The sequence below is a fragment of the Salvelinus namaycush genome, chromosome 3 (assembly GCF_016432855.1).
Source record: "Salvelinus namaycush isolate Seneca chromosome 3, SaNama_1.0, whole genome shotgun sequence".
Classification (NCBI taxonomy): domain Eukaryota; kingdom Metazoa; phylum Chordata; class Actinopteri; order Salmoniformes; family Salmonidae; genus Salvelinus; species Salvelinus namaycush.
In genome coordinates, this window is record NC_052309.1 from 2,885,190 (window position 1) to 3,121,277 (window position 236,088).

General features: G+C 44.2%; 4 protein-coding genes and 2 long non-coding RNA genes across 8 annotated transcripts in view; 1 reads left to right on the top strand and 5 right to left on the bottom strand.

Moving 5' to 3' along the window:
* LOC120044851 overlaps window positions 1-797 on the bottom strand; it is a 14,685-nt gene extending 13,888 nt beyond the window's left edge. The window contains exon 1 of the long non-coding RNA XR_005476582.1: window positions 488-797. This is a non-coding gene — a long non-coding RNA (uncharacterized LOC120044851). The remainder of the gene's footprint in view (window positions 1-487) is intronic.
* A 31,204-nt stretch (window positions 798-32,001) lies between these two features.
* Window positions 32,002-109,518, top strand: LOC120044852 (AF4/FMR2 family member 1-like). Of its 3 annotated transcripts, none has more exons than XM_038989540.1 (19): window positions 32,002-32,221; window positions 40,254-40,371; window positions 46,974-47,807; window positions 69,357-69,398; window positions 81,106-81,192; window positions 81,512-81,578; window positions 87,523-87,577; window positions 90,189-90,342; window positions 91,960-92,922; window positions 94,908-95,002; window positions 100,204-100,417; window positions 100,598-100,689; window positions 100,796-100,859; window positions 100,977-101,113; window positions 101,364-101,435; window positions 101,626-101,719; window positions 103,578-103,624; window positions 105,381-105,610; window positions 105,905-109,518. In XM_038989540.1, exons 1-19 carry the CDS (start codon window positions 32,205-32,207, stop codon window positions 106,027-106,029), a joined length of 3,507 nt encoding a protein of 1,168 aa, XP_038845468.1. In that variant the 5' UTR covers window positions 32,002-32,204; the 3' UTR covers window positions 106,030-109,518. The 3 variants fall into 3 exon arrangements, with proteins under 3 accessions (XP_038845468.1, XP_038845469.1, XP_038845470.1); XM_038989541.1 differs by having other exon boundaries at window positions 105,384-105,610; XM_038989542.1 differs by having other exon boundaries at window positions 32,003-32,221; window positions 81,542-81,578.
* A 9,622-nt stretch (window positions 109,519-119,140) lies between these two features.
* LOC120044750 (macrophage mannose receptor 1) lies at window positions 119,141-155,367 on the bottom strand. The gene is made up of 40 exons (XM_038989427.1): window positions 155,361-155,367; window positions 151,575-151,720; window positions 151,369-151,481; window positions 150,941-151,074; window positions 150,435-150,658; window positions 141,247-141,362; window positions 141,021-141,139; window positions 135,676-135,843; window positions 135,428-135,547; window positions 134,767-134,877; window positions 133,985-134,119; window positions 133,703-133,837; window positions 133,132-133,266; window positions 132,859-133,013; window positions 132,509-132,653; window positions 132,357-132,411; window positions 132,083-132,149; window positions 131,837-131,970; window positions 131,678-131,721; window positions 131,163-131,336; window positions 130,864-131,018; window positions 130,624-130,737; window positions 130,419-130,534; window positions 130,032-130,183; window positions 129,734-129,939; window positions 126,432-126,831; window positions 126,130-126,299; window positions 125,937-126,007; window positions 125,735-125,835; window positions 124,730-124,849; window positions 124,497-124,634; window positions 124,241-124,395; window positions 123,972-124,071; window positions 123,625-123,860; window positions 123,308-123,494; window positions 121,254-121,502; window positions 119,966-120,148; window positions 119,819-119,875; window positions 119,568-119,713; window positions 119,141-119,300 (listed from the first exon to the last, which is right to left on the bottom strand). The coding sequence occupies exons 1-40, from the start codon at window positions 155,365-155,367 to the stop codon at window positions 119,256-119,258; spliced, it is 5,538 nt and encodes a 1,845-aa protein (XP_038845355.1). The 3' UTR covers window positions 119,141-119,255.
* A 5,714-nt stretch (window positions 155,368-161,081) lies between these two features.
* On the bottom strand, window positions 161,082-179,969 carry klhl8 (kelch-like family member 8). Its single transcript, XM_038989543.1, has 10 exons — window positions 179,871-179,969; window positions 174,397-174,634; window positions 172,633-173,181; window positions 170,749-170,935; window positions 170,367-170,510; window positions 165,475-165,586; window positions 165,156-165,324; window positions 164,172-164,331; window positions 163,102-163,303; window positions 161,082-162,858 (listed from the first exon to the last, which is right to left on the bottom strand). The coding sequence occupies exons 2-10, from the start codon at window positions 174,610-174,612 to the stop codon at window positions 162,735-162,737; spliced, it is 1,863 nt and encodes a 620-aa protein (XP_038845471.1). The 5' UTR covers window positions 174,613-174,634; window positions 179,871-179,969; the 3' UTR covers window positions 161,082-162,734.
* Window positions 179,970-197,768: 17,799 nt separating this feature from the next.
* sdad1 (SDA1 domain containing 1) lies at window positions 197,769-215,463 on the bottom strand. Its single transcript, XM_038989544.1, has 19 exons — window positions 215,276-215,463; window positions 213,042-213,146; window positions 212,639-212,737; window positions 212,421-212,531; window positions 212,127-212,299; window positions 211,902-212,034; window positions 211,696-211,797; window positions 211,532-211,601; window positions 211,316-211,419; window positions 211,166-211,223; window positions 209,753-209,888; window positions 209,455-209,552; window positions 209,131-209,207; window positions 205,795-205,924; window positions 205,503-205,603; window positions 204,998-205,182; window positions 198,368-198,452; window positions 198,116-198,280; window positions 197,769-198,011 (listed from the first exon to the last, which is right to left on the bottom strand). The coding sequence occupies exons 1-19, from the start codon at window positions 215,375-215,377 to the stop codon at window positions 197,964-197,966; spliced, it is 2,082 nt and encodes a 693-aa protein (XP_038845472.1). The 5' UTR covers window positions 215,378-215,463; the 3' UTR covers window positions 197,769-197,963.
* Window positions 215,464-222,236: 6,773 nt separating this feature from the next.
* On the bottom strand, window positions 222,237-225,558 carry LOC120044175. Its single transcript, XR_005476523.1, has 4 exons — window positions 225,442-225,558; window positions 224,225-224,329; window positions 222,966-223,076; window positions 222,237-222,846 (listed from the first exon to the last, which is right to left on the bottom strand). It is a non-coding gene; the product is annotated as an uncharacterized LOC120044175 (long non-coding RNA).
* Between the last annotated feature and the right edge of the window lie 10,530 nt (window positions 225,559-236,088).

A 236,088-nucleotide genomic window follows, 5' to 3' on the forward strand; every position in this document is an offset into this window, starting at 1 on the left:
GTAGTGACGCCTCAAGCACTGCAGTGCCTTAGACCGTTGCGCCACTCGGGAGGCCAACTAGGGCTTTACAATGATGGTGATAACTTTGGAGAAATGTTGGGGTTAAGTGGGTTAAAATCTTCCTAGAAGTCACAGATGGTGCATGAAGGAAAATGTCCAAATGCTTAATCTTGGCATTTTAGCAAGTCTTTATTTACATTACAAATCTGATTTATTGATCTGTTCATGTGATCCATATTAAATGGGACTTTATTTAATATAAAGGGCATTTAAAATTCAATATGGGTGCACAATTTCTACTTAAAATATCAAAAGGGATGCAAAAGGCAGTATTGACCCAGTTAACACTGCTACTGAATAAGAAGTGCGCAACAGGATGACGATGCTGTTTTACAGATGGTGCTGCATTGCTGGAGCAGTGACCCAGAAACCTTGTTTCCCTCTTGGCGTCCCACTGTACTTTAACCTGTTTAAAGGTCTTACTCACATCGGCTACGGAGAGATTGATTACACAGTTGCTTGCCTCGAAGCGAACATAAAAAACCTTTAGCTCGTCTGGTAGGCTTACGTCCCTGCGTAGCTCGCGGCTGGGATTCCCTTTGTAATCAGTGATAGTTTGCAAGCCCTGCCACATCCGACGAGCTTCAGAGCCAGTGTAGTAAGATTCGATTTTACTCCTGTATTGATGCTTTGCCTGTTTGATGGTTTTGTCGGAGGGCGTAGCAGGATTTCTTACAAGCGTCCAAATGAGTCTTCTGCTCCTTGAATGTGGCAGTGTGAAAGATGTTAAGAGATGACAAGCTTCTAAGCATTTGGAAAAACATCACACCCCCAGTAAACAGAAAGAGATATTGTATAAACACACTGTAGTGTACATGACCTTTGACCCACGGGACCTAATGTAAACAACTGCGTCATTCCAACAAGTCGGATGCTTTTTGAGAAGTGTAACTTGGGAGATTTTTTGTTGTTGATTTCACCTCATTTTTAACAGTGTAACTTGGGAAGACGTGTTTTTTGTGAACTTGTGCTATTTATGACAGAATGTTAAAATTAGGTGAAATCTATTTTTATCTTTTTACCAGGGTTGACCGTAACAGGGTTGACGATTTCATCTTAAATCAGCCATAAATCCCGTTGTGACAGGGGGAATGGAAGCTTGTTGTGTGAAACAGGGAGTGGCAGTTGAAGGCAAGCTTCACAAAAAAAGTAATTGCTAAAACATTGCTAAAATATTTCTAGCCAATCGGGAACAGGGTTGACGTGTTTTGCTCGACCCGCTCAGTTTTCCAACACAAAACACCAGATAATGGCCAAACAGAGTAGAACCAGCTCACCTGACTTTACACCGTGATTTTACTATTAGAATCGTTTAAAAAAAAGTTTCAAGTTTTAATGTCACACGCACAAGTACAGGGAAATGCCTTTCTTGCAAACTCAAGTTTCACCATATTAAAATGAGAGTTCCATTAACAGGGTTAATCAATCAAATCAAATGTTATTGGTCACATACACATGGTTAGCAGATGTTAATGCGAGTGTAGCGAAATGCTTGTGCTTCCAGTTCTGACAGTGCAGTAATATCTAACAAGTAATCTAAGAAATTCACAACGACTACCTTATACACACAATGTAAGGGGCTGGAATATTTACATATAAATATATGGATGCGCGATGGCCGTGCGGCATAGGCAAGATGCAATAGATGGTATAAAATACAGTATATACATATGAGATGAGTAATGTAGGATATGCAAACATTATTAAAGTGGCATTATTTAAAGTGACTAGTGATACCTTTGTTAAATCCATTTATTAAAGTGGCCAGTGATTTGAGTCAGCAGCCTGTCTGATGGCCTTGAAATAGAAGCTGTTTTTCAGTCTCTCGGTCCCAGCTTTGATGCACCAGTACTGACCTCGCCTTCTGGATGACAGTGTGGCGAACAGGCAGTGGCTCTGGTGGTTGTTGTCCTTGATGATCTTTTTGGCCTTCCTGTGACATCGTGTGCTGTAGGTGTCCTGGAGGGCAGGTAGTTTGCCCCCGGTGATGCGTTGTGCAGACCTCACCACCCTCTGGAGAGCCTTGCGGTTGAGGGCGGTGCAGTTGCCGTACCAGGCGGTGATACAGCCCGATAGGATGCTCTCAATTATGCATCTGTAAAAGTTTGTGAGGGGTTTTAGGTGACAAGCCAAATTTCTTCAGCCTCCTGAGGTTGAAGAGGCGCTGTCGCGCCTTCTTCACCACGCTGTCTGTGTGGGTGGACCATTTCAGTTTGTCCGTGATGTGTACGCAACTTAAAACTTTCCACCTTCTCCATTACTGTCTTGTTGATATGGATAGGGGGGTGCTCCCTCTGCTGGTTCCTGAAGTCCACGATCATCTTCTTTGTTTTGTTGATGTTGAATGAGACGTTATTTTCCTGACACCACACTCCGAGGTCCCTCACCTCCTCCCTGTAGGCTGTCTCGTCGTTGTTGGTAATCAAGACTACCACTGTAGTGTCGTCTGCAAACTTGATGATTGAGTTGGAGGCATGCATGGCCACGCAGTCATGGGTGAACAGGGAGTACAGGAGAGGGCTGAGAACGCACCCTTGTGGGGCCCCAGTGTTGAGGATCAGCGGGGTGGAGATGTTGTTTCCTACCCTCTCCACCTGGGGGCAGCCCGTCAGAAAGTCCAGGGCCCAGTTGCACAGCACAGGGTCGAGACCCAGGGTCGAGACCCAGGGTCTCAAGCTTAATGATGAGTTTGGAGGGTACTATGGTGTTGAATGCTGAGCTGTAGTCGATGAACAGCATTCTTACGTAGGTATTCCTCTTGTCCAGATGGGATACGGCAGTGTGCAGTGTGATGGCGATTGCATCGTCTGTGGACCTATTGGGGCGGTAAGCAAATTGGAGGGGGTCTAGAGTATCAGGTAGGGTGGAGGTGATATGATCCCTGACTAGTCTCTCAAAGCACTTCATGATGGCAGAAGTGAGTGCTATGGGGCGATAGTAATTTAGTTCAGTTACCTTAGCTTTCTTGGGAACAGGAACAATGGTGGCCATCTTGAAGCATGTGGGGACAGCAGACTGGGATAAGGATTGATTGAATATGTTCGTAAACACACCAGCCAGCTGGTCTGCGCATGCTCTGAGGACGCGGCTAGGGTAGCGGGCCATGTCGGTGGCACTGTATTGTCCTCAAAGCATGCAAAGAAGTTGTTTAATTTATCTGGGAGCAAGACGACGATGTCCACGACGGGGCTGGTTTTCTTTTTGTAATCCGTGATTGTCTGTAGACCCTGCCACATACATCTTAGCCAAATACATTTAAACTCAGTTTTTCACAATTCCTGACATGTAATCCTCATAAAAAGTTGTGTCAAACGTTTCGGGTAGCCTTCCACAAGCTTCCCACAATAAGTTGGGTGAATTTTGGCCCATTCCTCCTGACAGAGCTGGTGTAACTGAGTCAGGTTTGTAGGCCTTGCTCACACACACTTTTTCAGTTCTGCCCACACATTTTCTATAGGATTGAGGTCAGGGCTTTGTGATGGCCACTCCAATACCTTTACTTTGTTGTCCTTAAGCCATTTTGCCACAACTTTGGAAGTATGCTTGGGGTCATTGTCCATTTGGAAGACCCATTTGTGACCAAGCTTTACCTTCCTGATTGATGTCTTGAGATGTGGCTTCAATTTATCCACATAATTTTCCTGCCTCATGATGCCATCTATTTTGTGAAGTGCACCAGTCCCTCCTGCAGCAAAGCAACCCCACAACATGATGCCACCCCTGTGCTTCACGGTTGGGATGGTGTTCTTCAGCTTGCAAGCCTCCCCCTTTTTCCTCCAAACATAATGATGGTCATTATGGCCAAACAGTTCTATTTTTGTTGCATCAGACCAGAGGACATTTCTACAAAAACTACGATCTTTGTCCCCATGTGCAGTTGAAAACCGTAGTCTGGCTTTTTTATGGCAGTTTGGAGCAGTGGCTTCTTCCTTGCTGAACGGCCTTTCAGGTTATGTCGATATAGGACTCGTTTTCCTGTGGATATAGATACTTTTGTACCTGTTTCCTCCAGCATCTTCACAAGGTCCTTTGCTGTTGTTCTGGGATTGATTTGCACTTTTCGCACCAAAGTACGTTCATCTCTAAGAGACAGAATGCGTCTCCCTCCTGAGCATTATGACGGCTGCGTGGTCCCATGCTGTTTATACTTGCGAACTATTGTTTGTACAGATGAACGTGGTACCTTCAGGCATTTGGAAATTGCTCCCAAGTATGAACCAGACTTGTTGAGGTCCACAATTTTTTTTCTGAGGTCTTGGCTGATTTATTTAGATTTTCCCATGATGTCAAACAAAGAGGCACTGATTTTGAAAGTAGGCCTAGAAATACATCCACAGGTACACCTCCAATTGACTCAAATTATATCAATTAGCCTATCAGAAGCTTCTAAAGCCATGACATCATTTTCTGGAATTTCCAAGCTGTTTAAAGGCACAGTCAACTTAGTGTATGTAAACTTCTGACCCACTGGAATTGTGATACAGTGAATTATAAGTGAAATAATCTGTCTGTAAACAATTGTTGGAAAAATTACTTGTGTCATGCACAAAGTAGATGTCCTAACCGACTTGCCAAAACTACAGTTTGTTAACCATAAATTTGTGGAGTGGTTGAAAAACGAGTTTTAATGACTCCAACCTAAGTGTATGTAATCTTCCGACTTCAACTGTACGTCTCGTTTCAACAGTTGAATTGCGACTCTACTTTGTCTCTATACTGACGCTTTGCTTGTTTGATTGCCTTGTGGAGGGAATAACTACACTGTTTATATTCGATCATGTTCCCAGTTGCCTTGCCATGATTAAATTAATCACTGATCACATTAAATAAATGTGAATCTTCAGAAATGACTTTGTCAAAAGAGGGCTTTACATTGATGTTGAAACTTTGTGGGATTAATATTTTACTGCAGTGGGCTAAATGAGGGCCACACAGAGTGTTTCTTGGTAGTCTTAAACAAATCTACTTTGAAACAAATGTATTCACCTCAAACACATAATTATGGGCTTTAAAAAAAATGATATACCTGTACCATGTCAGATATAGAGTTGAAATGTATTCAATTTTGAGTTATACAGTACCAGTGAAAAGTTTGGACATACCTACTCATTCAAGGGTTTTTCTTTATTTTACTATTTTGTACATTGCAGAATAATAGTGAAGACGTCAGAACTATGAAATAACACATATGGAATCATGTAGTAACCAAAACGTAAAATATATTTTGTATTTGAGATTCTTCAAAGTAGCCACCCTTTAGCCTTGACGACAGCTTTGAACATTCTTGTAAGTCCCGTAAGTTGGTGTGGAGTCCTGCAGCCGATGAGTCCTACGCTACCCTTGGTGGTGGGCGGTGGATGCCTCAGTCCATCGGAACCTGGAGTACATGCAGACAGCGAGGCGGCTGAACCCACCCCAAGCAAGGTGGGCCCTTTTCTTCACGAGATTTTCTTCACCCTGTCATATTGCCCAGACTCAAAGAACATCAAAGCCACGATTCGGGAGAGGTTCCAGTTCTGAGTGTGCTCTTCATTCCGCTCTCCCGAATCGTTGTCCCCGTGCTGGAGAGGGAGGAACCCGCGCCTGCTACCTGCCCTCGGGAGCACACCTACATCCCCACGTAGGTAAGGGATTGGCTGTTGACCTGGGCGCACACATCCCTTGCAGCTGGAGACCCAGGTATCGCCCGCACCATTCAATCCATCTCTGCAAAGTACTGGGGGCCCACCTTGGCGCAAGATGTCGCCCGCTACGTCAACTGCTCCAAATGTGCCCAAACCAAATCTCCCTGGCATGCTCCAGCAGGGAAACTCCTTCCCCTTCCCGTGCCTCAGCGGCATTGGTCCCATCTGCCATAGATTATGTTACTGATCTTCCCCCGTCGGATGGTTTCACCACTGTTATGGTTGTTGTGGACAGATTCTCCAAATCCTGCCGTTGTATCCCTCTCTCTGGTCTCCCTACCGCCCTATCGTCTCCAACCGTTGCCCCCAATTCACGTTGCGGGTATGGAGAGCCTTCATGGAGAAGCTCGGGGAAATGGCCAGCCTCACATCTGGGTACAGGACTCAGTCCAACAGGCAGGTGGAGAGGACCAACAAGGAGCTGGGGAGGTGACTTAGGAGTCAGTGCCAGGACCGGCAGGAGGAGTGGGCCCGGTTCCTTCCCTGGGCAGAGTATGCCCAGTACTCACTTTGTCACTCCTCCCAGTACATCCTGGGATATCAGCTGGCCCTGGCCCCATGGACTCCGAGCCAGACAGAAACCCCTCCGGTGGACGAGTGGTTCTGGCGCGCAGTGGAGGTTTGGATCACTGCTCATGTGAGGCGCCAACGCATTGTCCCCACCAGAAGGAGCAGGTGGACCGCCACCGCAGTGAAGCTTTTGTGTTCCATCCTGGTGATCGCGTCTGGCTCTCAACCATGAACCTCCCAATCCGCCTTCCCTGCCGGAAGCTGAGACCCCAGTTTGTGGGACCCTTTAAGGTCCTCCGGAGGGTCAATGAGGTAACATTTCAATTACAACTCCCCATCAACTACCGGATCTTTTCATGTTGCCATCCTCAGGCCATTGGTTCCTGATCCCCTGGCTGGTGCCGTTCCCTGTTTCACCCTTCCGCCTCCCCTGGACATTGATTGAACCCCCACCTATACCACCGACGTTGTGGGGGTCGGCTCCAGTACCTGGTGGACTGGGAGGGGTACGGCCCAGAGGAGAGCTGTTGGGTCCCGGCGGCCGGCATCCTGGACCCCATCTCCGCTGTCCGGACCGGCCCTCTCCTCACTCTCGGGGCCGCCCCCCTGGCCGGCGTCGTCCTGCGGCTGGAGCCACGCTCAACGTCGCAGGTCTACTAACCACCGGTCCTGGCAATCATCATTATGCACACCTGCTCCCCATTATTGTTACGCACATCTGAACCTCATCATTATGCACACCTGCTCCCCATTGTTGTTACGCACATCTGAACCTCATCATCACCAACTCTCCCTTTATTTAGCCCTCAGTAGCGTCCGTGTTCAGGCAGTATTGTTTTTTGTCACATTCAATACGCTTCTCCTGTTTTGTTATCTACCCTTCTTATCATTAAACATACCTTCTGCACCTGCTTCCTGACACCAAGCGTATAAGCTCCAATCCTTTTCAAAATGCTAGTGGACGATAAATAAATCTGTCTCATTAATCTATACGGTCCAAATAATGATCCACACGTCTTCTAAAATATTTATAACAATCTATCAGAATCAACAAACAAGCCTATTATTATTTTTGGAAGATTATAACACGGTTTTGAGTACTTCAATGGACCATAAAGGAAATCACACTACAAACTATCACCCTCATGCACTTAAGGAGATCACAACTATCATGGACACATTAGAACCTGTGGATATATGGAGGCTTAAATACCGATCCCCTTGTTGTATGGGATACTTTCAAATGCACCTTTATAAGCCATTCAATTCAATACTCATCTTAAAACAAATTCAGTTTCTGTCAAAAGAGATTAGACTAAGGAAATAGAGGAACTAATAGCACAGGTAGCAATAACAACTGTACTATAGAGGCACAGAATAAGTTAGAGGAAAAACAAAAAGAACTGGAGGAACCTATTCAAGAACAATCAAGTGCAATTTACTACAAAAATAAAGCGAACTGGATGAAAAATGTCAACATCGAAATGATTCCAAAAATGATTTACAGAAACTCGTTACAAATGACGAAGTCATAGACGATTCAGCAAATTATATTTTGAAAGAGGCCTTAGCCTTATAGCCTGGTTCCTCTCTAGGTTTCTTCCTAGGTTTTGGTCTTTCTAGAGAGTTTTTCCTAGCCACCGTCCTTCTACACCTGCATTGCTTGCTGTTTGGGGTTTTAGGCTGGGTTTCTGTACAGCACTTTGAGAAATCAGCTTATGTAAGAAGGGCTTTATAAATACATTTGATTTGATTTGATTTAAACATATGTTTTCTTTTCAGTCTCCTCCATCTCCACTGAATGATGTTAACTGTAAGGATTTATTTCCTAAAAATAATAATGTAAAATTAACACCTTAATTAAGACTTGTGTGAAGGCCAATTTACAGAGGAGGAACTTCTTGAGGCAATTAAATCCTTTCAGTCTGGAAAAACCCCAGGGCTTGATGTCCTAAAAAATGTGTATGTCCTCAAAGATCCATTATTAGCATGTTTTAAACTACTCCTATAAATAATTTTTACTATCTGGTGCTCAGCAAGGTCTGATTGCACTATTACTGAAACTGGAGCCAGGGGGTAAGCATAATGATCCAGTCCATAAAAAAATACTTCAATGTTGCTAAAATCCTGGAAAAACGCATAGCACATAGAATTAAAAATGTGTGGCGGCAGGTAGCCTAGTGGTTAGAGCGTTGGGCAAGTAACTGAAAGGTTGCTGGATCGAATCCCCGAGCTGACAAGGTAAAAAGAAAAATCTGTCATTCTACCCCTGAACGGGGCAGTTAACCCACTGTTCCCCGGTAGGCTGTCATTGTAAATAAGAATTTGTTCTTAACTGACTTGCCTAGTTAAATAAAGTTTAAGAATAAATAAAATAAAAAGTTTTGCCAGATATTGTTAATTCTGATCAGACAGGTTTTTTACATGGATGATACATTGGAAATAATATACCTCAATTACTTGAAACAATATGAAACATAAAAGAATCCAGGTCTTCATAGCAAATTTTGAAAAGGCTTTTGATAAAGTACAACTAAAATGTATATATAAATGCCTGGACTATTTTAATTTCAGTGAATCTCTTGTGGTTCAAGTTATGTATAGCAACCCCAGGTGTATTAAACTGTCAAGAGGAGTAAAACAAGGTTGTCCATTATCGGAATTTCTTTATTGCGGCCATAGAAATTTTAACTATTAAAATCAGATCCAACAATAATATCATGGGGCTAAAAACATCGGTGTCATTGTATGCTGATGACTCATGTTTTCTTTTAAATCCGCAATATGGATCCATACACAGCCTCATAGTATAAGAGTACAAGGCGAGACCCAGATGCAGACATGGGAGGCAGATGGGTCGCGTCTCTGATATTTATTATAATCCAAGGGAATGGTCGTGGACAGGCAAAAGTTCATAACAAGGTCAGAGTCCATTAGGTACTGAGTGGCAGGCAGGCTCGAGGTCAGAGCAGGCAGTATGGTCAGGCAGGCGGGTTCAGAGTCAAGGCAGGCAAGGGTCAAAACCGGGAGGACTAGTAAAAACAGAGAAAAGGAAAAAGCAGGAGCACAAAAAACCATAGTGGATGACTTGACAAACAAGATGAACTGGCACAGAGCGTCAGGAAACACAGGGATAAATACACCGGGGGAAATAAGCGACACCTGGAGGGGGTGGAGACAATCACAGGGACAGGTGAAACAGATCAGGGAGTGACACTTAGAGGATCTAGATCATTTATTTAACCTCTGTATTACAACTAAACTATGACAACTGTATATATTACGTATTGGATCGCAAAAAAATACAAGTTTTACATTACCGTGTAGTTGACCAATTAAATGGTCCGATGGTGAAGTGGACATACTCTGAATTCCTAACCCAAAATAAATAAATGACAATAAAATACAATTCATTTTAATAGAAAGTTAGCAAAAATAGATTAAATCTTGCTACCATGGAAAGATAAAACCTTTCGATTGGTGGGAAAATCATCCTGATTAACTCTTTAGTCACATCCCAGATTACTTATGGATCTGACTACTCCAGACAATTCACTTTTTAAATCATATGAGCAAAAAATATTTCACTTTATTTGGAACTCTAAACCAGACAAAATGAAACATGCCTACTTATATCATGAATACAAATTCTGAGGGCTGAAATTATTGAAGTATATTAAATATTAAAGCATTAAACCTCTCACTAAAAGCTTCACTCATACAGAAGCATACTTAAACCCGAACTGGTTCTCCAGTAGATTACTAAGAATGATCATCACACCCCCAAGACATGCTAACCTCTCACCATTACAATAACAGGGGAGGTTAGCATTGTATTTCATACCCCCAAGACATGCTAACCTCTCACCATTACAATAACAGGGGAGGTTAGCATTTTATATCATACCCCCAAGACATGCTAACCTCTCACCATTACAATACCAGGGGAGGTTAGCATTTTATATCATACCCCCAAGACATGCTAACCTCTCACCATTACAATAACAGGGGAGATTAGCATTTTATATCATACAACCAAGACATGCTAACCTCTCACCAATACAATTACAGGGGAGATTAGCATTTTATATCATACCCCCAAGACATGCTAACCTCTCACCATTACAATAACAGGGGAGGTTAGCATTTTATATCATACCCCCAAGACATGCTAACCTCTCACCATTACAATACCAGGGGAGGTTAGCATTTTATATCATACCCCCAAGACATGCTAACCTCTCACCATTACAATAACAGGGGAGATTAGCATTTTATATCATACAACCAAGACATGCTAACCTCTCACCAATACAATTACAGGGGAGATTAGCATTTTATATCATACCCCCAAGACATGCTAACCTCTCACCATTACAATAACAGGGGAGGTTAGCATTTTATATAATTCCCCCAAGACATGCTAACCTCTCACCAATACAATAACAGGGGAGATTAGCAGTTTATATCATACCCCCAAGACATGCTAACCTCTCACCATTACAATAACAGGGGAGGTTAGCATTTTATATCATACCCCCAAGACATGCTAACCTCTCACCATTACAATAACAGGGGAGATTAGCATTTTATATCATACCCCCAAGACATGCTAACCTCTCACCATTACAATAACAGGGGAGGTTAGCATTTTATATCATACCCCCAAGACATGCTCACCTGTCAGCAATACAATAACAGGGGAGGTTAGCATTTATATCATACCCCCAAGACATGCTAACCTCTCACCAATACAATAACAGGGGAGAATATCATTTTATATCATACCCCCAAGACATGCTAACCTCTCACCATTACAATAACAGGGGAGATTAGCATTTTATATCATACCCCCAAGACATGCTAACCTCTCACCATTACAATAACAGGGGAGGTTAGCATTTTATATCATACCCCCAAGACATGCTAACCTCTCACCATTACAATAACAGGGGAGATTAGCATTTTATATCATACCCCCAAGACATGCTAACCTCTCACCATTACAATAACAGGGGAGGTTAGCATTTTATATCATACCCCCAAGACATGTTCACCTCTCAGCAATACAATAACAGGGGAGAATAGCATTTATATTATACCCCCAAGACATGCTAACCTCTCACCATTACAATAACAGGGGAGATTAGCATTTTATATCATACGCCCAAGACATGCTAACCTCTCACCAGTACAATAACAGGGGAGATTAGCATTTTATATCATACCCCCAAGACATGCTAACCTCTCACCATTACAATAACAGGGGAGATTAGCATTTTATATCATATCCCCAAGACATGCTAACCTCTCACCATTACAATAACAGGGGAGATTAGCATTTTATATCATACCCCCAAGACATGCTAACATCTCACCATTACAATAACAGGGGAGATTAGCATTTATTATCATACCCCAAGACATGCTAATCTCTCACCATTACAATAACAGGGGAGATTAGCATTTTATATCATACCCCCAAGACATGCTAACCTCTCACCAATACAATAACAGGGGAGATTAGCATTTTATATCATACCCCAAAGACATGCTAACCTCTCACCATTACAATAACAGGGGAGATTAGCATTTTATATCATACCCCCAAGACATGCTAACCTCTCACCAATACAATAACAGGGGGATTAGCATTTTATATCATACCCCAAGACATGCTAATCTCTCACCAGTACAATAACAGGGGAGATTAGCATTGTATATCATACCCCCAAGACATGCTAACATCTCACCATTACAATAACAGGGGAGATTAGCATTTATTATCATACCCCAAGACATGCTAATCTCTCACCATTACAATAACAGGGGAGATTAGCAGTTTATATCATACCCCCAAGACATGCTAACCTCTCACCATTACAATAACAGGGGAGGTTAGCATTTTATATCATACCCCCAAGACATGCTAACCTCTCACCATTACAATAACAGGGGAGATTAGCATTTTATATCATACCCCCAAGACATGCTAACCTCTCACCATTACAATAACAGGGGAGGTTAGCATTTTATATCATACCCCCAAGACATGCTCACCTCTCAGCAATACAATAACAGGGGAGGTTAGCATTTATATCATACCCCCAAGACATGCTAACCTCTCACCAATACAATAACAGGGGAGAATATCATTTTATATCATACCCCCAAGACATGCTAACCTCTCACCATTACAATAACAGGGGAGATTAGCATTTTATATCATACCCCCAAGACATGCTAACCTCTCACCATTACAATAACAGGGGAGGTTAGCATTTTATATCATACCCCCAAGACATGCTAACCTCTCACCATTACAATAACAGGGGAGATTAGCATTTTATATCATACCCCCAAGACATGCTAACCTCTCACCATTACAATAACAGGGGAGGTTAGCATTTTATATCATACCCCCAAGACATGTTCACCTCTCAGCAATACAATAACAGGGGAGAATAGCATTTATATTATACTCCCAAGACATGCTAACCTCTCACCATTACAATAACAGGGGAGATTAGCATTTTATATCATACGCCCAAGACATGCAAACCTCTCACCAGTACAATAACAGGGGAGATTAGCATTTTATATCATACCCCCAAGACATGCTAACCTCTCACCATTACAATAACAGGGGAGATTAGCATTTTATATCATATCCCCAAGACATGCTAACCTCTCACCATTACAATAACAGGGGAGATTAGCATTTTATATCATACCCCCAAGACATGCTAACATCTCACCATTACAATAACAGGGGAGATTAGCATTTATTATCATACCCCAAGACATGCTAATCTCTCACCATTACAATAACAGGGGAGATTAGCATTTTATATCATACCCCCAAGACATGCTAACCTCTCACCAATACAATAACAGGGGAGATTAGCATTTTATATCATACCCCAAAGACATGCTAACCTCTCACCATTACAATAACAGGGGAGATTAGCATTTTATATCATACCCCCAAGACATGCTAACCTCTCACCAATACAATAACAGGGGGATTAGCATTTTATATCATACCCCAAGACATGCTAATCTCTCACCAGTACAATAACAGGGGAGATTAGCATTGTATATCATACCCCCAAGACATGCTAACATCTCACCATTACAATAACAGGGGAGATTAGCATTTATTATCATACCCCAAGACATGCTAATCTCTCACCATTACAATAACAGGGGAGATTAGCATTTTATATCATACCCCCAAGACATGCTAACCTCTCACCAATACAATAACAGGGGAGATTAGCATTTTATATCATACCCCAAAGACATGCTAACCTCTCACCATTACAATAACGGGGAGCTTAGCATTTTACATCATACCACCAAGACATGCTAAACTCTCACCATTACAATAACAGGGGATGTTAGCATTTTATATCATACCACCAAGACATGCTAAGCTCTCACCATTACAATAACAGGGGAGATTATCATTTTATATCATACCCCCAAGACATGCTAACCTCTCACCATTACAATAACAGGGGAAATTAGCATTTTATATCATACCCCCAAGACATGCTTACCTCTCACCAATACAATAACAGGGGAGGTTAGCATTTTATATCATACCCACAAGACATGCTAACCTCTCACCAATACAATAACAGGGGAGGTTAACTGTTTATATCATACCCACAAGACATGCTAACCTCTCACCAATACAATAACAGGGGAGGTTAGCATTTTATATCATACCCACAAGACATGCTAACCTCTCATCAATACAATAACAGGGGAGGTTAGCATTTTATATCATTCCCACAAGACATGCTAACCTCTCACCAATACAATAACAGGGGAGGTTAACGTTTTATATCATACCCACAAGACATGCTAACCTCTCACCAATACAATAACAGGGGAGGTTAGCATTTTATATTATACCCCGAAGACATGCTAACCTCTCACCAATACAATAACAGGGGAGGTTAACGTTTTATATCATACCCAGAAGACATGCTAACCTCTCACCAATACAATAACAGGGGAGGTTAGCATTTTGGAGGGGGTATGATATTTGTGCGTCTGTAACTTTCTCACTCATCATCATTTCACAATTCATGACTATGTACAAGAAGTGCTGTTATTTCTAAATGCTTCACCCGATATGGATGAAAATACCTTCAAATTAAAGCTGACAATCTGCACGTTAACCTCATATGGTCGTTGTTTATTTTAAAATCCAAACTTATGAAGTATAGAGCCAAAGACAAAAACATTCTTCACTGTCCCAATAATTATGGAGGGCAATGTATATGGGAATGTTTGCTCAATCCAAAATTACAATCAACTGATTGCAGCATTCCTGGAAAAATGGAGGAGACAAGTGAAAGGGGTAGAAGGTAGGGAGCTTGGTTTGTCTGTCATATATTAAAGACCAACATTGGCTGAAGAAGATTGTCATAAAATAGACAAATATACCAGTTTCATTTGAGGACAAAAATGTTCACAGCAGGGGCCTCCCGAGTGGGGCAGCTGTCTAAGGCATCGCAGTGTTAGCTGTGTTACTGCAGATCCTGGTTCGATTCCAGGCTGTATCGCAGCCGGCCGCAACCGGGAATCCCATGAGGCGGCGCACAATTGGTCCAATTGGTTCGGGTTAGGGGAGGGGTTTGGCCAGCTGGGATGTCCTTGTCCCATTGCTCTCTAGTGACTCCTGTGGCGGGCCGGGTGCAGTGCATGCTGACACGGTCGCCAGGTGTATGGTGTTTCCTCCGACACATTGGTGAGGCTGGCTTCTGGGTTAAGCAGTTATTGTGTCAAGAAGCAGTGCGGCTTGGCGGGGGTCATGTTTCGGAGGATGCACGGCTCTCGACCTTCGCCTCTCCCGAGTCCGTACGGGAGTTGCAGCGATGGGACAAGACTGTAAACTACCAATTGGGGAGGGGAAAAAAATACAATAATTGAAAAAATATATATTCAAAAAATTAAGAATAATAAATTCAGAGTTTGCAAAATAACTGGGAAGAGATTTATGTTGTTATGATTCCATGGCACATGGTATATGAACTGATAAACAAAACCACGCTTCATTCAACACTTTAAGTTGTTCAATTTAAATGATTATGAACATTTCATGCCAGCAACAGCATGTTATATATATATACATATGGGGCACACAACAATCTCAGCTCTGTAGATTTTGTGTGAAGAAACAGAATCCTAAGATTATTTATTCTGGTATTGTCCCCCATGTAGATTGGTTCTGGTCACAGGTTCAGGAATAGCTGAAAAATCACAACATTCATTTAAAATTAAATCTACAAATAGCAGTGTTGGGCAATTTGGAAAGCCATAGTCAATCAATCAACAATACAATAGGAAAACTATTACTCTTTAATTTACAATCTGTGGATACTAAACAATTAGAAAAATTCAAGATTATGTAAAACGTCACAGCACAGTTGAAAAAGATATGGCACATGGAAATCAAAAAAGGATGGTCAATAGAGCTAGGTGGGATGGACTGAGAGTAGCAGAGGGCTGGGATTAAAGAGCTCATGATAGGTGGGATGGACTGAGAGTAGCAGAGGGGTGGGATTAAAGAGCTCATGATAGGTGGGATGGACTGAGAGTAGCAGAGGGGTGGGATTAAAGAGCTCATGATAGGTGGGATGGACTGAGAGTAGCAGAGGGGTGGGATTAAAGAGCTCATGATAGGTGGGATGGACTGAGAGTAGCAGAGGGGTGGGATTAAAGAGCTCATGATAGGTGGGATGGACAGAGAGTAGCAGAGGGGTGGAATTAAAGAGCTCATGATAGGTGGGATGGACTGAGAGTAGCAGAGGGGTGGGATTAAAGAGCTCATGATAGGTGGGATGGACAGAGAGTAGCAGAGGGGTGGAATTAAAGAGCTCATGATAGGTGGGATGGACAGAGAGTAGCAGAGGGGTGGGATTAAAGAGCTCATGATAGGTGGGATGGACTGAGAGTAGCAGAGGGGTGGGATTAAAGAGCTCATGATAGGTGGGATGGACAGAGAGTAGCAGAGGGGTGGAATTAAAGAGCTCATGATAGGTGGGATGGACAGAGAGTAGCAGAGGGGTGGAATTAAAGAGCTCATGATAGGTGGGATGGACTGAGAGTAGCAGAGGGGTGGGATTAAAGAGCTCATGATAGGTGGGATGGACAGAGAGTAGCAGAGGGGTGGAATTAAAGAGCTCATGATAGGTGGGATGGACTGAGAGTAGCAGAGGGGTGGGATTAAAGAGCTCATGATAGGTGGGATGGACTGAGAGTAGCAGAGGGGTGGGATTAAAGAGCTCATGATAGGTGGGATGGACTGAGAGTAGCAGAGGGGTGGGATTAAAGAGCTCATGATAGGTGGAATGGACAGAGAGTAGCAGAGGGGTGGGATTAAAGAGCTCATGATAGGTGGGATGGACAGAGAGTAGCAGAGGGGTGGAATTAAAGAGCTCATGATAGGTGGGATGGACAGAGAGTAGCAGAGGGGTGGAATTAAAGAGCTCATGATAGGTGGAATGGACAGAGAGTAGCAGAGGGGTGGGATTAAAGAGCTCATGATAGGTGGGATGGACAGAGAGTAGCAGAGGGGTGGAATTAAAGAGCTCATGATAGGTGGAATGGACAGAGAGTAGTAGAGGGGTGGAATTAAAGAGCTCATGATAGGTGGAATGGACAGAGAGTAGCAGAGGGGTGGGATTAAAGAGCTCATGATAGGTGGGATGGACAGAGAGTAGCAGAGGGGTGGAATTAAAGAGCTCATGATAGGTGGAATGGACAGAGAGTAGCAGAGAGGTGGAATTAAAGAGCTCATGATAGGTGGGATGGACAGAGAGTAGCAGAGGGGTGGAATTAAAGAGCTCATGATAGGTGGGATGGACAGAGAGTAGCAGAGGGGTGGAATTAAAGAGCTCATGATAGGTGGAATGGACAGAGAGTAGCAGAGTGGTGGGATTAAAGAGCTCAGGATATAGAACACTAGATACAGCACCTTGTGCCACAGTATTCGTACCACTTGATTTATTTCACATTTTGTTGTGTTACAGCTTGAATTCAAATGGATTACATAAAAAAATGTCTCACCTATCTACACACAATACCCCATAATGACATCACAATACCCCATAATGACATCACAATACCCCATAATGACAAAGTGAAAACATGTTCTTAGAAATGTCAGAAATGTATAAAAAATGTAATACAGAAATATCTAATTTACTTCAGTATTCACAACCCTGAGTCAATACTTTGTAGAAGCACCTTTGGCAGCGATTACACCTGTGAGTTTTTCTAGGTCTCAAAGAGCTTTCCACACATGGATTGTGCAACATTTGCCAATTATTCTTTAAACAAGTATTGGTTGTTGATCATTGCTAGACAAACATTTTCAGGTCTTTCCATAGATTTTATAGTAGATTTAAGTCAAAACTGTAACTCAGCCACTCGGGAACATTCGTTGTCTTCTTGGTAAGCAACTCCAATGTAGATTTGGCCTTGTGTTTATGTTATTGTCCTGCTGAAAGGTGAATTCATCTCCCAGTGTCTGGTGGAAAGCAGACTGAACCAGGTTTTTCTCTAGGATTTTTCCTGTGCTTGGCTCCATTCCGTTTCTTTTTATCCTGAAAAACTCCCCAGTACTTAACGATTACAAGCATACCCATAACATGATGCAACCACCACTATGCTTGAAAATATATATACCATCAAGGGCGACATCTTGATGACTGATACACAGGAATGTTCTTGCAACCTTCCCATGGAAAGTTCTAGAACGTTAATATTTTATATTCTGAGAACATGGCAACAGTGTTCTGTGTATGTTTGGTGGGACGTTGATGGAATATTCTCCTTACCCTTAAAAAACTGTACACAAGAATGTTCTTGCAACTTTCCCATGAAACTTGTCTAGAACAGAATATTGAATATTCTAGAACATGGTAACCACATTCTGGCTAAGTTCTGTTAAGCATTAAAGGAACGGTCTCTTGGAAACAGTTCTTGCACGTCGCTGGAACATTCATATGAAAACATTAGGTAATGACCTAACGAGACTCTTCAGGGAACGTTCTCTAAAGTTGTGGAAAACGTTTGATGTCAGCTGGGAAGGCAATAATAATGTTAGCGAGAGGATGAGAGAGAGCCTTCAAGGCCTGACTCTAAATGTCAGGATTGACGGAGCTCCACCGCCCCACAGCCAATAAGTTACAGCCTATTTGTGACACACTTCGAGCGAGGCACCCTCCCACCCCTGAGCGACCTGCGTATTCCAACACTTCTCCGGATAAATAGTTCCTGGCAGCAGTACTGTATGTAATCCCTCAGCCAGAGCAGAGCAGCAGAACAGCAAAGCGGGAGGTAAGGCCCTAACACAGCCCAGCCTGCGAGGTGAGGGGAAGTTCCGTCCAAAATGGCACCCTATTTTCTATCTAGTGCACTACTTTTGACCAGGGTCCATATAGCAAACTGGGAAAAAGTAGTGAACTAGGGAATAGGGTGCCATTTAGGACGCATACAGATTTCTATCTGCTCTGGCTCTTGGCAGCCTGCCAGACAGCCCTACGGAGAGAAAGAGAGAGAGAAAGAGAGAGAGAGAGAGAGAGAGCGAGAGAGGGAGAGAGAGAGAGCGAGAAAGAGAGAGAGAGAGAGAGAGAGAGAGAGAGAGAGAGAGAGAGAGAGAGAAAGAGAGAGAGAGAGAGAGAGAGAGAGAGCGAGCGTGTCCAGTGACTGACCTTTCTTAGGCAGGCAGACTTCGTTCTGGGCGTATTAAGGGCTGGCTGCACAGCTCACAGACATTATGTGCTTGCCTGACGAGCTTTGGCCCAATGCCATCCAGTAGCCATGCACAGAGGGAGAGGCACACATTTGATTGGTTTTAATCCAGCCCAGTGTTTTTGTTCTGATGTCTAAACACACTCAGGATCATATTTCTACCCCGGCATCTTTACATCCAACCATATGATCCCTATGTGACATATAGCCACATGTATAGCACACAATAAGTATCAGATCTCATTTACAGGCTGAATGAGATATACATCTAAATCTAGGGCTCATCCCCAAAACTGAACATTCCACATTTTAAGACTTCAAAAAACACATGGGAATCAGTTGCATTTAGCTACCATTTAACATCATCTCCCTGTGAAACAAAAAAAGCTTTGCATTCCATTCCAGGGTTGTCATGCTGATTAGTGTTAAAGCTCCTCCATGAGACACTGAAGCAATGCTTCCGGCTGTGGCACAGGGCCAGCTTCCTTTGGAAAACAAAGTGCTTTATTGGCATGGGAAACATATGTTTACATTGCCAAATCAAGTGAAATAGCTCTCTTTTTCTCTCTCTGGCCCCCTAACTGTGAAGTGGGGTCTCTCTCTCTCTCTCTCTCTCTCTCGCTCTTTCAATTCAATTCAATTCAATTCAATTCAATTAAAATGGCTTTATTGGCATGGTAAACATGTTTACATTGCCAAAGCAAGTGAAATAGCTCTCTCTCTCTCTCTCTCTCTCTTACAATTCAATTCAATTCAATTAAAATGGCTTTATTGGCATGGTAAACATGTTTACATTGCCAAAGCAAGTGAAATAGCTCTCTCTCTCTCTGGCCCCCTGACTGTGCAGTGGGGTCTCTCTCTCTCCCTCTTTCAATTCAATTCAATTTCAACGGGCTTTATTGGCATGGGAAATGTGTTTACATTGCCAAAGCAAGTGAAATAAACAATGAACACAAGTGAGAAGAAACAAAGACAACTTCAACAACAAACTGTTAGAGATGAACAGTAAACAGGTTTGAAAATGATAAAGACATATCAAGTGTTATAATAGCAGCTATCTACAGTGTTTTAGCAATATGCTAATAGTTGTAGTACGAATAGTAGGGGAAGATAAATAAGCAGATACATTTTGGTGGTATTTACGATATTGTGTGTACTCCACTGGTTGCCCTTTCCTCATGGCAACAGGCCACACATCTTGCTGATGTGATTGCACATTGGGGTATTTCACCTAACAGATATGGGAGTTTATCAATGTTTGACTTTTTTTCCAAAAATGTTTTATGGGTCTGTGTGATCTGTGGGAAATATGTGTATCTTATATAGTTGTACATTTGGCAGGAGGTTAGGGAGTGCAGCTCAGTTTCCACCTCATTTTGTGGGCAGTGTGCACATAGCCTGTCTTCCCTTGAGAGCCAAAATGATAAAGACATATCAAGTGTTATAATAGCAGCTATCTACAGTGGCAGCCTCTCTCAATAGCAATGCTCACTGAGTCTGTATATAGTCAAGAATTTTCTTAATTTTGTCTCAGTCACAGTGGTCAGGTGTCCCTCTCTCTCTCTCTCAGCTGTGTGGGATAAACAATAAGACTGGAGTCACAGTTAAGCAGGGGGAGTTCACATCACACATGAAGTTTACAGATGTGCAGCAGGACACATGACTAGCTACTCACGACTAGCTACCCCACAACACAGGCTCAAATTCAGTGGAGGCTGGTGGGAGGAGCAATAGGAGGACGGGCTCATTGTAATGGCTGGAATGGAATTAATGGAACGGAGTCAAAAAATGTGGTTTTCATTTATTCCATTCCAATCAGCATGTCCTCCTATAATTCCTCCCACCAGCCTCCACTGCTCAAATTACACTGTGTGGGGTTAGAAAATGGTTTCAGGGATTTCAAGTGTTGTAAAAGTGTTTTTCTTCTTTATCCTAAACCTAAAGGATTATAGCTTTTGAGTCATATTGAAACTACACATTTGCCTAATACCTTCTGGTGAATTAAAGGGACATACGAAATCATTAAACTATACTGAGCAAAAATACGAACAGAATGTGACAATTTCAAAGGTTTTACTGAGTTACAGTTCATATAAGGAAATCCGTTAATTTAAATAAATTCATTAGGCCCTAATCTATGGATTTCATATGACTGGGAATACAAATATGCATCTGTTGGTCACAGATACAGTACCTTAATAAAAAGTAGGGGTGTGAATCAGAAAACCAGTCAGTATCTGTGTGACCACCATTTTCATCATGCAGCGCGACACATCTCCTTCACATAGAGTTGATCAGGTTGTTGATTGTGGCCTGTGGAATGTTGTCCCACTCCTCTTCAATGACTGGTGCCAGAGGAGATGGCTGCCGGTTTACAGTCTCCTAACCAATTGTGCTATTGTGTGTTTTTCATGTTATTTGTAACTTATTTTGTACATAATGTTTCTGCCACCATCTATGTTTATTATCTATGCATAGTTACTTTAACTCTACTGTTTTTTTGTTTTTTTGAACCTTTATTTAACTAACATATTATTATTTACTATGATGGCCTACCAAAAAGCAAAACGCCTCCTGCGTGGACAGAGGCTGAGATTAAAAACATTTTTTAAATGAAAATATAGAACAAACACAGATCACGACAAGAGAGACAACACAGCACTACATAAAGAGAGACCTAAGACAACGACATAGCAAGACAGCAACACATGACAACACAGCATGGTAGCAACACAATCAATCAATCAATCAAGTTTATTTTATATAGCCCTTCGTACATCAGCTAATATCTCGAAGTGCTGTACAGAAACCCAGCCTAAAACCCCAAACAGCAAGCAATGCAGGTGTAGAAGCACGGTGGCTAGGAAAAACTCCCTAGAAAGGCCAAAACCTAGAAAGAAACCTAGAGAGGAACCAGGCTATGAGGGGTGGCCAGTCCTCTTCTGGCTGTGCTGGGTGGAGATTATAACAACATGGTAGCTACACAACATGGCAGCAGCACAACATGGTAGCAGCACAAAACATAGGACAAACATTATTGGGCTCAGACAACAGCACAAATGGCAAGAAGATAGAGACAACAATAAATCACGCAAAGCAGCCACAAACTACATACCTACATACCTACATGTACATATTACCTCAATTACCTCGACTAACCTGTTCTCCCACACATTGACTCTCTACCGGTACCCCCTGTATATAGCCTCCACGTTGACTCTGTACCAGTACCCCCTGTATATAGCCTCCACATTGACTCTGTACCGGTACCACCTGTATATAGCCTCCACGTTGACTCTGTACCAGTACCCCCTGTATATAGCCTCCACGTTGACTCTGTACCAGTACCCCCTGTATATAGCCTCCACATTGACTCTGTACCAGTACCCCCTGTATATAGCCTCCACATTGACTCTGTACCAGTACCCCCTGTATATAGCCTCCACATTGACTCTGTACCAGTACCCCCTGTATATAGCCTCCACATTGACTCTGTACCAGTATCCCCTGTATATAGCCTCCACATTGACTCTGTACCAGTACCCCCTGTATATAGCCTCCACGTTGACTCTGTACCAGTACCCCCTGTATATAGCCTCCACATTGACTCTGTACCAGTACCCCCTGTATATAGCCTCCACATTGACTCTGTACCAGTACCCCCTGTATATAGCCTCCACATTGACTCTGTACCAGTACCCCCTGTATATAGCCTCCACATTGACTCTGTACCAGTACCCCCTGTATATAACCTCCACATTGACTCTGTACCAGTACCCCCTGTATATAGCCTCCACATTGACTCTGTACCAGTACCCCCTGTATATAGCCTCCACATTGACTCTGTACCAGTACCCCCTGTATATAGCCTCCACATTGACTCTGTACCAGTACCCCCTGTATATAGCCTCCACATTGACTCAGTACCAGTACCCCCTGTATATAGCCTCCAGATTGACTCTGTACCAGTACCCCCTGTATATAACCTCCACATTGACTCTGTACCAGTACCCCCTGTATATAGCCTCCACATTGACTCTGTACCAGTACCCCCTGTATATAACCTCCACATTGACTCTTTACCAGTACACCCTGTATATAGCCTCGCTACTGTTATTTTACTGCTGCTCTTTAATTGATTTTTATTGTTATTTTTTACTTAACTATTTTTTACTTAGTCCTTATTTTTCTTAAAACTGCATTGTTGGTTAAGGGCTTGTAAGTAAGCATTTCACTGTAAGGTCTACACCTGTTATATTCGGGGCATGTGACAAATACAATTGTATTTGATTTGATTTGTACAAAGTTGCTGGATATTGGCAGGAACTGAAACACGCTAACGTACACGCCAATCCAGAGCATCCCAAACATGCTCAATGGGCCATGGAAGAACTGGGATATTTTCAGCTTTCAGGAATTGTGTACAGATCCTTGCGACATGGGGCTGTGCATTATCATGCTGAAACATGAGGTGATGGCGGTGGATGAATGGCACGACAATGGGCCTCAGGATCTTGTCACAGGATATCTGTGGATTCAAATTACCATTGATAGAATGCAATTGTGTTCATTATCAATAGCTTATGCCTGACCATACCATAACCCCACCGCCACCATGGGGCACTCTGTTCACAACGTTGACATCGGCAAACTGCTCGCCCAAATGATGCCTTAAATGTGGTCTGTTGAGCCGGTTGGACGTACTGCCAAATTCTCTAAAACGACGTTGGAGGCGGCTTATGGCAGAGAAATGAACATTCAATGCTCTGGTGGACATTCTGCAGTCAGCATGTCAATTACACGCTCCCTCAAAACTGGAGACATCTGTGGCATTGTGTTGTGTGACAAAACTTCACATTTTAGAGTGGCCTTTTATTGCCCCCAGCACAAGGTGCACCTGTGTAATGATCATGCTTTTTAATCAGCTTCTTGATATGCCACACCTGTCATGTGGATGGATTATCTTGGCAAAGGATAAACGCTCAATACCAGGGATGTAAATATGTTTTTTGTGCATATGGAACATTTCTGGGATTTTTTATTTCAGCTCATGAAACATAGCACCAGCACTTTACATGTTGCGTTGATATTTTTGTTCAGTGTAGTTTAACCAAAATAACTGCTATAAAACAATCTTACACAACATTCTGTTACATCTAACAATTCAAAAACAAAAAGAGCAGCTGGCTAGCTAATGACTCAGTGATTATTTTAATGGCTGCTGGTCCGCTCAGTGATACAGTAGTGGCACAGCTTCTCTCAACGGACAGGTTGGATGTGTGTATTCTGTCTCTGGCTTCAACAGATCTGTTAGGGCGATAGATAGAATCGCCTACTACTAGTCTGGTCTGTCTATCTACGTCTGTCTCTGTGTGGGTCAGGCTGCCACTATGCTACAGAGCCATGCCCTTATGTAGCCTACTGGCTCTAGCTCTAGAGACCTGGTGATTTCTGTGTCTCCACCATGGGGAGGTGAGGAGAAACAGGGCTTAAGAGCTTTTCAACATAGAAGCCTGACCTGATCACATGACCACAACAGCCCTAGCTATGAAAAAAGCGGTGCACGTGTTGCCAGCTGGAGAGACATCCAGTAGAATCTAAACACTGTGCTTCATTCACATCACGTTATGTAAGAGCGGGCTAATACAGCATATAGTACAGTTGCCTTTCAAATTATTTCTTACCTGAGCAATGAGGATTTACTGTCCCCAATCACAATATCTGTGTCCATGGCAGTTACAGATACAATACAGTGAGTTCATACATGACATTTGAACATACATTTAGTGAAGCTTTAGGTTTTTTTGAACATACATTTAGTGAAGACTTAGGTTAAGAGCCAAGTGACAAATGAACTATGTAACATCAAGTACAACAGTCTGATCAGTTATTTTATTTTACAACTCAGCATGATTGTGTGAATAGAACAGATGAATAATAAAACTTCCTGCGCGCAGTTATCTAATGGCACAATACCACAACAATTAAGATAACTTATTTACAACATAGATTTTAGATTGTATTAAAATCATAATAATCTTTTACACTCTTGATTTATTGTAACATTATATTAACATGATTAGATTAATAAACATTGGATATGCCGTCTCCATTATTATCAACACTGACCTAGTCTAGTAAGAAAATAACATTTGGTCTTATTCTGAGCTTCAAGGTTCCAGAGTGGGGAGGTGGAATGGGTACAGTGACCTTTGAAATCCCGGTGCAAAGTCTGCTGGCGACTGATATTCACTACCATTGCCTGCTGTGTTGCTGTGTGCGGTCTGTTCCAGGCTTCTCCTTGCCTGGCTACCCAAACTCCTTTCTCCGGCCAAATGCTACGCCATATCCACGGATGTTAGTTTCTTCTCCTCAATGAGTCTGGATCTGAGTACCTCCCCGACAATTTCTAGAATGGATTTCCATTCTGGACTGTCTGATTTGTCCCAGAAACCAATGTGTTGGGCCAGAGCCAGAACACACGTGGGTAAAGCGACATTTTGAAAATTCATCGTTGGTTTTGATACTCTGCGTGGTTAGAGTATGATCCAATAGCTGATGACTTTGTTTTGTACAAAAACTCTAATTTTTATGTCACCACAAACGACTTCAATGATGGCAGTCTCAGACTGAAATATGTACTGAACAACAGAGCAGCGAAAGGATTCAGTTTGAGTCATCAGGCAAGGCTTTTCCTCCCAACTCTTTACAGTATTAACCCCAAGGTGCCTAGGCCGTGGATTGTCAGGAGACCTAAGCGTCAGCTCCAGTAACCTACACAGCAATGACTTGAAGTCTGAAGTTTACATACACCTTAGCCAAATACATTTAAACTCAGTTTCACAATTCCTGACATTTAATCCTAGTAAAAATTCCCTGTTTTAGGTCAGTTAGGATCACCACTTTATTTTAAGAATGTGAAATGTCAGAATAATAGTAGAGAGAATGATTTATTTCAGCTTTTATTTCTTTCATCACATTCCCAGTGGGTCAGAAGTTTACATACACTCAATTAGTATTTGGTAGCATTGCCTTTAAATTGTTTAACTTGGATTAAACGTTTCAGGTAGCCTTCCACAAGCTTCCCACAATAAGTTGGGTGAATTTTAGCCCATTCCTCCTGACAGAGCTGGTGTAAACGAGTCAGGTTTGTAGGCCTCCTTGCTCACACACACTTTTTCAGTTCTGCCCACACATTTTCTATAGGATTGCGGTCAGGGCTTTGTGATGGCCACTCCAATATCTTGACTTTGTTGTCCTTAAGCCATTTTGTCACAACTTTGGAAGTATGCTTGGGGTCATTGTCCATTTGGAAGACCCATTTGCGACCAAGCTTTAACTTCCTGATTGATGTCTTGAGATGTTGCTTCAAGATATACACATGATTTCCCTGCCTCATGAAGCCATCTATTTTGTGAAGTGCACCAGTTCCTCCTGCAGCAAAGCACCCCCACAACATGATGCTGCCACCCCCGTACTTCACGGTTGGGATTGTGTTCTTCAGCTTGCAAGCCTCCCCCTTTTTCCTCCAAACATAACAATGGTCATTATGCCCAAACAGTTCTATTTTTGTTTCATCAGACCAGAGGACATTTCTCCAAAAACTACCATCTTTGTCCCCATGTGCAGTTGCAAACCGTAGTCTGTTTTTTTTATGGCGGTTTTGGAGCAGTGGCTTCTTCCTTGCTGAGCGGCCTTTCAGGTTATGTATATATAGGACTTGTTTTACTGTGGATATAGATACTTTTGTATATGTTTCCTCCAGCATCTTCACAAGGTCCTTTGCTGTTGTTCTGGGATTGATTTGCACTTTTCGCACCAAAGTACATTCATCTACAGTGGGCTCCAAAATTACTGACACCCCTGACTGGCAATGCACAAACAATACTTAAAAAAATATAAACAAAATAATTATAGAGATAAACTCAAAATACCAACATGTGAGAAATACTGTACTTTATTAATGTTTCAATGGAACCAACCAAAATCATACAATTATTTAATACAAAATACATTTCACCAAAATCAAGGTTTCATAATTATTGGCACTCCTCATTTAGTACTTAGTATAACCACCTCCGGCAAGGATAAAAGCATGGAGTCTTTTCCTGTAATGTTTGACAAGGTTAAGGAACACATTTGGAGGGATTTTGGACCATTCCTCTATGCAGATCCTTTCAAGATCCTTCACATTCTTGGGTTTGCGCTTATCAACTGCCCTCTTCCACTCAGCCCACAGGTTTTCGATTGGATTGAGGTCCGGCGACTGAGATGGCCATGGCAGAACATTGATTTTGTTGTCACAGAACCATTTCTGTGTGGATCTTAAGGTATGTTTCAGGCCATTGTCTTGTTGGAAAGTCCACCTACGGCCAAGTCCCAGCCCTCTGGCAGAGGCAACCAGATTGTCAGCCAAAATTGCCTGATACTTGTTGGAATTCATTATGCCATCAATCTTAACCAGTGCCCCTGGACCTCTGGAAATAAAACAGCCCCAAAACACCACTGACCCACCACCATATTTCACCGTGGGTATGAGGTCTCCTTGTATGCATCTCTGTTTCGACGCCAAACATGCCGATGCTGTATCTGACCAAAACTTTCAATTTTGGTCTCATCTGACCAGAGCACCTTCTTCCAGTCATAATTTAAATGACGTTTGGCAAACTCCAAGCGCTTGCGTCTGTGTCTTGTGGTCAGAAAGGGCTTTCTTCTGGCAACCCTTCCAAAGAGCCTGTGGTTGTGGAGGTGGCGTCTGATGATGCATTTTTAAACCTGGTGACCCCAAGACGCCACCAAGGCCTGCAATTCTTTCACAGTGATTCTTGGGGATTTTGTTGTTTCTCTCACCATCCTTCTCCCTATCCTGGGGAGCAAAATGCATTTGCGTCCTCTACCCATGAGTTTTTCAACTGTTCCATATCTTTTGCATTTTTTAAATTATTGCCCTGACAGTGCTCAGTGGTATAGTCAATCGTTTGTGGATCTTCTCGTAGCCATTACCAGATTTATAAAGGTCTATGACCATCTGTCTCTTTTGAACTGACAGTTCTTTTGTTTTCTTCATGGTGTTGGATGACAGTGGGATATTGCATGTGTGTTACCTCATTTTTATACCCTAGTGATGTAATGGCTCAATATAGTTCCTTAAGACTTAAATATACGTAAATAAGTGGAATTGAATTTGTGGTTTAATTTTGGTAGATGTTATTTACAATAATATTTAAGCGTGCCATTAATTGTGAAACCTTGATTTGGAGGACATAGATTTTTAATTAAATCAATAAATTATTTTGGTTGGTTCCATTGAAACATTAATAAAGTATCGTATTTCTCACATGTTGGTATTTTGAGTTTATCTCTATAATTATATTGTTTATATTTGTTTAAGCATTACTTGCGGATTGCCAGTCAGGGGTGCCAGTAATATTGGAGCCCACTGTATAGGAGACAGAACGCGTCTCCTTCCTGAGCAGTATGATGGCTGCGTGGTCCCATAGTGTTTATACTTGTGTACTATTGTTTGCACAGATGAACGTGGTACCTTCAGATGTTTGGAAATTGCTCCTAAGGATGAACCAGACTTGTGGAGGTCTCCAATTCTTTCTGAGGTCTTGGCTGATTTCTTTTGGTTTTCCCATGATGTCAAGCAAAGAGACACTGCGTTTGAAGGTAGACCTTGAAATACATCCACAGGTACACCTCCAATTGACTCAAATTATGTCAATTAGCCTATCAGAAGATTCTTAAGCCATGACATAATTTTCTGGAATTTCCCAAGCTGTTTAAAGGCACAGTCAACTTAGTGTATGTGTAACAGTATAACTTTAAACCGTCCCCTCGCCCCGACACGGGCGCGAACCAGGGACCCTCTGCACACTTCAACAACTGACACCCACGACGCGTCGTTACCCATCGCTCCACAAAAGCCGCGGCCCTTGCAGAGCAAGGGGCAACACTACATCTAGGTTTCAGAGCAAGTGACGTAACTGATTGAAACGCTACTAGCGCGTACCCGCTAACTAGCTAGCCATTTCACATCCGTTACACTCACCCCCCTTTCAACCTCCTCCTTTTCCGCAGCAACCAGTGATCCGGGTCAACAGCATCAATGTAACAGTATAACTTTAAACCGTCCCCTCGCACCGACACGGGCGCGAACCAGGGACCCTCTGCACACATCAACAACTGACACCCACGAAGCGTCGTTACCCATCGCTCCACAAAAGCCACGGCCCTTGCAGAGCAAGGGGCAACACTACATCTAGGTTTCAGAGCAAGTGACGTAACTGATTGAAACGCTACTAGCGCGTACCCGCTAACTAGCTAGCCATTTCACATCCGTTACACATGTAAACTTCTGACCCACTGGAATTGTGATACAGTGAGTTATAAGTGAAATAATCTGTCTGTAAACATTTGTTGGAAAAATTACTTGTGTTATGCACAAAGTAGATGTCCTAACCGACTTGCCAAAACTATAGTTTGTTAACAAGAAATTTGTGGAGTGGTTGAAAAACTAGTTTTAATGACTCCAACCTAAGTGTATGTAAACTTCCGACTTCAACTCTGTATATGAATGGTCAAAGCCATCGATCACGTGACACAATTCATTCCTATCTGAAGACTCAATAGCACATTGAAGCCAAATTAAGTTGGTTAAGATGGCGTCTCATGGAGACGTAACATGCACAGTTTGAGCTACTCCAGGAAATGACATTGCCGTGTTGCTCTTGTAACAGTTTAACTTTAGTCCGTCCCCTCGCCCGCGAACCAGGGACCCTCTGCACACATCAACAACTGACACCTACGAAGCATCGTTATCCATCGCTCCACAAAGGCCGCGGCCCTTGCAGTGCAAGGGGAACCACTACTTCAAGGTCTCAAAGCGAGTGACGTAACCGATTGAAATGCTATTAGCGCGCACCACCGCTAACTAGCTAGCCATTTCACATCCGTTACACTCTCATTGAGTAACTCAAGTGGAAGGCCGACCGGTATACATCAACTAAATTATTCTTTTTTTTGTTGTTGTAATTTTCCCCCCTTTCTCTCCCCAATTGCGATCCAATTATGATCTTGTCTCTGCAACTCCCCAACATGCTCGGGAGAGGCGAAGGTCAAGTCATGCGTCTGCCGAAACACGACCCGCCAAGCCGTGCTTCTTAACACCCACTCACTTATCCAGGAAGCCAGCTGCACCAATGTGTCAGAGGAAACACTGTTCAACTGACAACCAGAGTCAGCTTGTAGGCACCCAGCCCGCCACAAGAGTGCAATGAGCCAAGTAAAGCCCCCCTGGCAAAACCCTCCCCTAACCTGGACGACCGTCCTATGGGACTCCCGGTCACAGCCGGTTGTGACACAGCCTGGGATAGAACCCCAGGCTGTAGTGACGCCGCAACACTGCGATGCAGTGCCTTAGACCGCTGCGCCACTCAGGAGGCCCCAAATTGTCCTTTTAACTTCTTCTGTGTGTGATTGTATAATAATCGGTTCAAGAACGTACATCTGGTGTATTAGAAGCAATTATTGCCTTAGAATTTGTTTTGTATTTACACGAAGAATTACCACGAAGATTGCCATTTGTCCATTCACTATAGAAGGGTTAGCTGTCGACTTAACGAAAACGATGTGCTCGCTTTCATGGGGCAGAAGCGTGTTGTTGTGATTCTGGATGGCCAGATTGTTAGTAAGAATTACAAGAAACTGCCATGTGGTGAATCGTAAGTTGCTCGTTTCATCTTGTTCTTCATACCATGTCTTGTTTTGACTGATTTCATGTCAACTCTAATATAGCTCAAATTCTCTAGATAGCTAACCAACAACTGTAACAATGTATTTGAGAGACAAATCATCAAATCAAATCAAATCTTATTGGTAACATACACATGGTTAGCAGATGTTTTTGCAAGTGTAGCGAAATGCTTGTGCTTCTAGTTCTGACAGTGCCGCAATATCTACCAATATCTAACAAGTGCTCATTGTGCAAATGTATTTATATTTTCAATAAATATTAGAGATCAAATATAGCTTACATGTTGGCAGGGTAGCCTAGCGGTTAAGAACATCGGGCCAGTAACTGAAAGGTCGCTGGTTCGAGTTCTCGAGTTTGACGAGGTGAAAAATCTGTCGATGTACCTTGGGGAAGGCACTTAACACTAATTGTTGCTGTGGATAAGAGCGCACTGCTAAATGGGTACAAATGTAAAAAAAACTATCTAAAATCCCCCGTAGTTGTGCACGCTGGTCTAATAATGGTGATCTGTTTACTGCGGTTGGCCTTTATCTTCCTTGGCTTCATTGCGAGGTGGCAGTCGTTCTCTCCTACCCATTAAGGCTCCATTGAACTTTGTTTTTCATATCAGTCTATTCAATTCAATGAGTGTCTCTACGAAAATAGAATTTATTTAAAAAACTACTACTGGAATGTTGTTCAGGATCTATGGGATGCCATTATCAGATAGATTCTTCACATTTATCAATAACTTAGATTCATTTATAGCAAGGCATATTTTAAATATCCACATAATCATAAAATATATCAGTAATTTTAATTTAATTGGGGAAATTAAGATGAACTCTTTCAATATAATGATGTATCCAGCAGTAGCCTTTGCTGTCTAATGGTATGTGTAGTTCAGAGATAAAATAAAACTGTTGAACGCTATCCCTGGCAATAGTTTAGGTGGTGATTCAGAGAGAAGAATAACATGTCCATAATAGGAATGGTGTGGCTGTACCATTTCCTACGTGCAGGGGGGAACTGTGCAAACGTTGTTTAAGTTGACAATTGAAAAACGCGAGAAAGAAAACACATTCTATAATAGACAACAAAAATACAATTTGGAAATAAGTAGAACATATGAACAGTCGTTTTGTGTTTATTGCAGGTTGCTTTTCTGTTTAAGTACAAAAGCCATCGTATCAGACACCACTGTGTCCCCCGGATGACTGCATGAAATAGAACAACCCAGTATGCCCTGAGACCAGGATCCATATGCACAGTTACTAGCAGAGAACTATGAAAGAACAGTTATAGACAGTTAATTTATGTAAAGATTTCGATGGCATTTGACTGGTAAACAATGTAATCAAGAGGGGAGATTATCCAATCAAGGATTGTCAGAAACACATGGCAAGCAACTTGCAATTTGTTTTTTGAGGCGCACAATGGCAGCTCGCTCAAGGTAAGCAGAGAACGATAACGTTAGCTAGCCTACGAACTATCGCAAGTCAATTTACACACCATAGCTAGCTAAAAGACGCTAGTCCAAAAGTTGAGTTTGGCTGGTTACTTTGATAACTACGTTTGGATATCGCTAGAAGCGTGTTGTAACATTAAATGGAGTTTGGCAAAGTTATTTGCCATTTAAGCGTAATAAAACTGAATGGTAACGCAGCTAGCGTAGCCGAATAAGGTGGAATCAGCTGGAACTAGCCTGCTCACTCCCACAGCTGTGGTGTGATTTAGCTAGCAAGCTGGTGCCACTGCTAACCAGCTGATCGACGATGTCAGTGTATTTTTAGATAGTAGCTAGCGCACAACCTCACCGGCTAACATTTAGTTAGCTAATTTAAAAACATTTCCGTCGTGTTTAAAATAAGTCTATATAGTTTGCTAGCTAACAACAATATTTTGGATAACAGAATAACTGGCCATTATGTAATGTGATCCTGCGAGTTTAACTAGCTAGTTAGCAAACGTTACTCACGAATTTAGCTACTAACGTTAGACATTTAATTGTCAAGTCAGAAGTTTGATAATTCACTCACTCGTAGCCAGCCTGGCAGTGTTAGTGGGATGCCTAACTAGCTCTTATCTAGCAGTTCGCAGGCTGCTAACTAGCTTTTGCGTTTTAACCTGATACTGATAGGTAACGTTAACCGTAGTTTAATTTCGTACAGAAGAACTAGCTACTAGTGTACTTTCAATCATTCCTTTTTATACATTTTTTTTACTTACTAACCAGCAGAATTGAATATGGCGAATAGCTAACCACCGCGCATGAACAGCTGATTGCCTTTTTAGAGGTCTCAAATCGAAACTTGTTTGTTTAGCAAATAAATCCAATTGCCCTAAACGCAGGGGAAGGAAGGCGAGTTGACCATGTCTCCATTCATTGTACCTTTTTATAGCAATATTTTTAGCTACTCAACAACTTTAATATCAGGTTTGAAATTAATAGCAAGTGAGTCACAGTGTTGTCGAACACTACACCATTGACTTTAGAACCGGAGCGTCTCATTCACATGAAGGAGCATTGTTTATTGTTGACGAAACCCATCAATAGTTACTGATAGTCCCTTGTCTAAAAACTCTCCATATTGTCTGTCATAATAGTCCTAGATATAGATTGATTGGCCTAATAAGGCAAATAATACACGTTACATATGCCCACAGTACCCTGCTATCACATCCTTATATTGAGTACAGGCTCACACATCCCATGCATGCAGCAGCATCGCAGACACACACCTGTGTTTAGGTTGATGAAAGTTAATTCCGTCTACTGCCTTTGTATAGCATTGAACCCTACCCTTGTCTACTACTGGGAGAAACAATTGCACCAGCTGATGTCGAGGGATAAACTGTCCTCATGAAGCTAAACCTTAAAGGTGTAGCACAGGAGAAATGGACCCATTTTCATATAAAGAACGTTAGCTAATTGGGCTTAGATATCAACTCAGTAGTCTCTTCAAATCTCTCTTTAAGCATTTCACTGTAAATTCTACACTTATCTTTGGCGCATGTGACAAATAGTTTGATTTTAAATCTAGACTAGAGAAAAATAAATGCGGTTGCAACTTGCTTACCAATAAAGATGTTTGGCTAATTAAAAAGCCATCTTTTTACTGAAACAAACTTCCTTTGTTTACCATAAGTGTCTGAATATCTTTTCACCTCCAATGTATATGAGTCAGTGGATTGTGAGTAATGATACAGGGTGAACCACATGTTGACCTTTGCCCACTGCAGGGGAAGGAGTCTCTCTGTCCTTCCCCTCCCCCACTCATCACACAGCCCTTCTCTTTAGTGGAGGCTAGTAATGCTGTGTTGCTTCTACTTTGCTAACTACAGACAGCCCTGCGCCTCTTAAAACTTAAAAGCCTGCCATCAGCCGACTTTTGTGGTTCGAAAGAATTTCAGTGCAGGCGCCTGCCAAAGTTTTGCCTGTAGGCCTCCGCTAGGCCTACGTTATGTTATCGTATGCAGTTTGTATTTTAATGATGTCATGCAGACATGGTTGTGTTATATGCCTACATTTTGGATAAAGGCTCATTCTTGCATCCCTTCTGAAAAGCCAGACACTACACATAGGCTACGTCTATGGGACGGCTGGATTTAGAAGTAGGCCTAGCTTCACGAATGATCCTTCTAGTCCTTATCAGTCTGGTGTGTTCTTGTGCCTTCATTTAAGAGAGAGGAGATGAGAAGCATAGATGTAAGATGAGTTTTTGGGTGAGGAGGGTGATAATCAGTTTTAAGGGGACCTAGGGGTTAGTGTGCATCAGACCACCACTGTGGCAGGCAGCTTTACTACATTGGCTGTACATGATTTACACCTGTAAATAACATCACATGGGAATCAAAATGGCATGCCCGTACTCCAATATTTCACAATAACGCCTTGCGTTCTGGAGGGTGGCCTTTTGCCTCCCCCCCAAATGTTCCAAATGTGCAATCCGTACCCTTGCTGATTTTTATTTTTGTATTTAACTAGGCAAGTCAGTTAAGAATAAATTCTTATTTTACAATGACGGCCTACCCCGGCCAAACCCTAATCCGGACGACGCTGGGCCAGTTGTGCGCCGCCCTATGGGACTCCCAATCACGGCTGGTTGTGATTGGACTCAAACCAGGATCTCTGTAGTGACGCCTCTAGCACTGAGATGCAGTGCCTTAGACCACTGCGCCACTCGGGAGCTCATATCATGGACCGTAGTGGTTTGAGAACATTCCAAGATTTGAAAGATAATAATCAAATTGTATTAATCACATGCTTTGTAAACAACAGGTGTAGACTAACAGATGAAATGCTTACTTACAGGTCCTTACCCACAATGCAGAGAGAAAGGAAATAGAAAAAGAATACACAAGAAAAACGCATAATAATAGATGCTCACTGAGTAACGATAACTTGGCTATATACAGTTGAAGTTGGAAGTTTACATACACATAGGTTGGAGTCATTAAAACTTGTTTTTCAACCACTCCACAAAACAATAGTACGCAAGTATAAACACCATGGGACCACGCAGCCATCATACCGCTCAGGAAGGAGACGTGTTCTGTCTCCTAGAGATGAACGTACTTTGGTGCGAAAAGTGCAAATCAATCCCAGAACAACAGCAAAGGACCTTGTGAAGATGCTGGAGGAAATGGGTACAAAAGTATCTATATCCACAGTAAAACGAGTCCTATATCGACATAACCTGAAAGGCTGCTCAGCAAGGAAGAAGCCACTGCTCCAAAACTGCCATAAAAATGTATTTAGGGACTTTTTCATTCAGCTCATAAAACATGGGACCAACACTTTACATGTTGCGTTTTATTTTTGTTCAGTATACATACAGGTATAACTCGAAATAAAGTGATAGATAGGTAGCAGCAGTGTACAGTGCATTCGGAAAGTATTCAGACCCCCGTATTTTGTTACGTTACAGCCTTATTCTAAAATGGATTAAATAAACGTTTTTCCTCATCTACACACAATACCCCATAATGACAAAGCAAAAACAGTTAAGAAAAAATGTTTTTATGTTATTTATTAAGATCCTTTGCTATGAGACTTGAAATTGAGCTCAGGTGCATCCTGTTTTTATCCATCTTTTGATCTTTCTACAACTTGATAGGAGTCCGCCTGTTGTAAATTCAATTGATTGGACATGATTTGGAAAGGAACACCCCTGTATTTATAAGGTTCCACAGTTGACAGTGCATGTCGGAGCAAAAACAAAGCCATGAGGTCGACGGAATTGTCCGTAGAGCTCCGAGAAGGGATTATGTCGAGGCACAGATCTGGGGAAGGTGCCAAAACATTCTGCAGCATTAAAGGTCCCCAAGAACACAGTGTCCTCCATCATTCTTAAATGGAAGAAGTTTGGAACCACCAAGCCTCTTCCTAGAGCTGGCCGCCCGGCCAAACTGAGCAATCGGGGGAGAAGGGCCTTGGTCAGGGAGGTGACCAGAACCCAATGGTCACTCTGACAGTGCTTCAGAGTTCCTCTGTGGAGATGGGAGAACCTTCCAGAAGGACAACCATCTCTGCAGCACTACACCAATCAGGCCTTTATGGTAGAGTGGCCAGACGGTAGCCACTCCGCAGTAAAAGGCACATGACAGCCCGATTTGAGTTTGCCTAAAGGACTCTGACCATGAGAAACAAGATTATCTGGTCTGATGAAACCAAGATTGAACTCTTTGGACTGAATGCCAAGCGTCACGTCTTGAGGAAACCTGGCACCATCCCTACGGTGAAGCATGGTGGTGGCAGCGTCATGCTGTGGGGAGGTTTTTCATCGGCGGGGACTGGGAGAGTAGTCAGGATCAAGAGAAAGATCAATGGAGCAAAGTACAGAGATCTTTGAAGTCCTGTGCATTCTGGAGCAGGTTCTCCGACTAGGGGCGACAGTTCACCTTCCAACAGATCAACAACTATAAGCACACAGCCAAGACAACGCAGGAGTTGCTTTGGGACAAGTCTCTGAATGTCCTCGAGTGGCCCAGCTAGAGCCCGGACTTGAACCCGATCTAAAGTTTCTGGAGAGACCTGATAATAGCTGTGCATCGACGCTCTCATCCAACCTGACAGAGTTTGAGAGGATCTACAGAGAAGATTGGGAGTAACTCCCAAAAAACTGGTGTGACCAGCTTGTAGCGTCCTACCCAAGAAGACTCGAGGCTGTAATCGCTGCCAAAGGTGCTTCATCAAAGTACTGAGCAAAGGGTCTGAATACTTATGTAAATGTGATATGATGATTATAAAAAATTAAAATAAACTTTTTTTCTAAACGGTGCTTATGCTTTGTCATTATGGGGTATTGTGTGTAGATTGGTGAGGGGGGGGGGGGGGGGGGGGGAAACTATTTAATCCATTTTGGAATAAGGCTGTAATGTAACAATGTCTGAAAAGTCGAGTGGTCTGAACTTTCCGAATGCACTGTATGTGATGAGTCAATGGGGACCTTATATGCTGCAGAAATGTTTTGGTACCCTTCCCCAGATCTGTGTCTTGACACAATCTTGTCCCGGGGCTCTACGGACAATTCCTTCAACCTCATGGCTTGGTTTTTGCTCTGTCATGCACTGTCAGCTGTGGGACCTTACCAAATCATGTCCAATCCAATTGAATTTACCACAGGTGAACTCTAACCAAGTTGTGGAAACATCTCCAGGATGATGGTCTCCTGAGTGGCGCAGCAGTCTAAGGCACGGCATCTCAGTGCACTACAGTCCCTGGTTCGAATTCAGGCTGTATCACATCCGGCTGTGATTGGGAGTCCCATAGGGCGGCGCACAATTGGCCCAGCGTCGTCTGGGTTTGGCCTGGGGTAGGCAGTCCATTGTAAATAAGAATTTGTTCTTAACTGACTTGCCTAGTTTAAATAAAAGTTTAAATGATCAATTGGAATAGGATGCACCTGAGCTCAATTTCGAGTCTCATAGCAAAGGGTCTGAATACTATATTAAGTTGTCTTTTACATTTTTTTTTTTACAATCATATCCAGGGGCACACTCCAACACTCAGACAGAATTGACCAATAAAGCATTTGTTTAGTGAGTCCGCCAGATGATCAAAGACAGTGGGGATGACCAGCGATGTTCTCTTGGCAAGGGTGTGAATTTAACAATTTCTGTCTTGCTAAGTATAAAAAAAAATGTTATGTACTTTTAGGTGTCAGGGAAAATGTATGGAGTAAAAAGTGCATTATTTTCTTTAGGAATGTAGTTTAGTAGAAGTTGTCAAATATATAAATAGTAAAGTACATATACTCAAACTGCTTAAGTAGTACTTTAAAGTATTTTTACTTAAGTACTTTACACCACTGGATTGTGAGCATGTTCTAGGAACCGCCTATAAAATTACATGATGCAGAGCAGGACGATGGCCAAGCTGTTTTGAGGGCAGTCTATTTTGTTGCCAGATTTCCAAATGACAATTGAAGCTACATCCAAGTTCTCCACCCAAGTTCTCCACCCAGATCAAGTTATACACACCCTTCTTACTTCAACAGAGCTGATTTTAAAATCCAGTATAGTAAGTCGTCGTCCATTTGACATGTATTCTGGCAGTGTGCCATTCTAGAGGGAGTGTTTGAAACAGATGATGTCAACCCCATAGGACTGTGTCTCTGTCTATAATTACACCTGTCTCCAGATACAGTGCCTTCAGAAAGTGTTCATACCCCTTGACTTATTTCACATTTGTTGTTACAGCCTGAATTCAAAATTGATAAAAATTTGTTTTCTCTCTCACCCATCTACACACAATACACCATAATGACAGTGAAAACATGTTTTTAGACATTTTTGCCAATTTATTGAAAACGAAATACAGAAATCTCATACATATGTTTTTACACCCCTGAGTCAATACTTTAAATGTACTTTTGGCATTGATTACAACCGTGAGTCTTTCTGGGTAAGTTCCTAAGAGTTCCATACCTGGATGGTGCAACGTTTGCCCAATTTTATTTATTTTCAAAATTCTTCAAACTCTGCCAAATTGGTTGTTGATAAAAAAAAAAAGACCATTTCAGATCTTGGCATATATTTTAAAGTAGATTAACTGAAAGACCTTAACTGTCTTCTTGGTAAGCAACTCCAGTGTTAATTTGGCCTTGTGGTTTACTTAATTATCCTGCTGAAAAGGTGAATTTGCCACCCAGTGTCCGTTGGAAAGCCGACTGAACCAAGTTTTACTCTAGGATTTTGCCTGTACTTGGCTCTAGTCCGTTTCTTTTTCTCCTAAAATAATTCCCATATCCATAACATGATGCGGCCACCAGCATGCTTGAAAATATGAACGTAAAGCTTTGTATTCAGAACCAAAAGTCAATTTCTTTGCCAAATATTTTGCGGTATTACTTTCGTGCCTAAACAGGATGCATGTTTTGGAATATTATTATTCTGTACAGGCTTCCTTTTCACTAGGTTAGTATTTTTGGAGTAACAACTGATGGATCGACATTGTATTCTCCTATCACAGCCATTAAACTCTGTAACTGTTTTAAAGTCACCATTGGTCTCATTGTGAAATCCCTGAGCAGTTTCCTTCCTTTCCGACAACTAAGTTACGATGGACGCCTGTATCTTTATAGTGACTGGGTGTATCAATACACCACCCAAAGCGTAATTAATAACTTCACCATACTCAAAGGGATATTTAATGTCAGCTTATTATTATTTTTTAGCCATCTATCAATAGGTGCCCTTCTTTGTGAGGCATTGGAAAACTCCCTGGTCTTTGTGGTTGAATCTGTGTTTTAAATTCACTGTTCGACTGAGGGTCCTTACAATTATCTGTATGTGTGGGGTACAGGGATGATATTTGAATGACTACCTCATGTTAAACAGTTTATGCTCACAGTGAGTCCATGCAACATCCGTGTTTAGCACATATTTTTTTGTGGTCCTGAACTTATTTAGGCAAAACAAAGGGGTCTAAATACTTATTAACTCAATACATTTTCATGACACAATGGGGTATTGTGAGTGTATACCAGTGAAATGTGTTTTCTCAATTGAATCACTTTTTAAATTCAGGCTGTAACCCAACACTGTGGAAAGTGTTAAGGGGTGTGAATACTTACTGAAGGCACTCACTGTATGATGGGCACCCCCCCCCCCTCCCCCCAATTAGTCCCCAGAAATGATGGGAACATATCCCCCATTACAGCTGTGCCCAGAAATTATGGCAACACAGAAGTGATTTTGGACCCTCAAAATCCTTGGTCAGTCATTGTATATTTTTTTCTGGTAATGGTGTACTTTGTGTAATATCCATTATCAATCCAACTTGCTCTCCTATAAAGCCCAAATCCTAACCTGAGATCTACCCAAGTATTTTGATTTTTTTTCCGCCCAAGTCTTCCATTTTTGATATCCGTGCATAATTTTATTTACCCTGAAGTCTGAGTTAAGCGTATACAGACTTAAGAAATGTGTAGTGTTCAAAGTCACCACTCTAAACCTATCTGTCTGATTTCCCTCCACAGCTACAATGAAGAGAGGAACCTCCTTCGCATCCGAGAGCGGGAGCGGCGGAATCAGGGAACCTTCCAGGAGAAGGAGTTCTACCAGGAGACCGTTCCCCTGTTTGGGGAACCCTATAAGGTCAGACTACTTCCTGTTTTTTTTTCTTTTTTCTTCTCTAGGCCTTTATTAGGACTGCAGGAGGACATACTAACAACTACAAACATGCAACGTATTCCCAAAATGCAGGTTATTTTATATGATGCTATTAATTATTCCATTCTATTTGAAACAAGAGAATTAAGAGGCCAGAGGAAGAGTGTCTTGCTTGATGACTTCATGACCAATGCGTTTGTTTTGTAACACAGCCCACGTGTCAGTGTGTCGCTCTTAAGCGATGAGCTGTTGAGAACCCGACTCCAACCTTTATTAGAATCTCCTCAGAACATCTCGTTGATGTATTTAGGCGTTGCTCTGGATGTGATGACCTGCGTTTATACCGTGACCCCCCTCTGTGGCCTAGGTCTAGTTACCACTAAAGTAAAATAAAATTGGATTTGTCATATGCTTCCTAAACAACAGGTGTAGACTAATAGTGAAATGCATAATTACGGGCCCTTCCCAATAACGCAGAGAGAAAACACAAGGAATAAATACACAATGAGTAACGTGGTAGCAGTACAGAGTCGATGTGCAGGGGTATGCGGTAATTGATGTAGATATGTACGTATAGGTAGGGCTAAAGTGACTAGGCAACAGCATAGATAATAATAAAGAGTTAGTGACAAAAGGGTCAATGCTGATTGTCCAGGTAGCTATTTGGTTAACTATTTAGAATTCTTATGACTTGGGGGTAGACCCTGTTCAGGGTCCTGTTGGGTCCAGACTTGATGCATCGGTACCGCTTGCCGTGCGGTAGCAGAGAGAACAGTCTATGACGTGGGTGGCTGGAGTGTTTGGCAATTTGTAGGGCCTTCATGTGATGTACTGGGCTGTGCGCACTGCCCTCTGTCGCGCCTTGTGGTTTGATGCCAAGCAGTTGCCATACCAAGCGGTGATGCAGCCAGTCAAGATGCTCTCATTGTTGCAGCTGTAGTAAAGGCTAGCTCTAGGCTCAAGGGCGTTTTTTGACGTTCTTTTATGTAACTGGCTCAGCCTAGTGCAGAGATGGGCAACTCCAGTCCTCTGGGGCCTGATTGGTGTCACACTTTTGCCCCAGCTAACGCACCTGACTCCAATCACGATCTTCAGTTTAGAATGCAATTAGTTTAATCAGCTGTGTTGACTAGGGATGTGGACAGTGTGTGACACCCCTCCAGCCCCGGAGGACTGGCACTGCCCATCCCTGATGTAGGGAATAGGCCTAGTGCCCTGGCTTTGAGTCATTTCTTAGGGATGTCTGAAATGAGTAGGGGGCAGGGCCAGGGTGTGTGCATACTATATACATGCATTTGGAAAGTATTCAGACACCTTGACTTTTTCCAGATTTGGTTACATTACAGCTTTATTCTAAAATGTATTTAAATGAATGTTTTTCTTCAATCTACACACAATACCCCATAATGGTAAAGCGAAAACAGGATTTTAGAAACTTTTACACCAAAAAAACGGATACCTTATTTACATACGTATTCAGACCCTTTGCTTTGAGACTCGAAATTGATTCGGGTGCATCCTGTTTCCATTGATTATGCTTGATGTTTGTACTACGTGATTGGAGTCCACCTTTGGTAAATTTAAAATTGACTGGACATGATTTGAAAAGGCACACACCTGTCTATATAAGGTCCCACAGTTGACAGTGCATGTCAGAGCAACAGCACACCATGAGATCGAAGGAATTGTGTCGCGGCACAGATCTGGGGAAGGGTACCAAAAACTTTCTGGGGCATTGAAGGTCTCCAAGAACACAGTGGCCTCCAACATTCTTAAATGGAAGATGTTCTAGAACCACCAAGACTCCCAGAGCTGGCCACCAGACCAAACTGTGCAATCGGGGGAGAGCAGGGCCTTGGTCAGGGAGGTGACCATGAACCTGATGGAGCTCTGTCAGTGACCATAGTTCCTCTGCTGAGATGGTCATCTTTCTGGAAGGTTCTCCCATCTCTGTAGCACTCCACCAATCAGGCCTTTATGGTAGAGTGGCCAGATGGAATCCACTCTTCAGTAAAATACACATGACAGCCCACTTGGAGTTTGCCAAAAGCCACCTAAAGGACATTCAGACCATGGTCTGATAAAACCAAGAGTGAACTCTTTGAACTGAATGCCAAGCATCATGTTTGGAGGAAACCTACGGTGAAGCATGGTGGTGGCAGCATCATGCTATGGGTATATTTTTCAGGGACTGGGAGACTAGTCAGGATCGAGGGAAAGATGAACAGAGATCCTTAATGATAACCTGCTCCGGACCTTAGACTGGGGCGACTGGGGTGAGGTCCACTTCCAATGAGACAACGACCTTAAGCACACAGCGAACATCTCTGAAGCGACCTGATAATAGCTGTGCAGCGACGCTCCCCATCCAACCTGACAGAGCTTGAGAGGATCTGTAGAGAAGAATGGGAGAAACTCCCCAAATACAGGTGTGCCAAGCTTGTAGCGTCATACCCAAGAAGACTCAAAGCTGCAATCACTGCCAAAGGTGATTCAATAAAGTACTGAGTAAAGGGTCTGAATACTTATGTAAATGTGATATTTCATTCTTTATTTATAATACATTTGCAAATTTCTAAACCTGTTTTTACTTTGTCATTTGGGTATTGTGTGTAGATTGAGGGGGGGGAGACTAATACATTTTAGAATAAGGCTGTAACGAATAATGGTCTGGGGCTTTATTTCATGGTTCGGGTTTGGACCCTTAGTTCCAGGGAAGGTAAATCTTAATGCTACAGCATACAATAACATTCTAGATGATTCTGTGCTTACAACTTTGTGGCAACTGTTTTGGGGAAGGCCCTTTCCTGTTTCAGCATGCCAATGCCCCTGTGCATAAAGCGAGGTCCGTACAGAAATGGTTTGTCGAGATCGATGTGGAAGAACTTGACTGGCCTGCACAGAGCCCTGACCTCAACCCCATCAAACACTTTCGTGATGAATTGGAACGCCGGCTACGAGCCAGACCTAATCGCTCAACATCAGTGCCCGACCTTACTAATGCTCTTGTGGTAAGTCCCCGCAGCAATGTTCCAACATCTAGTGGAAAGCCTTCCCAGAAGAGTGGACACTGTTAATGCAGCAAAAAGGGGGGAACAACTCCATTTTAATGCCCATGATTTTTTTTGGAATGAGATGTTGGATGAGCAGGTGTCCACTTTACCAAAAGTAAGTAGTTTTTATACCAGAGGAGTAAATCTGGGCCTTTCCAGGTTAGAGGGACCACTTTATTGCTTTTCAGTTGTGTACTGCAGAAAATCCATATCAGATTGTAACAGGGGAGTCCGTTACGAGGCACATCTAGCTAATATGTTATTGTGCATGTTTTTTAGTACTCACAGCTTGAGGAGCTCTAGCAAGCTGTAGCAAGGAAACTGTGCTTAAATGATTTCTAATAGCATTTCATGAGGAATTGTTTATGGTACTACATCCTCATACACTGTACAGCAGTGGTGCTCAAAACTCCTCGGGGACCCCTAGACGGTTTACGATGTTGTTGTAGCCCTGAACTAGCTCACATGATTTACCTAGTCAAGGGCTTGATGATTTAGTTGAATCAGGTGTGCCAGCTCTGGAGTAGATCAAACACACATGGTTTGAGAACCTCTGCCTTACAGACTACAGAGAGTAGGCTATGCAAGTAGCTATGCGATTTGACTCACACAGTTTGGTTGTTGATGATGACATCACTGAGGATGGGGCCATGTGGATGGAAATCCCAGCCTGTGATTGGGTGAGGACTGCAAGTCCCCTAGAGAGCATGTAAATCCCAGCATGTGATTGGAGACAGATGGGGAACCCCCAGCCAGCCATGTCCTCTGGAAACAGATGGAATCCCCAGCCAGCCACGTCTTCTGTAGACCATGGAGCTGTTCGGTTAATGAGGCCTCTTGGAGCCCCCTACCTTGTCACTACTCAGGAGGGAGTGGCAACCCCTGAGGAGTACTCTAAACCGGAGGGCCAACCAGTTAGTCCTGTCCCCCATCAGAGCCTGTCAGCTCCAGCAGCCGCTTGATATTTAAAGCATAGGTGGTTTTTGTCTAGAATGGATACAGCTTTTGTCTAAATTGACTTTTCATAGTAGGTTAATATAACTTGTGCAGCAGCCTGGGAGAATTCACATGGCAGCTCAGGATAATTAGGTTAAGGTTAGGAAAATGGTTTGGGTTAGCTAAAATACAGAAAATATATATTTTTGATGTAAATTTGACAGAAGCTAGTTAGACTAGTTTAGACTAACGGTTCAGATATCTGAACTTGTATTAATCATGGTCAAATTACCGACCATGAAATTAGTTATAAAATTGCTACATTTTCTCTCCGCCCAATGGCAAAATGTGTAGAATTGCATAAAAAGAACTCTACATTTATCTCTGCAGTCAAGTGGGGCTGCTAAAATGTTTTGCTTGTGGGGGGGTGCCCCACAAACACAATTTCGGGCCCCCAAAATCCTAGGGCTTTTGTCGTTATGGATGTGGGTACGCAGACCCTCGAGCCACTGCACTTCCTCATGAGTTACAATCAAAGTTGCCCACCCCTGATTTTAAAGGAATATAGTTAGCTATTTAAGCTCCCTAGAAAATAAGAGGGTGCATCTTAAAATAATGCAATTTGGTGACTCTTTTTAATTCTGTGTCTGTGTGCTGGTTGGCCTTGGTGCCCAGTGGGTCAGTGAGAGAGAGGCTGTATTAATTTGAAAAAATTTACTTTTTATTTAACTAGGCAAGTCAGTTAACATTCTTATTTACAATTACGGCCTACCAAAAGGCCTCCTGTGGGGACGGGGGCTGGGATTTAAAAATATAGGACAAAACACATCACGACAAAGACACCACAACACTACATAGAGACCTAAGACAACAAAGCATGATAGCAACACATTACGACGACAACAACATGGCGGCAGCAGCACAACATGATAGCAGCACAAAACATGGTACAAACATTATTGGGCACACGGGAAGTGATGCATTTTCTGTGTGGTCAGGGAAGTAGGCCAAGGCTTGAGATGTTTCTAAGCGATCCTTAAAACAAAACAAAAAAACATGAGAAAATTTGAAATAATTGTGAAAATATGAACCTAATGTTATTAGATCATTTTATAGTCCTCAAGTAGCATACCACCCTTTCTACTTAACACCGTCTCAATCACTCTTTCTTTCAGTCTATCCTCCCTTTTTCTCCTGTAAACTCAGTAATTTCTTATAAAGAAGCACTACTTTCCCTTGGTGGCTGGCAGCTGTAAAGTATATCTCTTTACCATGGCTAAGCTGATTGCTTTGTTTGTTCACTGGATGAATGGGAGGCTCTGTTTCCTTGGTTGGCTGCCTGTTGTGATGCATTTGGTTCATTCTGGCAAATCCTTATGTTGTGTTGTCGTCAGCTGGGTCTGTGAACAAGGCCAGCCTCTCAAGGTGAACAATGTTGTAGGATGTGAATTAGCTGTCACTAACATCCCAGGGCTTAGGGTTAGGTACTGCTGGTTGATTCACGATGCATAGCGTCTCATATTGACCAGAGAGAAGTGAGGTAGGAGTCTGTTAGGAACAGGCATTGTACTTGCCCAGGCCATGTGAATTGATGGTGAAGCATAGGTGGATTCTTTGTCTTCACGAGGTGATGCTGTACCAAAGGTGCTGGATAAATGAAGATGTCTTACTCAGGCCGTTTTACCATTTTGACCAAAAAAATTGGCACAGTTCCTGTCTGCTTAAGGGGTGGCTCTCCCATAGGCACCAATGTGATAGCAGCTTGGCCTGGTCTACTTAGTTCATTGACTGTATATGAACCAGAAATAAGGAGCAAGCGAATTGTCTCGCTTCCTCTTCAGTTTCTGTGTCTTCTACTGTAGGGACTTTGGCAACCTTATTTTCCACCCTTCTCCTGACGTGTACTCTTGCACACTCCCCGCCATGCATTCCACAATAGTGGAAACCCCCTTCAAGCCAATGCTTACACCAATCCTATACTTAAAAAAAAATCCGTGACGGGGAGTGTGTTGGTGAAGGCTAAAGGTTGCGTCCCGATTTTTATATCTATCTCCTGAACCACAGCCCAACGTTGCCCTTTTTCTGAGGAGGATGTTTTGGAGTGACGCAGTGAGCCCATACATGCAACCCACAGCCCGTGGGGTTAGCTAGCTACTGTAACAGAGAACTTCATCTTGTCTACTCTCCCTCTTTTTAAAGGTCATATTGATTGGTTGCCTAAAAGTCAGCTACATACAGAGATGAAGGGCAACAGTAATATTTAGTTAAACCATGGCTTTATCTAGAAAGAACACAGTTTAACAGATTACTATCTGTGAAGCTACAGTTTTATCCTCACTGCATGTTAAGGTGTTTATTTTTATTTTTTAAAGGTAGACTCAGCGATACAAAGTAAACATTTTAGTAGTATAAGGTCAACTTTCGCGAACAACAAAGAGCGTGTAGCAAGATGTTATCCTCCTCCTCAGTCTCAGACTGTATCGTTCTTATTCATTTTCAAGGCGAACAACGACTGCAGAGCTGATAAGAACCCTGCTATGATCCATCTTAACAACACTGATGTACCTGAGTAACCTTTTTTTTCTTTTTCTGTTTCAGACGAACAAAGGAGATGAGCTGTCCAGCCGTATCCAGAGGATGCTGGGTAGTTATGAAGACGTGAACAATCCCAACACTCACCAGTGTTTGGACAGCAGCTTCTCAAAGGACCCTCAATCTCACGTCGCCACAAAGTATGGGCGGCCATCTCGCAGCCGAGAGCGAGCGAAGCCTCCATTCCAGAACCCTCCTCAGTACGGGGCGAGCCAGAGCCAGAGTGGTGGTCCGTCCCGTGGTAGCCACTCTGGCCAGCCTCTGAAGAAGATCCAGGGTCCTTCCTCCTCCTACACCCAGTCCTCCCTGGATCTCAGCCAGGGCCAGGCCTGCCCAGACCCACACCAGAGAAAGACTGAGCTCTGGCCAGACCTGAGGGAGTGTGCCAGTCTTCCTCCGGTCCTCTCCGCCCTGTCCCCCCCAGCCGAGCCCCTATCCCCCCTACATTCCAGTGACCCCAGCGGATCTGAACACCAGGACTCCCCCCTGCACCCTGAGAGGCACCCGGCCTCTCCCCAACACCCCGACTCGCACTTCCCCATGGTGTCCCCCCTGGATGACCCCCAGAGAGACATCCCGCCTCCGGCCATCGATGGGACTACCCTGCCCTCTCAGACCTTCCCTCCACCGCTGGCCTCCAAACCCAACCTGGTTATGCCTCAGAAGCCCACAGCCTACGTCCGGCCCATGGACGGCCAAGACCAGGTGACCAGCGAGTCTCCGGACCTCAAGCCTTCTCCAGAAGACTTCCATGGGCAGTCTTATCATGAACCCTTACCAGACTTGAAAAGCACCAAGCCCAGCCTTTCCAAACTGAAGATACCATCACAGTCTATAGAGGTAAGCAGAACCATGTTCTGTTTTTAACCATGGTTGTGTTTGTGTGTTCCTTTTGATTAGCCTATATAGCCTGCTGTGTGAGAAATATCAGTTAATACCAGACGCATAATGAACACACAAGCCTGGGAGATTGGGTTTGAACTGGACTTTAGATTAGAACTGGACGGTGGACTTTAGATGGAAAAAATAGTTGGTCAGCAAAGAAAAAGATAAACATTACGTAACATCAAACTAACAAACCTTGAACATATCCTAAATTGGAACATGTATCAGATAGGCCTGTTTCTTAGTTGGTTAATATTGAACTTTTGGATGCCTCGACTTGCTCTGGAAAGTAGCACTTTGAAGTTTGATCAGCTTAAAACTACAGATGGATGACAATTTTTGGAGAGACTGCGTTCAGGCCCAGTGTCGATGTAGCTTATTGACACACCCTGTGAGGCTAGGTCAGCTCAGTGGAAGTCATGCAGAATGAAATGTCAGAGAGATTTGCATGCTCTAGTCTAGTTCTATTCTCTCTATGGGGGAATATTTCCATAATTGACTTTGTGTCCCAAATGGCACCTTGTTCCCTACCTAGTGCACTACTTTTGAGCGGGACCCCATAGGGCTCTGATTTTAAAAGCAGTGCACTATAAAGGGAATAGGGTGCCATTTGGGAAGCAGACTTTGCGATGGGACCTCATCCTGCCTGTTTACCTGTGGGAGGAACAGACGACGGACATCAACGGGGAAATAATCTGTCCAATGATAATGAATGGTCACTGAGACAGACGGGTGACAATTTGTCTCAACAAGTGAATGCTGGCATAATTAGCCTAATCGTTAGGGATGTGCATCTTTCCCTTTTTTTCATGAAGATTTCACGCGTGTCTTGATACAGGGTCGGTAGGTAGCCTAGCGGTTAAGAGCATTGGGCCAGTAACCGAAAGGTCACTGGTTCGAATCCCTGAGCCGACTAGGTAAAAAAAAAAATGTCTGTCTGTGCCCTTGAGCAATTGCTCCTGTAAGTCTCTCTGGATCAGAGCTAAATTACTAAGATACAGCACCTTAAGATGGTGTTCATATTCCACTTGTTGCAGCATGAATGCATTTAAAAAAAAAAAAAAAAATCTCACACACTACCCCCATAATGACAAAGTGAAAACATGGTTTTTAGACATGTTTGCACATTTTATTGAAAGTTAATTATCTAATTGACGTAAGTATTCACACACCCTGAGTCAATGCATGTTAGTGACCTTCGGCAGCGATTGTACAGCTGTGAGTCCATTTTCAAGTCTTGCCATAGATTTTTCAAGTAGATTTAAGTCAAAACTGTAACTCGGCCATTCGGGAACGTTCATTACTTCTTGGTCGGCAACTCCAGTGTAGATTTGGGCTTGTTTTAGGTAGAGGTCGACCAATTATGATTTTTCAACACCGATACTGACTATTGGAGGACCAAAAAAAGTCGATACCGATTTTAATCGGCCATTTTTATTTATATATATATATATATATATGACAATTACATCAATACTGAATGAACAATGAACACTTATTTTTACTTAATACATTATTTAGTTTCAAGTAAATAATGAAACATGTTTAATTTGGTTTAAATAATGCAAAAACACAGCTAGCAACTTATCTTGGCTCCTTGCTGCACTTGCGTAACAGGTGGTCAGCCTGCCACGCAGTTTCCTCATGGAATGCCATGTAATCGGCCATGATCGTCATCCAAAAATGCTGATTACCGATTTATGAAAACTTGAAATCGGCCATGCCGATTTAATAGGACGACCTCTAGTTTTAGGTTATTGTCCTGAGGGAAGTTGAATTAATCTCCCAGTGTCGGGTGGAAAGCAGACTAAACCAGGTTTTACTCTAGGATTTTGCCTGTGCTGAGCTCAATTCCCTCTTTTTTTTTTACCTTGATAAACCTGGTTCAGTCCTTAACGATTACAAGCATACCCATAACATAATGCAGCTACTACTTGAAAATATAGAGAGTGGTACTCAGTAATGTGTTTTATTGGATTTGCCCCAAACATAAAAAATGAATTGCTATGCCAAATATTTTGAATTATTACTTTAGTGCCTTGTTGCAAACAGGGATGTATGTTTTGGAATATTTAAAAAAATTCTCTACAGGCGTTGTTCTTTGTCAATTAGTTATTCCACAAGACTAACTTATGTTGATCCATCCTCAGTTATCTCCTGTAACAGCCTTTTAAACCCAGTAACTGTTTTAAAGACACCATTGGCCTCATGAAATCTTTCCTCTCCAGTGACTGAGTTAGGAAGGACGCCTTTATCTCTGTAGTGACTGTGTGTATTGACACACCATCCAACATTTTATTAATAACTAAACTATGCTCAAAGGGATATTTGTCCATTTTTTTAATTTTTTTAAATTATTATTATTATTTTATTTTTTTACCCATCTACCAATAGGTCCCCTTCTTTGCAAGGCATTGGAAACGCTCCCTGGTCTTTGTGGTTGAATCTGTGTTTGAAATTCACTGCTCGACTCAGGGACCTTACAGATAATTGTATGTGTGGGGTACAGAGATGAGGTAGTCATTCTAAAATCATGTTAAACACTATTATTGCTCACAGTGAGCCCATGCAACTCATTATGTGACTAGTTAAGTACATTTTTACTCCTGAACAAATTGGTTGAATACTTATTGACTGCGCTTTTACATTTTTATTGAATTTATCCAACAAAACATAATTCCACTGACAATTTGGGGATATTGTGTGTGTGGGCCAGTGACCAAAAATCTCAATCAATTTTAAATTCAGACACAACAAAATGTGGAAACAGTCAAGGGGTGTGAATACTTTCTGAAGGCTCTGTACATGGGCACTAATACGACGCAGGAACGATGTGTTTTGATTAGAGAACGAATCGGTTTGATACGATTCAATGCACATTTGTTGAATAAACCTTCATGTTCCATTCTAAATTAAAATCTGCTGCTGCTGGGACTCTGAGCTGGATCTGTTTGGGTTGGGTGGATATGTGTATGTGATGCATGTCTATGGCATGTCTATGGTGTGTACAATGTAGGCACCTGATTTGAGCCATAAGGGATACTAGACATCTACCGCCCCACAACCTCGAGTCTTCTTCGGTGTGACGCTACAAGCTTGGCACGCCTGTATTTGGAGAGTTTCTCCCATTCTTCTCTGCAGATCCTCTCAAGCTCTGTCAGGTTGGATAGCTGCTGCACAGCTATTTTCAGGTCTCCAGAGATGGTCGATCGGGTTCAAGTCTGAGCTCTTGCTTGGCCACTCAAGGACATTCAGAGACTTGTCCCGAAGCCACTCCTGCGTTGTCTTGGCTGTGTTCTTAGGGTCGTTGTCCTGTTGGAAGGTGACCCTTCACCCCAGTCTGAGGTCCTGAGCAGCTTTTCATCAAGGATCTTGCTGTACTTTGCTCTGTTCATCTTTCCCTCGATCCTGACTAGTCTCCCAGTCCCTGCTGCTGAATAACATCCCCACAGCATGATGCTGCCACCACCATGCTTCACCGTAGGGATGGTGCCAGGTTTCCTCCAGATGTGACGCTTGGCATTCAGGCCAAAGAGTTCAATCTTGGTTTCATCAGACCAGAGAATCTTGTTTCTCATGGTCTGAGAGTCCTTAAGGTGCTTTTTGACAAACTCCAAGCGGGCTGTCATGTGACTTCCATCTGGCCAATCTACCATAAAGGCCTGCTTGGTGTAGTGCTGCAGAGATGGTTGTCCTTCTGGAAGATTCTCTCATCCCCACAGAGGATCTCGGGAGCTCTGTCAGAGTGACCATCGAGATTCTTGGTCACCTCCCTGACCAAGGCCCTTCTCCCCCGATTGCTCAGTTTGGCCGGGCGGCCAGCTCTAGGAAGAGGCTGTGTGGTTCTAAACTTCTTCCATTTCAGAATGATGGAGGTCACTGTGTGGACTTTCAATGCTTCAGAAAAAAAAATTGTACCCTTCCCCAGATCTGTGCCTCGACACAATTACTGTCTTGGCTACTGTCTACGGACAATTCCTTCGATCTCATTACTTGGTTTTTGCTCTGACATGCACTGTCAACTGTTGGACATTTATATAGACAGGTGTGGCTTTCCAAATCATCTCCAATCAATTAAATTTATCACAGGTGGACTCCAATCAAGTTGTAGAAACATCTCTAGGATGATCAATGGAAACAGGATGCACCTGCGCTCAATGTTCGAGTCTCATAGCAAATGTTCTGAATGCTTATGTAAATAAGGTATTTCTGTTTTTATTTTTAATACATTTGCTTAAATTTCTAAACTGTTTTCTCTTTGTCATTATGGGGTATTGTGTGTAGGTTGACAAGGATTGTTATTTTAATACATTTTAGAATAAGGCTGTAATTTTAACAAAATGTGGAAAAAGTCAAAGGAGTCTGAATACTTCACGAATACACTGTATATAGCACAATCGAATGGTTTTGACCGTTTGGAAGTTTTTATGGAGTGATCCTCTCTTCTCGCTTCGTCCATGCAGTGTGCGCCTCGCGAAAGAGATTCCTCGTTACACAGGGTTTAGTTGATAATTTCATATCTAAAAATGACCATATACACTGATTTTGTTTAAAGAAACGCTTTCAAAGCTATTGCTGATGGTGAAATTAAACAATCAACATAAAATGTGTTGTCAGCGCCGTTCAGCAGGTATAACCAGATGAGTTGTCTCTGGGAGCTTTTATCCAGTAAAACAGAATTTTCAGGATAGATGGCAGTAACCAAGGAAATTACATGGGTTGTCACTCAATGAAGAAGACCCATCAATTGTCACAAAAGATGATGTATTTTTGGAGGGTAGAAAGAATGTAATATAATCAATAGATTTTTGTAACGTTTGAATCCGTTTTCGGAGCTATGCAGGCTAAATTTGGACCGATTTCACTTGTATCTTATGCATCGGCCCCCGATTTTTCAAATGTTTATCTGTGAATTGTTACAACCCTACTTGAGTAAACTTGACTAATCGGGTACTGTATGTTTTTGTAGGCCTAACAAATTCACTTTGCAATGAATTCATTCCCCCCTCTAATCACCTCACAGCCCTCATCATACTTGCAGATCAGATTTATGTCTCTGAAAGCCTCAGATCCGACTAGAGAATTCTCCCTCGGGTTGTTTTCACAGGGTTTTTTTCTGGATCAAAATGGGGCTTAGGTGGTGGGCACGGCGAGGGTATGACCAATGGCGTGGTCTCCGATCTAATATTTTAGTGCCCCTCTCGGTAGCAGAGAACATTTTAACTGTTTTTAAAGTGGTTCTTCACATTTTGCCATGGGGCGGAGAGAAATCTTTACTGTTTTTTAAACCTAGTTTCCTGCTATTTTACACATTTTGCAATGCTTTATGCCGTATTCTTATTCTGAGTGACTCAAACATTATAACAAAACCAATCATACCATGATATTTTTGGGAATTTTCGATTCTCCCTGATGATTTTTATTTTTTTATGTTGCCTGTCCAAGACTTTTCTATGCATAAACCCTGGAAGAGCAGAGCTTGTTGACGATACTGTTTTGAGCCAAGATTATTCTCCAACTTTCTCTCCACCCAGAGAGGACATCTTCTGAGAGCAGAGCAGCACACGTCATAGTATTATTTATGCAGCCTTTCCAAGGCTGTCCACAATCCAGATATATTAAACGTCTCTCTTATGTGGAATGTGGCCAATCCCCTCCCTCCCCACAGCCCAGGCTGCACCTGCAGCAGCTCTGCTCATTGTCGGGGGACCCCTTTCTCGCCCTGCCCTGGCCCCTGCCTCGCCTGGCACTGGTACACGTGGACACTAACCCAGCAGTGCTGATTTGGCAGGCTGCCGTTTACACCCATTGTGGGCTCTAATCCAGCAGAGGATTGCTGTGTAGTGACTCATAACCCCCGACCCTTCAACTCACCCCCCCTCACTCTACAAACTGAACACGAATAGAGCTGACAGGTCAGATAACTCCCCTAGTCATTGTCAGAGGGGCACATCTGTTCTAGATTATATATTTCTATCTGAACATTCCACAATGTTGTGTCCTACTGAACACATGCAGCCCTGATGGTCCATTTGATTTTAAATCCATAGTGAATGTCCTGGAGAGTGGGTGATGTAGAGGTGTTTTGTGTCTGGGGTTCCATTTGGTTATCGAGCTTGAAGCTGCCTGCTCTCTCTCCCTCCCCGGCTACTTGAAGCATTGTGCTCTACTCTGCTATCTAAGCCCTGCCTCGGTCATACAGTAGTGTAATGCTTCTGCGATTTAACAATGGAATTTAGCAGAATAATCTCTCTCTGGTTGTTTGCCTGGGCAACTCAGACTCTGAGACACCCGGGAACTTTAGAGTGGGACTGAAGGTACTGAGAGAAACTGTTTGGTTCAAAAAAGTTTCCACGTAGACCTACGAACTAAAACCTAAAGAAATGCCTGCTTGTGAAGGAGCTTCAAAACGCTCAGTAAATGTTTGCTGTTTTAAATAAAGTACTGATTACAAAAGTGAAGCCGAGACTAAACATAGTAGTGTGTTGGATCTGTAGCACACATGTTGGCCATAATGATGTATGCTTAGTAGTGGGGACAGTCAGGAAAGTCTTCTTGGGTCAGTGACGAGGCTGAAGTAAAGGCGCTCCGAGAAATGGGTGTGTGTGTGTGTATCTGTGGCTTTGCATTTCAGCAAAACGCCCACACGCACACACTGTCGTCAGGCCCGGCAGTCTGGTGCTTGTTAACACGCAGTGAGACAATCACAGTCAGTAGTAATACATGGTTGTTGAGGAGGCTTCTCTGTAGCCACTGGCCAAACTCAAGGTAGGCCAAACGGATTCCTAGATTTTATCACACAGTTGTACGTTTCTGAGGCTGTATTTACACGTCAGCCGAATTCTGATGTTTTTCTACTATTTGGTCTTTTAACCAATCAGATCTTTTGGCCATAATTGGGCTGCCTAAGTCTCTCACTTAGAACTGCAATGCTCAAAGTAGCTAGACTATACTACCTGTCTGGTACACATAAGGAATGCAGTGAGGTGGTGTTGCTATGGTGATTGTTTATGTTGTGATCCAGACCTGGTTCCTGTTTGGAAACAGTCCATGCCATTGTACCCCATCCTAGATCCCCCAGCGTTGGTTAGTCGTGTGTGTGTGTTGGAATGTGGTTGAGCAGTAGTCTGGTGGCTGGCTCTACAGTAGTATGGGGTTTGGAAAGAAGGGTGTGTCGTGTTAGCAGTAAATATAATTAATCTTGGCTACTGAGTTGTTTTTTTAAGACTAATCTTGACATTTCGAGGCATACTCTGTAGGACTGCCAGGGACCTCGTGATACCATATTATCACGATACTTAGGTGCTGATACAACGTGTGTTACGTTTCTATATGTATTGTAATTCGACGTTCCAAACATTGCTCACCATATGTCTGCTGCAGAGGGACAAGACAGAGACATGAGACAACTACTTTTGATCAGTCATGGAAATACTAGCACAGACATTTTGTTTTAAAAACAAGATGGAGAACAAGCTATGAAGGAAAAATACTGGGATTTCGGTTCAGATGCAGCCAACTATTGCAAAAATTATATTGCGATATTGTCATAACGACCCCCCCCCCCCCCCCCCCCCCTTCAAGAGGCTGAAGAAATTCGGCTTGACCCCTAAGACCCTCACAAACTTCTACAGATGCACCAATGAGACCATTCTGCACTGCCTGCCCTCCAGGAGATCTACAGCACCCGGTGTCACAAGAAGGCCAAGAAGATCAAGGACCTCAGCCACCTGAGCCTCCACACGGCCTGTTCACCCTGCTACAATCTAGAAGGCAGAGACCGTACAGGTGCATGAAAGCTGGGAACGAGAGACTGATAGAAGCTGTTTATCTCCAGGCCATCAGGCTGTTAGTCATCATTAGCCGGCCTCTGCCCGGTACCCTGCCCAGAACCTTAGACACTGTCCCTTTAGAGACTGCTGCCCTATATACATAGTCATTGAACGCTGGTCACTTTAATAATGTTTACATACTGTTTTACCCACTTCATATGTATATATGTACATTGGAGACAGTTTTTCCATACATTATCTATACTGAAGAACAAACTTCAATGATTTTACTGAGTTACAATTCATAAAAGGAAATTAGTCAATTTAAATACCTTTTTATTAGGCCCTAATTTATAGATTAGCAAACCTAATTTACTAGCTAGTTAGCTAGAAAGCTAAGTGGTTAGCTTATTCCAGATTGGACGGAGTCTGAGGACAAAGTGAGGGAAATTGTCTCGGAGAAACTGAAGATAGACCACAGGAAGATCTGAGTTGGAGTGCGCCCACAGGACTGGAAAACCCACCACCGGCCCAGGTGACAGGCCCAGGTGACAGGCCCAGGCCGATAGTCGTCAAGTTCCTGAGGTTCAAGGACAAGGTAGCGGTTCTGGAAAGAGCCAAGAACTTGAAAGGACCGTACATCTTCCTCAACAAGGATTATCCTGAAGCTGTGAGCCAGAAGAGAAAATAACTATCCCAGCCATGAAAGCTGCCAGAGCGCGTAGGGACATTGCTTACATCTGATATGACCGGCTCATTGTCCACCCTCCCTCCCAGGAGCCTGGAAGGAAGGAGAGAACCAAGCCTATGGGTTCGTAGCTTCAACCCCGCAGCGCACACACACACTTACACACACACCAAATGATTAATGGACTAAATGTATATTTTGCTTTGTTTGCTATCTTGGAGAAGCTACCCAGGAAAGGGCTGAAAATAGCCCATATTAATATGTAACCTTAGAAATAAGGTTCATGAAATCAATAACTTGCTAACATCAGATAGCATTCATATATTATCCATGTTTGAGACTCGCTTAGATAATTCCTTTGATACAGCAGTAGTAACAGGAATGCTTATGGGGAGGTATTGCTATAAATATATATATATTCAGAGCCATATCCCAGTAATGCTTAGAGAAAATCTCATGTAAAGTGTTATTGAAGTGTTGTGGTTGCAGGTTCACCTGCCTCATCTAAAGCCTATTATTTTGTGGTGTTGCTATAGGCCACCAAGTGCTAACAGTCAGTATCTAAATAATGTGTGTGAAATGCTAGATGGTGTGTGTGACGTAAACACAGAGGTGTACTTTCTTGGGGACCTGAATATTGACTGTCTTTCATCAAGCTGTCTGCTCAAGAGGAAGCTTCACTAACCAGAGCCTGTAATCTGGTTCAGGTTATTAATCAACCTACCAGGGTGTTTACAAACACTACAGGAACAAGATCATCCACATGTATCGATCACATGTTTACTAATACTGTAGAACTCTGTTCTAAAGCTGTATACACACACATTGGATGTAGTGATGACAATATAGTGACTATATCTAGGAGAACCAAGGTTCCTAAAGCTGGGCCTAAAATAGTGTATTAGAGATCATACAAAAGTTTTTGCTGTGACTAATATGTGAATGATGTAAAAAAATGTGTTGGTCTGATGTGATTTAATGAGGAACATCCAGACGCTACACCTTTAATGAATTTATGAAATTGCTTCTTCCAATTATTGATAAACGTGCAACTGTTAAACTAACTTTTAAAACTGGCTCATGGATTGATGAGGAATTGAACAACGGTATGGTTGAAAGGGGGGGGTCAAAAGGAGTGGCTAAGTCTGGCTGACTTACTGGAAATTGTGACTAAACTTAACAAAAATACGAAACTTTTATGAAGCCAATATCAATGATATGGAAAATAGCTTTGGCATACTTTAAATTACATTATGGGTAGAAAGACACATTGAACTCCATTGAATCAGATGGCTTCCTTTTGCTTTCACTGAATCAGATGGCTTATTCATCACAAAACTATGTAATGTTGGCTATTATTTTAATGATTACCTCATTGGCAAAGTGGGCGAACTTAAGCAGGAAATGCCAACAACGAATAGTGAGCCATCGTATTCATGCATAAAAAAAATGAATAATGTAAGAAAAGCATTGTAAGCTATAATTTTATAAAGTTAGTGTGGGACAGGTGGAAAAAGGATTGCTCAATACTGGCACAACTCCTGGCATTGACAACTAACATGGAACTCAAACCGGCTGCGCCCATGCGCCATCGTGCATCAATGTCCCCCCACACCAAACGTGATCATGACACGCAGGTTAAAATATCAAAACAAACTCTCAACCAATTACATTAATTTGGGGAGAGGTCGAAAAGCATTAAACATTTATGGCAATTTAGCTAGCTTGCACTTGCTAGCTAATTTGTCCTATTTAGCTAGCTTGCTGTTGCTAGCTAATTTGTCCTGGGATATAAACATTGCGTTGTTGTTACCTGAAATGCACAAGGTCCTCTACTCTGACAATTAATCCACACATAAAACGGTCAACCGAATCGTTTCTAGTCATCTCTCCTCCTTCCAGGCCTTTTCTTCTCTGGACTTTATATTGCGGTTGGCAACTTTCATAAATTAGGTGCATTACCGCCACTGACCTCCGTCGTCTTTCAGTCACCCACGTGGGTATAACCAATATGTGGGTTCCTGCATCTATAAACCAATGAGGAGATAGGAGAGGCAGGACTTGCAGCGTGATCTGCGTCACAAATAGAACTGACTTCTATTTTAGCCCTTGACAACGCAGATGCTCATTGGCGCGTGTGAGCAGTGTGTGTGCAATAATTGAATAATATAGATTTCTAAATGTATTTTGTAATGCTCGCGCATGTGACGTGAGCGGTGTTGTCAGGGTATTAGATGGAAAGCTACTGAGGATGGTAGCTGACTCTATAGCCACTCCTATCTGTCATATCTTTAATCTGAGCCTAGAGGAAAGTCTTTGTCCTCAGGCCTGGAGGGAAGCCAAAGTCATTCCGCTACCCAAGAGTGGTAAAGCGGCCTTTACGTGCTCTAACAGCAGACCTATAAGCTTGCTGCCAACTCTTAGCAAACAGTTGGTATTTTTTTGGGGACCAAATTCAATGCTATTGCTCAGTAAACAAATGAACAGACTTTCAGCATGCTTGTAGAAAAGGCAATCAACATGTTCTGACTGCACTGATACACATGACTGATTGGTTTTAAAATATTGACGATAAGAAGATTGTGGGAGCTGTACTGTTAGATTTCAGTGCAGCCTTTGAAATTATTGACCATAACCTGTTGAACTTGTTTTATGGCTTTTCAACCTTTGCTATATCGTGGCTTCAGAGCTATGTATCTAATAGAACTCAGAAGGTTTTCTTTAATGGAATGTCAAACATGTAGGCCCTCTAGTTTTTTTATATTTTTACCGATGACGCCACTGGCATTAAAGCCTGTGTGTCTATATATTTGAGATTCTTCAAAGTAGCCACCCTTGCATTGATGACAGCGTTGCACACGCTTGGAATTTTCTCAACCAGTTTCATGAGGTAGTCACCTGGAATGCATTTCAATTAACAGGTGTGCCTTGTTAAAAGTGAATTTGTGGAATTTCTTAATGCCAATCAGTTGTTGTAACAAGGTAGGTAGGGGTGGTATACAGAAGATAGCCCTATTTGGTAAAATACCATGTCCATATTATGGCAAGAACAGTTCAAATAAGCAAAGAGAAACAACAGTCCATTACTTTGACTGATCTTCATGTCTTAATCTGGAAAAGTTCAAGAACTTTGAAAGTTTGTTCAAGTGCAGTTACAAAGACCATCAAGCGCCATAATGAAACTGGCTCTCATGAGGACTGCCACAGGAAAGGAAGACCGAGTTACCTCTGCTGCAGAGGATAAGTTCATTAGAGTTAATTGCACCTCAGATTGCAGCCCAAATATATGAGTTCAAGTAACAGACACATCTCAACATCAACTGTTCAGAGGAGACTGCGTGAATCAGGCCTTCATGGTCAAATTGCTCCAAAGAAACCACAACTAAAGGACGCCAATAAGAAGAGACTTGCTTGGGCCAAGACACACGAGCAATGGACATTAGACCGGTGGAAATCTGAGCTTTTTGGTTCCAACCGCTTGTCTTTGTGAGACGCAGAGTGGGTGAACGGATTATCTCCACATGTGTGGTTTCCATCATGAAGCATGGAGGAGGAGGTGTGATGGTGCTTTGCTGGTGACACTCTGATTGATTTAGAATTCAAGGTACACGCTGCCACAGCGTTCTGCAGCGACACGCCATCCCATCTGGTTTGCGCTTAGTGGGACTATCATTTGTTTTTCAAAAGGACAATGACCCAGCACACCTCCAGGCTGTGTACGGGCTGTTTGACCAAGAAGGAGAGTGATGAGTGCTGCATCAGATGACCTGGCCTCCACAATCACCCAACCTCAACCCAATTGAGATGGTTTGGGATGAGTTGGACCGCAGAGTGAAGGAAAAGCAGCCAACAAGTGCTCAGCGTATGTGGGAACTCCTTCAAACTGTTGAAAAAGTATTCCTCGTGAAGCTGGTTGAGAGAATGCCAAGAGTGCTGTCATCAAGGCAAAGGGTGGCTTCTTAAGAATTCAAAATACATTTTTGGGTTACTACATGATTCCATATGTGTTATTTCATGGTTTTGATGTCTTCACTATTATTCTACAATAGTAAAAATAAAAACCCTTGAATGAGTAGGTATCCAAACTTTTGACTGGTAATGTACATGTTAGCAACCACAGCTAATTAAGTCACCGAAGCCCATAACGAGGAGTTGCAGTCAGTTTTGGAATGGGTGGGCAGTATTAAGCTGGTCCTGAACATCTCTAAAACAACTTAAAGCGTTGTATTTGGTACAAATAGTTCCCTAAGCGCTAGACCTCAGCTGAATCTGGTAATGAATGGTGTGGCTGTTGAACAAGTTGAGGAAACTAAATTGCTTGGTGTAACCTTGGCTTGTAAACTGTCATGGTTAGAACATATAGATTCAGTGGTTGTAAAGATAGGGAAAGGTCAGTCCGTAGTAGATGTTCTGCTTTTTTGACACACTACACAAAGCAAGTGCTGCAGTCTCTAGTTTTATCTTGATTATTGTTCAGTCGTGGTCAAGTGCTGCTAAAAAATACATAGTTAAGCTTTAGCTGGCCCATTGTAATCAGAGAGCTGATTCTAAATACTATGCATGCCAGTCTCTCTTGGCTAAGGGTTGTGTAGCGACTGACTGCATCACTTCTTCTTTTTATGAGAAAGTGTTGATAACACACAGCTCTGACACGCGCACTTACCTCACCAGACATGCCACCAAGGGTCTCTTCACAGTCCCCAAATGCAGGACAATTTCAAGAAGGCGTTCACTATTATATAGAGCCCTTATTGCATGGAACTCTGTTCCATCTCATATTGCTCAAATAAAAAGCAAACCTGGTAAAAAAAAATAAAAAAAATAAATCAACACCTCAGGACACAAGGCCTCTCCCTTATTTGAACTCGATAGTTTGTGTGTATGTATTGATATTAGAGGTCGACCGATTATGATTTTTTTTTCAACGCCGATACCGATTTTATTGGGGGACCAAAAAAAAGACGATACCGATTAATCGGCCGATTTATTTATTTATTTATTTATTTATTTATATATATATATATATATATATATATATATATATATATATATATATATATATATTATTATTTTTTAATATATATATATATTTATATATATATATATATATATATATATATTATTTTTTATATATATATGTATTATTATTTTTTATATATATATATATATATATATTTTTATATATATATATTTGTAATAATGACAATTACAACAATACTCAATGAACACTTAATATAATACATCAATAAAATCAATTTAGTCTCAAATAAGTAATGAAACATGTTCAATTTGGTTTAAATAATGCAAAAACAGTGTTGGAGAAGAAAGTAAAAGTTCAATATGTGGATTTTTTTCTTCTCATTTTGTCTGTCATAGTTGAAGTGTACCTATGATGAAAATTACAGGCCTCTCTCATCTTTTTAAGTGGGAGAACTTGCACAATTGGTGGCTGGCTAAATACTTTTTTGCCCCACTGTAGATACTTTTGTACCTGTTTCCTCCAGCATCTTCACAAGGTCCTTTGCTGCTGTTCTGGGATTGATTTGCGCTTTTTGTACCAAAGTACGTTTATCTCTAGGAGACAACGCGCCTTCCTGAGGTGTATGACGGCTGCGTGGTCCCATGGTGTTTATACTTGCGTACTATTGTTTGTACAGATGAACGTGGTATCTTCAGGCGTTTAGAAATTGCTCCCAAGGATGAACCAGACTTGTGGACGTCTACAATTTTCTTTTCTGAGTTCTTGGCTGATTTCTTTTGATTTTCCCATCAAGCAAAGAGGCACTGAGTTTTAAGGTAGGCCTTGAAATACATCCACAGGTACACCTCCAATTGACTCAGGCTAATTGACATCATTTATCAGAAGCTTCTAAAGCTATGAAATCATTTTCTGGAATTTTCCAAGCTGTTTAAAGGCACAGTCAACTTAGTGTATGTCAACTTCTGACCCACTGGAATTGTGATACAGTGAAATAATCTGTTTGTAAACAATTGTTGTAAAAATTACTTGTGTCATGCACAAAGTAGATGTCCTATCCGACTTGCCAAAACTATAGTTTGTTAACAAGAAATTTGTGGAGTGGTTGAAAAACGAGTTTTAATGACTCCAACCTAAGTGTATTTAAACTTCCGACTTCAACTGTATATATTTATATTCCGGACTTGCATTGCTCTTTTTCATACTGCTCATTTTGTCTTAATTATTTTATAAACTTGTGGATGTGTGTGTTGTTAGATATTGCTGCTGTGTTGTAGCTAGAAACATAAGCATTTCACTGCACCTGCGATAACATCCACAAATCTGTGTATGTGACATATAAACTTTGATTTACATGTTAGGTTGGGATGCTCTCTTCGCCCAGCCCCAGGTGATGTAGTTCTGTCTGAGCAGTAGTAACCAGCGAGCCCACAAACACACACACACACACACACACACACACACACACACACACACACACACACTCCTCTAAAGACTAAATCCTGGAACCCTTGATGTGTGTCTATCTACATTTAATGACCTAGTCAGCACTGGTTGGCTAAGTATTAAGTGGCTCTCCGGTCCAGGCTGTGTTTGTGCTGTGGTGTGGCATTGTTCACTCCTACAGAGAGAAAAGCCCTCCTCCACCCCTCCACGCTTAGTGCTGTTTGTGTGGTAGCCAGCCAGGCAGCTATTGACCTCAGCTGCCACTGAGAGCTTGCCAGCAGCAGTTCTCCACTCAGCCCTCTCTTCAGCAGTACAATACATTTGCTTTGTCATCACCACCTTACGTAACTATTGCTGTGAGCTGAGTGAGGACCACTTTAGTCCCCTGAAACATGGAAACCTGAGGGGGGGAAACACAGCGAAAAGACTTGTCACACAACACCGTGTTTTTTTTGTGCTGAAGCTTTTTGTTGTTGAGAAGAATTACCGTATCGGGGACATAATCCCTTCCACAGTTTTTATAAACAAATATTTCACTTCAAGATGGTATGTTGGAGTACAGTAGTTGTTAGGCACTAACCCCTAACCACTGTTATGGTGCAGCAGTAGTCTGAGGAGAGAAGTCTGATTTGTATTGCCTGTGGTTTGACATCTCTACTGTTTTGTGGTGTTTGTCCCAAAATGGCACCCTATCCCCTACAAAGTGCACTACTTTTGATTAGAAACCATAGGGCCCTGGTCAAAAATAGTACACTATATGGGGAGTTTGGGGGCATAGCCTAGGAGTCGGTGGGTAAGCGTCTGAGAGCTGTTATGTTGATGAGTCAGTCTGTCTGACAGACTAAACAAATAAAACACCTACACAGTTGAATTAAAACGAATTAACTCACTGTTGTGTGTAGATGGGTGCTTGAACTATGCAAGCGACTTCATCTTAACCACATTACACTCTTGAGTAATGCAACAATTAACAATCATGTGCAGACAAAGGGTTTATTTTTCTCGTCTGTAGGCTACACTCCTTTCATTTTAGCTTCAAGACAAAACCGCAGTTTTTTTGTTTTTTTTGTTGCTAACAGCATGTCTTCAAGTAACATTAGCCTATTAAAAAATACATTCATATGAGAGGGTTAATCGTTAAAAGTACAGTATACATACTGTACAACATTACAGCAAACCAGACTGCATTTTTATCAATATCATGCATATCATTACATGTGGTAAAAGCTCATTGTGATGGAAAACCACAGGTAGCCTAGAGCAGCCTACTGATGACAACCACAGGTAGCCTAGAGCAGCCTACTGATGACAACCACAGGTAGCCTAGAGCAGCCTACTGATGACAACCACAGGTAGCCTAGAGCAGCCTACTGATGACAACCACAGGTAGCCTAGAGCAGCCTACTGATGACAACCACAGGTAGCCTAGAGCAGCCTACTGATGACAACCACAGGTAGCCTAGAGCAGCCTACTGATGACAACCACAGGTAGCCTAGAGCAGCCTACTGATGACAACCACAGGTAGCCTAGAGCAGCCTACTGATGACAACCACAGGTAGCCTAGAGCAGCCTACTGATGACAACCACAGGTAGCCTAGAGCAGCCTACTGATGACAACCACAGGTAGCCTAGAGCAGCCTACTGATGACAACCACAGGTAGCCTAGAGCAGCCTACTGATGACAACCACAGGTAGCCTAGAGCAGCCTACTGATGACAACCACAGGTAGCCTAGAGCAGCCTACTGATGACAACCACAGGTAGCCTAGAGCAGCCTACTGATGACAACCACAGGCAGCCTACTGATGACAACCACAGGTAGCCTAGAGCAGCCTACTGATGACAACCACAGGTAGCCTAGAGCAGCCTACTGATGACAACCACAGGTAGCCTAGAGCAGCCTACTGATGACAACCACAGGTAGCCTAGAGCAGCCTACTGATGACAACCACAGGTAGCCTAGAGCAGCCTACTGATGACAACCACAGGTAGCCTAGAGCAGCCTACTGATGACAACCACAGGTAGCCTAGAGTAGCCTACTGATGACAACCACAGGTAGCCTAGAGCAGCCTACTGATGACAACCACAGGTAGCCTAGAGCAGCCTACTGATGACAACCACAGGTAGCCTAGAGCAGCCTACTGATGACAACCACAGGTAGCCTACTGATGACAACCACAGCGACAGGAAGCCTAGATCCCATCTGGTCCAGGGGAAAGCGATTATATTTATAGCCTAAAATAGGCCCATTTTTATTTGTGTTCTGAGAAAATGTGAATGGTCAGATTTGGTTTATATTCAAACTTCAGGTGGTTAGGCTACCTACGCCTTTTTAATCCAAGATGATTGACTGGAATGAATCAATCAACACAATGGTGATGAAATACTGTGAGTATTTTTTTAAATTACAGATGCAAAGGCCTTCAGGTTGCAACCCTGCATACAGCCAGTTCAGTCGGCCCTGTACATTTTTGTCCAATTGCCATTGTCTCTTTGTCTGTGTAAAGGGTCTGGAGTTGGTTAGCTTACCAGATCTGGTCCCCAGGGGGAAAAAATCCCCGCTACCTCTCTGGGACCTGTGGTGACACATCTGAAATCGCCACATAATGTTACAAATGAAAGACCATACAAATAGGATATGTTGAGATGGTATCGTCATAAAAAAATATATATATTGAAAAGTTGGTGGCGAGGATGGGTTCCATAGTTTTAGGCAGCTACTGCAGAATTTAACATGCAGTTACTGCACTTTTCAGTTAAACTCTGTCAAATATTCAGAACATTGCTACATTTTCAGTTTTTACAAAAACATTGCTCTGCTATTACCATTTATACTGTAGGAGTGTTGGGCTGAATGAGATTTTGTTTTACACGGTCCTGCTTTGAGGGAGACAACTGTCGGGCACGACCTCCGGAGGTAACGTTAGCGAACAAGAAGTGAGAATTTCACGTCCAATGCGCTAACCACTAGGCTACCCTGCCGCCCCATTGAAAACACATTGTCCTCTTATCTTTACTACAAAACATAACGTGCAATTTTCACATGTTGGTTGTGCTGGAGATAAATATGAAGTAGATTATTTTATATTTCAAGCTAATTTTGCCGTTTTTAAACCTAATTTCCTGCAATTCTGTGCATTTTTGTCATGGTTAGTGCTGTGTTCTTTTGCTCGAACAAAATAATATAATCAATACTCTCTAAATTCTTGGTTTTTGGAATTTTTAAATTCTCCCTGACTGTCTAGCTCAGTGTTTCCAAGCTATGGGTCACGAGACACTCTGAATTAAAATAAAATTGTGCTTGGTTCATGGAACTGATGTAACCTCAGTAGCTGCTAGATGTGTCAGGAACACACCCACTGTCCTATCTCCCCCGACAACTATGGAACTCCAAACATGCTTAGTGCCTTCGGAAAATATTATTCATTTTTTTGCTCAGCAATCGACACAAAATACCACAATGACAAAGCAAAAACATGTTTTTTGATTTACCCAAGTATTCAAATCCTTTGCTATGAGACTCAATTGAGCTCAGGTGCATCCTGTTTCCATTGATCATCCTTGATGTTTAAGTTTTTTTAAATTATAGTACACTTGTCGTAAATTCAATTCATTTGACATGATTTGGAAAGGCACACACCTGTCTATATAAGGTCCCACAGTTGACAGTGCATGTCAGAGCAAAAACCAAGCCATGATATCGAAGGAATTGTCCGTAGAGCTCAGACAGGATTGTGTCGAGGCACAGATCTGGGGAAGGGTACCAAAATATTTCTGCAACATTGAAGGTCCCCAAGAACAGTGGCCTCCATCATTCTGAAATGGAAGGGGTTTGGAACCACCAAGACTCTTCCTAGAGCTGGCCACCAGACCAAACTGAGCAATCGGCGGAGAGCAGGGCCTTGGTCAGGGAGGTGACCAAGAACCCAATGCTCACTCTGACAGAGCTCCAGAGTTCCTCTGTGGAGATGGGAGAATCTTCCAGAAGGACAACCATCTCTGCAGCACTACACCAAGCAGGCCTTTATGGTAGATTGGCCAGATGGAAGCCACATGACAGCCCACTTGGAGTTTGTCAAAAAGCACCTTAAGACTCTCAGACCACGAGAAACAAGATTCTCTGGTCTGATGAAACCAAGATTGAACTCTTTGGCCTAAATGCCAAGCGTCACATCTGGAGGAAACCTGGCACCATCCCTACGGTGATGCATGGTGGTGGCAGCATCACGCTGTGGGGATGTTATTCAGCCGCAGGGACTGGGAGACTGCTCTGTTCATCTTTCCCTCGATCCTGACTAAAGTACAGCGAGATCCTTGATGAAAACCTGCTCAGGACCTCAGACTGGGGTGAAGGGTCACCTTCTAACAGGACAACGACCCTAAGTATACAGCCAAGACAACGCAGGAGTGGCTCTGGGGCAAGTCTCAATGTCCTTGAGTGGCCAAGCAAGAGCTCAGACTTGAACCCGATCGACCATCTCTGGAGAGACCTGAAAATAGCTGTGCAGCAACGCTCCCCATCCAACCTGAGAGCTTGAGAGGATCTGCAGAGAAGAATGTGAGAAACCCCAAATACAGGTGTGCCAAGCTTGTAGCGTTATACCCAAGAAGACTCGACTGTAATTGCTGTCAAAAGTGCTTCAACAAAGTACTGAGTAAAGGGTCTGAATACTTTTGTAAATATGATATTTCCCGTTTTTAATTTAATACATTTGCAAACATAAAAAAAATAAGGTTTTTGGCTTGTCGGGCATTTAATCAATTTTAGAATAAGGCTGTAACAAAGCAAAATGTGGGTAAAGTCAAGGGGTCTCAATACTTTCTGAATGCACTGTATAATGCCTTCTGTTTCCCTCTACAATGCCCACAAGCCTCATTAGAACAGAGTGGACGAGACCAGACACTAAGACTGGGGAGGAAAGAACCTCAATGATGAGCTGCTTTTCTACACAGAAATTAATTTTTAAAAATGATTGCCTGATCTTCTGAACTTCCCTTTCTGAATTATTTCAGTCACTTCAAACCATACTTCTTTCACAATAAAAGACTGTCAAAAGTACTGTTAGATTGACTGTCATAACCCCAATTAAAATAAAACAAACATTGGCATTAGATTACATCACTTTTCTACATGGTGTGGACGCATATATATATATATATATATTTTGATCAAAATGGGGTCACGGGTCAAATAAGTTTGGGAACCCCCTGGTTAACTTTTATATTGGTGATTTGTTAGTTCCCAAAGATGCTTATTTAATAATATACTGGTCCATGATCTTTTCTATATGTTAGATGTTAGACGTGTTTTTTTTTTATCTGGTTGTAGTATAAGTTTACACTGAAAGCATATTTTAATCCCAATGTATAGTTAAAAAAATAGATTTTAACACTGTTTGGACTTAAACGACCCTGAAAAAAACGCTTAGGTGGCCCGCCCAATCAATCAATCAATCAAGTTTATTTTATATAGCCCTTCGTACATCAGCTAATATCTCGAAGTGCTGTACAGAAACCCAGCCTAAAACCCCAAACAGCTAGTAATGCAGGTGTAGAAGCACGGTGGCTAGGAAAAACTCCCTAGAAAGGCCAAAACCTAGGAAGAAACCTAGAGAGGAACCAGGCTATGAGGGGTGGCCAGTCCTCTTCTGGCTGTGCCGGGTGGAGATTATAACAGAACTATGCCAAGATGTTCAAAAATGTTCATAAGTGACAAGCATGGTCAAATAATAATCATGAATAATTTTCAGTTGGCTTTTCATAGCCGATCATTAAGAGTTGAAAAACAACAGGTCTGGGACAGGTGGCGGTTCCATAACCGCAGGCAGAAAAGGATTACAATGGCAGAAAAATCCCTGACATGGTGTCATTTAGGCCTACATCTTTTAAAAGTCTGTCTTTGGTACTCTATAGGCTAGGCTACTGAAACCAGTCAGTTGAACTCTTTCACTGAAAACTGCCTGGGCTCAGCTGACCAAGCTGAAGTGACAACCGAATACTGTTGTCAGAATGTGTCCCAGAATGTTAATCTGATCAAATCATTTGATGCGCGCCTCATCGTTCCTGCCTTGTTTTTACATTCCTATCAATGAATAGCCTAAATAATGTAAGCCTTAGTTGACACGTCTGTGCACTCAAGACATTGCTGTTCTTATAAGAAACAACTTAAAACATTGCTGTAAACAATTATCCCAAATCTTGAACATTTATTATTTGTTTGTGTGACATACAACGACGAGAGAGGGAGAGAACTAAAAAAGGCAAGCTGTTAAATATGAAAGTCCACCCAAAAAGGCAAATTCTTTGTCCGAACTTGAACTGAAATCCTGTGACCATCTTTGAGCTCTGAGATTCCAATCATGGAGGACACACACACACCCTGTCCTGGCCTGGCCTGGCCTCAGTCTGACCTCTGAGAAGGGGCCTCTTCTCAAGCTCACTGGACTGTATCGTGTGTGTGTGTGTGTGTGTGTGTGTGTGTGTGTCAGGGGAAAGTCACATGATTGTAGTTGTTTCAGAGCATTTACCACCATGCCTGTGTTTTATGTATGTGTTTTGTTCAAGCTTCCCCTATTGGCTGGTTTCTGTGTCACTCAAACAGTGTTGTGCTGCCTTCCAGACTCCGTCAAATGAAGCTGACTGTGTGGAAGACATTCTGAGGGTAAGCACTTCTCAAATCTTTACTAATGAATCGTACAGAGTGGAGAGGTGGAGGTGGCTCAGTTTGCTAGTGTGCATTATCATCATGGCTAAAGAGTGATTTAGCCACTGAGAACATGGCCACTTTCACATTCTTGTGTTAAATCCAACCCCTGTTTAAAGAGCTAGCTAGCTAGCATTTATTCAGGACAGAACCCCACTTCATGTGCTGTATGAATGAGTCATATGGTTCCTGCTGGGTAGGGTAGTTAGTCCTCCTCTCTGGGTCCTGCTGGGTAGGGTAGTTAGTCCTCCTCCTCTCTGGGTCCTGCTGGGTAGGGTAGTTAGTCCTCCTCCTCTCTGGGTCCTGCTGGGTAGGGTAGTTAGTCCTCCTCCTCTCTGGGTCCTGCTGGGTAGGGTAGTTAGTCCTCCTCCTCTCTGGGTCCTGCTGGGTAGGGTAGTTAGTCCTCCTCCTCTCTGGGTCCTGCTGGGTAGGGTAGTTAGTCCTCCTCCTCTCTGGGTCCTGCTGGGTAGGGTAGTTAGTCCTCCTCCTCTCTGGGTCCTGCTGGGTAGGGTAGTTAGTCCTCCTCCTCTCTGGGTCCTGCTGGGTAGGGTAGTTAGTCCTCCTCCTCTCTGGGTCCTGCTGGGTAGGGTAGTTAGTCCTCCTCCTCTCTGGGTCCTGCTGGGTAGGGTAGTTAGTCCTCCTCCTCTCTGGGTCCTGCTGGGTAGGGTAGTTAGTCCTCCTCCTCTCTGGGTCCTGCTGGGTAGGGTAGTTAGTCCTCCTCCTCTCTGGGTCCTGCTGGGTAGGGTAGTTAGTCCTCCTCCTCTCTGGGTCCTGCTGGGTAGGGTAGTTAGTCCTCCTCCTCTCTGGGTCCTGCTGGGTAGGGTAGTTAGTCCTCCTCCTCTCTGGGTCCTGCTGGGTAGGGTAGTTAGTCCTCCTCCTCTCTGGGTCCTGCTGGGTAGGGTAGTTAGTCCTCCTCCTCTCTGGGTCCTGCTGGGTAGGGTAGTTAGTCCTCCTCCTCTCTGGGTCCTGCTGGGTAGGGTAGTTAGTTAGTCCTCCTCCTCTCTGGGTCCTGCTGGGTAGGGTAGTTAGTTAGTCCTCCTCCTCTCTGGGTCCTGCTGGGTAGGGTAGTTAGTTAGTCCTCCTCCTCTCTGGGTCCTGCTGGGTAGGGTAGTTAGTTAGTCCTCCTCCTCTCTGGGTCCTGCTGGGTAGGGTAGTTAGTTAGTCCTCCTCCTCTCTGGGTCCTGCTGGGTAGGGTAGTTAGTTCTTCTCCTCCTCCTCTGGGTCCTGCTGGGTAGGGTAGTTAGTTCTTCTCCTCCTCCTCTGGGTCCTGCTGGGTAGGGTAGTTAGTTCTTCTCCTCCTCCTCTGGGTCCTGCTGGGTAGGGTAGTTAGTTCTTCTCCTCCTCCTCTGGGTCCTGCTGGGTAGGGTAGTTAGTTCTTCTCCTCCTCCTCTGGGTCCTGCTGGGTAGGGTAGTTAGTTCTTCTCCTCCTCCTCTGGGTCCTGCTGGGTAGGGTAGTTAGTTCTTCTCCTCCTCTCTGGGTCCTGCTGGGTAGGGTAGTTAGTCGTCCTCCTCCTCTCTGGGTCCTGCTGGGTAGGGTAGTTAGTCGTCCTCCTCCTCTCTGGGTCCTGCTGGGTAGGGTAGTTAGTCGTCCTCCTCCTCTCTGGGTCCTGCTGGGTAGGGTAGTTAGTCGTCCTCCTCCTCTCTGGGTCCTGCTGGGTAGGGTAGTTAGTCCTCCTCCTCCTCTGGGTTCTGCTGGGTAGGGTAGTTAGTCCTCCTCCTCCTCTGGGTTCTGCTGGGTAGGGTAGTTAGTCCTCCTCCTCCTCTGGGTTCTGCTGGGTAGGGTAGTTAGTCCTCCTCCTCCTCTGGGTTCTGCTGGGTAGGGTAGTTAGTCCTCCTCCTCCTCTGGGTTCTGCTGGGTAGGGTAGTTAGTCCTCCTCCTCCTCTGGGTTCTGCTGGGTAGGGTAGTTAGTCCTCCTCCTCCTCTGGGTTCTGCTGGGTAGGGTAGTTAGTCCTCCTCCTCCTCTGGGTTCTGCTGGGTAGGGTAGTTAGTCCTCCTCCTCCTCTGGGTTCTGCTGGGTAGGGTAGTTAGTCCTCCTCCTCCTCTGGGTTCTGCTGGGTAGGGTAGTTAGTCCTCCTCCTCCTCTGGGTTCTGCTGGGTAGGGTAGTTAGTCCTCCTCCTCCTCTGGGTTCTGCTGGGTAGGGTAGTTAGTCCTCCTCCTCCTCTGGGTTCTGCTGGGTAGGGTAGTTAGTCCTCCTCCTCCTCTGGGTTCTGCTGGGTAGGGTAGTTAGTCCTCCTCCTCCTCTGGGTTCTGCTGGGTAGGGTAGTTAGTCCTCCTCCTCCTCTGGGTCCTGCTGGGTAGGGTAGTTAGTCCTCCTCCTCCTCTGGGTCCTGCTGGGTAGGGTAGTTAGTCCTCCTCCTCCTCTGGGTCCTGCTGGGTAGGGTAGTTAGTCCTCCTCCTCCTCTGGGTCCTGCTGGGTAGGGTAGTTAGTCCTCCTCCTCCTCTGGGTCCTGCTGGGTAGGGTAGTTAGTCCTCCTCCTCCTCTGGGTCCTGCTGGGTAGGGTAGTTAGTCCTCCTCCTCCTCTGGGTCCTGCTGGGTAGGGTAGTTAGTCCTCCTCCTCCTCTGGGCCCTGCTGGGTAGGGTAGTTAGTCCTCCTCCTCCTCTGGGTCCTGCTGGGTAGGGTAGTTAGTCCTCCTCCTCCTCTGGGTCCTGCTGGGTAGGGTAGTTAGTCCTCCTCCTCCTCTGGGTCCTGCTGGGTAGGGTAGTTAGTCCTCCTCCTCCTCTGGGTCCTGCTGGGTAGGGTAGTTAGTCCTCCTCCTCCTCTGGGTCCTGCTGGGTAGGGTAGTTAGTCCTCCTCCTCCTCTGGGTCCTGCTGGGTAGGGTAGTTAGTCCTCCTCCTCCTCTGGGTCCTGCTGGGTAGGGTAGTTAGTCCTCCTCCTCCTCTGGGTCCTGCTGGGTAGGGTAGTTAGTCCTCCTCCTCCTCTGGGTCCTGCTGGGTAGGGTAGTTAGTCCTCCTCCTCCTCTGGGTCCTGCTGGGTAGGGTAGTTAGTCCTCCTCCTCCTCTGGGTCCTGCTGGGTAGGGTAGTTAGTCCTCCTCCTCCTCTGGGTCCTGCTGGGTAGGGTAGTTAGTCCTCCTCCTCCTCTGGGTCCTGCTGGGTAGGGTAGTTAGTCCTCCTCCTCCTCTGGGTCCTGCTGGGTAGGGTAGTTAGTCCTCCTCCTCCTCTGGGTCCTGCTGGGTAGGGTAGTTAGTCCTCCTCCTCCTCTGGGTCCTGCTGGGTAGGGTAGTTAGTCCTCCTCCTCCTCTGGGTCCTGCTGGGTAGGGTAGTTAGTCCTCCTCCTCCTCTGGGTCCTGCTGGGTAGGGTAGTTAGTCCTCCTCCTCCTCTGGGTCCTGCTGGGTAGGGTAGTTAGTCCTCCTCCTCCTCTGGGTCCTGCTGGGTAGGGTAGTTAGTCCTCCTCCTCCTCTGGGTCCTGCTGGGTAGGGTAGTTAGTCCTCCTCCTCCTCTGGGTCCTGCTGGGTAGGGTAGTTAGTCCTCCTCCTCCTCTGGGTCCTGCTGGGTAGGGTAGTTAGTCCTCCTCCTCCTCTGGGTCCTGCTGGGTAGGGTAGTTAGTCCTCCTCCTCCTCTGGGTCCTGCTGGGTAGGGTAGTTAGTCCTCCTCCTCCTCTGGGTCCTGCTGGGTAGGGTAGTTAGTCCTCCTCCTCCTCTGGGTCCTGCTGGGTAGGGTAGTTAGTCCTCCTCCTCCTCTGGGTCCTGCTGGGTAGGGTAGTTAGTCCTCCTCCTCCTCTGGGTCCTGCTGGGTAGGGTAGTTAGTCCTCCTCCTCCTCTGGGTCCTGCTGGGTAGGGTAGTTAGTCCTCCTCCTCCTCTGGGTCCTGCTGGGTAGGGTAGTTAGTCCTCCTCCTCCTCTGGGTCCTGCTGGGTAGGGTAGTTAGTCCTCCTCCTCCTCTGGGTCCTGCTGGGTAGGGTAGTTAGTCCTCCTCCTCCTCTGGGTCCTGCTGGGTAGGGTAGTTAGTCCTCCTCCTCCTCTGGGTCCTGCTGGGTAGGGTAGTTAGTCCTCCTCCTCCTCTGGGTCCTGCTGGGTAGGGTAGTTAGTCCTCCTCCTCCTCTGGGTCCTGCTGGGTAGGGTAGTTAGTCCTCCTCCTCCTCTGGGTCCTGCTGGGTAGGGTAGTTAGTCCTCCTCCTCCTCTGGGTCCTGCTGGGTAGGGTAGTTAGTCCTCCTCCTCCTCTGGGTCCTGCTGGGTAGGGTAGTTAGTCCTCCTCCTCCTCTGGGTCCTGCTGGGTAGGGTAGTTAGTCCTCCTCCTCCTCTGGGTCCTGCTGGGTAGGGTAGTTAGTCCTCCTCCTCCTCTGGGTCCTGCTGGGTAGGGTAGTTAGTCCTCCTCCTCCTCTGGGTCCTGCTGGGTAGGGTAGTTAGTCCTCCTCCTCCTCTGGGTCCTGCTGGGTAGGGTAGTTAGTCCTCCTCCTCCTCTGGGTCCTGCTGGGTAGGGTAGTTAGTCCTCCTCCTCCTCTGGGTCCTGCTGGGTAGGGTAGTTAGTCCTCCTCCTCCTCTGGGTCCTGCTGGGTAGGGTAGTTAGTCCTCCTCCTCCTCTGGGTCCTGCTGGGTAGGGTAGTTAGTCCTCCTCCTCCTCTGGGTCCTGCTGGGTAGGGTAGTTAGTCCTCCTCCTCCTCTGGGTCCTGCTGGGTAGGGTAGTTAGTCCTCCTCCTCCTCTGGGTCCTGCTGGGTAGGGTAGTTAGTCCTCCTCCTCCTCTGGGTCCTGCTGGGTAGGGTAGTTAGTCCTCCTCCTCCTCTGGGTCCTGCTGGGTAGGGTAGTTAGTCCTCCTCCTCCTCTGGGTCCTGCTGGGTAGGGTAGTTAGTCCTCCTCCTCCTCTGGGTCCTGCTGGGTAGGGTAGTTAGTCCTCCTCCTCCTCTGGGTCCTGCTGGGTAGGGTAGTTAGTCCTCCTCCTCCTCTGGGTCCTGCTGGGTAGGGTAGTTAGTCCTCCTCCTCCTCTGGGTCCTGCTGGGTAGGGTAGTTAGTCCTCCTCCTCCTCTGGGTCCTGCTGGGTAGGGTAGTTAGTCCTCCTCCTCCTCTGGGTCCTGCTGGGTAGGGTAGTTAGTCCTCCTCCTCCTCTGGGTCCTGCTGGGTAGGGTAGTTAGTCCTCCTCCTCCTCTGGGTCCTGCTGGGTAGGGTAGTTAGTCCTCCTCCTCCTCTGGGTCCTGCTGGGTAGGGTAGTTAGTCCTCCTCCTCCTCTGGGTCCTGCTGGGTAGGGTAGTTAGTCCTCCTCCTCCTCTGGGTCCTGCTGGGTAGGGTAGTTAGTCCTCCTCCTCCTCTGGGTCCTGCTGGGTAGGGTAGTTAGTCCTCCTCCTCCTCTGGGTCCTGCTGGGTAGGGTAGTTAGTCCTCCTCCTCCTCTGGGTCCTGCTGGGTAGGGTAGTTAGTCCTCCTCCTCCTCTGGGTCCTGCTGGGTAGGGTAGTTAGTCCTCCTCCTCCTCTGGGTCCTGCTGGGTAGGGTAGTTAGTCCTCCTCCTCCTCTGGGTCCTGCTGGGTAGGGTAGTTAGTCCTCCTCCTCCTCTGGGTCCTGCTGGGTAGGGTAGTTAGTCCTCCTCCTCCTCTGGGTCCTGCTGGGTAGGGTAGTTAGTCCTCCTCCTCCTCTGGGTCCTGCTGGGTAGGGTAGTTAGTCCTCCTCCTCCTCTGGGTCCTGCTGGGTAGGGTAGTTAGTCCTCCTCCTCCTCTGGGTCCTGCTGGGTAGGGTAGTTAGTCCTCCTCCTCCTCTGGGTCCTGCTGGGTAGGGTAGTTAGTCCTCCTCCTCCTCTGGGTCCTGCTGGGTAGGGTAGTTAGTCCTCCTCCTCCTCTGGGTCCTGCTGGGTAGGGTAGTTAGTCCTCCTCCTCCTCTGGGTCCTGCTGGGTAGGGTAGTTAGTCCTCCTCCTCCTCTGGGTCCTGCTGGGTAGGGTAGTTAGTCCTCCTCCTCCTCTGGGTCCTGCTGGGTAGGGTAGTTAGTCCTCCTCCTCCTCTGGGTCCTGCTGGGTAGGGTAGTTAGTCCTCCTCCTCCTCTGGGTCCTGCTGGGTAGGGTAGTTAGTCCTCCTCCTCCTCTGGGTCCTGCTGGGTAGGGTAGTTAGTCCTCCTCTCCTCTGGGTCCTGCTGAGTCGTTAGTCCTCCTCTCCTCTGGGTCCTGGGTAGGGTAGTTAGTCCTCCTCCTCCTCTGGGTCCTGCTGGGTAGGGTAGTTAGTCCTCCTCCTCCTCTGGGTCCTGCTGGGTAGGGTAGTTAGTCCTCCTCCTCCTCTGGGTCCTGCTGGGTAGGGTAGTTAGTCCTCCTCCTCCTCTGGGTCCTGCTGGGTAGGGTAGTTAGTCCTCCTCCTCCTCTGGGTCCTGCTGGGTAGGGTAGTTAGTCCTCCTCCTCCTCTGGGTCCTGCTGGGTAGGGTAGTTAGTCCTCCTCCTCCTCTGGGTCCTGCTGGGTAGGGTAGTTAGTCCTCCTCCTCCTCTGGGTCCTGCTGGGTAGGGTAGTTAGTCCTCCTCCTCCTCTGGGTCCTGCTGGGTAGGGTAGTTAGTCCTCCTCCTCCTCTGGGTCCTGCTGGGTAGGGTAGTTAGTCCTCCTCCTCCTCTGGGTCCTGCTGGGTAGGGTAGTTAGTCCTCCTCCTCCTCTGGGTCCTGCTGGGTAGGGTAGTTAGTCCTCCTCTCCTCTGGGTCCTGCTGGGTAGGTAGTAGTCCTCCTCCTCCTCTGGTCCTGCTGGTAGGGTAGTTAGTCCTCCTCCTCCTCTGGGTCCTGCTGGGTAGGGTAGTTAGTCCTCCTCCTCCTCTGGGTCCTGCTGGGTAGGGTAGTTAGTCCTCCTCCTCCTCTGGGTCCTGCTGGGTAGGGTAGTTAGTCCTCCTCCTCCTCTGGGTCCTGCTGGGTAGGGTAGTTAGTCCTCCTCCTCCTCTGGGTCCTGCTGGGTAGGGTAGTTAGTCCTCCTCCTCCTCTGGGTCCTGCTGGGTAGGGTAGTTAGTCCTCCTCCTCCTCTGGGTCCTGCTGGGTAGGGTAGTTAGTCCTCCTCCTCCTCTGGGTCCTGCTGGGTAGGGTAGTTAGTCCTCCTCCTCCTCTGGGTCCTGCTGGGTAGGGTAGTTAGTCCTCCTCCTCCTCTGGGTCCTGCTGGGTAGGGTAGTTAGTCCTCCTCCTCCTCTGGGTCCTGCTGGGTAGGGTAGTTAGTCCTCCTCCTCCTCTGGGTCCTGCTGGGTAGGGTAGTTAGTCCTCCTCCTCCTCTGGGTCCTGCTGGGTAGGGTAGTTAGTCCTCCTCCTCCTCTGGGTCCTGCTGGGTAGGGTAGTTAGTCCTCCTCCTCCTCTGGGTCCTGCTGGGTAGGGTAGTTAGTCCTCCTCCTCCTCTGGGTCCTGCTGGGTAGGGTAGTTAGTCCTCCTCCTCCTCTGGGTCCTGCTGGGTAGGGTAGTTAGTCCTCCTCCTCCTCTGGGTCCTGCTGGGTAGGGTAGTTAGTCCTCCTCCTCCTCTGGGTCCTGCTGGGTAGGGTAGTTAGTCCTCCTCCTCCTCTGGGTCCTGCTGGGTAGGGTAGTTAGTCCTCCTCCTCCTCTGGGTCCTGCTGGGTAGGGTAGTTAGTCCTCCTCCTCCTCTGGGTCCTGCTGGGTAGGGTAGTTAGTCCTCCTCCTCCTCTGGGTCCTGCTGGGTAGGGTAGTTAGTCCTCCTCCTCCTCTGGGTCCTGCTGGGTAGGGTAGTTAGTCCTCCTCCTCCTCTGGGTCCTGCTGGGTAGGGTAGTTAGTCCTCCTCCTCCTCTGGGTCCTGCTGGGTAGGGTAGTTAGTCCTCCTCCTCCTCTGGGTCCTGCTGGGTAGGGTAGTTAGTCCTCCTCCTCCTCTGGGTCCTGCTGGGTAGGGTAGTTAGTCCTCCTCCTCCTCTGGGTCCTGCTGGGTAGGGTAGTTAGTCCTCCTCCTCCTCTGGGTCCTGCTGGGTAGGGTAGTTAGTCCTCCTCCTCCTCTGGGTCCTGCTGGGTAGGGTAGTTAGTCCTCCTCCTCCTCTGGGTCCTGCTGGGTAGGGTAGTTAGTCCTCCTCCTCCTCTGGGTCCTGCTGGGTAGGGTAGTTAGTCCTCCTCCTCCTCTGGGTCCTGCTGGGTAGGGTAGTTAGTCCTCCTCCTCCTCTGGGTCCTGCTGGGTAGGGTAGTTAGTCCTCCTCCTCCTCTGGGTCCTGCTGGGTAGGGTAGTTAGTCCTCCTCCTCCTCTGGGTCCTGCTGGGTAGGGTAGTTAGTCCTCCTCCTCCTCTGGGTCCTGCTGGGTAGGGTAGTTAGTCCTCCTCCTCCTCTGGGTCCTGCTGGGTAGGGTAGTTAGTCCTCCTCCTCCTCTGGGTCCTGCTGGGTAGGGTAGTTAGTCCTCCTCCTCCTCTGGGTCCTGCTGGGTAGGGTAGTTAGTCCTCCTCCTCCTCTGGGTCCTGCTGGGTAGGGTAGTTAGTCCTCCTCCTCCTCTGGGTCCTGCTGGGTAGGGTAGTTAGTCCTCCTCCTCCTCTGGGTCCTGCTGGGTAGGGTAGTTAGTCCTCCTCCTCCTCTGGGTCCTGCTGGGTAGGGTAGTTAGTCCTCCTCCTCCTCTGGGTCCTGCTGGGTAGGGTAGTTAGTCCTCCTCCTCCTCTGGGTCCTGCTGGGTAGGGTAGTTAGTCCTCCTCCTCCTCTGGGTCCTGCTGGGTAGGGTAGTTAGTCCTCCTCCTCCTCTGGGTCCTGCTGGGTAGGGTAGTTAGTCCTCCTCCTCCTCTGGGTCCTGCTGGGTAGGGTAGTTAGTCCTCCTCCTCCTCTGGGTCCTGCTGGGTAGGGTAGTTAGTCCTCCTCCTCCTCTGGGTCCTGCTGGGTAGGGTAGTTAGTCCTCCTCCTCCTCTGGGTCCTGCTGGGTAGGGTAGTTAGTCCTCCTCCTCCTCTGGGTCCTGCTGGGTAGGGTAGTTAGTCCTCCTCCTCCTCTGGGTCCTGCTGGGTAGGGTAGTTAGTCCTCCTCCTCCTCTGGGTCCTGCTGGGTAGGGTAGTTAGTCCTCCTCCTCCTCTGGGTCCTGCTGGGTAGGGTAGTTAGTCCTCCTCCTCCTCTGGGTCCTGCTGGGTAGGGTAGTTAGTCCTCCTCCTCCTCTGGGTCCTGCTGGGTAGGGTAGTTAGTCCTCCTCCTCCTCTGGGTCCTGCTGGGTAGGGTAGTTAGTCCTCCTCCTCCTCTGGGTCCTGCTGGGTAGGGTAGTTAGTCCTCCTCCTCCTCTGGGTCCTGCTGGGTAGGGTAGTTAGTCCTCCTCCTCCTCTGGGTCCTGCTGGGTAGGGTAGTTAGTCCTCCTCCTCCTCTGGGTCCTGCTGGGTAGGGTAGTTAGTCCTCCTCCTCCTCTGGGTCCTGCTGGGTAGGTAGTTAGTCCTCCTCCTCCTCTGGGTCCTGCTGGGTAGGGTAGTTAGTCCTCCTCCTCCTCTGGGTCCTGCTGGGTAGGGTAGTTAGTCCTCCTCCTCCTCTGGGTCCTGCTGGGTAGGGTAGTTAGTCCTCCTCCTCCTCTGGGTCCTGCTGGGTAGGGTAGTTAGTCCTCCTCCTCCTCTGGGTCCTGCTGGGTAGGGTAGTTAGTCCTCCTCCTCCTCTGGGTCCTGCTGGGTAGGGTAGTTAGTCCTCCTCCTCCTCTGGGTCCTGCTGGGTAGGGTAGTTAGTCCTCCTCCTCCTCTGGGTCCTGCTGGGTAGGGTAGTTAGTCCTCCTCCTCCTCTGGGTCCTGCTGGGTAGGGTAGTTAGTCCTCCTCCTCCTCTGGGTCCTGCTGGGTAGGGTAGTTAGTCCTCCTCCTCCTCTGGGTCCTGCTGGGTAGGGTAGTTAGTCCTCCTCCTCCTCTGGGTCCTGCTGGGTAGGGTAGTTAGTCCTCCTCCTCCTCTGGGTCCTGCTGGGTAGGGTAGTTAGTCCTCCTCCTCCTCTGGTCCTGCTGGGTAGGGTAGTTAGTCCTCCTCCTCCTCTGGGTCCTGCTGGGTAGGGTAGTTAGTCCTCCTCCTCCTCTGGGTCCTGCTGGGTAGGGTAGTTAGTCCTCCTCCTCCTCTGGGTCCTGCTGGGTAGGGTAGTTAGTCCTCCTCCTCCTCTGGGTCCTGCTGGGTAGGGTAGTTAGTCCTCCTCCTCCTCTGGGTCCTGCTGGGTAGGGTAGTTAGTCCTCCTCCTCCTCTGGGTCCTGCTGGGTAGGGTAGTTAGTCCTCCTCCTCCTCTGGGTCCTGCTGGGTAGGGTAGTTAGTCCTCCTCCTCCTCTGGGTCCTGCTGGGTAGGGTAGTTAGTCCTCCTCCTCCTCTGGGTCCTGCTGGGTAGGGTAGTTAGTCCTCCTCCTCCTCTGGGTCCTGCTGGGTAGGGTAGTTAGTCCTCCTCCTCCTCTGGGTCCTGCTGGGTAGGGTAGTTAGTCCTCCTCCTCCTCTGGGTCCTGCTGGGTAGGGTAGTTAGTCCTCCTCCTCCTCTGGGTCCTGCTGGGTAGGGTAGTTAGTCCTCCTCCTCCTCTGGGTCCTGCTGGGTAGGGTAGTTAGTCCTCCTCCTCCTCTGGGTCCTGCTGGGTAGGGTAGTTAGTCCTCCTCCTCCTCTGGGTCCTGCTGGGTAGGGTAGTTAGTCCTCCTCCTCCTCTGGGTCCTGCTGGGTAGGGTAGTTAGTCCTCCTCCTCCTCTGGGTCCTGCTGGGTAGGGTAGTTAGTCCTCCTCCTCCTCTGGGTCCTGCTGGGTAGGGTAGTTAGTCCTCCTCCTCCTCTGGGTCCTGCTGGGTAGGGTAGTTAGTCCTCCTCCTCCTCTGGGTCCTGCTGGGTAGGGTAGTTAGTCCTCCTCCTCCTCTGGGTCCTGCTGGGTAGGGTAGTTAGTCCTCCTCCTCCTCTGGGTCCTGCTGGGTAGGGTAGTTAGTCCTCCTCCTCCTCTGGGTCCTGCTGGGTAGGGTAGTTAGTCCTCCTCCTCCTCTGGGTCCTGCTGGGTAGGGTAGTTAGTCCTCCTCCTCCTCTGGGTCCTGCTGGGTAGGGTAGTTAGTCCTCCTCCTCCTCTGGGTCCTGCTGGGTAGGGTAGTTAGTCCTCCTCCTCCTCTGGGTCCTGCTGGGTAGGGTAGTTAGTCCTCCTCCTCCTCTGGGTCCTGCTGGGTAGGGTAGTTAGTCCTCCTCCTCCTCTGGGTCCTGCTGGGTAGGGTAGTTAGTCCTCCTCCTCCTCTGGGTCCATGCTGGGTAGGGGTAGTTAGTCCTCCTCCTCCTCTGGGTCCTGCTGGGTAGGGTAGTTAGTCCTCCTCCTCCTCTGGGTCCTGCTGGGTAGGGTAGTTAGTCCTCCTCCTCCTCTGGGTCCTGCTGGGTAGGGTAGTTAGTCCTCCTCCTCCTCTGGGTCCTGCTGGGTAGGGTAGTTAGTCCTCCTCCTCCTCTGGGTCCTGCTGGGTAGGTAGTTAGTCCTCCTCCTCCTCTGGGTCCTGCTGGGTAGGGTAGTTAGTCCTCCTCCTCCTCTGGGTCCTGCTGGGTAGGGTAGTTAGTCCTCCTCCTCCTCTGGGTCCTGCTGGGTAGGGTAGTTATTCCTCCTCCTCCTCTGGGTCCTGCTGGGTAGGGTAGTTAGTCCTCCTCCTCCTCTGGGTCCTGCTGGGTAGGGTAGTTAGTCCTCCTCCTCCTCTGGGTCCGGCTGGGTAGGGTAGTTAGTCCTCCTCCTCCTCTGGGTCCGGCTGGGTAGGGTAGTTAGTCCTCCTCCTCCTCTGGGTCCGGCTGGGTAGGGTAGTTAGTCCTCCTCCTCCTCTGGGTCCGGCTGGGTAGGGTAGTTAGTCCTCCTCTCTGGGTTGACTCCCCTCTCTCTCCGCCTCTCTCCCTCCTTCAGGAAATGACCCACTCCTGGCCTCCTCTCCTGACTGCCATCCAGACACCCAGCACAGTTGAGCCCTCCAAGTTCTCCTTCCCAGCCAAGGTGAGCCTGAAGGCACTGCGTTGCCTGAGCTGCACAACCTACTGCAACTACACACTATTGTATTAGCTTTAGGTATTCAACCTCAAACACTTCAGGCCATTCTACTCTAAATAGCAACTTAGAATCCCCCCCCCCCCCCCCCCCCCCCCCCCCCCCCCCAAATGTCCTTTTACGCATGTTCCACTTAGTCAGTCATTCACAGCACCTACACTACTACATACATTAATCATCAGTGTTGTAGTCTGTTGTCGTAGATTCTGAGGGGAAGCATAACGCCTCCCTTGTCGTGTGTGTGTGTGTGTGTGTGTGTGTCACTAAGGCTGGTTGCCTCTACTTTGTCCCCTCACAGGAAGCACAGCATGTCCCACCTGCATCTCCAGTACAAAGTAAGTCAATGTGAGGGATTGGGAGTCTATACTCACTGGATATACCATATTACAACACGTTAATGTGGGGGGGATTGGGAGTCTATACTCACTGGATATACCATATTACAACACGTTAATGTGGGGGATTGGGAGTCTATACTCACTGGATATACCATATTACAACACATTAATGTGGGGGATTGGGAGTCTATACTCACTGGATATACCATATTACAACACGTTAATGTGGGGGTATTGGGAGTCTATACTCACTGGATATACCATATTACAACACATTAATGTGGGGGATTGGGAGTCTATACTCACTGGATATACCATATTACAACACGTTAATGTGGGGGTATTGGGAGTCTATACTCACTGGATATACCATATTACAACACGTTAATGTGGGGGGGATTGGGAGTCTATACTCAGTGGATATACCATATTACAACACGTTAATGTGGGGGGGATTGGGAGTCTATACTCACTGGATATACCATATTACAGCATGAAGTTAAACACTAGCTCAGCAATGTACTTCTCAAAGTAGAACAAGGCTTTTATTAGCTCATTGGCAGTTTGGCAGTTGATGGGGGGGGTCGCTCTTGTGCAGCCCTGTTTCCGTGGTTGTGCTCTAAATACCACCTGGGGGCCCTCTCTTGCTTTCTCTCTCTATCTACATTTGTTTCTCTGTGTGTGTCTTGCTCCCTCTCCTTCCTTCCCTTTCACTCCTCTCTCTCTCAATCCACCACAACGACACCTTGGTGTCAGATTGTATTATCCTCATGACAGAGGAGACTTTAAAACCCTCCCATGGCCTCTTAACATCAAAACTACTGGAGAATGGTCACTCCACTCCTGTCGCTCGCTCTGTTATGCTCTCTTTCGCTCGCAATCTCTCACTTTCGCTCGCAATCTCTCACTTTCGCTCGCAATCTCTCACTTTCGCTCGCAATCTCTCACTTTCGCTCGCAATCTCTCACTTTCGCTCGCAATCTCTCACTTTCGCTCGCAATCTCTCACTTTCGCTCGCAATCTCTCACTTTCGCTCGCAATCTCTCACTTTCGCTCGCAATCTCTCACTTTCGCTCGCAATCTCTCACTTTCGCTCGCCCTCTCTCACTTTCGCCCGCCCTCTCTCACTTTCGCCCGCCCTCTCTCTCTTTCGCCCGCCCTCTCTCTCTTTCGCCCGCCCTCTCTCTCTTTCGCCCGCCCTCTCTCTCTTTCGCCCGCCCTCTCTCTCTTTCGCCCGCCCTCTCTCTCTTTCGCCCGCCCTCTCTCTCTTTCGCCCGCCCTCTCTCTCTTTCGCCCGCCCTCTCTCTCTTTCGCCCGCCCTCTCTCTCTTTCGCCCGCCCTCTCTCTCTTTCGCCCGCCCTCTCTCTCTTTCGCCCGCCCTCTCTCTCTTTCGCCCGCCCTCTCTCTCTTTCGCCCGCCCTCTCTCTCTTTCGCCCGCCCTCTCTCTCTTTCGCCCGCCCTCTCTCTCTTTCGCCCGCCCTCTCTCTCTTTCGCCCGCCCTCTCTCTCTTTCGCCCGCCCTCTCTCTCTTTCGCCCGCCCTCTCTCTCTTTCGCCCGCCCTCTCTCTCTTTCGCCCGCCCTCTCTCTCTTTCGCCCGCCCTCTCTCTCTTTCGCCCGCCCTCTCTCTCTCTCTCTTTCGCCCGCCCTCTCTCTCTCTCTCTTTCGCCCGCCCTCTCTCTCTCTCTCTTTCGCCCGCCCTCTCTCTCTCTCTCTTTCGCCCCCCCCTCTCTCTCTCTCTCTCTCGCCCGCCCTCTCTCTCTCTCTCTTCGCCCTCTTCGCCCTCTCTCTCTCTCTCTCTTCGCCCTCTCCCCTCTCTCTCTCTCTCTTCGCCCTCTTCGCCCTCTCTCTCTCTCTCTTCGCCCTCTTCGCCCTCTCTCTCTCTCTCTTCGCCCTCTCCTCTCTCTCTCTCTCTTTCGCCCGCCCTCTCTCTCTCTCTCTTTCGCCCGCCCTCTCTCTCTCTCTCTTTCGCCCGCCCTCTCTCTCTCTCTCTTTCGCCCGCCCTCTCTCTCTCTCTCTTTCGCCCGCCCTCTCTCTCTCTCTCTTTCGCCCGCCCTCTCTCTCTTTCGCCCGCCCTCTCTCTCTTTCGCCCGCCCTCTCTCTCTCTCTTTCGCCCGCACTCTCTCTCTCTCTCTCTCTCTCTTTCGCCCACCCTCTCTCTCTCTCTCTCTCTCTTTCGCCCACCCTCTCTCTCTCTCTCTCTTTCGCCCGCCCTCTCTCTCTCTCTCTCTTTCGCCGCCCTCTCTCTCTCTCTCTTTCGCCCGCCCCTTTCTCTCTCTCTCTCTCTCTCTCTCTCTCTTTCGCCCGCCCTCTCTCTCTCTTTCGCCCGCCCTCTCTCTCTCTCTTTCGCCCGCCCTCTCTCTCTCTCTCTCTCTCTTTCGCCCACCCTCTCTCTCTCTCTCTCTTTCGCCCGCCCTCTCTCTCTCTCTCTCTTTCGCCCGCCCTCTCTCTCTCTCTCTTTCGCCCGCCCTTTCTCTCTCTCTCTCTCTCTCTCTCTCTCTCTTTCGCCCGCCCTCTCTCTCTCTTTCGCCCGCCCTCTCTCTCTCTTTCGCCCTCTCTCTCTCTTTCGCCCGCCCTCTCTCTCTCTTTCGCCCGCCCTCTCTCTCTCTTTCGCCCGCCCTCTCTCTCTCTCTCTCTCTTTCGCCCGCCCTCTCTCTCTCTTTCGCCCGCCCTCTCTCTCTCTCTCTCTCTTTCGCCCGCCCTCTCTCTCTCTCTTTCTCTTTCGCCCTCCCTCTCTCTCTCTTTCGCCCTCTCTCTCCCCCCTCTCTCTTTCGCCCTCTCTCTCCCCCTCTCTCTTTCACCCTCTCTCTCTCTCTCTCTTTCGCCCGCCCTCTCTCTCTCTCTCTCTCTTTCGCCCGCCCTCTCTCTCTCTCTCTCTCTTTCGCCCGCCCTCTCTCTCTCTTTCGCCCGCCCTCTCTCTCTTTCGCCCGCCCTCTCTCTCTTTCGCCCGCCCTCTCTCTCTTTCGCCCGCCCTCTCTCTCTTTCGCCCGCCCTCTCTCTCTTTCGCCCGCCCTCTCTCTCTCTTTCGCCCGCCCTCTCTCTCTCTTTCGCCCGCCCTCTCTCTCTCTTTCGCCCGCCCTCTCTCTCTCTTTCGCCCGCCCTCTCTCTCTCTTTCGCCCGCCCTCTCTCTCTTTCGCCCGCCCTCTCTCTCTCTCTCTTTCGCCCGCCCTCTCTCTCTCTCTCTCTCTTTCGCCCGCCCTCTCTCTCTCTCTCTCTCTTTCGCCCGCTCTCTCTCTCTCTCTCTCTTTCGCCCGCTCTCTCTCTCTCTCTCTTTCGCCCGCCCTCTCTCTCTCTCTCTCTCTCTCTCTCTTTCGCCCGCCCTCTCTCTCTCTCTCTCTCTCTCTTTCGCCCGCTCTCTCTCTCTCTCTCTCTCTCTCTTTCGCCCGCTCTCTCTCTCTCTCTCTCTCTCTCTTTCGCCCGCTCTCTCTCTCTCTCTCTCTCTCTCTTTCGCCCGCTCTCTCTCTCTCTCTCTCTCTCTCTCTCTCTTTCGCCCGCTCTCTCTCTCTCTCTCTCTTTCGCCCGCTCTCTCTCTCTCTCTTTCGCCCGCTCTCTCTCTCTCTCTCTTTCGCCCGCACTCTCTCTCTCTCTCTCTCTTTCGCCCGCACTCTCTCTCTCTCTCTCTCTTTCGCCCGCTCTCTCTCTCTCTCTCTCTCTTTCGCCCGCTCTCTCTCTCTCTCTCTTTCGCCCGCCCTCTCTCTCTCTCTCTCTCTCTCTCTCTCTCTCTCTCTTTCGCCCGCCCTCTCTCTCTCTCTCTCTCTCTCTTTCGCCCGCACTCTCTCTCTCTCTCTCTCTCTCTTTCGCTCGCTCTCTCTCTCTCTCTCTCTCTCTCTTTCGCCCGCTCTCTCTCTCTCTCTCTCTCTCTCTCTCTCTTTCGCCCGCTCTCTCTCTCTCTCTCTCTCTCTCTCTCTTTCGCCCGCTCTCTCTCTCTCTCTCTCTCTCTCTCTTTCGCCCGCTCTCTCTCTCTCTCTCTCTCTCTCTCTCTCTCTCGCCCGCTCTCTCTCTCTCTCTCTCTCTCTCTCTCTCTTTCGCCCGCTCTCTCTCTCTCTCTCTCTCTCTCTCTCTCTTTCGCCCGCTCTCTCTCTCTCTCTCTCTTTCGCCCGCACTCTCTCTCTCTCTCTCTCTCTTTCGCCCGCACTCTCTCTCTCTCTCTCTCTCTTTCGCCCGCACTCTCTCTCTCTCTCTCTCTCTCTTTCGCCCGCCCTCTCTCTCTCTCTCTCTCTCTCTTTCGCCCGCCCTCTCTCTCTCTCTCTCTCTCTCTTTCGCCCGCCCTCTCTCTCTCTCTCTCTCTTTCGCCCGCACTCTCTCTCTCTCTCTCTTTCGCCCGCACTCTCTCTCTCTCTCTCTCTTTCGCCCGCACTCTCTCTCTCTCTCTCTCTCTTTCGCCCGCCCTCTCTCTCTCTCTCTCTCTCTTTCGCCCGCCCTCTCTCTCTCTCTCTCTCTCTCTCTTTCGCCCGCCCTCTCTCTCTCTCTCTCTCTTTCGCCCGCCCTCTCTCTCTCTCTCTCTCTTTCGCCCGCCCTCTCTCTCTCTCTCTCTTTCGCCCGCCCTCTCTCTCTCTCTCTTTCGCTCTCTCTCTCTCTTTCGCTCTCTCTCTCTCTCTCTTTCGCCCGCACTCACTCTCTCTCTCTCTTTCGCCCGCACTCTCTCTCTCTCTCTCTTTCGCCCGCACTCTCTCTCTCTCTCTCTTTCGCCCGCACTCTCTCTCTCTCTCTTTCGCCCGCACTCTCTCTCTCTCTCTCTCTCTCTCTCTCTCTCTCTCTCTCTCTCTCTCTCTCTCTCTCTCTCTCTCTCTCTCTCTCTCTCTTTCGCCCGCACTCTCTCTCTCTCTTTCGCCCGCACTCTCTCTCTCTCTCTCTCTTTCGCCCGCACTCTCTCTCTCTCTCTCTCTCTCTTTCGCCCGCCCTCTCTCTTTCGCCCGCACTCTCTCTCTCTCTCTCTCTCTCTTTCGCCCGCCCTCTCTCTCTCTCTCTCTCTTTCGCCCGCCCTCTCTCTCTCTCTCTCTTTCGCCCGCCCTCTCTCTCTCTCTCTCTCTCTCTTTCGCCCGCACTCTCTCTCTCTCTCTCTTTCGCCCGCACTCTCTCTCTCGCCCGCACTCTCTCTCTCTCTCTCTCTCTCGCCCGCACTCTCTCTCTTTCGCCCGCACTCTCTCTCTCTCTTTCGCCCGCCCGCCCTCTCTCTCTCTTTCGCCCGCCCTCTCTCTCTCTCTCTTTCGCCCGCCCTCTCTCTCTCTCTCTCTCTCGCTCTCTTTCGCCCGCCCTCTCTCTCTCTCTCTCTCTCTCTCTCTCTCTTTCGCCCGCCCTCTCTCTCTCTCTCTCTCTCTCTCTTTCGCCCGCCCTCTCTCTCTCTCTCTCTCTTTCTTTCGCCCGCACTCTCTCTCTTTCTTTCGCCCGCACTCTCTCTCTCTCTTTCGCCCGCACTCTCTCTCTCTCTTTCGCCCGCACTCTCTCTCTCTCTTTCGCCCGCACTCTCTCTCTCTCTTTCGCCCGCACTCTCTCTCTCTCTCTCTCTCTCTCTTTCGCCCGCCCTCTCTCTCTCTTTCGCCCGCTCTCTCTTTCGCCCGCCCTCTCTCTCTCGCTCTCTCTTTCGCCCGCCCTCTCTCTCTCGCTCTCTCTTTCGCCCGCCCTCTCTCTCGCCCGCCCTCTCTCTCTCTCTCTTTTGTCATCTCCGCCGGACGCCGTCACACCTCTTGTCCCCCACAGTTAGAAGGTTGTTGATCACAACCATGTTGTTCATCTCCCGTCTATTGAACTGGCTGGCCAATAAATAATAAACCCGCTAGCTTCTCTCAAATGACCTCTGACCCTTTGATTTGACCTCGTATGCCTGAATCTCCTCCACTGAGCTCACTGATTTGGTTGACGGGCCGTGATGCTGTTTATTGCTGAATCCTTTATTCTGTCTGCGTTTTTAGTAATGATGTTTGGTGTTCCCCTCTTCTCTTCCCAGAACACTATGGATCACCTCCACTAGCCCCGCCCTCCATCTGTCAACAGAGCTCATGGTGAGTATACCTTCCTCACCCTGTGTCAAGTCCCCAACGAGGGGCTACGATGTGCCCCAGGCCCTGGCCTTCCGTTCGGGTTGAAAACGTTGCGGTGACCCTATGTAGTGTGTGTATAGGTAGCCCCCCCTGCTCTCAGATTAGAGGTTTCACCGGCAGAATTACCACCCTGCTCTCAGATTAGAGGTTTCACCGGCAGGGACACATAGCAGGAGCCTCTTCTAGTCACATGTGGGATTGCCATTTGCATGAGTGCCACATATTCCACTTCTCTCTTTACAGACTGAGGCCTGCAGAGGGCCAGCGTCCTCACACAGCCGTGTGTGTCACGGTTTCTTATCTAAACACCTTTCTATGTGTTGTAGTAGAACACAGCTGGGAAATTCCCACCCCGTCTCTTTAACGTCAGTGAGGACATCAGTGAGGACAAAAAAATGGCCGCGAAATTACGTACCAAAACTATTTGAGGTGAGATGAAGTCCCCTTACAATATGACTTACAAAAACGCCATGTCATGCATGCACCTCACCTGTGTGTGATGGGGACCTCCGAAACAAAGTGTCCCCCAAGTGACCTCCCCCCACAACACCTGAGCCACCTGAGCACAGGAAGGAGTTGAGGGCTCAGGCTAGTGGGCCCCCAAGCGTAAACGGATTCTGTTGGGGTATGCACCCAGGGGACCGTCCTATTACAATAGACAGGTGGGCTGACAATCCTATTTATAGCTACAGTACAGGTTGGGTGGATGGTGCAAGAGCTCTACAGTATCCCCTTTCGCTCACCTACATCTTGTTTTGAAGGAATTGTATTCTCTTTATTCAACCCTTCATCCACACAATATTTAATGACCGTAAACCCGTCCGCCCGGCGGATATAAATATAACCACGGTTGACCACTGGTGATGAGTCAACAACGCGCCTCATTAACCTCCGCTCACTTTTAGGGCGGAAAATATTTTGCAAGCGCATGGAATGTGTCCGTCTCTTGTTAAATTGCAGCTATGCCACCTAGCCTAGGCTATATTAATTTGTGTAGGTAGCCCTCAACACAGGGCTTATGGTGACGTTGCAGGGGAAAATCACCATCTTAACTAGGGCTGTTCTGGTGACCGTATTACCGCCACACCGGGAGTCATGACCGCAGTAAAATTCCACGTGACCGCTGGGTCTCCGTAATCTGTTATGCACTCAGGACATACGTTTGTAGTACCCAACTCGCTAACGACCGGCAGGTCACTAATGGCCTGGTACTCAGGGATCTATTGTCCCTCTAACCACTCCGACATCAATGACAATTAAATCTAAAAATCACATCAAACACATGATTCAAACAGTACCGTGCTTTTAAAACTCACCTCCACTATGATTTGATCAATTTTAAAGATGGAAGTTCAACAGCAGGTTGGAACTGAGTGTAAAACATGGTCATTGTGGATGTTGTTTCAAAGCCTAACATAATGAAATGGACAGCGCTTTCTAAGGGGGTGATTCATTCAAAACACCCATATGAATATAAGAGTTTATCCATATGCATAGGCCTATATATGAGCCCAATCATAGCCTACTGTATATTACGCATGGCAGAAAAACGTTTACAAATGTTTTTTTTTACCTTTTATTATTTTACCAGGTAAGTTGACTGAGGACACATTCTCATTTACAGCAATGACCTGGGGAATAGTTACAGGGGAGAGGAGGGGGGGATAAATGAGCCAATTTGGAAGCTGAGGATGATTAGGTGACCATGATGGTATGAGGGCCAGATTGGGAATTTATCCAGGACACCAGGGTTAACACCCCTACTCTTATGATAAGTACCATGGGATCTTTAGTGACCACAGAGAGTCAGGACACCCGTTTTAACGTCCCATCTGAAAGACGGCACCCCACACTGTGATTTTTTAAAAGATGTCTTTGGTACATAATTGGTCTAGCTAGGCTATACACCTTTTTGAGTGTGGACTGTATTATTATGTATAGTGGATGGACTTGCTACACATCACGTTTATGCTCAACATAGCCACTTCATATGATCACTCGCTCTGCAATGGACTGGCCTGTGGCCACAGCCAGCCACTTATACAAGAGTGGGTCTAATCCTGAAGGCTGGTTAGTTAAAACCACATTCCAGCCGGTGTCTATTCCACAAATTACCACCGGCTAAATCTATGATGTTTAAAATGCTTATTTACTCTGTTCCATCTGACTGCAAATCCACATTTTGTGATGGTGAATATTAAATGGATTTTAATTAGACATTTTTAAATGTAGATGTTGCAAAGGCGCATATCAGCGGCTTTTAATGTGTGGAAGGCTAGAGATGCTAAATGTGTTTTTATTAATTAACGGGAGACCGGGAGTCCTCTGCATGACCATAACCGGCTGAGTAAATGTCATCACCGATTCACCCCTTAATCTTAACTCAATACATAACTTTTTAATAAACAGTATTGCTTTTTTTTTTGTCATGTTGTGTCAGAATATGAGACTTTCATTCTCTGTCCTATCTTAACCTGCTGATCTGATTTTAATCTGTGTCTGTCTCTGGTTGCGAGTAACCCTACTCGGTCTCAGTATGGTTGTAACCCTGTTTCTCTTTCTGGTCCCTCAGTACGGTTACAGCAGCACATTCCAGTGGGGTGGAGTCAGCCAGCTCCAGTGACTCTGAGAGCAGCTCGGGGTCGGAGTCAGGCAGTGAGAGCAGTGAGAGTGGGACAGAGGCCCCCCCACAGCCCCTCAGGAGTAGCAGCCCACCTGTGACAAAGGTACAATCACACAGCACACTGATTAGTCATGCACTCAGAACACTTAAGTAATGTGCTTTGATCATATATACACTGTGGGGGTCAGTGTCCTGGACTAAAGAAACTTGCTCAATGGACAATCTCAGAACTAGATTTAGGCCTCTAATCTGTGCCTGGTCCTATATATTTCTTTACATTGATGCTATATTGTCTGTCTTGTCTGTAACCCTCAGGCAACTTGCTTTGTCCTTTAATTGATACAGTACCAGTCAAATGTTTTGTACACACCTACTCATTCAAGGGTTTTTCTTCATTTGTACTATTTTCTACATTGTAGAATAATAGAGAAGACATCAAAACTATGAAATAACACATATGGAATCGTGTAGTAACCAAAAAAGGGTTAAACAAATCAAAATATATTTGAGATTCTTCCCAAGTAGCCACCCTTTGCCTTGATGACCGCTTTGCACACTCTTGGCATTCTCTCAACCAGCTTCATGAAGTCGTCACCTGGAATGCATTTCAATCAACAGGTGTGCCTTGTTAAATTAATTATTGGAATTTCTTTCCTCAATGCGTTTGAGCCAATCAGTTGTGTTGTAACAAGGTAGGGGTGGTATACAGAAGAGAGCCCTATTTGGTAAAAGACCAAGTCCATATTATGGCAAGAACAGCTCAAATAAGCAAAGAGAAACAACAGTCAATATAGAACATTTGAAGAACTTTGAAAGTTTCTTCCAGTAGAAATCTGTTGTTTGGTCTGATGAGTCTAAATTTGAGATTTTTGGACTCATCAGACCAAATGATAGATTTCTACCATTCTATTGTTCGTGTTTCTTGGCCCCAGAAAGTCTCTTCTTATTACTGGTGTCCTTTAGTAGTGGTGTCTTTGCAGCAATTTGACCATGAAGGCCTGATTCACACAGTCTCCTCTGAACAGTTGATGTTGAGATGTGTCTGTTACTTGAACTCTGTGGAGCATTTATTGGGGCTGCAATTTCTGCGGCTGGAAACTCTAATGAACTTATCCTCTGCAGCAGAGGTAACTCTGGGTCTTCCTTTCCTGTGGCGGTCCTCATTAGAGCCAGTTTCATCATGGCGCTTGATGGTTTTTGCGACTGCAGTTGAAGAAACTTTCAAAGTTCTTCAAATGTTCCATGTTGACTGACCTTCATGTCTTAAAGTTATGATGGACTGTCTTCAGTATACCAACCTCACCTTGTCACAACACAACTGATTGGCTCAAACGCATTGAGGAAAGAAATTCCACAAATTAACTTTTAACAAGTCACACACCTGTTAATTGAAATTATTTATTTAACACTTTTTTGGTTACTACGTGATTCCATATGTGTTATTTCATAGTTGTGATGTCTTCACTATTATTCTACAATGTAGAAAATAGTAAAAATAAAGAAATCATTGAATGAGTAGGTGTCCAAACTTTTGACTGGTACTAAAATATGTATTTATTTATTTATTTTCGTGGTAATGACTGGAGTAGCATGGTTTCCAGGTGTTTGATGCCATTCCATTCGTTCTGTTCCAGCCATTCTTATGAGCCGTCCTCCCCTCAGCAGCCTCCACTAATATATATTTGTGTTTCTTTTCATTGATCATATATTGTCTGTCCAGACGGAGGGCCCCGTGGTAACTAACTGGCAGTTGAACAACTGGATCCGAGTGAGCCAGCAGAACCCCAGCACAGAGAGCCAGAGTGACGCTCTACTGAGCCCTCTACCCAAACAGCAGCAGAGCCATGAGGAGGAGACCATTCCTCCCAGGGACTACAAATCCCACACACCCCCACATCGCCCAGAGTTCAGTGACGGTGAAGCCAAACCTCAACGCAGTGAAGGCGCTGCCCACAACCAGCATGTCCAACACAAGTCCCCGGTCGTCTCGCACGTTGGGAACAGCAGCAGCAACCAGAGAAAGACAGTGGGGAACAAACACCCCTCCAGACCAGCCAAGGCTCCCCGCCCTGAAGACCCTCAGGCTGGGTTACAGGTGGAGAGTGTGGAGGTTGTCCCCCGTGACAAAGACTCCTCGTTCACAGACAGGCCAAAGGTCAAAACGAAAACCGGCCGCAGCAGCAAGAGCAGCGGAGCCAAAATAAACAGTAGGAAGCCTGCCAAGCGTGGCGCCTCTGAGAAGAAGACCGAACAACCAGAGTCACAGGGTGGCCCCAAGGTGACTCTGGTGCTGGACTGTAAGAGGGAGAAGTCTCCTAGTCCCAGCCCTGCCCAGGAGGTAGACCAGCCATCCCCAGCTGTGGTGAAGACCACCAGTGTCAGGACAGAGACCCTCCCGGCCCCTCAGCAGGGCCAAAAGAATCCCCGGCGCCACTCTCTAGACCCAGCACACAAGGCCAAGCGGGAGTCCTCAGCCAAAGCTTCCAGGGTCCTCCAGGGGCCTCCACGGGCCCTGCTGGTAAAGATAGAACTGAGCCTGCTGTCCAGGGTTCCCTCCCAGGGCTCCAGGCCTTCTTCAGGGGGCCAGGAGCCAGCCATCAGGAAGGGACCCAACACGGCCCCAGAGAGGGGGGACACCAACCCTGCTGCCCCCATCCCTACCAAAGTCTGCAAGAAGAGACCGGTAGGTTGGCTTTTTATTGTTATGATGAAATGGTATTCGTGGTGTTGATAGTAGTGGTTGTTGTTTTTGCTTGATGAGCTGGTTTGGGTTCAGCAGCCCTTTGTAGTAGTAGTAACCTTCTCCCACTCCTAGCCAGGTGTAGGTGTATCAACAGTGCTATCGTACTCTAAAACACAATGGGGTTGTGCTTGCTATCATACCGGCAGACATCGTATCCCGTACTACCTGTACACCTTCCTGTTACGTAACGATTACGGCAACTGCACCGTCCGCAACCGCAGGTCTCTCCAGAGGGTGGTGCGGTCAGCCCAATGCATCACCGGGGGCACACTGCCTGCCCTCCAGGACACCTACACCACCCCCCCCCCCCCCCCCCCCTCCCGGTGTCACAGGGAAGGCCATGAAGATCATCAAGGGCCTCCGCTACACCCGAGCCACGGCCTGTTCACCCTGCTACCATCTAGAAGGCAGAGACCGTGCAGGTGCATCAAAGCTGGGACTGATAAACAGCTTCTATCTCCAGGCCATCAGACTGTTAAAGACAGTCACCATTAGCAGGCAGTCACCATTAGTCACCACATCAGACAGTCACCATTAGCAGGCCTTCATCCAGTACCCTGCCCTGAACTTCACTCACTGTTACTAGCCAGCTATCACCCAGTACCTTAGTGACTAACGTATGCCAGGAAAACATTCTTCACAACATTACACTACCGCCACCAGCCTGTACCGTTGACACCAGGCAGGATGGGTCCATGGACTCATGCTGCTTACACCAAATCCTGACTCTGCCATCAGCATGACGCAACAGGAACCGGGATTCGTCGGACCAGGCGATGTTTTTCCACTCTTCAATTGTCCAGTGTTGGTGATCTCGTGCCCACTGGAGCCACTTCTTTTTTTAATTTAGCTGATAGGAGTGGAACCCTGTGTGGTCGTCTGCTGCAAATAGCCAATCCGTGACAAGGAACGATGAGTTGTGCGTTCTGAGATGCCGTTCTGCAAACCACTGTTGTACTGCTCTGTAATTTGCCTGTTTGTGGTCCGCCTGTTAGCTTGCACAATTCTTGCCATTCTCCTTCGACCTCTCTCATCAACAAGCTTTTTTTCGCGCGTTGGAACTGCCGCTGATTGGATGTTTGTTTGTCGCACCGTCCTCTGTAAACCATAGGCCACTCGTGCGTGAAAAGCCCAGGAGGCCAGCTGTTTCTGAGACACTGTAACCGACGCGCCTGGCACTGACGATCGTAACACGCTCAGTTGCTTAGGTCACTCGTTGTTGCACATTTTAGCGTTCAATCAAACCGTAACGGAAAGTCTCTGTCTGCCTGCTTTATATATAGCAAGCCACGTGACTCTCACTGTCTGTAGGAGTAAACCATTTTCGTAAACGATGTGGTGTACCTAATAAATATATAACTACTGCTGTACACACCTTTTCTATTCATATACTGTCGATACACACCATTTTATAATATATATTCCGAACTCTGCATAGGCTCGTTTTTGATTTAAAAAAATATTTCTATCTTTGTTGTTTGGTCATTTGTGTGTATTGTTAGATATTGCTGCACTGTTGAAGCCAGAAACATTTAGCTGCACCTACGATAATATGTGTATGCGACCGATTTTGATTACATTTAGAGAGACCAATCTATGGCTTAGTTCCAAAATGGAGTCGAATTGTTGTGTACAGAATCTGGTTTGTTTTCTTTGGCTCTCTGCTGTTGAGGTGTACAGGGCAGCCTTGCCTCCTTCACAAGGCTCTTATCTAGGCTGTGCGTCATTGCCCATCTGAGGGCTGCCAACCTGTACGGTTGACTAACGTGTTAAAGTGGTAGTACTATGGAGCATGATGTCTACTTGAGGCTGTTTTGCTTTCAGACAATATAAATAATAATGGTCATTTCTCCATAGATGCTTGGTTTGCCCTTTTTATAACTGGAAGAAGAGCGAGCCTGTCTCTAATACGTTTTGTTTCTCAGGCTGAGAAGGATGTGAAAACCGTGCCAAGGAAGAAGCCAAAGCTGCAGAAAGATCTGAAACCCTCCTCTTCAGGTCCTGGTTCCCGCAAGTCTGAGTGAGTAATGCTACACCTGCTCTCTCTCTCTCCTCCTCCTCCTAGCTAGTGAGTAACACTACACCTGCTCTCTCTCCTCCTCCTCCTAGCTAGTGAGTAACGCTACACCTGCTCTCTCTCCTCCTCCTCCTAGCTAGTGAGTAACGCTACACCTGCTCTCTCTCCTCCTCCTCCTAGCTAGTGAGTAACACTACACCTGCTCTCTCTCCTCCTCCTCCTAGCTAGTGAGTAACGCTACACCTGCTCTCTCTCCTCCTCCTCCTAGCTAGTGAGTAATGCTACACCTGCTCTCTCTCTCTCCTCCTCCTCCTAGCTAGTGAGTAACACTACACCTGCTCTCTCTCACCTCCTCCTAGCTAGTGAGTAACGCTACACCTGCTCTCTCTCCTCCTCCTCCTAGCTAGTGAGTAACGCTACACCTGCTCTCTCTCTCCTCCTCCTAGCTAGTGAGTAACGCTACACCTGCTCTCTCTCCTCCTCCTCCTAGCTAGTGAGTAACGCTACACCTGCTCTCTCTCCTCCTCCTCCTAGCTAGTGAGTAACGCTACACCTGCTCTCTCTCCTCCTCCTCCTAGCTAGTGAGTAACGCTACACCTGCTCTCTCTCCTCCTCCTCCTAGCTAGTGAGTAACGCTACACCTGCTCTCTCTCCTCCTCCTCCTAGCTAGTGAGTAACGCTACACCTGCTCTCTCTCTCTCCTCCTCCTCCTAGCTAGTGAGTAACGCTACACCTGCTCTCTCTCTCCTCCTCCTAGCTAGTGAGTAACGCTACACCTGCTCTCTCTCCTCCTCCTCCTAGCTAGTGAGTAACGCTACACCTGCTCTCTCTCCTCCTCCTCCTAGCTAGTGAGTAACGCTACACCTGCTCTCTCTCTCCTCCTCCTCCTAGCTAGTGAGTAACGCTACACCTGCTCTCTCTCCTCCTCCTCCTAGCTAGTGAGTAACGCTACACCTGCTCTCTCTCCTCCTCCTCCTAGCTAGTGAGTAACGCTACACCTGCTCTCTCTCCTCCTCCTCCTAGCTAGTGAGTAACGCTACACCTGCTCTCTCTCCTCCTCCTCCTAGCTAGTGAGTAATGCTACACCTGCTCTCTCTCTCTCCTCCTCCTCCTAGCTAGTGAGTAACACTACACCTGCTCTCTCTCTCCTCCTCCTAGCTAGTGAGTAACGCTACACCTGCTCTCTCTCTCCTCCTCCTAGCTAGTGAGTAACGCTACACCTGCTCTCTCTCCTCCTCCTCCTAGCTAGTGAGTAACGCTACACCTGCTCTCTCTCCTCCTCCTCCTAGCTAGTGAGTAACACTACACCTGCTCTCTCTCCTCCTCCTCCTAGCTAGTGAGTAACACTACACCTGCTCTCTCTCTCCTCCTCCTAGCTAGTGAGTAACACTACGCCTGCTCTCTCTCCTCCTCCTAGCTAGTGAGTAACACTACACCTGCTCTCTCTCTCCTCCTCCTAGCTAGTGAGTAACACTACGCCTGCTCTCTCTCTCCTCCTCCTCCTAGGTAGTGAGTAACACTACACCTGCTCTCTCTCTCCTCCATCTCCTAGCTAGTGAGTAATGCTTCACCTGCTCTCTCTCCTCCTCCTCCTAGCTAGTGAGTAACACTACACCTGCTCTCTCTCTCCTCCTCCTAGCTAGTGAGTAATGCTACACCTGCTCTCTCTCTCTCTCTCCTCCTAGCTAGTGAGTAACGCTACACCTGCTCTCTCTCCTCCTCCTCCTAGCTAGTGAGTAACACTAAACCTGCTCTCTCTCTCCTCCTAGCTAGTGAGTAACACTACGCCTGCTCTCTCTCTCCTCCTCCTCCTAGCTAGTGAGTAACACTACACCTGCTCTCTCTCCTCCTCCTAGCTAGTGAGTAACGCTACACCTGCTCTCTCTCCTCCTCCTAGCTAGTGAGTAACGCTACACCTGCTCTCTCTCCTCCTCCTAGCTAGTGAGTAACGCTACGCCTGCTCTCTCTCTCCTCCTCCTCCTAGCTAGTGAGTAACGCTACACCTGCTCGCTCGCTCTCCTCCTCCTAGCTAGTGAGTAACGCTACACCTGCTCTCTCTCTCCTCCTCCTAGCTAGTGAGTAACGCTACACCTGCTCTCTCCTCCTCCTCCTAGCTAGTAACGCTACACCTGCTCTCTCTCCTCCTCCTCCTAGCTAGTGAGTAACGCTACACCTGCTCTCTCTCCTCCTCCTCCTAGCTAGTGAGTAACGCTACACCTGCTCGCTCGCTCTCCTCCTCCTAGCTAGTGAGTAACGCTACACCTGCTCGCTCGCTCTCCTCCTCCTAGCTAGTGAGTAACACTACACCTGCTCTCTCTCCTCCTCCTCCTAGCTAGTGAGTAACGCTACACCTGCTCTCTCTCCTCCTCCTAGCTAGTGAGTAACACTACGCCTGCTCTCTCTCCTCCTCCTAGCTAGTGAGTAACACTACGCCTGCTCTCTCCTCCTCCTCCTAGCTAGTGAGTAACGCTACGCCTGCTCTCTCTCCTCCTCCTCCTCCTAGCTAGTGAGTAACGCTACGCCTGCTCTCTCTCCTCCTCCTCCTCCTAGCTAGTGAGTAACGCTACACCTGCTCTCTCTCTCCTCCATCTCCTAGCTAGTGAGTAACACTACACCTGCTCTCTCTCCTCCTCCTAGCTAGTGAGTAACACTACACCTGCTCTCTCCTCCTCCTCCTAGCTAGTGAGTAACGCTACGCCTGCTCTCTCTCTCCTCCTAGCTAGTGAGTAACGCTACGCCTGCTCTCTCTCTCCTCCTAGCTAGTGAGTAACGCTACGCCTGCTCTCTCTCTCCTCCTCCTCCTAGCTAGTGAGTAACACTACACCTGCTCTCTCTCCTCCTCCTAGCTAGTGAGTAACGCTACACCTGCTCTCTCTCCTCCTCCTAGCTAGTGAGTAACGCTACACCTGCTCTCTCTCCTCCTCCTAGCTAGTGAGTAACGCTACGCCTGCTCTCTCTCTCCTCCTCCTCCTAGCTAGTGAGTAACGCTACACCTGCTCGCTCGCTCTCCTCCTCCTAGCTAGTGAGTAACGCTACACCTGCTCTCTCTCTCCTCCTCCTAGCTAGTGAGTAACGCTACACCTGCTCTCTCCTCCTCCTCCTAGCTAGTAACGCTACACCTGCTCTCTCTCCTCCTCCTCCTAGCTAGTGAGTAACACTACACCTGCTCTCTCTCCTCCTCCTCCTAGCTAGTGAGTAACGCTACACCTGCTCTCTCTCCTCCTCCTCCTAGCTAGTGAGTAACGCTACACCTGCTCTCTCTCCTCCTCCTCCTCCTAGCTAGTGAGTAACGCTACACCTGCTCGCTCGCTCTCCTCCTCCTAGCTAGTGAGTAACACTACACCTGCTCTCGCTCGCTCTCCTCCTCCTAGCTAGTGAGTAACACTACGCCTGCTCTCTCTCCTCCTCCTCCTAGCTAGTGAGTAACACTACACCTGCTCTCGCTCGCTCTCCTCCTCCTAGCTAGTGAGTAACACTACGCCTGCTCTCTCTCCTCCTCCTCCTAGCTAGTGAGTAACACTACACCTGCTCTCTCTCCTCCTCCTAGCTAGTGAGTAACACTACACCTGCTCTCTCTCCTCCTCCTCCTAGCTAGTGAGTAACACTACACCTGCTCTCTCTCCTCCTCCTCCTAGCTAGTGAGTAACGCTACGCCTGCTCTCTCTCCTCCTCCTCCTAGCTAGTGAGTAACGCTACGCCTGCTCTCTCTCCTCCTCCTCCTAGCTAGTGAGTAACGCTACACCTGCTCGCTCGCTCTCCTCCTCCTAGCTAGTGAGTAACACTACGCCTGCTCTCTCTCCTCCTCCTCCTAGCTAGTGAGTAACACTACGCCTGCTCTCTCTCCTCCTCCTCCTAGCTAGTGAGTAACACTACACCTGCTCTCTCTCCTCCTCCTAGCTAGTGAGTAACACTACACCTGCTCTCTCTCCTCCTCCTCCTAGCTAGTGAGTAACGCTACACCTGCTCTCTCTCCTCCTCCTCCTAGCTAGTGAGTAACACTACGCCTGCTCTCTCTCCTCCTCCTCCTAGCTAGTGAGTAACGCTACGCCTGCTCTCTCTCCTCCTCCATCTCCTAGCTAGTGAGTAACGCTACGCCTGCTCTCTCCTCCTCCTCCTAGCTAGTGAGTAACACTACGCCTGCTCTCTCTCCTCTTCCTAGCTAGTGAGTAACACTACGCCTGCTCTCTCCTCCTCCTAGCTAGTGAGTAACGCTACGCCTGCTCTCTCTCCTCCTCCTCCTAGCTAGTGAGTAACACTACGCCTGCTCTCTCTCTCCTCCTCCTAGCTAGTGAGTAACACTACGCCTGCTCTCTCTCTCCTCCTCCTCCTAGCTAGTGAGTAACGCTACACCTGCTCTCCTCCTCCTCCTAGCTAGTGAGTAACACTACGCCTGCTCTCTCTCTCTCCTCCTAGCTAGTGAGTAACGCTACGCCTGCTCTCTCTCTCCTCCTCCTAGCTAGTGAGTAACGCTACACCTGCTCTCTCTCTCCTCCTCCTAGCTAGTGAGTAACGCTACACCTGCTCTCTCTCTCCTCCTCCTAGCTAGTGAGTAACGCTACACCTGCTCTCTCTCTCCTCCTCCTAGCTAGTGAGTAACGCTACACCTGCTCTCTCTCTCCTCCTCCTAGCTAGTGAGTAACGCTACACCTGCTCTCTCTCTCCTCCTCCTAGCTAGTGAGTAACGCTACACCTGCTCTCTCTCTCCTCCTCCTAGCTAGTGAGTAACGCTACACCTGCTCTCTCTCTCCTCGTCCTAGCTAGTGAGTAACGCTAAACCTCGCTCGCTCGCTCTCCTCCTCCTAGCTAGTGAGTAACGCTACACCTGCTCTGTCTCTCTCTCCCCTCCTAGTTAGTGTCTTCATATCTATGCAGCGGATCCATCCACCCATAGCTTCTCTGCCCCAAACTACTTCTGGTATATCATTCTTCTTGTTTACCTTTTAACATTACAAAGATATTGGAGATGCATCAAAGAAAAGGTTTGGTGATTTCCAAGCACCTTAATTACCTCTCATTTGGCCATATGCCACCCTAGAGACTGGTCTGGGTGGCATATGACTTGGAAAGACCTGGAAAGTCCCCCCCCCCCCCCCCCCCCCCCCCCCCCCCCCCCCCCCCCCCCCCCAGTAGAGATCAACAACATTCCTACTCCCCTCATTCTACTCTCCCCTCTGTAACATGCTGTCTGGCCCGCTTTCTCACAGGACTGAGAGGAAGCGGTCTAAGGGGCCTCCTGTCCCTCTGCTGCAGCCCACCACCACTCAGGACCCTGGGAAAGGGCAGGGGGGCCACAAACGGCACGCGGTGGATGCCCCAGAGCCTAGCACAGCATCTGCAACCCACCGCAGGGACAGGGAGGCCTCCACACCTGTCAAGCACAAGAAGAGCGCTGGAAAACAACACACTGAGCATGCCAAGGTAGTATATTTCAGTCCATTTTTATTGTATACATTAACACATGTGTGTCAGATGTTTTAATGTTATACAAAGGAAAGAAGCTCAGTATTTATGTTGCATTAATTGGTTGTATGAAGCAAATGAGAATCAGATGTTGATATGAAGGCTGTTCTAATACTGTCTCGTCTGTGGTTCTGGCAGAAAGCCCCCAAGAGCAGCGTTGCCTTCTCCGTGCCTTCCCAGCCCACCGGGGCTGCCCTGTCCTCCAGACCCCTGCTCCAGTTTGAAGACAGGTAAACGTTCCTCCTTGTTTGTCATTGTTGTTTGAGTGGCCATTTCTCCATCGCTCTAAGGGGTGTTGTTGTGTCTGATCAGTAACTCTGTTCCTGCCGCCCACAGGCAGCAGCCAGTGGAGTATCATATGAAGGAAGCCAAAACACTCAAGCACAAGGCAGATGCCACGGTAACTGTCCCCTCTTTCTCTCTCAATTCTCCATATCTCTTTCACCTTCTCATAAAGAGACGAGCTCAGTGGATTCGGTGTCCCAATTTAAATCAAGGTCTGTGTGTTTTAATCCAGCCGGATAAGGTGGGCAAAGCTTTCAACTACCTAGATGCTGCCATGTCCTTCGTGGAGAGCGGCATCGCTATGGAAACCGATCCCCAGACCCCGAAGTCGGCATATACGATGTTCGCCGAAACCTTGGATCTGATCAGGTGAGCAACCCGAAAACAAATATGTTCTAGATAGGGCTTCTTAGCTGTAGGGAGTAGTCTATGCACTGAGACATAGAAACAGAAAAATAGAATGAAATTATGAAGTCCCCTTCTGACTGTTGACGTAACACAATTTGGATGTGTGATCTGGGACAGGATGTGAAACTCTCCTTTGCTTTACTGTGTTTGCTGTGCTTTGGCTAGTTGTGTTGTTTTTTTTTTTATATACCACGTCTGCCGGTCTTCACAGGTTCATACTGAAACTAAAGGGCTCTGTGAACCCCTCGGCCCCTGCTACAGACAAGGACTTTACAGTTTTATGGTAAATAGATAACCACAACTATGTTTAATGTCTACCCTGCAACACCACAGTTTACCATATTTCTGTTAAATGTAACCAAAATGTAAAGTAGTGGCACATTGGATCCATTTTTTACCTCAGAAGTCATTTAAATGAAATGTTCCTTGGAGAGGATTATGAGAATGTAACCTTGTTATTTTCTGTCTGGCAGTATGAGGGGCCTGTCCCTTCTACAGATGGCCATGTTTCGCTACAAACGAGAAGCAGCACTTAAGTATTCAAGGACCCTCACAGATCATTTCAAGGTAGGCTTCTAGGATTACGTGTTTGTCGTTTTGTTTCTTAGTCTACACACATGTTCTGAGGAATCAACCAGGGATGTTCTGAGGATTCGACCAGGGATGTTCTGAGGATTCGACCAGGGATGTTCTGAGGATTCGACCAGGGATGTTCTGAGGATTCGACCAGGGATGTTCTGAGGAATCGACCAGGGGATGTTCTGAGGAATCGACCAGGGGATGTTCTGAGGAATCGACCAGGGGATGTTCTGAGGAAGCGACCAGGGGATGTTCTGAGGAAGCGACCAGGGGATGTTCTGAGGAAGCGACCAGGGGATGTTCTGAGGAAGCGACCAGGGGATGTTCTGAGGAAGCGACCAGGGGATGTTCTGAGGAAGCGACCAGGGGATGTTCTGAGGAAGCGACCAGGGGATGTTCTGAGGAAGCGACCAGGGGATGTTCTGAGGAAGCGACCAGGGGATGTTCTGAAGTCACAGACGAGCCAGAAGTTTCACCGGATGTATAAATCTGAATCATCCGGTTGGCATTTCCACTCACCCCCAAATATTATGACGAGAGGAAGTGGATGAAGATGGAGCGAGATGGATTTTGGCCGTCATTCTGCAAATTTTCTCATTTGATTTAAACATTTGATCCTCATACAGTTTTCTGTTTCCAAAACTAGAATCTGTTTTATGAAGAGTGGACTACATCTTTTGTTTTCTTTACTGTTTGCCCCAGTTTCCAAAAATGTCATTGTTTAGGAGTGGAAAATTGAATATAGTTATTGCACACACGCATTTCAGAGTAGGTGTTCGCTAATGGAAATATGCAAATACATGCTAGAACGTGACAATAAAATCTCGTTAGCTCATGCTTGGCTCTGCCCACCTCCTTGTTTGTTCTGCCCAATATGATTAATTTGCTCCCATTGGAAACGACAGACTGTGGTCCATCTTGGCTTAGTTAAATAAAGGTTAAATATAATAAAATATTTGTGTTAGTTATAAAGAATATCATTGCTGAAGTGCATTTTTTTTGGTCCAGGTCTAGATCAATGACTGTAAATATGAATGGACAAAGCCACCGATTTTTGAAGCCAAATTAAGTTGGTTAAGATGGCGTCTCATGGAGAAGACAACATGCCGTTTGAGCTACTCCAGGAAGTGATGTTGCAGGCTAGCTCAGTGTCCTTTTCAAATAATAATTTTCAAATAATTGGTTCAAGGACATACATCTGGTTGATTTAGAAGCAATTATTGGTACCATGATTTGTCTTCTAAACATTTTGTTTATTTACATGAAGATTGACCAAGAAGATTGCAATTTTTCCATTCACTATCATGGGGGTCCTGTTTTCTGCAAACAATGACTGCAGTACTGTGGTCGGTCTTAAACTTACATGATTTCAATGAGAGGGGGCAGTCATTCTCCCCTGGTTTAAATCTATACTGAACAAAATTATAAACGCAACTTGTGTAAGGTGTTGGGCCCATCTTCGCTGTTGGAAGTAGGAGCGCTAAGTAGTTGAATTTATTTATATTGACTGATTTCCTTAAATACATTTTTTTACCTTTCTATTTAACTGGGGAAGTCAGTAAAGAACAAATTCTTATTTGTGCCACCCTGTGGGACTCCCAATCACGGCTGGATGTGATACAGCCTGGATTCGAACCAGGGACTGTAGTGACGCCTCTTGCACTGAGATGCAGTGCCTTAGACCGCTGTAACTCAGTAAAATTGTTGCATGTTGCGTTTTTATATATTTGTTCAGTATATGATTCTGGGGAAAGTGATCTTTGGAGCAGTCAACCTATGTTTTTATTTATTTATTTAAACGTTTGAAATAAAAAAATAAGACATTGTCTCACATCCTCCTTTTCAGAGTTCCTTAAAGTCTGCAGCCCAGGCTCCTTCACCATGTATCTCAAAGTAAGTCTTTCACCTAATGTACAATATGTCTTCTCTCCAGCCTGTCTCCTTTTAGACATGTACAATTTCTCTCATACACAATCAATCAATAGCACTTTAAAAACGTTTGATATGACAAAGGCTTTATAAGTAATGATTGATTGACAGTGAAATATACAGCCCAGTGAACCCACATAATACCTATATAGACTGTTGTAGATCTGTTTGTATATATTATGGATCCCCATTAGTTCCTGTCAAGGCAGCAGCTACTCTTCCTGGGGTTTATTATGGATCCCCATTAGTTCCTGCCAAGGCAGCAGCTACTCTTCCTGGGGTTTATTATGGATCCCCATTAGTTCCTGCCAAGGCAGCAGCTATTCTTCCTGGGGTTTATTATGGATCCCCATTAGTTCCTGCCAAGGCAGCAGCTACCCTTCCTGGGGTTTATTATGGATCCCCATTAGTTCCTGCCAAGGCAGCAGCTACTCTTCCTGGGATTTATTATGGATCCCCATTTTAGTTCCTGTCAAGGCAGCAGCTACTCTTCCTGGGGTTTATTATGGATCCCCATTAGTTCCTGCCAAGGCAGCAGCTACTCTTCCTGGGGTTTATTATGGATCCCCATTAGTTCCTGCCAAGGCAGCAGCTATTCTTCCTGGGGTTTATTATGGATCCCCATTTTAGTTCCTGCCAAGGCAGCAGCTACCCTTCCTGGGGTTTATTATGGATCCCCATTAGTTCCTGCCAAGGCAGCAGCTACTCTTCCTGGGGTTTATTATGGATCCCCATTAGTTCCTGCCAAGGCAGCAGCTACTCTTCCTGGGGTTTATTATGGATCCCCATTTTAGTTCCTGTCAAGGCAGCAGCTACTCTTCCTGGGGTTTATTGTGGATCCCTTATTAGTTCCTGCCAATGCAGCAGCTACTCTTCCTGGGGTCCAGCAAACTTAAGGCAGTTTATACCATTTAAAAAATCTTATAATACTTTCACAGCACACTGTGTGCCCTCAGGCCCCTACTCCACTACTACCACATATCTACAGTGTGTGTGTGTGTATGTTTGTGTTGCTTCACAGTCCCTGTTGTTCCATAAGGTGTATTTTATCTATTTAAAAGAATCTGATTCTACTGCTTGCATCAGTTACTTGATGTGGAATAGAGTTCCATGTAGTCTTGGCTCTATGTAGTACTGTGTGCATACCATAGTCTGTTCTGGACTTGGGGACTGTGAAGAGACCTCTTGTGGCATGTCTTGTGGGGTATGCATGGGTGTCCGAGCTGTGTGCCAGTAGTTTAGACAGACCGCTCGGTGCATTCATAAATACAAGTAGTGATGAAGTCAATCTCTCCTCCATTTTGAGCCAGGAGAGATTGATATGCATTCTATTAATATTAGCTCTCTGTACATCCAAGGGCCAGCCATGCTGCCCTGTTCTGAGCCAATTGCAATTTTCCTAAGTCCCTTTTTGTGGGACCTGACCACACGACTGAACAGTAGTCCAGGTGTGACAAAACTAGGGCCTGTAGGACCAGCCTTGTTGATAGTGTTGTTAAGAAGGTGGAGCAGCGTTTTATTATGGACAAAACCTCTCCCCATCTTAGCTACTGTTGTATCAGTATGTTTTGACCATGACAGTTTACAATCCAAGCAGTTTAGTCACCTCAACTTGCTCAATTTCCACATTTATTTCTTAGACAATTTAGTTGAGTTTTTTAGGGTTTAGTGAATGATTTGTCCCTCAGTCTCATGCCCTGGCTTGCTCTCTCTTCCCCAGAAGCACGGGTACCCCATCCCCCATGTCTCCCATGCCATCTCCTGCCAGCACAGCCAGTTCTGGGCCGGGCTCCAACCACAGCAGCGGGGCGGGGGCAGGCACCGTCAGCACCGTGGCCATTCCACAGGTCATCCAGCAGGTGGCGTCTTCCTACGTCAACATCACGGCACTCTTCCTGAGTGCTCACGACATCTGGGAGCAGGCTGACGAGCTGGCCCACAAAGGCAGTGGTGAGGAGGAGCAAGGGATGGTGGAAGGGAGGGTTAAAGTCACAGGGATATTATTACACAGGAATGGGTTCTTTATACCTGTAGTTCTTCATGTCACCACTAGAGGTCAGGATCACCGTGGGGAAAAGATACTGGTGATGAGGTTTTAGGCTGGGTTTCTGTACAGCACTTTGACATCGGCTAATTGTAGAAAGGGCTTTTATAAATAAATTTGATTTTGATTGTAGTAATATTCATGTAAGTGTTTAATTTCTCCTACTCAGTGTATTTCCTTATCTCTCCATGACTCTCTAGGTTTGCTGTCTGAGTTGGACTTGACTCTGGGCCCGTTGAGCCTGACGTCCACCATGAGCTCTCTGGTGCGTCACACACGGCAGGGACTGCAGTGGCTCCGACTGGACACCCGTGAGGCACAGTGACCGCTTCTCATCCCCGTCCCAGCCCTTGCCCTGTCGACGACGCCCCAGCCCTGGCTTGCCCTGTCCACAACATCATTTTTGGTTTTATTTATTGACGGGCCATCAGATGAATGCAGGATCCCAAGTCCCTCTACAAGTTGTTCACATGGATACCAAGTAACCTTTTATTTCATTTTCTCTCAACTACATATATCTATATATATCTCACACACACACGGATTACATGCATTTTCGGGTCCCTGTCCTCTGTTGGTCACATTGAAGGGTCCATCAATAAACAATTATCACATCCTCTGGAGCTCAGGGGGGGCTGAGCTGAATAGGACTCCCTCCCTTTCTCAACAACGGGCCACACAGCCAGCTGACTGGCCCTGCCACATCCCTCTGGGGGTCAGTAGGGGTGTCTCGCCGTGGAAAGCCACACCCCTCTGGCGGTCAGTAGGGGTGTCTTCCCGTGGCCTGCCCCACCCCTCTGGGGGTCAGTAGGGGTGTCTTCTCATGGCCTGCCCTGTCTGTCTTGGAGGTCAGTGAGGGCGTGTCCCTGTGGGATGGTTGTCTGAAGATACCTGCTTTTTTTTGGTTGGGGTTCAGAGAGGCCTCTCACCTTTCTCCTGTGGTAATGCAAAGCAGTGATGACAAAAAGCTTATTTATTAGTCTCATTATCATTATCTTTATTATTATATCACTATAAATATATTGTTGAAGTTTTTTTTCAAAAGCGTTGATATGGCCAATGTTTTACTTCACAGCCAACTTAAAAAGGTCCTATAGAAGTGAAGGGATCTATCCATCCCAGACACGTCTATAATAATACTGGTCGAATTCGGCAGGATATAGTTTAGTATGTCTCTGCTCTACCATAAAGTATTTAAGTGACTAGATGCATTGTCCTGAAATATGGACGTCAGTATTCTTGAATGGAGACGACAGATGGTCCTTGATGCTTTTTGTGGAGATATATTATTCTTTTTCCCATTTTTCTCTTCAAAAGAGATGGATTCTACGTGCCAGGGCGGGTCCACTATGTTCAATCAGTCATAACAGAAATATGATTTGAGTTGGATTTCGTACTTACTTTCCCTTTTTATCAACAACTGTTCATCTGAGACATTTAGATAAGAAACCAAATAGTCTGATTTGACCAGTAGCACTGGTCCCTACTCTTCAGACAGGAAGCAGGAAGTAACTACCTCATCTTCACTGCACATGGGAAGCAGAGCAACGCTGTCTGATGGTAGGGGAGAGAGGGAGGGACTGTGGCCTAATGTGATGGTTGTGAGCGTTTTCTCTAGTTCTGCAATCTATTCAGCATACATGCTTTTTAACACGCAGGCTGAAGCTGCGCATCAAACCAGTTTTTATACAGACATGGCATCGTTCAGTAGATATAAAAGTGCCTTAGATGGGGTTTTTTAAGGACACTTGCGTCTGTCTTCCCAAATGGAATACTTATTGAATATATCATCAACTTGTATTGATCATTTACAAAGCAAGTCCCATTAACTGAAGTCAAAAGTGGATTGAGTATGTGGTAGGAGTTTTGAAAGCAGGATACTCTTCCCTTTACTAACAGCCATGACCGTTGGAAATGATTCACTGTAGGACTGGCAACCTGTGAGGAAGCGTTGACAGGCTGTTTTGTTTACTTCCTTTGCGTAGCTCTGGTGTCACATCCTGTGCGTACATACGATAACAGCCCATGTCATTTGAAAATAACACTTGTCAACACATCTAAATGATTGCTGGGGTTTTTTCTCCGTACGGTAGTCGAAAACTACAGTTTATGTACCACACAGGTCAGCAGAAGTGACTGGGCAAATGATTGGCTAAATCTTACAACTGGCCTTTGCCCTATTGTATCTCTTCAGTACCTATTACCGCCATTTTTAGACCACACAACTCCCTAGATGACAAGATGTCCCAAATGGCACCCTATTCCCTATATAGTGAACTATTTTTGACCAAGTAGGCTACTAATATAGGGTCCAATTTGGGACACAGTCAATGTCTCTAGAGGAGTATTAATTTTTATCATGGACATTTATCTATTCGTGGAGATCAAAGATTACCAGACGAAGACGATGCCTTTCTGTAGAATGAATTGATATAATTTCCCTTTTTAAAGCGCCCTGTTCAATTTCTGTAGAATGAATGACTTGGTGTTTTGTTTTTCTGATTTCAAAAAGGTGGTGGTTTGATGGTATTACAATTACACACTTGTATTTGATTAAATCAGTGGTTTATTTAATGTTTTAACAGATGTTATTGATGGTGAAATACTAGTGATCCTTTATTATTTTGTATCAGTCAATCAATATTCTGATATTTAAGCCTATATACAACCCTGCCTCTCTCATTTCAGCATTAACACAACAATGCTTTACAGCAAGATTAAACAACGTGTATCATTTGCACTTGTTTCAGTGTATTTTCGGTTTCCTTCAGTGTTCTCCTCCGGGTTGGACAGAAAAGACAACTTTGACGTGTCACAGTCCTCTTGCTTGTTGTAAGGCTTTGGTTAAGAGCAATAAAACCGAGCGGTGAATGCAAAACAATACATAGAACATTTAATAAAATACTGTTTTTGATGAAAGATTGGAGATTGGTTTACATCACCATGCTTTGCTTAAAATTGACAAAATCTGTGCCGTTTAGTTAATTGAATTGTTTTATTACTATACTGTTAAAAAAAAAAAATTGGAGCTCACTGGAAAAGCTATTTCTATTGGCTGACAAATATATAAGGGCTGCACATGGAACCACAAAAGAAAAATGGGTTTGTATTTATTTTATCACAAATATGAACCGTATGAATAGAGTATACTGGTACCATGGCTTTATAAATATATATATATATAATTTTCTGCTTTTTTCTCCAAGGTAGGCTGCTTTGTAAGTAATCAATCATACTTTGAGTTACCCAACTTGGATGTCAAACTGCACATGAAATGAAATGTTGTCCTGTTTTGAGATGACGTTCTACGTTTTGTACTTACTAAAACGTTGCTCTGGTTTCTGTCATGTTACATGTCCTTTTCATATTTTTGAAGGTTTATTGTCATGCTTCATTTCAATCTTAAAAAAAAAAAAATGTTGCGCTTCAGTTGTAGGTATTCTGTGTGCAGAAATGTATAATTATTGTCCATAAATATATGATATCACACTAAAAGGAACAACATCACCTTGGTCATTTACTGGGAAAATGTGCAGAAATCTTTTGTAATTAAACTTTTTTGCCTTGTGGAAATATGTAAATAGTTTGAGCTGCAATGTACAGAGATGTATAAAGACTGATTGACAATGAATTTTGGTTTTCTTTGACTCAAGTTCCTTTCCCCCAAAGATGCTGTTTTGCAGACCTTTTTGTAGCTTGGCTGCTGTAGCTGAAGATGAATTGTTGATAATGTTTTAACTGGCTCAACAATACATCTAGACCAGACCTCTGTACTGTAAAATGTTTGAGGCAATAAACTTTGGGGAAAATGTGCTGACTGTGCGAATTATTCTGCTATAACTACAGTAGTGCCACATCCAACTATGGTATTCTGATTTATTTCATAATTATGACATCTGCTATACAACATGAATTCAATGTAAGAACATGTAACCCCCCTCTGGATACTTTCAAAAAACGGGGAAAAAAAGCTCCTGAAACTTGACCCCCAATAAAACATCTGGGTCAGGTGGTTTAGACCCTTCAAGGTTGCTGTCCCTATCATTGCCAAGCCTATCGCTGACCTTTTTTAACCCGTCTCTCCTCTCTGGGGAGGTTCCCATTAGCCACGGTTCGTCCTTTATTTAAAGGGGGAGATCAAGCTGATCCTACCTGTTATAGACCTATTTCTATTTTGCCCTGTTTGTGTTGGGGAAAACTTGTCAATAATCAACTGATCAGCTTTCTTGATGTCTATAGTATTCTCTCGGGTATGCAATCTGGTTTCCGCTCAGGTTATGGATGTGTCACTGCAACCTTAAAGCTCCTCAATGATGTCACTATTACCCTTGATTCTAAGCAATGTTGTGCTGCTATTTTTATTGACTTGGCCAAAGCTTTTGGCACGGTAGACCAGTGGTTCCCAAACTTTTCATAGTCCCCTGCCCCTTAACATTCACCTCCAGCTGCGTACCCCCTCTAGCACCAGGGTCAGCACACTCTCAAATGTGTTTTTTTTTACATCATTGTAAGCCTGCCACACACACATCTTACATTTAACCATCTTACATATAAACCTTATTTGTTCCTTGAAAATTGTGAATAACTCACCACAGGTTAATGACAAGGGTGTGCTTGAACGGGTGCACATAACTCTGCAATGTTGGGTTGTATTGGAGAGAGTCTGTCTTAAATCCTTTCCCACACACAGTCTGTGCCTGTATTTAGTTTTCATGCTAGTGAGGGCTGAGAATCCACTCTCACATAGGTGCATGGTTGCAAAGAGCATCAGTGTCTTAACAGCCCGATTTGCCAAGGCAGGATTTCCTGAGCGCAGGCCAATCTAGAAATCTGACAGTGGCTTCTGATTAAATTCAATTTTCACAGAACCGATTGTTGCAATTTCGATGAGGCTCTCTTGTTCAGATATCGGCAAGTGGACTGGAGGCAGGGCATAAAAGGGATAACAAATTCATTTGTTCTGTGTCATCCGTAACCTGCGTAATTGCGCACCCAACTCACTCAGGTGCTTCGCTATATCACATTTGACATTGCCCGTAAGCTTGAGTTCATTTGCACACAAAAAAATCATACAATGATGGAAGGACCTGTGTGTTGTCCTTGTTAATGCAGACAGAGAAGAGCTCCAACTTCTTAATCATAGCCTCAATTTTGTCCCACACATTGAATATAGTTGCGGAGAGTCCCTGTAATCCTAGATTCAGATCATTCAGGTGAGAAAAAACATCACCCAGGCCAGTCGTGTGAGAAACTCGTCATCATGCAAGCGGTCAGACAAGTGAAAATTATGGTCAGTAAAGAAAACCTTAAGCTCGTCTCACTTTAAAAAAATGTGTCAATAGTTTGCCCCTTTAACCAGCGCACTCCTTCCTGTATGTTGTAAAAGCGTTACATGGTCGCTGCCCATATCATTGCATAGTGCAGAAAATACAAGACAGTTCAGTGGCCTTGCTTTAACAAAGTTAACCATTTTCACTGTAGTGTCCATTAAGGCATTCCCTTGGCAGCAAGAGCCTCTTGGTGGATGCTGCAGTGTACCCAAGTGGCGTCGGGAGCAACTGCTTGCACACGTGTTACCACTCCACTATGTCTCCCTGTCATGGCTTTTGCGCCATCAGTACAGATACCAACATGAGCAGCAGCTACGTTTGGCTACATACGGACCGTTAGTGGAATTCCCGTGAGAGAGTAACGGTTAATGTGATTGGATGTTCATTATTTGACTAGGCTACCTGTATTTGACATTGTGTTATATCGCTAAACACTAGATGTTTTTATTTTATTTTATGGCAGTGAAACAAGGCTACTCAGGCGAGAAAAAAACCTCACCCAAATGTATATCCCCATTGGAAAATACAAATTGACTGTTTGAAAATGTGAAGTAAAAAGAAAATATATATATATTTTTAAATGTGAATCACATTGTTATTTGGCGTACCCCCGACAGCATTGCGCATACCCCTGGAGGTACGCATACCCCAGTTTGGGAATACTAGCGGTAGACCATTCCATTTTTCTGGGCCGGCTAAGGAGTATTGGTCTCTCTGAGGGGTCTTTGGCCTGGTTTGCTAACTACCTCTGAAAGAGTGCAGTGTATGAAGTCAGAATCTGCTGTCTCAGCCACTTCCTGTCACCAAGGGAGTACCCCAAGGCTCGATCCTAGGCGCCACGCTCTTCTCAATTTACATCAACAATATAGCTCAGGCAGTAGGAAGCTCTCTCATCAATTTATATGCAGATGATACAGTCTTATACTCAGCTGGCCCCTCCCCAGATTTTGTGTTAAACATCAAAGCTTTCTTAGTGTCCAACAAGCTTTCTCTACCCTTAACCTTGTTCTGAACACCTCCAAAACTAAGGTCTTGTGGTTTGGTAAGAAGAATGCCCCTCTCCCCACAGGTGTGATTACTACCTCTGAGGGTTTAGAGCTTGAGGTAGTCACCTCATACAAGTATTTGGGAGTATGGCTAGATGGTAGACTGTCCTTCTCTCAGCACATATCAAAGCTACAGGCTAAAGTTAAATCTAGACTTGGTTTCCTCTATCGTAATCGCTCCTCTTTCACCACAGCTGTCAAACTAATCCTGATTCCGATGACCATCCTACCCATGCTAGATTACGGAGACGTAATTTATAGATCGGCAGGTAAGGGTGCTCTTGAGCAGCTAGATGTTCTTTACCATTCGGCCATCAGATTTGCCACCAATGCTCCTTATAGGACACATCACTGCACTCTATACTCCTCTGTAAACTGGTCATCTCTATATACCTGTCGCAACCCCACTTGGTGATGCTTATTTATAAAACCCTCTTAGGCCTCACTCCCTACTATCTGAGATATCTACTGATGCCCTCATCCTCCACATACAACACCCGTTCTGCCAGTCACGTTCTGTTAAAGGTCCCCAAAGCACACACATCCCTGGATCGCTCCTCTTTTCAATTCGCTGCAGCTAGCGACTGGAATGAACAGTTTTATCTCAGTCTCTTCATTCAAAGACTCAATCATGGACACACTTACTGACAGTTGTGGCTGCTTTGCGTGATATATTGTTGTGTCTACCTTCAGTTCTTGCCCTTTGTGCTGTTGTCTGCGCCCAATAAAGTTTGTACCATGTTGTGTTGCTACCATGTTGTTGTCATGTTGTGTTGCTACCATGTTGTTGTCATGTTGTGTGTTATGCGGTGTTATGTGTTGCTGCCTTGCTATGTTGTTGTCTTAGGTCTCTCTTTATGTAGTGTTGTCTCATGTCGTGATGTGTTTTGTCCTATATTTATATATTATTATTTAAAAAATGTAATCCCCCGTTAATATGTGCACTGTATTAAATTAAATATGAACAGTTAAACAAGGATCCACAATCACCATGTAAACCGTTCAGTACAATTAACGTTACTACGATGTTACCAAGCGTATCTGTGATACCCCGGTGATACCACCACCAGCTCGTGACTTGAGTAACGTTTCCTACTGCTGGGCTAGCTAGCATATTAGAAGTTTGGATAGGGGGCTACACATAGAATTAGGAATTAAAATACTAATTTATGATAGTAATTCAATAGGATCTCTCTGGGGCTACAGCTAAAAGGCCATCCCCAATCAATGGGGGATTAAGAACTCTAGTCAACTAGCTAGCTACTAACGTTAGATAGCTAGGCTATAAAAGGCCCAATCCAGCCATTATCTTAATATCAAATCATTAACCTAAGTACCTTACTGTAATAGTTTTCCATTATTAATATAGTCCAAAAAAAACTTTATTTTTTAGCAAAAAAGCGATTTATGTGAGTGGTGATGGGAAGGGCACCAATTAAGCAGTGGAGGGGCTTTAATGGGATTTCTTCATCCCGCTCACACAGTTTTTCATACAGCAAGTCATCTGTTCCCGCTGGCTTTTTGTCCTATCCGGCACCCACAACAACTGGTCTCAGGACACGACCGCAGTACAGCAAATGTTATTTTAGTCGTGACGCAGTTTGCTTGGCAGCCATGGTCCAAGCAATTTTACGCCCTATAGTAGAAAAGAGGTAGGCTACTGAACTTGAAGCCGCAAGAAAGATGAGAGTGGACACTTGCACTTTCTCTTGAGCTACACTATTGTTCAAAAGTTTGTAGTCACTTAGACATTTCTTTGTTTTTGAAAGAAAATGATTTTTTTTGTCCATTAAAATGACATAAAATTGATCAGAAATACAGTGTAGACATTGTTAATGTTGTAAATGACTATTGCAGCTGGAAACTGCAGATTTTCTATGGAATATCTACATAGGTGTACAGAGGCCCATTATCAGCAACCATCACTCCTGTGTTCCAATGGCACGTTGTGTTAGCTAATACAAGTTTATCCTTTTTAAAAGGCTAATTGATCATTAGAAAAACATTTTGCAATTATGTTAGCACAGCTGAAAGCTGTTGTTCTGTTTAAAGAAGCAATAAAACTGGCCTTTTTTAAACAAGTTGAGTATTTGGAGCATCAGCATTTGTGGATTCAAAATGGCCAGAAACAAATAACTTTCTTCTGAAACTCGTCAGTCTATTCTTGTTCTGAGAAATGAAGGCTATTCCATGAGAGAAATTGCCAAGAAACTGAAGATCTCATACAGCGCTGTGTACTACTCCCTTCACAGAACAGCGCAAACTGGCTCTAACCAGAATAGAAAGAGGAGTGGGAGGCCCCGGTGCACAACTGAGCAAGAGGACAAGTACATTATAGTGTCTAGTTTGAGAAACAGACGCCTCACAAGTCCTCAACTGGCAGCTTCATTAAATAGTACCCGCAAATCACCAGTCTCAACGTCAACAGTGAAGAGGCGACTCCGGGATGCTGTCCTTCTAGGCAGAGTTGCAAAGAAAAAGCCATATCTCAGACTGGCCAATAAAAATAAAAGATTAAGATGGGCAAAAGAACACAGACACTGGACAGAGGAACTCTGCCTAGAAGGCCAGCATCCTGGAGTCGCCTCTTCACTGTTGACGTTGAGACCGGTATTTTGTTAAGAACAAACTCTTGAGCTCTGTCAGTGGGACCATCAGGTTCAAATCTAATTTTATTAGTCACATACACATGTATAGCAGATGATTTTGCGTGTGTAGCGAAATGCTTGTGTTTCTAGCTCCAACAGTGTAGTAATATCTAACAAATCACAACGATACAGACATCTAAAAGTAAAATAATGGAATTAAGCAATATATAAATATTAGGATAAGCAATGTTGGAGTGGCATAGACTAAAATACAGTAGAATAGAATACAGTATATACATATGAGATGAGTAAAGCAAAAATATGTAAACATTATTAAAGTGACTAGTTTTACATTATTGAAGTGGCAGTGATTTCAAGTCTATGTATATAGGGCAGCAGCCTCTAAGGTGCAGGTTTACATAACTGGGTGGAAGCCGCCTAGTGATGGCTATTTAACAGTCTGATGTACTTGAGATAGAAGCTGTTTTTCAGTCTCTCATTCCCAGCTTTGACACACCTGTACTGACCTAGCCTTCTGGGTGGTAGCGGAGTGAACAATTGTCACAGGGTCGTTAGGGTTTGGCCTGGGTAGACCGTCATTGTAAATAATAATTTGTCCTTAACTGACTTGCCTAATTAAATTGAATAAAAACTGTTCGTGGCTCAGGTGCGGCGCATCCTGTCAGGCTGTATCATGGCCTGGTACGGCAACTGCACCGCCCACAACAGCAGGGCTCTCCAGAGGATGGTGTGATCTGCCCAACACATCACCGGGGGCAAACTACCTGCCCTCCAGGACACCTACAGGACACCTACAGCACCCGATGTCACAGGAAGGCCAAAAATATTATGAAGTACAACAACAATTGTGCATCTGTAAAAGATTGTGAGTGTTTTAGGTGCCAAGACAAATTTATTCTGCCTCCCGAGGTTGAAGAGCCACGGTTGCGCCTTCTTCACCACACTGTGTGGGTGGACCATTTCAGAACGGCAGTGACGTGTACGCCGAGGAACTTGAAGCTTTCCACCTGCTCCACTGCTGTCCCGTCAATGTGGATAGGGGCGTGCTCCCTCTGCTGTTTCCTGAAGTCCACAATTAACTCGCTTGTTTTGTCGACATTGAGTGAGACGTTATTTTCCTGGCACCACACCCCCAAGGTCCTCACCTCCTCCCTGTCGGCTGTATCGTAATTGTTTGTAATCAGGCCTACTACTGTTGTGTCATCTGCAAACTTGATGATTGAGTTGGAGGCGTGCGTGGCCACGCAGTCATGGGTGAACAGGGAGTACAGAAGGGGGCTGAGCACGCACCCTTGTGGGGCCCCTGTGTTGAGGATCAGCAAAGTGGATGTGTTGTTTCCTACCTTCACCACCTGGGGGCAGCCCGTCAGGAAGTCCAGAACCCAGTTGCACAGGGCGGGGTCGAGACCCAGGGTCGAATATGGAGGGTACTATGGTGTTAAATGCTGAGCTGTAGTCGATGAACAGCATTCTCACATAGGTATTCCTCTTCCTCTGTTTCACTGTAAAAGCTACTGTAAATTGGACAGTGTAGTTAGATTAACAAGAATTGAAGCTTTCTGCCAATATCAGATATGTCTATGTCCTGGGAATTGTTCTTGTTACTTACAACCTCATGCTAATCACATTAGCCTACGTTAGCTCAACCGTCCAGTCGGGGAACCACCGATCCTGTAGAGGTTGATGGAGGCCACTGTGTTCTTGAGGACCTTCAATGCAGCAGAAATGTTTTGTAACCCTTCCCTAGATCTGTGCCTCGACACAATCCTGTCTCAGAGCTATATGGACAATTCCTTCGACCTCATGGCTTGGTTTTTGCTCTGCCTTGCATTGTCAACTGTGGGTGGACTCCAATTAAGTTGTAGAAACAGGGATGATCAATGGAAACAGGATGCACCTGAGCAATTTCGAGTCTCATAGCATAGGGTCTGAATACTTATGTAAATAAGGTATTTCTGTATTTTATTTGTACATACAGTTGCAAAAAATTCAAAAAACCTGTTTTTGCTTTGTCATTATGGGGTATTGTGTGTAGATTGATGAGGCCATTTTTTTTATTTAGTCCATTTTAGAATAAGGCTGTAACTTAACAAAATGTGGAAAAAGTCAAGGGGTCTGAATACTTTCCGAATGTACTGTATGTCTCTAACTAGGAGAGGAGCGGTGGGCTACTGAACTTGAAGCAGCGAATGCTGAGAGTGTGTGAATAATGTCAGAAAGAGGAGTGTTTAATACAACAGGTAAGCTAACGCATACAAAGCAGGAAGACAATCGGCTTCTAAATCATTTTCATCCGAAAGTTCTTTCTGGAATGCTGCCCTCTAGTTTGTAACTCTCTTTGTTATTGGTCTATTCATTAATACTGTCTAGTGATGTCACCTGGCAAGCCAAAACTCCACCCATACAAAGCCTGCTAATTAGAAGGTCCTGGGTAACATTATATACCCTATGAAAGTCTTCTTCCTGGTTCAAGTCTCGTACTATTTTTGAATGGGCTTCAAGCTTATATCATCAAATTCATGAAAATTGGGTAATTTAAGACACATTAAATTATATTATTTTCATGGATTAATTTACCTTGACCTTTTACAAAAAAAACTAAATCGAAAACCTTGATGAAAGGTATCAGGTAGAAAATTAATTAATCCCAGAATCCACAAATACACTACATGGGGCATTGTCATGCTGCAACAGGAAAGGGGCTTCCCCAAACTGTTACCACAAAGTTGGAAGTACAGAATCGTCTACAATGTCATTGTACTCTGTAGCGTTAAGATTTCTGTTCACTGGAACTAAGGGGTTTAGCCCGAATCATGAAAAACAGCCCCAGACCATTATTCCTCCTCCACCAAACTTTACAGTTGGCACTATGCATTTGGGCAGGTAGCGTTCCACTGGATTCGTCCGTCAGACTGCCAGATGGTGAAGTGGGATTCAACAAATCCAGAGAATGTGTTTCCACTGCTCTAGAGTCCAATGGCGGCAAGCTTTACACCACTCCAACCGAAGCTTGACATTGCGCATGGTTGATCTTAGGCTTGTGTGCGGCTGCTCGGCCATGGAAACCCATGTTATGATGCTCCCGACCAACAGTTCTTGTGCTGACGTTGCTTCCAGAGGCCGTTTGAAACTAGGTAGTGAGTGCTCCAACCGAGCACAGACGATTTTTACGTGCTTCAGCACTCGGCGGTCCCGATCCTTGAGCTTGTGTGGCCTACCACTTCACAGCTGAGCCGTTGCTGCTCCTAGATATTTTCACTTCACAATAACAGCACTTACAGTTGACCTGGGGAAGCTCTAGCAGGGCATAAATGTGACGAACTGACTTGCTGGAAGGGTGCCATCCTATGATGGTGCCACGTTGAATGTCACTGAGCTCTTCAGTAAGGCCGTTATACTGCCAATGCTCGTCTATGGAGATAGCATGGCTGTGTGCTTGATTGTATACACCTTATCAGCAACGGGTGTGGCTGAAATAGTCAAATCCACTCATTTGAAGGGTGTCCACATAAGTTTGGCCACGTAGTGTACTTTAAAAACATTCAAACTATTAATAAAAGCACAACACAAGCTACAGCATACAGTGTATGAATTTACAAAACATTTTGTACTTTCTCTATTAAAATCAGTTACCTGATGTGGAATAGAGTTCCATGTAGTCATGGCTCTATGTAGTACTGTGTGCCTCCCACAGTCTGTTCTGGACTTAGGGACTGTGAAATAGCAGTCTAACACAAGCAAACTGAATTATGAGGTGAAATGATAACAAAACATTTATAAAACAAAAGTAAAATCAGATGATATATTCGGGGCGGCAGTTAGCCTAGTGGTTAGAGCGTTGGACTTGTAACCGAAAGGTTGCAAGATCACAATCCCCGAGCTGACAAGGTACAAATCTGTCGTTCTGCCCCTGAACAAGGCAGTTAACCCTCTGTTCCCTGGTAGGCCGTTATTGTAAATAAGAGTTTGTTCTTAACTGACTTGCCTAGTTAAATAAAGGTTAAAATAACAAAAGTAAATCAAGGGAAAATATAACTATGATGTTTTCAGCCACAGACACATTTGAAAGGTCTCCGGCACGCAAGACACCTAGAAATAGTATTAAAAAAATTCAAACCTCTTTTAGAAAATAGTGCATTATCAATACATTAAATACAACAGTAAATAATAATATTCCATACATTATCGTAAAATAGCTTGACCATTTGGCAGATATATTAAATCTCCGGTGGTCGTTGTAGCCCAGTTTCTTTGGTATTCAGAAAAGGGATTTTATTACTAATGTAGTGCGATATATACTACCACAGACAAGCATCAACCTAAAAAAGTATAAACATTTGAAATTAAAATATTATATGTTGCCGACTGATTTATAAGAATTAAAGAGATTAATAGAAAATATATTCTCTCAAAAATATATGTCTCAAAAACAGTTCTTAGAGATTGTTGTATTAATGCTTTATTTAAACAGACCTAAGTTATTGACATGGTGATTTCTTATACAAGAGAAACTGTGGCAATCATGGTTCATTACAAATATACAAAAACTGATCCAAATCCCATGTTTCATGTTTCCGATTCTCCTCCAAAGTTGGGGTTGTTGAAAGCAGGCTGCAATATAAGAACAAATCGTGTCATTTGAGGGAAGATTCTTAAATTTGAACATTTGGAGAGTGTTCATGAATCCCTGTAAACCTCCTCACATGAACATCGCCCCTTATCTCAAATATAGATAAGAGGAACTAGGCAAGGATGTCTATTATCCCTGTTGTTATTTGCTTTGTTTACAGCTAAGTGCTAGTTCCTCTCTGGTGCTCTGTTACCATCATGTACATCTTTTATAGCAACCGTGGTTTCTTAAGCATAAGCTTCACTTACCACATCAACGCTCCTTCCCGTTCTTGTTGGGAAGCTGACGTCACTCAGCTTGACTCCTCTGATGCTGAAGACGTAATATAGCAGTCCAAATATCAAGGTGAAGACAACAATGGCCCCAATCACAGCCCCAGCTATCAGTCCTGCACCTGTTTAACAAAGGACAAAATATGAATGAATATTTTTATGATCTATGGTTTCGGGAACGATCTATGTTTATTTTTTCAATGTTGCAACTAGTATAGCAAACTTACTGCTAGCCTCGGGAGCATCAGTGGGAATGACTATACCACCGCCATCTGTGGTGTAGTCTGCAGGAGAAATAACAGTGGCGTTTACATCTGAATATACTGCATCGATGGACCCTGCGCCTGTCTGGATCAGTTATACTGAGTACTCACATTGGCGGTGGCGACAGGCATATCCTCTCTTCTGCACGCAGTTGTTATCATTCCATTGTCCGTCAGGGTACATCTCGACACAGTTCTCTCTTCCCACGTCTCCTTGGTGGAAGGCTTCGTTGGGCTCGTTAGGTGCCCAGTTTAGGAAAGCCAAGGCCTGCATGTCTGTCCAACTCCAGCCAACTGGAAACAGTTATAAATATTAGTACGGTCCCGTGTGGCTCAGTTGGTAGAGCATGGCGCTTGCAACGCCAGGGTTGTGGGTTCATTCCCCACGGGGGGACCAGGATGAATATGTATGAACTTTCCAATTTGTAAGTCGCTCTGGATAAGAGCGTCTGCTAAATGACTTAAATATAAATATAAATAAATATATAATATATATATATAAAATATATAAATATAGTATAACGTTAGACACTTAGGTGAGAAAACCATATGGTAAAAGGTCAGTGCACAATGGGACTTGGGTCGTTCCACCGATTTGATGCCTTTTGAGAAGTGTAACTTGGTTTAAAAGTCTGTAATGAAGAGCACATGTTCAACTTAATAAAAAACCATTTTTCCAGAAGTAACACGGTTGAACGTAACTCTGTCATCTTAAATCAGCCATAAATCCTCTCGTGACAGGGGGAATGGAAGCTGGTTGTGTGCAACAAGGATTGGCAATTGAATGCAAGCTTCACCAAAAAATGGAATTGCTCAAACATTTCTAGCCTGTCTATCTATGGGTAACGGGGTTGACGTGTTATACTCGACCCGCTCAGTTTTTCACCACAAAACACCAGAAAATGGCAAAAAAAGAGTAGAAGCATCTCACCTGCTTTTACACTATGATTTAACTATTAGATGTTTAATGTTTCTATTGAACCAAATATTTAAAAGAATAGTTTCACCACATTAAAATGAGAGTTCAGGTCACGTAACAGGGTTGTCCTTAAAAATGAGTGACAGATGTAAATGAATCACTAATCACATTAAATAAATAATCATCTCCAGAAATGACTTTGTCAAAGCAACACAATAACTAGGTCTTAACATTAGAGAAATGATTGGATTAAGTGGGTTGAAATCTTCCTAGAAGTGATACAGGGCTGGTAGAGGGACCTGTCAAAATGCTGAATTTTGGCATTTTAGCAAGACTTTATTCATATTAAAAAATCTGATATATTGAATTCTCCATGGGTCTATTTTAAAGGGCACTTCAGTTAATATAACAGGTTTTTATTTCTACTTCAAATAAAGAAGGTATGCAAAAGGCACGGTTTTTGTAGAACGACCCACTTACAGTTGTTGTCCCTGGTCAGGCCGATCCAGACGTTGTGTTCTCTGGTGTAATTCATTTTCGTGATGAACTCCACCTCTGCTCTACTGTGGATGGACACCAGGTCTCCTCTCACTATTTGGCAGTAGTGTCTGGCCTCTGGCCAGGAATATCCCTGGGGCCCGTTGTATACAAAGTAGCAGTAGCGACCATAGGGAACCCAGCCAAAAAGGCATTTCCCATCTCCAGGGGCTGGGGTTGGAGGAGGAGACTCTGAGGAGAGAGGAATATAAACATTTAGTATTTTAACAGGTGACATTTTGAAACTGCAATTATGGTAACTTGTGGAAAATATAGTGCACTTGTCAAGAGTGGGCTAGTTAAATTAGTCTGCTTATGCCATAAGAGTCTAAGCCCTGTCTAAGCCGGGGGAGGGGATTCTACTAAGCTATATGGAATTGTTTTAAGAAGGTCATACCAAGGATAATTTTGCTATTTCATTTAGAATTTTAAGACCCCTTGAAGAATCCAAAAAATATAGAGATTTTTTTTTTGATCAAACATTTTATTTGCCCTTACTGCTATTAGCCCATACAAACGCATTGAATAACAGGTTCACTACATTGAACAACAGATAGTCCCCAAAACATAATCTAAAGGAAGTTTGTTCTGAAGTGTTTGTCCTAAATCTCAGAGATATAAGAAAGATCAGGAAACTTTGTATTTCTTATTTTTATTTTTTTTACAACTATCTAACCCCTTAGTTTTGCAACTAAACATATTAGTGTGTATCCCAAACTCTTCGGGAAGCTTCAGACAGAAGTTGGCAGATCGGCTGTACCAAATTCAGACGGGTCCCAAAACGATTGTGGGGGGTCGTAGAACAAAACGGAGAACACCACTGTGTTCGTGAGAATTTCATCTTTTTCAGGATGTCTCATGGTCTGACAAACACCTCTCTAGCTCTGTCACTTTTCACCGCAGATGCAGAAGTGCAACATAGGCGGATGCGGTGGATTGAGAGACAGATTTTAAATGGGGATTTTTTTTGTTATGCAAATCAGATGTCCTCGGGGGCGTGGACATCGACCTTAGGGGGTTATGCTGCAGTGGAGATGTCAAGTGTCCTTCCGACTTTAAAAAATATATATTTTGTGTCACTGGCCTATGCACAATACCCCATAATATCAAAGTGGAATTCTCTTTCAAGAAAATTTTACAAATGAAGAAAATGTTTAAATAAAAATATTCTAAAACATGCATCCTGTTTGCAATAAGGCACTAAAGGAAAACTGAAAAAAAATTGGCAAATAAATTAGCTTTATGTCCTAATACAAAGCGTTATGTTTGGGGCAAACCTAACAAAACACATTACTGAGTACCACTCTTCATATTTTCAATCATGGTGGTGGCTGCATCATGCTATGGGTATGCTTGTCATCGGCAAGGACTAGGGGGGGAAAAAATAGATATAAATAAACGAAATAGAGCTAAGCACAGGCAAAATCCTAGTGGAAAACTTTGTTTCATTCTTTCCAACAGACACTGGGAGACAAATTCACCTTTCAGCAGGACAATAACAAGGCCAAATATACACTGGAGTTGTTTACCAAGACAACACTGAATGTTCCTTAGCGGCCTAGTTACAGTTTTGATTTAAATCACCTTGAAAATCTATGGCAAGACTTGAAAATGGCTGTCTACCAGTGATCAACAACCAACTTGACAGAGCTTGAAGAATTCTTTAAGAATAATGTGATAATATTGTACAATCCAGGTGTGCAAAGCTCTTAGAGACTTACTCAGAAAGACTCACAGCTGTAATCACTGCCAAAGGTGATTCTAACATGTATTGACGGAGGGGTGTGAATACTTATGTAAATTAGATATTTCTGTATTTCATTTTCAATAAATTCGCAAACATTTCTAAAAACATGTTTTCACTTTGTCATTATGGAGTATTGTGTGTAGATGGGTGAGATTAAAAAAATATATTTCGTCAATCTTTTTAATTCAGGCTGTAACACAACAAAATGTGGAATAAGTCAAGGGATGTGAATCCTTTCTGTAGCTCCTACCCGAGGAGGTCTTGCAGATGTAGGCCTTAGCAGAATTACAATCGGTGTCGTTCCATGTTCCGTGGAATATAGGGTCTGCATGCATGCTCACACAGCCCTCTGCTTTGTGGTTACTAGGCTCCCCAGGTCCCCAGTGAGTGAAGAACACTGTCCAGCCGTCTGTCCATTTATATGAACTGCTATCATCCTGCAGATACAACAAACCATCAACCAAGAGCACCCTGTCCACTTACCGTAATCAAAGAAATGACAACTTCAAATGATCTTTGTTGTGATTAATGCCAGTTCAATTCTATAAAAGAGGATTGGGCAAGTACCTTGCGTCTTAGTCCAATCCATGCGTCTGCTTTGCCCTGGAGTATAGCCCCGGCCACAAAGGCCTGGTCGTAGCTCATGTCTACGCTGGCCAAGTTACCACCTTCCTGCTCACAGGCCACCTGAGCTGCCTCCCACGTCTTCGGCTCCTCCACCAGCTTGTAGCAGTTCTTATACCAGGAGACGTAACCAGAGGGGCAGGGGTTTTGGGTTGGAGCTGGCGGAGCCATACTACTTGCTGTCAGAATTAAATTATAGAACTTTTAACAAAAAGTCACAAAATCATTAAGCTGCAAAGAGTGAGTTGTGTGCAAAAAAAAGTTTTGTTTTTTAAAAAGTCAGCACTAACATTTCTTCATGGAGCAGACCCAGCTATGTTCCTCAGTGCACAAGTCATCATTCCAGCGTCCACTCACCAAGTGGTTATGGGTAATGGCGGTGCAGTGCTCCTGGGGGAGGAAATAGGTCAAAGTCTAATCTTTGTGAAACTTATTAGCTTATTATCTCGTTTTAAACCGATCCAGTCTATGAGTTGAAAAACCTTAGAATCTTTGACATTCATGGTGACCTTCAAAAACCCCTCATCAGAAGTATGTTGGAGCTGTGCATGATTCTCACCCGTCCTCCATTGTTGTTGGGTTCCTTGTCGGCCCAGTTGGTGTACAACACTGGACTCACACCATCACTCCAGCCAAACCCTCCCTCCACCAGGCTGTCTGTCAAACCAATCCATGTTGGCAGCTTCAGATCCCTTAGATAGCTGGACACAAAGTCTGGAGAACAGAGGCCATTCAAATATAAAACCACCGTGGAAAAAGTCAAAGGAACTTTGATCGACTGGATCTCTAAAGCTAGAGTTTCTTCTGTAGCTTACCGTTCTCATATTGATTGTCGATGACAGCTAATTCTGCTCCTTTACTTTGGCACCAACTCCGAGCAGAGTCCCAGTTGGCTTTCATCCCGTGCTTGTGCCCTTGGAACATGAAGCACTTGTTTCGGAACAGCATCCATCCTAGAACAGACAAAGACACTGGTTACTAGTAGTGTTTTGGGGGATCATTTCACAAATCAGCACCTGTAGTATTAATGGGGATGTGTCTGCCGTACCCGCTGGGCAGTATCCCGTCCAGGGTTGGGTGGGAGGAGGAGGAGTGTGGTCTTCACCAGGGTATTTCTTACACAGGTAACCTGCATTGGTACGGGCGCAGTTGACATCATTCCAATTACCTACGAGACACAAGATGCAGAATATGTTGGATGCAGGGCACTAAATTAACCATTTTCAGTGGTAGAATGGTGCTCCCAAAATGAAAAAGTTAGGAGCACAACATAAAAGTTAGGAGCACAACATAAAAGCACCAGAAAATAAGATTTATAAATTGATTGAGATACAGCCTATATTGGGCCTATATAAAGTTTTAGCTACTTTTGTGCCTTAACCCTGTAAAAAGCCATTGTTTCTTATAAGAATCTAAAATGTTGATACAAAAACCTGTCATTGACATTCCAGTCATTTGTGGAATACTAGGTTTCTACATCGTGTATTGAGATGCATCCCATTGAAAATTCTACACTGTCTCTTTAAGAGGGTCAAGTTCATTGCAATGATATGATATATCTTCTGAAGAAGTATCCCTTTTTCTTTCTTTCCTCAAATGTTTGGATATGCTGCTAATTAAGTTTGCTAGCTAGCTAATGAATTTACATGACTGAACAAGGTGTCAACAAATTCCCGCGAGAGGTTTTGGTACAGCCTGCGAAATGGTTAACGAACGTATAGACAATTCACGATATGAAAAAAAGAAAACATTGAGTCGGTAGTATATGGGTCATACAGTATCTTTTTACCTGACAATCCGTTTATCGCTGTAGTAATGATGAAACAACAACAGTAACGAATCTGTGCGCACTTTTATCTCTAAGGCACTCGAAAACAACAGTACAACGAAGACTAATCATTATTATCTGGTTGATTCTTGTTGTAGGCACCGTAATGTCATGTTGTACAGCAAAATATGCGACCAAAATTGTTGGATGGGTGTTTAATATTTTTTATTTCTATTTTTATTCTATTTTTTCTCTCCAGAAAGTTCAACCTGTTTACATCAGTACCTTGATGTCTGTTCATCTGGACACACTGTTCCTCCCCATTGGCATTATTAGGCTCTCCCGGACCCCAGAAAACATATGTGACAGGGGACCAGTCCACCCACCTGGGTAGGGGAACAGAGATAGGTGGTTAGCAGTGTTGACAATGTCCCACACCATATTATACAACAGTATGGGTAGTATCAATACAAAAAAAAATACATACTGGTATTGGTCTGCTGCAATCCCAAACACATACATTCCAATCCATGATGATTCAGCCCGTCCCGTCCCAATCTGCAATGTCAAGAAACGTTACTGAGAGGAGCCGCCCACTGAGATTTTTTGTAACATCTGCACAACCGATAAACAAAAAAACAAAACAAAAAAAAGGGTCTGCTTGGACAAGCATATCACACCATCGTGTTGATGTACTCCTGTTCATCTTTGTTTAAGATGGAGACCAGTTGAGCCTTCTCATTGTAGCAGCGGGACATAGCTGTCTGGAAGTCTACTATGTCGGTGTCATTGTAGTAGTAGCAGATGCCATTGTTCTTCCTCCAGACAGCATTGGTACCGCAGTCAGGTGCTGGAAAACATACAAGCCATTTCTCAGGGGTCATACAGGTCATATAAACTTCCGGAACAAATCAATGATCACGACTCTATGGTGCTATCTTATGGTTTAACAGTGCGATCAGAGGTGCACTAAGCTGGCTACCTGGAACAGGAGGAGGGGGCACTGGAGGTATGATGGGTTTCTTCCCCTTGGAGATCATGCAGATCCAGTCCTGATGGGCATCACAGTTGAGATCGTTCCACCAAGAGGACGTTCCATTTGTGTTGCTCACCATCTCTACACAGTCCTCACGACCCTCGTGGTTGTTGGGCTCCCCGTGTCCCCAGTTGGTGTGGCTCACAGGAGTAGCGTCACTCCAGTGGTAACCTCCATCTGTAGGGTTGTGTTTCAGACCGATCCACTTGGTCTTCCCCATGGTGTACGTGGACAGGAAGTTCTCTTCCTCCATGTTATGGATACTGACAAGGTCTGCCCCCCTGGAGGTACAGTCTTCACGGGCTGCGGACCAGCTCTTCTTCTTGGAGAAGTCCACCATGAAGAGCTACAACAAACATTTCCAGATTCAACCTGTAGCACTTCAGATAACGCTATGTTGTTGTTTCTTCAGTTCATATAGTGTTTGAGGCTCTTTACCCTGTACTAGTTCAGATGAAGCTAGTCTGTATCTTTACCCTGTACTAGTTCAGATGAAGCTAGTCTGTATCTTTACCCTGTACTAGTTCAGATGAAGCTAGTCTGTGTCTTTACCCTGTACTAGTTCAGCAGTTCAGATGAAGCTAGTCTGTATCTTTACCCTGTACTAGTTCAGATGAAGCTAGTCTGTATCTTTACCCTGTACTAGTTCAGATGAAGCTAGTCTGTATCTTTACCCTGTACTAGTTCAGATGAAGCTAGTCTGTATCTTTACCCTGTACTAGTTCAGATGAAGCTAGTCTGTATCTTTACCCTGTACTAGTTCAGATGAAGCTAGTCTGTATCTTTACCCTGTACTAGTTCAGATGAAGCTAGTCTGTATCTTTACCCTGTACTAGTTCAGATGAAGCTAGTCTGTATCTTTACCCTGTACTAGTTCAGATGAAGCTAGTCTGTATCTTTACCCTGTACTAGTTCAGATGAAGCTAGTCTATATCTTTACCCTGTACTAGTTCAGATGAAGCTAGTCTGTGTCTTTACCCTGTACTAGTTCAGATGAAGCTAGTCTGTGTCTTTACCCTGTACTAGTTCAGATGAAGCTAGTCTGTATCTTTACCCTGTACTAGTTCAGATGAAGCTAGTCTGTATCTTTACCCTGTACTAGTTCAGATGAAGCTAGTCTGTATCTTTACCCTGTACTAGTTCAGCAGTTCAGATGAAGCTAGTCTGTGTCTTTACCCTGTACTAGTTCAGCAGTTCAGATGAAGCTAGTCTGTATCTTTACCCTGTATTAGTTCAGCTGAAGCTAGTCTGTATCTTTACCCTGTATTAGTTCAGCTGAAGCTAGTCTGTATCTTTACCCTGTACTAGTTCAGATGAAGCTAGTCTGTATCTTTACCCTGTACTAGTTCAGCAGTTCAGGTGAAGCTAGTCTGTGTCTTTACCCTGTACTAGTTCAGCAGTTCAGATGAAGCTAGTCTGTATCTTTACCCTGTATTAGTTCAGCTGAAGCTAGTCTGTATCTTTACCCTGTATTAGTTCAGCTGAAGCTAGTCTGTATCTTTACCCTGTACTAGTTCAGATGAAGCTAGTCTGTATCTTTACCCTGTACTAGTTCAGATGAAGCTAGTCTGTGTCTTTACCCTGTACTAGTTCAGATGAAGCTAGTCTGTATCTTTACCCTGTACTAGTTCAGATGAAGCTAGTCTGTGTCTTTACCCTGTACTAGTTCAGCAGTTCAGATGAAGCTAGTCTGTGTCTTTACCCTGTACTAGTTCAGCAGTTCAGATGAAGCTAGTCTGTATCTTTACCCTGTATTAGTTCAGCTGAAGCTAGTCTGTATCTTTACCCTGTATTAGTTCAGCTGAAGCTAGTCTGTATATTTACCCTGTACTAGTTCAGCAGTTCAGATGAAGCTAGTCTGTGTCTTTACCCTGTACTAGTTCAGCAGTTCAGATGAAGCTAGTCTGTATCTTTATCCTGTACTAGTTCAGCTGAAGCTAGTCTGTATCTTTACCCTGTATTAGTTCAGCTGAAGCTAGTCTGTATCTTTACCCTGTACTAGTTCAGCAGTTCAGATGAAGCTAGTCTGTATCTTTATCCTGTACTAGTTCAGCTGAAGCTAGTCTGTATCTTTACCCTGTATTAGTTCAGCTGAAGCTAATCTGTATCTTTACCCTGTATTAGTTCAGCTGAAGCTAGTCTGTATCTTTACCCTGTATTAGTTCAGCTGAAGCTAGTCTGTATCTTTACCCTGTACTAGTTCAGATGAAGCTAGTCTGTATCTTTACCCTGTATCAGTTCAGATGAAGCTAGTCTGTATCTTTATCCTGTACTAGTTCAGCAGTTCAGATGAAGCTAGTCTGTGTCTTTATCCTGTACTAGTTCAGCTGAAGCTAGTCTGTATCTTTAGCCTGTATTAGTTCAGCTGAAGCTAGTCTGTATCTTTAGCCTGTATTAGTTCAGCTGAAGCTAGTCTGTATCTTTAGCCTGTATCAGTTCAGATGAAGCTAGTCTGTATCTTTATCCTGTACTAGTTCAGCAGTTCAGATGAAGCTAGTCTGTGTCTTTATCCTGTACTAGTTCAGCAGTTTAGATGAAGCTAGTCTGTATCTTTACCCTGTACTAGTTCAGCAGTTCAGATGAAGCTAGTCTATATCTTTACCCTGTATCAGTTCAGATGAAGCTAGTCTATATCTTTACACTGTAGCAGTTCAGATGAAGCTAGTCTGTATCTTTACAGTGTATCAGTTCAGATGAAGCTAGTCTGTATCTTTACAGTGTATCAGTTCAGATGAAGCTAGTCTATATCTTTACCCTGTAGCAGTTCAGATGAAGCTAGTCTATATCTTTGCCCTGTAGCAGTTCAGATGAAGCTAGTCTGTATCTTTACGCTGTAACAGTTCAGATGAAGCTAGTCTGTATCTTTACAGTGTATCAGTTCAGATGAAGCTAGTCTGTATCTTTACCCTGTAGCAGTTCAGATGAAGCTAGTCTGTATCTTTACCCTGTAGCAGTTCAGATGAAGCTAGTCTGTATCTTTACCCTGTAGCAGTTCAGATGAAGCTAGTCTGTATCTTTACGCTGTAACAGTTCAGATGAAGTTAGTCTGTATCTTTACATTGTATCAGTTCAGATGAAGCTAGTCTGTATCTTTACAGTGTATCAGTTCAGATGAAGCTAGTCTATATCTTTACCCTGTAGCAGTTCAGATGAAGCTAGTCTATATCTTTACGCTGTAACAGTTCAGATGAAGCTAGTCTGTATCTTTACCCTGTAGCAGTTCAGATGAAGCTAGTCTGTATCTTTACCCTGTAGCAGTTCCTGAAGTGTCGCTCAGCCGTCCAACCGTCCGCACAGTCCAATGAAGGGGGAGGAGTTGGAGGTTTAGTGGGCGGGGTGATGTCAGGCCTTGGTGTCTCACACACGAATGGGAACACCTCAGTGCATGGCTTGTCATCCCAGAACCCACCAGTAAGGCCCGTAGTCATGCCAACACAGGTTCCCGCATGGTTATCTGGAGTATCACAAAGACAATGGTAAACAATTCAACTGATATACTAACATGAAAATACTTCAGATTCGTTAATGGGTGTAAAATGACTGTACCTGGCTGGTTTCGATCCCAGTGTGTGAAGGTGAGAGGTGCTCCATTATCCCAGATGTAATCCACCCCTCCTGAATCACCCCCGGCCCTCAGTCCGATCCACCACAAACCAGTGTATCCAGCCAGTTTCACCGTGAAGTGGGACTGTTCATAACTGGGAAAGACATCACAGACATTACAATTCAACACCAATCAAAGACCAGCATTATAGACATCTTGAGGCATGCCAAGATTCTAAGGGTTTGTTGGTCTTGAATGTGATGGCCCCTTTGGATAAGAAATAAAAATGGACCAGCCAGTTTCCAACAGATTGAAATACACCAGACTGATGATCTGTATCTGCCACAACATACACACATCTTGTGAGATGCTGAGGTAATCACACTCACATGTCCCCAATGTGTAGCAGTTTGCTGTTTTGCTGCTCACAGAAGGCCTTGGCGTCTGACCAGGTTCTGGCGGTCTCTTCCATCCAGTAACAGGAATAGCCATAGGCGTCCCAGCCCTATGACACACACACACACACACACACTGATGTGGTGCTGCAGAGGGACAGCTATAGGCAGGTACAAGTACAACAGGACAAGCACTCACCTGTGTGCATCCATACATAGTGGGCATGACGGAGGGAAGCGGGTAGTGGTCTTTGGGCATCTTGCATATATAAGTGTTCAGTTCTGTGCAGGGGACATCATTCCATCTACCAGTCTGTAATAAAAGAACATAAAACTTTCGGTTGGACAAACGTCAGGTTAAAGTGACGATAACAGTAAGGATAAGAGTATGGGGTAATAGTTAAGAGTTAAGCATGTGTGCCCAAGCTAACCGTGTTACCTGATAAAACATCTCCACACAGTCCTCATTGAAGCCTTGATGGTTGTTGGGTTCTCCTGGTGCCCAGTAGGTGAAAGTGACCCAGTGGTTGTCTGACCAGGAGAACAGGCCTGAGAAGCCCACATCATTCAGCCCAATCCACACATCATTGGTGGCTACAAGGAAGACACATCAAAAGGAGTCGTCAGCTAAGCTTTCCAACAATAAGTAGCGTTCATGTTCCCCCATACGGACCCATAGAGACCCATACTTTCCCATACGGACCCATACTTTCCCATAGAGACCCGGTGGACTCTTACCCATGTAAAGGTAGCTCTCCAGCCAGCTCTGTTCTGTCATGGACTGAATGGACACCAGGTCAGCTCCCAGCTTCCTGCACTCTCCACGGGCTGCATGCCATGTCTTTTTATCTCCGTAGGGCTTGTAGCAGAAATCTCCAAATTCATACCAGTCAGGCCCCGAGCATCTCAACTCTGCAAAGTAGGAGTTGAGACAGCATGTAGCCTACAGCACATTCAATAACATTCCAATCATATTTTTTTTATTTAACTAGGCAAGTCAGTTAAGAACAAATTACTATTTACAATGACGGCCTACACCGGCCAAACCCGGACGACGCTGGGCCAATTGTGCGCCGCCCTATGGAACTCCCGATCACAGCCAGTTGTGATACAGCCCGGGATCGAACCAGGGTCTGTAGTGACACCTCTAGCACTGAGATGCAGTGTCTTAGACCGCTGCGCCACTCGGGAGCCCATATTAGTGTCCTTAGGTTACTTGATTGATGTCTGAGCATTGGTGTAGTCTAACATACCTTGATCTGCAAACTGGTATGATATTTGATAGTTCCCATCATACCTGTTGAAGGTCAAAGGTTACTATGTTGGTATTGGCTGCATGGTTTGGTTCGTAATTAATTAATTAATTAATTTAGTGTAGACAGTGCACCATCGTGCAATAATGAGACACTCACTGCCTGGAGGTGATGCCGTTCTTGGTGGAGCCGCTGTAGAAGTTCTGGCCTGGTTCTTTCAACATAGTACAGTCTCCTCCGATATCATTCAGGATTACTCCTGCATGGATACCAGCTGCACAGATGTCGGAGTCCTTCGTGTAATGCAAGCACATATCAACATACATCAATATCCTCACATTCCTCACTCCACATTTTCTGTTGAATCATTGGGAGTTGATGGTTAAAATCACTTAATTCACTCACCCCACGATATATGCCAGAGCCATAAACAGTATATAGTACTTGTGCACATCCTGCTGGGCAGTGTACACTGAAAGATACACAATGTGAAATTAGCTTCATGTATTTTCCATTCATGTCTTATTAAAATCCTATTTTGCCTCTACTTCACACTGCCTGCTCAGCCCATACCCAAAATAACTTGACACAGTAGTCGTCAGGATCTTGGCGTAGTCGTTAGGATCTGGGCAACTGAGCAGGCATTTTGGAGTAGAGGGCAGTAGTTGCAGGGACTTACGTCATACGATCATTTGCAAAGTTAAAGTTGGGCTTTGCATCACAGGACACAGCATCTGTGAAAAGAAAACACCTCTCTCTGTATTCTGAGTGGACACAAAACATTTCTCAACAAAGAAATGCTAAGAGGTTAGCAAAACAGTTTTCACCTACATTCAGGTATACATCCCAGGATGTCAAAGCGAAGACCAGTCTGTCCGTTGAATTCCTGGGGAAGAATCCTGACATACTGGGCAGAGACAGGAGTGCCCAGAAGCTGTGTCTCTGGAGTGTTTCTGTCCATACAGCCTGTGAATACCTGGACAAATAGGAAGAACAAAGTGCAATTATGATCTGGAGTTTATAATCCAGCTATCCCAATATGGGGCATTGGACCAAAGACCTACAAATTGTGGGCTGGCTTCCCAGACACATATTGAGCCTGGTCTTAGACTGATTTTTAGTCTAGGACTAGGCATAAACTGTACCTGGGAAACCGGCTGTGTATGTTTGATGTGATTTACCCCTCCATCGTCTTTGTAGTCAGTCCATTTGCTTCCATCCATACTGTGCTGGATCTTGAATTTAGTCACCCAGTGATCTGCAGTAGGACACCCCTGGATCACAACACCTGTGATCTTTTTGGCCTCACCCAGGTTCACCTGGATCCAGGAGTTTACTGTGGTGATGTCAGTGGAGAGGGAAATTAACGTGATTGAAGTTAATTTCTGGAAAAATCTAATTCTTTCACAAATTCCAAATGTGAGATGAAGGACGAGGTGCCAGGTGGAACGTACAGGGATTTGATGGCATCCAGCAAGAGCCACCATTCAGACGAGCTCCGTTCGGACCGTGTGAACTCTGTGAGGACGAGGCGGACAGCATGGCGTCAGTGACGTTACCATCCTCCACACCCAGTCCCCTCAGACACACTGAAAGATCAAAACACAACCACAAGAGGCACATAATGTAAATAAGTGCAGTAAAATAATGTAACAGTGATTCATGGTTTCAGTTTTTTAGGGGGTTGTGTTTGGTGGGCGTTCGGTCTGGTGGGGGTTGGGTCTGGTGGGGGTTGGGTCAGGTGGGGGTTGGATTAGATTGGGTTGAGTCTGGTTGGGTTGGGTCTGGTTGGGGTTGGGTCTGGTGGGGGTTGGGTCTGGTTAGGGTCTGGTGGGGGTTGGGTCTGGTTGGGTCTGGTGGGGGTTGGGTCTGGTGGGGGTTGAGTCTGGTTGGGTCTGGTGGGGGTTGGGTCTGGTTAGGGTCTGGTTGAGTCTGGTTAGGGTTGTGTCTGGTTAGGGTCTGGTTGGGTCTGGTTAGGGTTGGATGTGGTGGGGGTTGGGTCTGGTTGCCTACCATTTTGCTCACAGCTGTACACCACTTCCAGGTATTTGGAGATTGAAGGGCAGGGGTCAGTTTCAGTATAGGCATACAAGAAGCAGAAGGGTCGGTTGTCACACGCCTTTCGTACCAAAGGCAGGATGCCATCTACAGTGCATGTTCCTGATAGGGATAACCAATGCGTTAGTAACATGACTGTCTGAAGCACTGTATTAAGCCCAACACATAAATTATATGTCATTAGGAGTTAGTTGCTCTTATAGCTATAACCTATTTGAGTTTCAGAGGTAAAAGCAATTTGTTCTGTACCTGAAGCTCCTTCCTGGTGGGGGCAGATCTTGTCACTCTTGCGGCCAAGGAAAGCTGACTGAATGTTGATGACACTGTTGGTATCACAGTGGAGGACAGCACTGGAGTCCTCGCAGATGTAAGCAGTTTCAAACCCTACAGGAGATCACAACCCGTACAAACACGGTCAACAGGTTTCAAAGACAGTGAAAAAGGAGTCTCCAGACTCTTAAATCAGATTTTAAAAAGGCAATAGTAAACAAAGAGCATTAATAGTCCACAGTTTATTCCTTGACCATCCCAGGTAGAGAGCTTTCTAACTCACTTCTAACAGTAGAGGCATCTGAGATTACTGTGAACAAGGGAAATAGTTTAAAACTACCATTGAATAATGTGGCTGTTCTGATGGACGACGTGGTTTTATCTAACTCTACTACAGGTCAAACCCTCCTCGCCAAGTTTATTGGGGCGGCAGGTAGCCTAGTGGTTAGAGCGTTGGACTAGTAACCGTAAAGGTTGCAAGATTGAATCCCTGAGCTGACAAAGTAAAAATCTGTCGTTCTGCCCCTAAACAAGGCAGTTAACCAACTGTTCCTAGGCCGTCATTGAAAATAAGAATTTGTTCTTAACTGACTTGCCTAGTAAAATAAATGATTTATCTATAAGAGCAGGGTTCATTTATCTTACCATCGTGGGGTGGAGGAGAAACTGGTGTGTTTCCTGAAAGAAACCATGGAAGTAGGGTTTAAAAATAACATTTGAAAATGTTCAAAAACACAACCATCTGTACAGGACCAGGTTACCTCTGCGCTTGCATATATATCCTCTATTGTAATCACAGTTGTCATCGTTCCAGTAGCCGGTGTTGATAAGCATGGAAAGGCAATCCTCTCCTCCATAGTTGTCTGGGTTGCCTGAGTGAGGCAAAGAGGAGGTAGAGAAATGTGATGCTTGGTATTTGTACCACCTCGCCACTCGGGGGAGTCACCCCTCTAAAATACATGCAAAAAAATATTTAAAAAAATAAGCATTATCTGCGTTTCAGTGGATAAGCCATAAGACTGCTGAACAGCTAATCAAATGGTTACCCGGACTATTTGCTTTGATCCCCCCCCCCCCCTTTTTTTACGCTGCTGTTATTCGCTGTTTATTATCTATTATCTATGCATAGACACTTTACCCCTACCTACATGTACATATTACCTCAATTATCTCAACTAACCTCTGCCCCCGCACATTGACTCGATACTGGTACCCCCTGTATATAGCCTCGTTATTGTTATTTTATTGTCTTACTTTTTTTTAACTAGTTTATTTAGTAAATATTTTCTTAAAACTGCATTGTTGGTTAAAAGTGATTGTAAATAAGCATTCCACTGTAAGGTCTACACCTGTTGTATTCGGCGCATGTGATAAATACAATTTTAATTGATTTGATGTATCTGAAAGCATTAGGACTATTACCTGCGTTCCAGTGGATGTATCTGAAAGGAGAGCCATCAGTCCACTCCCAACCCCCCTCTGTAATGGAGTCGTGTCCCCCCATCCACACAGAGACCCCCGTAGGAATCAGCTGAACCTTAGCTGTTCATGAACACAACACATCAGAGTACTATTCACTTCAATTGCCATTGTGAATAAACAACATTGTTGTAATTCTTTTTTTTTTTTAACTGAGAAGCTTAATAGCACTTTTTTTAACCCATCTGTACATTGAATGAAGGCCTGCTCAAAGGGCTCGGTGATGCTGAGAAGGTCCCCTTTCTGGTTTACACAGTCGGCACGTGCATCAGCCCATTTCCTCATGGACAGGTAGTTAAACAGGTAGCAGTAGTCATTGAACGGGTCTGACATCCAAGAGCCACACTTCTCATTCCAATCTGCAGGAAAAATCGGATGATATATTTTGGAATAGGTTAGGGCTTAGACTACAGCCCTGTCTTACAACACACTCTGAAAAAAATAAAATAATTGTGTGTGGTTAAAATGGCCAACTGTCAAACTGATTTCTTGTTGGAAATTGCAAGTGAAATATTTTTGAGAGGCAAAGAATGGTAAACTTAGGAGAGAAGCTGCTCCTTTTACCTGGCCCCGATGTGGGAGGTATGGGTGGAGGTCCTTGACCTTTTTCTGAGGATTAGAAATACAGTTGAGTGATGAACATTCTGTGGTCAACGGGCATTTACTTTTGAATAGTGAGCCAATATACAGTGTCTTAGGAAAGTATTCAGACCCCTTGACTTTTTCCAAATGTTGTTATGTTACAGACCTAAAATTGATTACATTTAAAAAAAATCCTCAGCAAGCTACTGGGGAAGGGCACCAAAACATTTCTGCAGCATTGAAGGTTCCCAAGAACACAGTTGCCTCCGTCTTTGTTAAAAGGAAGAAGTTTGGAACCACCAAGACTCTTCCTAGAGCTGACCGTCCGGCCAAACTGAGCAATCGCGGGAGAAGGGCCTTGGTCAGGAAGGTGACCAAGAACCCAATGGTCACTCTGACAGAACTCCAGAATTCCTCTGTGGAGATGAAAGAACGTTCCAGAAGGACAACCATCTCTGCAGCACTCCACCAAATTAGGCCTTTATGGTAGAGTGGCCAGACAGCAGCAGCTCCTCAGTTAAAGGCAAATGACAGCCCGCTTGGAGTTTGCCAAAAGGCCCCTAAAGACTCCCAAACCATGAGAAACAAGATTCTCTGGTGTGACGAAACTAAGATTGAACAATTTTGCCTGAATGCCAAGTTTCACGTCTGGAGAAAACCTAGCACCATCCCTACGGTGAAGCATGGAGGTGGCAGTATCCGCTGTGGGGATGTTTTTCAGCGGCATGAACTGGGAGACTAGTCAGGATCGAGGCAAAGATGAACGGAGCAAAGTACAGAGAGATCCTTGATGAAAACCTGCTGCAGAGTGCTCAGGACCTCAGACTGGGGCAAAGGTTCACCTTGCAACAGGACATAAACCCTAAGCACACAATCAAGAAAACACAGGAGTGGCTTCGGGACAAGTCTCTGAATGTGATATTTTATTCATATTTTTAATACGTTCGCAAAAAAATCTAAAAATCTGTTTTTGCTTTGTGGGGGGTGTGGTGTGTAGATTGATGAGGGAAAATACAAATTTGATCAATTTTAGAATAAGGCTGTAAAGAAACAAAATGTGGAAAATGTCAAGGGGTCTGAATACTTTCCGAATGCACTGTATGTGTATATTTTTTACAAAGAACATTCAGCAATGGGAAGTGGTGAAAGGACAAATCAGACCTTTTCTGCAGACAAATTCTAACGTGGAGGTACAGAAGTCATCGTTGAGTAGCCCTGCTTCATGGTGGTTGAATCCCCTAATATTGGAACAATCCTCATTGCCCTGCCAGTTATCAGGCTGGTTGGACGCCCATGGTAGAAAGTTCTGGAAGAGAGAGTGAAGCCAAACTGAATGTTAATTTAAGCTAAACTCTCTCAAATGTGTATACCACAAAAAAAATTGGCCCACAAACTTTTAATCAATGGCATATTTGTCACTCACGGATGGAGTCCCATCCGACCAGACCCACACTCCTTCTGTCCTACTGTCACTAAGACCAACCCAGGATGGTGCGGGCATATGAGCTGCAAAATAACATTTCCAATGGAATATAATATTTTTAAGAAAAGAAAATACTACCTGTTATTTGTACAAAATATAGATGTTTTTATTTTTATTTTATTTATTTTTTTACATTTAGTCAACCACTCACTAGTTATGAAGCTCAGTTCCTCTTGAGTATGAAAACTTGCCAGATGGCCTCTTTGACTGGCACAGTAACTCTCTGCATCTTGCCAATTTTTCACCATTTCAGTCTCAAAGTGATAGCAGTAGTCTCCATAGAGAAGGTACCCAGCATCACAATGAGAATCTACACCAACACAATGTAAAGTATTATGTTAAATGTCAAACAATATATTGATAGAATAAAGAACGTATTAGTTTGCATTGATATGATTTATAGGAATACAAAACAAAGGGCTTCCAGTTGTTAGCCACAGTTGTTCCACTAACCTGGAACAGAGGTAGGCTTAACATTTTGACCCCCCACCATTTTACAAATGTATCCCAGGTTTTTGAAGCAATTGGTTGTTTCCCATTTTCCAGAGAAATCTCCTGTAAGACAAAAACAATAAAACAAAGTTTTGTACCTTTCTTCGTCTATGATCCAGGGAGTTTGTTGATTGATTAAGTGATACGTGTAGTATAGACCACATGCCCTTACCGGTGTAGATTTGACCACAGTCCCAGAGGTTTACTGTGTTCTTGGGAAAGCTAGGTTTCCAATTGGAGAACGTAATATCTGTTTTGTCCACCCATCTGAATGTACCATCCTGGTCCTCATCTAGTGACATCACAAATCAGGAAATTGTAGACTTGGCCTTTTCATTGATTTAAAATTTGAGTTTTAGTAAATATTCTGCAGTCTCTCTTTACAACGATGCAACCAGCAGTGCTTGTCAATGCCAAATCGGTCAAGTGTCACAGATTACAGTGAACAACTCATAAGATATTGGCCAAATAAAGCTAGGGGTTAAATCTGTACGTCTGCTATACCTGCAACACCAATCCAGACATCAGGCACTTCCCCTTGATTCAGTTCTGGCAGATGAGTGTTGATGAAGTATTGCTCCTCTTGACTAAAACAACAAGTGATACGAATTAGAAAATGTTTTCATTTTCTTATCAATCATTATGTTCAGTAAATCATGTGTTGTTTCTTACGTCTTAATTGTCACCAGGTTAGCCCCCTCACTTGAACACTTCTGTTGAGCCTCATGCCAGCTGGTCAGGAACATCTTGTTGCTGACCACCCAGTAACAGTTCCCACTGAAGCTGATCCAACCGGGAGGGCAAATTGCTTTTCAGATGAAAATACAACACAGTACAGAGCAGTGGTCACCAACCGGTAGATCACGCTCGACTGGTACAAACTCTGCCTACCCGGGCGGGCCCAGAGAGCAAATCAAGTGCACTACCGCTGGGTCTACCGCTAGGTTTGCTAGGTTTGCTAGGTAGCAAATCAAGTGCACTACTGCTAGGTCTACCGCTGGCCAAACGGATGGCTCAGATGGCAGTGTCTGCAGAAATGTAGGCATAAAAGATAGCTACAGCAAAGTTGATACTGTGAGATATCAGAACGTTTAAAACCATGATTAGAAAGAAACTGTCATACGAATACAGCAAAGAGCTGCTGTTTTTATGAGTGAGTTTATGTTTAAGTTTATGTTTTTAAGCACTTTGTATTTAACACTTTTATAAGCCATAAAATGCACTATTTCCACTCAGCGCTACAACAAGCAGTGCAGCAGTAATGAATGAGTAGGAAAGTGTATCTATATGTAACAGTACAACTTTAGTCCGTTCCCTCGCCCCGACCCGGGCGCGAACCAAGGACCCTCTGCACACATCAACAACAGTCACCCACGAAGCATCGTTACCCATTGCTCCACAAAGGCCGCGGCCCTTGCAGAGCAAGGGGAACCACTACTTCAAAGTCTCAAAGCGAGTGAAGTCACCGATTGAAACGCTATTAGCGCGCACCACCGCTAACTAGATAGCCATTTCACATTGGTTACATATAGGCTTGCGTTGTTGTTATTAGCGGCTTGGGTATTTTTTAATATCGAGGAATATTTCACATTCTCTGTTCATAGGAGTGACACCATGAATTTGTGCATTAATGCGGTGCGACTCAAGTTTCGCTATCATCTGGAAGGTGTCAGTGGAGGGAAGGGAGACCAGAGGGATGATGAGAGGCAGACTCTCAGTCTGCTGCTCTCTCCCTCCGCTGAGACTGACCATCAGATGCAGGCACCATCAGCCTGGTGAAAATAAAAATAAAAAGCAAATTATTTAAATGTATGCTCACTCAGCTGTGCTTCACAAGTAATACAACAACGGATCTATTACCGGGGTGATCATAAAGCCTACCTCAAATTTTTAAATATATATTTTTTAAATGGCCTGAACAACAATGCATTGGCAGGGCAATTCAAGCAAAGCCCAATATGTGGTGATAATGTATTAGCTGTATTAGCTTACTGCACAAACCTCATTGCTAAAGTTCTGTTTTTAATTGGTTAATGTTGCATAGGCTTACGTTTTTTTAAGTAAAGTTTAAAACAAATCTGCATTTTGATTCAAAGTGATCTTGACTCAAAAAAGGTTGGTGACCACTGGTATATAACATTCACTCACTGCTGTACAATGTAGAAAAAAACGGGCCATTCAAGAGGCTGCTACGAAATCAATGTCAAAACGTTGTTTTCTTTTGCCCTGTGTTATTATAAAATTACATATAATTAATCATTAGATTGTTCTCTACAATATTGTCACCTTAGCTAATATACGTGCACTTGACAGTGTTGATGAAATAAGAACATGAATTTGCTGTGATCGTTGCTAGTTTAGACTGCGCTACTCTTGGCAGTATCTCTTCCATATTTGGTGTTGTGAGGTGGTACCATTTGGAGGTGTTTCCGCTGGTTGGACAAATCAAAATCAACTTGATACCTTCGTCATTTTCACATATTGGCTTTCATTGCATATAACCGCGATCAATCTGCGCTGAGAGGGGCCGTTTCTATGGCGACGTAAATGGAAAGACTCAGAAATACACAATGAAAACAGGAACAGAATGTCTTCACGGAGGATGGATATTGAAATTCAGTCTTTTAGCTTTGAAAATAAATATATATTTACTCCCTATTTAGTTTTGTATTGAGCAGATTTCATTTAGAAAAAGCCCATGTTTTCACTCAGGAGCCTCAGTAGACGTTTGAAGTTAGCGCCGTTCTGCCGCCGAGCAGCGCCACAGAGTTCTATTGAGCAGTGACCACTTTTATCTGCATTGTTGCGTTGTATTGAATTGCCTTGAGATAATTAAATAGGACCATATCAAACCATATAATAATTGGCAATGTATTAAGTTGAATCAAGATTGCATGTCATGTCACAGTAATTTGAGCTAATACCACATAATTCACATGGTTATTTATCCAGTAATGTTTTCTGAAGATCTGAGCTTACTGTTGAGTGCTCTTTTGCACATGTAAGGACGCTCATGACGACATATATGGGACTTCCACTTCCCAAAGTCCTGTCCTGCCTCCTTGATCACTGCCACACAAATCCCGCTCTGCTTTTCACTGTCGGGGAGAGAACATCTTTTGACTACGAAGCTAGAATACACCCTGTACAATCACTGTGATACAGTTGATTATATAGATCTGTCACCCTACATGTCCTGTCCTACCTGAGATCTGGCTGCACGGGATCAGTTCCCCAGTTGGTGTAGGCCGCAGGAGAAGCATCAGACCAGCTGAACTGAGTGCTGTCAATTTCAACCTGACATGATATTGTTGTGCATTTCTGTGAAAAAACAAAAATGAGAACTCATTATACCAAGGGGTAAGTTTTAGAATACATGTAGCTAGCACGCACTGGTTGGATCAATGTTGTTTCAACTGAATTTGTCTATGTATTGTGAAGAGGGATCAATGTGGAAAATACATTTTATTTGAAAAAAAAAAGAAATGAACCATTACTCTTTTCATTTCAACCAGCTTTGTAATCAATTGATTAGGGTAAACCTTAAACTTAAATACATTGACTTAACCTGACTAACAGGTTGTTACATTGATATAATTTCAACATAATCATCAGAACTATGTATACGTTGAAAAGTCCACATAGAAACATAACAAATATTTGTCATCCTATATTCTATACATATTGGGTTGTTGAAATTATGTAGAATTGTATATTTCATTAGACATATGTTATTTGACCTCGTTTCAATGTTGATAGTAAAATGGTTGTTTGAATCAAGTCATTGTTTCAACATCATGCCATCAACCTAAATAAAGAGCTACACTACATGATCAAAAGTATGTGGACACCTGCTCGTCGAACATCTCATTCCAAAATCATGGGCATTAATATGGAGTTGGTCCCCCCTTTGCTGCTATAACAGCCTCCACTCTTCCTGGAAGGCTTTCTACTAGATGTTGGAACATTGCTGCGGGGACTTGCTTCCATTCTGCCACAAGAACATTAGTGAGGTCGGGCACTGATGTTGGGCGATTAGGCCTGGCTCGCAGTCGGTGTTCCAATTCGTCCCAAAGGTGTTCGATGGGGTTGAGGTCAGGGCAGGCCAGTCAAGTTCTTCCACACCAATTTCAAAAAAACACTTCTGTATGGACCTGGCTTTGCGCACAGGGGCATTGTCATATTGAAACAGAAAAGGGCCTTCTGCAAACTGTTGCCACAAATTTGGAAGCACAGAATCATCTAGATTGTCATTGTATGCTGTAGCATTAAGATTTCCCTTCACTGGAACCATGACAAACAGCCCCACACCATTATTCATCCTCCACCAATCTTTAGAGTTGGCACTATGCATTCAGGGTTCTCCTGGCATCCGCCAAAGCCAGATTCATCCATCAGACAGTGAAGCATCACTCAAGAGAACACATTTCCACTGCTCCAGCATCCCAATTTATTTATTTTTTAACCTTTATTTAACTAGGCAAGCCAATGGTGGCAAGCTTTACACCACTCCAGCCGACACTTGGTGTTGCACGTGGTGATCTTAAACTTGTGTGCAGCTGCTTGACCATGGAAACCCATTTCATGAAGCTCCTGACAAACTGTTTTTGTGCTGACGTTGTATCCAGAGGCAGTTTGAAATTCAGTAGTGAGTGTTGCAACCGAAGATAGACATTTTTTACACACTTCAGCACTCACGTGGCCTACCACTCTAGCAGGGCAGAAATTTGACAAAATTATTGTTGGAACGGTGGCATCCTATGAAGGCGCCTCATTGAAAGCCATTGTTGCTCCTAGACATTTAACAGAGACTGTTATCCAGAACAACTTAAGTACATATATTTTCATACTTGTCCCCTGTGGGAATTGTACTCACAACCCCAGCATTACAAACACCATACTCTACCAACTGAGCTACACCAGACCCCTGATGTTTCCACTTCACAAAAACAGCCCCTTCCCTTTTTCCACATTTTGTTACATTACAGCCTTATTCTGAAATTGATTAAATTACATTTCCCTCATCAATCTACACACAATACCCCATAATGACAAAGCAAAAACAGGTTTTTAGAGGTTTTTGCAAATTCATTAAAAAAAAATCAAAAACAGAAATACCTTATTTACATAAGTATTCAGCCCCTTTGCTATGCGACTCGAAATTGAGCTCAGGTGCACCCTGTTTCCATTGATCATCCTTGAGACATTTCTACAACTTGATTGGAGTCCACTTGTGGTAATTCAATTGATTGGACATGATTTGGAAAGGCACACACCTGTCTATATAAGGTCCCACAGTTGACAGTGCATGTCAGAGCAAAAACCAAGCCATGAGGTCAAAGGAATTGTCCATAGAGCTCCGAGACAGGATTGTGTTAAGGCACAGATCTGGGGAAGGGTACCAAAAAATGTCTGCAGCATTGAAGGTCCACACAGTGACCTACATCATTCGGAAGCAGTTTAGAACCACAAAGACTCTTCCTAGCTTCACGTTTGGAGGAAACCTGGCACCATCCCCACTGTGAAGCATCATGCTGTGGGGATGTTTTTCAGCAGCGGGGACTGGGGGACTAGTCAGGATTGAGGGAAAGAGGAATGGAGCAAAGTACAGAGAGATCCTTGATGAAAACCTTCTCTAGAGCGCCCAGAATGGGAGAAACTCCCCAAATACAGGTGTGCCAAGCTTGTAGCGTCCTACCCAAGAAGACTCAAGGCTGTAATCGCTGCCAAAGGTGCTTCAACAAAGTACTGAGAAAAGGTTCTGAATACTTAAGTTAATGCCATATTTAAGTTTTTTATTTGTTATAAATTTGCAAAAATGGCTAAAAATCTGTTTTGTCATTATGGGGTATTGTGTGTATATCGATGAGTGATAAAAAAAAAATCCATTCTAGCATAAGGCTGTAAACTACCAAAATGTGGAAAAAGTCAAGGGGTCTTAATACTTTCCGAATGCACTGTATATACTAGGTGTACCTTGGAGGTGTACCTGTGGATGTACTTCAATGCCTACCTTCAAACTCAGTGGCTCTTTGCTTGACATCATGGGAAAATCAAAAGAAATCCGCCAAGACCTCAGTAAAATAATTGTAGACCTCCACAAGTCTGGTTCATCCTTGGGAGCAATTTTCAAACGCCTGAAGGTATCAAGTTCATCTGTACAAACAATAGTACGCAAGTATAAACACCATGGGACCACACAGCCGTCATAACACCTCAGGAAGGAGACGCGTTCTGTCTCCTAGAGATGAACGTGCTTTGGTGTGAAAAGTGCAAATCAATCCCAGAACAACAGCAAAGGACCTTGTGAAGATGCTGGAGGAAACAGGTACAAAAGTATCTATATCCACAGGAAAATGAGTCCTATATCGACATAACCTGAAAGGCCGTTCTGCAAGGAAGAAGAAACTGCTCCAAAACGGCCATAAAAAAACAGACTACGGTTTGCAACTGCACATGGGGACAAAGATCGTACTTTTTGGAGAAATGTCCTCTGGTCTGATGAAACAAAAATAGAACTGTTTGGCCATAATGGCCATCGTTATGTTTGGAGGGAAAAGGGAGATGCTTGCAAGCCGAAGAACACCATCCCAGCCGTGAAGCACCGTGAAGCACGGGGGTGGCAGCATGTTGTGGGGGTGCTTTGCTACAGGAGGGACTGGTGCACTTCACAAAATAGATGGCATCATGAGGAGGAAAATTATGTAGATATATTGAAGCAACATCTCAAGACATCAGTCAGGAAGTTAAAGCTTGGTCGCAAATGGGTCTTCCAAATGGACAATGACCCCAAGCATACTTCCAAAGTTGCGGCAAAATGGCTTAAGGACAACAAAGTCAAGGTATTGGAGTGGCCATCACAAAGCCCTGACCTCAAACCTATAGAACATTTGTGGTCAGAACTGAAAAAGCGTGTGCGAGCAAGGAGGCCTACAAACCTGACTCAGTTACACCAGCTCTGTCAGGAAGAATGGGCCAAAATTCACCCAACTTATTGTGGGAAGTTTGTGGAAGGCTACCCGAATCGCTTGACCCAAGTTCAACAATTTAAAGGCAATCCTACCAAATACTAATTGAGTGTATGTAAACTGCTGACCCACTAGGAATGTGATGAAAGAAATAAAAGCTGAAGTAAATCATTCTCTCTACTATTATTCTGACATTTCACAATTTTATAATAAAGTGGTGATCCTTTACTAGGATTAAATGTCAGGAATTGTGAAAAACTGAGTTTAAATATATATGTATATGTATATAAAGTATATGGCTAAGGTGTATGTAAACTTCCGACTTCAACTGTATGTGGTGAGCAGTATGTTTGGAACTTCAAATTCCAATTAATGTGCAGTATCGAATTGCAATACATGTAGAATTGTGAGAATCGCAATACATACCGTAGCGGCACCTAAGTATGGTGATAATATCGTCTCGAGGACCCTGGCAATCCCCAACTCTTTATACTATCCAAGCAGAAGATACATTTCCTTCAAATGTTTATGTTTGGTTGCGTTCACAATTCAATATCCAGTTTGTCTACAAATTAATGATTGAGATGTTGGATTCATGTCTCCATCTCAACCAAAAATCAAAGTTGAAGTATAGCACTAATTCAAAACCAACTTTAAAAGCACTTCAAATCAAGTTTGATTTGATTTAGTCCCATTCTTCAACTTATAATTTTGGTTGAGATTAAAACTTGGAGATTCAATTTGAAGTCAACCAACCATTCTTCATATACAAGACAATATTTAACGGTAAAAGTGTATTATTAATATCATGAATTTGGCATTCTATTTATAGGGCTAATGGTGACAACTCTTAAACTTCCAAAGATCCAATCAACCAGAGATGAATGATAGTATACCTAGCTACACATTGAAATGACGGTGTCCTTTGGGCAAATCACATGTCAATTAAGCCTACATAAACCCAAATTCAAAATCATTCGAAATGTACTTTTGCATAAAACTTCTGTAAGAAAAGTTAGAGGAGTTACTTTTAACTATTCAATGTTATTTAGACTCCCGAGTGGCACAGCGGTCTAAGGCAAAAGAAAAGATGGCGCCGGAGAGGATGGCTGCAGTTTTATTGGCTCTTAAAAAACGGTGCTATTTTGTTTGTTTTTTCGTATTGTTTGTAACTTATTTTCTACATAATGTTGCTGCTACCGTCTATTATGACCGAAATTAGCTTCTGGACATCAGAACAGCGATTACTCACCTCAAATTGGACAAAGAAGTTTTCTTTAATGAGTCGGATGGAAAGGATATACTCCGAGACCCCCGAACAGGCCCTCATCCCCGTCATTCGCTGGAGAAAGAAACTGAGATTTCGCGGAAAGATATCGGGGTGCCTTGTGAGGATCAGGCGACGAGTGGCTATCTGCCTTTGCCGTCTGTACTGTTAGCTAACATTCAATCGCTGGAAAATAAATGGGACGAACTGAAAGCATGTATATCCCACCAACGGGACATTAAAAACTGTAGTATCTTATGTTTCACCGAGTCGTGGCTGAACGACGACATTAATAACATACGGATGGCGGGATATACACTCTATCGGCAGGATAGAACAGCAGCCTCTGGTAAGAAATGTGGCGGGGGCCTATGTATCTTTGTAAATAACAGCCGGTGCACGATATCTAAGGAAGTCTCGAGGTTTTGCTCACCTGAGGTAGAGTATCTCATGATAAGCTGTAGACCACACTATCTACCTAAAAACTTTTCATCTGTATGTTTCGCAGCTGTCTACATACCACCACAGACCAATGCTGGCATTAAAACCGCACTTAATGAGCAGTATACCGCCATAAGCAAACAGGAAAATACTCATCCAGAGGTGGCACTCCTAGTGGCCGGGGACTTTAATGCAGGGGAACTTAAATCAGTTTTACCTCATTTCTATCAGCATGTTAAATGTGCAACCAGAGGGAAAAAAACTCTAGACTACCTTTACACCACACACAGAGACGCGTACAAAGCTCTCCCTCGCCCTCCATTTGGCAAATCTGACCATAATTCTATCCTCCTGATTCCTGCTTACAAGCAAAAATTAAAGCAGGAAGCACCAGTGACTCGGTCTATAAAAAAGTGGTCAGATGAAGCAAATGCTAAACTACAGGACTGTTTTGCTATCACAGACTGGAACATGTTCCGGGATTCTTCCGATGGCATTTAGGAGTACACCACATCAGTCACTGGCTTCATCAATAAGTGCATCGATGACGTTGTCCCCAAAGTGACTGTACATACATACCCCAACCAGAAGCCATGGATTACAGGCAACATTCGCACCGATCTAAACGGTAGAGCTGCAGCTTTCAAGGAGCGGGACTCTAACCCGGAAGCTTATACGACATACCGCTATGCCCTCTGATGAACCATCAAACAGGCAAAGCATCAATACAGGACTAAGATCGAATCGTACTACACCGGCTCCGACACTCGTCGGATGTGGCAGGGCTTGCAAACTATAACAGACTACAAAGGGAAGCACAGACAAGAGCTGCCCAGTGACACGAGCCTACCAGACGAGATAAATAACTTCTATGCTCGCCTCGAGGCAAGTAACACTGAAACATGCATGAGAGCATCAGCAGTTCCGGACGACTGAGTGATCACACTCTCCGCAGCCGATGTGAGTAAGACCTTAAAACAGGTCAACATTCAGATGGACGGATTACCAGGACGTGTACTCCGAGCATGCGTTGACCAACTGGCAGGTGTCTTCACTGACATTTTCAAACTCTCCCTGTCTGAGTCTGTAATATCAACATGTTTCAAGCAGACCACCATAGTCCCTGGGCCCAAGAGCACTAAGGTAATCTGCCTAAATGACTACCGACGCGTAGCACTCACGTCTGTAGCCATTGAAATGCTTTGAAAGGCTGGTCATGGCTCACAGCAACACCATTATCGCAGAAACCCTAGACCCACTCCAATTTGCATACCGCCCCAACAGATCAACAGATGATGCAATCTCTATTGAACTCCACACTGCCCTTTCACACCTGGACAAAAGGAACACCTATGTTAGAATGCTATTCATTGACTACAGCTCAGCGTTCAACACCATAGTGCCCTCAACGCTCATCACCAAGCTAAGGACCCTGGGACTAAACACCCCCCTCTGCAACTGGATCCTGGACTTCCTGACAGGCCGCCCCCAGGTGGTAAGGGTAGGTAATAACACATCCGCCACGCTGATCCTCAACAAGGGGGCCCCTCAGGGGTGCGTGCTCAGAGTCCTCCTGTACTCCCTGTTCACTCATGACTGCACGGCCAGGCACGACTCCAACACCATCATTAAGTTTGCAGATGACACAACAGTGGTAGGCCTGATCACCGACAAGTTACGATGAGACAGCCTATAGGGAGGAGGTCAGAGACCTGGCCGTGTGGTGCAAGGACAACAACCTCTCCCTCAACGTGATCAAGACAAAGGAGATGATTGTGGACTACAGGAAAAGGAGAACCGAGCACGCCCCCATTCTCATCGACGTAGCTGTAGTGGAGCAGGTTGAGAGCTTCAAGTTCCTTGGTGTCCACATCACCAACAAACAAACATGGTCCAAGCACACCAAGACAGTCGTGAAGAGGGCACGACAACCTATTCCCCCTAAGGAGACTGAAAAGATTTGGCATGGGTTCTCAGATCCTCAAAAGGTTTTGCAGCTGCACCATCGAGAGCATCCTGACTGGTTGCATCACTGTCTGGTATCGCAACTGCTCGGCCTCCGACCGCAAGGCACTACAGAGGATAGTGGGTACGGCCCAGTACATCACCGGGGCCAAGCTTCCTGCCATCCAGGACCTCTATAACAGGCGGTGTCAGAGGAAGGCCCTAAAAATTGTCAGAGGAAGGCCCTAAAAATTGTCAGAGGAAGGCCCTAAAAATTGTCAAAGACTCCAGCCACCGTAGTCATAAACTGTTCTCTCTGCTACAGCACGGCAGGTGGTACCGGAGCGCCAAGTCTAGGTCCAAGAGGTTTCTAAACAGCTTCTACCCCCAAGCCATAAGACTCCTGAACCTCTAATCAAATGGCTACCCAGACTATTTGCATTTCCCCTCCCCCCTCTTCTACACTGCTGCTACTCTCTGTTATTATCTATGCATCGTCACTTTAAGAACTCTACCTACATGTACATATTATCTCAATTACACTGGTGCCCCCGCACATTGATGCTGTACCGGTACCCCCTGTATATAGCCCCGTTGTTGTTATTTACTACTGCTATTTAATTATTTCTTATTCTTATCTCTTACTTTTTTAGGTATTTTCTTAAAACTGCATTGTTGGTTACGGGCTTGTAAGTAAGCATTTCACTGTAAGGTTGTATTCGGCCCATGTGACAAATACAATTTGATTTGATTTGATATCAGTGCTTGAGGCGTCACTACAGACACCCTGGTTCGAATCCAGGCTGTATCACAACTGGCCGTGATTGGGAGTCCCATAGGGCGGTGCACAATTGGCCCAGCGTCGTCCGGGTTTGGCAGTCATTGTAAATAAGAATTTGTTCTTAACTGGCTTGCTTAGTTAATTAAATATATAAAAAAGTAGTCAACACAAATGAGTATTGAAGCTGATTAGTGAGTGTTGACATGATAGCTCAGCTGAATTGTACACAGCTTGTTGCCAAAGCTAAGCAGGGTATGTAGAGGTAGGCATCTGGATGGGAAACTCATTCTCACTGAAGAGCATTACCCCTCAAATACCAGTAGGAGTCACTGTTCAGGTTGGACTGTGACATCACGCATTACCCCTCAAATACCAGTAGGAGTCACTGTTCAGGTAGAACTGTGACATCACATTTGATTTCAATATAAGGCCTAAACTCTTTATTTAGGTTGATGGCATGATGAAACACTGGCATTGATTCACAATTACCATTACTATCAACTTTGAAACAACGTCAAATAAAATCTGTGTAATTAAATTCAACAATTTTAACCACCCAATATTTAATTATTCTATATGGAATTTTCAATGCAATTTCAACGTATACATAGTTCTGATGATTATGTTGAAATTAGATTGATGTCACAACCTGTTAGTCAGATTAAGTCAATGTATTTAAGTTAAAGTTTTACCCTAATTTCAAAGTTTACAACGCTGGTTGAAATTAGATGAGAACAATACTGGTGGATGACTTTTTTCAAATACAATGTAATTTTCCACGTTGATTCCACATCACAGTCCCTTGACAAATGATGTTGAAACAACATTGATTCAACCAGTGTGTGCCCAGTGGGTAATGTACATTGAAATGATATCTGTCTAAGGATTATATTTTCTTTCATTAATTAATCCTGGATTGTACTGACTATATTGATTTAGGGGCTTGGGTCTGATATCTTTTGGATGGGTCATATACTGTATGTTTTGATTACCAGAGTGGTGTAGCCAAGCCAAAGGTCAAAGAAGGAATCGTCCAGTCTTCCTGTGATGTACTGCTCCTCTTCCGGTGATGCGATGGACACCAGGTCCGCCCCGTCTCTAACACAGTCGTGTCTGGCTCCCAACCAGCTCTTCCTGGTGTCTGTCTTTAGTTTGTAGCAGTTGGATCCATACTGGCTCCATCCGTTGGCTGTGTCGCACGTTGTTGGAGGATTAGCTGAGGAAAGGAGTGAAATGTGTACGTATATCATTCACCTTCTTAGGTCCCATAAGCATTATTGTAGACAACATATTATCTCAATTACAAAGAAAGGTCTTTGTTTCTGGAAATTTTGAGCCTGTAATCGAACCCACAAATGCTGATGCTCCAGATACTCAACTAGTCTAAAGAAGGCAAGTTTTATTGTTGCTTTAATCAGCACAAGTTTTCAGCTGTGCTAACAAAATTGCAAAAGGGTTTTCTCAATTGCACATATGTCGATTGGCCAGTTAAACCTACGGTTGGGGCGCTTGCATATATACTTCCGCCGGCTAGTGCAGACGTCATCATTCCATCGTCCTTGCTCTCCCCCCACCACCTCCCCACAATCCTCGTTGTCCTCCCAGTTGTCAGGATTCCCTGGTTTCCAGTATCTGTGTCGAGGGCACAAAGCACACATGAGAAAATCAGAGGTGAATATTAATAATCATGTGGTCAAATGATGGCTTGATACCCAACCATCCTGGGAAGTATGGTGCCCATCAACCAATCACCAACAACCTTCACACAACAAAAGGCTACTATGGAGTGTTACTGTGCTTGATACAAGTCAATGATTAACAGCACTTGATTACCCCCAACCAAATGGTTCATTTCATGGAACCATAATTTGCTGATGTGTTTCAATATAGTGTCAGATCATTGAAGATCATAAGATGGCTACGTACGCTAAGAAGGGGAGGAAAGTGTTCCCGTCAGTCCACTCCCACACTCCCTCAGCAGCAATGTCATTCAGACCGATCCAGAAAATCTCTGTACCAACCTGAGTCCGTACCCATGTCTACCAGGAGAGAGCAGAGGTCACAGTACAGAGTCATATACAGTAGTTATGAACTAGACTACTGTAGAACGCATCTCAAACCCAGAAGCTCACCCTCTCATGAATGTCCAGGATGCTCATCAGATGGCTCCCCCGTCGCACACAGTCTGTGCGGGCATCATCCCAGGACTTTGTGTCGGTAGAGAAGTAGTAACACTTGTCCTCATTGGCCCTCCATCCCTCCTCACACTGACTGAAGGCTGACAACACAACAATCACAGGTGTGTTTAGCTGCAGGTCTAACTGATCATAGTTCACTTTATGGGAAAATAACAAAGCAAATACAATAAGATGTATGGAACATTATAAACTGGGTGGTTCGGTCCCTGAATGCTGATTGGCTGAGAGCCGTGGTATATCAGACCGTATACCACAGGTATGACAAAACATTTATTTTTCCTTCTCTAATTACGTTGGTAACCAGTTTATAATAGCAATAAGGAACCTCGGGGGTTTGTGGTATATGGCCAATATACCACGGCTAAGGGCTGTTCTTAGGCACGACCTTGTGCATTATTGCTTAATTACACAACAAGAAAAAATAAATTACTTCAGTCCAGTATAACTGATCGTAACTTATCATGGCTATTCCCAGTGTTGTTATTTTTATCCTTATTTCTATTGGGTTACATGAGGAAACATTCCACAACCTCTTCGTGCCAATGTTGAAAGGGCATCGTGCCCTCCTTCCATCATAAACTTTAACGCTAATGTGGATGCAACCATGATTACGGATAATCCTGAATGAATCGTGTATAAATGATGAGTGAGAAAGTAACGGAGGCACAAAGATCATACCTCCAAGACATGCTAACCTCTCACCATTAGAATAACAGGGGAGGTTAGCATTTTATATCATACCCCCAAGACATGCTAACCTCTCACCATTAGAATAACAGGGGAGGTTAGCATTTTATATCATACCCACAAGACATGCTAACCTCTCACCATTAGAATAACAGGGGAGGTTAGCATTTTATATCATACCCCCAAGACATGCTAACCTCTCACCATTAGAATAACAGGGGAGGTTAGCATTTTATATCATACCCCCAAGACATGCTAACCTCTCACCATTACAATAACAGGGGAGGTTAGCATTTTATATCATACCCCCAAGACATGCTAACCTCTCACCATTACAATAACAGGGGAGGTTTGTATTTTTGGGGGGGGTATGATATTTATACCTGTCTAACTTTCTCACTCATCATTACACACAATTCATTCAGGATTATCCGTAATCATGGTAGCATTCACATTAATGTAGAATAAGTAGATATGTAGATAAGAAACATATTATATTCTTATTTACAATAAAAGTGACTCCAAAATGACACAATACATTATTTACCATTCATTTCTATTGGGCACAAAATCATCTGAAACACAACCAAAAACAAACAGCAAATGCATCTAACAAGTTTGAGTCACAAACTTGATGTAATCATTGCATGCTAGGGAAATAGGACAAAATAGTACACTTTTGATTTCTTTAAAGCACATATAAGTGAATCTGTCCAAATACTTATGCCACCTTCAAATGAAGGGGACTCAATACATGAAGTGCTTTTCATTTCTAAACGGTACAAACAGTTTTGTAGGAAAATACCCTCAAATAAAAGGTGACATTCTGTACTGTTGCCTCATGAAACATTTGATCTCAAATCCAAAATGCTGGAGCATAGAGCCAAATGTAAGGTTTTAGCTTCACTGTCCAAATAAATACATAGGGCAGCGTAAGTATTCCATGTAAATTATAGCAATGTGAACTTGATATTAAACTAGATGAATTTAGGTTCTATAGAAAGATAATTTTGGATATAAATAATGATTATACTTACCACAATTGATCAGACTACAGAGGGTGAAAAGCAGTAGCAGCATGCTATGTGTTTTATCCAGCAGATCAATATATAGTCTTGGTTTAGTTCTCAGGGTCTAATACATCCTAAAGGAGTAGTCTTCTCAACGTTCTCTAGAAATGGGTATGTACCTGCTGCAACTCAACACAGCTTTGAGCATCCTGGCACAGTTTCTCTTCTTTTAAGAACCACCCCAAGGTCCAAAGATTGAGGGGCAGTAAACCAGGGATGACAAACACTTGACCTGAGCTATGATGCCAAACCATCACCAAAAGTGGCCTACTGTTGGCGGGGTTAAGTCCACATGTCTTTAAAGTACATAAAGGTGCTCCGCAGGGGTCGATACTAGGACCTGTTCTTTTCACTATTTATAGAAACGCTATTGGTCAATCTGTTGTAAATGTAATCTACAGTGGCTTCAGAAAGTATTAACACCCATTGACATTTTCCACATTTTGGTGTGTTACAGCCAGAATTTAAAATGGAATTGATAACTTTTTTTTGTTACTGGCCTATACACAGTAACCCATAATGTCAAAGTGGAATTATGTTTTTAGAAATTTTTACAAATGAATTAAAAATGAAAATCTGAAATGTCTTGAGTGAATAAGTATTCAACCCCTTGGTTATAGAAAGCCTAAATAAGTTCAGGAGTAAAAATGTGCTTAACAAGTCACATAATAAGTTGCACAGACTCCCTCTATATGCAATAATAGTATTTAACATTGTTTTTTTATGATTACCTCATCTCTTTACCCCACACATACAATTATCTGTAAGGTCCCTCAGACGAGCAGTGAATTTCAAACACAGATTCAACCACAAAGACCAGGGAGGTTTTCCAATGCCTCACAAAAAAAACAGTCATTGAATATTCCTTTTATCATGATGAAGTTATTAATTACACTTTGGATGGTGTATCAATACACCCAGTCACTACAAAGATACAGGCGTCCTTCCTAACTCAGTTTCCGGACAGGAAGGAAACTGCTCAGGGATTTCATCATGAGGCCAATATTGTAGTTACTCCACAATACTAACCTAACTGACAGTGTGAAAAGAAGGAAGCATGTACAGAATAAAAAATATTCCAAAATGCGCACGAAAGTAAAACTGCAAAAAATGTAGCAAAGAAATTAACTTTATGTCCTGAATACAAAGTGTTATGTTTGGAGCAAATCCAACACAACACATCACTGAGTACCACTCTCCATTTTTTAAAGCATAGTGGTGGCTGCATCATGTTATGGGTATGCTTGTATTTGTTATGGACTGGGGAGTTTTTCAGGATAAAAAAATAAACAGAATGGAGCAAAGCACAGGCAATACCCTAGAGGAAAGTCCAGTCTGCTTTCTACCAGTCACTGGGAGATGTATTCACCTTTCAGCAGGATAATAACCTAAAACACAAGGCCAAATCTACACTGGAGTTGCTTACCAAGAAGACAGTGAATGTTCCTGAGTGGCCTAGTTACAGTTTTGACTTAAATCTGCTTGAAAGTCTGTGGCAAGACCTGAAAATGGCTGTCTAGCAATGATCAACAACCAATTTGACAGAGTTTGAAGAATTCTGAAAACAATAATGGGCAAATGTTGCACAACCCAGGTGTGAAAAGCTCTAAGAGACTGACCCAGAGAGCCGTAATCACAGCTGTAATCGCTGCAAAAGATGGTCCTAACATGTATTATCTCAGTGTGTTGAATACTTATCTAATCAAGATATATTAATGTTTTATTTTCTATAATCTTTTAGTTTTTACAGATGTTATAATTTTTCTTCCACCTTGACATTAAAGAGAATTTTGTGTAGATCGTTGACAAAAAAAATGACAATTTAATCAATTTTAATTCCACTTTGTAACACAACAAAACGTGGAAAAAGTCAAGGTGTGTGAATACCTTCTGAAGGCGCTGTAGATCACATCATTACACTCTTTTTGTTTACAAAGCCCTGCTCCACAAGCTTCCGACTTACCTAACATCACCGGTAAAGATTTAAAATGACAAGTTAACAAACTCATTCACAGGGTCGGTTAACTCTGGAGACTCATTTGGTGTCCAGAGAGTTTGGTAAGTCAGCCTTTAGTTGTCTTGCTTCACATCTCCAAAATACATTTAGAATAGATGTGTTAGTGTCCCTTGGGCAGTTCAGGCAGCAGACAGAGGATTTGTACAATGAAGAATGTGTTTGTTTAAGTTGACTGTGTTTTGTGTATATTAATGCTTGTCTGTTCAATATGTGTTGTTAGATTTATATTGCATTCGATTTTTTATTTATTTTATGAAATTGTATATGCAAGGCTCCCTCGTAAAAAAAGACACTGGTCTCAACGGTGACTCGCTGATTAAATAAAAAGGTCATAAATAGTCTTTATGAATTCCCTAAAAAGCCTTCATAAATTGTAGTTCATAAAGTGGGGCGGAATATTTAAATAAAAGGGAAGTAGTCCGTGACATATATTCGAATATATACATCACATTTCTTATAGATTTCATGATCTGATCAAATTGACGTGAACATTTTGCCCCATTAACGGGGCAGCAGGTAGCCTTGTGGTTAGAGCGTTGGGCCAGAAATCGAACATTTACTAGCTCGAATCCTCGAGCTGACAAGGTAAAAATCCCCTGAACAAGGCAGTTAACCGACTGTTCCCCGGTAGGCCGTCATTGTAAATAAGAATTTGTTCTTAACTGCCTAGTTAAATAAAAACATTGGTTGATGGCATAGTTGTTGGTGTTTATACACTGAGTAAAAAAACATTAGGAACCCTAATACTGAGTTGCCCTCAGTTCAGTCTATGTCATGGAAAGAGCGTGTCAGTGTAACGTTTTCTCACATCCATGTCTTGAGTTGAATGAAATAATGGGCTGATTCATCTCAGGAGGTACATTTGACATGATATCAATTATGAAATCTCAAAGTCCAAAATATGTTTTTATGATTCTCCTAAAACCCACATACTTTTAGTCTGTAAACATTATATCACCGAAACTGCCTTGAATGGTTACTTTTTAACTTTTTACTCAGACCCGCTTTAGCGTCGTTTAGCCTTGTTTACAAGTTCTAACACTGGAATGTGAGATGTAATCTACACCTCCATTACGATGATAGAAACCCTCGTTATTTAATTTAAGGATTTTTCAATTTCAGCGTCATTATTTCTATATAGCCTACACTTTCTCGTTCTGAACTTCTCACACGAGTAGGACGGTATGACTTCTGTGATCAAGAGCAGCTGCTCACCTATTTGACACCTCCAACACGGCCAAAGCATCAGCTATGCGGGTGTCGGTTATCGCTTGTTATCGAGGCCTTGATTTATGTATGGTGAATTGGTGGCGCAGAAAAACCATCAGCACAACAATAAAAGCATAGAATCCTAATTTACATACATAAAACGGTTGAATCTGTACCTTCATCTGAATCTAAGTTAGACTGTTCACTGATACACAGCGGTGGAAAATGTTCCTAATTGTCATACTTGAGTAAAAGTAGACACACCTTTATAGAAAATGATGCAAGTCACCCAGTAAAATTCTACTTGAGTAAAGTCTAAAAGTATTTGGTTTTAAATATACTTAAGTATCAAGTCATTGTAATTGCTCAAATAAACTTAATTCTCAAAAGTAAAAATTATTTCAAATTCCTTTTAAGCAAACCAGACAGCACCATTTTTTTTTTTTTTTTTAACGGATAGAGGGGGGGGGGGGGCACGCTCCAACACTGACACAATCATTTTACAAACAAAGCATGTATTTAGTGAGTCCGCCAGATCAAAGGAAGTAGGGATGACCAGGGATGTTCTCTTGATAAGAGTGTGATCACTCAGCTACACATGCCTCTCCGTAATGTCAAGATGCCTTGTCTATTGCTGTTTTGGTTAGTAATTTTTGTCTTTTTTCACTGTAGAGCCTCCAGCCCTGCTCAATATGCCTTAGCTAGCCCTTATGTTCCACCCCACACACATGCGGTGACCGCACCTGGCTTAAACGGTGCCTCTAGAGACAAAACCTCTCTCATCGTCACTCAATGCCTAGGTTTACCTCCACTGTACTCACAACCTACCATACCCTTGACTGTACAGTATGCCTTGAATCTATTCTTCCGCGCCCAGAAACCTGCTCCTTTTACTTTCTGTTCCGAACGCACTAGATGACCAGTTCTTTTAGCCTTTAGCCGTACCCTTATCCTACTCCCCCTTTGTTCCTCTGGTGATGTAGAGGTTAATCCAGGCTCTGCAGCCCCCAGTTCCACTCATATTCCCCAGGCGCTCTCATTTGTTGACTTCTGTAACAGTAAAAGCATTGGTTTCATGCATGTTAACATTAGAAGCCTCCTCCCTAAGTTTGTTTTATTCACTGCTTTAGCACACTCCGTCAACCCGATGTCCTAGCCATGTCTGAATCCTGGCTAGGCCACCAAAAATCCTGAAATTTCCATCCCTAAATATAACATTTTCCGACAAGATAGAACTGCCAAAGGGGGCGGAGTTGCAATCTACTGCAGAGATAACCTGCAGAATTCTGTCATACTATCCAGGTCTGTGCCCAAACAATTCGAGCTTCGACTTTTAAAAACCCACCTTTCCAGAAACAAGTCGCTCACCTTTGCCGCTTGTTATAGACCCCCCTCGGCCCCCAGTTGTGCCCTGGACACCATATGTGAATTGATCGCCCCCCATCTATCTTCAGAGTTCGTACTGTTAGGTGACCTAAACTGGGACATGCTTAACACCCCGGCCGTTCTACAATCTAAGCTAGATGCCCTCAATCTCACACAAATCATCAAGGAACCTACCAGGTACAACCCTAAATCCATAACCATGAGCACCCTCTTAGATATCATCCTGACCAACCTGCCCTCTAAATACACCTCTGCTGTCTTCAACCAGGATCTCAGCGATCACTGCCTCATTGCCTGCGTGCATACTGGGTCTGCGGTCAAACGACCACCCCTCATTACTGTCAAACGCTCCCTAAAACACTTCAGCGAGCAGGCCTTTCTAATCAACCTGGCCTGGGTATCCTGGAAGGATATTGACCTCATCTAGTCAGTAGAGGATGCCTGGTTGCTCTTCAAAAGTGAATTCCTCTCCATCTTAAATAAGCATGCCCCATTCAATGTAGAACTAAGAACAGATATAGCCCTTGGTTCACCCCAGACTTGACTGCCCTTGACCAGCACAAAAACATCTTGTGGCGTACTGCATTAGCATCGAATAGTCCCCGCGATATGCAACTTTTCAGGAAAGTCAGGAACCAATATACTCAGTCAGTTAGAAAAGCTAAGGCTAGCTTTTTCAAACAGAAATTTGCTTCTTGTAGCACTAATTTCAAAAAGTATTGGGACACTAAAGTCCATGGAGAATAAGAGCACCTCCTCCCAGCTGCCCACTGCACTGAGGATAGGAAACACTGTCACCACCGATAATCGATCATTTCAATAAGCATTTTTCCACAGCTGGCCATGCTTTCCACCTGGCTACCCCTACCCTGGCCAACATCTCAGCAGCCCCTGCCACAGGTTTCAATTCTCGGGCCGACTCTCTTCTCTGTATATATCAATGATGTCGCTCTTGCTGCTGGTGATTCTCTGATCCACCTCTATGCAGACGACACCATTCTGTATATATCTGGCCCTTCTTTGGACACTGTGCTAACAAACCTCCAAACAAGCTTCAACGCCATACAACACTCCTTCTGTGGCTTCTAACTGCTTTTAAATGCTAGTTAAACTAAGTGCATGCTCTTCAACCGATTGCTGTCCGCACCCTCCCGCCCGACTAGCATCACTACTCTGGACGGTTCTGACCTAGAATATGTGGACAACTACAAATACCTAGGTGTCTGGTTAGACTGTAAACTCTCCTTCCAGACTCACTTTAAGCATCTCCAATCCAAAATTAAATCTAGAATTGGCTTCCTATTTCGCAACAAAGCCTCCTTCACTCATGCCGCCAAACATACCATCGTAAAACTGACTATCCTACCGATCCTTGACTTCGGTGATGTAATTTACAAAATAGCCTCCAACACTCTACAAACTGGATGTAGTCTATCACTAAAGCCCCATATACTACCCACCACTGCGAACTGTATGCTCTCGTTGGCTGGCCCTCGCTTCATATTCATCGCCAAACCCACTGGCTCCAGGTCATCTATAAGTCTTTGCAAGGTAAAGCCCCACCTTATCTCAGCTCACTGGTCACCATAGCAACACCCACCCGTAGCACGCACTCCAGCAGGTATATTGCACTGGTCATCCCCAAAGCCAACACCTCCTTTGGCCGCCTTTCCTTCCAGTTCTCTGCTGCCAATGACTGGAACGAATTGCAAAAATCTCTGAAGCTGGAGTCTTATCTCCCTCTCTAACTTTAAGCATCAGCTTACCGATCACTGTACCTGTACCTCATCCCCATAGTACTACTTACCCTCTTGCTCTTTTGCACCCCAGTATCTCTACTTGATCATCATTATCTGCACATATATCACTCCAGTACTAATGCTAAATTGTAATAATTTATGCCTCTATGGCCTATTTATTGCCCATCTCCCTACTCTTCTTCATTTGCACACACTGTACATAGATTTTTCTATTTTTCTTTTGTGTTATTGACTGTACGTTTGTTTATGTGTAACTCTGTGTTGTTTTTGTCGCAATGCTTTGCTTCATCTTGGCCAGGTCGCAGTTGTAAATGAGAACTTGTTCTCAACTGGCCTACTTGGTTAAATAAAGGTGAAATAAAATAAATTACAAAATGTTCCTGTCCTGCTAAGCTTTCAAAATGTAACGAGTACTTTTGAGTGTCAGTGAAAATGTATGGAGTAAAAAGTACATACATTTTCTTTAGGAATATAGTGAAGTAAAAGTAAAAATAGAAAGTATAGATACCCCAAAAAACTACTTAAGTAAAAGTACTTGAAAGTACTACTAAGTACTTTTACACCACTGCTAATACAGACCATAAGAACATGTTAACTTCAATATGGAATTCAAAAGAGTAAAACAAATAATGACATATTGGAGCCATATCATGAATAATGACAGATATATTATAGTAACATCAACTAAATGAAGATTTTAGCTGTATGAAATACAATGCAAGACACAGCATTCATCTGAACCAATAGCAACACATTTACAAAAGCATGAACTGACACGTTCTATATTACAGTTGGCAAGTCAGTACACACCCCTGGAGTACAGTATGACACACCAGAGGTCTTACAGTTCTATTGTAGAATACAACAAACCAATGGTGCAACAATTCAATATTCCCTTAATGGAGGATACAAGAGCAAATATGCATATAATGGAGTGTACAGAACATTAAGGACCATCAGAACGGCCTCAATTCGTCAGGGCATGGACTCTACAAGGTGCCCAAAGCGTTCCACAGGGATGCTGGCCCATGTTGACTCCCAATGCTTCCTAAAGTTGTGTCAAGTTGGCTGGATGTCCTTTGGGTGGTGGACCATGCTTGATACACACATGTTGAGCGTGAAAAGAACTGCAACGCTGCTGGGTTTGACACTCAAACCGGTGTACCTGGTACCTACTACCATACCCCGTTCAAAGGCACTTCCGGCTTGCCCCATTAAATCTTTTGTCTTGCCCATTCACCCTCTGAATGGCACCCATACACAATCCATGTCTCAAAAATCTTTCTTTAACCCGTCTCCTCCCCTTCATCTACACTGATTGAAGTGGATTTAACAATTGACATCAATAAGGGATCATAGCTTTAACCTGGATTCACCTGGTTGGTCTATGTCATGGAAAGAGCATGTTTTCCTAATGCATATCATCTCTTCAAACATGTGTATTTCTAAATCAAAGTCTTGGGTCAATCTGTTGACCAACAACAGTCTTACAATCAAATCCAGAATTACCTGAAAGGCCTTGAATTGACCAGGAGGAGTCACAAGAAAATAAGGTTGAGGAAAAATCTTCAAAACACAGACACTCACTGTCAAAGAGCAGACACTCACTGGCAAAACATTTTCAAAATAGCATAAACATTTCCATAGGACAAAATATAGTGAAACCCCTGACGACGCCAGGAAGATAGTGCACAACAACAAGTCCAAGACAAGACACATAAAGAACAACACCAAAGATAAGCACTGATTTCATAAAAACTCCCAAATATAAAAATATAAAAAATCAGAACCATTTGGCAGATAGAGGATTCATCTCTTCACACGTCTGAAAGCACACTTGTTTACTGACAGCCCAGCTATCTTTGAGTAGAACACAGAGAGTATGAGGGTTAGCATTCTGCTAAGACCCTAGACTGTCTGTCCTGAGAGTTATCACTAGTCCCTCAGTCATTTCAAAACGGCACACGTTCAGTCTGGTAACAAAGACATGCAGCAACCTCTTATTGCTTCACAAATTTAGTCCAACTCTGCCAAAGACCGCCATAGTTTAATCTCAATTAAAATCAGTCTGTTAGGAATGATTGTTCAAAACGCAAATACAGGCTACAGCTAGCTAATGCTAACACGAAAGCGGTTTCAGCATCACGAAGCCTACAGCGGATAGATCTGAATGAAAGCCGTGAATTCCTAAAAAGAAAATAAACAGGAAAAAAATAAACATTGTCTATGTGTGAGTCAATAGAATGTCAGATTTCAAAAAAATAAACATTGTCTATGTGTGAGTCAATAGAATGTCAACAGATTTAAAAAAAATCCTAAACACTGATCTGTTCAGAGTCTTTACTTCACAGCTTTCCATCCTCCAGATACTGTCCATACTTCACAGTGCTCTCTCTCATACTGTTTTATATATGTGAGAGACTGCTGGGAACCCTAGGAAGATCTCTCAGTTCAGACAGTGATGATTGTGAAAGTGAGGTCTGACAGAGCATAGGTACTAACCGGTTATCTCTTAAAAAATACAAGTAGATATGCAAGGCCTGTCTAATGAGACATCTACAGCTCAACTATCAGTCAGCTATTTTCCTTTTGATAAAGTTCCAAAGCAGTCAAAACGCAAAGAAAATCAAATCATTTTTTCAAAATACACCAATCACTGAAATGCATTTGCAAACATCACAAAAAGAGAAAATATATTGATTGTTTGTAGATCAGTTTTCCACTGATAAGGTTCAGTCAGAGAAGTGTCTTCAGCTGAATAATAACAATGCACACCACCCTACATAGTGAGATCGGTTACATGACAGTCAGTGCTAAAGGGAAGTGGTGCTTTAAGGACAGCTGCTCCTAGTCAGTGTCCGTGCAGTGGGATTCAGTGCTTGTGGCTGTGCGTGGGGGACGGGTGCTGTTCTGTGCACGTCTGATCTTGTGCAGTTTTCCGGGTCAGCCTGTGGTCAGACAGCGGTCACATGCAGTCGACCACGTTGCTGGAGCCCTGGCCCACGTCTCTGATCTGGCTGATGTGAGTGGAACAGACGGCCACTCCTGCACCGGCCCGGCAGTGAGAGACAGACCCCACCAGCTCCCATCTGAGGAACACACAGTCAGACCAGGTGGTTATGTATTATGATAAAGTGTCAGTTAACCCACCAGACCTAAAACTAAAAAAAGACTAGACCCTCTTTAAGTAGAAAACAGTTGCTCATCTGTGCTAGAGCCTTGAGCATACCAGACCTGGGTGAAATACTTGGTGTGCTTGTTTAAACTTACACAGTACAACCTCTTCCTTGAACCTGAACAGTAACCCTGCTCTCTCTCTCTCCGTGTCTCACCTGTTCATACGGGGGTCGAAGGCCTCCACTGTGTTAAGATAAATGTTCCCGTTGTGACCACCGACTGCGAACACGCGACCCATGACCGTGGCCACGCCCACTCCGCCTCGGGGCGTGGTCAGCTCAGAGACGTAGTTCCATCGGGAAAGACGGGGGTCCAAACGTTCCACAGAACTCAGCGGGGAGTTGTCATCAAAACCGCCTGACGGAAGATGGTAGTTCAGTAACACCTTCGGTGGAGCCACGACTAAAAAACTATGAATCAGCAATTTCAGAGTTGAAGGCTTGTACACATCGTGTCGCGAATAAAGTAAGTTGTGTACATACTGTAGGATAACGGCTCAATCAGTACAAGACGTGATATGAATAGCATAACCCGGTCAGTGAAGCAGCACGCAGCAGGCAATAAAGATCCACACCTCTGCCCAGCAAGGTCAATGCTTATGATAGACAGTAGCTAGTAGCTAAGATAATCAGTAGCTTAACCTCCTCCACAAACACAGCAATGCTGACTCATGTCAACTAGGATCAGCTAAAAGTCAGGCCAGAGCTGTGAAACAGCCTTAGAGGACTCTACAAATTCAGCCGATAACATCACCCCACCCTTACGGATCCCTTTTAATCAGTAACCAACTTGACAAAACATGAACTTTTCTCTTTTCTGTCTCATGTTTACAAGCCAACCCCATGTGTGTGAAAAGCATGTGACCCACGTTAAATAGCAGCCAGTAGAATGGGTGGTAAACACTGATAGGAAATACAACGTGACAGTGATATGTGGTTGTCTCACCTCGTTTAGTTGAATTCACTTACTGTAAGTCACTCACATCTTCTAAATCAGTGTTTCCCAAACCAGGTCCCGGGGACCCCAGGGGGGGCACGTTTTGGGTTTGGCCCCAGCACTACACAGCCGATTCAAATAATCAACTCATCATTAAGCTTTAATTATTTGAATCAGCTGTGTAGTGCTAGAGCAAAAACCCATAACGTGCCCCCCCTGGGGTCCCCGGGACCTGGTTTGGGAAACCCTGTTGTAAATGATTAACAGTAGTATTGTGCTGTGTTCTTACCCACGACATAGAGGCATCCGTTCAGCTCACTGACTCCGTTCCCTGCTCGTCTCTGGCCCATCTCCCTGACCTCTGTCCACTTGTTGAGGTGGGGGTCAAACCTCTCCACACTGGACAGAGAGGCCACACCGTCGTTACCTCCCACAGCGTACACATGACTCTGACAGGACAGGAGAGGGTTAAACAAGTGATTCTCCGGGCTTGAAGTGGACTGAATTAGGTGCTGCTACTCATTTTTGGGGTGTTGGAACTAAGCCGATATAAAAAGAGGCTCAGCAATTCAAGAAGTACAACATTTGAGGTGTGTTCCTGTTACCGACAGGAAAGTATTGCCCACGGACATGGTCGGACTTCAATGACACAAACAGCACAGGGAATAAAATCTCTTTACTGAATGGTATAAATGGTTGTAAAATAATCTTCTGTGAGGAGGGTAATGTCACCTGTTGAGTGTTAAAATTAAGTTTCTCCATTCACAGCCATTAAACTCTTAACTGTTTCAATGTCTACCAATACAGTGCCCTTCTTTGAGAGACATTGGAAAACCTCCCTGGTCTTTGCGGGGGGGGGTAAAACCACCCTGGTCTTTGCGGGGGGGTAAAACCTCCCTGGTCTTTGCGGGGGGGGGTAAAACCTCCCTGGTCCCAGTGAGATTCCCAGAGTGAGTCCATGCAACTTATTATGTGACTTGTTAAGCAAATGTTTACTCCTGAACTTATTTAGGCTTACCATAACAAAGGGGTTGAATACTTATTGACTCAAGACATTTAAACTTTTAATTTTTCATTAATTTGAAAACAAAATCTCAAAACATAAATCCACTTTGACATTATGGGGTGTTTGTGTGCAGGCCAGTGACACAACATCTCAAATGCAGGCTATAACACAACGAAATGTGGAAAAAGTCAAGGGGTGTGAATACTTTCAGAAGGCTCTGTATAATACTGTATGTTCAGTGCAGCCATGTATCCATGCTGTTCTTACCCCTAAGGCCACAGAGCCCACCCCTCCTCTGGGTGTGTTCATGGACGCCACAGCAGTCCAGCGGTCGCTCTCGATATCGTATCTCTCCACGTCGTTGAAGCATGAGTTGTCATCTAGACCTCCGATGGCGTAGATAGGACCTCCCAGAGCTGCCAGAGCTATGCCCCTTCTATACACATACAAGACAGCATTGACAATAGGGCAGTATATCAGAGTGAGTATAATTAGGAATCTTTATGGACGGCTGTAAAACAACATTTCTAAAACAAAACTCATATTAGAGAATTGCCTTTTTTTCCCCTCCCCAGACATGACATACCTCTTAGTGTTCATGGAAGCCTTCATCATCCACTTGTTAGTGAGAGGATCAAACATCTCCATGTTACCCAGGTGTTCACTGCCATCATGCCCCCCTACTGCATACACTTTACCTGAGGACACCAGAGCAACGATAGGACTACGAGACCATAGACAACTCACAACCTGACATATACTAAATATGGTCCTGAGACAACAAAGAGGGAATTAGTCAAATTAAAATGAGCCCTGTGCAGGGCAGCACGTCTGGCCCTTAAATGTACATGGAGAGCTAACATGAATATGTCAATCTCTTCTAGCTCAAAATAGAGGATTGACTTCATCACTACTGTAAGAAGTATTGACATGATGAATGCACCGAGCTGTCTGTTTAAACTACTAGCACACAGCTCAGACACCCATGGATACCCCACAAGACATGCCACAAAAGGTCTCTTCACATTCCAGAACAGACTGTGGGAGGCGCACAGTAGTACACAGAGCCATGACTATATGGAGCTCTATTCCACATCAAGTAACTCATGCCAGCAGTAAAATCTGATATAAAAAAACAGATAAAAAAAACATATGGAACAGCGGGACTGTGCAGAGACAAATGCATTTACACACACGATAATATACGCACTATACTAAGGCTGTCCACGACAAGGGCTGTCCCCAAACAAAAAAATCTTTGTAGACCGAGTCATCTGTTCCAAACGATTGGTCGACATTTTAAAACGTATATTTTTCCATATATAGATGTTGAATAAAATCAACTATATATGTAGGCCACTGAGCTTGTCTGATGCTTTAAGCACCGCGATTAAAAAGGAAGACACATAAATGACTAAAGAGGGAGCCAGAGATCAATATGGCCTTAACAGATCAATATAGTCTAACCAGAAGAAGACAACCTGTTCCAGACCCTTCTCCCGTTGCTGCTGGCCTTCGTAGCAGCCATTACACTCCTGAAGTTGCCGGGTAATGGGCTACACCAGCGGTCGGCAACCTTTTTCCACGTGGAGTGCCAAGTTATCGTACCATTTTTACTGATAAAAGTCTTCATATCTCAAAATCAGATGTTATGTGGTTTTAATCACAATTCTATGAAAATAATACAAATCTAAAAGTAACTTCTATTGCCATTACGTAAAAATAGCCTACATAAAGCCAACAAAATAAAAACAATTGCAGCCTGCAGACTGAAAATATCCAGAAAAAAAAAAAAATCCTATAAATCACATTGGCTACACATGGCCTGTCTACAAGGAACTGGAAACATTGTATCAACTATTAACTTGGTCTGGCCCAGTGGTAGCAAACTTCCAACATTGTATAAAACATTTCCTTCCCTCAGAGTTTCCTGCTCAAGTGAGGTCCAGACATACAGACACAGCTGTAGGCTATTTGCACAAGGGATAAGAAGTAATCAGGTAGGCCTATTTTATGATGTTTTCACCGGATCAGAGCATGACATTTTTCCCCCTTCATGCCAAGTGGTTATCGAAATGGAGAGAGCTGGAAAGATTTTTTAAATAGACTACGTTGAGGAACTATTGTCATTCTCAATGGATGTAAAAACAGACTTTGTTTACTTGCTGTTGGAGGTGAAGAAAAAATTACTTTGAGAAGTTCCACAGTGATGGTGAGTTAAGCCAATCAGAAACAGTATCAGATCCCCAAATGGGCAGATTTATAAATCAGGTGATCTGTAAGCCTACATTTGAGCGCAGGCCAGGTAGCCTAAGCCTGCTTCTATGCGTAATCAGGTGCACGTCCTTACTCCACATTGACAGGAGCGCCACAAACAAAAGACAATGTATAAATTGACACCTCGTAAATGGAATGAAATTAACACAAACGTTTTTCTCACAAGTGTAACCTAGGTTGTGCGCTCTGCAGGAAACGTGTCCAATCAGACAATGACAACGGTATGACTGTAATAACAACATACTGAATACATTAACAGGAATGACAGTAACAAACATTGTAATTAGAAATGATGGTAATTAACAGTAAATGTACTACTGGTGATACTGGTGTGTCATCCCTGCGGCCTCCGTAATGGATTAGTCCACTCAGACAGGCCTCCACAATGGATTAGTCCACTCAGACAGGCCTCCACAATGGATTAGTCCACTCAGACAGGCCTCCGCAATGGATTAGTCCACTCAGACAGGTGTGAATCAGACAGGCGTCTTATGCGCCATAGATTTTTTAAATGTATTTGCAACTACTCGACAAAAAGTAAAAAAATTGGGTCGACCAACAGCATATCAACCAAACAATCAATCAGTCGACTAAACAGGGTCAGCACTAACATGTACATTTTGTGGACTTTGTGTTGTAGATATGTGGTAGTAGAGTAGTGGCCTGAGGGTACAAACTTAATGTGGTGTGAAAGGTATTGTAATGTTTTAAAAATTGTGTAATGGCCTTAATTTCGTTGGGCCCCAGGAAGAGTACTGTAGCTGCTGCATTGGCAGGAACTAATGGGGATCCATAATAAACCCCAGGAAGAGTAGCTGCTGCCTTGGCAGGAACTAATGGGGATCCATAATAAACCCCAGGAAGAGTAGCTGCTGCATTGGCAGGAACTAATGGGGATCCATAATAAACCCCAGGAAGAGTAGCTGCTGCCTTGGCAGGAACTAATGGGGATCCATAATAAACCCCAGGAAGAGTAGCTGCTGCCTTGGCAGGAACTAATGGGGATCCATAATAAACCCCAGGAAGAGTAGCTGCTGCATTGGCAGGAACTAATGGGGATCCATAATAAACCCCAGGAAGAGTAGCTGCTGCCTTGGCAGGAACTAATGGAGATCCATAATAAACCCCACGAAGAGTAGCTGCTGCCTTGGCAGGAACTAATGGAGATCCATAATAAACCCCAGGAAGAGTAGCTGCTGCCTTGGCAGGAACTAATGGAGATCCATAATAAACCCCAGGAAGAGTACTATAGCTGCTGCATTGGCAGGAACTAAATGGGGATCCATAATAAACCCCAGGAAGAGTAGCTGCTGCCTTGGTAGGAACTAATGGGGATCCATAATAAACCCCAGGAAGAGTACTATAGCTGCTGCCTTGGCAGGAACTAATGGGGATCCATAATAAACCCCAGGAAGAGTAGCTGCTGCCTTGGCAGGAACTAATGGGGATCCATAATAAACCCCAGGAAGAGTAGCTGCTGCATTGGCAGGAACTAATGGGGATCCATAATAAACCCCAGGAAGAGTAGCTGCTGCCTTGGCAGGAACTAATGGGGATCCATAATAAACCCCAGGAAGAGTAGCTGCTGCCTTGGCAGGAACTAATGGAGATCCATAATAAACCCCAGGAAGAGTAGCTGCTGCCTTGGCAGGAACTAATGGAGATCCATAATAAACCCCAGGAAGAGTACTATAGCTGCTGCATTGGCAGAAACTAATGGGGATCCATAATAAACCCCAGGAAGAGTAGCTGCTGCATTGGCAGGAACTAAATGGGGATCCATAATAAACCCCAGGAAGAGTAGCTGCTGCATTGGCAGGAACTAATGGGGATCCATAATAAACCCCAGGAAGAGTACTATAGCTGCTGCATTGGCAGGAACTAATGGGGATCCATAATAAACCCCAGGAAGAGTAGCTGCTGCATTGGCAGGAACTAATGGGGATCCATAATAAACCCCAGGAAGAGTAGCTGCTGCCTTGGCAGGAACTAATGGGGATCCATAATAAACCCCAGGAAGAGTAGCTGCTGCATTGGCAGGAACTAATGGGGATCCATAATAAACCCCAGGAAGAGTAGCTGCTGCATTGGCAGGAACTAATGTGGATCCATAATAAACCCCAGGAAGAGTAGCTGCTGCATTGGCAGGAACTAATGGGGATCCATAATAAACCCCAGGAAGAGTAGCTGCTGCCTTGACAGAAACAAAATGGGGATCCATAATAAATACTAATAATCTCAGACTCTGTGCTCTGATCATCCCTGAGAGATTCCACACAGCCCTCGTAACATAAACATAATTATTATGATGGCTGCTCTCCCAACACACATCTATTCTCCATCCTTAATCTGCAAAGCATTCAGTGAGTACAGGGGGAAACAGCACCTAAGACCAGTTTTGGAGTTCTGGCTCTCTATCCATTTTCTATCCCTCCCTCCCCCTCCCTCTACCTCTCTCCTCCTCTCTCTCGCCCTCCCTCCCTCTCCCTCCCTCCCTCTCCACCTCTCTCTCCACCCTCCCTCCCTCTCTCTCCCTCCCTCCCTCTCCACCTCTCTCTCCACCCTCCCTCCCTCTCTCTCCCTCCCTCTCCACCTCTCTCCCTCCCTCCCTCTCCATCCTCCACCTCTCCCTCCCCTCTCCCTCCCTCCCTCTCCATCCTCCACCTCTCTCCCTCCCTCTCTCCATCCTCCACCTCTCTCCCTCCACCCTCCCTCCCTCTCCATCATCCACCTCCCTCCCTCATCTCTCTCTCTCCCCCCCTCCCTCCCTCTCCCCTCCCTCCCCCACCTCTCTCTCTCCTCCTCTCTCTCGCCCTCCCTCCCTCGCCCTCCCTCTCCCTCCCTCCCTCTCCACCTCTCTCTCCACCCTCCCTCCCTCTCTCTCCCTCCCTCTCCACCTCTCTCCCTCCCTCCCTCTCCATCCTCCACCTCTCCCTCCCTCCCTCTCCATCCTCCCTCCCTCCCTCTCCATCCTCCACCTCTCTCCCTCCCTCTCTCCATCCTCCACCTCTCTCCCTCCACCCTCCCTCCCTCTCCATCATCCACCTCCCTCCCTCATCTCTCTCTCTCCCCCCTCCCTCCCTCTCCCCTCCCTCCCCCACCTCTCTCTCTCCCTCCCTCCCCCACCTCTCTCTCTCCCTCCATCCCCCACCTCTCTCTCTCCCTCCATCCCCCACCTCTCTCTCTCCCTCCATCTCTCACCTCCTACAGAGATGACTCCAACATGCCGTCTCCTACTGTTCATCTCAGGTCCAAAGAACCAGCTGTTCTTGCTGATGGAGTAACACTCGATGCTGCGGAACGGGTCACCAGAACCACCCCGCCCACCCACACAGAACAACACACCTGAAGATGAGGCAGAGGTCAGAGGTTAGAAGTTATGTAGTAGTTCAGAGCAGGTAAAAATAAAACACCAAGCTCAACACATGAATATCCACCCTGAGGAATCAATCAACGATTTAGGTATTTGTCAGGCTCGTAAATATATAAAATTAAGATTTTTCCTTTATCATTGTTCTGCAATGTCCTCAACGCTATCACATAGCTGATTGACAATTAGTTGGACAAGCTGCCAGTCTGTTACCTGCAGTGTGTTTCCTAGGTGTTGTTCTGACAGAATACTCAAAGTCCGGGACAACCTTGTTGCTAAGGTGCAGGTGATAGTTCCTGGCCTCATCCAGCAGATCTCTGCAGCTCAGGTTCCCTCTGATCATCTCCTCTTTGGCCACCGTGGCCGTCAGGAAGTCTACTGGGAGCAGGGGGAGACGCACCTACAGGAGGTATGGATACACAGCACAGCACACAGTCAACACACACTGCACAGCACACAGTCAACACGCACTGCACAGCACACAGTCAACACGCACTGCACAGCACACAGTCAACACGCACTGCACAGCACACAGTCAACACGCACTGCACAGCACACAGTCAACACACACAGCACACAGTCAACACGCACTGCACAGCACACAGTCAACACGCACTGCACAGCACACAGTCAACACGCACTGCACAGCACACAGTCAACACACACAGCACACAGTCAACACGCACTGCACAGCACACAGTCAACACACACTGCACAGCACACAGTCAACACACACTGCACAGCACACAGTCAACACGCACTGCACAGCACACAGTCAACACACACAGCACACAGTCAACACGCACTGCACAGCACACAGTCAACACACACTGCACAGCACACAGTCAACACGCACTGCACACAGTCAACACGCACAGCACAGCACACAGTCAACACACACTGCACACAGTCAACACGCACTGCACAGCACACAGTCAACACGCACTGCACACAGTCAACACGCACAGCACAGCACACAGTCAACACACACTGCACACAGTCAACACGCACTGCACACAGTCAACACACACTGCACAGCACACAGTCAACACACACTGCACACAGTCAACACGCACAGCACAGCACACAGTCAACACACACTGCACACAGTCAACACGCACTGCACACAGTCAACACGCACAGCACACAGTCAACACGCACTGCACACAGTCAACACGCACTGCACAGCACACAGTCAACACGCACTGCACACAGTCAACAAGCACTGCACTGCACACAGTCAACAAGCACTGCACAGCACACAGTCAACAAGCACTGCACAGCACACAGTCAACACGCACTGCACAGCACACAGTCAACACGCACTGCACAGCACACAGTCAACACACACTGCACAGCACACAGTCAACACACACTGCACAGCACACAGTCAACACACTGCACAGCACACAGTCAACACACACTGCACACAGTCAACACACACTGCACACAGTCAACAAGCACTGCACTGCACACAGTCAACACACACAGCACACAGTCAACACGCACTGCACAGCACACAGTCAACACACACTGCACAGCACACAGTCAACACACACTGCACAGCACACAGTCAACACACACTGCACAGCACACAGTCAACACACACTGCACAGCACACAGTCAACACACACTGCACACAGTCAACACACACTGCACACAGTCAACACACACTGCACAGCACACAGTCAACACACACTGCACAGCACACAGTCAACACACACTGCACAGCACACAGTCAACACACACTGCACAGCACACAGTCAACACACACAGCACACAGGGGGTCATAAACATTAACACAGAAGCATCTGTCCTGCAGGGCAGCCGGACACAAACACAGCACAGAGTCAAACACTACACACACACACACACACACAGTCAAACACTACACACACACAGTCACACACTACACACACAGTCAAACACTACACACACACACAGTGTCAAACACTACACACAACTACAACTAAGTATTGATGAGGAAAATGTTCCACAAACACAACATACAACACCTACAAGCATAAATTAAATATACCAAATAGTGGAGTTTTTTAAAATTGGTCTGCCTGTGTAAACGCAATCTTTCAGACCTACCTGAGTCATGATCTGCTGCAGCCAGGCCTCGTGGTGTTGAGGGTTATTCTTCAGCCACTTGACAGCAGCGGTGTACACCTGAGTCTCAGAGTGAATGTTCAGATCACTGGAGGACAACAGGGTTCTCAGGTGAGGAGGCGACACGCACGGGAAGTCCTCACAGTCCACCACTTCCCGGAAGTGTTCGCAAGCGTAGCGATCCGCCATGTCCATCAGGTCGACGCGGTTGTGGCTCTCGGCAAAGGTGCGGACAGCCAGGCAGTTGGAGGGGTGGAAGTGGGCCTTCATGTACTCACAGCAGGCTCTGGCTACCAACTCTACCTGCAGTATACAGGCTGCGTAGAGGAGAGGCTGCACGTTGTCCACTGTCAGGGTCAGACGAGAGGAGTAGGCGAAACGCACCAGGTCGTGGATGGCGTCTCCGTCAAAGTCCTTGATCTCAATCAGGTCCTGTTTGGCCTCGGACATCTCAGACAGGAACATGGCCCTGAAATAAGGGATGACACATGCCAGCACCAGCTTGTGGCATGGTATCAGCCTGCTGCCCACCTGAACACAATGAGAGAAAAGGAGAGAGAGAGAGAGAGTTAATGCAAGCTCACACGTTATTCATTCCCTGAACTATTCGGTCCACAAAAGGTTTTGTTGGTTAATTTGAGTCTCTTTTTTTATTTTTTATTATTATTTTAAATAGGCCTAACTGGTTCCCACCAAACTTCACAAAAACAGACATAAGGCTATTATTTTTTGCCTTGGAGACAAATAGAATTAGGAATTAGAATACCAGAATGGACATGGACCTTCTTATGATGGGGTAAAGTGCAGCCATTTTGGTCAGGGAGTTGGTCAACCATGGTTTGCCAACCCTTTTGATAAGATAGTGTAAAATAATGCATTTTGAATCATTTTTCTGCACTGTATGTTTGTTAGCTAGCCAGACAGTTTTGGAGGAATGATATCATAAATTATTCAAATTAAAATGCCAATATGCCAACATTCCATTCAAAAAATGCAGTCAATCCACAGACTGGCTGTCATCAGTTGATGATAGGACTTAGACAAGTTGTAAATGCAAGTACTAATATTTTATCATAATAGTACTCACAGCTTTCCAAGAAAACTAACAAGTAGACATTTACATATATTTTAGAGGCTATTTATACAGAAAGTGTATAAAACCCAAATAAACTATTTATAATTATGACTATTTTAGGTTGACAATAATTACTACACAATTTATGATATCACATGCCTTACTTTTATTTTCCTGCATAAATCAAATCAAGATTAAGCCTCTACTGCCATTGGCTACCTGCGGCAGGTAGCCTAGTGGTTAGAGCATTGGGCCAGTAACCGAAAGGTTGCTGTATCGAATCCCCGAGCTGACAAGGTAAAAATCTGTTGTTCTGCCCCTGAACAAGGCAGTTAACCCACTGTTCCTAGGCCGTATTTGAAAATAAGAATGTGTTCTTAACTGACTTGCCTAGTTAAATAAAGATAAAACATTTTTTTAAATACAAATTCTAATTAGACTGGTTTGGATTTCTCCCTGACCAATATGGCTGCCATTTTCACTCCATTCTGGAACTTTGAGTGTTAATGACATCTCAGCCCCTCTAGTAATTTAATAGCATCTCTATGCTTTACCCATTGTTTGGGATACCCATTTCACAAATAGCTAGTAGCCAAAGAGCTAGTGGCTGAGCATTGTGAACACTATAAAACCTCACTCTGTCTGTCCCTCATGTCTATGTCCAGACCTACCTTCAGTGTGACATCACAGAGCTCCCCCACTTCGTAGAACTGCCTCAGGGAGTCGTGGAAGTCCTTCCATGCCTCATGGGCCTCAAATACAAAGGATCCGTCAGGCTCAGAGTCTCCATCAGGCCTGGTGGTGGTGGTGGTGCTCTGACGGTTCTCCTTCTCCTGCTTGAGCTTATGCTGCTTGGCATGCTCCGGCACCATGTCGCCTGGAGCCATCACAGTCTACAGTGAGTCAGACCTGGGAGGAGAGAGGGGCAAGATGAAGGGGAGAAAATTCAGAGAGCTTGTTAGAAGAAAGGGGGGAGGGGGGTTAGCCTAGTCCTGTACATTTACAGCCAACCAAATGTTCCCTCTGTCCCACACTCAGTGGAAAAAGAGGTCAAGCTAATTCTCACAGGAGGCTAAATGTATGATGACACGGTTGGGAGTAGAGAGCTGTAGACTAGAGACGCCATTGAGCCTCTGTGTGACGTCTCTATCTCTCGCTGTCAAACTGATATGGCACAGCCTATAAAACAGAGCATCGCAAAGCACATTTCCACCCACATTCGACAGATTATGTGGCTTCTCCGGTGAGCTTTCTGCTGCTGAATAGACTCCCTGAGACAATGTGGCCAAAGGCTTCACCGCCCCCTCGTCACTATTCTCAAGGACAGAAGACATTTTGCAGAGATAATGTGGCCAAAGGCTTCACCGCCCCCTCGTCACTATTCTAAAGGGCAGAAGACATCTATTGTAGGGGTGTAACATTCACCATGACACAACAGTCCTTGATTCAAATGTTTAAGATTCAAATGTTTAAGATACGACTGCATCAGACCACAAACCAATCCATGATATAGCATCGGTCAGAAAATCAATTAAAACATTATGAATCGCCGATTCACTCTTTTGTTGTTGTTGCTCATATTAGTTTCTACCTTCCGAAAATACCTCATTTTGTGACATTTTGTGTCGAAACTAAGCATTTAACTGCATTGACAGTCATTGAGCACGCAGAACAACTCTAGGGAGTAGCCTAGTCAAACTGCACACTGTGCCCAGGTTTGCTCGCAATATTAGGCTTTAGACGTTGAGTGACAACCCTGTGTAATTTGCTAGGTTACAGTTATCCATGCATTGTTGAAAATTGTGTTTTTCCAGAATAAAAGTAAGCTACCGGAGACACAACTCATCTGTCTATAGCTGCTGAACGAGGCTGACAATAGATTTTGATTTTGATTGTTCAGGTTCACCATGAGCAATATTTTTTAGTAGTTCAGTGTATAAAAAGGTCTTTTTTTCCCCTTTTTTTTTTGATATACAGGGTAAAGTCATATTTTCATAATGAGGAATCACTTTTTGCGAGGTGCACTGCATGGCCAAAGCTGGAGGACAAAATGAGCTCACAAAGCTTCCAAACAGTCAAAACCATTTGATTTTGAGATGAGGGGTGAAATCCAATTGTTGTGCTATATATTCATTGGCTAGGTCATAGCTCATTTGTAAATAAGTATTGATACATTACCAGCTGAAACACTTCATCTGTTAAAAATGACAAGTTAATGAGTGGGTGATGGTGATTTCAGAACCAGTGGAGGGGGACAAAAAAAACTAAATCTGATAGTGGTAGTGGGGTGGTAGATGCCTAGTCTCCTTTATGGCTCTAATCAGATAGTAGTAATGGGGTGGTAGATGCCTAGTCTCCTTTATGGCTCAGATCTGATAGTGGGGTGGTAGATGCCTAGTCTCCTTTATGGCTCTAATCAGATAGTGGTAATGGGGTGGTAGATGTCTAGTCTCCTTTATGGCTCTAATGTGATAGTGGGGTAGTAGATGCCTAGTCTCCTTTATGGCTCTAATCTGATAGTGGTAATGGGGTGGTAGATGCCTAGTCTCCTTTATGGCTCAGATCTGATAGTGGGGTGGTAGATGCCTAGTCTCCTTTATGGCTCTAATCTGATAGTGGTAGTGGAGTGGTAGATGTCTAGTCTCCTTTATGGCTCTAATCTGATAGTGGGGTGGTAGATGCCTAGTCTCCTTTATGGCTCTAATCTGATAGTGGTAGTGGGGTGGTAGATGTCTAGTCTCCTTTATGGCTCTAATCTGATAGTGGTAGTGGGGTGGTAGATGCCTAGTGTCCTTTATGGCTCTAATCTGATAGTGGTAGTGGGGTGGTAGATGCCTAGTCTCCTTTATGGCTCAGATCAGGTACCTACATAGTATACACGTTAGACATGCATCATTCACACAAACACCCAGCTCAGACAGGCCCAGCTCAGAGAGGCCCAGCCCAGAGAGGCCCAGCCCAGAGAGGCCCAGCCCAGAGAGGCCCAGCTATTGAGCGCTATCAGCAGCAGATTTTAATTTCGAATGGAACATGAATGTTGATACAACAAATGTTTAGTGCATTTTGTTCACTAATTAAACCAAACCTAATTGTTTCAAACCAAAATGTAGCATTCCTGTATAGTATCAGAACCCATGTATCTACACTGAGCAAAAATATAAACGCAACATGTAAAGTGTTGGTCCCGTGTTTCATGAGCTGAAATAAAGATCGCAAAAATGTTCCATATATCACAAAAAGCTTATTTCTCAAAAATGATGTGCACAAATTTGTTTACATCCCTGTTAGTAAGCAAGATAATCCATCCATCTGACAGGTGTGGCATATCAAGAAGCTGATTAAACAGCATGATCATTACACAGGTGCCCCTTGTGCTGGGGACAATAAAAGGCCACTCTAAAATGTGCAGTTTTGTCACACAATGCCACAGCTGTCTCAAGTTGAGGAAGTATGGAATTGGCATACTGACTGCAGGAATGTCAACAAGAGCTGTTGCCAAAGAATTGAATGTTCACTTCTCTACCATAAGCCATCGTTTTAGAGAATTTGGCAGTACATCCAATCGACCTCACAACCGCAGACCACGTGTATGGCGTCGTGTGGGAAAGCGGATTTGCTGATCTCAACGTTGTGAACAGAGTGCCCCATGGTGGGGGTGGGGTTATGTATGGTATGGGCTGGCATAAGATACGGACAATGAACACAATGGCAATTTTAATGCACAGAGATACCGTGACGAGATCCTGAGGCCCTTTGTCATGCCATTCATCCGCCATCTCATGTTCCAGCATGATAATGCACAGCCCCGTGTCGCAGAGATCTGTACACAATTCCTGGAAGCTGAAAATGTCCCAGTTCTTCCATGGCCTGCAAACTCCCCAGACATGTCACCCATTGAGCATTTTTGGGATGCTCTGGATCGACGTGTACGACACGGTGTTCCAGTTCCCACCAAAATCCAACAACTTTGCACAGCCATTGAATGAGACAACATTCAACATGCCACAATCAACAGCCTGATCAACTTTATGTGAAGGAGATGTGCCACCCTGCATGCAAATTGTGGTCACACCAGATACTGACTGGTTTTCTGATCCACACCCCTACTTTTTTTCTCTGAACAACAGGTGCATATCTGTATTCCCAGTCATGTGAAATCCATAGATTAGGGCCTAATAGATTTATTTCAATTGACTGATTTCCTTATATGAACAGTAACTCAGTAAAAACATTTAAATTGTTTTGTTTATATTTTTGTTCAGTATAGATACGTATTGATTCGTCTTGAGAGAGAATATGGCAGAATACAGAGTAGTCATTCCCTCTGCAAGGCAATCAAACAAGCAAAATGTCAGTATAGAGAAAGTGGATTCGCAATTCAACAGCCCAGACACGAGATGTACGTGGTAGAGTCTACAGACAATCACGGACTACAAAAGGAAAACCAGCCACATCGCGGACACCGACAAGCTAAATACCTTCTTTGCCCGCTTTGAGGATAATACAGTGCTACCGACTCGGCCTGCTACCAAGGACTGTGGGCTCTCCTTCTCCGATAGCCGACATGAGTACGACATTTAAACGTGTTAACCCTCGCAAGGCTGCCGGCCCAGACAGCATCCCTAGCCGTGTCCTGGGGCCCCACAAGGGTGAATGCTCAGCCCCCTCCTGTACTCCCTGTTCACCCATGACTTTGTGGCCATGCACGCCTCCAACTCGATCATAAAGTTTGTGACATTGGGTGCTGTAGGTGTCCTGGAGGGCAGGTAGTTTGCCCCCGGTGATGCGTTGTGTAGACCGCACCACCCTCTGGAGAGCCCTGCGGTTGTGGGCGGTGCAGTCTGTTGTTAATTTTATATATCAACATTCCAACCTCGTTTGGCATGATCTATTCAATTATGGCATAATTCTACTATTTGTATTCATTTGCATCACTGTCAATTACATACTTTTATTTTGAAGGCTAACCGCAAAGTCCACTATTGTGGCTAATCCTTATGGTGGCTAGCTTCACATAGATGGGTCCGACCACCATTAATCAAATAAGAACTGTCTTATAAATGAGAGTTATTTTAGATGACAACTAGCGCTATATAGTTAGCTAGCTAACTATAGCTACTGAAACAGATGATGTCATTTTGCTATGTTTTTGGGGAAGAACATTGTTTGCATCCATGAGCTAGCTTTTATTTTTATGACCAGCACTGTAGGTGGGTGAGACAACTTTACCAGCATCATAGCATACCTATCGATGAATCATTGTGACATATGAAATACGAGTGATAGTGTAATCAATGTTTAATAACTACGTAAAACATTTATGAAAGCGTTAAATGATTATGTGACGTGCAGTCATATTCAGTTCCTGATTGGTCAACAAGCTTATTTGACACGTCAAATAGTGTTATTTGACGTCTCTTTTTTTCTATTGCACTCCACACTGCCCTTTCTCACCTAATCAAATAGCTACCCAGACTATTTGCATTGCCGCCCACCCCTACGCTGCTGCTACTCTCTGTTATTATCTATGCGTAGTCACTTTAAGAACTCTACATACATATTACCTCAATTACCTCGACACCGGTACCCCTGAATATAGCCCCGCTATTGTTATTTACTGCTACTCTTTAAATATGTGTTATTCTTATCTCTTACTTATTTTTGTATTTTCTTAAAACTGCATTGTTGGTTAAGGGCTTGTAAGTAAGCATTTCACTGTAACATCTACACCTGTTGAATTTGGCGCATGTGACAAATACAATTTAATGTATGGTTGTTATGCTAGCTCACTTGCTAATGACTGTTAGCTGGGTAAATAGCTAGCTAGAGTTAGCGGTATTCATACGTCTCATATCTTTGCGATACTATAACTTAGAGTATAAGTGTCGGTAGGAGTATGAACAATCATAAGTAATATATTTACTGGTGTAGTTATATTTTTTGCTAGTTAAACAAGCAATCTGTTCAAATTCATTGGTTAGCAAGAAGCTAACGAACGTTAACTAGCTAGCTGAAAATTAGCTACTAACGTTACTGAACTCATGCAAGATGTTGGAGGAAACGAATTACTGTTACCCTCGGTATACATTTACTACATGGAACACGTTGAGCCAATCTACATTAGACAAATTTATTTTTCTGTTACCTCATCTTGAAAAAATCCAATCCCACTTTCATTTACAGACACAGAATTTAAACCATTCGACCGCTCTGGACGATATGGTGTATGCGCAGACATCAATTCGGGGCGTTTCTTGATGTGGTCGTTCCTTGATATCAGGAAATAACCATTGGTGCCTGCCATTGGTCAGTTCCGGTGTTACGAGACTAATGTTCTCTCGACAGATTATTTGTTTTTATTTTATTTCACCTTTTTTTAACCAGGTTGGCCAGTTGAGAACAAGTTCTCATTTACAACTGCGACCTGGCCAAGATAAAGCAAAGCAGTGTGACACAAACAACACAGAGTTACACATGGAATAAACAAACATACAGTCAATAATACAATATAAAAAAAGTATATCTACAGTTTAAATAGCAAGTTAGGATAACTAACTAACAAAACAAAGTTAGGAGAATAGGGTGAAGGTTAGGCGTAGCTACAGTTTTCCCCGAGCGAAAGAAACGGCCACGGACTAATGGCGAGTATCAATGGGTGTAAATTCATATCAAGAAACGCCGATAACAGAAAACGGCCCTAATTGCGGTTTGCAATTACACACTTCTCGCTCTGGCACAGATGTTGCAATTTCTTCTTCTTTGTCTTTTATATTATAATGGCGGTCCGCAAACAAACGGTTCAGGTGCATGCCCCCACCTACTGTGCTGGAGTGTGCGATCATTATGGTTTGCCAAATTCTGTACTGCACATTTTGTATATGTGTGTGTGTTTATATATATATATAATAACAAATAAACAAATACATCCCTACTAACTTCTAACAAACACTCTACCAGTGTGAGTGGAGGAAGCCAGCTGTGGCCAACCAGGTTCAGTCAGTGGAGGACTTGTACCTGTGTAACGGATGTGAAATGGCTAGCTAGTTAGCGGGTACGCGCTAGTAGCGTTTCAATCAGTTACGTCACTTGCTCTGAAACCTAGATGTAGTGTTGCCCCTTGCTCTGCAAGGGCCGCGGCTTTTGTGGAGCGATGGGTAACGACGCTTGTTGTTGATGTGTGCAGAGGGTCCCTGGTTCGCGCCCGTGTCGGGGCGAGGGGACGGTTTAAAGTTATACTGTTACATTGATGCTGTTGACCCGGATCACTGGTTGCTGCGGAAAAAGGAGGAGGTTGAAAGGGGGGTGAGTGTAACGGATGTGAAATGGCTAGCTAGTTAGCGGGTACGCGCTAGTAGCGTTTCAATCAGTTACGTCACTTGCTCTGAAACCTAGATGTAGTGTTGCCCCTTGCTCTGCAAGGGCCGCGGCTTTTGTGGAGCGATGGGTAACGACGCTTCGTGGGTGTCAGTTGTTGATGTGTGCAGAGGGTCCCTGGTTCGCGCCCGTGTCGGGGCGAGGGGACGTACTAAAGTTATACTGTTACACCTGGACGGACAGTACAAGCCTCTGTACCTAGAGCCCGCAGAGTAGGATCTTCAGTGGCTAAGGAACCATCTCCCGGGCAGATTCAGTGGAATGGCATACCTCCTTGAACCAGAGCCAGAACAACTGCTACCATCCCTGTCTGTACCAGCGGAGGTCTATATTTAATCCCTTATAATTTATATATGAAGGAGGTGAGATCTATTTAATTTCATGGTGTCAGAATGTACTGCTGTATTAAATCAATTCAGAACTAACTTGTTGACATGTTCTATTGCAGATTCAAAACCCAGATACATTTATTGTAGAATGTATCTATATTCATCAACGAATAAGCATATTTGACAAGAATGCACCTAGTCACCCATCAATCACCTGAACTCCAACAATCACATTGTTTTAAAGAAATCTAAATAGTAAACAATGAATACATATGCCTTTCATACATAACATATAACCATCTGACTCTATTATTTATAGAGTCAGAAATGATTTATTAATCAATGCCACAAACCTGGGACATCGAAGAGCACCATATGAACTGTTATTACTATCAGAGAGAGCACAGATTCTTCCGCTTTCAATTTTAGGAATTAGAACAGCACAAAAGGTCAAACAGCATATTGTGCTTTTTGGTGGGTGAGTTACAAACTGAGAAACAACTGTATGTGTCAGGTACATTTAATATAAAATACTAGGTCAACTCCAACAGAATGAGAAACACACTTAACGGACTCAGAACAAGGAAGCTATGCCTAAAAGCAGCTATAGCAACCGTTCTTGTCATGTTGCTGCTGTCTGTAGTGAGCAACACATTTAACACTGCATTCAGGTCAGTTGTGAGCAACAAATTTAACACTACATTCAGGTCAGTTGTGAGCAACACATTTAACACTGCATTCAGTCTGAACCGCAGAATAAGCAAGAGGACAGCATTACACAGGGTAACAAAAAAGGTAGCAAAAACAGTACACCACAACACTTTTAAACGTGTTACTGAGTGCAGATGTTATCAAATCAGGAGAACAGCAAGTGAAGAAGGTAGCATATGGAAAATGGGTGAAGGTTAGGGTGGGTTTACAGAGATAAGATGGGAGTGTTCCAAAGTGTCCAAAGTAGAGGAACCATGAGGGCATAAAAGGTATAATGTGGAATGAGGGGTACATATGGAATACATATATCATGGGATGCCGGTGTTCTTCCACACACCTTTTAGGTCGTTGTCACAAATATCCTGCGCATGTTCAGTTATACTCGGGGTCTCAGCGTGTGTCCCACGATGTCATTCCATCTCAGTTGCAGCATTCAACTTGGAGCGGCAGTTGAAGCTACTATACATATGAAAAATGGTACCACACAGGCCAGTACAATAGCCTACACATGGAGAGGAACAGTACCAACCAATACTACTCACCCGACAGACAGGGAAGGTGTGGACAAGGTGCTGCCTTGGCTGCAGTCTTCTGGTCAGCTGCTGCTCCCTTCTAATTAGCAGCCACCGCCTTGACATCAGTCAACAACTTCAACTTGAGAGTGGATCATGCATTTTATCAATACCATATACAGTTGAAGTCGGAAGTTTACATACACCTTAGCTAAATACATTTAAACTCAGTTTTTCACAATCCCTGACATTTAATCCTAGTAAACATTCCCTTGCTTAGGTCAGTTAGGATCACCACTTTATTTTAAGAATGTGAACTGTCAGAAAAATAGTAGAGAGAAGGATTTATTTCAGCTTTTATTCTTTCATCACATTCCCAGTGGGTCAGAAGTTTACATACACTCAATTAGTATTTGGTAGCATTGCTTTTAAATTGTTTAACTTGGGTCAAACATTTGGGTAGCCTTCCACAAGCTTCCCACAATAAGTTGGGTGAATTTTGGCCCATTCCTCCTGACAGAGCTGGTGTAGCTGAGTCAGGTTTGTAGGCCTCCTTGCTCACACACACTTTTTCAGTTCTGCCCACAAAATTTCTATAGGACTTTGTTGTCCTTAAGCCATTTTTACACAACTTTGGAAGTATGCTTGGGGTCATTGTCAATTTGGAAGACCCATTTGCGACCAAGCTTTAACTTCCTGACTGATGTCTTGAGATGTTGCTTCAATATATCCACATAATTTTTCCTGCCTCATGATGCCATCTATTTTGCGAAGTGCACCAGTCCCTCCTGCAGCAAAGCACCCCCACAACATGCTGCCACCCCTGTGCTTCACGGTTGGGATGGTGTTCTTCGGCTTGCAAGCATCCCCCTTTTTCCTCCAAACATAATGATGGTCATTGTGGCCAAACAGTTCTATTTCTGTTTCATCAGACCAGAGGACAGTTCTCCAAAAAGTACGATCTTTGTCCCCATGTGCAGTTGCAAACTGTATGGCTTTTTTATGGCGGTTTCGGAGCAGTGGTTTCTTCCTTGCTGAGCGACCTTTCAGGTTATGTTGATATAAGACTCGTTTTACTGTGGATATAGATACTTTTCTACCTGTTTCCTCCAGCATCTTCACAAGGTCCTTTGCTGTTGTTCTGGGATTGATTTCCACTTTTCGCACCAAAGTGCGTTCATCTCTAGGAGACAGAACGTGTCTTCTTCCTGAGCGTTATGACGGCTGCGTGGTCCCATGGTGTTTATACTTGCGTACTATTGTTTGTACAGATGAACGTGGTGCCTTCAGGCAATTGGAAATTGCTCCCAGGGATGAACCAGACTTGTGGAGGTCTACAATGTTTTTTCTGAGGTCTTGGCTGATTTCTTTTGATTTTCCCATAATGTCAAGCAAAGAGGCACTGAGTTTGAAGGTAGGCCTTGAAATACATCCACAGGTACACCTCCAATTCACTCAAATGATGTCAATTAGCCTATCAGAAGCTTCTAAAGCCATGACATCATTTTCTGGAATTTTCCAAGCTGTTTAAAGGCACAGTCAACTTAGTGTATGTAAACTTCTGACCCACTGGAATTGTGATACAGTGAATTATAAGTGAAATAATCTGTCTGTAAACAATTGTTGGAAAAATGACTTGCGTCATGCACAAAGTAGATATCCTAACCGACTTGCCAAAACTATAGTTTGTTAACAAGAAATGTGTGGAGTGGTTGAAAAATGAGTTTTAATGACTCCAACCTAAGTGTATGTAAACTTCCGACTTCAACTGTATCAATACCCCCCCCCCCCACACACACACACACACTTGTACCCATATTACAGAATAATTACTTACACGGGTGGAAATCTCGAAATCTGAGTGTGTATAAGCGTTTGTTCCAGCCCATACCTGATTACAAATCATAGCCTATTGTGGTGATTTGTTATTTTGATTACTTAAGTCGGGTGTTAGAGCTGGACTGGGACAAAACCCTTCACACACTCCTGCTCTTCAGGACTTCCTACAATGACTGAAACATAACAAAGCAAGTAGAATTGTGTTCCAGGTTCAAACAGCTGACCTAGTTGAGTGGCGCTAAGACTCAGGCACACCCATTGGTTCTGGAATAGAGAAGGTGCAAATAAGGTTTGCAATTTGGCATCAATAACATGACAGTAGTTCTCCCTCAAAAAATGTGAATATCAATTAATTTAAAACACACTATAGCAGGTAGGACTAAATAAGGTGACATAACCTTGCCTACTAGCTATACTAATGATCTGCTGTCCAGAGGGCAACAGCAAACAGATCAATGTCTTCTGCGGTAAAGTAAGCACACTGTTTACTCAAGAGATGCTAATCAGTCCATCTCTGAAACCTCTCAAAAAGCCAGACCAAAATAATACAGCTAGCTAGGGTAGCTGCACGTCGAGTAGTAGGCTACTTGAAGTAGACTACCCACAGACACAAACAAACATTATCAAGAACGCCTAGCTTTACCATCTAAGTTAGCTAGATAGTTACTTAGCAAGATAGACTGTTGGTTTATAAAAGCCAAAGAAAGCTTAAATAGTTTTTATGAATTTCTCATGCATTTAAATGGCTAGACAAATAACGTTAGATGGCTAATATAGCCATGTAGCCAGGCTAATGTTGCTAACTAGCTAGCTAACCATGAGCAAGCTCGATCGCAAGATAACAAGTACTGTGTCGATTTTTAACTTGCTGAAGACATTTCACAGAATTGTCAATTTAAACAAATGTAGCCAATGTATTCATTATTAAATTTAGCTAACACTAGATAGTTAATACTTTTTCCCTCGATTGGGCAGTCTCTTTCAAATCATCATGGCCCTGGTGAGTGACATGAAGCTTGAGACATTTGTAGTTCATTTGTAGTTCTGTATGATAGCCACGTTAGCAGCTAATTAGAATGCTATTTTGAGGGGTAAATACAGGCAAATATATTTATAAGAGTCACCTTGTCAGAGAGATGTATACGGTTATCAAAACGTCATGCCAGGGTAAGCCTACAAGTAACACAGCTCTTGTTTTAAATGTTTCAAAAATCCCCTATGGGAAAAATGAATAGTGGAAAAACGATTGGATTCATTTCCATGTTTGACTGCTAGGTTTTATGGGTATTATCACTCATCATATGAAAGATGTTGACATTGTACACAAACTATTGTACGTGATTTATCTATTATCACGTAAAAAAAATATTAGAAATTAAATGAATAAAATAAAAATATATATTAAAACTCATCATATCATGTTATCATTTGAAGAACTTTATCAATGAATCACACCACAGTCCATTAACACAGGCCAAAACACATTAACGATACAAACACAAAACACAATATATAACAAACTCAAAATATTGTAGCTACGGTATATCAAACATAGTCTCATAATAACATTTCAATACATGCATTCTATCTTTGACAGAGTGACAAGAGTCACACCACTCAAAACATCAACCAGCACATCAGCCAGTAGGACAATGTTTTTAGTCCCCTTAAACAAAAGAGCAAACACAATGTGATCAGTTCATATGGGGACATTCTTCATTATGTTCATCTTGTTATCAATGGCTTTTCCTAGTTACCCATATATGTAAGCTCCATATCAAAGAGACTAATGCAGGTCCCTGTGGAAACATTCAGTATGTTATAATGGAGAATATAGGGCAGTCAGCTGTTATTCTTATCTATCTTTATCTGTGACAATATGAGAAAAAATATCAAGTTCTCTGGTGATACTCACTGCTGATCCTATGGGGTACGTTATAACTGTTCCAAGATAATAACAAGCGATGAAGAAGCCACACTGACTGACAAACTGCATACCTGCTGATATAAAAGCTACAGAAGAATAATTATTTCTCCATTTTAATTTTTAGATCACACATCTGTATTTTCTGCTTTCTACACACCCCCCTGAGAAACACACATTGAAGGTTTCTCTTGGTGGAGTGGTTTAGCCGTGGGCTATTAAGGACGTTGGAATAAGGATGTGGCTGGTTAATACACACTTTGATGGGAGAAACGGACCTGTTCTTCATCAGTGTACAATACCCAAAGGAATACCATGGAGGTGGTAACATTAATCCCTGTCATGAAAGGGAAAAGGAAGTCCAAATCTGGAGGGGAAACAACAAATAAACAATTACAACTTGTGTCAAATGGTCAACGATTCATGTAAGTGTGATGAAGATATTACTAGCATTGATACCTTTTTCAGTCTGAATGTTTTCATTTGTTTTATTTCATATAATAGTTATGTAGTCGCTGACAATCGTACCGTACCGTACTGGCTGGCTCCTGGAAATGCTGTACCATTACTCATGTTATTTATGTAGATGATTGTGGTGTAGGAACATCCATACACTAGCCCTGCAAATGCAGCAAGTGAGCAGCCACTTAAAGAAACATTAGTTCACTCACAAAATAATTTCAGCATCCAAACCCCAACAGTGCACCCGAAATTTAATGAATAGAAAGAGAAATCTGTTATAAAACAGCTAGGTGTATTGTAATGACCTTCTGCGACTGTCAGTAGGCCTAAACTTGAAGCCTGAATTGATTTATCCACAGTTGTCCATGGGCGCCTCGGTCTCGGCCACTCATCTCTACCGTTGTCCAGTAGCATCTCAATTTGGAGCATATACCACCCGGTTTCCAGTCAATTCGCACATTTTTTATGCGGCTGACATGCAGTGATGTTAAATAATGGTGTCCTTTTTTTATTTAACCTTTATTTAACGAGGCAAGTCAGTTAAGAACAAATTCTTATTTAAAATGACGGCCTACTTGTTACAAATCCATCACAGATCAGACTTGCAAAGACTATCATACACCCCAGATTTCAAACTTTGGATCTATGTCCATGGTAAGCAAGTAAACAATTAATTTAGAACCAGCGTTTATTTGAAACAGGCTTTTATTTGCCAAAATGTGTCCCTGTGCATTTAAATGGGACAGGCGGCTGTTTGAGGCTCAACGTTTAATGTAAGTTTTACTGTAAGAAAGCCTGTCCCTTTAACCACATGTTGCCTGTCAAAATATTGGCTGGTTCGCTAGCTAAATTGTATCTCGTTTTTTTTAGGCACTGTTATAGCAAATGACAACTGTTTGTCCGATTTGTTATTTGCTAATGAATATGTCCTTTATTCTAAGATGTCAAGATGTTGCAATTCTATTTTATTGTTTAACTTTCAGACCACGGTGTATGGACACACCACATTTGGATAATTACAGATTAATGATGGCACAGAAGCTTGACATTTATGTTAAATCTACCACCAAGAGCACAATCTCCATTACACCAGTAATAAATATCAGAGGTTTCACCCTCTTCAACATTTACTGTATCATAAAGCAAGTACCTCACAGTAGCAAGCCCAGTTCCAATGTAATTCAATGTGGGGCTTGGTACATCTTGCTGATCCAGTCAGAACCAAGTCTGATGTGAAGAAAAACATTAGAATCCCATAAAATAATGTTAATGTGTCAAGAATTATGTAACCATCCTACAGTAATCATAAGAATAAAATAACTGCAGTTGGCAGTCCACTGCAGTTATAACTGTAGTCAAAGAACTCGATACATATTGTATTATAAAAACTAATTTTAAACACATAAAACATTGATGTGATTTACCATGTGATTGATGAGGTCAAATTAAACAAATCAGACCTCAATTACCTGTATTTTTACCCCAGATTTGTAATGAAGTATCTATTACTGAAAAACACATCACCTTACGGTGGCACATGCCATATGAATGAGGAATCCCATACCAAGTCCGATCGTTTTTATGATCGGTATAGTGGTGAGATTCTCTACAAAACACGCAATCACAGAATCAGGTTAGAAGTAGGCCTGTCACATGACACACACTGCTTTTGTTATGTGTTTGTAGTGTTATTGTTTACTTATTAAATGACCCCCTGGTCTGGTCTCGCACCTGCGCTGAACAGGAATCCGCCAAGTAGAGCTGAGCGGCCAGATGGTCGGGCAGCCCTGGGTCATATAGACCATCAGAGAGCCTAGCTGGAGAGTGTTGGTGAACACCAACTGAAAGACCATGCCTTAGAAAACACAGAAACACACACAGAAAGCAATCAATAACGGCAGACATGGGACACAGAATAATAACACACAGATGCAGTGTGAATCTGCTCACACTTGTTCAAAATACTCCAGGATGTTGACAAATTAACTCAAACTAAACAGTTAAACGTGAGGTACTGAGATGTGCCTGTGATGTTTTCAAAGTGCACGCTAGATACGCTCGAACTCATAAACGTAATAAGCAGTTGTGTTTGCTGGGACACAGAGAGGTGCCGAAGCCGATGACGGACAGTCCCAGAGAGGTGAAGCCCAGTTTCTGTGGAGTTGCTCTGGGGACCAGAGTAGTTACCCATAGACTCATCAGACTACATTTACATTTAAGTCATTTAGCAGACGCTCTTATCCAGAGCAACTTACAAGTACATACATTCATACTTTTTTGTACTGGCCCCCCGTGGGAATTGAACCCACAACCCTGGCGTTGCAAGCGCCATGCTCTACCAACTGAGCCACACGGGACTACATTAGTATTCATTGGTAATATGTTGACCGGTTGATGTTGTCTTATGCACATGCGGCACAATCGCATGTCCCCTTAGGGGATCAATAAAATATATGATCTTATGTGTCCACCTACAAACTGGTATGCTGAGTCAATCAAATGTTAGGGAAGCCATTACAATCAGTGATGCTCATGTCTGTTTATTGCACAGTAGTTGTATAACAGAATGTTGCGCATCAGTTAAAAGTATAAAATATAGTGTTATACAATCTACTCTGAGGCCCATTACAGAAAAATGTGCGATGTAGGCAATTAAAGATATACTTTATAGGGTCATATGAAAGCCATTCAGTTTAACTATCTAAGCCAATAAAATCGTGCAACAAATTATGATCATCTTATCTCTGTAGGGTAGATGAAAAAAAGCCCTGCCCCCTATGTTGATGTTATATTTTCATATGAATGTTTGGTCTCTGACACATACAATACAGTTGAAGTCGGAAGTTTACATACACCTTAGCCAAATACATTTACACTCAGTTTTTCACAATTCCTGACATTTAATCCTTGTAAAAGAATTCCCTGTCTTAGGTAAGTTAGGATCACCACTTTATTTTAAGAATGTGAAATGTCAGAATAATAGTAGAGAGAATGATTTATTTCAGCTTTTATTTCTTTCATCACATTCCCAGTGGGTCAGAAGTTTACATACACTCAATTAGTGTTTGGTAGCATTGCCTTTATATTGTTTAACTTGGGTCAAATGTTTCGGGTAGCCTTCCACAAGCTTCCCACAATAAGTTGGGTGAATTCTGGCCCATTCCTGCTGACAGAGCTGGTGTAGCCGAGTCAGGTTTGTAGGCCTCCTTACTCGCACACGCTTTTTCAGTTCTGCCCACACATTTTCTATAGAATTGAGGTCAGGGCTTTGTGATGGCCACTCCAATACCTTGACTTCGTTGTCCTTAAGCCATTTTGCCACAACTTTGGAAGTATGCTTGGGGTCATTATCCATTTGGAAGTCTTGGCTGATTTCTTTTGATTTTCCCATGATGTCAAGCAAAGAGAGCCACCGAGTTTGAAGGTAGGTCTTGAAATACATCCACGGGTAAACCTCCAATTGACAAAGCATCTGTTCTGCCGTAGGAACAAGGTTGATCCAAAAGGGGAGTAAAGTGACCTCTGATCAGGGCTCACATGGGCAACGGTAGACCTCATGTCCATTATATAATATATATAATATTATAAAAACAATGCTTTGATACTTCTATTTCAATCAAGGTATAAAAAGGCTGTTTAAGTTTTTTTTTTCTTAATCTTTATTTTTCTGAAGAAAAAAAACGTTCAAATGCAACAGTAATATTAGTAGAATCAGTGTATTAAAAACATCACAGTTAGGTATGTCTGTACTTCTAAAATACATTGATAAAATGAAAAAAAAAAAAGTTTTTGCTAATTACTTTCAATGGACTAGAACTCCATTGAAAAGCTGTGGTTTGAATAGAAGTGGGCCAGTCCTCTAAGCGCAGACTGAACGGTATCAAGGATCTGGAAAGATTCTGTATGGAGGAATGATCCCTCCCAATGTCTTCTTCATTGTGAGGGATCATTCCTTATCCTCACAAGGGGAGTTTTGCCAGAGTATTAATAACAGGGGTGCCAATAATTTTGACAAAAATAAAAAAATTCTCTTTTTCTCAGTAATTGTATTAGTATAAAATAACACAATTTCCCCAAAAATTATTTCAAGACAATATAGCTCAGTATTTGTATAATTTATCTGATATAGTCTTTTCTTCTCATCTTTATCAAGGGTGCCAATATTTTGGAGGTGACTGTATAAATGGCTTTGTTCATTCCACACTTCACTTTCATCCTCGAATCGGGTATCCCCAGTATGGCTCCATTAGTTTGTATGGTCGTTGGGATAGTTTGTTCATTCTCAAATGCCACATTGACTTCCCCAATTTCCACCGTTGACACTGGGCAAGTTCTGCAGGTCCTCTCCAGAGGGGACATCATATAGCGTCTGTAGGCATGTCCATTTATAGCTCTGATACACTGTAATGGGAAAAATACAGCCATTGTAAATTATAAACTTACTTAGAATGAGAAAGTGCACTAAAAGAAAGAAACAGAATTGTGTGTTTTGAGTTCTGACAGCGAAGTGCAAGGTCGGCCATACGTCAACATCCAAATCATATAGCCAAGAAGTCAGCAACTGCAGCCTCATAACGGTATGTGATGTTTTGGTGTCTTTTGCAAATGGAACCGTTGGTCATCTGTATCACGCAGTGAATACAAAATAGTTTAGTAGTAATATTATGTATTAATTGGTTCATTAAATAGTTCATCTTAGGTCCCAACAGGAAGTCCACTGGTCACAGACGTCAATTCAACGTCTATGTTTTGATTTACATTTGGTTGAGTTGTAAACTAACGTGAATTAAATGTGAAAAATATTATTTTTAAATGTCACCTTCATTGTATTTAGTTTAAAAGTTGGGTGAAAAAAAGACAAAATTCCCTGTTTTCAAATCGAATCCGTTTTCTATGTTGATTCAACGTCATCACGTAGATTTCTTTGTTTGTTATTAGTTGAAATGACGTGGAAACAACCTTGATTCAACCAGTTTTTGCCCCGTGGGAGGAAGATTACATACACCCAGAAGAGCTGCCCCCTGCCTGCACCCCATGGCCATGCTACACATTCTCAACCTGGCAGGAGAGGTAAAGGAGAAGCTGATTTGTTGTTGTTTTCAGGTCCTTTTGACATGGGGCCTTGTCATAGTTTTCACTGCCTTAGGGATAATGAGAAGGGTTGGCCATATCAGAGTCATTCAAATACAACGATAGGATGAATATTTTCTGACGTCTTGTCATGGCTGCTGTTACTACGTCACCATTATCGAATAACTCATCATCTTCGTGAGAAAGACGACGGGGTGTTTGGTGATATTCTGATTTCTGCCATGGCCGCCTGACCATGACAGCGGTGATGAACCCGGGCGCTGTAGCCTATCAGGGGGAAGATGGTGAAGGGTCTGGAAAAGTCAAAGGTCAGAGTTTGGTGCCCCGTGCCACTGAATATAATAAAGGCTTAGACATAGAGGCGGGGTCATAGTGACTTGCACTAGACATATAGCAATAGACCACAATGATTTGTCATTCTCAACAACTAGAAATATGCCTCATTGTGTTTTGTTTGTAAGCTCAAATGGACAGTGAGCAGTGATGCCCAACGGGCCTTCGAAAAAAACAAAATACTTTCTCTGACTTATCATAGAATATGTGGTCAACCTGCAGGTGGTTTCTGAAACGGATGAAATCTTAAAGTCTAAGTTAGGGAGTGGTTCCTCCCAAGGTCGAGAGAGAAGGCCCTGTTGTAGACTCCAGCTGCTAACAAGCTACTTTTATCTGTGGTTTCATGTCAACAACACTGATATCAGCAGCAGACCACACCTGGCTTGCTTCTGAATCTAAGCAGGGTTGGTCCTGGTCAGTCCCAGGATGGGAGACCAGATGCTGCTGGAAGTGGTGTTGGGAGGGCCAGTAGAAGGCACCCTTTCCTCTGGTCTAAAGAAAATATCCCATTAGCCCCAGGACAGTGATTTGGGACATTGCCTGGTGTAGGGTGTAGTCTTTTGGATGGGATGTTAAATGGGTGTCCTGACTCTGTGGTCACTAAAGATCCCATGGCACTTATTGTAAGAGTAGGGGTGTTAACCCTGGTGTTCTGGATAAATTCCCAATCTGGTCTTCATACTGTACCATCATGGCCATCTAATCATCCCCAGCTTACAATTGGCTCATTCATCTCCTCTCCCCTGTAACTATTCCCCAGGTTGTTTCTGTAAATGAGAATGTGTTCTCAGTCAACTTACCTGGTAAAATAAGGGTAAAAAACAAATGTAATGGTTAAGTTTGTCACCGGAAAGATTAGCCAAATATGGTCTACCGGTTTATTGAAACTCAAGCTGTTGTGATATGTTGAATTTGATTATTACAAGACACATTATGATGCAAAACCAGGTATTAACAGAGATGAACAAGGAAGTAAGGCTTTGAGAAAATGTACTTGAGAGATGTACGAGAGTTTTCTCCCGGGCTCCTGTCATGTCTCTGCTCGTCTTCGTCAATAAAACATCTCATACTCTGGAAGCCATCCTGATCTCCCCTCAGTATTGATTACCCTGATACCTTCAATGGCTCCTATGATGTCCATGATAGAGCTGTCTATGTGCCAGGAACCTCGGTAGAGAACAGCACTGTGCCAGGAACCTTGGTAGAGAACAGCACTGTGCCAGGAACCTCAGTAGAGAACAGCACTGTGCCAGGAACCTCAGTAGAGAACAGCAATGGCAACCCCTATTACCGACAAGAAAAGCCCTCCCACCACAGTAGCCACCCACCTAGAGAGAGAGATTTTTAAATGGGGTTTTTAAACCAATTACCCTTTATGGTTGTGGGGTCTGCTCACCAACCAATAATTCACAAAATGGGACAAACACCAAATTGAGACTGCATGCAGAATTGTGCGAAAATATCCTCTGTGTACAACATGAAACACCAAATAATGCACGCAGAGCAGAATTAGGCAGATACCCGCCCGCTAATGATCAAAATCCAGAAAAAGCGTGTTCAATTCTACAACCACCTAAAAGGAAGCGATTCCCAAACCTTCCTTAACAAAGCCATCAACCACAGAGATATGAACCTGGAGAAGAGTCCCTTAAGCAAGCTGGTCCTGGGGCTCTGTTCACAAACACAAACAGACCCCATAGAGCCCCAGGACAGCAACACAATTAGACCCAACCAAATCATGAGAAAACAAAAAGATAATTATTTGACACATTGGAAAGAAATAACAAAAAAAAAAACAGAGCAAACTAGAATGCTATTTGGCCCTAAACAGAGAGTACACAGTGGCAGAATACCTGACCACTGTGACTGACCCAAACTTAAGGAAAGCTTTGACTATGTACAGACTCAGTGAGCATAGCCTTGCTATTGAGAAAGGCCGCTGTAGGCAGACCTGGCTCTCAAGAGAAGACAGACTATGTGCACGCTACCCACAAAATGAGGTGGAAACTGAGGATTTTTCCAGAATGTAGCCCTTTGGAAAAGCTACATAGACTACATCCTGCTGGTATGGAATGGTACTAGTTCATTTTTTATATTAATTTATCTGACCCCAATCTCAAATTCACAGCAGAGAGAAGGTATCACCGCCTGGTACGGCAACTGCACCGCCCTGAACCGCAAGGCTCTCCAGAGGGTGGTGCAGTCTGCACAACGCATCACCGAGGGGGGGGGGGGGGGGGGGGGGGAACTACCTGCCCTCCAGGACACCTACACCACCCGATGTCACAGGAAGGCCAAAAAGATAATCAAGGACAACAACCACCCGAGCCACTGCCTGTTCACCCCGCTATCATCCAGAAGGCGAGGTCAGTACAGGTGCATCAAAGCTGGGAATTAGAGACTGAAAAACAGCTTCTATCTCAAGGCCATCAGACTTCTAAACAGCAATCACTAACTCAGAGAGGCTGCTGCCTACATAGAGACTCAAATCATTGGCCACTTTAATAAATTGATCACTAGTCACTTTAAACAATGCCACTTTAATAATGTTTACATATCTAACATTACTCATCTAATATGTATATACTGTATCTTATACCATCTATTGCATCTTGCCTATGCTGCTCGGGCCATTGCTCGTAAATATATTTATATGTACATATTCTTATTCCATCCATTTAGATTTGTGTGTATAAGGTAGTAGTTGTGGAATTGTTAGGTTAGATTACTTGTTAGATATTACAGCACTGTCGGAACTAGAAGCACAAGCATTTCGCTACTCTCATTAACATCCGCTAACCATGTGTATGTGACCAATAAAATTTGATTTGGGAGAAAATAGACTTCTTGGATCTTACAATCCACAAAAATAAAGAAAACGAAGTTCGAGTCAACTATCTTCCGCAAGTCGCAGAGTAGGAATACACGTTCAGGCGCAGACAGTAACCACCTCGTACACCTTCAAGCAGAACATACCGATGGGTAAATTCCTAAAACTGACGGAACTGTAGAACAGACATAGATTTAGTACACCAGGTTCCTGCAACGCGGGTATGATAAGAGTCAGATTGTCATTTAACATGCTACATTTCAATGCTCGTTTAGATTGACCAATATAAGCTGCCCCGCAGATGCATTTGAGCATGTATATGACATTTGTGGTGCTACAATTATTGAAGATTTGAATGTTGTATTATTTAACTGTTCTCGGGTGGTAAACAACGTTAGTATTGGTCGTATTGTCGCAATGTACACAGTGGCCAGACTTTGTAATTTCCATTGGGCGGGCCTGGGAGCCAAGTGACACGCTTCTCGGGTAGCTGGAATCTAACCTATTCTAATAAGCTCTTTATACTATACTAACATGCTGACCAGACCGGACACGTCGCAAAATAAATTTTGAAATCCATGTTATTCAATTATTGCACCCACACTTCTCACGCGTGCCAACGAGCGTCTGCGATGCCAAGGGCTAAAATAGAACTCCTTTCTATTTCTGACGCAGATCGCGCTGCAAGTCCTGCCTCTCCCATCTCCTCATTGGTTTATAGAAGCAGGTACCCACGTGCCATCTCCTCATTGGTTATACCCACGTGGGTGATTGAAAGACGAACTGTTTTGCCAGTAGTCGTGGTAATACTATGAAAGTTTAGATGCCAATCACCATATAAGTTCAAAGATGAAAAAGCCTGGAAGGAGGAGAGATGACTAGAAACGATTCGGTTGACCGTTTTATGTGTGGATTAATTGTTGGAGTAGAGGACCTTGTGCATTTCAGGTAAAATAACTCAATGTTTATATCCCAGGACAAATTAGCTAGCGACAGCAAGCTAGCTAAATAAGACAAATTAGCTAGCAAGTGCAAGCTAACTAGCTAAATTGCCATACATGTTTAATGCTTTTCAACCTGTCCCCAAATTAATGTCATTGGTTCAGTTTGTTTTGATATTTTAACCTGTGTGTCGGGATCGCATTTGGTGTAGGGGGACATAATGCATTTATGCACGATAGCGCACGCACGCAGCCGGTTTGGGGTCCATGTAAAGTATGTCTCATAGTGTACTACATTTTGACCAGAGACCTATGGGCCCTAGTCAAAAGTAGTGCACTATGTAGGGAATAGTGTGCCATTTGGGACGCAGCCTAAGTAAACCCAACCACAGGAGGTCCATGTCCCCATCTATCCAGTATTTTATGACGTTGGTAATGACTCCTCCAAGACAGCGGTGATGATTATAGCCACCGCCTGTACAGAGAAGCCCAGAACCAGCAGGTAGGCCGTGAGGGGGCATGAAGCCAAACTGGTACAGCAGCCCTACCAGGATAGCCCATGGCCTCGACGGTGCAGCCCAGAGGCAAGACTACCTGTCCATAGAACATTCTTCAAAGAGCCTTGATCTTCCAGGTGCTTTTTGGCAAACTTGAGACAACTTTTTTGACAAGATGGGATCCAATTATGTCTGGCGAAAACCAAACACTGCATTCCACAGTAAAAACTTCATACCAACGGTCAAGCATGGTGGTGGTGGTAGTGTGATGGTTTGGGGTCCAGCATGGTGGTGGTAGTGTGATGGTTTGGGGTCAGCATGGTGGTGGTAGTGTGATGGTTTGGGGTCAGCATGGTGGTGGTAGTGTGATGGTTTGGGGTCAGCATGGTGGTGGTAGTGTGATGGTTTGGGGTCAGCATGGTGGTGGTAGTGTGATGGTTTGGGGTCAGCATGGTGGTGGTAGTGTGATGGTTTGGGGATGCTTTGCTGCCTCAGGACCTGTACGACTAGCCTTAATAGAAAGAACCATGAATTCTACTCTATCAGAGAGTTCTACAGGAGAATGTCAGGCCATCCGTCTGTGAGCTGAAGCGCAGCTGGGCCACGCAGCAAGACAATGATCCAAAACACAAATCCATCTCCTGGGATATTGCTGTAATATTGTTCTGTCCTGAAGTTGGCAAGAAACTAATCTGCCCAACTGGGGGGACTTCTACGAGTCTCTGCCCAACTGGGGGGACTTCTACGAGTCTCTGCCCAACTGGGGGGACTTCTACGAGTCTCTGCCCAACTGGGGGGACTTCTACGAGTCTCTGCCCAACTGGGTGACTTCTATGAGTCTAAAAGAAAAGTGCATCATAGACGAACAGGAATGTTTGATTGAATTCTAAATACCAGTTAAGTGTGAATGAATTCCAGCTGAGAGAAGCATTACAACAACTCAAAACTGTCTTTACTTGTAGGGGTTGAAGGTGGCATCGTAATGAAGTGGACTGATCTGTCCATATATATATATATATATATGTGTGTGTGTTTGTCCTGGAAATCTTGACATTTAAATCCTGTCTGCATTTATTTATTGTCTATCATGTCAATCTAGAGGAGTTACATTTCATTTGTTGGCAGGAACATAATCTTCACATCAAAAGGTGTATGGAAATATGAAGCAAACTGAACAAAAATGCAAATAGGAGAAGGAGTATTGACGGTAAATCTTTTAATAGAAGGCAGTGTGACTACAGCCTACTACCGTAGGAAAAAAAAAAAAAAAAAAAAAAAAGCAAGATTTAACAGACCACGTTAAAATGAACGATTCCCCATCTTCATTTAACAGCACAAGTTCACGGAAGCCATAATTTCCTTAGGAACCAGAGTCCACGGCATACAGTGACATTGCTATTTGTATTGCTTCTTTCTCTTAATGAGTGCATCTCTTAGAGCAATCTGTATAGAGAGAGAGAAATAAATGCAACATCGAGATAAATAATACTGACAAAAATACACATTTTCCAATTATGCTGTACACAAAAAAAAATAACTTAATGTACCTGTTTATCTCTGAAGGATCTCTTGTTCTTGGTCCGTACGTTTCGACTGTGTCTCATCATCCTGAAGTCTTTGTTCCTCTTCTTGTCCTTGTTGCTGGTGGAAGCGAACGGGTTTAGCTTCTCCTTCCTCTTCTTCACAAACTCCTTCCTGTCTGAGCGGCCAGCCTACCGTCAAAACAAAACCACATGATCTCCTGAAATCCTAAGAATACGATCATTAGAATTCAGCACATTCTTGATTGAGATTGTCACCTGTGCAGTGGCAAGTCTTGATTCCTTGTCTTCCTTGGGTTTCTTGTGCAGCTTTTCAATGTCTCTCAAGGTAAGGATTTCCCCTCTGAAAACGGTTTGACATGTTATTAGTTAAGATGCACACACACACACACACACAAAATGGCAGTTAAACTATTTCCAACAGTTTGCATGAGTGTTTATCACACTTATGCTGCGCTTAGATGGTACGAGGTAGACAGCGAACCGGATGTCATTGTTTTCAATGAGAGCACAACGGTAAATGCCATTGCGGCTGGCAGTGAATGCCGTCAGCCTCCACTAAGGCTGTCCGACTAAATAAAAAATCTTGGTCGACCGAGAATCGTCTGTTCTTGTCTTTCGACGAAATTCTAAAACGTGTATTTTTCCATATAATTGACACATCCTGTGTTTTAATCAAATCAACTATATGCACTGAGCTTGTCTGATGCTTTAAGCACACTGTTTGATGAAATAATTAAGACACACAGAAGACTAAAGGGAGTCCGACCGTAATTGATTTGTGCCAGGCTGGGCTCAGACTTGCTGTGTAAAAAAAAAACTAAAAAAAGACAGCGAGTGACTGTAACTAGCACCCGTTGTCCGTCTCTCCTCCCTGCTGCAACGACCACCACAGAACATCAGTGTTTATCGTGCTGTCCGTGTTGCTGAAGCTGACTGAAAAGTTGTTAGCGAAATCCCTCATTTGTTTAGAAAAAAAACCACTCCCTAAAACCTTGCTCTCTTTACCTCTACTACTGCCCCATCTAATCCAATCGCGTGACTATATGCAAATACAAGAGGCTGCGTTTTACCCAATCACATTGATCCAAATATCCTTTGTGGAAACTTGGTACAAGCAGGCAGAAAGAATCAGAAAGATTTGACAGCGGTTCAACTGTAAATATCACAGATAGGAGCTTCGTTACCAGTATCTTTGTTAACATAGCTTGTTCAACAAAAAAGTTGACACTGAAAATCGTATATTCAAAGACGAGTGGGCGGAACAGTATTTCTTCAACTAGCACAAAACCAATGTGCCTGATATGCAGTGAGTCAGTAGCTCTGGTGAAAGTGCCAAATGTTAAGCGCCATTAAGACACCAGGCATAGTAAATTGGATCAGATGTATCCCCTGAACATGGAGGTCAGAACAAACAAGGTTAACCAACTCAAATCCCAACACGAGAGATGCACCAAAGTCCTTGTCAATTCCCCCCGACAGACCAACAACGTGCAATGGAGTGTTCTCACTGAGGATACCTTGGGTTTTGGGAAAACAACATTTTTTCAGACGCTGAGATGGTACAAGAATGCGTGTGTGAAGTTGCTTGACACCACTGCTTGAAGGTAAACAAAAATATCAAACAGATCCCACTGTCAGACTCCACAGCATTGAGGAGAACTGAAATTAGCCAAAGATTTAACTTCACAACTTAAAGAGGCCATTCAGAATGCATTTCATTAGCTGTGGATGAATCGTACAGATCACACTGATAATGCCCAGCTTCTGATGTTTGCCAGATTTTTATAACGAAACAAAGAAGGAATTCTGTGAGGAGCTGTTGGGCTTAAAACATCTAGAAGCACACACACAGGGAGAGGATATCCATGATGCCATCAAAGAGATGCTGACAAAAAGGGGGAGAGATCTGAAGTCAGGGGTCTCCATCACCACAGATGGAGCTCCAGCCATGACAGGAAGGAGGGGACTGGTTGCACATTTGAAAGAGGACCACCCTAACCCGACATCCATCAATCGGTCCTGTGTGCCAGTCTGGGAAAAGAGTATTCTGAGGTCAACGATGATGAAACGGATAGACTTTTTGAGAGGCCAATGCCAGTTGATGACCTACTACTGCACAACAATGTCAGATGACTCAGCAAAGGCTGAGTTTGGGAATGCTTTTAGGCCATTCAGTAGGAAATCAAAACTTCCTTATCAGAGCAAAAAAAGAGTGACAAGGCAACTCAGTTTAAGTTTTCAGAAGATGAAAAGATGCAAATAGTTGCATTTTTTGACCGACATTACATCACACCGTAATCAACTGAATGTTAAGCTACAGGTAAGGGACAACCGTGTGTCATATGATAACAGCAGTCCGGGCTTTCCAGAAGAAATCTGGGCTTTTCAAGAATGATCTACAGGGAGAACTTGTCCTCTTCCCCAATATTTTGGGGACAAACTCAGAGGCAAGCATGTTCCCAACCATACTGATTTCATCCAGAATCTGATAGATCAACTTCAAGGCTCACTTTGATGACTTCACTGTTGGCAGAGAACTGCTGGTGCTCATCCAGAACCCCTTCATGGTCACAAATGTGACAAAGTTGTCAGAAGAACCAAAACAGATCTTCAGATGGGGTAGATGTTCCATCACTGCAAATGGAGTTGATTCAAATGTGTGTGAAGGAGCAGGCTGGTGATTGTGACCCGGTCACTTTCTGGGGAAAAGATGCTGCCTGTAGCTGATGTCTCTGTTCTCAAGAGACTGTCACTAGACATCCTGACCCTGTTTCGCTCCACATACAGCTGTGAATCAGCCTTCTCCACAATTAACTTTATTAACCGTTTCACACGTGAGTTCCAAATATCTCTAACGGTCTCCCCAGCGTGAGTTCCAAATATCTAAAACGGTCTCCCCAGCGTGAGTTCCAAATATCTAAAACGGTCTCCCCAGCGTGACGGTCGCCCCAGAGTGAGTTCCAAATATCTGACAGCTGTGGTATATCAGACCGTATACCACGGGTATGACAAAACATTTATTTCCCCTGCTCTAATTACGTTGGTAACCAGTTTAGAATAGCAATAAGGCACCTCAGGGGTTTTTGGTATATTGCCAATATACCACGGCTAAGGACTGTATCCAGGCACTCTGCATTGCGTCATGCCTAAGAACAACCCTTAGCTGTGTTATATTGGCCATATATTGGTCAAATATTGCATGACCCAAAGTGACGTTCTTTGCATTCAGATCCTTCTTTTCGTTCTCCAGAAAACATGCACTTTATTTTATTTAAATATATATTTTTTGTATTCCTTGGGTCCGTGTACAAATGATTCAGTGTACTTTTTGCACAGACAATTATGCAACCACTTTTCGTTCTTCAGCAATGTTGATGCAATGTTGATGCAATGTTGATGCAATGTTTACATTCTAAATAAGTTGTAATTAATAAAAAAAGGTAGTTTCATTTAATGAACATTTTATATAACAACATGTTTCCTAAGTCGTAGACGACTGTGTTTGTTACTACGCTGTACCACAGCGCCGATAAAGGACGATAACCATCCGGACCTTTGTCACCTAGGAAATTTGTGTCACTGGACCTTCTCAAAATAGTAGTGGCATACCCCTGCAATAGGTCCTGACCCTTAACAGAAATGTATTCATGTGGTTATGATATGCGAACAAACTCTGAACACAGAAAAAGGTGACAGCAAAATAGATGCAGATGACGTGACAAACTCAAAACGGGGGAATGTTTACTGGTTGCTCAGGAGATAAAGGGGAAGTCAAATGTGTGGAATAAATGTAACAGGTCCTGTTCGATTACAATATTACTTTTCTGAACGTTTGGAATAATGTAAACACTAAATAAATTAAGCGTACCAGAGACTGTCGTAAGTAAAACATTTTGGAAAGCACGCATTCGTGAATGCTATTGTTTACGCTAATTATTTGAAGGTCACTTGTTTTATTTTAAGACTAAAACGCTTGATTGCATTTCAACTCATTAATGACTTCTATGCTGTGTAACGACATGAACGAATGAATGATTGATTCACAAGCCTTGAAATATAGGCCTCAGTAAGTTACGGTATTAAGACTAAACAGGATGTGCTCTAAGGCCCACACCTCGATAGTGGTTATAACAAGACTGATATACTAAGCCTACTAACGATAATGACTTTACTTATTATAATAATAATGATGATAATAATAACAAGGAGATCAAGAAGGTTATTATTATAAATATAATTTCTGACAATTTGAACAGTGTAAACAACACTAAATAAATAAGTTATTCCAGAGAGGCTGTTCCAACAAAAACAAAAAAAAGTTAAAACATTTTTTTTTACAGCATAGCAAAGACTACAGACAGACAAATTTGTGGAATTGTTTATCTGACATGTTGTGTGAGGCTTGGTGCTCACAGAATCAGTAGGCTATTAAACAAACACTCACCGGCAACACAAGCAGGATCAGTCTTATTTCTGTAGATACAGTGCATTGGGAAAGTATTCAGACCCCTTCACTTTTAACACATTTTGTTACAACGTTGTTCTAAAAATGGATAAAATAAATGTCTCAATCTACACACAATACCCCATAATAACGAAGCAAAAACTGGTTTTTAGAAATGGTTGTAAATGTTATGTAAACAAATACCTTATTTACATAACTATTCAGACCTTTTGCTATGAGACTCTAAATTGCGCTCAGGTGCATCTTGTTTCCATGTATCATCCTTGAGATGTTTCTACAACTTGATTGGAGTCCCCCCCGTGGTAAATTCAATTGATTGGACATGATTTGGAAAGACACACACCATAAGGTCTCACAGATTACAGTGCATGTCAGAGTAAAAACCAAACCATGAGGTCAAAGGAATTGTCCATAGAGCTCTGAGACATGACTGTGCGTCAAGGTGCAGATCCGGGGAAAGGTACCAAGAAATGTCTGCAGTATTTAAGAACACAGTGGCCTCCATCATTCTTAAATGGAAGAAGTTTGGAACCACCAAGACTCTTCCTGGAGCTGGCTGCCCGGTCAAACTGAGCAATCGGGGGAAGGGCCTTGGTCAGGGAGGTGACCAAGAACCCGATGGTCACTCCGTCAGAGCTCCAGACTTCCTCTGTGGAGATGGGAGAACCTTACAGAAGGACAACCATCTCTGCAGCACTCCACCAATCAGGCATTTATGGTAGCCACTCCTCAGTAAAAGGCACATGACAGCCCGCTTAGAGTTTGGCAAAAGGCAGCTAAAGGACTCTGACCATGAGAAACAAGATTCTCTGGTCTGATAAAACCAAGATTTAACTCGTTACGTCTGGAGGAAACCAGGCACCGCTCATCACCTGACCACCATCCATACAGTGAAGCATAGTGGTGGCAGCATCCTGCTGTGGGGATGTTTTTCATCGGCAGGGAGAGTAGTCAGGGTTGACGGAAAGATGAACAGAGCAGAGATCCTTGATGAAAAACTGCTCCAGAGTGCTCAGGACCTCAGGAGCTTTACCTTCCAACAGGACAACAACCCTAAGCACACAGCCAAGACAACGCAGGAATGGCTTCGGGACAAGTTTCTGAACGTCCTCAAGTTGCCCAGCCAGAGCCCGGACTTGAACCCGATCGAACATCTCTGGAGAGACCTGAAAATAGCTGTGCAGGGACGCTCCCCATCCAACCTGACAGAGCTTGAGAGGCTCTGCAGAGAAGAATGGGAGAAACTCGCCAAATACAGGTGTGCCAAGCTTGTAGCGTCATACCCAAGGCTGTAATCGCTGCCAAAAGGGACTAAATACTTATGTAAATATGATATGTAATTTATTTTTAATACATTTGCAAACATTTCTAAAAACCTGTTTTTGCTTTGTTATTATGGGGTATTGTGTGTAGACTGATGAGACATTTATTTGATCAATGTTAGAATAAGGCTGTTTACGTAACAAAATGTGGAAAAAGTGAAGTGGTCTGAATACTTTCAGAATGCGCTGTATATGTGGATGATTTATAAAGCCAGGCACACCTAACAGTTCAGCTATTGATTATAGACCTAATTACGTTGGGATTTCCCCTCTCCTCTCCTCGACAATTAAGGCAAAGGCTGTTTTCTCGTCTCCTATCTCCGCTGCTGCCTCCGCCACATTGTTCTCAACACCAATATGCTGGGTAACTTTGCTATCATGCACATAGCAACATGGGTCTAAGAAAAAGCCTCCAAATCCACAGCCTACTGATGTCTCAGAACCGTGGACAGCAACCGCTATCCAACGCGAGAGAAAGCTCATTTGCTATAAAATAATATTATTTTTTATTAGTGTTGCACCCCATTGATCTTATGTAATATAACCATGTACAATTTCAGTAGCAAATGTCTTAGAGTGATGGACAGTGCCATCCCCACGGCCTGGATCAGTCCACTCAGACAGGAGCCGATCAGACAGGTGTCTTGTACACCACGTTTTTGCTACTGCTCGACTCAAGAAATCTTGGGTCGACCAACTATCGACCAAACAATCGCCCCGGTCGACTAAATGGGGTTAGCCCTAGCCGCCACGGTATACGGGACTTGCCGCCAGAGTTACAATATTACAACTGTAGCGTTGTTTTCTACCGGATGTTCATTTGCACGGTTTGTTTACGGATATCACCGTAGCAACACACACCGTCGCGCTGCCGTGCTTTTGTCGTCACCCTCTTCCTTGCTTTCTTGTCCCGTTATACCAACTGGTATGACGGTTTTTGCGTCCTTGGTCTAAACGCAGCATCAAAGCATTTTAAATAAGATATTCCCATCAGGTAAAACATGGATCCACAATCATCATTGTAACAAAAAGTCGGCCCTGTTTTGAATTATATTAATCATAGGAGCGGTGGTAAAATAACAAGAAAACAAGCCTGACCTTTCACCATCATCATCTTCCACCATCTTCCTCTTCTGTCCCTTGCCCGGGGCAGCGTTGACCTCTTTAGCCAGCTGAGCCAGACGAATCTTCTTGAAGTCGTCCTGAGTGAGGAGTCGACTGGAGCTGACCGCTGCTGCCTTGGCCTTCCTCTCCTCTGGATCCATACTCTTCAGCTTCTCAGCCTGGGCGAGACACATACAATGGCCAATGAGAAGACATTATTCACCAATAAGAACATGTTTTTCACCAATAAAAACACCTTATTCACCAATCAGAACACTAATCACCAGGGTAGTGTTCATTCCGCACCAAATGGCAGAAAACGGACAGAAACAGGGAGGGACAACCTTAACCTGTCCAATAAGAAGTGCTCATTTTAGATTCCTGATACAAATTGTTTTGCTACGGTGTGTTCAATTGAACGCGAGCCAGCCCAGCTTTTCAAAATCAGGTCACCAACCCAGAACACCTAACGGACAATGGGGTTGATGCAGAACCATACCATTTCTGCGGTGTCTTCATCAGAGGAGTGGTGAACATTGATCCATTCTCCGTCCTCATCATCATCACCACCGCTGATACTGCTGGCACTCTCCCAGCCATCTAGATGATGAAGAGGAAACGCAGAGGAAGAAATGATCAAATAATCTATTTTTCAACCTATTTTTTCCACACAGAACATCATCTATTGCATCTTGGAAATACAGTCCTTGCAAAGAAAAAATTAGAGTCCTTGCAGCAAAAACCAAACAGGTAGAAGTTTCCAGTTGTATAATACACGATCCAATCCTTACCACCGTCCCCCTCTTCTCCCTCCTCTTTCTCCTCCACCTCCAGAACCTCTGCTCCAGGGATGTAGGTCTTGGCCCCCATCTCGCCATAGTCCTGGATCTTAGCGTCGGTAGACAACTCTGTGGGTCGACCCTAGTAAACAACGCAATGGTTAAGTTATCAGTTAGCACAGCCTCCATGACATTTCACAGCACCTCAGCCCTGAGAGGACTTCCACACAGAGGAGGAGCCTAGCATACCTCAGCCCTGAAAGGACTTCCACATAGAGGAGGAGGAGCCTAGCATACCTCAGCCCTGAGAGGACTTCCACATAGAGGAGGAGCCTAGTATACCTCAGCCCTGAAAGGACTTCCACATAGAGGAGGAGGAGCCTAGCATACCTCAGCCCTGAGAGGACTTCCACATAGAGGAGGAGCCTAGCATACCTCAGCCCTGAGAGGACATCCACACAGAGGAGGAGCATAGCATACCTCAGCCCTGAGAGGACTTCCACATAGAGGAGGAGGAGCCTAGCATACCTCAGCCCTGAGAGGACTTTCACACAGAGGAGCCTAGCATACCTCAGCCCTGAGAGGACTTCCACATAGAGGAGGAGGAGCCTAGCATACCTCAGCCCTGAGAGGACTTCCACAGAGGAGGAGCCTAGCATACCTCAGCCCTGAGAGGACTTCCACACAGAGGAGGAGCCTAGCATACCTCAGCCCTGAAAGGACTTCCACATAGAGGAGGAGCCTAGCATACCTCAGCCCTGAGAGGACTTTCACACAGAGGAGGAGCCTAGCATACCTCAGCCCTGAGAGGACTTCCACATAGAGGAGGAGGAGCCTAGCATACCTCAGCCCTGAGAGGACTTCCACATAGAGGAGGAGGAGCCTAGCATACCTCAGCCCTGAGAGGACTTCCACAGAGGAGGAGCCTAGCATACCTCAGCCCTGAGAGGACTTCCACACAGAGGAGCCTAGCATACCTCAGCCCTGAGAGGACTTCCACACAGAGGAGGAGCCTAGCATACCTCAGCCCTGAAAGGACTTCCACATAGAGGAGGAGGAGCCTAGCATACCTCAGCCCTGAGAGGACTTCCACATAGAGGAGGAGCCTAGCATACCTCAGCCCTGAAAGGACTTCCACATAGAGGAGGAGGAGCCTAGCATACCTCAGCCCTGAGAGGACTTCCACATAGAGGAGGAGGAGCCTAGCATACCTCAGCCCTGAGAGGACATCCACACAGAGGAGGAGCCTAGCATACCTCAGCCCTGAGAGGACTTCCACATAGAGGAGGAGGAGCCTAGCATACCTCAGCCCTGAGAGGACTTCCACATAGAGGAGCCTAGCATACCTCAGCCCTGAAAGGACTTCCACATAGATGAGGAGGAGCCTAGCATACCTCAGCCCTGAGAGGACATCCACACAGAGGAGGAGCCTAGCTTACCTCAGCCCTGAGAGGACTTCCACATAGAGGAGGAGCCTAGCTTACCTCAGCCCTGAGAGGACTTCCACAGAGGAGGAGGAGCCTAGCTTACCTCAGCCCTGAGAGGACTTCCACACAGAGGAGGAGCCTAGCATACCTCAGCCCTGAGAGGACTTCCACATAGAGGAGGAGCCTAGCTTACCTCAGCCCTGAGAGGACTTCCACACAGAGGAGGAGCCTAGCATACCTCAGCCCTGAGAGGACTTCCACATAGAGGAGGAGGAGCCTAGCATACCTCAGCCCTGAGAGGACTTCCACATAGAGGAGCCTAGCATACCTCAGCCCTGAAAGGACTTCCACATAGAGGAGGAGGAGCCTAGCATACCTCAGCCCTGAGAGGACATCCACACAGAGGAGGAGCCTAGCATACCTCAGCCCTGAGAGGACTTCCACAGAGGAGGAGCCTAGCATACCTCAGCCCTGAGAGGACTTCCACAGAGGAGGAGCCTAGCATACCTCAGCCCTGAGAGGACTTCCACATAGAGGAGGAGGAGCCTAGCATACCTCAGCCCTGAGAGGACTTCCACACAGAGGAGGAGCCTAGCATACCTCAGCCCTGAGAGGACTTCCACACAGAGGAGGAGCCTAGCATACCTCAGCCCTGAGAGGACTTCCACACAGAGGAGGAGCCTAGCATACCTCAGCCCTGAGAGGACTTCCACATAGAGGAGGAGCCTAGCATACCTCAGCCCTGAGAGGACTTCCACATAGAGGAGGAGGAGCCTAGCATACCTCAGCCCTGAGAGGACTTCCACAGAGGAGGAGCCTAGCATACCTCAGCCCTGAGAGGACTTCCACACAGAGGAGGAGCCTAGCATACCTCAGCCCTGAGAGGACTTCCACATAGAGGAGGAGCCTAGCTTACCTCAGCCCTGAGAGGACTTCCACAGAGGAGGAGGAGCCTAGCATACCTCAGCCCTGAGAGGACTTCCACATAGAGGAGGAGCCTAGCTTACCTCAGCCCTGAGAGGACTTCCACATAGAGGAGGAGGAGCCTAGCATACCTCAGCCCTGAGAGGACTTCCACATAGAGGAGGAGGAGCCTAGCATACCTCAGCCCTGAGAGGACTTCCACAGAGGAGGAGGAGCCTAGCATACCTCAGCCCTGAGAGGACTTCCACAGAGGAGGAGGAGCCTAGCATACCTCAGCCCTGAGAGGACTTCCACAGAGGAGGAGGAGCCTAGCATACCTCAGCCCTGAGAGGACTTCCACAGAGGAGGAGGAGCCTAGCATACCTCAGCCCTGAGAGGACTTCCACATAGAGGAGGAGGAGCCTAGCATAACCTCAGCCCTGAGAGGACTTCCACATAGAGGAGGAGGAGCCTAGCATAACCTCAGCCCTGAGAGGACTTCCACATAGAGGAGGAGGAGCCTAGCATACCTCAGCCCTGAGAGGACTTCCACATAGGAGGAGCCTAGCATACCTCAGCCCTGAGAGGACTTCCACATAGGAGGAGCCTAGCATACCTCAGCCCTGAGAGGACTTCCACATAGAGGAGGAGCCTAGCATACCTCAGCCCTGAGAGGACTTCCACATAGAGGAGGAGCCTAGCATACCTCAGCCTTGAGAGGACTTCCACATAGAGGAGGAGCCTAGCATACCTCAGCCTTGAGGGGACTTCCACATAGAGGAGGAGCCTAGCATACCTCAGCCCTGAGGGGACTTCCACATAGAGGAGGAGGAGCCTAGCACACCTCAGCCCTGAGGGGACTTCCACATAGAGGAGGAGGAGCCTAGCATACCTCAGCCCTGAGGGGACTTCCACACAGAGGAACCACCTAGTATACGGGCCTTAGAACGAGGGAGGGAAAAACATGACGATGTTGAGATAATTTTAAATGTATATTACATTGGTCTCAGCAACATACCCTGTCTCTCTTATGCAGCATCTTTGGATCCAGGCTTCTGAAGAGCTGAATGAGTCCTCTGGCAGACATCATCACATCTAAAAATGACATTGAAATAACCCTCATTGAAACCCTTTGAATTGTTTTAATTGTAGCCACATGGTTAAAGAGAAAAAGATTCAAAACAGACATGTTAGCCTACAACTGTAAGGACAGACTACTTCCTGTAAGGACAGACTACTTCCTGTAAGGACAGACTACTTCCTGTAAGGACAGACTACTTCCTGTAAGGACAGACTACTTCCTGTAAGGACAGACTACTTCCTGTAAGGACAGACTACTTACTCTTGTCTTTGTGCATCTTGTACTGAGCCAGGTCCTGGAGCAGCTCTTCTGTGATGGCCAGGGGACAACGAGCTGCCACCTCCTTGATGGCATTGATGCTGTACAAAGCAAGTCCCACACTCTGTTACTCTATATATCCATGTTATTAACCAATAACTGATGCTGTACAAATCTCAACTGTATATAACAGTGTTATATACAGTATCCATGGTAACAATCACATGCAGAAGGTGAATGACTTTACAATGGCCATCCAACCAGGTTACAGAGGAATCATAGGTGTGAGTGACTCCCTTACCCAACACACATCACCTCTCCCGAGTTTCTGTCTGTCACAAAGTTATTGGCTATGGTCATGATGACAGGCTGGATGATCTCAGGTGGAACTAGTTGATGGGAGGACTGGGCAGCACACAGGAGTATCTTGGTGACCTCTGGAGAAGAAAGAAGAACATAAATATTATTTTCAACTCAAGTTCTATTAAAAACGCAACATGACTAGTTGCACGCTTGTTTTTAATGACAAGCTGAGCCCTTTCTTAGAACATACCTCTTTGATGGGGCTGGGGGAAAAACGCTGTACAGTCTTCACTGACATTTTCAACCTCTCCCTGACCGAGTCTGTATGAGCTACATGTTTCAAGCAGACCACCATAGTCCCTGTGCCCAAGAAAGCGAAGGTAACCTGCCTAAATGACTACTGCCCAGTAGCACTCACGTCGGTAGCCATGAAGTGTTTTGAAAGGCTGGTCATGGCTCACAACACCATCATCCCGGAAACACTAGGCCCACTCCAATTAGCATACCGCCCCAACAGATCCAAGGATGACGCAATCTCAATCGCACTCCACACTGCCCTTTCCCACCTGGACAAAAGGAACACCTATGTGAGAATGCTGTTCATTGACTACAGCTCAGAGTTCAACACCATAGTGCCCTCAAAGCTCATCACTAAGCTAAGGACCCTGGGACTAAACACCCCCCTCTGCAACTGGATCCTGGACTTCCTGAAGGGCCGCCCCCAGGTGGTGAAGGTAGGTAACAACACAGCCGCCATGCTGATCCTCAACACAGGGGCCCCTCAGGGGTGCGTGCGTAGTCCCCTCCTGTACTCCCTGTTCACCTACAACTGCGTGGCCAAGCACGACTCCAACACCATCATTAAGTTTGCTGACGACCCAACGGTGGTAGGCCTGATCACCAACAGCGATGAGACAGCCTATAGGGAGGAGGTCAGAGGCCTGGCAGTGTGTTGCCAGGACAACAACCTCCCCCTCAACGTAAACAAAGAAGATGATCGTGGACTACTGGGAAAGGAGGGCTGAACAGTTTCAAGTTCCTTGGTGGCCACCCAAACTATTTGCATTGCCCCCCCCCCCCCCATTGTTTTACACTGCTGATATTCGCTGTTTATTATCCATGCAGTCACTTTACAAATTGCCTCGACTAACCTGTACCCCCCCACATTGACTCAGCACCAGTACCCCCTGTATATAGCCTCATTATTGTTATTTTATTGTGTTACTTTATATATATTTTTATTTTATTTAGTAAATATTTTCTAAACTCTATTTTCTTAAAACTGCATTGTTGGTTAAGGGCTTGTAAGTAATCATTTCACGGTAAGGCCTACAGCGGTTGTATTCGGCGCATGTGACATCATTTGATTTGTAGGTTTTAATTACAAGAGGAGCCCTCGCTTAGAGCTTACCTCTTTGATGGGGCTGAATGAACCGCTGTACGAACGGATAGTAGTTGAAGAGAAAGAGCTGTGGGAAGAATAGAAATAACAACGTGAATGTCTATTTTTTACATTGTAGAATAATTGCACTGTTCATATAATTTCAAAACATTTTCTTACCTCATGAATACCAACCAGTCGGGATATTAGCTCCATCATCATGATCTTCACCTCAAAACGCTCATTAGAGTCTTCCAACTGCTTTAGTAGCTTCTCTGAAAATTCTGTGCAAAAAAATGTAATATTTCTTAGGAAAACCAGAATAGAGCGACATAAAATAAGTTCCAGATGTAGTTTAGTTTATAAGCGTGTGCTTTTGAGGGTGACCATACATACCTTGAGGATCATGAATCAAGTGGATGGCAGAGAAATTGAAAACCTCTACCTTCTTCTTCTTCTTATGTTTCTGTGAATCATCAAGTTAAAGATTCATTAACTAACAACCAACCAGCTAAAGTCTATTTTCAGTAAAATAAAAAAACACAGGACTCTCAGCGTACCTTAAGGACCTTCATGGCCTTCTCCATCTTCTTCTTGTTCTTGGATGTCTTCTTCCCTGTAGAGTACCTCACCATCAGGTCTCTAGCCGACGGACCCTCCTCCTGGAGATAAGAGATTGGCTTAGACCTGACGGAGCAAGGAAGTCTCTCCTCCAATCAAATCAAAATGTTCACCCCCCCTCCCCTGTGGTGTGGTGAACACATGCCTCAGATTCTGAATCACTCTCCCTCTTCTCATCTTCATCTTTGCCCAGGAAGAACTTCATGCCTGCCACGAGGATCTTTGTGACTTTGGAGAAACATGCTGTCGTGATCACGTTAACAGTTTTGGCGTCATTCCTGTAAACGGAAAACAAGGAAATAAAAAAATATGTATATCAGGTGACGTGTTTTTAAAGATACTTAGCACAGAGCCAAGGCATGTTACTTACCAGATGTTCCTCTTGTACAACTCAATCATGACATCTAGCGAGATCTTGGCTGCTAGAGGATTGCTGTCTCTCAGCATGGTGTACATGAAGTTCTGTAATGTTGTGTTGACTTTGTTGTTCTTGTGTTTGGAGTTGATGTTTTTTATGTCATGCACAATGTGCGAGTACAGCGTCTGGGAAGAGACGAACAGGAGACTAAGCGAGAGGCAGACCGTGACTGACACTGGAGACAGACCATACAAATGGAATAACAATACCGGTGTGCAGAGAGACAGAGAGACACTCCCGGCTCACCTTCCTGAGGAGCTTGTCGTGACAGCGCAGCAACTCAAAGAACAGCTCCAGAAGACCGGTGGGGTTAATCAGATCTTTGTTCCTCAGCAGAATCAGGGCTTTGCAGAATGTCTAAGCGATTGAGAAACAAGCAACAACAAAAAAAACAACATTAAATCCACCTATTTTTAACAGCTGACAAGGGTGAGAAAATATCTGCTGCTGATTTATTCTCTTACCATCCGTAGATCAGGCTCGAGGACTGTATGATGATTCATAAGGAGATCAGTCAACTCCTGAGGGAAAGAGGCAAGTTGCTGCAGATAGCAGTGTCCAACCTGGAACAGGACAATAGTGGATTTAGCTAGATAGCTTCCCATCAGGATTAACATCAGCAGTGTACTTGTGTCTACAGTTGGCGATCTATAAATAATGGACAGTTTATGGTTTCCAATAAGATCCACAAATACAGCAGGCCTACAGACATTTCCTGATTTGAGATAGCTTCGACCCCCCAACTAGGGTACTCACGTGACATTTATATTCACATTTTATTTATTATTTATTTATATCCTAAATATTATTAATATAATTAATTTGGCATACTATTTATAAGACTAGATTTGAGAGTGATGATCGTACCTGAGCAAGGAACATGACCAGATCTGCCAGCTCCTTGTTGGGTTTGTCAGGCTGGAGTTTGAAGATCTGGACATTGGACTGGTAGTGTCGATATTGTTGCAGGAACTGTAGATTAGAAAATTAAGACGATCTTCGTGAAAAAATACGTAATCAAGTCAGCAGGAATTGATATAGCTAGCCTCTCCCGATTCAGAGTTTGGACTGGATAAGCGTCCACTCTCGTCTCTAATTTATAGGGTCCAAAATTCTGAACAGTCCTTTTATAAATCAGAAGAATGTTGAGTAAACTTAATCTGAATTTACTCCACCTGTTGTCCGCTGATTTTGTCCTTATAACCAGCGAGATATTACAGTCTGATGTATTACTACTAAGCAATGACATAGTTAGCTAAATAGTCACTGACTGTATAAAATATGTAGCCAGGCCTACAAAGCTCTTCGTCACGTATACAGTTAAATAGTAAATTCAGGTATTTTAACAGTAATTTTCAGTCTTCGCTCATTCCATAGCGATAGCTTGTGAGATATTGCCCGACTCGTTGCTGTACCTGTTTTGTCAGCACGTGTCCCACGTTGGATGGTAACCGTAATTGGTAGATAGTTCTGATGGAAACATTGTCGTTTGCGTCGCCGAGCAGTTCCCAAGACAGTATTAAATCCAATTGTTTGATGCCAACACCACCCCTCCAAATCAAAACCAAACATGGATGTCAATGTTTGCGCTCACACGCTCCATTCTACTTCCTGTCTGCAGCAGCATGTTTGCTGAATGTATTGTGAGGCTAATTAGCTAGACAAACAGGTGTGAAACACAGACAGGTGTGTGATTAGAATCTATGTTTGTTTTGATTTGGAGGGGGTGGTAGCATTAAATAATTGGATTTAATACTTTCTTGGGCACTGCTTGGCGATGCAAACGACAAAAAAAATCAGCAGAGGGATGTTCGGGGAGCCTACATGAGCCTACATGTTACAACCACCACAGAAGGAGGGGCAGGGGCGACAACGGTAGCCTTACACCAGTAGACAGTGTCCTTCGCCCCCGCCTGTCGGGCACTGTGCGTGTTCGGCAGGCGGCAGCGAGGGACTGTGTGCTAGCTTAGCCAGCTAGTTCTAAGGACTCTGGTACGGGAGAGACACAGTGTGCTAGCTAACTATTTAATTAATTACATTTTAATTGAATTAACCTTTAACTATTTAACTAGGCAAGTCAGTTAAGAACAAATTATTATTTGTAACCCGGACGACGCTGGGCCAATTGTGCGCCGCCTTATGGGACTCCCATTCACGGCTGGATGTGATGCAGCCTGGATTCGAACCAGGTACTGCAGTGACATGCATTGTCTTAGACCACTGCGCCACTTGGGAGCCCAAGTGGAGCCCAACTATCAACCTAGCTAGTACACGGTGTTGCCCTGGCCTGGTGTGCTAGCGGGGGCGACCGGTAGACAGTGTCCTCTGCCCGCCTGTAGGGAACTGTTCGGTTAAAAACGGAGGGCATGTTACAGTGTCTTTTGAGGAGGCGTTCCTGGAATGTCCATATGTAGGAACACCCCGAATTGCGGACTGCAATTGCACACTATTGCCGCATTCAGCCACGGGTGTGCAACTTAAGTTTTCCGAAAATGTGATGGAAAATTGTGTTTTATTATGATAGTACACATTTCCCCTCCCCCCCGGCGGCTCGCCATTACAGCCTGAATGGAGGATGCGTTATGTACGAGCCGGTCCATGGGGGACAAGAGTGTATTATCCGGAATGCACATCAATCAAAGACATGCAGATCTAGAGGCCACATCAAAACCGTCTACGGAAAACATACGGTCCAACGCGGGACACGTGCTGCTAAAAGATGTACAACAACGGGTCGGGCGATATCCCACAAGCTGTGTCGCTATTGACTGCCATTAGACACAGTTTATTAATACATTAGATAATGAATAAATGGTGTCTAAAATTGACCTAAGATATAACTAGTTAGCTAGTTTAGATAGCTGGCTAGCTAGCGTTAGCTATCTAGTAATGCAATCAAATATAGTAATCTAGCTAATTAACGTGAGCAATATAGTTATATGATTCATGACATCATTAATTGATCCCACAACATAGCTTGCTTTCTAATGTTAGTTAAATGTAAAGCTGATAACTAGCAAGTTAGCCAACTAGTTTGTTTACTAGTCAAACTAACGTTAGCTAGTCGGCATGCGTTACCTAGCTACGTTTTATATACTCACTTCTTCCGTGTACGACTGTGGATCTCTCTTGATCAGGTTCTGCAATTGCGGCAGATTGTTTGGCAATTTGTTGTTGTGTCGACCCGACATTATTTTATTCATTTTCGGTGTTAAAAGGAATATCTTTATTATAAATATGTTATCAAAATACCAACGTGGCTCACTGATGGATCGCCATTTTATTTCAGACTCACGACCGAAAGTACCGAGGAACAAACGAGGTGGCAGTGAAACGCGTTGCCAAAACCCAGTGAATTCGGAGGAAATCAAATATTCCCTACACTAGACACTAGTGTTGCGCAAAGAAGAATATTGAAATCAAGGTCCTTACATAACCCACTTAAAAAATGTTACATTATGATATAGAACCATATGCAATACAGTACTGTTTTGAACATCTAGATAGGAAATCATCATAAGCCACGGCCAAATCAAATTGACAACCGATTGCAGATGGCATACATCACATTCTAGCCTATTGAAACAGACAGAGCAGACCCCCCCCTCCCCAAATCCCCCTGCTGCACACCTGAACCTTATTTAGATTTGGATTGTGGTCAGTGGTGTACACGTGAGGTCATATGAATAGGTTGATCTAATCTAATTTTATTTGTCATATGCGCCGAATACAACCGTGAAATGCTTACTATAAGAATATTTAGAAGATAAATACACAACTGAGAGGATGAGAGGACTGAAAACTTGAGTACTAATGGTCAATAGGGAATTGTAAATAGGTGTTAGGTTTTAGTTCAACATCTGTTTAGAATCTGTGGAATGTCACTCCTGAACTCAGAGCGACGTGTGCTATGCTCTGTACATTGAGTCGGGAGCAGGATACTTGTTATTTGGCCATTGGCCAGTTGTACTGCAAGGACTTGTGATTGGTCAACCCCAGGCTAGGGTGGGGGGTTAAATGGCATCCTGTTCCTTTGTTCAGTGGAGAAAAGCTGAGGACAGGGGAGACTGAACATCTACCTCCCAGCATAACATCTTGATTTGTCCATCTCAGATAAACCTATTTTTCTCCCCCTGATTTGCTTTGGATTTTGTTTTATTGAATAATAACATAAATTGCTAACATTACTTACAAGCCCTTAACCAACAATGCAGTTCAAGAAATAGTTAAGAAAATCTTTACTAAATAAACTAAAGTAGAAAATAACAATAACGAGGCTATATACTGGGGGTACCGGTACCGAGTCAATGTGCAGGGTTACAGGTTAGTTGAGGTAATTTGTACATGTAGATAAGGGAATCAATTCTCAATTGTGATATGGTCCTAGAAACATAAAGCCCTCTACTCTCATATCACATCAAAATACACACTTAAGTGTTGCTTTTGTCCAGCTCCTTGCGCGAGCCAGACGTGTATAGACATCATGGAAAATTTTGTAACCCTATTTGACTTTTTCTGCTGCTTTTGAGACATGGTTCAATCGCAACCTCAGGGCACTACTTCTTGACTGATTAAAACTCTAAACAATCACAATACAATAACTATTGGTCACTATTATGGATTATTATTCTAATATGTATTCATTATTGAATTGTCCGTTTATTCATGATTATTTTCACTCTAGCGTTGTAGGCCTAGATATCTACAATCCTAAAAGCATACATAAAATAAACAATTACAATTTAGTTACATATTGTGTGTGTGCATGTTGTTTTATTTTTCCTCGTCGGCCACCCATCTCTGCTTTTCTGCTTCACAAAAAGCTGAGGTCTGGAATTCCCTCCAGGTCATCCCTCTCTCCATTCATTGGCCTTGGTTGCCTGAAAACTCACCCTGAATTGAATACCTCTGCTCTATCAATCGCTACATAAATTAATTGTGGGGAAGAAACGTCCCCGTTTGGCTGGAGCAATGTGGATGGGTAGCCAGGGAAAGGCCTTGGTACATAAAAAATATTTTTGCAGGACAATAAACATATTTGCCTGCCACTCCTGGGAACCCTGTAAATATGTGAGGGCTGTTGGGGCCTTGTTTTAGCTCTAGATGACCAAACCTGCACACACTCCCAGAGGGTTGCAGGTCTGCCGACTTCCTTTTGGTCACTCATTTTAATCAGAGAAATATCCAATAAACCAAAGACGTTGCTTTATCTGTGAATGTACTGTATTTCACACAATCCTCAAAGAAAATGGAGCATACATAAAATAAACTAGTTATTAACATTTATTTACATTGAGTCTAGTGTGTGTGCAGTGGTGTAAAGTACTTAAGTAAAAATACTTTAAAGTACTACTTAAGTAGTACTTTATTTGGGTATCTTTACTTTACTATTTATATTTTTAACAACTGTCACTTCACTACATTCCCAAAGAAAATGATGTACTTTTTTACTCCATACATTTTCCCTGACACCCAAAAGTACTCATTACATTTTGAATGCTTTGAATTACATGATCCTTTCTGCATAACGGAGAATAAATACACAACATTAAACATATTTAAGAAAAGCAATCGCATTCTGTATTATAAAAGTCTCCAATCAATAATGTTAAATGCCTGAAAGGCACCAGAATATCGAACTGCAAGGAATACTGTTTATTGTTCCACACATAAGGGGCAAAGAAAACTAGCCAGATTTCCCCAATTCTGTAGAGACCAAAGGGATCTCCAGAGTTAAATTAAGATATTAAGATTTTGTCCCGTAACATGAACAATTCTCAGGTCAATAAACTGCTACAATATGTACAGAGGATACATTCATTAGTTGGCAATAAAATTCATACTTAAATTGGTATGTTCCTGGTTAATTATGAAGTGTTATAGTTTGATTGTACCGCTGACACCATTGCCTCTACACAAAGCATTTCTACGTGACCGTTCTGTAACGTTGAGCCCTGCTGAACATGTACCGTATTTTTGGCAACAGGGACGTTTGCTAGTAAAGCTCGCAATTGCTTGTCTTATTATTAAAATTAGAGGAAATAAATTGTACGTTTTACAGGTTATGATCAATAGAGCCTACATTACGCTGTGCTGCATCAGCACATGCCAACTCAATCAATCAAATCAAATGTATTTATATAGCCCTTCTTACATCAGCCGATGTCAAAGTGCTGTACAGAAACCCAGCCTAAAACCCCAAACAGCAAGCAATGCAGGTGTAGAAGCACAGTTTAAAGTGTTGCACTTTTAAAAATGTGTTTTTCAGTCCGTAATATTGAAGCTTGAAATGTGGGAGCCTCGTGGTTTAATTAGGGTCCCTTGTCAAATAATGTTCGAATATGTTCATCTGTTCTTGACTTACAAATCATTAAAGTTTGGAAAAATTGTACCTTTGGAGGGCGCTACTGACCACCCAATGGCCACAAGGGGTATGGGATCGTAAAACGTCTGATTCATCCCAAGTATATTTTGTGCCAAGCCACAAGTCTCAGCTACAAAAAAAACAAAATATATATATAATTTTGGATTCCATGAAGAGACATGGCTTGTCAAAATAGGTTTTCTAAGGGTGTATAGAGCTTCAAGGCAGAAACAAGTGTATGTATATAAATGTTTATAAAAACTGTTTTATATTGATATTGGAGCATTGGGAACCTCGTAAATATACTATTTAAACATTCTAAACCCGTTATATGGCCACGTAACCCCTATACCCATTATTCGCATAATGGACATAACCGCACCTCTTTTACATTTGCATATTTCTGATAAGATAATTATGTACTGAATTCTCTCTGCCGATCCAAACAGAGTAGCTGGGCCACGATTTGGCTTTCACCTTCAGACAATACATCCCTCTTTCAAGTAGCCCACAGAACCCAGGGCAGATAAACACACCTGTCTCAAAACAATGATACATGATACAGTAGTAGCCTACAGAACCCAAGCAGCATGTCAATATGATACAGTAGTAGTCTACAGAACCCAAGCAGCATGTTAATATGATACAGTAGTAGTCTACAGAACCCAAGCAGCATGTTAATATGATACAGTAGTAGTCTACAGAACCCAAGCAGCATGTCAATATGATACAGTAGTAGTCTACAGAACCCAAGCAGCATGTCAATATGATACAGTAGTAGACTACAGAACCCAAGCAGCATGTCAATATGATACAGTAGTAGACTACAGAACCCAAGCAGCATGTCAATATGATACAGTAGTAGTCTACAGAACCCAAGCAGCATGTCAATATGATACAGTAGTAGCCAGCATGTCAATATGATACAGTAGTAGCCTACAGAACCCAAGCAGCATGTCAATATGATACAGTAGTAGTCTACAGAACCCAAGCAGCATGTCAATATGATACAGTAGTAGTCTACAGAACCCAAGCAGCATGTTAATATGATACAGTAGTAGTCTACAGAACCCAAGCAGCATGTTAATATGATACAGTAGTAGCCTACAGAACCCAAGCAGCATGTCAATATGATACAGTAGTAGCCTACAGAACCCAAGCAGCATGTCAATGTGATACAGTAGTAGTCTACAGAACCCAAGCAGCATGTCAATATGATACAGTAGTAGTCTACAGAACCCAAGCAGCATGTCAATATGATACAGTAGTAGTCTACAGAACCCAAGCAGCATATCAATATGATACAGTAGTAGCCTACAGAACCCAAGCAGCATGTCAATATGATACAGTAGTAGCCTACAGAACCCAAGCAGCATGTCAATGTGATACAGTAGTAGTCTACAGAACCCAAGCAGCATGTCAATGTGATACAGTAGTAGTCTACAGAACCCAAGCAGCATGTCAATATGATACAGTAGTAGTCTACAGAACCCAAGCAGCATGTTAATATGATACAGTAGTAGTCTACAGAACCCAAGCAGCATGTTAATATGATACAGTAGTAGTCTACAGAACCCAAGCAGCATGTCAATATGATACAGTAGTAGCCTACAGAACCCAAGCAGCATGTCAATATGATACAGTAGTAGTCTACAGAACCCAAGCAGCATGTCAATATGATACAGTAGTAGTCTACAGAACCCAAGCAGCATGTCAATATGATACAGTAGTAGTCTACAGAACCCAAGCAGCATGTCAATATGATACAGTAGTAGTCTACAGAACCCAAGCAGCATGTCAATATGATACAGTAGTAGTCTACAGAACCCAAGCAGCATATCAATATGATACAGTAGTAGCCTACAGGACCCAAGCAGCATGTCAATATGATACAGTAGTAGCCTACAGAACCCAAGCAGCATGTCAATATGATACAGTAGTAGTCTACAGAACCCAAGCAGCATGTCAATATGATACAGTAGTAGTCTACAGAACCCAAGCAGCATGTTAATATGATACAGTAGTAGCCTACAGAACCCAAGCAGCATGTCAATGTGATACAGTAGTAGCCTACAGAACCCAAGCAGCATGTCAATATGATACAGTAGTAGTCTACAGAACCCAAGCAGCATGTCAATATGATACAGTAGTAGTCTACAGAACCCAAGCAGCATGTCAATATGATACAGTAGTAGTCTACAGAACCCAAGCAGCATATCAATATGATACAGTAGTAGCCTACAGAACCCAAGCAGCATGTCAATATGATACAGTAGTAGCCTACAGAACCCAAGCAGCATATCAATATGATACAGTAGTAGCCTACAGAACCCAAGCAGCATGTTAATATGATACAGTAGTAGTCTACAGAACCCAAGCAGCATGTTAATATGATACAGTAGTAGTCTACAGAACCCAAGCAGCATGTCAATATGATACAGTAGTAGCCAGCATGTCAATATGATACAGTAGTAGTCTACAGAACCCAAGCAGCATGTCAATATGATACAGTAGTAGCCTACAGAACCCAAGCAGCATGTCAATATGATAAAGTAGTAGTCTACAGAACCCAAGCAGCATGTTAATATGATACAGAAGTCTACAGAATGAATGCACGTAATAAACAATGAACAATGAATGTACGTAATAATGATGAACAATGAATGCACGTAATAAACATAATAGCATGGCAGGCTATGTATACAACATATAAACTATGATATACACGTAGGACTATATCTAATTGAATCTATAGCTGCACCTAGCCAATTATAGGCCTATAATAAACTCCTCTATGAAGATGTGCTTATTATCTCATATAGCCCTATATTGCCTAGCCTTATTTGAAGGTCCGTTGGCAATATAAGCTATATAATATGTTGTTCCCTGTAACAAACGGTAACAGGAGCCCTGCGCAACACTGTATCAGCCCCTTCAAAACGCTCTAATTGTTCATGATACCCCTCACGCAGGTCCACCGATGTCAGAATTTGCCTACATATTCAGTATAGTAGTTGCTTTTCAAAATGCAATATTCCCTTTTTGTTTGATTTTCCTGTGATTTAATGAGAATAATCATGTTCAGACCAATCCACTGCTCACAACTAATAGATATCAATCAGCATTGTGCCAGGTGCATATCTTAGTAGGCTATAGTTTGTGAACTGTATACTGTAAAATTAAATATTTTTTTATACCATGAGTATATCAATTGACATCAATTAATTTTGGTAAAATAACTATTAAATCATATGCTGCTGTAAATATCATACTAAGGTTTGTGTCCTTCGTCAGCCAGTATGCTTCAGTAGGACACATGGAGAGAGTCCTTATGTCCTACCATTTCAAATGATGGTGCAGGGGTAACAATGCACTGCTGAATTATATGGGTTGAGCAACAGTACATTCCAATCAATATCAGATGTTCCTCGATACACTGTTAACTGATTTAAAGTCCAACATAAAAAGCGAGTGAAAGGCTGCTGTTAGATTTGGCAAGTGACATTTCAGAAAGGTGATGTTGTACTTACAGTGTCGCAAGGGGCAGTAATGGCTTATAGCGTGCTGCACCAACACTATTACATATACAAACAATTAATTCATACTATGTAATCGATTGAAACACACAGAGCTGTTAGTGCTTAACGCATTTATTTAATAAGAACTTTATTTATATTAGCAGTCCCATTGAGGCCAAGGACTCTGTTGCAAATCACAATAACACAATAACCACAATCGCGGCAGCATAGAAAAATACTCCATGAAAATACAAAAAACCTATAAGTACAACAACCACATTCCTCAGTAAAGAGGTCCTCAACCAACATTCTGAGTTGCTAATGATGTCGCCATAGTCTAGGACCAGAAGAAACGGAGGAGAGGCGGTGAGGAGTGGAAATATGGCAACAAATGCGCTGAAATGAGACATTCCTTTTCCACTAGCATGTCATCAGGCAAATTACCATTCCCTGGATGTGTTCAGAAGGTGAGGGGTCAGGGGTCAACGTCGGGAGACCAGGCTGTTCCTGAGGGAGGTGGTGGCGGCCTTCTCCCTCTCCTGCTGGAGAGAGCGAGAGAAAGAGGCAGGGGTGTTGTATGATTTCATAAAGTAATAGCAGTCGTCATCTGAGCTCTCAGCAATATGACTTCTATCTTCATCTGAGTTCTCATCTTCATCAGAGTCATCAAAAATAACCCCTCCTCCCAGAATCAGCTTGTTGACTTGGTCTTGTGTCAGTTCACTCAATCTTCTCTTCAGGTGGCAGAGAAGGCCATTCCTCCCTCCCTCTGACAACTCCACTGCAATGCCTAAAAGTCATATGTAAAGCAGTAAATTATTTACAATTCCACTACACAAAATAGTGTAGAGGGTATTTGTAAAGCAAGACAAAATGTTCAGTCCAAAAATAGAATAAACCTCAACTTACTCTGATGTTGCAGCTGTAGGGACAGTGACTCCAGAGTTCACGTTGCTCTTTGTAGACTCCCCCCAATGCTTCTTCACCTCCTGCACCAGGATCCTCTCTTCCTCCTGCAATCTGTTTCGCCAACGTCAGTCTGTTTAAGATCGCCTTTTTTGATGGTAAGCTGGCTGTTGCCAGTGAGATGTAAACTCAGAGGTATATAACAGAACAGCAATGATTGCAGCCTACACTGAAGGTAGAAAAATTCACAATAGATACCTTCTGCAATCATATACTTACTGGTGCCAAGTCTCTCCTATGGACACACAAAGTTGTCAGTATTGATCAGCTCATCCACAGTGGGGGGAGCCTGAACTCTGCCTGCTGCTCGTGAAATTGAACAACGGCAGCTGTCAAGGCTTCCTCGTCCTCAACAATTTTTCTAAATCTGAAGCCTCCTCTCGTTGCCGTCTGAATAAAAATGGGCGAATAGACGGACTGTAGATTCAGATATATTACATGACTATAAGTTAGAGCTACTATAGAGGCACAAACAAAGAGAGTACAAATCAATCAAGTCCTTTCTAAAGCATTTGTTGTCATGCGGTTATAACATTATACAAGGTATGCAGAGTTGTGGCTCACAAGATACTCTGCTGTTTAAGGTCACGTCATTTCTCAGTTTAATCTAATGTATTTGTCACGCCCTGGCCTTAGTTATCTTTGTTTTCTTTATTATTTTAGTTAGGTCAGGGTGTGACATGGGGGATGTTGGTGTGTTTTTGTCTAGTCGAGGGTGTTTGTATTGTCTAGGGGGTTTTGGTAGAGTTTATGGGGTTGTGTTCAGTGTAGGTGTTTAGGTATGTCTATGGTTGCCTGAGTGGTTCTCAATCAGAGACAGCTGTCTATCGTTGTCTCTGATTGGGAGCCATATTTAAGGCAGCCATAGGCATTAGGCAGGTTGTGGGTAATTGTCTATGTCTATGTTGCATGTTAGCACTTAGTCTGTATAGCTTCACATTTGTCGTTTTGTTAGTTTGTATAAGTATTTGTTTCGTCTTCATTTTATTAAAGAAGATGTATCATTATCACGCTGCGCCTTGGTCCACTCTTTCACCTCAAGACGATCGTGACAGTATTACATTAGGTCAATTAATAACATAGGTCATGCCTACATTTGATCATAAACATGATCTGGTGTGTTTGACTCGTGCATTTTCCTTTCACAAATCAGTTTTACTGCTTGATTAATAAGGTGTTTGAGATTGTTGTTGGGGCCTTACCTGTCAAACGATAGAGGTAGTGTTTCCTCCTACACTGAGGCAAAGACCCTCAGTCTTCTTCTGGAGATGCCCACGTCTACCCTGTCTGACTAGCCTGAAATGTGGCTGTCAAACATAGGGCAAGTTATAAACATGACTCCACTGACATCAATGCAATTATGAAGTTGAGAGACAGAGAAACATTCACTTTCCTACCTGTTGGATTCTGGCTTGAAATATACTTATTCCTGTCATCCTATTGGAACCTATTGATTAATTGACACGTATAAGAAATATATATGTTAGGGGTCAGTAAAGGGTGTGTAGGAACTTTGTGCGTGGAATGTTACTGAGTGAGACAAGGGGAAGTGAAGAAAGTTAACATTCTGTTGGAACATGTTATTGCTTAATATTCATGTGTCTTATTAAGGAAGGAAAAAGGTAGCAGTTTGGTTTCAGTTCCTGATAAGGCAGGTCAGTTGCTGTGGAACTAAGACAATGAGGGATGTGGAAATCAACTCAGGATTAGTCAATGAGGAGAGAAGACACTGCTGGGAGGGGGGGTCATAGGGGCCCACCCCGAAAACCATCTGACTACAGACCTATCCCATACACACACGTCCAGGCCCATGAAGTTCCTAGACTTAGGCAGGCCATGACAATACCAGTGAGAGGAACATACTGTGTTTCTGCCTAACAACAGAGGAGGATTGTTTATCTTAGACATGCAAGGCGGTGACTCTGCCTAGTCGGAATACATAAATATATGCTTGTGGGTTGAATAAACTTATTTTTAGCTTTTTCTGATTGTCCGTTTGGAGTTTTTGCTCTATTTGTTCAGAACCTAACATACCTTCAGGCCACTGCTGAACCTAACATGATGTAGAGAAAGGAGATTGGATGGTTTACAATACTGTACACTGCAAATACACATAGAAGTTCCTGTTTATATTCAATGACTAAATATTTATTGCATCCCACGTCCTTGCCTACTCCTCAATCCTATGGTAGAAGAAGGTCCAGAGTCCCTCCCCTTCTGACCCTCTTCTCCAATAGGTTTTTGAAAAGGAGGCAAGGAGAGAGACTGTAAGCAACTCAGGAAATATTCACTTAGAAAGACCTTGTGTTTGGTCAATGTGTGAGTTAAAAAAACAGATGCGTGGGGCAGACTTGGGGTTCTGTTGTTCAAAACTTCCTTCTCTAGCCTATTTACTTCAAATAGAGTGGGGGGGGCTTACATCTTGGTTCCGTCTGTGTTCTGCCTGGCTGGTCTGTCCTTGTGGAAGTTGTAATCTAGTGGTGCCAGCAGTGTTCTGGCCTCATAGACTGGTGGTGAAAAGGAAAAAACGCTTGCTAGTGTACATCAGAATATGGTTCTGCTAGGACTCAAGATCAGCTGTTGATCTGTAAAAAAAAACACAGACAAGTCATAATGAATGAGTCATGAAATCAACTAAATAAATCCTTCTTTGGCTGTGTGCATGTCAAACATCACCCTAATGCAGGGTGTCCCTAACCATCACCCTAATGCACTGTTCCCCAACCATTATCCTAATGCACCCTAATGTGTTATTTCATAGTTTTGATGTCTTCACTATTATTCTACAATGTAGAAAATAGTACAAATAAAGAAAAACCCTTGAATGAGTAGGTATGTCCAAACCTTTGACTGGTACTGAATGTCACACAAAACCTAGCTAGTGAGCTTCATTTTCAGCTCTCTACAAAGCTACATAATGTTAGCAAGCTAGCTAACATTGTTCCAGTAATGTTCTGTAATAACATTAGTCACTTGGAAGTCTCAAAAAGGCGAGGCAACTATACACTGCGTGCACAATTATTAGGCAAGTGAGTATTCGGATCTTATCATTATTTATATGCACATTTTCTAACTCCAAACCATATACACTTGATTGCTTATTGGATTTAATCATTTTCAGGTGATAGGTATTTGTGTAATGAGGGAGTGTAGTGGTCTGGATGTAGCTGGTGCGGAGGAGTCAGGCGCAGGACAGCCGAGATGAGTAACACAAGTAACTTTACTCAAATATTCCCACAATAACGAAGCCCACAATAACGAACCGAACATACATAAAACAATCGCGCACAAAAACCATGGGGAAACCAGAGGGAACTTCTTATGGCTTGAATCCCGCTAACGGGATCGATATGACAACAGCCAGTGAAAGTGCAGGGCGCCAAATTCAAAACAACAGAAATCTCATAATTAAAATTCATCAAACATAGAAGTATTTTACATCATTTTAAAGATACACTTGTTGTTAATCCCACCACAGTGTCCGATTTTCAAAAAGGCTTTACAACGAAAGCACACCAAACGATTATGTTAGGTCTGCACCTAGTCACAGAAAAACACAGCCATTTTCCCAGACAAAGAGAGGAGTCACAAAAAGCAGAAATAGAGATAAAATGAATCACTAACCTTTGATGATCTTCATCAGATGACACTCATAGGACTTCATGTTACACAATACATGTATGTTTTGTTCGATAAAGTTCATCTTTATATACAAAAGTCTGAGTATACATTGGCGCGTTACGTTCAGTAGTTCCAAAACATCTGGTGATTTTGCAGAGAGCCACATCAATTTACAGAAATATTCATAATAAACATTGATAAAAGATACAACTATTATGCATGGAAAAATAGATACACATATCCTTAATGCAACCGCTGTGTCAGATTTCAAAAAAGCTTTACCGAAAAAGCACACCATGCAATAATCTGAGTACAGCGCTCAGACAACAACTCAAGCCATACACATATCTGCCATGTTGTGGAGTCAACAGAAGTCAGAAATAACATTATAAATATTCACTTACCTTTGATGATCTTCATCAGAATGCACTCCCAGGAATCCCAGTTCCACAATAAATGTTTGATTTGTTCGATAAAGTCCATAATTTATGTCCAAATACCTCCTTTTTGTTTGGCGGCTTAGCCCAGTAATCCAAATGCTCAATGTGCGATCTCTTAGTTCAGACAAAAAGTCAAGAAAGTTATATTACAGTTCGTAGAAACATGTCAAACGATGTATAGAATCAATCATTAGGATGTTTTTATCATAAATCTCCAATAATGTTCCAACCGGAGAATTCCTTTGTCTTCAGAAATGCAATGGAACTCAAGCTAACTCTCACGTGAACGCGCATGGTCAGCTCATGCCCCTCTGGCAGACCACTGACTCAATCCCCTCTCATTCCCCCCTCCTTCACAGTAGAAGCATCAAACAAGGTTCGAAAGACTGTTGACATCTAGTGGAAGCCTTAGGAAGTACAATTTGACCCCATTGACACTGTATATTCAATAGGCAAAGAGTTGAAAAACTACAAACCTCAGATTTCCCACTTCCTGGTTGGATTTTTGTTATACTCACAGACATCATTCAAACTGTTTTAGAAACTTCAGAGTGTTTTCTATCCAAATCTACAAATAATATGCATATATTAGCAACTGGGCCTGAGTAGCAGGCAGTTTACTCTGGGCACCTTATTCATCCAAGCTACTCAATACTGCCCCCAGCCATAACAAGTTAAATAATGAACATGTAATTGGGGAATTGAAACCAGGTGTGTAAAGCAGGTGTGTAAAGCGTTGGCTAGAAGGCCGGTGACGTCGACCGCCGAACGCAGCCCGAACAAGGAGAGGGACCGACTTTGGAAGTCGTGACAGTAAGGATTGACGCTGGTAGATGAGAAGCAAGTACAGGGAGTGAACATTTAATAGGAAAAAGACATGGAACAGGACAGCCTCTGGACATGAACACATAACGACATTAATGGTACATTTCTTCTCCTCTTCCATAAGACACCATTGTCTGCAAATGGAGATCTTTCAATTTACTTCCGTACCTGAGAGTAAACATCATTGATCACGATTGAGAACAAAAGAGGACTAATCACGCTCCCCTGCGGTGTACCGTTATCCACCAAGTAACTGCCTAATAGACTTCCCCACCCTCACTTGGAAAGACCTTCCAAACAGGAAGTCCTTTATCCAGTTGTACATTCTTCCTCCTACCCCCAAAACATCAAGCTTGATTAGCAACCCCTCCGTCCAAATCATATCGTACACCTTGTCCACATAAAAAAAGACAGCCTTCCTGACCTCTTCTTCTACACGGGGCACTGGGTCTATAGTTCGTCTCCCCTTCCTGAACCCACTCTGATGTGGCGATACTAACCCCCTGCTATCCAAAAAGTAGGTTAGTCTCTCCGTGATCAAACGTTCCATAATCTTACATACATGAGATGTTAGGGCTATTGGCCAATAGCTTGTTGGCCTCGTTTGGTCCTAACCCTGGCTTCTGGATTGGCACCACTCCAGGTTGCTCCTTTCTCATTCTCTCTCTCCCCCTCTGTTCCTCCTCTGACAGATTAGCTGAACTATTTGTACTGTTTATACAATTTGAAAAACATTACAATACATTTCACAACAGATTTCACAACACATTAAGTGTGTGCCCTCAGGCCACTATAAGCCTGCTGAAAATCTGTTGTTAACTTGTTTACTATGAAAAAGCATTGTATTTGGTCAAACATTATTTTTTTTAAAGTTTACTAAGGGTTGGAAAGAGAACAGGCTGATTGGTCGGTTGTTTGAGCCCGTAAAGGGTACTTTGCTATTCTTGGGTAGCGGAATTACTTTTACTTCTTTCCAGGCCTGAGGGAACACACTTTTCTGTAGGCTTAGATTAAAGAGATGGCAAATAGGAGTGGCAATATAGTCCTCAGTAATTTTCCATCCAAGTTGTCAGACCCAGGTGACTTGTCATTGTCGATATACAGCAAAACATTTTTTTTTACCTCTTCCACAGTCACTTTACGGAATTTAAAATTACAGCGCTTTCATAATTTGGTCAGTTATGCATGGAGGTGTAGGTTCAGAATTTGTTCTTGGCATGTCATGCCAAAGTTTGCTAATCTTGCCAATGAAAACACGTTAAAGTAGTTGGCAATGGCAATGGGTTTGTGATGAATAAGCTATCTGATTCAATGAATGATGGATCTGAGTTTGCTTTTTTGCCCAAAAGTTATAATGTATCTTTGTTTCATAGTATAGTTTCTTCTTATTTTTTTTCAGTTCAGTCACATGATTTCTCAATTTACAGTATGTTTGCCAATTGGCTGTGTAGCCAGAATTATTTGCCATTCCTTTTGCCTCATCCCTCTTAACCATGCATTTTTTCAATTCCTAATCAATCCACAGGGATTTAACTTTTATTTATACTTTTTTTCACCCCCTTTTTCTCCCCAATTTTGTGATATACAATTGACAATTACGATCTAGTCTCATCGCTGCAACTCCCCAACAAACTCGGGAGAGGCGAAGGTCGAGAGTCATGCATCCTCCGAAACATGACCTGCCAAGCCACGCTGCTACTTAACACACTGCTCACTTCACCAGGAAGCCAGCCAATGTGTCGGAGGAAACACTGTTCAACTGATGACTGAAGTCAGCTTGCATGCGCCCGGCCCACCACAAGGAGCCGCTAGAGCACGATAAGCCAAGGAAATCCCCCCCCGGCCAAACCCTCCCCTAACCCGGACGACGCTGGAACAATTGTGCGCTACCCCATGGGGCTCCCAGTCACAGCCGGCTGTGACACAGCCCGGGATCAAACCCGAGGCTGTAGTGGTGCCTCAGCACTGCGATTGGGATTTAACCATTTTTATAGACCTCCCGGGTGGCGCAGTGGTCTAGGGCACTGCATCGCAGTGCTAGCTGCGCCACCAGAGTCTCTGGGTTCGCGCCCAGGCTCTGCCGCAACCGGGAGGTCTGTGGGGCGACGCACAATTGGCATAGCGTCGTCCGGGTTAGGGGGGTTTGGCCGGTAGGGATATCCTTGTCTCAGTATGTAAAATGTAATAAAAAATGTATGCACTCTACTGTAAGTCGCTCTGGATAAGAGCGTCTGCTAAAATGTAAATGTATAGTCATTTTCTTAATGAATGCATGCTTATTAGTAACTGGAATATGCAATGTCATATATGTGTCAGGTGCAGCGTCTGGTTGCTCTTCATTACACACCACAGACCAGCAAATATTCTTTACATCTTCAACATAGGAATCACTAAAAAAACTTATTGTGTGACCTCATACACTATATTAGGCCCAGCCTTTGGAACTTTGGTTTTCCTAGATATGGCTACTATATTGTGATCACTACATCTGATGGATTTGGGATACTGCTTTACAGCAGATTTCAGATTTCATTAGTAAAGATGTGATCAATACATGTGGATGATTTCATTCCTGTGCTGGTTTGTAAAAACACTGGTCGGTTGACGGTTTGAAGCTTTTTTTTTCAATGTGCTGCTCGATGAAAACCAGGTAATATTTAGATCATCCAGAAAATATACCTCTCTGTTAATATCAACTACATTATCAAGCATTTCACCCTTCTTATCCATGTACTGACTGTTAGCACATGGTGGTCTATAGCAGCTTCCTACAAGAATGGGCTTCAGGTGAGTGAGCCAGGTGAGCCTTTAGCCATATTACTTTAACAGCATTTGACATGAGATCCTCTCTAAGCTTTAAAGGAATATGACTCTAAAAAATAAACAGCAACACCTCCACCATTGGCATTCCTGTCTCTTCTGAAGATGTTGAAACCATGTATTGCAACACTGTATCATGTCTAAGTGAGTTTCAGAGATAGTCAGTTTGTGAATGTTCTGTTATTAGTAAGTTATCGATTTCATGAACCTTAGAATACATATGTGGGCTATTTTTAGCACTTTTCTGTGATTCTTTATTGTTTTTAGTGCTTTACTGGGAGGCTTATCAGAAGTAGACATGCTCATGTTATTTATATTGGAGCTGTTAGTGCAGGGTGAGCTGCACACAGTGGACTTCCTTCTAGGGCAAACCGCCTCAGTGCTAACAGCATAAGTCAGGTTCATAGGCACATGAACACTGCGTACAATAGCTGTAGGATCGACAGAGGCATTCAGGGTAGTTAGAGGACATAAATTACATTCTGACCAGGGGCGCACATTTTTACTGGGGACGGGGGGAACCTGTCCCCCCCCCCCCCCACACACACACATTCTGAAATTGCATGTTTGGCCTCCCCAGTTTTATCATTGGAATGTGATACAAAACACGGCAACGGTGTGCTTTAGGACCATGCGGACGCCTCCAAACGGTCGGATAGGCTGTTTGGAGTGTTTATCCGACTGGATTTAGGATCACACGGACGCCACAGAGCGGGCTGACAGGCTTTGTGAAGGCAAAGCTTCTGGAATGCTAACTGGACCAGCATGGGAGAGTTGAGCATAGTGTGGATGTGTTACACTCTTTCACCGAGTTGTAAAAGAAAGCAGAACAGGAACTGGCTACTCTTTATTTGACTGATGTAGCTGGCAAGCTAACTGCTGTTTCACTTAACAGAAGAAAAAAACAAGTGTTTATTCGCAGTGCTGAACTAGTATTGTAACTGACGTGTAACGTTAGCTAATGTTTCATCCCCTCTCGACTGAGGTGAATGAATAAGCTCTGTTAGTGAGTAGCTACCACAGCCAGGTCAGCTCTAGCCTCTAGTTATCTGTCAGACAGCGATATGAGGCGGCTATTATTACTATCTAACAGCAGTTGTTTGTATGGGCATGTTTTGTAGCCTTTGTTTTTTTTATGTTTCAGAAGTCAATGAACTTGGCAAGCTTTCACCAGTTGATGTTCCGTTAGAGAGAGAGCTGACCAAAAGTTGGCTTACATTAGCTATTATCTTTGCCTCAATCAAACTAGACCTGAATCAAAAGATGAAACTATCGGCCAAACGATTGAAGATTGATATTCTGACGGGTTTTTTTCAGTGCAATGTGAGTTGTATTAGTCAGTATGGCAATGTAACGTTATTGATCTGTCAGTTTCCCTAGCTAATTCCCTACTTTTCACACTGACACAGTAATAAACTGCTCTGACGTTACAGGCGCCACTGTCATGGTCCACAGTAGAGGTCTGCGCAGGACCGATTTATTCATCCCACTCCTGCCAGCACCTGTTGGCTTTCTGTCCGACTCCCACCCACTACTGCAAGAACTAGTCCCAAACCCAACCGCAGTCCCGCAATGTTATTTTAGGCATATGTGACACAGCTCACTTGCCAGCCATGGTCACAGCAATTTTGCGCCCCTATACGCAATATCAAATGCGTAAAAATAATAGGTTAAATTTGTAGAGATTCTCACATGGCCCTTACATTGTATTACTGGGCTATATCAGCCAATATGCTAGATGTAGATTGAAGAGAGCAGAGTTGGAGAGACTTGCACTTTCTCTTGAGCCATTTTTATAGCCTACCTTTTAGGAGTGGGAAGATTTACAGATGGAGAAATATGGGTGATCAATATTTAGGCCTATTTCTGGGCAATGTAGTAATCTATAGCCTAATCATAGGCCTATTTAGGAAGTTAATTCCCTTGGAAAGATAACTGCCCCGTGCTTCTCCGCCTATGCATACATAGGCCATAGTCTACTCTATTTGATTGAGACCACACACACACCTGATCTCACAGGTATGGCTACTGAACTGGAAGCAGCAAGAATGATGACAGCAACACTTGCTACGTTTTGCATAGTCCTATATGATATAGCCTACCTTTTAGGGGGACGATTTGCAGGCACCCCTGACAGCTTAAACTAATAACACACAAACAATTATAATTTTTCATGTCTTTATTGAACACACCGTGTAAACATTCACAGTGCAGGGTGGGAAAAGTATGAGAACCCTTGGATTTAATAACTGGTTGACCCTCCTTTGGCAGCAATAACCTCAACCAAATGTTTTCTGTAGTTGCGGATCAGACCTGCACAACGGTCAGGAGGAATTCTGGACCATTCCTCTTTACAAAACTGTTTCAGTTCAGCAATATTCTTGGGATGTCTGGTGTGAACCGCTCTCTTGAGGTCATGCCACAGCATCTCAATCAGGTGGAGGTCAGGACTCGGACTGGGCCACTCCAGAAGGCGTATTTTCTTCTGTTGAAGCCATTCTGTTGTTGATTTACTTCTGTGTTTTGGGTTGTTGTCCTGTTGCATCACCTAACTTCTGAGCTTCAATTGGCGAACAGATAGCCTTACATTTTCCTGCAAAATGTCTTGATAAACTTGGGAATTCCTTTTTCTGTCAATGATAGCAAGCTGTCCAGGCCCTGAGGCAGCAAAGCAGCCCCAAACCATGATGCTCCCTCCACCATATTTTACAGTTGGAATGAGGTTTTGATGATGGTGTGCTGTGCCCTTTTCTCTCCACACATAGTGTTGTGTGTTCCTTCCAAACAACGCAACTTTAGTCAACAGAGATGTTAGCATCTTCCAGAGATTTCTTTAAGTCTTCAGCTGACACTCTAGGATTCTTCTTAACCTCATTGAGCATTCTGCGCTGTGCTCTTGCAGTCATCTTTGCAGGACGGCCACTGCAAAGATGACTTGCCACTGTATAAGCTGGAGGTAGAGGACTAAATGTTGTTGTCCATTAGTTTACTCCAATTAGGGGAGGGATGGTAGGGTTAGGGAAAATATATACTGCTCAAAAAAATAAAGGGAACACTTAAACAACACAATGTAACTCCAAGTCAATCACACTTCTGTGAAATCAAACTGTCCACTTAGGAAGCAACACTGATTGACAATACATTTCACATGCTGTTGTGCAAATGGAATAGACAACAGGTGGAAATTATAGGCAATTAGCAAGACACCCCCAATAAAGGAGTGGTTCTGCAGGTGGTGACCACAGACCACTTCTCAGTTCCTATGCTTCCTGGCTGATGTTTTGGTCACTTTTGAATGCTGGCGGTGCTTTCACTCTAGTGGTAGCATGAGACGGAGTCTACAACCCACACAAGTGGCTCAGGTAGTGCAGCTCATCCAGGATGGCACATCAATGCGAGCTGTGGCAAGAAGGTTTGCTGTGTCTGTCAGCGTAGTGTCCAGAGCATGGAGGCGCTACCAGGAGACAGGCCAGTACATCAGGAGACGTGGAGGAGGCCGTAGGAGGGCAACAACCCAGCAGCAGGACCGCTACCTCCACCTTTGTGCAAGGAGGAGCACTGCCAGAGCCCTGCAAAATGACCTCCAGCAGGCCAAAAATGTGCATGTGTCTGCTCAAACGGTCAGAAACAGACTCCATGAGGGTGGTATGAGGGCCCGACGTCCACAGGTGGGGGTTGTGCTTACAGCCCAACACCGTGCAGGACGTTTGGCATTTGCCAGAGAACACCAAGATTGGCAAATTCGCCACTGGCGCCCTGTGCTCTTCACAGATGAAAGCAGGTTCACACTGAGCACATGAGCACATGTGACAGACGTGACAGAGTCTGGAGACGCCGTGGAGAACGTTCTGCTGCCTGCAACATCCTCCAGCATGACCGGTTTGGCGGTGGGTCAGTCATGGTGTGGGGTGGCATTTCTTTGGGGGGCCGCACAGCCCTCCATGTGCTCGCCAGAGGTAGCCTGACTGCCATTAGGTACCGAGATGAGATCCTCAGACCCCTTGTGAGACCATATGCTGGTGCGGTTGGCCCTGGGTTCCTCCTAATGCAAGACAATGCTAGACCTCATGTGGCTGGAGTGTGTCAGCAGTTCCTGCAAGAGGAAGGCATTGATGCTATGGACTGGCCCGCCCGTTCCCCAGACCTGAATCCAATTGAGCACATCTGGGACATCATGTCTCGCTCCATCCACCAACGCCACGTTGCACCACAGACTGTCCAGGAGTTGACGGATGCTTTAGTCCAGGTCTGGGAGGAGATCCCTCAGGAGACCATCCGCCACCTCATCAGGAGCATGCCCAGGCATTGTAGGGAGGTCATACAGGCACGTGGAGGCCACACACACTACTGAGCCTCATTTTGACTTGTTTTAAGGACATTACATCAAAGTTGGATCAGCCTGTAGTGTGGTTTTCCACTTTAATTTTGAGTGTGACTCCAAATCCAGACCTCCATGGGTTGATACATTTTGTGTGACTTTGTTGTCAGCACATTCAACTATGTAAAGAAAAAAGTATTTAATAAGAATATTTCATTCATTCAGATCTAGGATGTGTTATTTTAGTGTTCCCTTTATTTTTTTGAGCAGTGTATATATTTACCGAAAATTATTTTGGGGACTGGAAATGATGCAGAGAATTACATTGACGGAGGCCTCAATCAATCTTCAATATTAAAGCTGATCTAACCCCCCCCCCCACTTCTAAAACCAAAGTTGCGCCCCTGATGATGACTGCCAACGCCCCTGATGATGACTGCCAACACCCCTGATGATGACTGCCAACACCCCTGATGATGACTGCCAACGCCCCTGATGATGACTGCCAACGCCCCTGATGATGACTGCCAACACCCCTGATGATGACTGCCAACACCCCTGATGATGACTGACAACACCCCTGATGATGACTGACAACACCCCTGATGATGACTGCCAACGCACCTGATGATGACTGCCAACGCCCCTGATGATGACTGCCAACGCCCCTGATGATGACTGCCAACGCCCCTGATGATGACTGACAACGCACCTGATGATGACTGCCAACGCCCCTGATGATGACTGCCAACGCCCCTGATGATGACTGCCAACGCCCCTGATGATGACTGCCAACGCCCCTGATGATGACTGACAACGCCCCTGATGATGACTGCCAACGCACCTGATGATGACTGCCAACGCCCCTGATGATGACTGCCAACGCCCCTGATGATGACTGCCAACGCCCCTGATGATGACTGACAACGCCCCTGATGATGACTGCCAACGCCCCTGATGATGACTGCCAACGCCCCTGATGATGACTGCCAACGCCCCTGATGATGACTGCCAACGCCCCTGATGATGACTGCCAACGCCC

Bases quoted from the DNA above. Each gene is read 5' to 3' on its own strand.
- LOC120044852 (XM_038989540.1), top strand. The intron at 40,372-46,973 runs GTCAGACTACTT...TTTCTGTTTCAG, and splicing joins TGTTTGGGGAACCCTATAAG to ACGAACAAAGGAGATGAGCT. The intron at 92,923-94,907 runs GTAGGTTGGCTT...TTTGTTTCTCAG, and splicing joins AAGTCTGCAAGAAGAGACCG to GCTGAGAAGGATGTGAAAAC.
- LOC120044750 (XM_038989427.1), bottom strand. The intron at 132,150-132,356 runs GTAAGTCCCTGC...TGTATCTTTCAG, and splicing joins TTTGCAAATGATCGTATGAC to TGTACACTGCCCAGCAGGAT. The intron at 125,836-125,936 runs GTATGTATTTTT...TCCCCTACCCAG, and splicing joins ATTGCAGCAGACCAATACCA to GTGGGTGGACTGGTCCCCTG.
- klhl8 (XM_038989543.1), bottom strand. From the start codon at position 174,612: ATGGCTCCAGGCGACATGGTGCCGGAGCATGCCAAGCAGCATAAGCTC. The intron at 173,182-174,396 runs GTAGGTCTGGAC...CATTGTGTTCAG, and splicing joins TCTGTGATGTCACACTGAAG to GTGGGCAGCAGGCTGATACC. The intron at 165,325-165,474 runs GTATGTCATGTC...GTATGTGTATAG, and splicing joins GCTTCCATGAACACTAAGAG to AAGGGGCATAGCTCTGGCAG.
- sdad1 (XM_038989544.1), bottom strand. From the start codon at position 215,377: ATGAATAAAATAATGTCGGGTCGACACAACAACAAATTGCCAAACAAT. The intron at 212,738-213,041 runs GTACGATCATCA...GTCCTGTTCCAG, and splicing joins TGGTCATGTTCCTTGCTCAG to GTTGGACACTGCTATCTGCA. The intron at 205,925-209,130 runs GTATGTTGCTGA...GTTGTTTACTAG, and splicing joins TGCTGCATAAGAGAGACAGG to GGTCGACCCACAGAGTTGTC.